Raw genomic sequence first — 288,358 nt, 5'->3', positions numbered from 1 at the left:
TTAAAAATTTTTCATTTTATATTGGACTATCGTTGATGTACAATGTTGTGTTAGTTTCAGGTATACAGCAAAGTGATTCACTTATGCATGTATCTATTCTTTTTCAAATTCTTTTCCCATTTAGATTATTACAGAATATTAAGCAGAGTTCCCTGTGCTATACAGTAGGCCCTTGTTGGTTAACTATATTATATAGTAGTGTGTATATGTTAATTCCAAACTCCTAATTTATCCCTCCCCCCCACCTTTCCCCTTTGGTAACCATAGTTTGTTTTCTATGTCTGTGAGTCTGTTTCTGTTTTGTAAATAAGTTCATTTGTATCAATATGTTTTTAGATTCTGCATATGAGCAATATCATATGATATTTGTCTTTCTAATTCACTTCACTCGGAATTCAATTGTGTAATTAAATCTTACTTGGGACCACTAAACAGCCGTCTTATATCCGAAGAACCTACTGTCAAAAACACTTGAAGGTTTGCTGGTTTCCTGGCTTTGAGCACTTCAATGTAAAGAAAAATTCTAAAAACTTTCTATTTCACAGACTATTTCTAGAGTAAACTGACACATTTAGGTTCTCTTCTCTCTGACCTCCTTTTTCTTCTTTTCTCTGTATTAGCAGTCAAAGTAATAATGATTAACATTTATTGAGGACTTACTGTATATTACCAACATTATCTCCTTTAATCCTCCTAATAACTCGGTGAGTTCAATGCTATTATCATCACCCTTGTGTTATAGATGAGGAAATTCAGGTATATTTAATTTCCCTAAATAACTTGCCTAGAGGCACAGAGCTCATAAGTGGAAGAGCCAGGATTTAAACCCAGGCAGCCCAACTCCAGAGCCCATATGATAGCTCACTATCATATGATACCACAGACATGAAAGACAACGACAGACAGAGAAACTTTATGGGAACATATGTATATGTATAACTGATTCACTTTGTTATAAAGCAGAAACTAACACACCATTGTAAAGCAATTATACCCCAATAAATATGTTAAAAAAAAAAGACTCTAACAGCATTTCTCTTCATCTGCTTCTTTATTCCCTTCATGAATATGCAAACATAGAATAACAACATGTGGATGGATATCTTAGCCCTGTTCCTGGTAATAATTTAGCAACAGTTTAGCAAACAGAAAAATACATATCATCGTATTATTAGATTTTCAGTTCCCTTATTTTCCCCTTCACTTTTCTGCAATCCAATAAGATGAATTTTAGTGAAGGGGAAGGCTGAGATTTGCCTGTAGAGAAGAGCATGGAAGATGAGTGCGGAAGGAAGAGAAAGGTATTAGCCATCGTAGTCTGAGTTTCAGGGAAAGTTGGGGGTTTTTTTGTTTGTTTGTTTAGGTAGAGAAGAGAGACAGAAGAGGATTTGTAAAATATTAAGATACAGAGGCAGAGATTTCTAGGATGTTTTGGTGTGTGATATAAAAGAAATCCTGCAGCATAACTCAACTTTCTATTTTGTTATATTTTGATAGACTTCATTAGACATGTAAATTGCCTTTCTTTCTTATTCCTCTTTCTTGCTCTCTCTCTCTAATTCTTTCTTTCTTCCTAACATTGGGCAAGTGCTGGTAATTCTTCTGAATGCCTCACCAAAGAGAATGTGGGCATCTTTGTGCTACTCTTTCAAACACCCTTAGTTAAGTATAGAGTTCTACAGCTATGTTCTGTGATAAAACCTATATCTCTCTCTTTTTAAAAAATATTTATTTATTTACTTATTTATATTCAGCTGCACCAGGTCTTAGTTGTGGTATGTGGGATCTTTAGTTGCAGCATGCGGGATTCAGTTGCTGACCAGGAAACAAACCCGGGCCCCCCTCACTGTGAGCACAGAGTCCCAACAACCGGACAACCAGGGAAGTCCCCCTATATCTCTCAAAGAAGAAAAAATTATAAGACTTTATTCAAGTGTTTCAGTGACACTTCTAACCTAATTTCCCAACAAACACCCTGACTTATATTTTTGCCTCTTCGCTAACTCCCTATTATCTTTGGTAAGCCTCTTAACAGCACACACTACCTTGTCTCCATATTCGTGAAGTAATACTTTTAAAAATTTTTTTTAGTAGAACAGAAATTGAGAAGTAACTGATAAGAACACCCTAGAGCCATAGAGATTAAGATCGATGCTAGACAGTACTGTGGTCTTGGCCAAACCACATCTTAGTCCCAGTCTGTTCAATAATTTGCCTTTAGGGCTTCCCTGGTGGCGCAGTGGTTGAGAGTCCGCCTGCCAATGCAGGGGACACTGGTTCGTGCCCCGGTCCGGGAAGATCCCACATGCCGCGGAGCGGCTGGGCCCGTGAGCCATGGCCGCTGAGCCTGCGCGTCTAGAGCCTGTACTCCGCAACGGGAGAGGCCACAACACTGAGACGCCCGCGTACTGCAAAACAAAACAAAACAAAAAAAAACAAATAATTTCCCTTTAGTTCTAATCCCTGGCCACAACCTCCTGATTTTTTAGGCTCTTCTCTTCTGTCCTTAACAATTTAGATTCCCATATTTTTTTATTTCCCTCTATTTTCTCTCTACACTTAGGCCTCGCTACAGTCTCTGACTTCTTTACTCTCCAGCTCTCTATCTGATTACCTGAATGACTCTTAGATCACGCTCAATTTCCTTACATTCTTCTGCTGCTTTCTTCACTCAAAAAACCCAAACTTACTTAATGCTAAAATATGCCTTCTGTGCTCCTATCCCCTAGGCACTGAGAACCTGTGCAGAAAACTACCAAACCAAGCAGACTGTGATCATCTCTGGTACACAGTTTTAAGTCTCAAACGGCTCCTCTGCATCAATAGTTAATGTGTTTATTGTCCTTGGTCAACTCCTCCTTCCATTTCTGTCAATGAGTCTTCCAGATTCCAATCTCTCTTCTTAAGTTCCTTGATCAACTCCCACCACCCTCTTTCTGGGCAGAAGACCTTATCTCCAATTGCACTGATACCATTGAAGCCTTCAGATACAACCTAGCTCTATGTCCAGGCTCCAAATCTACAAATCTGTCTATAGACAAACCCAAGCTCACTTTTTTTTTCCCTCTCATATGTAAGAATTCACTGACTTCCCACCTACCACCTATTGTCAACCAATAAGCCTGTGCCATCCTGATTCCTCTGGAGTCTTGCTCTGTTAGTTAAGGACCATCTTACCTCTTACCCCTGTATTTTCAACCTCTCCCTCTCAAATGGCTCTTATCTCTGAGCATTTAAATATGCTCAGGTCTTCCACATTATAAAGAAACAAACTTCCCTTTAATGGCAATATTTCCTTCTAAGAACAATCTAATCTTTCTCAGTACTTCCTCATCCAAACTTCTCCAAGATTGGTTTATATTTCTGTCACGGCTTTGTCACTCATGTGGTCATCCTTAATGCATAGTAATAAAGATTCTTTCCTATCACAGCCCTGGACAGTCTCTCACTAAGATACTAATGACTTCCTCATCACAGTGTCTATAGGTAAATATTATTCCTTATTGTCCTGGACTTTCTGTAGCAAGCAAAATTGATAATTGTTCCGTCCATCTTTCTAGAAACATATAGGAACACATAAAACTTTCTACCTACCAGACTTTGTTGGCACTTATCCTCTAGCTTGAATTTCCTAATACCTTGTAGCCGATTCTATTGTCCCCTTATTGGACTTTTTCTTCTCTGATCACATAAAACTTTCTAAATACGGTGTTGATCCACTAATCTTATTCCAAATCTTTCACTAGGAGATCTCAGCCCACACTTATCATTTTAACTACCAGCTATATAAAAATGATGTCTGAATTGATATTCCCAGTTAAAAATATCTATTGAGTTTTGACCTTATACATTTCAGTGTCTGCCAGATACTGCCATTTGAATGGCCAAAAGCCCTCTTTAAAATTAAAATATCATTAGCCCCTCCTCTTCCTCTCTAAACCTACTTTTCTAGGATCTTTTATACAAGTTAGGGGCTTCACTGTCTACCTAGTCACCCACACTGTAAATATGTATTCTTAATTATTTCTTCACCCTCCTTTTTTACCATTCAATAAATATCCTCTGATTTTACCCCCAAATATTTCTCAAATGTATCTATAGTACTCTTCTTTCCACTATTACTTTATTATCTTTAAAGTGGATTGTTTTAGCAGCATCTCAGTTAGCTCCAGGCTAAGCATTTCGAATTCATTCTCCATATGTCTACACCTGCTTATAATCCTTCTGCATCTCTCCCTTGCTCATAAGAAAAAGGACCAAGATACCAAACATGACATAGAAGGTCCTCCACAATCTGTCTTCCATCCCTCCCTCTACCCATCCATTGCCATTTTTTATCTTTCACTTTGTGCTTTAGCAACATTAGTGGAGTTCCCTAGAAAACCATCTGTTTTAAGCCTCCCTGCATTTGTTGTTGACTCTATTCCTGGTCTTACATGCCTACCCATTTTTATCCTACCAATTCCTCCTCATCAACTAAGAATCCCCCTCTAGGAAGTTTCCCCTCCTCTATTCTCTATCATCCTGAATCCAGGTTAGAGTCTCCTCACAAGTATTCAATCACTGCATTTATTTTGCTGTGTTTACCTCCTCAGTGGATCATGCCCTCTTTGAGAGCAAGAGCCATAGCTTTCCATTACCTACCGTGATGCATAATAAATCCTTAATAAATATTTTTTAAAATAAATGAATGAGTAAATATATTCTGCCAAGAATAATGCTGATGTATCAATCTAACCTAAAAACTCCTCTATATTCATACTCTAAACACAGCTACCACTGTGTTTTTTTGAGAGAGCTATTATTATTTGACTTTTTCCTACCAGTAATCCTAAAGGTTAATTTTAATAAATTAATATTGAGCCTTTATGCTTTTCTTCCAGGAAAGCTCCTTGTCTTAATGTCTGGAAATATAAAATGATGCTATGAAATTGTAAAAAATTATAGAATTTTTATGATAATGAGCAAAATTTTTATTGATAAAATCGTTTCAAATGAAAGAGTACATGAAAAAAATAATCTAAAATTTTATTATTAGCCTATTATAGAGTCTGCACCTAGCTTCTTATCCAAGATAAAATTTCTGATTTTTATTTTTAATTTAGCTTCCTTACATTTTCCTGCCTTAAAGGCTTGATGGCATATATAGGCATACCTCATGTTATTGCACTTTGATTTATTGTGCTTTACGGATGATGTGTTTTTTACACATTGAAGATTTGTGGCAACCCTGCATTGAGTAAGTCTATTGGCGCTATTTTTCCAAGAGCATTTGCTCACTTCATCTCTCTGTGTCACATTTTGGTAATTCTCACAATATCTCAAACTTTTTCATCATTATATTTTGTATGGTGATTTGTGATCAGTGATCTTTGAAGTTACTATTGTAATTGTTTGGGGAGACCACAAACTGTGCCCATATAAGGTGGGCGAATTTAATCGATAAATATTGTATGTGTTCTGACTACTCCAGTGACCAGCTGTTCCCCCATCTCTCACCTTCTCCTCAGTCTTCCTATTCGCTGAGACACAACACTGACATTAGGCCAATGAATAACCCTGCACTGGCTTCTAAGTGTTCAAGTGAAAGGAAGAGTTGCACATCTCTCACTTTCAATCAAAAGCTAGAAATGATAAGGTTAGTGAGGAAGGCATGTTTAAAGCTGAGATAGGCCCAAAGCTAGGCTCTTGCACCAAACACTGAGCCAAGTTGTGAATGCACAAGAAAATTAAAGTGAAGGAAATTAAAAGTGTTATTCCAGTGAACACATGAATGATAAGAAAGTGAAACAGCCTTACTGCTGATATGGAGAAAGTTGTAGTGGTCTGGACAGAAGATCAAACCAGCCATAACATTCCCTTAAGCCAAAGCCTGATCCCAAGCAAGGCCTCAGCTCTCTCCGATTCTAAAGGCTGAGAGAGGTGAGGAAGCTGCAGAAGAGAAGAATGAAGCCAACAGAAATTGGTTCATGACGTTTAAGGAAAGAAGCCATCTCCATAACATCAAAGTGCAAGATGAAGCAGCAAGTGCTGATGTAGAAGCTGCAGCAAGTTATCAGAAGATTTAGCTAAGATAATTCATGAAGGTAACTACACTAAACAGGCTTTCAATATTAGATGAAACAGCCTTATTGGAAGAAGATGCCATCTAGGACTTTCATAGCTAGAGAGGAGAAGTCAAAGCCTGGCTTCAAAACTTCAAAGGACAGGCTGACTCTCCTGTTAGGGACTAGTGCAGCCAATGAATTTAAGTTGAAGCCAATGCTCATTTACCATTCTGAAAATCCTAGGGCCATTAAGAGGCAGAACACTCTGCCTGTGCTCTATAAATGGAACAACAAAGCCTGGATGACAGCACGTCTGTTTACAACATGGTTTACTGAATATTTTAAGCCCACTAGTGCATCCTACTGATCAGAAAAAAATATTTCTTTCAAAATATGCTCATTGACAACACATCTGGTCATGCAAGAGCTCTGATGGAGGTGTACAATGAGATTAATGTTGTTTTCATGCCTGCTAATACAACATCCATTCTGTACCCCCATAGATCAAGGAGTCATTTTGGCTTTAAAGTTTTATTATTTAAGACACTAATTTCATAGGGCTATAGCTGCCATACATAGTGATTCCTCTGATGGATCTGGGCAAAGTAAATTGAAAACCTTTTTGGAAGGATTCACCGTTCTAAATGTCATTAAGAACATTTGTGATTCATGGGAAGAGGTTAAAATATCAATATTATCAGGAGTTTGAAAGAAGTTGATTCCAATCCTCATGAATGTTTTTGATGGGATTAAGACTTCAGTAGAAGTAGTGACTACAGATGTGGCAAAAATAGCAAAAGAACTAGAATTAGAAGCGGAGCCTGAAAATGTGACTGAATTGCTGAAATCTCATGATAAAACTTGAATCGATAAGTTGCTTCTTCTGGATGAGCAAAGAAAATGGTTTCTTGAGATGGAATCTACTCTTGGTGAAGAAACTGTGAAGAGTGTTGAAATGACAACAAAGGACTTAGAATATTACATAAACTTAGTTGATAAAGCAGCTGCAGGGTTTGAGAGGATTGACTCCAATTCTGAAAGAAGATCTGCTGTGGGTAAAATGCTATGAAACAGCATTGCATGCTGTAGAGCAATCATCTGTGAAAGGAAGAGTCAAGTGATGCAGTAGACTTCATTATCTTCTTTTAAGAAATGGCCACAGCCACCCTAAACTTCAGCAACCATCACCCTGATCAGTCGGCAGCCATCAACATCGAGGCAAGACCCTCCACCAGCAAAAGGCCTCAGATGATAATTAGCATTTTTTAGCAATAAAGTATTTTTTTAACTAAGATAGGTACATTGTTTTTTTAAGCATAATTCTGTTGCACACTTGACAGACTACAGAATAGTATAAATGTAACTTTTATATGCACTAGGAAAGCAAAAAATTTGTGACTCCCTTTATTGTGATATTCGCTTTATTGCTGCAAACCCGCAACATCTTCGAGGTATGCCTGTAGACTGTTACAGAAAGAATAAGGAGCAGCACAGAATCAAAAACATTGAGAACAATTTATGAATATTTGCACCAAGATTATATATATACAATATATAGTAGATGTACAGTAAGGGAATATCCTGCTACTGACATAATATGGGTAAAAATTGGGCAGTTCATTTCAATGACAAAATATTGGGTATCTCTTATCCCATGGAACAAAGGCCTTATTAGCCAAGAAAGGACCTTTATGAATCAAATAATGATTGGTGGGAGCAGGACCTGAATTTAAAGATGAATTATATATTTTGAGTGCTGTCAAGAGATGCCAGGGTCTCCCTGGTGGTGCAGTGGTTGAGAGTCCGCCTACCGATGAGGGGGACACGGGTTTGTGCCCCGGTCCGGGAGGATCCTACATGCCATGGAGCAGCTGGGCCCGTGAGCCATGGCCGCTGGGCCTGCGCGTCCGGAGCCTGTGCTCCGCAACGGGAGAGGCCACAGTAGTGAGAGGCCCGCGTACCGCGAAAAAAAAAGAGATGCCAAATCAACAAAATTCTACTACTTGAACTTAGCAGCTGAAATGAGGTCACCCAAACTTTCAGTTCCAGCTCCACACATCATAAGACTGTCTCTAGCAGCACCAGCAATATAGCGCCATTCAATAACCACAGATTCATATTATTTTAAACTATTAAAATATTGTGTTATCTAAAGAAATAGAAATTACCTTTTGCATTAACATATCTCCAAAAAAGACCTCTGAGATTCCTTTTGAGTTTCTTGCTTTAAAGTGGAAAATCACTCATAAATTCATTAATATATGCCAAATATAATACAATAACAAAGAAAAGAAGGGTGAATTAAATTTTATCAAAGCTTCAGTCATTAAGCTTAACTGTCCTTGTTTGTCAGAATGCAATCAGTTTCTATGCTGTTTTATAATAACACTTTCTGTAACTTGACAGAGTGTGAGAAATAAGTTTAAGATCAAGAGCATTCTAAGACTGAAGGATTATTTTTGTCAGTCTAACCAGGTAACATTTAAAACATCCTAGATCCTTATTTCAGGAGTGGAGATCTTTAAGAGATCAAGGCATTTGAGTACCTTGAACTTTCAGTGGCATTTAGAATCTCTCAGAAGGAAGTGGGGTGGTGACTTTTTTTTTTTTTTTTTTAGGACAGACAAGTTTATTGTTAGTTTCCTCGGGCTGCCATAACAAAGTACCACAAACTGGGATCACTTAAAACAACAGAAATGTATTGTCCCTCAGTTCTGGAGGCTAGATATCCGAAGGGTGGAGACTTTTATGTTTTAATGTTTCCAAAGACTTTCATGATGTCACAGGGTAACAGCTCAACAAATCCTTCTAGTGACTGGCCTTCGGGCAGCTCGTCTCTGCTTGGTAACATTTAAATACATGAGACTTTAGTTATTAAAGACCTCTCAATATTTATCCCATTAATTTGCTTTCTATATTTGTCTTTCCAAGTAAATTCCATGCCTTTGGGATGCATATTTTCCTTTTCTGCCCAAAGTGACTTTCTTCTGCTACCAAGAGTTATTAGTGAGGATTTGGCTTTTGTTTTGAAAGAACTAGGCGGGCAGAGTTACTAGGAGGGATCCTAAAGGTACAATCAACTCATATTAATGGACAGGGTTTCCTGGTCTATTTCTTAAAGAATGTAAGAAAAATAGTTTACCGATAAGATGAATTTGACATTTTATTCTATAAGTTTACTCTCAGTATTGACTATGTCTTAAAATTTGGCAATTTTCTTCTCCATTTTTGCCAGTTAAGCTAAAAAACAACCATGCCTTTGATTAACTTTAATATATTTAGGATGAAACAATATAAAAAGGATTTAAAAGATGATTTTTTAAAAACACACACAAATATAAGAACCAATTCTCATGATAATTATTTTAAATTGGAGCAAATTACAATAAACTGATTTTAGTAAACACACACACACAAATAAAAAGCCATACTCTCATGATAATATTTTAAATTGAAGCAAATTACAGTGAACTGATTTTAGTAGTTTTTAATGTGATAAATTTTAGATCCAAAGTCTCTTTACTAGAATTACTTTGTAGAATCGAAACCTCTCTGAAAAAAAAAATTGTGATGCCTTTAAATTGAGAAGAGGAAAATAAATGTTTCTCAGCAAACACTCCTGACCTTATAAGGCTTTAGTAAGTGTGTGGAGGTAAGCTCTTTCCTGAAGTGTCATCGTCTCTGAGGATAGAAAAGGGATCCGGTTGCCAAGTGACGTTCTAATTCTCATGGTTGGGCCTGCTGTCTGGAAAAAATGTCATGCTCCATTTAGTAATTCCAATGTTTCTTCCTCTTCCTGTAAATGAAGGGTGCAGGAGTAGGGAACACATTCATTCACAAAAAAGGAATAGAAATATGTATCCCGGGGAAAGGAGCCATTTTTAGAACTGTCTAAGAATATGTATTTGGGCAGGTCAGATGGTATTTTGCAATGTTATTGTAGTGACCACTAGGTTTGTATACTGGCTTTGGACATGTGTTCATTTCTGAAGCAGGAGTCATTTTGAAGAACTAAGAAAATGGCTTTGCCAAAGAGATAAATCATTATATGGCTAATTTCTTTGTATCTAGTTCAAACCAGCTCCCCTAAGCAGAACTTATAGATATCTATGAAATTTAAAAAGTAATAGTCTACATAGGATTCCTTACCAATGACATTATTCTCATAATGTAGTCTTACAAGTTATTGTCTTTTTAATTTAGAACATAATTTATGACTTATTAAATAGGTCATAAAAACAACTGGGCAAGGGGAAATTGAGACATTGCAGGAGAAAGCCAGGTCATAGAGCTCATCAGGTACAGTCAGCTAGAGAACTGATCGTTCTTGGACTCTGCTGATTTGAGGCATGGATTGGTTTTCATCACAGCTAATAGGGGCCATTTAGGAATAGGCATGGGGTTGTATATAAGGGACACAGATTATAGACAGAAGTCTTGGTTTCTAGGCTACACCACATCCCTACTCCCCATCACACACTATGTGATCTTAGGACAAGATTTTAACATCTTTAAACCTTAGATTCAAAACCAGAAGTGAAAACTAAATAATTTCTAAAGCTTTTTCTGGCTCTAAGTTCTGTGATTCCATGTTGTATTAGATTTAGCTCTTTCTCAACTGTGTTTTCATGTTCATTCAAGTCAGTACTTCACCTGAAAATTAACCATAGTTTTGTTCTCTAAAATTCATCATTAGATTTTCTGACTTGCATATTTTTTTATCCATGAGACAAACAGGATGCATCATGCCCTGTCCTTCAGAGAAAAGCTGCATCCTAGCTTAAGGATTACAATGGAAATGAGTGAGGTCACACTCTTCCTGAGATGATGGCCACTGTCTGCATGGAAGGTTGCTCTCTCTCAAGAGAGTAAAACAGGTTATCCTACCTCTTTACCACCTCATGCCTTTAGCCTCTCCAAGACCATCAAGCTATATATGTATCTGTATATGATTTTCTTTACTGAAGTGTTAGTACAATTTAAGATGATAACCAAAAAAAGAGAAAAACTAAAGCTTTATGGTAAATAGTATATTTTCAGTTTCTAATGTAAAGATACAAGAGTTGAGTTCTTCACAAGGGAGTCCACTCATGGGAACCTCCCCATACATCCTAACTCACCTCCTACCAACCCCCATATTAAAATGAACAGCAATCTAAGTGCTTCCTTTTCCAAAACTTCTCTTGGCTAATTTTCACCCATTTTTTTTTCAGAAAACTTTAGCAAAATCTATTCCTGGATATTTTCTTCCACAGTGTATTTTCCCATATTTATGCTATACAATTTGAATTCTTCTAGGGAAAGGATTTTTACCATAAAATAAAGAGACAGGGACCAACTAACTGCCCAAATCCTTCCTTAGGATGGAGGAGAAAAACAAATGACCCCATCTCTAAGTCCTTATCTTAGTCCTAAATCAGAAAAGTGAAAGAAAGACCATGTTCAGATAAAGAGATATTATCCTGCCTTTTTCCACTATCTTTGTCATTTGGAGGTGTCTGGCCTGCGTGAAGGAAGAAGATGCTACATGAGAATAGATCAGAGCTTAGTAAAATCCAGCTTTAGCAGTAAAATGCAGGGGCCAAGTGAACCATCATAAGAGCAAAGGCCAAGTCTTGATTGCAATGTGAACCACAGAGAGTAACTTTGCTGGAATGTCTAAGGGATTTCCAAGGGTCTGGTGGTGAGGGAGAAGAGTTGAGCTCTAATTTCTGTTTTATGAATAGGTTTTTTGGGAATAGAATCTAATTATCCTGTTTTCATGGAATAACTCCCACCGTTTCATTAAAGTAACCCCTAGTTACACTCTGATTCCAATACTGGTGGAACCACCAACATGGTAACTCTGACATCTGGAAAGCCAAAAGATTGCTTTACTGCATGTAGATATATGCATTTATGAGGTCTAATAAGTGTTGTCTGGTTTTGAGAGTGCTATTCTCACCCCACACAGATAGATTCTATAGTAATTGAGAAATAGAAGGTTCAGATATAGATGAAAATATCTTCTGAATTATATCTGATAGAGGTAGACTGGAAAACCTCTCTTGCCTCTGAAACCAAAATGGGTGACTTCACATGTCTAGGCATTGGGACTTACATTTGGAGAGAGCTGGGTCTGCAAAGCAGCACATGCTCTATTAGCTGCCTCGCATTGAGCTGCACACAGAAAGCTCCAGAGGAAAGGTCACACATGCTTAGCAACCTTAAGCATATTGACATTGAACATTAGAAAAAAGAGATGTAGATCACTGTAAGTCAGACTCCCACCGTCATGCCCATCATATAAATTACTCCTCCTTCCAAGGAAAGGAACAAGTGAGAGGTCAGAGAAAAGCAGATGGTCTCACTGTAATATTTTTGAGAGAGTGGAAGTTCCTTCTTTGTGAACAAAGTAGGACATGGGAAGAAGGACTGGATGATTTGCCTCATGATGGTAATAAGGCTGGTAACTTGTAGTGGATCAACCTGAACTTATACTGTGGACTGAATGTTAATTTTTTCAAGTTAATGATTATAAACCTGGACCCTGCCTAATAATTTTAATGGTGCTGCTATTTGTTTCTTTCTTCAGAACTCGTAGTAGAGACCTTCCTTTATTTACTCAGCAAATGTAGAGTTCTTACTTCACAACAGATACTAGGAATACAGTAGTGCCCTTGAAGAAAACATGAAATATTTGAGGAAATAACCAAGTGAGTAAACAGCTTCAATATACATTGGAGAGTGTTACAGCAGAGGAGAGTAATGGGGAAAGAGTCACAGAGGTGTCGACACTGAAATAGAAACCTCAAAGATGAATAAGAGTTAAACTGTCAGGCAAAGAGAGGGGAAGCTATTCTAGGCAGAAAGAGAGCAGCATGCCTAAAGGTGTGGGAAAGCTGCACTACTTCAGGGATATCAGGTAATGAGTGCGGTTTGCCTGGAATTTCAGGGACACGGGAAAGGTGGATTTCTTCATCTGCCTGAATTACCATATTGCCACTTCCTTCCTAGGACATCATTTCATACTTTCATGTAAATGACTTCTTATACCCTCTTATAGGTCAAGACAATAACAAAAATAAAGCAATATTATTCTTCAATGCCTTTTCCCACTTTCACAAAAAGAAAAGTACAATCTATCATGGTCATGCTTCATTTCTTGTCAGTCTTTTCCTTCATATCTGTCTTTGGGGAAAAAAAGTTTTCTTATATCTATACTTTGTTTTGTTTAGAGAGTAAGCCCAACTTTTCCCATATATATATATATATATTTAATTATTCACTGCTGAGTCTGTTCCTGGGGTTATATGCAGAAGTTCTTTCTTAGGACTCTTCTTTGCCCAACTACACTTTAAACTCCACAAATTCATAAGAAAAATTGTCTTGTTGAGAAAAGCAGAGGCCATGAGTGTGTACTATGCCTGAGAATTCAGAATACATAGAGAAAACAGGACAAAATTTGATCATGGAAAATTAGACAAGTGTCAGCTGACTAAGAGCCTTGACCTTTCCATAAAGAAGTCATTTGAAGGAAGCAACATGATCGCATCTGTGTCTTCAAAAAAGTTTGTGGAGAATGGACTTTAAGTGGAAAGACTGAAGAGGTGAAGGGAGACTAATTATTAAACTGCTGCAAAATTCTTGGGACTCAGCTATTATTAAACTATAACTAGGATGAGGTTAATAGGAGAGAAGAAAGCAGTGGCTCTAAGAGATATTTGGGAGGTCAGTTTGACAGGATGCGGCGGAGGAGATGGAATAATTAAGGGTAGAGCCTTTTGCTTAGATTAGAAACACAACAGGAAAGGGAGCTGATGGGACAGTGAGTGGAGAAAAATACCAAATTTAATTCTGGACCTTTTTAGCTTGAGGCCCCTATGAGACAATCAGATCACAATTCTTTTGGAATATTTCAGAGCTAGTTAAAAGGTGCTATAGGAGCAGATTGTATTTTTCAAAAACTGAAAAAGTAACTTTCGAAGTGGAACTGTTATGTAAAGTATATTTGGTGTGAAATGCTCTTTTGCTTTTATTTTCAAGGAGTACGATTATAAAAATCGTAATTTATAGGTTCAATGTTAAATAATTATTTGGATATGATATAACAATCATATGCTAAAGGAGTAAGTTTTAGATTAAAATCTATACCATTCGCTAAGGCATATGGAGTGATATGTTTATTTAACTAGTTTTTAATAAAAATAGCAATATATTTATATAGTAAAAATAGCAATATATTTATATAGTAAAAATATCCAACAGAAGAAAGGCAGTGAAATAAGAATTAAGTCTTCCTCCCTCCCCAGCCACCAGTACCCATGTTCTGCATCCTCTCCAGCCTTCCTCTCTCCCAACCCACCCTTAAGGAACTACTGTCATCAGCTATTAGTTTTTTTGTATATTCTACTGGAAAAAAGACCTACCTTTCTAACACAAACATAAACACATCGTAACCTATTATGAAGTTTAATTCTGTTTTTAATTAATACATCTTTAATATTGTTTCATATTCGTGAATAAAGAACTAATTTATTTTTATCATAATGCAAGCATGATGATCCGTTGTGTGAGTGAGCCATAATATTAGAAATAGCCTTTTCCTAATCATTATATAGGTTTGGTGAGAAACTATACTGGCCCTTGAAAGCTCAAGAGTAGAAAATCCACTTGCTGTTCAGGTCAGTAGCAATTCTATTTCACTTCTCTGAATAATTTTATAGCTAAAAGAAGAGCTCCCGCCCCCCACCCCTCCCCCACCAAATATAGGAGTCTCAGATACTCTGCTCTGCCTTGGGCAGTTTTAATCTTACAAATACAGACTCTCAAAAAACTTAGGTCCCTGACATGTTAAATTGAAAAAGTCAATGTAGTTACGGTTAGATATTTCCTCCCTCTTTGCATTTAATCTGAACCTTCAAAATGTTTTATATTGAACATATATTAATTGGGCAACTCGTTTTTATAAACAATAATAAAATAAAGAACTTTGAGAGGATTGCAAGGTCAGGGGAAATTCTTGATCAGAGGAAGTTCGTGCATGTGACTGCTCACAAGAGTCGTAGATACCGTTCGTCCGCTTCTGCCTATTGCTTAATAGACTGGGATTCTTGAGTCAGGAAGTGAATTCCTGAGATAAATAATCTGTGGGAATTTCTCATGTCCTTCTCAGATTCTTTTTTGAAGACCATCAGCAAAAATGATTTACCATAATGGAACTTAGGGAGAAAATTGTTCTCAAAAGTTTACTCGGTTCCTAAGCTTGTATGTCATGAATCCACAAAATCAACACCTACTATCAGAGCTCACAGACCAGTGTAAATAGCAGTATAGAGACCTGCTCTTCCCCAGACACTTCTCAGAAGCCCCACAAGCTGCTTTCCAAAGATCCCGGCTCCTCTAATTTAATAAAACTGGGAATCTTGTGGGATAGTGTGCCTCTCTGACAATACTTTTTAACTTAAGTTTTCCTCTTTACTGTCAGAGAATTAATATTTAACAGCATTTTACTGAAAATAATATTGATACTAAAACTTGATAGTGTGGGACTCTATTTTGAAGGACTATAGATGGAGAAAAAGAACTTAGTGTGTCTGCAAGCATACTTTATTTGGGAAGGAAAGAATATTCCTAACCACATCACCAATTCAGTATAGCTCATGCTTGAAATGTGTTCCATTCTGGATAATATAGCCTTCCATGTGCTTCAAGTTGAGCCAGGCTATTAGAATTCAGCCTGGGTTTCCTCCCCTAAGATTCAGTTATATATTAATTCCTCTAGACACCAATGTTTTTCTATCTGGCAGTGAAGACTACTGAATTCAAAGCTGAGGGATATGGACCTTTCCCAGGTCTATGTCCCGTCTCCATACTTCCTGTCTGTTGTTCTCCTATGTATAGAAACTTCTCCTAATGTCCAGCATTTTTCCAGAATTCTGCTGCCTTACTGTAGCCACTACGCTAAACCACCTGACATCAATGAACACATATGTTCGTGAGAGCTTGCTATGTCCACCAGGCACTACGCATCGGGCAGCCTATGCCTGGGGCAGTTTTCTGAGGCAGTATCTGTGGCTAAATGAATTTGCCCAGCTCCTTTCCTGCCTTAATCTTTGACTGAATATTCATTACCCTTTTCTTAACACCATGCATTATCCCAGGTATAGAATGTAAATTCCTGAATTTAACTGAGTTACCAAATTTATGCTTGAGGAAGTTCTTTTATTTATTTTATTTTATTTTTAATTTTTTACATCTTTATTGGAGTATAATTGCTTTACAATGGTGTGTTAGTGTCTGCTTTATAACAAAGTGAATCAGTTATACATATACATATGTTCCCATATCTCTTCCCTCTTGCGTCTCCCTCCCTCCCACACTCCCTATCCCACCCCTCTAGGCGGTCACAAAGCACCGAGCTGATCTCCCTGTGCTATGCGGCTGCTTCCCACTAGCTATCTACCTTACGTTTGGTAGTGTATATATGTCCATGCCTCCCTCGCGCTTTGTCACAGCTTACCCTTCCCCCTCCTCATATCCTCAAGTCCATTCTCTAGTAGGTCTGTGTCTTTATTCTTGTATTACCTCTAGGTTCTTCATGACATTTTTTTTTTCTTAAATTCCATATATATGTGTTAGCATACGGTATTTGTCTTTCTCTTTCTGACTTACTTCACTCTGTATGACAGACTCTAGGTCTATCCACCTCATTACAAATAGCTCAATTTCGTTTCTTTTTATGGCTGAGTAATATTCCATTCTATATATGTGCTACATCTTCTCTATCCATTCATCTGTCGATGGACAGTTAGGTTGCTTCCATGTCCGGGCTATTGTAAATAGAGCTGCAATGAACATTTTGGTACATGACTCTTTTTGGATTATGGTTTTCTCAGGGTATATGCCCAGTAGTGGGATTGCTGGGTCATATGGTAGTTCTATCTGTAGTTTTTTAAGGAACCTCCATACTGTTCTCCACAGTGGCTGTATCAATTTACATTCCCACCAACAGTGCAAGAGGGTTCCCTTTTCTCCACGCCCTCTCCAGCATTTATTGTTTCTACATTTTTTATGATGGCCATTCTGACTGGTGTGAGACGATATCTCATTGTAGTTTTGATTTACATTTCTCTAATGATTAATGATGTTGAGCATTCTTTCATGTGTTTGCTGGCAGTCTGTATATCTTCTTTGGAGAAATGTCTATTTAGGTCTTCTGCCCATTTTTGGATTGGGTTGTTTGTTTTTTGTAATTGAGCTGCATGAGCTGCTTATAAATTTTGGAGACTAATCCTTCATCAGTTGCTTCATGTGCAAATATTTTCTCCCATTCTGAGGGTTGTCTTTTGGTCTTGTTTATGGTTCCCTTTGCTGTGCAAAAGCTTTGAAGTTTCATTAGGTCCCATTTGTTTATTTTTGTTTTTATTTCCATTTCTCTAGGAGGTGGGTCAAAAAGGATCTTGCTGTGATTTATGTCATAAAGTGTTCTGCCTATGTTTTCCTCTAAGAGTTTGATAGTATCTGGCCTTACATTTAGGTCTTTAATCCATTTTGAGCTCATTTTTGTGTATGGTGTTAGGGAGTGATCTAATCTCATACTTTTACATGTAGCTGTCCAGTTTTCCCAGCACCACTTATTGAAGAGGCTGTCCTTTCTCCACTGTACCTTCCGGCCTCCTTTATCAAAGATAAGGTGACCATATGTGCGTGGGTTTATCTCTGGGCTTTCTATCCTGTTCCATTGATCTATCTTTCTGTTTTTGTGCCAGTACCATACTGTCTTGATTACTGTAGCTTTGTAGTATAGTCTGAAGTCAGGGAGCCTGATTCCTACAGCTCCGTTTTTCATTCTCAAGATTGCTTTGGCTATTCGGGGTCTTTTGTGTTTCTCTACAAATTGTGAAACTTTTTGTTCTAGTTCTGTGAAAAATGCCAGTGGTAGTTTGATAGGGATTGCATTGAATCTGTAGATTGCTTTGGATAGTAGAGTCATTTTCACAATGTTGATTCTTCCAATCCAAGAACATGGTATATCTCTCCATCTATTTGTATCATCTTTAATTTCTTTCATCAGTGTCTTATAATTTTCTATATACAGGTCTTTCGTCTCCTTAGGTAGGTTTATTCCTAGATATTTTATTCTTTTTGGTGCAGTGGGGAATGGGAGTGTTTTCTTGATTTCACTTTCATATTTTTCATCATTAGTGTATAAGAATGCCAGAGATTTCTGTGCATTAATTTTGTATCCTGCAACTTTACCAAATTCATTGATTAGCTCTAGTAGTTTTCTGGTAGCATCTTTAGGATTCCCTATGTATAGTATCATGTCATCTGCAAACAGTGAGAATTTTACTTCTTCTTTTCCAATTTGGATTACTTTTATTTCCTTTTCTTCTCTGATTGCTGTGCCTAAAACTTCCAAAACTATGTTGAGTAAGAGTGGTGAGAGTGGGCAACCTTGTCTTGTTCCTGATCTTAGTGGAAATGCTTTCACTTTTTCACCATTGAGGACGATGTTGGCTGTGGGTTTGTCATATATTGCCTTTATTATGTTGAGGAAAGTTCTCTCTGTGCCTACTTTCTGCAGGGTTTTTATCATAAATGGGTGTTGAATTTTGTCGAAAGCTTTCTCTGCATCTATTGAGATGATCATATGGGTTTTCTCCTTCAATTTGTTAATATGGTTTATCACATTGATTGATTTGCGTATATTGAAGAATCCTTGCATTCCTGGAATAAACCCCACTTGATCGTGGTGTATGATCCGTTTAATGTGCTGTTGGATTCTGTTTGCTAGTATTTTGTTGAGGATTTTTGCATCTATGTTCATCAGTGATATTGGCCTGTAGTTTTTTTCTTTGTGACATCCTTGTCTGGTTTTGGTATCAAGGTGATGGTGGCCTCGTAGAATGAGTTTGGGAGTGTTCCTCCCTCTGCTATATTTTGAAAGAGTTTGAGAAGGGTAGGTATTAGCTCTTCTCTAAATGTTTGATAGAATTCGCCTGTGAAGCCATCTGGTCCTGGGCTTTTGTTTGTTGGAAGATTTTTAATCACAGTTTCAATTTCAGTGCTTGTGTTTGGTCTGTTCATATTTTCTCTTTCTTCCTGATTCAGTCTTGGCAGGTTGTGCATTTCTAAGAATTTGTCCATTTCTTCCAGGTTGTCCATTTTATTGGCATAGAGTTGCTTGTATTAATCTTCATGATCTTTTTTATTTCTGCAGTGTCAGTTGTTACTTCTCCTTTTTCATTTCTAATTCTATTGATTTGAGTCTTCTCCCGTTTTTTTCCTGATGAGCCTGGCTAATGGTTTATCAATTTTGTTTATCTTCTCAAAGAAGCACCTTTTAGTTTTATTGATCTTTGCTATCATTTCCTTCATTTCTTTTTCATTTATTTCTGATGTGATTTTTATGATTTCTTTCCTTCTGCTAACTTTGGGGTTTTTTTGTTCTTCTTTCTCTAATTGCTTTAGGTGCAAGGTTAGGTTGTTTATTCGAGATATTTCCTGTTTCTTAAGGTAGGATTGTATTGCTATAAACTTCCCTCTTAGAACTGCTTTTGCTGCATCCCATAGATTTTGGGTCATCGTGTCTCCATTGTCATTTGTTTCTAGGTATTTTTTTATTTACTCTTAGATTTCTTCAGTGATCACTTCGTTATTAAGTAGTGTATTGCTTAGCCTCCGTGTGTTTGTATTTTTTACAGATCTTTTCCTGTAATTGATATCTAGTCTCATAGCGTTGTGGTCAGAAAAGATACTTGATACAATTTCAATTTTCTTAAATTTACCAAGACTTGATTTGTGACCCAAGATATGATCTATCCTGGAGAATGTTCCATGAGCACTTGAGAAAAATGTGTATTCTGTTGTTTTTGGATGGAATGTCCTATAAATATCAATTAAGTCCATCTTGTTTAATGCATCATTTAAAGCTTGTGTTTCCTTATTTATTTTCATTTTGGATGATCTGTCCATGGGTGAAAGTGGGGTGTTAAAGTCCCCTACTATGAATGTGTTACTGTCGATTTCCCCTTTTATGGCTGTTAGTATTTGCCTTATGTATTGAGGTGCTCCTATGTTGGGTGCATAAATATTTACAATTGTTATATCTTCTTCTTGGATCAATCCCTTGATCATTATGTAGTGTCCTTCTTTGTCTCTTCCTATAGTCTTTATTTTAAAGTCTATTTTGTCGGATATGAGAATTGCTACTCCAGCTTTCTTTTGGTTTCCATTTGCATGGAATATCTTTTTCCATCCCCTCACTTTCCGTCTGTATGTGTCTCTAGGTCTGACGTGGGTCTCTTGTAGACAGCAAATATATGGGTCTTGTTTTTGTATCCATTCAGCCAATCTGTGTCTTTTGGTGGGAGCATTTAGTCCATTTACATTTAAGGTAATTATCGATATGTATGTTCCTATTCCCATTTTCTTAATTGTTTTGTGTTTGTTATTGTAGGTCTTTTCCTTCTCTTGTGTTTCTTGCCTAGAGAAGTTCCTTTATTATTTGTTGTAAAGCTGGTTTGGTGGTGCTGAACTCTCTCAGCTTTTGCTTGTCTGTAAAGGTTTTAATTTCTCCATCAAATCTGAATGAGATCCTTGCTGGGTAGAGTAATCTTGGTTGCAGGTTTTTCTCCATCACTTTCAATATGTCCTGCCACTCCCTTCTGGCTTGCAGAGTTTCTGCCGAAAGATCAACTGTTAACCTTATGGGGATTCCCTGGTGTGTTATTTGTTTGTTTTCCCTTCCTGCTTTTAATATGTTTTCTTTGTATTTAATTTTTGACAGTTTGATTATTATGTGTCTTGGCGTTTCTCCTTGGATTTATCCTGTATGGGACTCTCTGTGCTTCCTGGACTTGATTGACTATTTCCTTTCCCACATTAGGGAAGTTTTCAACTATAATCTCTTCAAGTATTTTCTCAGTTCCTTTCTTTTTCTCTTCTTCTTCTGGAACCCCTATAATTCGAATGTTGGTGCGTTTAATTTTGTCCCAGAGGTCTCTGAGACTGTCCTCAGTTCTTTTCATTCTTTTTTCTTTATTCTGCTCTGCAGTAGTTATTTCCACTATTTTATCTTCCAGGTCACTTATCCGTTCTTCTGCCTCAGTTATTCTGCTATTGATCCCATCCAGAGTGTTTTTCATTTCATTTATTGTGTTCTTTATCGTTGTTTGTTTCATCTTTAGTTCTTCTAGGTCCTTGTTAAATGTTTCTTGCATTTTGTCTATTCTCTTTCCAAGATTTTGGATCATCTTTACTATCATTATTTTGAATTCTTTTTCAGGTAGACTGCCTATTTCCTCTTTATTTGTTAGGTCTGGTGGGTTTTTATCTTGCTCCTTCATCTGCTGTGTGGTTTTCTGTCTTCTCATTTTGCTTATTTTACTGTGTTTGGGGTCTCCTTTTTGCAGGCCACAGGTTCATAGTTCCCATTGTTTTTGGTGTCTGTCCCCAGTGGCTAAGGTTGGTTCAGTGGGTTGTGTAGGCTTCCTGGTGGAGGGGACTAGTTCCTGTGTTCCGGTGGATGAGGCTGGATCTTGTCTCTCTGGTGGGCAGGTCCACGTCTAGTGGTGTGTTTTGGGGTTTCTGTGGACTTATTATGATTTTAGGCAGCCTCTCTGCTAATGGGTGGATTTGTGTTCCTGTCTTGCTAGTTGTTTGGCATAGGATGTCCAGCACTGTAGCTTGCTGGTTGTTGAGTGAAGCTGGGTGCTGGTGTTATGATGGAGATCTCTGGGAGATTTTTGCCGTTTGATATTATGTGGAACTGGGAGGTCTCTTGTGGACCAGTGTCCTGAAGTTGGCTCTCCCACCTCAGAGGCACAGCGCTGACTCCTGGCTGCAGCACCAAGAGCCTTTTATCCACACGGCTCAGAATAAAAGGGAGAAAAAGTAAAAAGAAAGAATTAGTAGAAGTAGAAAGAAAGAAAGAAAGAAAAGAGGGAGGCAGGGAGGGAGGAAGGAGGGAAGGAAGGAAAAAAAGAAAGAAAGAAGATAAAGTAAAATAAAGTAAGATAAAATATAATAAAGTTATTAAAATAAAAAATAATTATTAAGAAAAAATATTTTAAAAAACAAAACGGACGGATAGAACCCTAGGACAAACGGTGGAAGCAAAGCTATACAGACAAAATCTCACACAGAAGCATACACATACACACTCACAAAAAGAGGAAAAGGGGAAAAAAATCATAAATCTTGCTCTCAAAGCCCACCTCCTCAATTTGGAGTGATTCGTTGTCTATTCATGTATTCCACAGATGCAGGGTACATCAAGTTGATTGTGGAGCTTTAATCCGCTGCTTCTGAGGCTGCTGGGAGAGATTTCCCTTTCTCTTCTTTGTTCTCACAGCTCCCAGGGGCTCAGCTTTGGATTTGGCCCCGCCTCTGTGTGTAAGTCGCCGGAGGGCGTCTGTTCTTCGCTCAGATAGGACGGGGTTAAAGGAGCCTCCGATTCGGGGGCTCTGTCTCACTCAGGCTGTGGGGGGAGGGAGGGGCACGGAGGGCGGGGCGGGCCTGCGGCGGCAGAGGCCGGCGTGACGTTGCACCAACCTGAGACGTGCCGTGCGTTCTCCCGGGGGAGTTGTCCCTGGATACCAGGACCCTGGCAGTGGCGGGCTGCACAGGCTCCCCGGAAGGCGGGTGTGGATAGTGACCTGTGCTCGCACACAGGCTTCTTGGTGGCAGCAGCAGCGGCCTTAGCGTCTCAGGCCCGTCTCTGGAGTCCGCGCTTTTAGCCGCGGCTCGCACCCGTCTCTGGAGCTCCTTTAAGCAGAGCTCTTAATCAACCCTCTCCTCGCGCACCAGGAAACAAAGAGGGAAGAAAAAGTCTCTTGCCTCTTCGGCAGGTCCAGACTTTTCCCCGGACTCCCTCCCAGCTAGCCGTGGCGCACTAACACCCTGAAGGCTGTGTTCGAGGAAGTTCTTTATAATAGCTAGATCTTCCTTTTCTGGCCATCAGTCATACCCTAACCTGGCAGTATTCCATTTGATAAAGCCATGTTCTCAAGAAAGCTATTCTTGATCCTCTAAGACAGACCTTTACTACTTCTGTCAAAATACCTTCTACTTCTGCCAGTCAGCACTTATCACATTATATAGTTATTGATTGTCAAAACTGTGCCCTACTCACCATTATAGCCCAGTGTCTAGCACAACGCCTGGCTTGTTAAATGCTCCATAAATATTCACCAAATGAGTAAGTGAATGAAAATTGGAGCCAAAGGAGAAAGAACACTCATAGAGAGGGATATATGAACAGAGAGGAATAGATATGTGGCATAATCACCACAGATAATTTCTCCAAAATTACGTTTGTGTTAGAAGTTAGTCTGACACATAACCATGAGTAAACCTTGTAAAAAGCCTGCCCATATACGGCAATATGTTAAGTGATGATGAAGTAAAATGGATTCTGAGCTACAGAATGGGGTAATTTTTGAGAGCAAATGTGTTATAAAGAACAGTTGGAGAAGGAATATAAATGCACTTTATCACAGATTGTTTTAAAGGCATTAACATGCAAGACGGCAAAATGATATTTAAAGAACATATAATCTTATGTACTTTGTGTGTGTGTGTCTCTTTTTGAAATATAACTTTAGTGAAAAAAGTATGCTATAATGTTAACTGGAAAACAGTGATGCAAAAATGTACAAATGATTCAAATACCACTACCACAACAAAAAATGTGTGCAGTGAAATAAAAGGGAAGCATCTCAAAATATTAACAGAGTATGTTTGGTGAAATAATTATGGGTGGCATTTTAAAAATACTATTTAGTATTTTCCAAATTTTATTTAATAAGTATATATTGCCTTAACCATTTACGAAGTTTCTTTTCTTGCGTAGGTTAATTTAGTGAACAAAAGAATGCAGTTCCCATAGTAACTAGACAAGTTGCAAGTCTTTTTCCTTGAGTAAACATAATTTAACGATTGACTCTTTTCAACACAAAAAGCAGTAAAACTCTACATTAAAATAATTGTTAATGCTAAAAGCAAATATATCATTATACCCTTAAGATAAGCACTAATTATTATTACCAAAAAATGTTTGTTAGTGCTGTAAGATGCTTGCAGGCAGAGACCTGTAGTTTTTCACTTTTCTATAACAAGTGTCTCCAAGAAGGTGGGACACCCAAACATGTTGAGTAAGAGTTCTCATCTATCCTTTTCCATATATAAATGCACAATTTATACAGACATAAACACATAACACAGACATACTGCTAGTGTCATGTATGAATCTGGTGTTCATTTCAAGAAAAGAGACAGTGTATAAGTGGGGTTTTGTTGAGCAAACAGACTGTAGAAGCTCCATACCCATACTCTGAGTAGGGGTCAGATGGAAGACCAAACATTGTATCTGTGGGCATATTTATATATATATGTGAAGAGATAGATAAAATAGATCCCTGCCTCCAAGGATCTAAATATATCATAAGATATATCAGAATAAATATTTCTCTACTTTTATCAAAAAGTAGTAAGGCCACTGAGATTTTTGGTACTAACACAACTTTTACATTGCACCCATTTTATTTTTAAGAATTGAGTTACAGAAGCTTTAAAATAAAATTCTAATTATTTATATAAAAGAAATAGCTATTGGTTCTGGTCATAATATCATAATTGTAATCACAGATAATATAATTTCAGGCAAATGTCAAATGAAATATGGTCTGACATATATTAACAGAATTTTGCTCACCAGCAAAATTACTAGAACATCGATTACTAGAACATACTTCCATTTAATTTGTTTTTAAATTGTAAATTTCCGTTATGACCATTCATTTGCAGAAAAAAATATTCTTGAATTATAATAGCTTCTGTAATGTATTCTCTGGCTTCAATAGTTAAATTTCAAACCGACAAAAATTAATTGGATTTTATAAGGGAATATCATAGAAGTTAAAGTTTTAAAAACATATAGAAGAAATAATGTAATGATGTTAAACTTTATCTTTGAGATTTAATTAGAAAATGCATGAATATCAGAATATCATAACTAATCCACAGAAAAATCAGAATTTTACTTTAACTTATTTGCTAAATATGAATTTTATTAAATCACTTTTATGAAACATTTTGACAATTGACTAACAAATAACAAACTTCCAAATTTTAGTCTCTTAACATCATAGAAGTTTCTTATTCATGTAATATTCTGATTCTAATGTTTATCATTCCCACATCAGTGACTTTCCTCTATCTGGCGATTCAAGGACCTGCATTCTTCCACTTTATGTCTCTTCACCTCTAATATTTTTCACAGGAAACAGTAAATTTCATTTACTTACAGTATCAAAATGGGAGTTTTAAATATAAACCAAAGAATAAAGATTTTATTTAAAAAATCAAAGTAATATTGATGTATCATGAAGCAACACCTCATGCTTCTTTTACAATCTCATTTTTGAAATTATCATACGTGAAATTATTTCTTCATTAGTGTTTGCAAATGCTTTTAATTTACAAATACTAGAAATTCGATTGCCATATCATATGTTTATCTATCATGTAAAGAGATAATTACCAGAGAATGAAAAGTCAATTTTGTCTATAGGCCAGTAGCTCCAATTTGATAATTTTAACCTAAGGACTTTTATAATTTCTGTCAATCTGCTTTGGATTTAAGGAAATTGGGAAAGGGTTTACTGCCTACTTGTAAATTGAGTAGCCTGCATTAGGCCATTAAAACACATTTTGGAATGACTGAAAATTTGCAAAAATGCTAAAGTTATATTTTATAACAGACTGGTTACAGAACACAACACACACAAATTAAAAATATGGAATCATTATTTCTCTTTTCCATTTTTCCACATTGTCATCTTTTATTCTGTAATTGATCTTGGCCAAATAATTAAATGTCACTGTTTATAATGTTTGTCATTTTCTACTGTTTGTAATCCATTGTTTGCATTTGTCTGCTTTCCACAGAGAGCACAACCTATAGGGGCTTAATCGGTTAGGATGTCCATTTTTCTCTCATAACAAGTTGTCTGAGGGTAGCAGTCCAGACTGATGAGGTAGCTTCATTATGTCATCAACTCCTCAGGCTCCTTTTTCCTGTCTCCACCATGTGAAAGATATACGTTTCTATCCTCATGTTTGTAAGTTGATCTTATACCTCTAGCCATCATGTTGCAGGCAGAAAGCAATGGAAAATGCAAGTGGCAAAAGTGCTTTATCCTAGCAAGATTTGCCGTTTTATTTAGGAAGGAATCCTTCCCTTAGGGTCTTCTCCTACATCTAGTCTAGTACTGGGTTGCAAAGCCACTTCCAACTGCCAGGGAGTCTGTCTTTAGCTGGACACATTATTACCTTAAACAAAAATCAGAGTTCTCTGAAAGAGAAGGGTTCAAGTGGTGTATTGTGTTTCTTAAGAGCCATATTTAACATTTTGACAATTTCATATTAAATTTTGTATTTAAAGTTAAGACAAAAGCATGCAGTGAAGGGCTTCCCTGGTGGCGCAGTGGTTGAGAGTTAGCCTGCCGAGGCAGGGGACACGGGTTCGTGCCCCGGTTCGCGAAGATCCCACATGCCGCGGAGCAGCTGGGCCCGTGAGCCATGGCCGCTGAGCCTGCGCGTCCGGAGCCTGTGCTCTGCAACGGGAGAGGCCACAACAGTGAGAGGCCCGCATACCGCAAAAAAAAAAAAAAAAGCATGCAGCGAAATCTTTCCAAATGAGAATAATTTACCTTGACTTCTCCTAGGTATTTGCAAGTGTATTGCAAAGTTGTCTTTTAATATGTTATATGGTTTTCCGAAATAATTTATTGCCATTTTTTAAACTCTTCTGAAAAACCTAATATAATGAAGATGGAACTTAGATTCTATGAAAACTTATTTTTGGTTTCCAGATAGGTTATTAAGTCAGTCCTGAAATGGATTTTATTGCTTTGAATAGTATTTTCAATTTTTATCAAAATCCTTTGTATTTATATATCTTAGGCTGTATATTTTGAAGAACCTGCCATATTCTGATTGCTTACAATTCAATATGTGCCGAAATGTTCACAGTGTAGTAAATTAGTATGTAAATAGAAAAGATAATAGCTGATTCACTTTGTTATAAAGCAGAAACTAACACACCATTGTAAAGCAATTATACTCCAATAAAGATGTTTTAAAAAAAAAGATACACATTATTATTTTATAATTCCATTTTCGTTGCCTTTTTTAGCCTGCTTTTTTCCTGTTTTATTCTAGAAAATAAGAGTGAACAAGTTAGGCTTATATTTCATAGTATCATCATGACTGTATTTTCACAAAGATAAAAGTAAAGATTGTCCTGTGAAATTCTGGAAAACAGAATTGGATGAAGATGTTGCAGGACTGTATGCTGAAATTTATAAAGAAGATGTAGCTTTGAGATAATCTCTGAGTTTAGGGTGTATGTCAAAATAGGCCTTATCATTATTGTTGATTGTGACCTAACTACACACACAAGTCCGGTCTAATTACCGCTTACATCTGGTCAAGAGGTTTGTGTTTCACCTCATCTTGACTCTGGAGTCTTGGTTTAGACTTTAAGAAGGCTTCTTTGAATACATATAAAAAATAAAACCAGAGAGGAGAATTTTCTGATCAATAAGAAGTAGTGCTTCATTTCTGCTTTATTCACTGAGGATTATTTCTTTCTTGAAAATATACAAATTGGCATTAACTAGCTCCAGGTAAAGGCTCAAAAAAATTGTAATTATTTTTGATTCATGTTTGATTATTCTTTAGTAGGAAAAGTATATTTTCAGTGATTAGCTGCCTGTTTTTAGGTTCAGTTCTTTATAGATGCTCACAAAGATTTTTTTGTCATAACTAATACTTGAATATTCTTTGTTAGCTTGGGTAAGAAGTTAATCTTAGAACTATGAGAAAGTAAAAGTAAAGTTAAAGTAACAAGTAAAATTTCAAACTTGGTCATTTTACTCAACTTAAATTCTCCCTTGTTTCCACTGAATATTATTACCGTGTATTGCTCTACATTTCAGTAGACTAAAATGTGTTCTTATTAGTGATCCTTAGTTTTCCTACATGTTTTTACATGCGTAACAATAGAAAGATAATAATACCATTTATTAAGTATTTTCAGTATGTCAAGTCTTATATTAAGTACTTCACATAAACTATCTCATTTAATTCTCACAGCAGCTCCATGTAGTAAGTACCATTATTAAACCCATTTTCCAGAAAAAGAAAACCAAGGCTAAGAGGACTAAAACAACTTGACCAAGGCCACAGTTTACAAGAATTAGAGTCAGGATTTTAACACAAGTGAAAAACCTATAAAGTTTACCTCTAATCAATGTAATTTAATAATAAAATCTACATGAGGTCAGGAGAGGTGAGTGATGAGAAATGTGGCTAATAATTTTGAAATTATCTCCATCTGTTGATATGTGAACTATATTATGAAAGTTTTGCTTAATCCTAATCTTAAAAAGAAAAAAAGAACCTAAAGGAAATGATTATGACAGGGATAAGGGTGTTTGGTTTTTGAATCATGTAGATAGATAATGCTGTCTCCAATGATATCAGATTTTAATCAAAGTTTCCACTAAGGTACTTGAATTCTAAGAAAAATCAGGGAAATGTGCGTAATAGAAGCTCTTCATCATGTATGAATGTGTATTCCTATAGACTAATACATTTTAATGATCAGGTGACTTTTGGAGTATTCTGAATTCTGGAAGCAGAGTAAGACAGAAGGAAAGGAAGTAGCATAGAGATGATCTGTAGGAATTCTACAGGCTTAAAGAGAAGTTGTTTTATTTGCTGATTCTCAGAAGTCCGGACATCGTCCCATCAGATTCTAAGACTGGTTCTAAGACATAACATCTTGGTGTAACCTTGTGTTCTGTGATGTTTGCAAGGGCAGCTGCTTCAGCATCCTTCGTTTTAGGTAGGTAGCTTAAGCTGGTACTGAGGCAGCTCTAATACCAATAACCTTTTTTTTGTGTGTGGTACGCGGGCCTCTCCCGTTGCGGAGCACAGGCTCCGGACGCGCAGGCTCAGCGGCCATGGCTCACGGGCCCAGCCACTCCACGGCATGTGGGATCTTCCCGGACCGGGGCACGAACCCGTGTCCCCTGCATCGGCAGGCAGACTCTCAACCACTGCGCCACCAGGGAAGCCCACCAATAACTTTTGTTGTAGACCTTACCCTGGGGAAACACTTAATTTTGTAGATGTTTGGATTCTTTTCTCATGTTACTGAAAGAGTGGAAAACTGGAAACTTCATTCCTTGGGTTGTTTGCCCAGACTAGGAACCAGGACATTAAATTCAGTCCCCTTTTGACTGAAATGCCTTACCTCTGACTTCTGTTCTTCTAAATTGGGATTTGCTGATCTGTGAATGTCACAGCATGAAATATGAAACAGATTTACTGCAGAAAGATTGGAGACTGATTTCACATTTTCTAGGTGTTGAAAAATAAAGGGGGAGACTAGCAAGGATGTATGGTAAAAAAAAGTATTTTTCAACGTGATTTAAAGTTTGCATATATATAATTTTTTTACTTTTAAGTAATTTGAAAGGAAGTTAAAGTAAATAGAACTTGAAGTAAAGGAAGTTAAAGTAAAGCAACTAGGGGAAAAAAGGCACCTTAGAGCAAGAACTGAGAAGAAAAGATTTTTGAGTTCTACATTGGATATGGCTGGGTTACTTTACTTGGAAATACCAGTTTATGTTGAGTTAAAGAATTAACTAGTGAGAAATAACTGAATTTATTTAAATTTGAATTTATTTAAAAATTAAGTTCATTTAACTCTTTTCCATAAGTGTCTATATATTGCTTAGGAGGTCAGTAGACTTGAGTGTAGTCATGATTGTGCTGTGCAATAAAGTAGCCATTAGCCACATAGGGCATTTGTTTGAATTTTAATGTAATTAATTTGAAAATGTAATGAAAATATGCTCAACATCATTAATCATCAGGGGAAATGCAAATCAATACCACAGTGAGCTATCACCTCACACCTGTCAGAATAGATATTATTAAAAAGACAAGAAATAACAAGTGTTGGTAAGGATGTGGAGAAAATGGAACCCTCGTGCACTGTTGGTGGGAATGTAAATTGGTGCCGATAGAAATATCATATGATCCAGCAATTCCACTTTTGAGTATTTATCCAAAATAAATGAAAACACTAACTTGAAAAGATATCTGCACTCCCATGTTCATTGCAGCATTGTTTACAGCAGCCAAGGCATGGAAGCAATCTAAGTGTCCACTGATGGGTGAATGAATAAAAAAGATGTGATATATATATACAATGGACTATTATACAGCCTGTAAAGAATGGCACCTTGCCATTTGCAACAACGTGGATGGACCCTGGGAGCATTATGCTAAATGAAATAAGTCGTGGGAATTCCCTGGTGGCCTAGTGGTTAGGATTCTGGGCTTTCACTGCCGTGACCCCAGGTTCAATCCCTGGTCAGGGAACTGAGATCCTGCAAGCAGCTCATTGTGGCCAAATAAATAAATAAATAAATCTTGGCATGCCCAACCTTTAAAAAAAAGTAAGTTAGACAAAGATAGGCAAATACTGTATGATCCCTTTTTTTGTTGTTGTTTTTTGATTGAGGTATAGTTGATTTACAATGTTGTGTTAGTTTTAGGTGTACAGGAAAGTGATTCAGTTTTATATTCTTTTTCAGCTTCTTTTCCAGTATAGATTATTACAAGATACTGAATATAGTTCCCTGTGCTATATTATTATCCTTATTGTTATCTAGTTTATATATAAAGTGATCTCTTTTATATGTGGAATCTTAAAAAACGAAAACAAGCTCAAATCAAAGATACAGAACAGATTGTTGGTTGCCAGAGGCAAGGGGCTGGGGGGTGGGAGAAATGGGCGATGGGAGTCAAAAAGATAAATAAAATAAAGTAAAATTTAAAATGTAGTTTTTCACTAGCATTAGCCAACTTTTAAGTGTTCACCAGCCACATGTGCTAGTGACTACTTTATTGGACAACCAAGGGAGATCATTTCCATGCTAGCTGAAAGTCCAGTTGGACTAGTATGGTGAAAACAGCATGGTTCTAAATTTAGACAAAACTTGATTTGTATCTTCAACACTTAGTTGGAAGCTGATGTGTTTGAGGCACAACTTCAATTTTTAAGATAGAAATAATATTTTCTGCTTCTTGTCATTGTTGTTAGGATTAAATGTTGTGTCTTAGGTCAGGAAAGCCTAGTTTAGGGAGGCAATATTGTAAGAGAGTTTGAAGCACGGGCTCTGGACTCCAAAAAGCCTGAGTTTGAATCGAAGTTTTGCTACTTTCTAGCTGTGCGATTTGGGCAAACTACTTAATTTCTATACATCAGTTTCTTTAAAGCGGGTTCATAGCACCTGCTTCACAGGGGTGTTGTAAGAATTAGGGGATTATCTGAGAAAATACAAGCACAATACTTTGCATAGTACATGGTAAATATTCAAGAATGCAAGCTAATAAGTGTCAAGATGTTAGTTACTTATACCCAAGGCAAATCTGTATGCTACAAAAAACTTCCATAAATTCCATAAACTAAAATATAAAAACTATAAAATGCTGCCAAGTGCATAAGTAATAATAATAGTTGTCACTGCTGTTATCAAGTGAGATATTCTATTAATTCAATTCAGCTGTTCCAAAAACAAGGTCTTCTCCTCAACATTTTCCTAATCATCAATGTTTTAAATAATGTTTTTTATTTCATAAATTACCTTTACCTAAGTGAGAAGAAATTAATAAATAACCATTAAATTGATGTTAAAATAAACTCAATAATGTAGGATTTCTTCGCTGTAGTTTCACTTTTAAGTAAATAAACTTTCCTCTTGCCATATACTAAGGCATCTTAACGGATAATGGTCAGTTTCCATACTACATCTCAATTTTGAAAGATGACTTGCACTGTAGGTTTCGTGACCACAAGAGTTAAATTTGAAATGGTGCAAAAATGGGATTATTTTATTTTTAGACACTTCCACACATACACATTAAGTTTACTCCACAGAAAGGTCTTCAGTGGCTTTAAATTCTGTTTGGAAAAGGCTTGAAACTTAAAAAGAAAGATTTCCATGGATTGGTTAGTTTGTGGTTTTACCACCATGATTTTTATATGTGATGGTGCTTTAAAAATGGTATTTAAACTTCATACTATGTACATTTATATTCTTCTTTTAATCTGTAAATCTTTTATACTATACGTACTGTGTGTGTGTGCCTATGGCTTGGAGCAATAAACTATATAAGAAATTTAAGATAAAGAAAGAAGTGAATATCTGCTTAGTAAAAATTGTAATATATACTTATATGGTTTATTTAGAAAGAATATTTAAATGGAAGACAAAATCTGCTTTAAAATGTAAAACTAGAAAATATGGGCAAAACATTTGGTAGAGTATAATTATTAAAAACACTATTTTTAAAACTTCAGTTGTTTTTCAGAAAAGAAAAAAAAATCTATGGTGTTAGCAATTCAGAATCATAGTTTCTAGGCTGACTACCACAGAAATAAATACAGTCAATACTGTGGTAAACTGTCTTAGCTTAAAGTGTCTAGAACACTCGTGTTTAACGTCCTCAAAAAGAGTTAAGGTATTTCCTGAAATGAAAGATTAATATTGCAGTAAAAGCCAATGTAAAGTTTTCTAGGGCTACTATTTTACTACTGACAGTATATATTGTTAAGTTAGATAAACTTCATCCCTATCCAGTCTTTGACCAGTTTATGAATTGCATGTCATCTTTGAGTAGAGATAAGCACAAATCTTTAACAAGTGTTTGTGCTCATTGTTCCTAGATCATAATTTCAAAATCCTGCTCTTATTACTTTCTCAGTTTTTTCTTAAATGAAGCATTCTTAAAAGACAAGGGAGAAAGACTTCATAAAATCTTATTTTGGGGCTGCCTTTTCAAAAAAAAAAAAAAGGCATGGAAAATCTCTGAAAGAACAAAATAAAATACATAAGAAAATATTTCCCCTTTATAGACTAAAGCTGCATAGAAAAAAGAGAAAGGAATGAAATAATTCATTAAATATATCTGTTGAGCATTATTTATGTCCAACGCCCTGATGTTAATCACTGTAGTCTATGCAATGATAAATAAGAAAGAGTCCCTGGATGTAAAAATGTAGTCTAGAAAAGAAAGTAGAATTTGTACTTGAAGGACAAGAAGTAATAGGAAAGTATAAGAGATAAAGTCCTGGAAGTGGTAAACGTGAGGGATGTGCTGGGTACACAAAATATTTCAGTTTGATTGGAATATAAGATGTTAGAAAGAGAATGTTTCAAGTTAATGTTTCAAGTTCATTGAGTCAAGATCATAGAGAACCTGCATGCTGGTTGCTATATTGAACAGAAAGTTAAGAATCCTAAAGTCATTTTGATCACAGGAGCAACATGAACAGTGTTTTTGGAAGGCTGGAAGAAAAATTGAGGTAAGAAGAGATTAGATCTGAAACCCAACAGGGTGATTTTGCAATAGCCCAGAGATAGGATGGGGTGGACCTGCACCAGGAAGTAGTGGTAATGGCATTGAGAAGGTTTGTGGGAAATGTGCTCTGGAGGTAGAATCAATGATACCTGGCAAACAATTAGATGTGGGTAGCAAGAGAGAAAAGCCAAAGAAGTCTGAAAATTTGGGCCTCGGGTTTAGGAGATGATGGGAACACCAACAGAATGAGAGAATTTAGAAATGTGTTTTGGGGTGAACTGATGTGTTGCAAAGGTGAGCTTAATTTTTATTCATACTTTTAACAAATATTTGATATCCTGTTATGTGCCAGAAACCAAGCTAAGTGCTGGGGATAAAATACTGAACAGGAACAGATAGATTATACTCTATTGAGGAAGGCTGCTGGGCTATTTGATAATACAAACAAATATAAATTTAAAAGTGTAACAAATGTGACAAGCACTGTGAAGGGGAGATACCTAGTTCCATTTGAGGCTACAGTAAAAGGAGTGATTTCAGTGTTTCTAGGGAAGTGCTGCTCCCACTAGAATGACTCTCAGTCTGAAATCTGTAGACTAGGTGATAGGAGGCAAATAGAAAAAGAGAGCAGCAAAGGGCCTTCTAAAGCTTAGTGTGTGTGTGGTGTGTGTGTGTGTGTGTGGAGTGGTAGGGAAAGGGTGGCCAGAAGACAAGCCAAGGCAATGTTTGTACATTTTGTACACACACACACACACACACACACACTCCCCTGCTGTTAGGTAACTGTGAGTCAATGGTTATGAAATAGGGTTATATTCCTCAATAATAGGTCTGTATTCAGACCAACAGATTCTTACTATGTTCTGTTGAGATCTAAAAAAATTAGAAGATAGTTAAAAATTACCTCTAGCGTTAAGTATCAAGAGACTATAGCTATTGTTTGTCTGAGCTTAATTTGAGATATTGTGGCATAGGGCCAGTTTAACTCAACAATGGACGGTATCAGCGCATAACAACAAAGTCACCGGCTCACATGGAAACTATAAAAGGATACTTGCTGTATTGTTCGTGCCCTTGGAATGCTCCTTCCTTCCTTTCCTGTTTTGTTGCTGCCATAGGATGTCAACTAAAATTTACTGTCATTGTTGTCATTTAGTCAATGAATATCATGAAATGTAGTAGGCACTTAAACTTGTGTGAGTCCATGAGCAGGCAGTCTGAAATCTGAACCCTCTAAGGAGGTTATCAGGTTGGCTGAATGTTCTTGGAATACAAATGTGACAGTGAGGTTTGTCTTTTTTTTTTTTTTTTTTCCCCAAGTGAAATGTACCCTTCAGAACTGCTTTCCATCTCATACAAAAGTTATGGCTTTAAAGAAATACAACCTGCCTTCTCACAAATTTTCAAAACTCATCTACAGATTTAGATAGCATTCTCAAATTCCATAAAAATTTCCCTAAAAACAAAGACCTATTTCCATGGGAAATAAACCTAAGGCAGGGTTTCTTAATCTCAGCACTGTTGCATTTTGGACCAGATCATTTTTTGCTGTGGGTGTTTGTCCTGTGCATTGTAGCATAATTAGCAACATCCCTAGTTACTGTCATCTAGATGTTAGTGGTACCCCCAAGTTGTGATAATCAAAAACATCTCCAGACATTGTCATAGGTCCCTGGAGGGGCGTGGGGGAGGTACAGAATCACCTTAGGTTGAGAACCATTGACCTAAGAGAAGTACCTTACTGTAAAGTTAAAAAAAAAAAAAAAATAGAATTTGTAAGATACGTATTGTGGAAACATAATTTAAACTTCCCTTTGTCTTTCTGTCATTACAAGGTATAATTGTACCTAAAGGATAAATACAAACTTTTAAATAGTAAAATCATCTATTGATAGTAATAATTTCCTAATCTTTCCTGCCCTAACGAACAATTAGGTAAACACTCTGAGGTGGTGTTTGGTTTTTCTGTAGTGTTTTAAATTTAACATACCAGTTTCATTCATTCATTCGGTAAGTATTTTCAAGCTCCCTCTCTGCTCCAGTTGTTAGGTGTTAGTAAAGTAACAAGGAGTGAGATAAATGATGGTGCTGCTGTTCTCAGAGTTTAAATTTGAATGAGGGAAAACACAGTGCACAAATAAAAAGTAGAGAATCAAAACAGTTTGATGTAATTGAGCAGGCATTGGTAAACTATGTTGACCTCTTTTTGCAGATAAAGTTTTATGGGAACAGAGCCACACTCATTTATTTACATATTATCTATGGCTGCTTTCCTGCTGCAACACCAGTCAATTAGTTGTAACTGAGAACATATGGCCAGCAAAGCCTAAAATATTTGCTACCTGGTCCTTTACAGAAAAAAAAAAATTGCAGACTCCTGTAGTAGTGTGAGATTGGGTGGCCTTTTTTGATTAAATAATTGGAGAACAGCTGTGATATTGAGATTTATAATAAATACATATTTGGTCTTTGCCCTGTCTTGGCAACCAGCTCCCCAAAGTCTTGGAATTTCTTAAGTAATTAGAGCTGTAAAGGTGTCTTTTGTTATTCAGAACAAGCCCCTTTCAACCACACCATATTTATGCTAATGAGGAGAGTTTTGGAAAGTGCGGAAGGATGGGGGCTGATTGCCAGGGGAACAAACCAAGTGATTGGAGGTGATTAGAAGTGATTAGATCAGCTTCACCCCACACCCCTTCTCACCTCCAAGATGGGGAGAGGGGATAGAGTAGCTTAATCACCAGTGGCCAATGATTTAATCAACCATGCCTACTTAATGAAGCCTCCATTAAAAACACAAAAGGGATGAAGTTTCAAAGGGCTCTGGGTTTGTGGACAAGTTTGGTGCACCTAAAACTCCACAGGGACAGGAGCTCCTGTGCTCCGGACCCTTCTGGACCTCACCCTGTGTATTTCTTCATCTGAATGTTCATTCCTATCCTTTAATATCCTTTGTAATAATAAATGGGAAATCTAATCAGTAAACAGTTTTCTTGAGTTTTGTGAGCTGCTCAAGCAAATTAATCAAACCTGAGGAGGGGAGGTCATGGGAACATCTGATACCTAGGCAGTCAGGAGTACAGGTATCAACCTAGATTTATGATCAGCGTCTGAGGTGGGGGAGAGGTGGGGCAGTCTAATAAGACTGAGCCTCTAACCTGTGGGATCTGATGCTATCTCCAGGTATATGGTGTCAGAACTGAATTGTAGGACAGCCAATTGGTGTCCATCACAGTTGGAGAATTGCCTGATGTGGAAAAACTCCCACACAGAGTACAGAAGTATTGAGTGAATAGTAGAGAAATAACAGGTAAGTTTTTCCTAGACAGCAACATTTTGCACAGATGACATTTAAACTGATAGCTGACTAGAAGGGATCAGTTCTGAGAAGATGAAGGGAAAGAGGAGGCAAAAGGAGAAACTGGAATGAAACCCCTAAGGCAAGAATGAGCTAGTGTGGGTGAGGGATAGGAATGGTCTAAGATGAAATCTGAAATAACGGGGGCCCAATTAAGTAGGCCTTGTAGGTAATACTAGAGGTGAGGGCTTTTACTCCAAGTGAGAAGGGAAGTTGAATGAGATATGAGAGTTTCGTGTGATGTAAACTAAGTTACATTTTTACAAGATACTCCAGCTGTTCTGAGAACAAGATATAGGAAAGCAAAGAAGATCAATTAGGATGCTCATAGTGGAGCCAAAAGACAATAGTTTCTTGGGCTGAGCTATTAATAGCAGAGATGGAGAGAGAGGATGAATTTGGAATAAGTTTTGAAAGTAGATTTTACATGACTTTCCAATAATGTGGATTTGAAGGATGAAGAAAGAAACAGTGTCAAGAATAATTTCTAGATTTTTGTCTTAAGTATTTGCATGAGTTGCAATGCTGTTGATTAATGGCGGGGGTGGGGGACTCAAGGGAGGAAATGTAACCAAGCAGGACCCTATGGGGCCTTCCGGGGACAGACCCCTCCCCCATATCCTCTGCTTTAGCTCCTCCCTGAAGTACCTAGATAATAGCATCTGACGCATATTTCCTGAGTTTTTCAGATGCTAAAACCACCACCGAATGAAAGAAATTAACTACTTGATAGTCATGAGCACATAGCCCCCAGACCTTCTGGCACCTAAGGATTGATCACCACCAACCAATCAGAGAATTGTGCAGGAGCTGATCACACACTCTGGGACACCCCTCCCTCACCTTGCCTTTAAAAATGCTTCACTGAAACCCTTGGGGAGTTCGGGGTTTTTTGAGCACGAGCCACTGGTTCTCCTTGCTTGACCCTGCAATAAACCTTTCTCTGCTTCAAACTCCAACGTTTCAGTTTGTTTGGCCTCACTGTGTATGGGGCACACGAACTTGCGTTTGTTAACAGAAGTGGGTTTGAGAGTCAATGATTATCAAAAGTTCTGTTTTAGGTTTATTAAACATTCATGTGGAAATATTAAACACACATATTTGGATATATGAGTCTGATGTTGCAGGGAAAGGTCAGAGTTGGAGATAGGTATTTAGAAAGGATATATGGATGGTATTTGTCCATGAGAACAGGTGAGATCATTTAAAGAGATGTTGTGAGTGGGAAAGGGCAGGAGGTGAATAAAGGGTAGAACACTAGTTAGTTCCACATTAGAAATCACCTCAAGAGGAGGAGGCAGCAGAAGACAAGGAGTAGCTGGGCAAGTAGAAGAAAGCAGTGGTCAGTAGAATGGGGGCTAAAATGAGATCTTATTCATCTTACATATAGACTTCTTGTAACCACGAGATATCTGAGGGAACACTTAGTTTTTGTCTAGTTAGCATCTAGACCTCCCCACTACATTCCCACTCCATGCTGCTGGAGTGAGGCCCCCTGTTTAGCCCTTCTACTTGCTGGTTGAGATGGATTATTGATAGAAGCCAACCTAATCAGAGCCTTCTCTGGGAGCTTCCTCAAACTAACTGGGCAAGGGAGACTCTTTTCACAGGGATAATAAGCTGTGAGAATGAGGAAAGGTTAGGACTGCCAGTGGCTAACTTGCTACCACCTGGGGACAGCTTGCTTACAAACAGGACCAACACAATGGATGTTTGAGCTCCTGGAAACCAGTTAGGCCTGAGTCAAAAGCACCATTCCCTGTACTCCCTTCCCTCCTAATTTTACTTAAACTGATTTGAGTTTGATTTTTACTACTTGACACCAAAAAATTTTGAATACAATACTTTTTCTTGTTTACTTTGTATACCAGCATACCTCCATTTGTACATAAAAGATGTTCAGTAAATATTCATTAAATAAAATTGAAATGTCAATGTTTAATGATAACATTTTGATTTAAAATTAAGCAATCATTTGATAGTGGAATGGACTTGGAATCTTTGATCACCTAAGACAGTTCCTTGAACTTTGTAGGCGTCTAAAATAATATTCAATAATTCTTTGCCAACTGTTGATCTTAATGAACTAAATAAGGCTTTTGTCTTAGCTTTCTTAATAACTTATAACACAGAGGAAAGTGCATAAGTCATTAAGTATAATTATAAACTTAATGACTTATGTGAGTTATCTGAACTCCCACTAGTATAACCAGTACTCAGATCAAGAAACAGAAATTTCCCAGCACCTCGGAAGCCTTCCTTGTACCATTTCCTGGTCATGACCCCTGCTTTCTGCCCCCAAAGTAACCATTATCTTCACCATAAATTTTTTTTGCCCAGTTTTGAATTTTTTAAAAAGAAACCATACAATGTATATCATTTTATGTCTGCCATTTCTGTTGTTGCAATGCTCACTTATTTTTATTGTCTTCTATATTTTATTATATAAATGCAAAATGTATTCTAATGTTAAAATAAATAAATAAATAAAATTAAGCAATCAATTAAGCTATTTAACATAGACAAATTAAAGAATTTTAAAAGCTTTTTTTTTCCCCATTACTTCTCAAAGACATTCTGTTATGGGAGAAAAATAGCTTCAGCCAAAATTGTTGGTCTATTAAAAATATCAAAAAAAATATATCAACACTTTGAGAAAGGAATACTTTAGTTTTTTTTTTTTTTTTTAACTTAAGACCACTCTCTTTTTTTCTCCTCCACTTTGATTTTATAGTTTGATGGACAGACAAATAAATATTTTGGGGCAACGTTCTCCTGATGGTTTCATTTGCCTTTCTATCTGGTCTTTAACAGTTTACTGTCAAATTAACCCTCTTTCTTACCCTTGCTGCCCCTTGAGGTCCAACTTGATAAATTGGTCCTCACAATAAGTGTTTGGTATAATGCTTTTTGTCTCCCTAAATTGCAAATAAACTTCAAAACTTATAAAAAAATAAGTTAATGTTATTATGACTATTGACATAGTCAGCGCTTGCATTATTATTATACCCAGTTGTCAGCTGAAAATTCTGCTTCTGTAAGCCTATAACGATATATTTCGTGAGTGAAGATAATTAGAAGTACAGGTCCTCCACTGTTTGGGGAATGGAACAGGATTTTTAATTATTCATCATTTCATTGGGATCAGAAAGAAAAATCTGACTTCTATATCCTAGGGTAAATATGGTAGCCATTGTTTTGGTGCCATTTTTTTTCCCTTCTGAAATTATAGACACTGTTTCTTTTTTACTAACAGGGGGAAAGTAATCCACTATTTTCTGGGACTACTTTTAGGACAAAGGTAATGAAATTTTAGCACCCTATGGAATCTTTACTTGTAAGTGCCCATCTCCAGGGCCTGTTATCAATATTCTTATTCTGCCCACCACAGCGTCTATACTTCTAATGTCTTTACATCAGAAACTATAAATGAATCTGGTTTCTGGCTATGAACAGGGTGGATTACACTGAAGTCCAAGAACCACCAACCTCTACAATTAACTTTATTTATTTATTTTTATTTATTTACTTTTGGCTGCATTGGGTCTTCGTTGCTGCACACGGGCTTTCTCTAGTTGCAGCAAGTGGGGGCTACTCTTTGTTGCAGTGCACTGGTTTCTCATTGCGGTGGCTTCTTTTGTTGCGGAGCACAGGCTCTAGGTGTGTAGGCTTCAGTAGTTGTGGCACACGGGCTCAGTAGTTGTGGCTCACGGGCTCTAGAGTGCAGGTTCAGTAGTTGTGGCACACGGGCTTAGTTGGTATGTGGGATCTTCCCGTACCAGGGCTCGTACCCATTGTCCCCTGCAGATTCTTAACCACTGTGCCACCAGGGAAGTCCCTACAATTAACTTTAGTCACTACATAGCTCAATCCTCCACAGCTATGTCTTTTTTTTGTTCCATCAAAAGTGATTAATTCAAGCTCATTCACACTTTTTCTGGCCTAACCTGATTCAGTTTTATCTTTTAACATGTTAGGTTATTAATTTAAATTACACTGATATAAAGAAGTTTCCTTCAACCTCAGCACCCCTCCCCAATTTTTTCACTATTTGGAAAAGCTAGCATGTATTAAATACTTATTTTCACACATTGTGCTTTAATGGCTGTGCTTAACTCCTTTTCTATTTTTAGCATGGATTTTATGATACGAACATCATTAAGGCCTCTTTGGAATGAATCCATCCATTCCATTTCAGATTTCAAGTAAACGTTTTTGTTTCCACAGTGATAGGCTTCCCTAACTAGTTAAGTATTACATATTAGAAGCCGCTATGTATGAAAAAACAAAAACCTAAAAAACACATACAGTATAAGAATATTCTTCTCAAATCCCGATTCAGCACACCTCTTTATGTGTTATATATGAAGTTATATATGACAGACCACAGTAATGGCATAGAGGCTGCCTTAATAATCTCATAGTCTGTAAAATGGCTAAGTCCAACTGTGCTCTGTAATGGGACTGTATTTGCAACAGTATTCATGTCTGAATATCATTTTTTCAGATTTTATTTTCTTAGAGCAGTTTTAAGTTCATAACAAGATTGAGAAGAAGGTACAGGTATTTTCCATATGGCCACCTTGCCCCACACATGGATAGCTTCCCCCATTATCAACATGCCCTACCAGAGTGGTAAATTTTTTGCAATTGATGTACCCACATTGACACACCATAATCACCCAAAGTCCATAGTTTACCACGATATTTTACCAATTTACATATATTTATTATTTTAAGAGATAAAAAATAAAGTGGAGGATGGCCTGAGAAGAAACACCAAAAGGGAAATGATAAAAATCAGATAACTTGAGGACCAGTTTGAGGTCATTTATCCTAAAGAATAGAAGGTTCAGGGGACTCTATGTTGTCAAATTAATATACTGTGATGAGCTTTCAACCAAAAGGAAACATGCATTTTTCTCTACGGTCCCAAATTGCAGGACTGAGGTCACTGAGGTATCTCAGGGTACACAGATTTGGGCCCTGTGTAAGGAAAAGCTTTCTTCTTCACATTCCGAAGTGTCTGCATGGGAATGGAATTCTGCCTTAGTATGTTTAACTAAAGGCTATTTATTATATCACTAAGTGGGGTTGTGTATATGGAGTTGAAGCATTGTATCTTCTTAATCCAGAGATTTCTTCTGTCATAAGATGTTTCCCCATCTATCAAACTGGTGACTATTTAGGCAGATATTGGTAGATATTATGATTTATCAATAGAAGAAGACGGTGAACCTCTACGAAAAAGACGCTTTTTAAAATTTTTTAAATTTAAAAAAAATTTTTAAATTGAAATATAGTTGACTTACAATGTGTCAATCTCTGTTGTACAGCAAAGTGACTCAGCTATACACATATAGACATTCTTTTTTTAATATTCTTTTCCATTATGGTTTATCACAGGATATTGAATATAGTTTCCTGTGCTATAGAGTAGGACCTTATTGTTTCTTCATCCTATATATAATAGTTTACATCTGCTAATTCCACATTCCCAGCCCTTCCCTCCCCCACCCCCCTCCCCCTTGGCAACCACAAGTCTGTTCTCTATGTCTGTGAGTCTGTTTATGTTTTGTGGATAGGTTCATTTGTGCCATATTTTAGATTCCACATATAAGTGATATCATATTGTATTTGTATTCCTCTTTCTGACTTATTTTACTTAGTATGATAATCTCTAGTTGCATTCATGTTGCTTCAAATGGCATTATTTCATTCTTTTTTATGGCTGAGTAGTATTCCATTGTATATATGTACCACATCTTCTTTATGCATTCATCTGTCGGTAGACATTTAGGTTGTTTCCATGACTTGGCTATCGTGAATAGTGATGCTATGAACATAGGGGTGCGTGTATGAAAAAGACCTCTTTTATCACCTACCATAGCCTCAAGCCTAGATGTATAAAAATGGACTCATTCTAATCCCAAGTCCGTTCCCTTTCCTGACTTCTCTATTTTTATCAAATACATGTATGTGCAGATATGTTATTTTAACTTCCCTTTAAAATCGTATTCAATTAGAGTCAAAGGTCATGATCCTTCTTCTTCTTTAAATTATGTCTAACCTTCTTCCTCCTAATTTATTCCTTTTGCTAGAGCTACCACACCATACCAGATTCTAAACTGGACACATCCAAACCAGGTCAACAGCCTCCTAACAAGAGCCTTGCTACTAGTCTCCTCATTTCACAATAATGTCAGATACTGATTTTATTTTCTCTTTACCCTCTTCAGTAACCTTTCAAATTACCTTCGACTGCAGAATTAGTACAAACTCCCAATTATATCATTTAAAACTGCCATAATTTAGTTTTTGATATCTGTTGAATTTTGTCATTTTTGATGTGAACTTTCTGGCATAGGGGCTGATACTTTTCTTTCCCTTGGACACAGGAATCTGATTATTGCTATGCTTCCTGTGTATGCTCCATTTCCCACCCTTTAATCTTTACCTCCCAACTTGTATGTTCTTCCATCCATAACATGACCTTCAAAGGAAGATCTAGCTTACTTTCTCTGCAAGGCATTCCCTTCCCTTTCCTACCCAAGTTAAACACCCATTTTTTCTTACTTTTGTAGTAGGCACTGTAGTCATATATTTATATAAAGTACTTGTTGATCAAACTAGTAGCAGCCAATTTATAGTGTGTATGAGGGAAACTCCAGATACATAATATAGTCCTGTTCATTTTCTACCAATAAAATGGCTTAATTGTGCATATTGTAATCTGAATTCCACAATAACATTGATTTCCTACAACATTAGACTAAAAATATATGTGATAATTCTCTGTTAATATCCATAGGTAGGAGAAAATGTTTCCATCAGGTGCATTATGGTTAAGAGGCACAGGATAAGCTATCTACATCAGAATTTAGATAAGAAGCTTGCTTGAAAGCTGAATGAGCCATCTCAACTTGTTATTTTTAAATCTGCCAAGGAATAGCTCATTTCATGCAAGAATAACCTTGCACCTGACCCAGAGCAAAGACTCTCTAGCTATTTTTTACATAGACTGATGCAACAGTAGAATTGTTTAATGCTTTAAAAACCAAGTAAGGAAGAACATGAGAAAAAGGAAAGAGACTTACAGCTTTGCTTTTCTTCATTCCTCTCTCTCTCTCTTTTTTTGTAACTGCAAAAACGACAGTCAATATTTAGCCACTGAGAAGAAATGAAGTGGTTATTTTCCCTAAGAATTTTTATAAACATTTTTTTCTAATGCTTCTTTAGGAAATATACTAATTTTGGCAGGTGGTAGTTATGTCTTCTCTCTCTCTCTCTCTCTCTCTCTCTCTCTGCTGTTGACATTCAATTCAAACAATCCTATCATTTATCCTTTTATGGACATTAAAAAAAATCAATGTTCACAATTTTGATTGCCTTCTTAGCAATCTTCTGGTGACCTGTGAGAGTAAGATGGAAAATTGGAAAGAGGTCGTTGGGAGAGCAGGCACAGGGGGAAGAAAAGTAAGAAATCAATTGTATTCATTGCCTTAGTCACTTCCCAGAGGATGCCTTCCAAAATTCTGCCTTTTATTTTTGAATTCATTTTTCCTCATTATTTAGATGCACCTGCAACTGGTAAGAGAGCTTTTGATCTATATTTCATAGGTAAGTATTATTCATGTGAATATTCCTTTTCATTAGTATAGAAAATATAAGCTGCACATATCTCCTGGCTGAAGTCTCTGCCTCTCGTCCTTGCTTCCTGGTCACAAAACCATATTTTAAAAATACGTCTGGTTTTTCATTAACAACAAAGATTAAATAGCAATGTAAAGCCTTCATGATCTTCCCTTTTAATATCAGAAATAGACGCTTTCTTCTAGTCACAGGCAAAACCAAAACAAGATTTGACAGGGAAAAAAAAGAGTGTGTGTAAGTGGTCTAAGTGACTTCCTGCTAGCGAGGTGTCTGATGTGGTGGTGGTGAGGGGCATATAACCAAAATCATCAACCCTACCCAATCCCGACACTTAATAAAACAATACCTAATGAAGACATCCTATTATCCTGAAATAAATGTAATTATTTGGAAAAAGATAACACATTGCGCTACTATGTGAGAAAATTTCTCATAGCTTTTCACCAGGCAATTAGGGCATAGAAGCGGGAAGAGAGAGAGAAGGAAAAAGAGAGAGAGAGAGAGAAATGGAGCTTCCCTGAAAAAAAAAACTGAACACAATCTGAATACAATGTTTACAATGGAGGTAAACTGACATTAAAGAGCACAGATAGCTGAGTCCTAGAAACTTGAGATTGGTTAAGTAAAGCAGGCTTGTTCAGCTGGGCCACCTGAAGATGTGTGCGTGTGCGTGTGTGTGTGTGTGTGTGTGTGTTTATGTGTGATGCAGGCAAATGTGAAGGGGGTAACACTATGAAGTTAGGATGAAGTGCTCAATGGGAGACCATTGAAAGTGATCAGATGATTTCCGTCATACCGAGTTCCAGTTCTGATTGAAAACACTGGAAATCTAGTTCATAAGTGGTGTAGTCTGATATATCTGATAACATGCCTGTTGAGAAAGGCAGACAGCTGATGGAAAGAAGAGTTTTGATGATGGACTTAATACTGTTGATGTTTTTAGATGATGGTTTGAGAAAGCTGGGGCTTTATTAGTACCCCTTCTGATTCTTCAACATGCAGCACCCAGTTAATGGAAATGAATCCTGCTAATGAACATACGCCCTTTACTCATTGGTCAAGAAATTAAAATGTCATGTAGTAGGGCATGCAGTAGTCGAGAAAGTTGTCCTTGGTGTGTCCTCTGTTTCTGTATGTCATCTTCTGAAGCCACTTTCTTTTTTAGATGATTACTGTTTCACATAGCGTGAAAGGGCACATACAAAGTTAGGTAGCAGTTAGAATATACAAATGGATAAAAAGTGAATAACCCTCCTGGGTTTTTAAAATTTCTTTTGTACTCTGGGGCAACCCATACATTTACAAATAGTAAAGTGAATTTAATAGTTTTGTGTTTTAATGTTTCATTATTTTGTGAAAAATATATTACCTCAGACATTTAAAAATCAATATTTTATTAATGTGAGAAAGTATCTTATTTCCTGTTTTACTTTGATTACTGGAAAATAAAATTTTCTATAAAAGAAATGTAGTATTAGATACATCTAACTATACATAAAAGTATATCAAATAATATAAAATGCCATACATAGCTATGTAAAAATTTTACACAAGCACATGAACACATGCATGACAAGTGGAATAATTTCTTTGGGACTGGATTATTATGACATGGCTTTCCTGGTAGGCTGAGGCACGTTAATGCACCATATTAAAAAGATAACTTTCTTTTCTTTTCTTTTCTTTTCTATGTGCTGTTGCTTCCTTCCTGACCCATCTTGAGTCCCATAGTTGATCATCTGAACTATTCTTTCACCAAAAGCCTTGCCTTCTTTCATTGTATTTCTGCAGCACCTGCTCAATCAAAACACAAACGTGTTTCGAAGCGGCAACCTTACTACCCCAGTGCCCTGCTAGAGAAACTTCCAGATCCTGCCAGGTTGACACCACTACCCAATGCATCATCTCCAAACTCCACTGTGTATTCAGAACAGATTCTCAGTCTTTCTTTTTCTTGTCCATTTCCTTTTCTTCAACTCAAAATCATCATTCTCCTCAAGTTCCCTTCAATTTGAGATGACAATTTTGTCTACTATTTCATCCAGAAGAGTTGGAAGCCATCATGCATGATCGACCTCAACCTCTAATCATCTCTAGAAATGTATTCATAATAAAACTATGTGTATATAGTTTTATAGATATTATTATTTATATATTTCCCTATCTCCACCTTTTTTGTTCTCAGAGGTCTTTTTTTTGTTCATTCTCATAGGATAATGTGCCCTTTAATGTCTTTCTTTCTAATTTATCTCTCAACATATTCACTCATGCTGAAATTTCTGTCATTTCTCTTCTCCATCCTTATACAGATTTCTTAATAGACTAATCTCTACTTTTCAGTTCCTCAACTCCCATTCCTGTCAGTCCATTCTTTAATTGACGTCGTTCCCACCAAGGTCCCAAATGATCTCTCAGCTGCTAACTCCAAAGGATGTTTTGTAATTTTTTTTTTTTTTTTAATTGGACCTCTCTCCTGCATTGTTGTTTGCTCCAGGGAAATACTGTACTCCCCTGGTTTCCAGCATACCACACTCAACTAGTTTCCTTTGTGATCCTCTGTTTTTTTGTGATTTTTTTGTCTCTGCTTTTCTCTGAATGTTGATCCTCAGGTTTCAACTCTCAACTCTTCTTATTCCATATAATCTCTCTTTATGACTTTGTAACTCTCAGATATTTCTCACTTGTCAGTGTTGCCAAACCTATGATCACATATGTCCCATTATCTAATTAAAATATCCTTCTGCTTACTCAGTGGATGCCTTACATTTTCGAATTTGAAAACGCAAATTAATTCTTCCTTTTCCCTAAATAGACTGTCCCTTGATATTCTTTATGCTAGTTGTTGAGCCTTTTACCAAGTCATTAAAGCTAGAATTTTGACCATCATTCCTGACTCCTCCATCTTCTGCACTTTTCATATTTCTGTAATTATCAGTTACTACAAAGGTAACTAATCTGATTAATTAACTAATCTGCCTTAGTTGCTAATTAGGATCACCTGGGAAGTTTCAATGCTATACTAGCTCAATCAGAGCAGAATCTCTGATAGTGGGGCCGTGAAATTTGGGAAGATGGGAACTACTTTTCTCAAGATTTCTCAAATATATCACTTGTTTTTTATCTTCAGTACCACTGCCTCATTTTAGGTCCTCATCATTACTTATTGCATACGTCCTAACTGGCCACCCTGCCTCAGTCTCATCCCTCTGCAATCTATTATCAATCTGACCATCAGGGTGATCATTCGGAAATATGTTACAATGTCATCTCCCTTACTTTTCTAATCCAGAACACTCTCCCCTGGTTTCAAACACTTTAGTGGCTTCCCATCAAAAAAAGGATCACATCCAAGTTCTTCATTTGGGCACCTGAGGCCTTATTTTAATTTACTCATCACTTGCCACTTTTTGCCTTTTATTTACCTTTCTCTGCTTCCCACAAAATGGACCCACTTATTCCCTGTACATACATATTTGTTTTCTTTCTTTTGTGCCCCTGCTCATGAGGTCATCTCTGACTAGAATGACCCTTTCGTGTTTAACTGTTAATCCTATTCATTTCATAAGTCTCGGCTTTGTAGTCACTTTTTCCAAGCTGGGTTAAATGCCTTTCCTCAGTTTCTCATAATGATTTCTGCCTAAAGAAATTACTGTTTTTACCACTTAAGTTTATAATGATCTTTTATATGCCTGCTCTCTTTTTGGAAACAATGACTGGTGCTTGGTCATCTTTGTACTCTCTGGTGTCTAGCATAATGCTTGGCATATATTAGATGCTCAGAAAAGGTTTGTTGAATAAATGAGTGAATGAGCAGTTAGACGTCATAGCTGATAAAATAAAAATGGATACTAATAAATGTCGTGTCCTGAAACAATCAAGAGATTTAAAATAAAAAAGGATAATTACTGTACCTTGAGAATGGGAAACTGTGAAACCAGTAGAGAAGACCTTCTGTAGGTCTAGAATATATTAGATCTTTATTGACATTATTAGACTTACTTCTGCAGGTAATTTGCTTCTGATTTATACATTCATTTTGGAACTTTCTGGTCTTAATTTGGCTTCTTGAGAAGAAAAATGAATATATAACTGGTCTATATTAATACTGGTCTGATTAGCAGTTATATTTCTCACATAATTACATGGTTTTTATACTACACATTAATCTCCTGTGAATTTGAGTTTATTGTCTATATTTTTTTAGGGTCCAATCACCTTGAATAAATTTTCAGTTTCCAGATCTGCCAAACTGAGTGATGTGATCAATAATGAGATGCCCTTCAGCCTTGAAATTCTGAATTTACATTTTGTTTAATTGAAAAATAAAAATTCAATGTTGTATTAATGTGGCATAAATCAAAATGTGTAGGGACTATAGATGAATTATTGTGACAAATTCTATCACATTTTACATTCTTCACACAAACTCTCGAGGGAAAAGAAAATTATCAATATATTTCTGAATCAAGGCATGTTAGGGAACATGGAAAATGTACTGTGAAATAAAAAGAATGCAACGGGGGTACAAAAGAATACAGAACTGAGACAAAGTAGTAGGTTTATTCCAAGTTTTAAAGTAGCTATATTTAACACTTTGGTATAAACCCATTTTATTACAAAGAATAACTGCTAAATAAATCACAGTCTGGAAAATAATTAATCTGAGAATCAATAGCCTGGGAAAGAAAATCACAAGGAAGTGATTTTGCAGATGTTATTTTTTCCAAATATGCAGCTATTTAATCTGATATAAACTTTAGGATAGAAATGTATTAAGGAAGCTGCTTACTTAATTTTGCTCATTCTGCACCCTGCGATATTGAAATCGTTCAGGATTACTGGACTCACATGTTGTAATGAGAATTTACTATGTTTATTTACATATAATAAACTTTAATGATATTTGTGTCCAGTAATAGCAAATAGCAGATGCTGGTTTCTTCTAAGGAATATATATATATAGGGGTGTGTGTGTGTGTGTGTGTGTGTATACACACACACACACATACATATATGTAACTCATATATATAAATATCTCATATATAAATAAATAAATTAAAGCATATCTATATTATCTGGTATCTGGTATTTCAAATTTTTGTTATCTCGTACCACCTGCAATCTCTAGTTTTTGTTTCAAGGACTGATTTATTAATCATAAGTTTAATTCTTGAACAAGACCTTTGTGATAGTATTGGCTGGTTTCTTGCCAAACATCTATTCACCTCTTTCTCTTTAGAAACAAAACTCAAATTTTTAGCTGGTTATATTGCTTCCTATAATAAAAAGCACATTGCTTTCCAGATATTTTAGCAGCTAAGCTTGACCATGAGACTGAGTCCTGGCCTTGAGCTATTAAGAGAAATATTTGTGGGAGTTCTTTGAAAATTACTTAAAGGAAATTGATTCAGGGAGAAGTTTGTAATACCTTTCTACCCTTCCTCTTAGCTTTTAACCTGAAAATAAGTGATGATAGCTGCAGCACCAATAGCTATCTTGGAACATAAGGTGATCTGAGGGTGAGAAAAAAGGTGCCGGGATGATACAGAGGAAAGATAGGAACTCTTTGAAAAAAGTCGTTGAAAAAGGACTTGAAAAAATTGTGAAGCCACCATTCTTACCTGTAATTTCTACTTTCAGACTTTTTCTACGTGTGAGAGAAATAAGAGTCTATCTTGTTTAAGGCATTGTTATTTATTGTTGCTTTTGTTGTTAAGCAAGAATTCCAGTTGATCCCAAACTAGTACTTAGATTCTGGTTCTATCTGGTGAATCCATAGATCAGCATACCTCACTGCTAGCTATTGGTATGTGTTGTTAAGGAAAGATGGAAATCTATTACCCTTAATAAGGGATGACTTGTTATATCCCAATATGACTAGGTAATAATCCACTTATTTATCTCTAACCTGTGAATTTGTGTCCACAGTCTCCCTGGGAGATTAGTGTTTTGTGTTGTGTCATTCTGATTTTGAGTTAGAGGGGCATTGTAAATCTACCTGGTAGGAAAAGTAACATCTTGCTTGAAATTGTGAATAAAGTGGACACTGCATTGCACAGAAGCAGGGACAACCTTATACTTCCTATACAATATCCTCAAACAGTCAATTCATTCATTCAACAAATATTTTTTGAGTGGCTATTTATAGATCAAATAAGTTACAGGAAGGTTTTGTTATTTAGTCAACTAGTCTAATATCACATGGGTTACCTGTGAATTTGGAGAAAGTAGAAAAAAGAAAAGAAGAAAAATTGAACTGAATGAAAAAAGTATAAATATTTTCCCAAATAGGTGTCTTCTTTTCAAAAAAATTTTCCTGTGTTTAAAGACAGGACTCTAATCTGCATTTTCTCAAATGGCACCAGCCTGTGACTACATATATTAAGGTCTAATATTAATGCTCAGATGGCAAGCGTCCATATATGCCATTACAGAATTTCTCAGTACCCCTGCCACAATGTCTCCCAGTTTTTTCTGGGAGTCCTAAGGGAGGGGTCTCACATAAACTTATAATCAGTTTGTTTATATTATTCACTTACTGGCTGTTATGGTGGTTGGAAAGCTCTTTGTTAGGAGTCTCACCATTCTCCCTCATGCCAGGATCTTCCAGGAGAACACTCCTCTCCTATAAAGGTGTCGTACCCAAGTTCCCTCTAGGTTACAAATCACCATGCTGCTGAAGGATACTGCATTCACCTTAAACTGCACCATGTTGGAGATTGACTTGTTCTATGCAGAAATGAGGAGAGTATTTCTCTAGCCAACTCTGTCACCTGGAAGTACTACTACTTATGCTCTGAGTATCACAAAGTCCCCTATGAAAACACTTCTTTGCGCTTTTATTTATAGCCCTCAGCATGCAGTCCTTTATTATGTTTTATATCTTGTGTCTTCATTGGAAGCATCTGGGATATGAAGGTTCATCCCAACAGGTATTTTTTCTCCCACACACATCAACTCATGCTAATAGTTTGCAGGGAGGGCTACTACTCCCTCAGTTCATCAGACATAAGCAAATCCTGAATCCTAGTAGGGTTCAAATGGGAACTCTACTACACCACAACTTGACTTGGATTCAAGATGGCTTTGATAAAATAGCTAGTGGAGAATTAAGCTGTAAATTCTTGGTATTATATATATACGTATGTGTGTTGTGTGTGTATAATATATATATATACACACATATATATAAAACTATATCCCACAAAACTTGTAATTTGTTTCAATATGATACGCTTGATACCATAGGCAGTGCTATTTTTTCATTAAGTCATCTCTTTCAGTTGCAAAACTAATATCAAAGGAATGCCACACGCTATAACATGTATTTTACTTATTCTGCATTTATCTAGATATGAATATGAGTAATGTACTTAGTTGTAATGTTTCCTTAAGCTACTCTTTTCCTACATGCTGAAAAACCTTCTATACATATATTCTTTTTGGATTTATTTAAAAGGTGACCCAATACGTTTTTTCCTTTTGCAGTCTTCCTTTAGTAAATTTAGCTACTGTTACTATGAGTAAAAGAGATAGGCATGGGTGGAGGAGATATGGAGAGGCCAGTACTTATGTAGATAAATGCAATGTGAAAACAAGGACCTACTCTTTAATTATTGGCATAGAAAAAATGGCAAAGAAACAAAATTACTTCCTGAACCACATTTTATCACCTGACTAGTTGCAAAGAGCACGTTTTGCCTGTTTTAATCAAATGAAAATCTTAACCACCTGAATTTAGGGCTGTAAATAATGTTTATAACAGCTCATGATCCTTGACAGTAATTACCACAGTACTAAAATGGTTATTTAGGTAGAAAGTGGTTAGAATCATTAAGAAACATTTTATCGGGTTAACTGGTTAGAGAAAGAATTTAAAAAAATATTTTTTGAATACAAAATATTATGACGCCTGAGAAGCCCAAGGTGTAAAGTGTATTCAACACTACCAACTGAGGTGGAAAGAAAATTCCAAAGCATGACAATCTAGAGCAATTGTTAGTAGCACCTGTGGTGGGGCTGAAGTTAAATAGAAAGAAATAGAAGGCATTTGTTTAATATATGATCTTGCTGAAAGAAGGATCCCAGCACAGTAGCTTTCTCCTTTTAAGATTAGCCAGATGTGGACGTTTCTAAAGACATAAGGATGGAGCCACAGAGAGATTACAAATGCTGGGAGAGAATGGCAGACACAAGAGTAAAGGTGACTGACAAAATACAAAAGCTGTTTCCTTTTCAGTCATTTATACACAACTTGCACTAAATAAAAAGGTACATTGTATACATTAGCAACCCACATAGTCTGGTTCTTTCACTGCCCTGGCACGATTAGTAGAGACAATTTGGCCAGCAGTGTCAACTATTTACTTTTTCATCAACCTGATGTTTGATCAGCAATTCTTTAAAACTAACAGTAAAAGGGAAACACACTCAGAAATTTAGGAAGTTTTGATTGGCAATCAGGTGTCAACCCTAGTCTAGTCTATTCTATGAAAGCCTTATACTTCATCTTAGAAGCTGAGTGACTGTTTGCTCTGTTTTCGACAGTCAACAAGAAGCCATGCCTTAGACCTGTTTGGCTGCTGTCCTGGGTAGAAGAGTTTGGCAGCCCTAGGGAGATGAATTCTTCAGCCTCGGATCCGCCCAGAGTAAAGAAGCAACACCCTCTCAACCACTACTCTGTTGCTATGAAACAAAAGACTAGGAAAGTGAGCGAAGCAGGAAGTCCCGCCTTTTAGCCGGAGTCCGCTTTGGCTCCGGTTCCCAACGCTCACGCCCACCCGCCCACTCCTTATTGGTCAATTCCCTAGTGCCTTGCATCCTTTCTTTCATTTCCTTTCCCTTTTCCACTTTCGTTCTCGGGTGAGTCCAGTCCCGCCATTTCCCTCCGAATCCCTTTCCATTTGGGACGTGCGGCGAACCGGCCTTCCTCTGGGGCCATTGTGTACTGTGGGAGACGTGGACCGGGTGGTAGTGCGAGGAGGACGGGCGCCTCTCGCCCATTGGCACCGCCCGCTGTCGGGTAGGGCACGGGTGCTCGGGATTGGTCCCGTAGCGCGAGGCCCCGCCCCCGGCCCCGCCCCGCCCCTGGCTCTCTGTGTGTGTATCCTACAGGGGTGGGGTGGCCAGCGAGTGGTCTCTTCCCTCCGGCTAGTGCTGCTGCAGCGTCCCGCGGCCTCCCCGAGAGTCGGGCGGGAGGGGAAAGCGGGCGTGGACTGGTCTTGACGGTAATTGTTGCGTTTCCCTGTCTCGATGGTGCTCTGGGTCACTCCTTCCTCTGGAGCGGGGTTTTCACGGCAATTACACACTCCCTGCCCGGGCTGCCCACGCACCCTGGGCTCGTGCGCGTAGAGTCAGACCCGCGCACACGCGTGTCTCTGGGCAGCTACTGCGCCGAGAGGCCTGGAGGGAAGGGGGCGCGGGGGAGGCTCGACGCTGCTTTCCGCCTTGGGGGCCCAGGGGCAGCCAGGCGCGGGCCACAGAGGAAGAGGGGACAGCCCCGGCTTCCAGCTGCTGTCGCCGCCGCCGTCACAGTTTGAAGAGGGGTATTTAAAGCCCGGACCTGGGCAGGGCCACGGAGGGAGGAAGAGGGAGTAAAGGGAGACGGGCGGCTGGGATTGCAGGCAACCCGGGGAGCCGAGCGCAGAGCGCCCGAGACGGACTGGGCTGTGGGCGCTGTAGGCGCGAGGCGATACTTTGTCCTTTCTCTGTCCACCTTCCTCCCCCAGCTGTGATCCGAGAGTGGCAGGGGAGGGGCCTGAGCCGGGAGGAGGCACAGATGTCCCGAAACAAAGCTTTGGACCCCTTACCCCCACCCCACTTGGATGAGACCAGAGGCGAGGAGCGAAAGAAGTGAACTCTCTCCTCCTTTCTGTGCCCGCTCTTGTCAGTTTCTCACTCTCTTTTAAAATGGGTTATTTGTGTGTTGGTTTATATGGCTCTTAACTTGGGCGCAACTCCTCAACCGCGTTGGCTGAAGAACTGTGTGTTCGTGTGTCCATGTTCATGAGTCCGTAGTTGGTGGTTTTAGCGGGTAAAATCCAAGTCCTAAGCCTTTGTTGACAGCAGACGTGTCCCTTAAGCTCCTGTAGAAGTATCTTTACGTTTATATAACTTGACGAAATCTAACAGAGTGAAAGTGCGGTTTTTGAGGGAGGCTCCCAAAATATTTTCTGGGGGCTTCAGTTCTAGTCTTTTGAATTGGGATTAAGGCAGGGAGGGGAAAAACAGAACAGTGTATTCTTATCTAGTTGGAGGAAATCTATATAAGTTTTTATTGTTATGAGTTTGGTATTAATCAAGCCTTCATTACTTGCATCTTTAACTCTTAGTGTTCCAAAAACAAATCTAAGGTCATTGCTACTAAACCTGTTTGTTGTGTGTAAAGATTGAGAGTGTAAATTCACACGCTATTGAAAAGTTGAATCTGGGGCCCTGGATTTTGTTCTCACTGATGGAGGAGTATGTAGTGTGTACAAGTTAACCTGTTTTCTGTTGGGTAAATATTTTCATGACCAACTAACTTTTTTTTTTTTTTTTTAAATTTCCCTTTCAGAGAACTAAGATTCCAGATGGCAAATTCTATGAATGGCAGAAACCCTGGTGGTCGAGGAGGAAACCCCCGAAAAGGACGAATTTTGGGTATTATTGATGCTATTCAAGATGCAGTTGGACCCCCTAAGCAAGCAGCAGCAGATCGCAGGACTGTGGAGAAAACTTGGAAACTCATGGACAAAGTGGTAAGTTTTGTCTGACCGTGTCTGTACACAGCAGGGTTGACCCTGGATGTGGCTGGTTTTTCCAGTTTTATTTGTACTGTTACTTAATACTAATTATTGTTGTAGCAACAATCTTTTGCTTTGGATTGACCATCTTTCTTATATCTGCTCTGGGTGTTTAGAAAAGTTGGGTTCAGAGCTAAGACTTGTTTTTTACTTTTGTCCTACTCTTCAAGGTTCAAAGTTCCTCTACATGACTCAGACATGCAAAGTTTTTACTGTTGGCTGCTCTTTGTTGGTGCATGGCATAGAATAGTTTGGATGTGTTTGTTACATTTTATGTAAGGTTGTCTTGCTGTTAGATAACAAAAGACTGTATACAAGTAATTTAAGAAAAGTCTCTGATGGACCACTCATGACAACCACAATGTATGATGCTGAGAATGATAACTGGGGAAAGAACCAGATTAGCCCTTAAGTGAGGAAGCAGTGTTTGAGAGTTTCCATTTTCATCTTTGAGAATTCATCTTCATTAAGGAACTTTTTTGCTGTTGTTAATGATAGAGTTACAGTTTCTTTCATCTATTCCATTTTGAAACAGGAAACCTTTTTGATTGCACATTGTTTATTGTGAAAGGAAAATTTATGATGGAGGTGGTGGGACTGAGAGTATCAGAAACTTCTGTGGTTTCTGCATGTTGCTTTCAGATGAACTACAATGTTACAAGAAGAAATAATGCTGGCTGTCAGTGCCCAGAGAAGTCTAGGCAACCTGAATACTTCACAGGGGTCTATGGAGAAAACTGTAGCTGTGTCCTATTTTACTAAGTAGGATTATGAAATAAATATAATTAAGATGTAGCATGCTGCTGTGCAAAATTAATAGTTTTGCTCTTGAAGCAGTAGTACTGTACCCTATATATTGGTAAATGTTTGTAGCGCCTTATGGTTTTATTTCATACATATTTGGGGCTAATTATAAAGTTAGTTGATGCAGGGCTCTTGATGTCTTTATAACTGCAGAAATGGAGGTTTAAAAAAATATTTCTTTGTAGGTGTGTGCTAAAGCCTTCACAAAGTCATATGGTAGCAGTCTACTTTGGTTTGTAACAGTGTTCAAATATTTGCCGCAAAAAGCCACTGTCAGTGGTATTAGCAATACAGGAAGGGGATAAGATTTACTTTATTTTCATTTCTCCTTATGAGAAGCACAGATGGGTAGATGAACAATAGACCTGGCATTATATGGCTGGTGATGCTAAAGGCAGAGCCAGAATATTTTTGTTAGATAAATATCCTTAGTTTTAGGATTCAGTGTGACCTATTTAAGCTTCTGCCAATTTATTCAAATTGTGATATTAAAGTGCTCCAGACAGAATGATGTCATAGTGTCAGAACATTGCAACTTGCTGCTTGAGGTCAGGTTTTGATTTTAACATTGGATACTTAAGAATGAGGGGCATGCAGTTGGAAAAATTGTATATATTTGACAGGCACAATACTAGCTGTCTTTGCTTTTCTAAGGAGTAAGCAATTTAAGGTCACTCTCATGCCTGAACCATTAGTTGGGCATAAGAGAAGGAGATTCAAGGTTTTTCTTTAACTTATCTGTTATATGAGTGGGCAAAAATGGGTCAGATTCTACCAGGGAGCTGCTCCTCTCTCCCCACCCCTTTGAGTTGTCAGAATTTGTACAATTGTGAGTAAATGTTAGAACATCAAATGAAAAAGATTTATATAAGAAGTGGTAAACTGTAGGTAATATAGAGTCATTATTTTTGAAACATTAAAAAATGTGTGTGTAATTTTGGTCTGTAACCGATTGTTAACCTAAGTTTTCTCCTCTTTTAATTATTTCACCATGGGTTATGGTAAAATAGATGGTTATTTGATAGTTAAGCTTCTGCCATTGTTTGTTTTGTTAACCCTTTCATGGGTTTGTGTTTAGCCTCTCCAATTGAGAAACTTGACTCACAAGGAAATCTACTACCTAAAGTCTCTGCTTAGTGGAATGCGGGTATCGGTGTTGGCCAGAGGTGCATTGTGTGGCTTTCCCTATTTGTCTTCATTATTTGTCAAGGCTGAAAATTGTTGTGTTCATTTATGAATGCATTCGTGGGCTTTGTGGAGGGAAACCATATAAATCATTTTAGAAGAGTTCAGTATGTTTATCGCTACTCTATCTCACAGTAATAAAAAAGCATTGATAATTACTATTTGGAAAGTCTATTTTATTTAATTGTGTAATGCAGAAGGATCACCCACATGTGTTTGTCTTTCCTTCCTTGTCAGCGGTGAAGGAAGTGGTTCATGATATCAACACTGTCCTGGTGATTACATCAGGAACTTTATTATTAGTCCAAAAGTGAATCACTTGACACATTACCTGTTTTGTAAAATAACTGCAATAGTAGGAGTTTAGCTTCTGAATAACAGAAAATAGTAACTTTCAAATCTAACTGGTAGTTATGTAAAAGGCAAGGTTAAGCATTTGGCATTTTTTCTTTATGAAGCCTCTGCAACAAGGTCAAATCTTAGAAGTGTAAAATTGTAAACAAACTCCAAGTACAGTATGTCGTCTCAGCCACTTATAAAGTAAAACAACATCTCACAGGGCTGTGAAACAGTCTTAGACTGTAGGGGAAATGTGTAGTTACACCATTCCCTGGCCTCTAGAATTTAAAACAGTCAACTGAAATTCCAGTTCCAACTAATTGTTATGTTTTCAGAGGGCAGGCTTTCTATACAAGGTCACTGAGAGTGGGAGGGAGTAATTGCTCAGCTGTGTTCCTTGTAAGATGTAAAGTGTTTTGTAAGAAAACATCAGTGGCACAGACTTAGCAGAGTGCATTTATTGAGAAAAAGAATAGTAGCATATCCCAAAGCATCTCATTTAGACATATTTTCTGGTTTTAGTTCTACATGTCAGTGTAAGTCAATAGCTGATCCCAAACTCTTCAGGTCAGTAGTTGCCTGTTTGATATAGTGACAGAACTATTACTCATGAATACACAGCAAGGTTCAAATACACCTGAAATGTGGAGTCTGTTCCAAAGCTCTTACAGAGATGGAGGTTCTTAAACACTTAAACATTTCTTGAGGACCTACTGTGTTTCTATGAAGTGCTTATTACCTGGGGATGCAAAGCTATACAAGATATAACTTTGCCCTTGACCTGTCATGGAGCTCAGAGACCAGCATCAGAGCCAGGCATGTAAGTGGATAATTGCCATGTAGTATGGAAGGGGCTGTAATACAGACCTATACAAAGTACAGTGGGAGCAGTCGAGAACATGTCTTGTTTTTCTGGCCACTGCTCAGACTGTTGTCTGTCTGGATTCTGCTGGCCACTGCCTTTAGGAATAGCATTATTGTACTCTTGTTGGAAATGCTGTGGTGAGGGTAAGGAAATGATTGCTAATCAGTATGGTAGGAATGATGATTTATTAATGTGAGGTTCCTGCACATGGTTTTCACAAGCGTCTTAGCCAGGTGATGGAAAGTGGAAGAAACAGTTTTCCATCTAATAGGTACTAAATGTACTGAGCGTACATGGATGTTCAGGAAACTAAAGAGTAATTAATTGATGCTAAAGAGCAAAGCAAGTTGAGTACCTGCCTACGTTTTTGTCTTGCTGTCCTTGTCATTCATTTGAAATTACATTACCGAAAGAGTTTTAAAAACATTTAAAAAGTGATGATACCAAACAGCCTTTTCCTGCTTTTAACCGTCAGTACATTTAGTACATTTGCCAAGCTTGGAATATAATTTATTCTCTATCTTTATAATGTCACGTCAACCATAATATATTTTAAAGTTTGTCAATCAAAAATGCTTAAATTATATGCAGCTATTAAAAAATAAGAGTAAGTATTCTCTTCTGAGTTGAATTACTCACACCTCTGAAAAATATTGCATGTGGAATAACATTTAGGTTTAGGATGCCTATTGTTTATGTTTGTTCGGTTTGAGAATATCACTGTCCTTGGGCCCTTGGAACAGGGAATATCATTTATTTGAATTATTCTTCACATATTTCTTTTTCCTTAGTTAGGTTGTTCTATATTAGCAGAATCATGGGCCCTAGTAGACTTTGATATGGTAACACATTACGTGTCTGGCTTATTTTGTTTACTGCTGAGTTAGATTCTGATTTGTGCTTAGATAAATGGAGTGATCCCAAAGTTTGCCTCTTATCACTTCTAGGTAAAGCTTTTGGATAAAGCAAAAGATTGAAAGGAATCCTCCCAAGAGTTCCCTGGGTTTTTATCTGTGTGATATGGAGCACACATTTAGCAGAAGCCTTAATCAGCTATTATCTTTTAAATCCTATAGAATTTTAACCATTCAGATTTTGAATCAACTTCTTACTTTCTTTCAGAGTTGCTTTCTATGCTATCTATTTATTTCATCATTCATTTATCATGTCCTAAGTATGGAAAGATAGAGAATCATAGATAACCATGTTATCCTGTAGGGTGTAGTTAAGTGCTGTAATACGGTGTAAATAAAGTGCTGTAACACAGCGTCTGGTAGATGTGAGTGTTGCTTGCTGGGGTGAAAAGTTGGTGTAGAATGCAGCATAGTGGAGGTATTATCCAGCTATTTTTTAGAGGATGCTTTGGATTCCAGTGAAGTGAGGACACATCAGACAGAAGGAATGATGAGTAAAGGGAGATTGCTGAGTGAAAGAAGGTTAGTTAGAGAAAGATGAAGAGGCTTTGACTGTTTTGTCAAGGAATTTGGACTTTATTTGGTAGGCCGAAAAACACTGAGATGTTTGAGCAGAGTGAGAGAAAGTCAAGGCTATGCTGTGATAAATTACTGTCTTGACTCTAGAAAGGATGAATTAAGAGACAAAAAGAAACCCTTAAAAGTAGGAATAATGATCAAGAGGAATTAAAACAGACTGGGCAAGAAATAATGAAGGGCTGAGCTAGAGAATTGACAGTAGATTAAGCAAGTGTTGGTTCAAACGTGGGAGGTATTTTGGAGTAAAATCTAAGGTCCTGGTGACCCTTCAGAGATAGAGGATGAACAAGAAGTTGAAGTGAAAGTGATTCTTGAGGTTTTCAGCTTAGTTGACTCTAAAGGCAGTGATGCCCTTAATGAGATAAGGTACATAGGAAGAAAAAGAGGAAGCTTGGGGGCTGGTGCATGATAAGTTTGTTTTTTGGCCATGTCGAGTTTGACTTGCCAGAGTGAAATCCATTTTGAAGTCAGAAAATTGAATGTGCAGTTAAAGAGAGAAGTTGAAACTAGAGACATATGTTTGGTAGATATGCCCATAGAAGAAGCATTTCAAGCTATAGAACAACAAGAGAGTTGGAGGGCAGAATAGAAGGTGAGAGGTGGAGAAAAAGTTAGAGATTGGAATTCTCGGCTGTATCGGGTGTGTATCTATAATTAGATGGCAGTGAAGGAAAGGGAATCCTGCAAAGAACAGTGATGAGACAGATAGGAAAAGAATGAGAGCATACTGATTTCCTGAGTAGAGATAGCTTTAATGAGGATCTAGTTTCAAATTCTGAGAAAACCAAGTTCAAATGGAGAAAACCAAGCCGAATGAAAGTTCAAGAAGTCATTGAATGTCCTGAGTCGAGTCCATTGTTGATCTTTCAGTGTAGTTTTGCTTATGTGACAGCTAGATGAAAACGAGTATGTGGATTATTTAAAAATTGTTCTAGAACTGGGACAACTAGTATAAAGAAAGAAAGGTCTGATAGATAGCTTGAGGGTTTGATCAGAGCATAACTTTGTGTGTAGGTGCTATTGGAGAAGTTCACGGATTTAGGGGAAGGAATGTAGGTAGGGAGTGATTTAAGATGTAAGGGAAGAAGAAATAATTGATGAAGTGGCATCCTGGATTACAATGTGAGAAGGAGAGGCTAAGAACAAGTAGAAGGGTAATCCTTGGTAGATAACTGAAACTTCCACTTAGATAAGAGGGAAGTAAGGAAATATACAGAGAAGTTTTGGGGAATTTTTAAATTTTATGTTGGGTTGTCAAGAAGTGATTTAACTTGTAACATTCGTAATGTCTAAATCATGTTTTAAAATTGTGTATTATAGAATAAACAATATATATTTAAACTAGTTTTATAGCAATTAAGTGCATAAATAAGTAAACAATTGAAATGGAAATCAGTCCTGAGCCTTTATATTAAGATCACCTTAAAAACATGCTGTGACTTAGATGATGCCACAATGCTGTTTTTATCTACTCTGCTTGGGCATATATTTAAGATATTTTTAAATGTATTTGTAAGTGCTGATTTTCTCCTAGTACTTAAAGAAGCATTTTGAAAATATCCGACAAAATTTTTAGCTTTTTAACATATTAACATTTAAATAATTGTTAAGCTCACACTGTTTTCTAATAGGAATTACAAAAAATAGTTCTTAAGTATTCTACCTTTCAAATGATTCCAGATCAGCTGAGTACCTAGGTACTGATTCCAAATCAGGAGTAGTGACCTGGGCTTATTAGCCTTATCTGCTCCTATTCTGTACAAAACAGGAGACTTTTTAAGGATTTCAGGTAGTATAACAAACTTTAGGAGCTGAATAAAAGAACTCTTAATGATCTCCAACAAGGCGGCCAGTGCCCTTGGTCTAATTCTCACATCTTTGCAAAACCTGCAGGGATTTTGCCATGTTGTGGTATAATATGGAAGGCGAAGATATCCTAAAAAGTTGCCAGTGCCCAGTATGTGTCAGGTATTGTGCAGAGCACTTTACATTTCCTCTTCTGAGAATTTGTAACATCTTTAGAAGTTTTCATGGTTTCCAGAAGAAGAAACTGGCCCACGGTTGTAAAGCTAGTAACTGGCAGGGCTAGATCCCAGGTTTGTTTGGTTCTGATGCCTATGTTTATAGTATGAAGATTCAAGCACGCTGCTTGAATCTTCCTCTTTCCAAGAGAAGTAAATCAAAAGGATCTTTACCCCCTATATTTGAAATGATCAAGTTCTTTCCCAAGCGTTGTATTCATTTGTAGACAGGTTTATTTAATATAGGTGTGGACATCCTGTTTGTAATATTACTTTGCTTCTGAGAGGTTCCTCCTTAACTTGTTCCTTTTCTCCTTTCCTCCATCAAATATTTATTGCGCATCTACTATATGCAAGATCCTACATTAGGTGATGGAGGTAGACCAGTAAGATAGATATGTGAATAAATGAATACACAATTGACATCTTAATTACAACTAGTCAGTTATTTAATGGTGCTTCTTATAACAATAAAACTGTTATAAAGAGGTTATAAAGGTTATAAAGGTTATAAAAGGTTATAAAGGTTAAAGGTGTCTTTCTAAAGAAACCTTCTTTGAAAACCATAAAAGAATTGGTAGTTTCCCCCAAATCTTGCTATGATTAATTTCTAGACTCATAACCAGTTATATGCTAATGTTCTTGTTTTGCCCAATTAATATTCTATGTAGAAAGAGTTCTGCTTTATTTTTATATTTTTTAAATTTTATGCTGTATAAGTTTTTATGCTTTTATATACTTAGTGGTGTGATTTGCTGAACTAAACTGTAAAGAACCCAAAGAACTCACAGATACTTTTTGTCCTAATGACATATTTTTAAGTAACTGCAATAAGGAATCTCTTACAGCAGTTACCTGAGGAGCACAAACAAGGGATTCTTTCAGGCTTCCCATACTGTCTTTAAAAAAATGGGATATTTCATTTCACAGATACAATACATGATTTAATATAACTGAATGCTCCATGAGGTGAGGTGTGTTTTATAATGAAAGTCTTTTATGGTATGCGCACAATTCCTTACTGTTGAAGTTTCCATTTGCTTCAGTAGAATTTCTTTCATAGGTTTCAGGGCCTGGTTTGAACCTTGTTTGCAGAAAATATGTTAGCTGACCTAATACTTCTTTGTTACCTTTTGGCTGGAAATTTTAATTAAAGCACATTCAGGAAACTGTTTAAATGCAAGAGTGTTCCAGAATAATTAATGGCTTTGAAGATTCTTGTAGCCCTAGTAAATCCTGTGTTTATATTTGTGCCTTTGCTTTGATATGGTTGAATATATATTTTATGTATGTGAATACATATTCATGTATTTACTGAAATACACATGTAGTGCCATATTAAATATAAAATATATATTTTTTATGTATGTGAGACGATGCATATATAGACATATACAGAGAGGTCTACTTAAAAATCTTTTTTTTTTTTTTTTTTTTTTTTTTTTTTTTTGCGGTACGCGGGCCTCCCACCGTTGTGGCCTCTCCCGTTGCGGAGCACAGGCTCCGGACTTGCAGGCTCAGCGGCCATGGCTCACGGGCCCAGCCGCTCCGCGACATGTGGGATCCTCCCAGACCGGGGCACGAACCCACGTCCCCTGCATCGGCAGGCGTACTCACAACCACTGCGCCACCAGGGAAGCCCTAAAAATCTTTAAATACATTTTCAAGAAATACATCAGGCAGTTGTCTACTGTTATGGAGAGAGTGCCTGACTTGTAAGTCCAGACAGCAGGGTTCTGAGCAGTAAACTTAACTAGGTTCCATTTCTGTGTTTAAGTATTGTCATGTAACAAGTAAGGAGTTGGTCTTGGTGACCTCCAAGGTCCTCTTTAACTCTAAAATCCTTTGAGCCAATGACTATAATGGAATTTTTAGCCCAATTCCAATATTAGATGTTTTACCTTTTAGTTCAAAAGCAAAGAGTAATGAACCAATCCTTTAATGTACCAGTTGGTGCCCTAAAAATTCCATCAGTGTATAATGTGACTGTAGATGTGTTCTTTGTGAAAGCTCTCCTGTGTTGGGACCCGCTTTCATTCTAGGGAGTGACTTCGATATTTCTAGAAGTCTGACTCATTCGAATCTGAACTTGAACCTTAAATGGTGAGCTTGATTTTTCTCCTTAAAATACTGGTTTTAGAAAAGCAATTTTTCTCGCCCTGGCTTTTGCAGTTCCTTGCACATAGCAGGCACTCAATAAATATTTATTGAATTGAATTGAATTTGACCTGCTAGGAAGTCATAGTCCTGGCATAGGGTTATTCATTTTCGGCAATTTTCGGCAAGAGTTGACATAAATCACAGTTTAATACTAATCCAACTGATGAACTGCACAGTCAGCGGCGTGCAGTAGTAGTTCAGCATTTTATATTGCACTTGCCCAAGTGCAGATTTAGAAAAACTGTGTGGCCTACAAAGGCCTTGATGAACTGACTCTAGCCTATTGAAGATCTCCTCATTCCACTCACCCAGGGGCTCCTATGCCCCCACCTTTTAGAATGACTGCACTGACTACTCTTCACACACCCTACTCTCTGGGGCCTCTCAAGCCTCTGCACATCCCTTTGCCTGGAATATTCCTTTTGCAAATTTAGGTATGCCTTTCATGGCCCTGCCACGTAGATGTGTCTGCTTCATTCCTCCTCTAGCACTTCGTAGTCTCCTCCATTATAGCACTCTGATTCTCCTGTCATTCTTTTCTAAGCCACCAGTCTTTTTCACTAGAACACTCCTTGAGGACAGGTGTGTGATTTATTCATTGCTGTACTCCATAGGGCCCGAAACAATGCCTGACATATAAACGTTTGTAGAATTAACAAATGGGTCCTCAAGTTCCTGTAAATTTGCAAATGGAGTAAAATAAAAATGTAAATGAGTTTAGCCAGGGATCATTAGTTATATGCCTAATTCTAATTAAATTGTGATATAGTTAGAAGGAAGATCAGGCTGAGATTCATAAGATGCAGACTCTTGTGTTGGATTAATAATTTTTCAATAGTCGCCGTAATCTTTGTAGTTCTTAGTTTCTTTATCTGAAAAATGAATGGATTGGACAGGATCTTCACTAAGATCCCTTAGAGCAAGAATTACATTGCTCCTAAGTTAATTATAGAGAACTAGGTCTCTTCTGCCAGAGTCCTTGAGGCATGAAGTATGCTCTAGTCATCTATAATTTCCTGGCACTAAGCTCAGTACCTGGTATATAGTAGTTATTCAAACAATTTTACTGAATAAATCAATACTCAGATAGAATTATAATTTAAATAAAACAAGTAAGAAAAAGGCCAGGTAGCATATAGTAAATTAAAAATCTGTACCGTTTAAAAGAATCTATTAAAGAACAGTGATTTGGAATGTCTGAAAAGTTTTTTTATTTATCAGTTAAAAAATTCACCAGTTGGAGGAAATGAATTTAAAGTTGCCTAGCCCCCTAACTACAAGTTAATAATTTATCAGTCTGCGACATGTTGTACCAAGTTTTATGTTGCTGAAATTAAACTGCCTGCTGTAGGATGTTGGTGGTGATACTTTTGAAATTTGTGTGTACTCGCTATATTATCTTTTAGTTTTAAGAATTGAAAAACCATCTTGTTTCAAGCAAGATTTGTTAAATCATTGATATATTTGGGACTTCATCTGTCTTTAGGGGAGAAAATACTATTATATAGTTCAATCATGAAAATAAGGAAGTAATATAATAACATCTGTGTGTAAAAATACATATAAAGACTTTCAGAATCAATCAACCGACCATCTATACATCCATTTATTAGTTCTGTACTGTATGCTAGACAGTTCTGCTTTAGGCACTGTGTACGAAGTGGAGTACACTTTGTTAATGTGAGAAATGCACCCTTAGTTAATGTGAGAAATGGTTGTCTTAAATTAGGGGCTGATGCTTGATAGTTTGAGCCAGACTTTTTTCCCCCACAAAAGATATGGTCATTTCTCAAAGGAAGCAAGTGAGAAAGTAAGTTTAAGAGTACTTTTTCATTTGTCATTTCCTTGATTTATTGTGTTTGTGGTTCTTGAAATTATTAACGTTCAACTCTTTTTCATTTGGCCGGGGCACTTTTATGAGTACCCAAAAGTGGATCCATGTTTTTGTGGAACCTGAAATTTGGAGTGGTCCTTTTAAAGAAAAAAGTACAAATACAAAATTGGGTATGAAAAGAAAGACCATTAAAAGAAGTGGTTAAGTCCACAAACATCAGAGAAATAATCTAGACTCTGTACACTTATTCTTTTTTAAAATTTATTTTATTTATTTATTTATTTTTGGCTTCATTGGGTGTTCGTTGCTGCGCGTGGGCTTTCTCTAGTTGCCGTGAGTGGGGGCTACTCTTTGTTGCAGAGCACAGGCTCTAGGTGCGCGGGCTTCAGTTGTGGTGGTTCTCGGGCTCTAGAGCGCAGGCTCAGTAGTTGTGACGCACGGGCTTAGTTGCTTCGCGGCATGTGGGATCTTCCTGCACCAGGGCTCGAAACTGTGTCCCCTGCATTGGCAGGCAGATTCTTTTTTTTTTTTTTTTTTTTTTTGCGGTACGCGGGCCTCTCACTGTTGTGGCCTCTCCCGCCGCGGAGCACAGGCTCCGGACGCGCAGGCCCAGCGGCCATGGCTCACGGGCCCAGCCGCTCCGCGGCATGTGGGATCTTCCCAGACCGGGGCACGAACCCGTGTCCCCTGCATTGGCAGGCAGACTCTCAACCACTGCGCCACCAGGGAAGCCCTCTGTACACTTTGCACTTTGATTCTCTTCCGTTGCCCACATATGCCTCCAATTCTGGGTACCATTGGACACATTCAAATTACGAAATTTAAACGTGACCTTCCTGCTCCTGTGCTGGGCTGGTCAGCACCATGAACACTTGAAATATTCCCGAAGCCATTCTTTTATCACAATTGCTGACAGTGATTTAACTAGTTCCAGAAGTGACTGCGTTCCTTACATGTACCTTCCACTAAAGCCAAACTAAGTGTATTTCAACTCAAATTCCCATTAGCCAGACTCCAGAAATGCCCCCAGCTCCTTCAGTGCCACCCAGCAGAAGGTTAAGTTTGACAGAAGGGATGTTGCACTGGGAAAAAGACAGAAATCTTAACTAATTGTGTGTAAAATATCTTGCTCTTGAAAACTTTACAAAAAAAATGTATGACGAGACCTTTAGAAGAGGGCCAAGTGTCTGAGGGACCCTCAAGCTTATGCTTCATGAGCTTCTCAGTAACTCTGCTTTGATGTGTACATATTGCCTTTTGTAAGAGTGTGTGCCTTTACACTATGTACACACTTGTGCAATTCCCAATGAGTTTATTTAAACAGTCGTTTAATTGGATGGTTCTTTATGCTGTGATTGGAGGGGTAAGAATGAGAGATGGGTAAAATTACTTATGACTAAATCACATGAACATGTAGAAAGAAGTGAATGTAGTAGTAGAATTACTACCTTTTCGTGCTAGCAGAAGGTATGGTTATGCAGGCAGCCCTGAACGCCCCAGCCGTTGGGTGGCACCTGATGAAATGACTGAACCGTTATGTAACATGTGTTTCTAGGCCTGGGATGTAATGTGAAGAGGTGGAAAAGACTTGTTCTGACCTGACACCCATTTACTACTTAATAATTCAGTTATTAAAAGAGCACCTGTGTTTAGTCTTCTCAGGGTTTGGGAACAATACACCAAAACGTAAATTAAAATCTATCAAAGAGCTTTAGCTGGGAAAATAATCTCTGAATGTGAGATGTTAAAATGGGCCAGCAGATGAGGCCCATAACCTCATTTTTGTTTAAAAAAGAGACTGTTAGTGCTATATAATAATTAGCACATAGATGTTCTGTTAAGCCGTGAACAGTGGGATGTTGAAGAGAGAATGAAAACTTTTGGGGTTGAAAGTTAAGGTCTGACATAGAAAAACTGAATGAGAAGAGAAGAGAATAGTATTTAATTGTATGAAAACAGACGGGAATGTAGATTCTTTGTAGATTGCTGATGATAATTTTAAAATCAAAATGTATATTATGCAAGGCAAAGAAATAGTACATAGTTTGATAATTTTCTCAGCTCTTCTGTGAAAGAAAGTGTTGCAGTTCACATGAAAGTGTTTTTTTTCTGTCTTTGTTTCTTTTAGGTCAGACTGTGCCAAAATCCCAAACTCCAGTTGAAGAATAGCCCACCGTATATACTTGATATTTTACCTGATACATATCAGCATTTGAGACTTATATTGAGTAAATATGACGACAACCAGAAACTTGCCCAACTCAGTGAGAATGAATATTTTAAAATCTACATTGATAGTCTAATGAAAAAGTCAAAAAGAGCAATAAGACTCTTTAAAGAAGGCAAGGAGAGGATGTACGAAGAGCAGTCGCAGGACAGGTAAGAATATTTCAGATTTTATTTTTCGCAGGGTTAAGGTCATTTATGTTGCTTTTTGTTTCACAGTTAGGATGAATGTTACCATGTGTTTGTTTTGGGGGAAATATCATTGCATTTGTGTATTTGCTTTTCATATTATTTAAACCTTGTAGTTTTACACAAGGTTTACACAAATTTCTCTGTGTCAATAGCTAGTTCATGAGACAGCGTTCTTATTTTGTTTTAATAGCTTTATTTTTTAGAGCAGTTTTAGGGTTGCAGAAAAATGACTCAGAAAGCAGAGCTCCCGTATACTCCCTCCCGCCATTTGCCGTTTCGTCGATTATTAAAAGCTTGCAAAAGGTGGTACTTTTGTTACAGTGATGAACCAGTATTGATACAGTTTTATTAACTAAAGTTCATAGTCTGTATTAGGGTTCACTCTTTGTATTGCACGGTTCTCAGAGTTTCCACAAATGTATAATAATGTCATATATCTACCATTATGGTATCATGTAGAATAGTTTCACTGCACTAAAAATGCCCTGTGTCCCACCTATTCATTGCTTCCCTCCCCCACTGCCTCCACCATACACCTCTTGAAGCCCTGGCAACCACTCATCTTTTTAAAGTCTCTATAGTTTTTGCTTTCTTCAGAATGTCATATAGTTGAAATCATATAATATGTAACATTTTCAGACTGGCTTCTTTTACTTAACAGTATGCCTTTAAAGTTATCCCATGTCTTTTCATAGCTTGATAGTTGATTTTTTTTTTATTACCGAATGATACTCCATTACATGGATGTAGCACAGTTTGTTTATCCACTCACCTATTGAAGGACATCTTGGTTGCTTCCAGTTTTTGGCACTTATGAATAAAGCTGCTATAAATATTGGTGTGTAGGATTTTGTGTGGACATAAGATTTCAGCTCATTTGAGTAAATATTTAGGAGCATGATTTCTTGATATTATGATAAGCCTATGTTTGGTTTTGTAAGAAACTCCCAAACTGTTTTCCAAAGTGGCTGTACTGTTTGCATTCCCACCAGCAGTGAGAGTTCCTGTTGCTCCATTCCACCAGCATTTGGTGTTGGACAGTGTCTTCAGGACGTAGTCTTGATTGGAGGTGGAGGTGTGCAAGATGTGGGTGGGAGATGTAACTTCAGTTCCTATACTTTGACTATTAAGTGAGAAGCAGGGGCAGTGATGAATGAAGTGACATCAACTGAATCCTCATTTTATAGCCAGGATTTTTGACTTAGAGATTCTTCATTGAAGTTTGTTGTTTGGCTATTTCAGTGTTAAATTTCATGATCTATCTTAAACTAAATAGAGCAAATAATAGAGTTTTCCACTTCTGGGACATTTAAGTTCTATCTAGAATATTCACCGATAGTGATAGTCTATTTAGATTTCCAGACTGGAAAATAAATATTAATTAAATTATATAATGTCTTAACGTAGTTGAGGTGAATTTTAGTTTAAGACTCTTAAGGTCTCTGGATTTTAGTTTTCTTAGATATAGGAAAAACCTCTAAGAAATCTCTAATGTTTCAGGTCAGAAACAGTAGTCTCATATAGTCTAATGAAACATAGGATTGTGTAACAGAAAATTCAGTTATCTAGGTATATAGACTCTGAAGTTGTTTGTAAATAGCAGCCAAAGAAATACCCAGAGTGAGTAAAACCGTCAAATTCAAGCATTGTAAAACCCTCTGCCAAAGGTAAAATGGCATAAATGTTTCCTTATTTATCATTTGCTCTCTAAATTAGTGATGAATCCTAACATAATCATAGGAATCTAACCAATTATGTAACTATGGGCTCATCACTTAATATTCTTGGACCACAGTTTATACATCTTGAGGGTGGTGACCCTTCTAGTTAGCTGCCTTTTAGCTCCAAGCTCTAAGACTCTCTCCAGGACTGTTAATGGGCATTTTGAATTGCCACAAGGTTCCAGAAGTAAGGAATAGAAATATCATAGTGATTGCTTCTTCTTATAGACTTCCCAAGAAGGGCCAAGGTTATGGGAAGCCAGATGTTTCTGTTTAAAACTGTATTTTCGCCTTGTAGTTTTAACGTAGATCTAATAAAACTAACTTGTTTTAGAAACATCTTTACACTTCTTTCTCACATTTGGTAGCCCTGAGATTCTTCTTGATATAGCAATGTAATCCATGAAATTTTACTTTTTAGGTTATTAGATCAGTGAGAAGGTGTGTAACTTCTAGGACTAGGAATTTGAGTCATGTGTTTCAATTGGATGTAGTAATATATGATGGGGTAAACTTGTATCTCACTTTTACATCTTTTTTAGAAATTTGAAACATTTCTAACTCAGGAAATGTCTTATAACTACCATTTCATAAATAAATTCAGATTTTTTTGGCTTTTTATGTGGGAGCATATCATGGTGGAATCTTTATAAATTTTGGTTGTGTGTAGATTTCCATAGATGATGACAGACTGCATAATGCTAACTGATTACAATGAGGCAACTCTGTGTTTTAAGTGTCCAAGTAAATTTTGTCACTGTCCTAAATTCAATTCTAAAATAAAGTTTATTAGCTTCTGTGATGGTATAGCATATTTCGAATTGGATTTTCCTTTCATCCATGTTCAATTTTCTGATAATGTTCAGTGGCCACTGTGTTTATGCAAAACTTACATTCGATAAATGATCATAATTCATAATAATGTACTATTCTTGGTACACTGTAACAAGACATAAATTTTTGATTTATGTTTCTTTTAGTAGGAATATATATATATATATATATTTTTTTTTTTTTTTTTGCAGTACGCAGGCCTCTCACTGTTGTGGCCTCTCCCGTTGCGGAGCACAAGCTCCGGACGCGCAGGCTCAGCGGCCATGGCTCACAGGCCTAGCCGCTCCGCGGTATGTGGGATCTTCCCAGACCGGGGCACGAACCCATGTCCCCTGCATCAGCAGGCAGACTCTTAACCACTGCGCCACCAGGGAAGCCCTAGGAATATATTTTTAAACGTTCACTTCTGTGTTCCCTTAGATTTCCAAATGTAACTGAGGCTAAAACGTGTCACTGTACACGGAACTCTGGATGTTTTGCTCTATAGAATATAAAAGAAACTCCTTAGAATGTTCTCAGGGTTGGTAGGCAATTGAATATTCTTTTTAGTAGTATGACTCTTATCTAACATGTATTACACACTGCTAATTGGGAATATTATAAATTCTCTGAACAATCTTTTTTTTATTATTCTGTAAAGTCACTAGGGACATTAGTATTTTTTGTTTGTTTGTTTTTTTGCGCGGTACGCGGGCCTCTCACTGTTGTGGCCTCTCCTGTTGTGGAGCACAGGCTCCGACGCGCAGGCTCAGCGGCCATGGCTCACGGGCCCAGCCACTCCAAGGCATGTGGGATCCTCCCGGACCGGGGCACGAACCCGTTTCCCCTGCATAGGCAGGCGGACTCTCAACCACTGCACCACCAGGGAAGCCCGGGACGTTAGTATTTTTAAGCTGAAAATGAAGGACAGTAATACTAGAAATAGTAATTTGGAGTTCATTGACTAAACCAGCATTTCCCTGAGAGATTCTGTACTTTATGAGTACATGAATCAAAATGTTTACTTTAATGTTCTTGTTGTATCAAAAATAAACTTCTTTGTGGATTTGTTTTAAATGTAAGGGCAAATGGGAAAAAAATCAGGCATCAGTTTTGAACTAGCTGTGCTTTGATTGATTGCTAAAATATGAGTAGCCCGAATTTTTAAGGCAATTTCACACAAATGTGATAATATAATAAATAGAAAAATAAATAGATATAGCAAATGGCATGCAGTGTATTCCCTGTGTAGCGGGTGAAAGGTAGAAATTATAGTTAGGTAAGTTTATTTGCTGTGGAAATAGATATTAAGAGTGCGTAATGCAAGCCTTTTGCTTTGAGAACGGGTGGAATAATGATTTCTGGTAGAGGCAGCCTGCATGCCTCGCTTGACGTTTATAGTAAACCTCTTCCTTCTCCAGTATCACCTTTTCCCCAGTTCCCCCTCCCCCCCAAACAGCTGAACCTCACACTGAGTTGGTGCTTCTCCAGCAGTGTCTAAACCATTCTGAGCTGGTATTTCTGGGAATAGTAATTCAGTGATTTCTGACACACATAACGTTTTCAAGTGAATGTGTGGAGTGGGCTTCAGGAATCATGTAGAGAAGGGACAATTTATAGTTTCAAGCACAGAGGAGAGGAGAAGCTTTGTAACATATTGCTTAAATTTTTAGTGGCAAAAGTCAAAGTGGGTGTGAAGGTAGTTACAGGTGACAAATATGAAATTGACAGGAGATGCCTTTCCTCAGTGATGTGGCTGGCAGTTTCGTCAGTTGACCATTTTAATAGAACAATATTTACTCTTTCATATAAAAAGTTATATATTAATCTCCTGTTCTTCAAGCCCTGGTGTTGGACACTGTTTTTTTTAGAGCACCCAGAGGTGATGGCATAACGATAATCAGATTTTCCATATTTTAGAACTGCTTCAGTGAACCAGAGTGCTACAACCCATTTTTCCCTCCCACACTCCGGTTTGCAATCACTGGAACAAAACCAGAAGTCAACTGAGGTGGAAAAATAGCTCTGAGTTTGATAACCTATCTGTGAAAAAAATAAAGGCTTTTAAAAAATTCATGCCAAAGAGTAATACACAGATGTTGTCTTATTATTAATATCATTTGAAAGCCCCTGGACCATTCTTTATGCACATGTGTTGTAGAAAACAAATCATAGTGTGCATAGCTTGTATAATAATACTCATTCTAAATGATATTATTTTAAAAAAAGTATTTTGACATTAAAAAATTAGTTCTAGAAGATGCTAGCCTTTATTTAAAATCCTTCAGGAGCATCAGGCAAAATCTTTTTCTCTATGGACTATTTGGCTGAACAAAGATAAACGTATAGCCTGCTACATTAATAAAGTGCCTTTCCCTCTAAAGAACTACAAATCACTCTACTTGCTGTTTATGCCTGTGTTGTAATTCATGAGATAGTGTACCAAGAACATTTTGAAACTGATATACTAAAGAGAAATGGTTAAGTTAAAAGTTGAAACAAAACAACATCAGCTACAACAATAATAACAGTAAGGGCAGCAACAAAACACAAAGCTGCAAACCAACCTGCTTGCATTCCTCATACCACTGTATGACAACATTGCTTTGGCCAAAGAATAATGCATTAATTGAAATGTTTAAATTGGTATAAACATGAGTACTTGTTGATTACATGGTCATGGAAGCAGTTTTGAAATTCCTTGTCGGTTTTCAGTTTAACCATAGGAAGAGATTGACCTGTGTACACAGTTTGGGTTCTGTGGAATAGTTTTAATTATTATGGGATCTCACAGGTTAATGGCCTTGTTTATAATCCCACATCATGTTCCACATTTTCTCCTGGGCAGCCCTGTACATTGTGAGAAGGACATGAGGAAAGAGTGCAGGAATCTGGTGGTGTGATGCCATTTCTCCTCCAAGGTTTCTTTGTAACCTTGGTTGGTTTCCTGACTCCAGTAGTGTTTTTTCAGTCTTTAACTTATTTTCTGGATATTCACAATATTTGTTGGCTAAGACATTTCAGCATCAACAAATGAAGATATCGTTTGTTTCAGACTAAATTTTACTGTTGCTCCATCAGTCTGTTAAATAGTTTTGCAAATCTAATAGTAGTTTCTAGTAAAAATACTTTTTTTTTTTTTTAATTACAGTAACCATTTGCAGGAGAATTAATCTTAGGGAAGTTATGTTATCTATAAATAATTTGTACAGTATTGAATGCATTCCATTTATTCTATGAAGTATCTATTGTTTAATGATGCAAGAGAAGGAATGGTTTATACTCCTTTAAAAAAACAATTTTATATTTTAAATATTGACCTAATCTTTCTATTTCTCTTTATTTACTAATGGTGAAAATTGCAGTTCTTTTGCATTTCATGAGGACAAGGGACAAGTTGCAAGTAGAAAAATATGATTTCTAAGTAAGTCAAAATAGGTTACTGATAGGTTTGAACACAAGTATTTTAATATGAACATACTCAGTTGCTATTTAATTTTTTCTATATGTATCTGCATTCTAGGCATTTTTTTTTTCTTTTCAGTGGAAGAACAGAGGAAGTGGAAGATTAATTTGTGACATTTTAAAATGATAATATATAATTTGGATTCAGAGGAAAATAGTAATCAATCCTTTTAAGTAGAAATATGTCTGCCAAGTAGGAAATGGAATTTTCTCTAGGAAAAGTGAATATCTTCCTGAGATTAATTTATCACGAATGAATAGAAAGTTCATTCAGTCTTGATAAGAATGCTTTCATTCATATTTAAAGCATCTGAGAGATGTGAATATACTTTTCTAAAGTTTGGAAATGAAGGGGCTTATTTCTTTAACACACTATGAGAGTAGAGGCCACAAGAAAGTTTTCTAGACAAATGTTTTCAAAGTTAAACAAAGGGAGTCTGTCAGAGTGGGCAGGTGAGAGCTTGCAGAATCTTTGACTCTTAAGGACTTTGGCCAACTACATCCATGCTGCTTTGCTAACTGGATACAAAGTAATTTATGTGTTGATTTTCATGTAAGTCAAAAGTGAAGGGTGTCTCTAGCAGTTTCCTCTTTGGGATATATTTTCAAAATATGAAAGAACACAAATTATTCTGCTATTCAGATATTCAAATTTAAGACTAAATCCACTGTCCCCTGTTTTTAAGTTTTAAATAAAGTGTTTACAATTAATCCATTTATTTGCTGTTTATTTACTTTTTTCCCCAGCCCTGTGTTAATACCATTCAGTCTGTAACACCTGGTTTATTAAGTATTAAAAATTTTATTGTAATTCATTTAAATTCCTTCCAGGTCAAAATATATATTATATACACGTGACATTTTGATTTTAAAATTGGAGAATTTTTTTCCTTGCAGTTGAGAGTTGATTAAATGTTCATAAATTGCTGAGTGGTAACCATTGTATCGTAAGACAGTAAGCCAACTCACAAGACTCAAGTGCACTTTATGGTTGAATACCTTTTATGTTTTTCAGTCTTAAGGCAGTTTATTAAAATTGATGTTTTCCTTTCAGTAAATATCTGGTGACATTCAAATTTGATAATTAAAATCCTGAAGCACTCAAGAAAGAATGCCTGTTTTCAGTTTCATAATAACAATACTCCCACAAAGAAGGTTGATGAATGATGTCTTTCAAGTGGCAGATTTGTTATTTAGTTAAAGAGAGCTCCTTTGGCAGATTTTTACGAATCTAAATTGAAGTTTGTTTATAAAACAGACAAGCTGCAGTGATAATTCTATAGCCTGAGGAATGCTTGGAAATCTAGTCCAAGAAGCATCTTTTTTTCCTGGTGATTTAACATAGAAGTGGAGTTTCCTGGAGTCCAAACAGATTAGCATCCAGCACTAATTGGGTAGGTCATAAAATAGTACTCATATCTCACAGTTTTGAAATAAAGTACTTCAGGAATATTCAGTTTTCTAAACCCATTTTAATATTAATCTTTGTCTCTTTAAGCTCATTATTGTCAGAGCATGAGTTCTTATTGGAGTTTGCATTTATACATGAGTTGTTTATAGATGTGTTAATTATAGCAGGATACGCATAGGTCATTACAGAAAGTACCCATTTATAGATTTAAATCATAAAGAGAGATCGAGGCTGCCAGTCTTATTTGGTAGAATCACTGAGGAACAGATTAAACTCAGAGACAATTTAGATTTATTTTTGAAATGTGTTACTTTAAACATCTGATCATGTGATGTAATCATGTGTAATCATAGATGTGTGACTATGAGTTTCCTAGGACTGCTGTAACGAATTACCACAAACCTGAAGTTTATGTTGTCTTAAGTTGATTCTTTCACACTTCTGGAGCCTAGAAGTCTGAAATCAAGATGTCAGCAGGGCCATGCTGCCTCCAGCTCTCTAGGGCAGGATGCTTTCAGGACTCTTGTAGCTTCTGATAGATAGCTCCAGGCACTCCTTGGCTTGTGGCAGCATAACTTCAATCTCTGCCTCTGTCATCACCTGATGTTCTCCTCTGTGTGTGTGTCCAGATTTACCTCTTAGGAGAGCACCAGTCATAATGACTCAGGGCCTAACCTAATGACCCTATCTTACCTTTATGACATCTACAGAGACCCTATTTCTAAATAAGGTTACATTCCTAGGTAGGGTTGAGGTTAGGATTTCAACATATCTTTTTAGGGGGCACAGTTCACCCATAACAGTGACTGAATACAGCACAATTTATACTATGGAAGGGAAAGAAAATTGAAACTCAATAGAGTATATGTCATGAAAGTGTGAAGAACTTTGCTCGGTAGAAGATAATGCTAAACAAATTACTTAAAATTATTTTTTGAAGGGTCTGTAGCTCAAATAATTTTGTAGTTTTTTTTCTCAGGTTTATAATAAAAAGCTCGATGAATTAATTTATTGATTAATTTTTACACATATATTGAAAAGCATGGTGAAATTGACTTTCATCAATAATAAAATTTTTATATAAATTGAAATAAATGAATTTATAAGTATCTTGTTATAACATTCTTACTGATTTCAATGTATGAAATTATAAAATGCCATCTCTTTAGAAATTATTAGTACTATGAATATGTATATTTAATTAATTTACAATATTACTAGTAGCCCTGATTACCCTTTGATTAAGAATCCCTGTTTTATTCTTTTATTTTTGTGATAAGCTCTGGATGATTAATTAAAATAGTTAATTACGACTTACATCATCATCATTAAATCTGTGTTTACAAAGTTTTCTGTATTGCAAATTAAAAAAGAAATGTGGGAGGTATTTTCCATGTTGGTGGCATAGAGGAGACTACACTTCACATTCACTTTGTGTCTTTACTATTAAGATATAAAGTATTATAAGTATGATTTCAAATTAAGATTTTAGAGAATCAACTCAAGGGTTTTAGAAAACAAGAGTAAATTATTTCTGAACATGGCATGTTGAGTGGCTTAAACCAGGGGTCAGCAAACTGTACAGAGCTAGACAGTAAATATTTTAGACTTTGCCAGGTCCCTGGTAACTAGTCAGCTCTGCCTTCATAGTAGGAAAACAGACATAGACAGTATGTAAATAAATTGGAATGGCTGTGTTCTAATAAAACTTTATTTAGAAAAACATTGTGGTAGACTAAATTTGGCCTGGGGGCTGTGGTTTGCCAACTGTTGCCTTAAAGTATTAATCTAAATTTTGGACAGTACAATTTTAAAAGTGTTTTATCAACATGGGCTGAGTATATAAATTGCATAAACTAGGAATGTGTCTGGATAAAAGTAATAATACCTGAGCAACAGTAGTTTACATATATAGGGATATAGAATTCTCAGCAGTGCTGTCAGAGACTAAGCTCTTTCTGACTTTGTAATGTCCTTCCTTAGTGTGTTGGGTTTGTCCTCACTCTAGTCACCTAATGTCTGTAGAATTCCTGCTGCAGCTCCATATTTTTTTAAGGCTACAAGACTGAGGAGAGAAGGGCAACAGTTATGTATGCCTGTCCTCTTTATATTATTGATCAAAAAGCTGTCCAGGAACCTTTCTACCAACTTGTTCCCTCCAGCAGCTTCTCTTAGGTCTTTTTAGGCCTGAAAAGTGTGATATCCAGAACAATAGTGAAAACATTTAGATATAAATTTTTTCTATTCTTGTTGGCTTTCTAGGGAAAAATATTTAAAATTAAAAGAAGGAACAAATTTACTGAGACAGTTTCATCTTGAACTCATTATATTTTAAAAGAGAAAACAATTCTGTTTCCTTTTTTCATTGAATAATACCTCATTCTCTTTTAAACTTTGATGACTGGAAACTTATGTTTAGACCCAAGTAATTGAAAGCAAATAATTAGTTTCAATAGGTAAGGAAGATTGAAATTATGTTTTATAAGCCTTGTATTATTATCTTTGTTATCAAACATACCTCAGAAATGTGTGGTAGGTATTCCAATTCCATTTTCTATCTGGAGAAGCTAAATTGGAGGTTACATGACTTGACAGGAATTTTATATATTCACGTGTGATGTATTTCTAAATGATGTCTTATTACCAGTCGGCATGTGTGAGCCTGCGGCTGTTGGCACCTGAAGGGTATTGTCTGAGGAAGACTCATTCGAGCAATTAGCATATTTTATACTTGTGAAAATGAGGTGTTTTCTCATCTTCATTAAACCAGTATTGATATCGTATGTCAGATGGTCAGTAAAAGGAACTTTTGTTTTTTTTGCAAGACAGCTTATATTAAGTTCAGGACTGTTTATCTGAAACATGCTTTTTTGTTGTATTTACATGTGTGTTTGAGAGAGAGAGTTTTAAAACTTTTAATTTCTCCAGGTGAGCAAAGTCTTTTCCTTTGAGGAAATGGGAGAGGTTACCTAAGTATTTCCTTGCTGAGATATATTAACGAAAATAAAATTTAACTCATCTTGCAGATACTGCGAACATTTCAGTTTTTGTTCTAAAGGTTTTTTATGGGGTATATTGATTTTCTATGGTTGTAACAGCATGTGGAGCTGTCAAGTTTATTCTTTTCGAGAAAAATTTAATTTGACTAAAGATCTCTATTCTTGTCGGCCGGGTCTCATTTATCTGATTAAAGTAGGTTTGCACGGATTCAAGTCCTAAGAAACAGAGAATTCTCCTTACCAAATTTTTTGTGATTTTTTTTTTCCCCTGTATAATTCTAATTTTAGTTTATTCTCCACAGAGTTGGATATGTAAAAATTTTGTTTTTATAAAGCAACTGAAGTCGTAAAGTTGGTAATTTATCACAATCTTTCACCCACTTTACCAGAATTTGGTAAACTGCAGCCTGTAAGCCAGACCCAGCCTGTGCTTCTTTCTGTAAATAAAATTTCAGTGGTACTTGGACATGTCTTTCTGTGGCCACAGTGACAGACGTCAGTAGTCGCCACAGAGACTATATGGCCCACAAAGCTGAAAATATTTACTATGTGAGCCTTTATTGAAAAAGGTTACTGACCCCTGCATTATTGATATAATCTTCTATGGCAGTCTTAGAAACTTGGCATTTTTAACGTAAACATTTTCTTCCTGTTGATTTTCTATTCTGTTCTGCTAGTGATGCTTTATGAATTACTGATCATTGTGATCTTCTGAGGACAATAAAATGTTAATGGCAGGGAGTCAATGATTGAGAGCTAAATCTTTATTAGACCCCTATTTTCTATCTTGTGTCAGTATGATGTATTTAATTTGTATATAATTTTAAAGTGTGATAAATTTAAACTTTTGTAGGTTTTTTTTTGTATTTTTTTTTTAAACACAAGGTACACAAAATATGTCATTAATGTCTTTGACAATCATCTAATCTAAGGGCTTCTGCACATAGCCCATGGACCAAATGATGCGTTCTAACCCTCTAGAATGGTTAAGTATAGGTCCCTGACTTCCTACAATACCTCTGCCTTTACCAGTTGGGATGTGAGTTTCCACGTTTTTAAAAGTACCCTAGCTGTTTCTGCTGTCCTGCCTGCTCTTAAAATCCCCAAGTCAAATCATCTCATTTTATGTATACAGTCACCTCGGATCATTGAAATGGCACAGGTGAGGCTAGAAAGCCCAGATCTGTTCGGAACTCTTTTCATTTTTCTAAGCTTCCTTTATCACCACTGTAGGTAGGTGACCACTCCCAGTTGTAAGTCATTTTAAAGGATCCCAAGACAGATAAGTTTCTGAAAGGCTTTTGGAAGAATTTTGTTGGAAAAGAAGGAATGAAATTCTTTTTTATATTCTTTTCAGATTGACCTAATCACTATCCTTAGAATTTACCTTTGCATGCCAACCTTTTAGCCTGCCATTTCCCCTTCATCTTCCCATGTCCCCTCCTCCCCATTTAGCAGACCCTCTTTCCTATTATTGGTATAGCTGAAGCTCCCACTCTGCTCCATTCATATGTTATTTCAGCATTTTCTGATCACTCCAGCCAAAATATCTCTTTTCCCTCTGACATTTATCAAGACCTTTCTTGTGACCCTTAACCAACTGTATATTGTCAGATATTGCCATCTTCTTAAAATGGTGATAAGACAGGTCATTTTTAAATGTCTCATTATACGTTGTTTAAAGGCAAAAATCACTTCTTTGTATCTCCCACAGTGTCAAGAGCAGTGCTTCAGAGGTGGCCAACACTCACGAGAATATAGGATTGTTCCTCTAGAATTACTGTAGGATTATTTGAAAATTCTGATTTATTCCTCGTTTAGGAGCTACTAGGGCCTAGAAACACGAGAAAATGAAAGTGTTACATGGGAAAGTGTCTGGTGAAGTGTCCAAAGGCTTATTAGCTTTTAGAATTTGTAGATAAACTCTGAATATCAACTTTTTCAGATTTGAGAATAAGTGCCATTGATTTTAGAAGGAAAAAAATGTCCATAAGCACAGTAATACCACTATGATTTATCATAGAATGGTTATATTTTACAGGAATTCTTAATTTTTTTTTTTTTGGCTGGCCTGTGGGATCTTAGTTCCCCGACCAGGGATTGAATGCGTGCACCTTGCAGTGGAAGCGTGGAGTCCTAACCACTGGCCCGCCAGGGAATTCCCAATTTTTAATTCTTTGTGTATGCAGAATATCCTTAATGTAGTGACATTTCTGGATAAAGTTGGTGAAATTACTCCGATTTGGAATCACTTTAATGGAGTGTCCTTATGGCTACCCTTCGTACCTATGAAATAACCCCCTGAAAAACTCATAGTGCCACCATGCTGCCTGTTCCTACAAACCACACATGGCAGTGAACATATTTTGCAGCTTTCCTATTGACATACTAGTTTTCCATCTGAGCTCTTCTGAATGTTTTCACTTCCTCTTGTTTTAACATTTCTTCAAAGACTGCTTTTGTTTTTATGCTGTGTTGTATTTATGACCCTGAATGCACAGAACTTTTCAGCAACTGGGGAATCCTCCAAAACTATGCTTTCGACATGAATAGTCCAGTTTCGTTTGGTATATATTATTGACAGAAGTGCTTCATCGTCTTCATTACTTTCTGTGCAGCAGATCGTCATTATATCGTTTCATGACTCTTCAGGGAGTGTATAAATACGTGTGCACAAATGAAAAAACATCTTATTATGGTGATCATCTTGTGTTGTTACTGATGGAGTTCCCTGTTACAGATAAGGATTTTCAAACTTGAAAATTCGTTTTCAATTTTGAGCTAAGATTTTTTTTTTTTTTTTTGGTATTTGTGTATTTCCTTAACTGCCATCTTTTTTTCTTCCCTTTTAAAAGACAGGGTTGGACAGTTAGATCTGGTATTCTTGCTGTAAAGCTGAAAGCTTTTTTAACTTTTTTTGGAGGGGCGGGGCACGAGCATACCAGCTCTGAGGGACATCTGAGACATTTTGAATATGTAGACAGGACTTTTAAAGAAAGGAATTGCTGTTCTCTTACATCAACCATGCAGACTTAGAAACAGACTTTAAAGGAAAACAGAGACATGTGTGTTCTCACTGTGTATCATTGTTACGCCCCCTCACATAGCTGTGAGGATTTGTCAGCAGTTTGTTTTGACTCACTAAACCAAGGTGGGGGTGGTTTTGTGTGTTTTTGTAAGTTAACTAGTGTGGGATGTCAGTAATCTCAACTTTACCATTTTGATTGGCCATGATCCAGCCATTTTTCAGGCCATATTTTAATGCTGAAACCTGCCCGGAAATCTTTGCCAAATAATTTTCCTCTTCCTATAACTGTGGAGGTCAAAACCCGGTCCTTAAGATTATATCCTCTTTTTTGTTTCGTGTTGCCTCTGTGATGTCTTCATGATATCTCCCCAAACTAATTTGGGAACCTCCCTCCTTGAGTTGTTCTTTTCAATTTATCTTAATAGTTCTTCTTACATAATAAAATTTAATGTTATTTATTTTGGCAAGATTGGGGACACTTCCAAATCTACGTTTCATTTCTAGGGAGGTGGTTTTAGACACAGATAACCACAGTAGATCTTTTTGATCGGGGATGAGGAAGTCTTTGGTAGCATCTGAATGGGTCTTCTGATTTCAGAAACCATTGACAGAGGGAAGGTGGCCTAGGCAGATGTGCCTTGACCCTTTTACTGTCTCCTTAGAGAAATGGCACTCCAGGAAGTTGTGCAACATGGTGGTCCTAGTACATCTTTGGCAGGACTTTATGGTTGGAAGGAAAAGTTTTGTAGATGAGACACAAAAGGCAAACAATATTTTCCTCTAGTCACCCAAAGTACCCATTACATTTAAAGATCAGTGTGGATGTCTTTTGTCCCTGACAACTTTCCATTATGTAACTGCTCTTTATTTACTTCCTCTGCTATACGTGTGGCATCGTTCCCACAGCAAGTTAATGTCTTCTTAGTATGCATTTATTGTAAATTGTCATTTATGTGGGAGTAAAATAAGTAGAATTCTTTCGTATTTTCAGTACTTGACATTTAAGAAAGAGACAGATGGCAAGTAAACAAGGTGAGAACGGGACTTTATTTGCTGTATTACAATCTCAGACTACTGTAAAGAATTTTAATTATATGTTATTTTAGGAAGTTTCCAATTCACTACAGGTCATTGAAGCTTTGACAGAAGCAGAATCTACTGCATGTAGTTGAGAGTTCATGGGGAATTAGTAGGTTATATTTTTAAGAGTGTGAAAAGTTTTCTGGGTCCCAGTGTGCCTTAGAATAAAACTATTTTTCTATGTAATTTTAAATAATATTATTTAAAATTCCTAGTTGGGGTTCAGAATTAAGTTGGTTTAAACATTTTAAAACTCCTACTGATATCTTATCTCTCCTTTTTTAGTAAGCTCATGTTCATTTTTCTTCACGGTGATTATCATTATTTTTTAAAACAGGTTGTTTTATTTATTTATTTATGTGGACCATTTTTAAAGTCTTTATTGAATTTGTTACAATATTGCTTCTGTTTTATGTTTTGGTGTTTTGGCCCTGAGGCACGTGGGATCTTAGCTCCCTGACCAGGGATCGAACCCACACCTTCTGCATTGGAAGGCGAAGTCTTAACCACTGGACCACCAGGGAGGTCCCCATGGTGATTATTTTTAATTTCCCATAGCTCTACTGGAGATTTTCTTCACTATGAGAAAGTAGTTGTTACAGATAATTCAAAATTCAGTTCTTCAGTTTTCACAAAGAATTTCTGTGAAATGTGACTAAAGAGGTTTTTTTTTTTAGATTGAAGCTAGTTTTTAGAGCTATTCATGGTATAGGAAAATAAATTCATATATGATGCCTTTTTAGGTTATTCTTTGTAGAATTACCTATTTCTTTTCATCTGTACAAATAATATGAAGATCTTGGATAAACATTTGCTTCTCACCATTAAAATAAAAATAAAGAGCTGGTGCTGATAGTTCAAAGAGGTTAACAAGTGATATGCAGAAGGCAGACTGTCCTTCAGTTGTAAAATGTTACAAAGTGTACAACTCACCAGCTCTGGGGAGAGCAAGTATTCACAGTTGGTGAGTAAGAAAAGCTTCCAATGAAAGGTCCAGTAGATGACTTCCTCTCAAGAGGACAGCATTTCTGAAGAATGTAGAGCCTCTCTTGATATGGTAGTAGTAAAGTTAAAACTGAAAAGTGGCTTTCTTTAATTGGTATACGCTTAGAGAAAACATAAGAATTTTGAAAAAGACTGCATACATTATATGTTTCGTTTTGTTTTTTAACATGATCGAGTCCTTTATGTTTCCTTCTCATTTTGGGTTTGTAATTAATTTATATAGAGAATCTTGTGCTAAAGTTTGTTGTAAATACAGCATGATATCAATATTATGTAGCACCCCCCTCCCATTTAGTTATATTAACCTCCTGGTTTCTCTTCAATTGCTAGGAATATATTTATGCTTCCTTCAGCTGTTTTGTCGATTTAAGTAGCACTTAACATTGCTTATCTGAATAGTACCACCTACTGTGTACGACTATGTAGGAAATAGTGTCTTGGATTCTGAGTGAAAGCCTTGGAAAATTACCATCAGAAGGTCTGCTGTACCATTGCATACTAAGGAATTTTAAGAACTATTTCTGCAGATGAAGTCAATACAGTAAAAGAAGTGCGGAGTCCTGACATTCTAGGCTTGATGTTTCCTATGTAGTCTGTTCTTTTATTATTAGAGGTTAACCCAGTCCTTAACGTTTTGTTTTCAAATTTTTGAGCTCATTTTAATGTACAATGAGGGTGTTTTGGTTGATATAGTTTATGAAGAAGTAGAGTTAAAGATCTCTTTTGTGGTAAAAAAGAGAAAAAATCAGTAGTAAACCAGAAAGACTATTTTAATGGATAATTTGAGGAAGCCAGTTTATTCTGGACCTGGTAATCTTAAGATCTAGAAAAATAGTAACTTTTCAGTTTTTTTTTTTTTAATGAAAGGTTTCACTTAATTATCAAGTTCTAATTCTTTTGGGATACTGGTCTTTAGTGATTGTTTAACTATTTCAGAGGAAACTTATATAAAGCGTGGAATTTTCATTTTAAAATTTATGCTGCTCCAAGATTTAAAAAGAAAAGTTATCTCTGAGTTGTTCATTACTGATGTCAGTAGATTTAAGAGAGAAACATATCAGATTTTTGAAATTTTGATGAATAATAAAATTATTTGAATTGTAAGGAAAATGCCTAAGAATGTGTCTTACTTTTTTTAAAAATCAGAATTAAACTCAAACATATATACTTACAATACCAAAAACAGATCTTAGCAGCATTTCTTATTTAGAAAACGATATCGGTTATAAGCAGAAAGAAAATATCCTACTGAGTGTTTGAAAGCCAAATTAGTTGTAAAAGGAGTAAAAATCACTAATTTTTATCTTGCATTAAAGTTTCCAATTTTGTCTTTAGTTTTAACTGGTCATGGAAGTTAATAAGCCTATTTGTCCCAGAGAAAGGTGTTTGGTCTGCTTTCACTATTCTTCTTGAAGCAAGAGTCTGGAACGTTCTCCAGAACCATCATGCTGAATGAGTTGTCATTTTTATTAGCTGGTCTCAAAATCTATTCTCATTATACAAGAGTATCTGGTGGAAATGAATGGAAACTGATGGCTATAACCTTGAGTAATAACACTACGCAAAGCACTGTTTATTCATATGAGTGGTTTATCTTTTATATTTCTTCATCCTTTGCTTTTCTAGCCCCATCTCAAATCAGTCTCCCTCAGGTCTTTTTGCTCTGGCCACTTACCATTTTTCAGTGTTTTCAGACCTGTAGAAGCTCCACATCCACAGCTTCATCTGCCTGAAATGTTTTCCACTATCTGTCTAACTCTTGCTCATCCTTTAGATTGTAACTTAAATGTCATTTCTTCAGAGAGGCCTTCCTTGACTGATCACTCTAAATTATTCTGTACATTATTTTCTGTCATGGTCCTCTATTCTGTTCTTTCCAGATCCTATCATAAACTATGTATAAGGTTCTTTCTTTTCTTCACCACTCTCTCCCTGGTGCCTACTCCAGTTCCTACACATAGTAGGTACTCAATACCTGTGTATTAAAGGAATGAGGGGTGAATGTACACTAATCTCAACCTATATGCTATTTAAGCAGCATTATGAAACTTGCAGGCATCATTAAACCTATACTCGGACAGGAGCTGTCATTGTTTGTTTTTTTTTTAATACATTTATTTATTTTTGGCTATGTTGGGTCTTCCTTGCTGCGCGTGGGCTTTCTCTAGTTGCGGTGAGCATGGGCTACTCTTTGTTGCTGTGTGCGGGCTTCTCATTGTCATGGCTTCTCGTTGTAGAGCATGGGCTCTAGGTGCGCAGGCTTCAGTAGTTGTGGCACGTGGGCTCAGTAGTTGTGGCTTGCAGGCTCTAGAGCACAGGCTCAGTAGTTGTGGCACACGGGCTTAGTTGCTCCGCGGCATGTGACATCTTCCCAGGCCAGGGCTCGAACCTGTGTCCCTTGCATTGGCAGGCAGATTGTTAGCCACTGCGCCACCAGGGAAGCCCTTGGCATTGGTTTTTATTGTTGTTATTCTATCTAGTTTTATTTTCTTTCTGGTAATGGAAGGAGAAATTTAATAGTTATTAAGCTGGAGAAATTGAATTAAATTGGGCTTGTTAATCTTGTATGGTCCAGAAATATTTCTTTTAATCAGTTGAGGATTATATTTTCATGTGACATTCTAGAAATGATGAAAAGGGCCTTGGAGCCACATGCACCACTCTTTTTGCCTGTTGATCCATAATTAGAACCAGGGTCCAGAATCTGTTTTAGCATAGATCCAAATAGCACAAAAACATCAGATTTACAAGTGAAACCACTTTCCACATATTTAATTATTTGTTGTACTTTACTGCTTAAAATTAGCATATTTAAAAGTTTTACTGAGAAGCATGAAACTGGAACCTGATGCATCCATGTTATGTTTCTTCTTAATGCAAATTAAATAAAATTTCAAAATCCCTGTGACAAAAGCACTATGGGGTAATTTCTTGGTTATAACTCTGAAGTTAATGAACATAATATTATGAATATATACAGGGGTCTTTGGCACACACCCTCTCTTCATGAAACACATGAATAGTATTCAAGTGTTACTTTATACCTTTTTGAAAGAATTGCCATCTTTTAAGAAAATAATTATATCATGCCAGATTATTTTTTTAATATATATTTGTTTTTACTGGTTCCTTGTTTCCAGGTATATCAACCTGAAACACTTTGACTAGCTTTTTGGCTTCCTCCTACTTTTCTGAACCATATTCTTGTACCTCCAACCATTACTCAGTATCTCATACAGTATTCCCTCTTTATAACTTTGTTTATTTGGTTCTCTTAATTTGAAACAGTTTAAAAAGAAAATCATGTTACTCTCTTGCTTACTCTTGAATAACATTTAAACTTCAGGTTTACTGTCTGATTTCAATTCCTGGATTGTGCCAAGATCTTTCCTACTTTGTTGCCTCTTCAAGTTGCTTCCACTTCCTGAAGAGCTCTTCCTCTGAGTCTTCACATTTTTAGAGGAGGGGCAAAGATCCAAGTGTAAGTATCACCTCCTTAGATGGGTCTTATTTGCCTACCCAATCTAAAATAGGTTTTCCCACCCAATTAGTATTTTGAATGTTTGCTGATGGTTTCTTTCTTTTCCCAAGTGTGTTACCTATCTTTCAAGGTATAATTGAAGTTCTTAATCCTGAAGCATTTTCTGAATAATTGAGTGCTAGAATTTGAGTTTTTTGAAGAAGCTTTTACTATTTGTCAGAACATGGTAGTTGGTAATGGAGAAGCAGAGTTCTGTCTTGGTTCTTCAATGTACTGTATCTAGTTGAGGGACATTTAGGGTCCTCCGGACTCAGGAGGGCACCTGAGCTGACTTGGGGGTCAGGGAAGACTAGGGTGGAGAGTTATGTAGGAGTAGCAGTTAGATACAGGCAGGGCGAGAGTGTCATGGAAGACATTTTAAAGGAGTGGGAGGTCACACCTAGCTGAGAGTGTGAGAAAGCATATTGTGTTGGGGTTCCGAGGTATTAGGTATCTCAGCAGGGTGGGAACCTGGTGATTTTGGTTACGTTTTTGTACTTTTCTTTTTCTCTTCTGATTTTTCAACCATGATCGTGGTTATGTTTCTGATGAGGGGGAGGGGGAGAGCATACATCAATAAGAAAAGAAAGAATGGAAATTAATAGTGTACCATACAATTTCATATTTAAATGACTACGTTTTGCATTTTGGATATTCACTGTTAGCTGTTCATTTTGAAGTTTGGTGTTACTGATTAGTGCGTTTGGTGCTTCACTTGTTTTAGCTTTGTACTAGACCACATGCCATATGCACACTGGGCACTCAGTGAACACCTAAAGGAATCGACCCACATTTTGAGAACAGAGTTTGACTTTTAAGTTTGGTGAGTTTTCTTCATTGTGCCCTAATTGAATGTCCAGTAGACGTTGCACTTCCCATTAGGCTCCTCCTGAGATAAGTGTTTGATTATATGCAGGTGTGTGTCTTACTTTGCTACCCTAACATGATTTTGTCTCTGAAATGATATAATCAGATATTTTACTGTCTTATAACTTCAACTTTAAAATTTAATCTTAGACTGCAGGGTTGTTTGCTTGTTTGTTTTGAAACAAACTTTTAGAGACAGAGATGGTTCCTTAAAAGAAAAAAAATGTAACTCTTATCTGTGTCCTCTCTGTCTCTCATCAAGATCTGATTGATCTTTCTTATTATTATGTGATGCTTCATATGATTAATGCTGTATCAAGGTTACCATCACATTCCCTCTCAGAAGAAAAACATTCAGATCCTTGCATTGCTGATTCAGGGGAGGTATTACATACGGAGGAAAAGCCTTTGATAGGAAATGTTGCTTCCTCTAGGAAATGAAGTACAAGGATCTATATGTCTGTCATATAGACAAGGGCCAACCTTATTAGGCAATTTTGGACACGTATTCAATGGCTTTATTTATTTTTAATAAATTTATTTATTTATTTATTTATTTTTGGCTGTGCTGGGTGTTTTTGCTGCGCGTGGGCTTTCTCTAGTTGTGGCGAGCGGGGGCTACTCTTCATTGTGCTGCACAGGCTTCTCACTGTGGTGGCTTCTCTTGTTGCGGAGCACGGGCTCTAGGTGCGTGGGCTCCAGTAGTTGTGGCACGCGGGCTCAGTAGTTGTGGCTCATGGGCTCTAGAGCGCAGGCTCAGTAGCTGTGGCGCACGGGCTTAGTTGCTCCGCAGCATGTGGGATCTTCCTGCACCAGGGCTCGAACCCATGTCCCCTGCATTGGCAGGCGGATTCTTAACCACTGCACCACCAGGGAAGCCCTCAATGGTTTTATTAGAAGGCTTTCCCCATCATGATTTTTGACAAATTATACAGTGATCATACCACAGACAGTCTTAAAAGTTGTTTTGATGTTGACAACAATGCATTATGGCGGAGGTGTAGAAAGTACAGATTGTAACTGTAAACTGTTGCTCTCTTATTTGTTTCTTAACATCTAAAGCAGTAGAATTCCTGAGTAAGTGTTCCAGTGAAAATGGAGGCAAGTCAACTACATTTGATTGTTAGGGTTCTTGGGTTTACAGGTGTGCTAACTACATAATTACATATGAAACGAGATATCCCTTTAAGTCAAAACTGTCAGTATTTGAAGATAGCATTTCAAATACTGTTATTAGGGCTGCATTGATTTAAATTTTCAGCAGTACTAAATAATTTGCCCTTCTCGTAATGGCTTCCAATAGCAGGAATTTCTCCTACAGGGGGACGATCAATAAATGTGAAGAAATATTGCCAAAATCATAATAATGTATCTTAAAAATTTTTATGTACTATGCTAGACTAAGTGACAGGAAGTTTTAAACGAAAGTAAATGCTAACTAACTTTGAAAGGATTTTTCTTTTTAGAATTTAGTTTCACCCTAAAGATAGTTGGGAGAATTGTGAAGTGACACAGGGTTAGGAATTACTACTGATATTGGGTCTTATTCCCATAGAAATGGAGAAGAAAGAGATAGAGAATTTTGATTTTAGAAGGATATCTTCCATATCATGAAGACAGCTGCAGTTTTGCGTGTAGGAGTTGATCTTCTGCCTTCACTATGAGAAAACAACCGTGTAGACAAACAGTATTCATTATATCTATTTCACCTGAGTATTTGATGCTAAAGTTTGTCATAAGCTCCAGAACCAGATTGAAAAAGTTACCTCTGTTTCCTGAAGTAGGCATATTTCATGAGCTTTCTAAAAATGATGTTTTAAAACATTATTTTATCATTACATTAGAGGATATTACAATGTCTCTTTAGCAGTTACTATATTGGGGGGATAGGAGAAAAAAATTGATTGTTACTTAAATTGTTCTTTGTTTGCAGGAAGACTATAACTTAAAAAGAATTGCAGCACGTTGTTCCTGTTAAATTTTCTGGTCTAGAAATTTGGCATAGAAGTTCCCTAGAAGCTTCTGTTCCATTGTGGTTGAAATGTTTTCTCACCTTTTTGAACTACCTCATTACTGCTGATGTAGGTGAGATCTTGAAATGTGCCCGGAGAAAGTGGTGTAAAACTTCCTTTGACCTTTTCTGGACTCAGGGCTAAGATGCCTTAGACCTGCTGCTTATTTTTAAAGATCCACGTAGGTTGTGTTCAGATGAGAAAGTTTATTTAAGAAACTTCAATTTATGTTTTATGTATAATCATCTTTTGCTTCTAAATTTATCACGGAAAGAAAGGTAGAGGGTATTTCGCCCCCGGGGTCAAGAGTAATGTTATTTAAGCTTATTGATGCATATTTGTGTATTTTCTATCCTATGCTAAAAAGAGCTTGAAACTAAAATGGGAAAATATCCATTTTGGTGGTAGTTTTAAAAGATGTTTAGTATTTCATACAATCCTACCTTTAACGTAGTTTGGCATCTCTCTTAATATTTTTTTTCCTTTAAGGAAAGGTGTTCTAATTTGGCTTAATTCACTCAGTGAAACTTCAATTAATATCTAATGAAAATCATTTTGTAGTTTCCATTGTCATCTCTTTTTAAGACTGTTAAGTGTTCTGAAAATTCATTTTGCTCCTTTCTCTCGTTGTATGTTCCCCCATTTTAATCCACCCATAGTAAAGAGTATTTCCTGGGCTCGAGTGGACCTGATGCGGCCTTGTGAGTAAGTTCTGACTTATTGGATGTGAATAGAAGTGAGGCTTCTAGATCATGTCCTTAAAGGGAGGCCACGTGCCCTCCTTTCCCCCCTTTTCCTGCTCCCTGCTGACTACAGTGGTGATGAGTCATCTTGGGCCACGGGGAGGAGAGCAATGGCATAGGAATGGCCGAACTCCAAGAAAAAAGGAGCCTCAGTCATTCACCACCTCGTAGACTAGAGTTGCTATACTTTTAGGTGAGAGGGAGAGGAACATCAGTGGAAGCTGCTACTATTCTGTATCTCTGTCACACCCAGCCAAAACTGTATGCTACAAGTCACCTCCTTGCTGAAAGTGTTCACTGTTTCTGCCGCATTACTTTGGGATTTAAGTTCCAAATTTGTTTAATAGTAATAAGTGAAGTCATGGCCATTTGAAATAAAGCTTTATTAACTGTGCTTTGCTTAGTTAAAAGCAAGCGCTGGATTCATGCTAATAAGACTCTTTAATGTTATATTATTGTGATTTATATTATATATTTACTCTATTGTATGTTAAACGAATTTATGACCATCCTTGTGTTGGGTTTTATGACGCATTGAGGTTTAAACAGGATATTGTCTATCGATGGTCCAGATTTCCTGTGTTTCTGTCTTTGCGTCTGCTTTACTATACCTTCTTTCCTTTATCTGTGTCCCCAAGTCTTTCTCTTCCCCTTCTCCATTTGGCTGGTGTCCGAGGAGGCTCTGGTGCAGCTCTGCCTGGCCAAGTTCACTAGAGCTCTAGGATCTTAATAGAGACCAGGTGCCTGGCCCTATTTCTGAACACACACACACTGGTGAAATTCAGTTACTTGCTTGGGGGGTTTGCAGGCTTATACTATAATGGATGGAAAAGTGCCCCATGCTTTACAACCTTTTAGACTAAATAATACCACTTACAAGAAATTGTCAATGTTATAGGAACCACCTTCTGTGTGGGAGATGAGTACTAGGAAAAAAAGTGTCAAAATGATGAGTGAGAAATTTTCAGAAAGCATTGTTTGGTTTGTCATTTTCAGTCCAAAAGGCAACTTACATCCTCTTACTGGGGATGTGATATAGCTTCACTGAATGATCTGGTTCAGTCTCAATCAATTTAGTTATGTTTCATTATGTTAAAATACTCTGTCCTTGCAGAATCATCATAAATTACGTGTGAAGCTCTAGGTGGGGAAAGCTGAAAGGAGGGCAGTGTTATATTATAAGAACGACCCAAGTCCTTCTGCCGATGTCCTTTCCAGTCTCTATATTTATGGCCGTGCCAGATTCCATCGCATTCTGTATGCGTATCTATAACTGCATGCAAATACCAGGCATCTTGCATTTTAAAGAAAACCAGGGAATGGCCACATGTAATCTTACTTGCCGCTGATGCATTCACATTTTGGAGTTCATTTTATATATGAATGGAAAAGAAGGAACATTTCCTTCCATATCAGTCTATACAAACCTTCACTCTCCATAGTCTATATCCTGATCCTTGGAGCAATATTGAAAACCTCTTGTTTCTCTGGAGCCACTTACAGACCATTGCTCTTTTTACTTTCAAACAGTTTTCCTGTCAAGGCTTCCACAGTCTTCCAACTCCCATTGAAGGCACAGCCTTGGAGATGTCAATATCCGTCTTCATAGCCTGCTCCACACTGTTTAAAGGGAACTTTGCCCCACAATCTTGTTTGCACTTCCGATGTTACCTTCATTCTAGGCAGCTGTAATTCTCACCTGGTTGACTTCATTCTCAGGAGCTCTTATCATTGTTCCACTCAGCCATGTGTACCCCTGGCCAAGTCATGCTCCCCTCAGGAATCCTTAATTCCAAAATCTCATTCTGCAAGCACACCCCTAGTCCTTCTACCTTTCTTATTTCCTTGTACCCATGAAATCTGCTCTGAAATTTCATTGGTATTCTCCGTAATTCCTACTGCATTCTCTGGTCTCTTGATTGTCTTCAGGCTTCATTCATTTCCACACCCATTTTGGATTCTACTAATCATTAGCCAGACAGATATGAGTTCAAACTCTAGCTCTCCAAGTTACTAACTGTGTAACTTACATAATTTACCTAACTTATCTGTCTCTCAATATTCTTACTTGTAAGAAGGATATTATAATATCCATCTTGTGGAGTGGTTGAAAGTATAGTGTATAGAAAAATGTTGGTTAATTGCCTAATATAGTTCAAGGCCATTAGTTGTTTTTAATGTGGGCTGCTTTTATCTTTAATATTATTTGAGGGAATGATAAAAGCTGATGAAAAGGTGAATGAAGTTGGGGACAAAATAATGGAGAGTGAAGGAATATAGACTTGATTTTACAAACGCTGTGGAGAACTATTGTAGGTTCTTCAGCAGTGAAGTGGCACCATTTAAAATTCATGTGAAAGGTCATTCCAGAACAGTTTGTGTGATTGTGATGAAGACTAGAGAACAGAGTAGGAAATTTGTTGGATCGTATGCTGGAGCTGTGATATTTCCAGGTTAGTGTATCTTGTTTCATACTTTATCTTTTTAAAATTTAGATCATGTTTTATACTGTATTGTTACCTTTTGTACCACATGGCTTTATTACTTCTTTATGAATGACTTAGTAGAGAACATTTTACACGTGTAGTAAATGTGAGTTTATTTCTGTAGTCAAGGAGATAATGGATTTCTTTCGAAGTATCTACTCTCTTGTTGCCCTAATTGAGTTGTACAATGAACTTGAGTCTCCATAAATAAAACTGGGGACAGGTCATGCTGGAGCCATTTAAAAGCCCAAAGTGCTTGGCTTTAAATTTCCAAAGCATTTGGATTTGTTGTTTAGGTGCTAAATCGAAGCAGTCTCCTCAGGAATTTCAGTCTTATTAAATTGATATTGTCTAATTTCTATGAATTTATATGTTACCAAAATACTCTCAATGGTGCCATTCCGATTTGAAATGAAATATGAGTGGAAAGATTGGGGTTCACTTGATGATGTGGTACATTGTTTATTATACTGGAGAGTGAATGCTTAGCATCAGCCTGGGATTAGTGACATCATACCTTCTTTACTGTTGTCTTCACACATTTTCATCAGGAACAGTCAGTGAGAAACAGATAAGAATTTTAACTAATGGCAAGTACTTTGTACCTTTAAAACACTTAACTAAGGAGTTGTTTTTAATTTGAAAACTGAGTTGATACATGGCAGTAAAATCTGCTGTTGTTAATTTACCTTACTCTCAAACTTTTATGAATTCATTTATTCACTCATTGGTTCCTTCAATGTCATTTGTTGAGCACCTTCTCTGTCCTGGCCCTGTTTTAGTTACACAGGATAATTATGAATTGTTGAGCCTGATTCCTCTTCCATATGGATTAGACAGTAGACAGAAAAATACCTGGAAAACTAAACAGTATCTGCATTTTGCTTTGAATGTTTTTTTCTTCTCCTCTTCCTTCTTCCCTTTGCCCTCTTCTTCTCTTTCTCCTTTCCATCTCAATTCCTCCCTTCTTCCCCATCTCAGGGTTCAAGGAGATGAGGAGATGGGAACTTGGAGTGGAAGATTGATTTAAGTAAACTATTTTCCTGTCATGAGTTTGAATCTTGGCATAGTGTCTGATAAGCCATTATCTGCAAAACTGAAATGAAGAGATGACCGTGACTAGATTGGTCCCTTCATCCAGCTCTTGCCTGGTGAGGGCTCTCAGGGCACCAGTTATTCCAGGCGCTAGGATTCACTGGTGAACAAACCGATTGTGGCTCCCATCCTCGTGGAGTAGACATTCTAGTGGGGGAGGCAGACCGCGAAATCAACACACATAACATGCTAGAATCTCAGTTAGGGGTACGTTCTGTGAAGAAGAGTAATCTCTAGGTAAGGGGCTAGATGGTTATACTCTAGGATTGTGGGCATGGCTCTGTCATTTCCTAACATTTTCCCAAGTGTAGGGATAGGTCCTCTTCTTGTGAGTCTGAGAGGGAGAAGGTAGAAGAGTGAAATCTCCCTCTCAGGGGTGGCGTGAAGTGCAAGGACATTGGAGGCTGCCCCTGCTCTCAGTGCCCTTGCTACCCCATCAGGGTTACTGTATCAGGCTGAGCTGTCAGCTTCTCCATTTCCACCACCTGGACGTCCACAGTTGGTATAAAAATCCTCTTTTAAATTGTTATTACCTTAAGCCAGTTGTGAGTAAGAATGGGCTAGGTGATGGGCAGCAGGGAAAGGTACAAAGAAGAAAGGGGCCCAGAGAGTGGAGGGTGGAATTCACTTAAGGCAGCCTGAGTCTACTTCACAGTTGCGCTGAGCCAAGGCTGTGTTTGTGCTATTAAACCCTCTTAAGGTGACAGAAATATGTGGCAGTTGGTTTAGTTTCTATTTATTTACTTATTGAAGAATAGTTGATTTACAGTATTGTGCCAGTCCCTGCTGTACAGCATGGTTTAGGTTCTAGATACATGTTTGTTAACTACAGTAGCCTTGCTTGGATAGCAGAACACCAGCCTGTTGTCCATTGTACGTGCATAGGCAGGGAGGTGTTTGACATTTGAATTCAAGGCTGTGGTTACAGCCTCCACAAATTGTACCCTTTGCAAGTCCCCTTACACATAAACTTGCCTTTTAAAGAGAGAAGATCGGAGCTACTTCACATTCATCTCTGAAGAGTGAGCAGGACTGTAGAGGGAGTTCCAGTGGATTTGACAACCTGCAAATCTGGAGTTTGGGGAACACAGGAAGAAAACACCTGTAGGCTTAAGTTTTCAGATTCCCAATTAACTGCATACTCCTCTGAAGACTGATGATGGGGAGGAGAGTTACGAAAGAGGGGAAGTTTCAGGGAACCTCTGAGTTCAAAAGGTAAAGTAGGAGCAGAGACCATACGGGGAGAAATGGGGAGAAAGAAGCTTACTTGTTTCTTTTCAAAGAAGAAAGTGAAGCCTGGTGGGGAGATGGAGAGCCAGCTATTTAGAATTAGTAGTAGGGCCAGATTTGGGGTGGGGGAGGCACTGAAGAAGGTGAATAATAGAGAAATGATGTGTGTGGAAGTTCAAGGGCACCCTGCAGGGTGCTTTTCACCCTGAGCTGGGGAGAATTTCTGGACTCAGAGTTTAGGAGACCTTGGCAAGTTATCGAGCTCAGCACAGGAGATTAGTTGCAACTTGAAACAAAGAGGGTAATTGTGACCAAGACAGAAAAGCATCCTCCTTTCAAAGGTCAAGATCACTGAGGTTCATGGCTCACTCCATGTTGGGCAGTGAAAGAATAACCCAGTAGGAAAGGCAGTAATAACCTGTTTATCAAAGTGTGCAGGCAGCTGAATGGGGGGGATTTGGAACAGACTGACTGATTTGGAAGTAGGATACGAGCTAATCACGTGAAACCTTCCATGTGTTTCTTAAACTGATTACTTTGAACTCAAGATTTTTCTTGTAACGTAAAAGTAGTTTGTGGATCTGAAAATGTCTGCATTGAACTCCTGTGGCCCGGAAGGGGGCCTGGGGTAGCAAGAGAAATGCAAATCCTAGTGGTTCTGTCTGGAGGGGAAACCGTCCTTTTCGCCCTTTTCCCTTTGTGGTGTGAATGGAAGGTCTCCAAGAGAAGCAGAGATGAGAACAGGCCAGGGAGCCTTCTGTTCTGTGTGGCTTTGTCAGTAACACTGATCATAGCCAGAAACAGCTGTTTCAGTGAAGTTCAAACTTGCCATCTATTTTTGGTAAGAAGCAGGAAGAATGTCAGAGGTGATGTTTGAATTTTAGGGCCTTTTATAAGGGCCTAAGATAAAGCTGTTTAGACCTTCTGTCCTCTATCATTTCACTTATCAAATTCAAGCACAGCCTTTTAATTTCAACACACTTAGCTTCTGGAGATGAATAGGGCATTGAACGGGTTCTATAAACAAGTACATTTCTGAGCCATAAACAGGAACACAAGCAGCACAAACAGAGCATGTCAGCAAGACAGGGGATGTGAGGAGAGCTACAAGGCAGGAGAGCTTTCCTTGCTCCAGTCTGGGGAAGCAGCTCTGTTGTCTTTGATTTAAGGAGCAGTGAAGTTATAAATCAGAAAATGCCGAGGTACCTAACCACCATTAGTTAGGTCTCCAGACAGTGCTTCGGGGTGATGATATATGAAAAATATTAGAGGTCGATTAAACACATGTTGCTTTTTAAAGAAACCACAAGATGGAGAGGCAAAACAAAATGGATAGAATTGTTTGGGTACTAAGAATAGCAGAGGAGACTCTGAAGAGAATTTTAAATCCTATTGCATGGGAGGTTTATTTTTCCATCCTCTTCTGAAAGCGTCCTACTCTTACCCTCTCCCTCTATTTTAGATTTAATTTGTTTGTTTACTTTGGCTCTGAGCGTGCCTTGAAGAGATACCACCCCCCCCAGCAAATGTAACTGAGTGAGAACATTATTTTAGTTCGCTCTCAAGGGGAGGAGATATTCAGGGTACCCAAAATTGAGAGTCCCAGTTCATTCCAAAATTAACCATGGAAAGACTTAGCATCTTTGCCTGGTCACATGCTCATCCTGAGCATAGGACCTGAGCTATTGGAGTTGTTAAAGAATTAGTAGGCCTGAGAACTCTTAAGGCATTTTATTTCTTTCGTATTTACCAGCTCTTCTTGTGCAGTTTTCCTGTGCCTCTTGCGTTTAGAAATATTTTACGTTATCCCATTCAAAAGTGTAATTTGTTGTTAAATAGGTCAAACACCTGTGACTACGTGCGTGCACACACTATTCATATGTAAATGCATGCAAATAAAAATAATTATAAATAAAAGTTGTGATTGTAATTTATAGTAGCACATGACAAAGAAGCAGTTAAAGAAATTATCCATCAATACGATGGAAATTTATGTTTATAAAAAATAGAGTTGTATCTATATTTGCTGGTATAGAACAATTTTTAAAGGTTTTACAGAAATAAAAAGAAAATGAAACAAGATGCAGACAAATGTGTTTAGTATGGTGACGTGATGTGATCAGGAATATGTATACAGACAGACAGGTTCACATCTATGCTTCTTTATATTTGGCCCATGAAAAGAGGTGAGAAGGGATGGAGTCATGACCTTGGAAATGAGAAGCTCTGTTTCTTCCTCTGAGTTAGGAGGGAAGAAGAAGTCGAGTAAAGATAGAGAAATACTGAAATACTGAAAAATTAGTTGAGGAATAAAAGAAGGGAAGTTAGTACAAATCCTGTGTCTGTGTGTGTGTGTGTGTGTATATATATATATATTTTTTTTAATGCACATTTTAATTCCTGGGAATCTAGAGAAAGCAGTGTCATCGGTTAGATGATTGCAGCACCTTCTCATATGTTCACGGAGGAGAGTACAAACACATACTAGCATGCTGAAGTGCTACTGACCTTTGTAAATCAGTTTCTTTTTCTACCTGCCTTGCAGAAATTTTCTTTTCTTTCTTTGCAGTAACATTTATATGAATCTGTACTCTGTGAAATTTCAGCATCCTGTCTATAGATTGTTCTTTGGGATAGGATACTGCCTATTGGTAAAACTAGAAAGGGCTTATTGGCTAGTCATTTTCTCTGGCATTTGGCTTTTAGGAAGGTGAATGTGTAAACCTTTGAACTGTTTGGCTCTGAAATATTGATGGATCTCTTAGGCAGATATCTCGTATTTGAATAGTAGGTTATGTGTCACTGATCTTTAAGGGACTAGGATTTTGAGTAATGTTAACGAGGCACTTAAATTATTTTGTGTTTGTATGTAAGGGACAGAATGACTACCCAGATCAATTTTCTGAATCCCATAAAATTAAGAAAATAGAAACAATGGAATATTTAGTTCTTATTTGGCATTTGTATAAAAATTTAAATGCTGGTGATCACATCATGTCCTACATTTAAGGAATAGGTAAACTTTAACCTGGATCTTATGAACCTTTATTAAAATAGTTGGGTTATTGGTTTTCTGAAGTTAAAATTTCTCTTCCCCTATTAAAGAACAAAATGGAATGGGGAGTAGCAAAGATGGAAAACAAACTTTCTGAGACTTTTTAAGCCATATGAATATTCATCTTATCAGTTCTGTTGAGTTTCTTAGTGGGGCGAAGTCTGGTTTTTCTGTATGTATTTTCTTGATTTTTATGGTACAAAATTCTTTAAAATTATCCTAAAGAATTTCTTTCTGTACTTGTTGAGGTTTCACATTTTAAAATTTTGTGTATGTGTGAGAGTCATATAGCTTAGTTATGATGACAGATTTAGAACAAATGTGTTGATGTTCTCTCTATAAGCTGGAGTAGGTTGTTTTCCTGCATTACTGCAAGACCAAAGAAGGGGGTGAGTCGGGGCACCGGGGAGAGAACTAACTGCTGATTGATGACGATGAACTTTGATATCTTAAGCATGCATTTATATATGACAGTTTTTTTTTCTTAGAGTCAAATTAAATGTCACTTCTCCCACCCCCCCTCACCTAATATAGTTAGCATCAGTGGATTTCATGTATAAAGATAACATTTTCATATTAGGAATATTTTTTCTATGTAATAATAGGAAAATAGTGTATCAACAGAATTTTGGAATTGTTTGCTATTCTGTAGGTAGGGTGAGTAAAACTGAAAGGTAACGTGGTATCCATTTAAAGAATTTTGCAGTATAGCCATTTAGTGAAAATGACCTTGTATTTCTAGAAATGAAAGTTGAAACTTTTCAGGAGCAAGGAAACAAAGAAAAAAACACAAGAAACACAACAACAAAAAACTATACTGTTGATTAGTTCTGAAGTTGAGTTGTAAAACCCCTCAGGAGTGTAGAAACCAAGTAGTATTACCTACTTTCACCCCATTATGTATTTTTGAGTCTATTAATTTGACTTTCTGAGAAACTTCATGCCTCTACTTTAAATATTTAAATTTATACTTTTCAAGTGGTTTTCATAATGGTTGACTGTATTTAGCTGATATATAAGTCTAGACTTAGTCAAGTTATATCTAACATTTTGCCCAGTATGTTGAAAGCATAATGGAGTTACTGGTTACATGTAAGTAGAAGGATTCCTGTTTTGCAGATTGACAGGTGCAGTTATGAAGTTAAGTCAGAGCTAAGTTGAAACAAACTTTTTCATTTTCCTTTTGCTCACGAATATAACAGGTTTCTCTGAGAATTTTTTTTACAAGTCAGTAGCACAGGGCTGATCCTCACTTTTCTACATCTAAATCTCTAGTCTTTAATTTTTCTATACCTTACCCTATACTTCATGAACTACTAAAGCTCTTAAAGTGATAAGAGTAGCTTAAAATAGCTGTATACTTTATTGTTTATAATTGTTTAAATAAAACTAACCTTCACAATTATCCATTTTTCTAAACTTCTATAGGCTTTTCATATTTTAATTTGTTAGTTAAAGAATTCTTAGTTTCTATTGTGTTTAGAATTATTTAAACAGTATTTGCATTAAATTCAGTGGTAATACACAGTTGAATTTATGGTATATTTATTATCAACAGTAATCAAAATCATACATAATTTTTTTTGCTTTTAATTTAAATCTGACTTTTAATTTATTGCCTTAATTTCAAAAATGTCAATGCTGTTTCTCAGCATTTTTATGATGTACAAAAACTGTGTAATCATTGTGCTTTAGTTTTAAATTGCTTTCTTTCAATAAGGAATACTATTATCATGAATGTATTCCATTACCTTTTTAATGTCTTTCCAATTTCCCTAACTACATTGTAAATACCTGGAGATTTTATGTCTCAGCCATACTTTTGTCAGTATGGGAATATAATCTTAATAAATGTTGATTGTTGATGATGGTGAACTGTTAAAATTAATGGCTTATTTTCTATATTGAATTATTATGGAATTAAGTGTGTGTTTAAGTCTAGGGTCTGATTTTACAAGATTATACCTGTAAATACATTTTTATTATTACCCATTTATTAGTTTCCATTCTTTGGAATAATTATTGTCTGAAGTTTTTTCAGAACAAGTTTTCACTAATTCTGACGAAGTTTGTAGTATTTTTTAAAAAGCCACTTTAGTAGTATTGTGACATATTTAAATGAAAGCACATGGATTTCTGGAAACCAGAATATTTAAACAAGAGATAATTTAATTAAACCTTTTGAAATAATAATTGTTTGTTTTCACAAGTGTATTTTTATTCCTGGAAACAAGTTTCAGCATAATAACTTAAAATGATAAACTGATAGACATAAAACTTTAATAAGGCAAATTAGATTTTTATTGGCTGTGACTGTGTTCCTTGCTTTATGTATATTTATGTAGTACCTCAGACATCCACAATGCTTATTAAATACCAGTTTCTTTCTCACATCAACCTGAAAACTCGCATTAGTCACTTTTCTGCCTGCCTTTATTGCCAAACTAGTGGTGCACACAACTCTTTAATTTTTCCTAAACAACGCCTTCTGTTACTTCTTGGATTTGGGCTTCGGTATATTCCCGTTTTCAGAACTTGTTCTAAGATTTCCTTTGACCTTATGGTTCAACTCAGTGGCTTGGCCTCTGCAGCACCTCCTACTGCTTTTTGAAATATTCACGTCTCTGGTTTTCAGTAATGTTCATCTGTCTCAGTTCCTTTCTTAACTCTAAACTATTCCATCTGCATTCCTTTTGTGGGGTTCCTAAATGCTGGTACTCCCCAAGGCTCAGTCTTTGACTCAAATCTACCCTTTTCTTGGTCATTTCATTTAACTCTCAACCACCTTTGTCATGCTTATGGGTCTTTTGTCTCTCACTCTTTCTGTTCAACTTAGCTCTAGTTCCATATTGCCTATGAACATGTATGCTTGGAAATCATAACATTATCTCAAATTAATGGGCCTGAACTCCTCCTCTTACACCCTGACATCCTTGCTTCTGTTAGTGTTATCAAGCTTCACGTCATCTATGACTACTAATCCTTTTCATCTATTTCCTCTCTTCATGCAGTCCTGAGTTCTATTGAATCCTCTCTTTTAAAAATACTCTTTGCTGCTGCTTCTTGTTCCCCATTCTTGTAGCTATTTCAGCCTTCCTTCACTCATGGCTAGATCACTGTTGATGGCTGGCCTTCCAATGTCTTGTTCCTCCATTGCGCTAAAGCTAAAGAAGTCTTTTTTAACACTTCATTCCCCATTGGAGTCATTTGCCTTTGTTGCAGAAGACTAAACATCTTCTTTGTAAGCTGGTTTACTTTACATATCCTATCTCATTTCTCACTACTTCAGACTTGTCTCCATCTCTTTTTCATTTGCTCGTGATCCTAGAAACATGTCATGCTAATTTTTGTCTCCATCCCTTTGGTCATGATTTCCCTTCCCACCCATCTGGAATCTCTTCATCATACCCACCCAGTTCCTGTTTCAACTCTTCCTTGAGTCTTTAGACCCTTCTGATTTCTCCCTTTTCTGAAACAGTTTTAGCTCTTAAAAGCTGGATACTGATGTTTGCCAAAGTATACCTTGTTTTACATTGCTTGCAGTTGTGGTAGACTTGTCACTTCAACTGAAATTTGGATCCCTTTGGAGAAGATCATTTATTTTTGGTATCCCCTTCAGTAGTACTGGGTCCATATTTTGGTACTCAGTAAACTTGATGGTTGATTGAATTGATTAAGGAGGTGATTATTCAACATTCAAATACAGACTTTGCTTCTTAAAAGCACTTAACTTGACATTGGGTAACAGCCCATGTGCAAACACATACAAGTAGAATTCAATTTATGCACAATTTACTTCTATACTTCTAAAAGATACTTTCATCTTTCTTCTTCTTCTTTTTTTTTTTTGAAGACCACTTTCTGGAGTGCTTTTATATTTTTTAAATGTATTTTTTAGCATAGGGAATAATGAATAGTATTTGTAAGAGTTCCATTAATGCACTTGGAACCTTAGGTGTACTAAGGAGCTTAACATAGCAAAATTAAAGTTTGAAGGAAGAAAAGCTTAAGTGCTAAATATGAAGATCTGGCAAACCTACTTAGTAGATGACTAAACGGTTTAGATGAAATTAATTGACAGGTTTGCTTCAAGTAGCTTTGAGACAGTCAGCTTGCTCTTTTTAATTTTATAGTTTAGCGAAGTGGAAACCAAGACTAAGTCAGATGACACCATGCAACCTTTTTATGTTTCAGTGGAACTGATAAAAGTTAGCATTGATATTCTATTTTAATATAAATCCATTAATAGCCTTTCTTCCTGTGGTATTTCTTGTCATCCTTTGAATGAGATGGATGCTTTTATTTATCTCTCTTTTCACTACTACACTCAAAGCGAAAAAAGATATTTTTATCAATCATTCAATAAAGGCATAGGTGCCTATGGGTGTCTGAGGCATTCTCCCTAAATTTAAAGCTCAGACTGCCCTGAAGGAGTTATCAAATCAGGGAAATAATGTAGGTATACAAGAGATATTATGATGTTGTGGAGAAGGGTGCTGGAGATTGATTTGAAAGAAATATAAATAAAGAACTCCTGAAGAAGGACAAATTTCTTGTGCTAGGCTGGCCTGATCATGGAGAGTTTTGTGGAGAGCATTTGATTTCATCTTCAGAAACAGATGGGATATTAGTGGGTAGAGAATGGGAGATGGAGGGACGGGACTGTGCAGGGCACAAGTGCAGCAGAAACAAGGTTTGTGGTGGTCCTGTGGGGAGGGGTTAGGAAATTTGGCTCTGCAGGTGGCTGATACCAAATCTTGGAGGTACCTGAATCTTAGACTAAGAAATATGTCTCATATTCATGAGGACGTGAGGAATAATTGAAGAGCAGTGACATTACCAGAGGTGTGTTTATGAAGATTTGACACCGTTGTGCAGAATACATTGAGTTGATGAAATTGGTAATCAGCACATTTATAGACAGTGTTGGTGGTAGTACAAATAAGACATAATTGAAGCCTAAATTTACGATAGTGGCAATGAGAATATTCGGTAAAGAAGGAATGGGCACAAGAGTGATTTCAGACAAATCAGTGAAATTTGGTGCCACATCCCTTTACGCTTCCATGAAAGTATTTAGGCTTTTCAGCACATATTATACATTTATACTGTTCTCCTCAAATGTGGTCAGTGGTGGAAGATAATTCATTGATTAAAAGATTATACTAATAGCATCAAAGTCTGTTTAGTCTCATGATAAGTAACTTAGATCAGATTTGTTAAAAATTTTAAATCAAGTTAAATATGCTACTTTGCATAAAACAAAACTAAATGAAACCAACAGTTTACTTAACCTCCATGATGCTTGTTAATTGATTTAGATATATTGACAAGTCCTCATATCTGTGTTCTATGTAATGTTTTGTTTTTTATCAAATTACATTTTTCTTATTATTTTTATGAACATATAAACATAAAGCACATAAAAGCTTTGGTTGAGAGAATTTAATCCTGTCCAAAATCCTATTCTGATTTTAAGTCTCACTCCTTTATTTTTCAAGTTCTGGGGTATGACTATTTGAGTTGAAATCCAGATGATCTTTCTTTTCATTTTCATTAGAGAGAATTAAAAAAAAAAAAAGTGCTTCTTTGAACTGCATTTTAAGCCAAACTGCATTTAAGTTTCAATATGCCATCAATCAGCTTTTTCTATTCTAGGATCTTTCTTCATGGGGGAGTCTAATAGGCTTTGCAGTCAGCATATAAGGCAGATTTTCTTTACTGAAATGCTGCCATTGATGAGAAGGAAGAAAAAAGCATATTTCCCAGGAGTGGGGAAGACAAGCAAACAGTTACAGTTTTCTAAAAGTAGTTGAGTAATACCCAACTTGGAGTTCTTGTTATTGAAGTTTTTTGATATAGGCTTACCAATTATCCTCCAATAATTGGTTCTGTACGTATAGCTGCTTACTTGTGCCTCAGATGTGAGTCTTTCTTCACAAAATTATGTATTCTCTAATATTTCTATGATAAACTATAAATGCAATATTGCTTTTGGCCCTTGGGGACATAACCTTACAGACCTTGAAAGACAAGTTTGTAATTGTTATTTGGACTAATATTTTCATAGTCAAGATGCTAATGTTTGGGAGGAGGAGAAATGATGGCTTTTTATAATTTTACTCAGAAAATCTCTGCATAAAAATTATGTTGTAAATGTAATAAAGTGGTTAAGGAGAACTTACCTTGTATTTAGTAAAAACTCAAAAAAATCAATAGGTATCGTCTGCAAGTTTTCCTTTGTTCCCATAACTGTCATTACCAATATTTTAAAGCATTTTCCCCCATGAAACAAGCCAACAGAGATAAGCCCCAAGATATCCATGTTGGGGATTTTGTTTGATCTAATTAATTTGACTTTTTCCTGTTTTATGTTTATATCTGTTACTCAGAAAGAATGTGTTATTATATAGTGAAATATTCTCTGGAGTTTTTTCTTAATCATTTTATCATCCTTCTTCCTTCCATAGAAAATGACCTACCATTGTTTCCTTCTTGAATATGCTGAGTTAGCTGAGTTTTACCCATTTAAAAATATTGTTTTGGTAGGTTAGTTTTTTTTGTTTTTTTCGGGTTTTTTTGCGGTGTGCGGGCCTCTCACTGTTGTGGCCTCTCCCGTTGCGGAGCACAGCCTCCGGACGCGCAGGGTTAGCGGCCATGGCTCATGGGCCCAGCCGCTCCGCACGTGGGATCTTCCCGGACCGGGGCACGAACCCGTGTCCCCTGCATCGGCAGGCGGACTCTCAACCACTGTGCCACCAGGGAAGCCCGGTAGGTTAGTTTTAATAGTATTTGAAATATTTTTGAATTCGTACACTACTTTATTCTTTGCTTCATCCTTTAAGGTGCAATTTTCCATTTAATCTCTCAATATCTCTGAGACATAAATGGGCTTGGTGACTTTATTTACATTTTATAGATAGGAAAATTGATAGACTGTTTAAGTGACCTGCGTAAGATGACTAAGTTGAGATTAGGACTCTGAAATTAAGATATTGATTTTATTTAAACCAGTTGTCAAGGGGAAGCTTAGCAGTCTTCTACATAAAATTTTTATAGGAATAGGAAGAACAAAGAGGAAGAATCTCAAGGGCTTTGATAGGTCTCAAATCTTAAACATAACCTGCAAGGGCCTCCCAAGTCTGTCCCTTGCTACCCCTCTAGCTTCATCTCGCACCAGCTTTTCCCTTGTTTCTTTGCTGCATCCACACCGACCCTTTTGTCTAGTCCCTTGGAATTGCTCTGTTCCCTTTTACCACAGAGCTTTCATGTCTCCCTGGAGCAGTCATTTTTTCCTTTCAGTATCAGTAACTCCAGTTTTTTCCTCAGATCCGATCTTTCTCAGGAAAGATGTTTCAGACTTCACTAGGTCGAATTCCTTTGAATAGTCCTTGGTATGGTTGCAGAGTTAGTTTCATTTGCCTGATAGTTTGACTCCTGCCTTTCTTATACTGATCTGTTAGTTCTTTGAAGACTGTGATATGTCTAGGTCTGTTCCTACACTGCATTGACTAGCACAGACATTGAGACATAAAGGGTGCTCAGTAAGTATTTGTTGGATGAGTGGATGGGTTTATGAAATTATTTCCACCACAGTCTTTTAACATTTATCATCAACCAGTCATCTTTGTCAGTTTCTGCTTTTACCTACTGTCCTATTTTACTCTGGGTGCCACTAGCAGCAAAGTAGTAGTATAGATATTACTGGTAGGCTTAAGTTAAAACAGCAAACAAACAAACAAACAAGTTTAAGAAAGGGGAATGGAAGAAAGGGAGGGAAACCAAGTAGAAAAAAAAGGAAGTGGTTTTTGCAAGGTTACAGAATTTCAGAGCTAAGTAGAATATTGGAATTTATCTAGGCAAATTTTTTTTTTCCAAATTTTTATTTTGAAGCTTCATCCAGTCTTCCCCATTGTTAACATTTTGCATAACTGCAGCACAATATCAAAAGCAGGAAATTGGCATCATCCATGGAGCTCATTCAAATTTCTTCACTTATGCACACACTCATTTGAGTGTGTGTGTGCGTGTCTGTGCATGCATATGCACGCACATGCATAGGCAAGTCATTTTTAACATGAGAAAATAGGAGTTTATAGACTTGTTTCAGTGACTTGCTCAAGGTCACCAAGCCAGGAGACAAAATAATTCTTAAACTCCATGTTACTATCCATCCACCAGGCTATGAGTTCTGTCATAGAACTCTGCAAAGTATCAGGATTGTTCATTAGCATTAGTGCCAGAATTGGACTAATCTTCCTATATTGAAAGATATTAACTATGCCTCTTAGCCAACTATATTCACACAGACTGAAAACATTTAGTTTTATCAACTTGGGTCTATGTCAAAAATTGGAATTAAAGTCCTACTCTTATTTTTGCCCAGCAGGAGTCCTCTAATATTCAGGGAAAGGCCTAATGAAGGTTTCCTCAAACTACTTTTTAATCATTTGGATTAGAATAAAAAAATGTTTTTAATCACATACATATCTGCTAAAGCTTTTCTTCTGGTAACTAATTGCTTTGATAATATAAAGTAGTAATCAAAGTGGAGGCTTAATGGATTTTAAACATGTGGTTTCTGAACTATATATTTTATAGAAAATACATATTTAGTGCATTAAGCAGTGTTTTAAACTTATACCTGTGAAGTGCTTAATTTTTAAAATTGATCAGTGGGCAACCTCAGCATTTCCTGGAAGTAGCAGGCCTTTAATCCTAACAGGAAGTATAAAGAAATGAATATGAGTTTGATTTGGTGTTGGAATCTGATATAAAATCAAATTTCTTCCTGTGTTGCAAGCAATTCTATTTAATCCTTTCTACATTTTATGATTATAGAAAAAAAACAACAGCTTATAACTATGAATTATTTTGTCAAACTGGAATATCTTTGATTAGGGTAGTTAAGTTTTCAACCATTTGGTATGATAGACACAATGTTTAAGCTTCCCCTGATTTTCAATTTTGAGGTTTGGAAATAAAGTTTTACCAGGTTTGGTTATTTCTCCCGTAAGTTCAAGTTACACCTGTACAATAGCTTCTAATTTGTTTTTGTAATTTCACTAGGATAGGTTTCTTCGTGGACTATAGAATACAGCTTGTCTTTTTAAATGTGTGATTCTTATGAATTTAAAATAAAAATATTAAACTGCTTTAAATTGATTCATAAAAAAATAATTCTGGGTGTTTTAACTGAATGTTTTACTTTTTTATAAGAAAAACATTTTAAAGATTTTGGGCTAAGAAACTTTTATTTTAGTAATAAAATAGAGAATGCTATAGTGAATATAATTAGAAATATATACTATATCATTAATTTCATTGAATAAAAATGAGGGAAAAACATTTCCGAAAAAAAATGTCTTTGGATTGACACTATTTCCAGGCAATCATTGATTTTAAATGGGCGTAAATCTATAGCAAAACCAGTGTTGGCTTAATTTGTAGAGCTCCCAGCAAGACTTAAAGTATATTTCTGGGTGTATGCTTTCTGTACTTGGTGTAGCATTAGCTCATATGTCTTCTTCTTGAAGCTAGTGCGAGTTTTAAAAGTTTCTTTTTTCTTCAAATATCTACAAACATGTTTCTTTAGGAATTTTAGACTTGCTATTTTTGATATGCTAGCTTATGCTTTGTTGTTAGGGACAGTTGGTTCCGTCTCTAAATGTCCCGTCTTCATTTTTTACTGAATCTCTTCATTTCAGGTGCATAACAATGAGGCATTAAAATCACATGTGTAGTTTACTATTGCTTTATTGTTTTGCTACAAACCATTAAGCAGTGTATGTGGCCTTTGCCCCACCTGACCCCTCATCTGTTTGAGAAAGCAGTTAACCAACCAGGATTTGCAAAGAAAACAGTAAGAACAGTGTTTGGCAGTTTGCTGGGTCTGCCTGGGATTTGTACACATTCCTATCTCCCAGTCCTTGATTTTATGACTCTAGTAACTGTAAACAACAGTGAGCATAAAACAGACCTTTTAATTAAATGTGTTGGAATTAAAAAATATACAAGACAGTGGTGAGGTTATTATTTTTTTGATTGACTGTACTTTTGTAGGTTCACAGCAGAAATGAGGGGAAGTTACAGAGATTTCCCCTGTATCCCCTGCCTATCAGATGCACAGCCTCCCCCATTATCAACATCTCCCACCAGAGTGGCACAATTTTTTAACTGATGAACCTACATTGACATGTCATAATCAGCCAAAGATCATAGTTTATATTCTATAGTTCACTCTTGGTGTGTACATTCTCTGGGTTTGGACAAATGTATAATGACATGTATCCATTATTATGATACCATACAGGGTATTTTCACTGCCCTAAAAATCTGTGCTCTGCCTACTCATCCCCTCTTCCACCGCCACTCCTGGGCCGCCAACCCCTAGATCCTTAGCAACCACGGATCTTTTTATTCTTTTTATTTATATATATATATATATTTTGCGGTACACGAGCCTCTCACTGTTGTGGCCTCTCCCGTTGCGGAGCACAGGCTCCGGACGCGCAGGCTCAGCAGCCATGGCTCACGGGCCCAGCTGCTCCGTGGCATGTGGGATCTTCCCGGACCAGGGCACCAACGCGCGTCCCCTGCATCGGCAGGCGGACTCTCAACCGCTGCGCCACCAGGGAAGCCCGCAACCGCTGATCTTTTTACTGTTTCCATAGTTTTGCCATAGGTGATTTTTTGGCTTGTTATTCTTGACAGACTACGTGTATGCTTAAAAATAAGAAAAAGTCAGAAGGCACTGTACATAGGCTTACGAATGGCTATGCAACAGAAAGATGGTACTGAGCTGGTTGTATGGTCTCCTGCTAACTCTGTCAGCCTTTACGCTTTCACAGAGAAGTCAAATGACTATTGACACAAGTAATAGTTTTCAAGTAACAGAACTCTATTCATGTCATCCAGCTATATTAATAATCTCCTATAATTGAATTCATGTTTTGTATATATTTGTGTCCTGAGCTCTTTGTAGATGGATATGTGTTGCTTATATATTTCTTTTTTTTAACTACCTCTGATTTTGTTGTAGCAGTATAATAAAACCAAAGTTATTTTTTATTTGTCTCTGTTTTCATCTGACTCTCCATTCATTCATTTGTCCAATTATCTTATGTACTTTCACTGCTATATCACTATTGCCCAGAAGTGTGCTTGGTAGATGGCCAAACTCAGTAAATATTTGATGAGTGAATGAGTCAAAGAATCTGCTTAAATGGTGGGTTATTTTGTGTTTTCATTTATCTGCTGGCAGATAGGATTGATTCTGGTCTTATAATCTAAAAGCTACAGTTACATTAGCTAATACGTTACTTAGTTTTAGGAATTTTTCTTAGTCTGTTTTCAGTGAGCCTAGTATTGGAGTATAGTTTAGTCTTGGATTTGTCCTAAAATGATTTTTTAAATTGTTACATGAAAGCATTTGCATCAATAGTTACTAACTTCTTTAAAGAAAATGAAACCAACGAAATAAATAACCACAAATAATAATAATTTAATATTTGGAAATATTGGCAATGAATAATGTCTACCAATGCTGTTCTTACCTTTAAAGTACTTTAAACTAATGGGTTATTGTTGGTGGCCCAAAGAGTACAATCTAAGTCATAGACTGTTACTTTTAACTAACAGCAGTTAGTGCGCGTTTACCCTGTACAAAGCATGTGGGGCAAAACAAAAGAAATGGAGATTATGACTCCTTCATGAAACTTCGGAGTATAGTCGGATAGGGTACAACGTGAAACTGATGTAAAGTTTATATTATGAAAACACAAAGTTTGCCCTAATGGGATCTCTGGTGAATGAATGATTACTTGAATTTACCACCAAAATAAACTGCAAGACAAATGCACATACTGATCCTTAGAGAAACAAGTGTTTCTAAAGCGTATGAGACACGGATTGGGCAGGACATAAAGCTGAGGTGGGGAGAATAAAATTAGTAATTTAGGGCTTCCCTGGTGGTGCAGTGGTTGAGAATCTGCCTGCCAATGCAGGGGACACGGGTTCGAGCCCTGGTCTGGGAAGATCCCACATGCCACGGAGCAACTAGGCCCGTGAGCCACAACTACTGAGCCTGCGCGTCTGGAGCCTGTGCTCCGCAACAAGAGAGGCCGTGACAGTGAGAGGCCCGCGCACCGCGATGAAGAGTGGCCCCTGCTTGCCACAACTAGAGAAAGCCCTCGCACAGAAACGAAGACCCAACACAGCCACAAATAAATAAATTAAAAAAAAAAATTAGTAATTTAGCTTAGTCTTTTATAGTTTTCATGTTAAGGTAAGTTCGTTTAAAATAAATTTTCTTTTTTAGGGTCCTTAAGAATTTAACAAAAACACCATTTTAGATGGACATTTTAATAATTTTTGTAGAAGGGACGGAAAATTAAATTTTTTCTTTTTAAATTTGTATGAAAAATGCTTTTCCTATTGGTTTTAGAAGACTCAGTAGAAGAAAGATGTTAGTACAGAAACCTAAATAGCCAAACTGGTCAAACAGACCGGAGGATCAATAATCTCTTTTGGGAAAAGTTTTATAAACAGAGATTCCTTCCTGGGGACTTGTTTTCTGATTTTACTTTACTTTTAAAAAGCAGTGGCATATTTATTATATCCACAGTGAAAGTATAATGAACAAGTACTGATTGAGATGTTTTGAGATTCGAATTCCAGTTCAACTAGTTGTGTGATGTCAAGCAAGTGTCCTTGGCCCTTTTACTTATCTATAAATTCATGGAGTTGTACCACATGATCTCCAAAATCCTTTCCAGATCGATATTGATTTATTAGAGTCTAACTCAGAAGCAGTTATTCTGAATAATCTTTGAATTAACAGCATAATCCTGAGAAAAAAAATCCTGCAAATTTTTTTTAAACAAATAAGATTTTTTGTCTTTGTTGTAAATTTTATTATGCTTTGTGCAATCTATTTATCTATCTATACTTTGTTTTCCCTTAATTTTATGTGTTTCTCTGAACACTGTTATTTCATAAATAAAACTATATATTGAACTATTAAAAATGCTTACTGAACACTTATGCCAGATCCTCAGGATTCTTTATAAGATTATGTTGCAAGTTAGCACAATAATTGAATTACTGATAATGGAAAATATTTTACCCTTCATAATTTTTTAATGAAAAGTAGAATCTTTAGGACAAAAAGTGACTAATCTTTCTGTAAAATTTGATCTGGTGAAATTTATTTCAGTGAAATTTATATGTATCAATAGAAATTTACTTAGAAAAGGTAAAGCTTCTCTTTGTATAATGGTATTCTATTAGATACATGTATGATGGACTGTTCTAAGTATTAATTAACTTAAATGTTTAGTTCGGTATTTGTTTTAACCAAAGTAATTCATCGTTGTAGTTAGTGAGTAAGCTTAAAAGAATCTAGATTTGTGTCTCTGAGTCGCTCAAAAAGTAGCTTAGTAATTCATATGGTTCCACTTGTAGGTTTGTAATGAACATGAGTTGCTTCAAAATAGGGTTTTAAAAAATTTTTTGGGAAGATGACTGAATGTTTTACACAAATCCATATTTAGTTTCTTTACTTCTGGTAAATTAAGATGTAGTTTCTAAACAATTCTGTATTATTGATTTAAACAGTTTTGAGTTTTTTTTTCTGCATCTCTTTTTTGGAAATTTCTACCCATTAATTTTTAACTTAAAAACACCCTGGTATAACATGTGCTATTTCCTGTGGCATATCTTTTTTTTTTTTTTTTTTTTGAGTTGCTTTTTAGCCAGCTATTTGGCAAAACTTAGTGAGGGGTTTAAGGCTTATCACATCTTTATGACCTTTAAAAAGAATATCCGCTTGCTGATAACAGATAGGGATCTCAGACTTTCTATCTCTGCCTTCTGTGAGATGTTTTAATGAGTCAGTTCATTAGACCATATGAATAAAGTATCAAGTTCTACTTTTGCTTTCAAGTGGAGTTGGTGGATATTTGAGAATATAGGTAGCTTCCCTTGGAGGACTGTGTTCATTGTCCTAAAATTTCATTTGTGCAGTAAACATGGTTATGTTTGTTGAAACCTTTCCAGGTACAAGGTGTCTGTCTACCTGAGCGTATAGAGAAGCTAATTTATTTATTCATTGACTCAACACATGCTGTAGAGAATGCCACGTTAAAGTGAGAATTCAAAATCTCTTCGAATTTCTAAGTTTTTAAAATCAGAAATTTCATTCATATTGTTCTTCATTTAGCAAACGTTTATCCTATTGTGTCCCTGCTATGTGCAGATCATGGGAATAGGTACTATAGGAACATAGTGGTTGACATGACCTGCTTCCTATCCTTCATAATCTTTTTTTTCTGTTTCTTTTTTTCCCCTCTCCCTCCCTCCTTTCCTCCCTCTGTTTTATTCTTTTCTTCTTCTTCTTTTTTTTTTTAAAGACTCACAGCAGAGGAGACAGATACATGAATATAATTCAAGGGAAGAAAAATTATAAATGCTGTACTGTTTATACTAGCAAAGGGGTATGGGGCTTTAGAGTGTAGAGTGATTAAGTGCAGCTTTGGGCACTGGAGATAGCTTCACTAAGGGATGAGTGGGATTTTTCAGCACCCATGTGAGGGAAGGGTCTTGCAGACTGAAGTTTGTGTAAAGATAAGGGGTTTTGAATGTACCTGGTACTCCAGGGAATTCTAAGTAATAATATAAAAAATTCAGTCAAATATTTTAAGAAGAAATGTAATGAATAATGTGGCTAGGATTGTCCATTCAGGCTAGAGAGAATGAATGCCATGCTCAGAAATGTGGACTTTATAAAAATCATAAGGTTGGGGCTTCCCTGGTGGCGCAGTGGTTGAGAGTCCGCCTGCCGATGCAGGGGACACGGGTTCGTGCCCCGGTCCGGGAAGATGCCACATGCCGCGGAGCGGCTGGGCCCGTGAGCCATGGCTGCTGAGCCTGCGCGTCTGGAGCCTGTGCTCCGCAACGGGAGAGGCCACAACGGTGAGAGGCCCGCGTACTGCAAAAAAAAAAAAAAGTAAAAGGAAGATAAAGTTAATTTAAAAAATACAGTTGGTTTAACCTAAAATATTGTCATGTCAACATGTAATCAATATAACAGATTCTTAATATTTTACATTCTTTTTTTCATACTAATTCTTGGAAATCCAGTGTGTACATATTTGCACTTAGAGCAGATCCCAGTTTAGACTAACCACACCTGAAGTGCTGAATAGCGCGTGTGCCTAGTTGACTGTCCCCATAGGATAGAGAAAGTTTAGGAAGCCCTTTTTTTTTTTTTAAGTCATCTTCAATTTATACATATTAACAGTATTGGAGGCAGGGACTTAAAGTGTGCGACCAGAGTGCTATGTGAGAACTGCTCGTTTCTAATTAATAATTAATATAATGGAGTAAAGTTTAACTTAAGAGAAAAAACAGAGGTTCTTGGATGAAGGGAAGAAACTTCCAGCATTAACCTAAAAAGTACTCCTGTAATTGAATATCTTGCTAGTTCCAGTAACTATTCCTGGGTTCAAATATTTTAAAGCCAGCAATGCATTTTTTTGGGGGGGGGTTGTTTCCAGTTTTTGCTCTTTTTTTTTCCTAACATCTTTAGTGGAGTATAATTGCTTTACAGTTGTGTGTTAGTTTCTGCTTTATAACAAAGTGAATCAGCTATACATATACATATGTCCCCATATCTCCTCCCTCGAGTCTCCCTCCCACCCTCCCTATCCCACCCCTCTAGGTGGTCACAAAGCACCGAGCTGATTTCCCTGTGCTATGTGGCTGCTTCCCACTAGCTAGCTATTTTACATGTGGTAGTGTATATATGTCCATGCCACTCTCTCACTTCATCCCAGCTTACCCTTCCCCCTCCCTGTGTCCTCAAGTCCATTCTCTATGTCTGCGTCTTTATTCCTCTCCTGCCCCTAGGTTCTTCAGAACCTTTTTTTTTTCTTTTTTTAGATTCCATATATATGTGTTAGCATACAGTATTTGTTTTTCTCTTTCTGACTTACTTCACTCCGTATGACAGACTCTAGGTCCATCCACCTCACGACAAATAACTCAATTTCGTTTCTTTATATGGCTGGATAATATTCCACTGTATATATGTGCCACATCTTCTTTATCCATTCATCTGTCGATGGACACTTACGTTGCTTCCATGTCCTGGCTATTGTAAATAGAGCTGCAGTGAACATTGGGGTGCATGACCCTTTTTGAATTATGGTTTTCTCAGGGTATATGCCCAGTAGTGGGATCAGCAATATGTTTTTGAGGGGAAAATGTAACTTTAATAAAAAGTATAATGAGAAAATAAGTGGCCACTTCTAGGGGTATAACATCATAAATTTATTCCATTACCTTTAAGAATATATACCCAACTTAATATTAACTTTGTCGTATAAATCAACTTCCGGATTATTTTAATTTTATTTTCCACCGAGAATCCACTGCTCCCCACCCCCAACCCGTTGGAATAAGAGAACAAATAATAAAAAGTAGCACTTGAAAGAATTCTAGGACTCAGCTGAGGAGGGCACAGCTGAGCCACAAGTCCACTGTGGGTCACTTGACCTTCCACTCCAGAAAGATAGAAGGTGTGAACAGAGTGCTTTGAGGTGGGCTCCTTTATTCCGAGCTTTGAGAAGCTTGAGGAGGTGGTTCACTGCATGAAAATAAACTCTGAATGTCTTTATGGTACCTTGGAACTTTGAAAATAGCTGTATTTAACAACAAATAGCAGTTAGCGGGGAGAGTCAAGAGACATACATACTGCCATACAGAGGTATCGCAGTGGGGGCTTGAAAAATAAATCTCAGGCCTCAAATTTTCTCTCCTCAAATGCTGAGCCTAAAGGAATAAATAGAGGTTCCATAATTATTCTACAAATTGTGTATTCTAAATCTCTTGGGTAATTATCACAACTAAAAATTACACATTACAATAATCACAACTAGCAAATTACCTGGAGTTGCTTGCTCAGTGAGTATCTTCAGTAACCAAAATTTGTACATCAAATGACTATGCGTGAGTGCTATTTATAATGGAGGGCTTGCTAGCATTGGCTGATGTGAAGACTTTGCTGATTTCTCTAATTTAATTTTCATCAACACTACAGGTTTAAATGTAACCTGCCTGAGTATCTAAGCAAATGAATTGTCCTGTTTTTAGAATAAAGCATTTAAATTGGTGACATCAAATACTATATTAAAATATATGCATATACATTTATAAATTCCAAGAAAATATTAACTTCTTCATTCATCTGTTAATACTCGCTACCTTCATTAATTTTTTTCCATTATTAAGTGCAAATTTTAGTGTCTTCTAAATGTTTTAGGAAGCAAGTAATTTAATAGTAAAATCCACTGATACTATAAAATGTCTGAGCTACTTCAGCTGGGCCAACTGCATCCTGGAGTGTGATTGAAGGTATGTCTACATGGAGACAGCTAACCATCTCCCTCTTGCCTCTCTCTGACCTTCCCTCCCAAAACAGAAGGACAGGGGAATGATTTTTATTGGTAGACTGTTGGGATTTGAACATTTTTTTCATCTTTTAGTCCTGGCTGTGAGCCTCTTGGAAATTCTGTGGGACCTGCACTGGTGACAGACATTAAAATCTGGGACTTTAATTTGGTATTTTGGCACCTGAACATAATAAAACTTTCAGTTAACTTTTTAGTTGACAGCTCTGAAGAGCACTGGTTCCTAACCTCTTTTGGCTCACAGACACCTTTAAAACTCTAGTAGAGACCTGTGGATTCTTTTTTTTTCCCCCAAAAGCTGGATATAAGCTCATGAACAATTTTGCATAAGGCCAAGGAGGAATTAGTGAGACTAAGAAGCAAACTGGGAACTGTTTCAGCTGGAGAGGGCTGGATGTGAGAAGGAAACAGAACCATTTAGATGACTGCAAATCGTGTGCGTGCGTGTGTGTGTGTGTGTGTGTGTGTGTGTGTGTGTCTGTGTGTGTGTGGGTTGTGGTGAAGAATGAGGCTAGAGTCAGGGGCCAAACAATGACAAGCAGGAATCTGACATCCAGTCTGATGTGGGCGTCTGTGGGTGTGGGAGTTTCTCCTTGAGGTGTTGTATCACATTAGTGGCTTGCTTACAGGATTATCTTGAAAATTCTTAATATGATTCAGCTAGTTATTTTTGGCAAATTGCTTTTTTTATCATCTCTGATTCAGATATGTATGTTTCCCTTTACATATTTGAAGAAAACTGTTTCTATTCCCTCTCACAACCCAGGCAACCTCCTCATCTTATTCCAGACACCCCTGGCATCTTTCAGGATTCTGTCCTCGGTTACAGCTTTAAGGTGTCTTGCTGACAGAGGTGGAGTCCTGAGCTTGTTGTCATTCTGAAACATGTTTTTGAGTAAATGCTATTTTTAATTCTTACCTTTAGGAGTTTTAACAAGTTGTTGTTGTCATTAGCACTAGGTTAGCTTAGAGTCGTGTCTAGCTATTCCCAAACAACAACACACTGCAAAGGCACCTTCAAGATGAGCAGTGGGCCAGGCCCAGCCTGTCTTAGGAAGTCCCCTGGCTGTTCGCCGTACTACATGGGGTAGAGGAAGAAGACCATTTCATGTAAATGAATTAAGTGATGTGGTTAAGCACAACACAGTTCTTTATAAAATGAAAATTAGAATTGTTCAGACCTGTCTTAATGTTTAATAAGTACTTAAAAGGCTAACTGACTAATTTGACTAGCCATTTGTTAAGGATTACTCATTTTTAACCTTTGAGTTCATTATCCTTTAAGTAGCTAAACATATTTTAAATAGTCTGTAATACACTGAAGTATTAAAAATATGATATGCTTTCTCATTAAAAATAACTCTTTTCCCCCTTTTATAAATATGGTATTTAATACAGTGATTAAATATCATTTAGTCTCCTGTACCTGGGCTTTGCAAGCTATTAAAGTTACAGACTTTTTATGCGTTAATACTGGCTGCTGCTTCTTCTTATGTTATTTGCCTGGGTGTTTTAAAGATTACTTTTATTAATAACCCAATATTTCAGTGCCAAAGAGAGGGTAATCCTCTCTAAAATTTAGCTTTTAACCTGCTCAAGTCATGACTGATTAAAACAGTTTTTTTTTCATGAAAACTCATTAGTCACACATTCAGGAAGTCTAAATGTTTTAATCTCTTCCCAGGATTTTTTTTAACATGTTGAGGTAGCATTCTCTCTCTCTCTCTCTCTCTCTCTCTCTCTCTCTCTCTCTCGGTACTTGAATAAACGAAATGGGTCAACGTTATTTTCTCATAAAGTATGCATTTGACTGTCTTTCACAAGTTGTTTTTGTATATATTTACTAAATTTGATTTGTGCAGTAGTTTTCTAAAGCCCAAATTATTTCTAAAGCCAAATTACTTGCTCTTTTTGTTTCTAGGCCAATATGCTATAATTGTAATTTCCCAGTAAGTCAGATCGTATCAGGGATTTCTTTCAGAATGACCAGTAGAAGTCCAAAGGATATTACTTGGCTCATAGTTTCGGATTGGGGTTGGTGGTTTTATGTATATTTTCTTTTCCTAGAAGTTTTATGTAATTCGAGGTTTTTATCCACATACCTGTTATCATCAGATAAGAGCTTGCCATTTAAAGAATTCTAGAGTTAATTTTTCTGTAAATTAAAAGTGTGAGTCTTGACAGTGAATCCCAACCACTGTGATCCATCAGAATCATTTGCAGGGCTTTAAAAGCGGCACCAGTGCTTGATATGCTCTGAGGCTCTGATTGGCTTGGCCTGGAGTGGGCCCTGGCAGAGGCAGGCTTTACGAGCTTCTCAGGTGATTCTGATGTGCAACTCACCTTGGGAACCACTGAGTGTTAGAGGGCATCTCGAGAGCCTCCTACTCAGTGGTTTTCAACCTTGGCTGCACATAGATGTCACTTGGGGAGCCCTAAGCAACTCTGATATACGGGTCCCACCTCCCCAGAAGTTTTTATTTAATTGTCCTAGGATATTGCCTGGGGCATGGGCTTTTATAAAACAGCCAGGTGATTGTAACAGAAAGGCACATTGAGAACCGTTGGTCAGCAGCTCCTTTTTTTGTTTTTTTCACATGAGGAATCTGAGGCTCATACCAAAGCGATTAAGTAACTTGTCCAAGATCCACAGGACAGAACCAGAATTCTGATCTTTGGACTTGGAGTCAAATGTTTTTACCAGGACATCCCATATTTTTATGGAAGTGTAGTTTTTGGTATGTCAGAAGTACCCACAAAATCATGTTCCTTGGCTACTTAGTCCAGAAAATGACAAATATTTTCTCTACTTTAACACTGGAAATGTGGAAGTTCATAGCCAAGCTTCAGTCATTACCTCAGTTATGCCACAAGAGAAATTAAGAGCTAAGAATTAGACACATTCATGTATCCTAGAACTTGTGCATATTATCTGGAAGGAAATTAGGCAAAGAGATAATCCAACCGAAAATACTTTAGGCCAGGTTAACCCCATGTCATTATTGCTGTAGCAGGAGGTATAGATAATTGTGTTTATAACATGAGTCATTCTTTAAGAGAAGGTTGTGCAGGCCTATATGGTTGGAGTTACAACTACAATATACATTACGAAGTGTACTTTATTAATAATGTTAATAGCAAAGGTAAAGATTAGAGCAGTGGTTTGGAAATATAATTTTCAGAACGTCACAGAAGGGAAAAAGAAATATTGGCAAAATATAGGCTAACTATATAGTCTCATATATTTGAGAAACACATGTTTATTTGGTACTCTTAGGGCAGAGGGAGGGTGTTAAGGTGGCTGTTACTCTTTGGCCCACATCTAGTTACCTGCCAAACACACAAACAAGCCTTTCACTGGGTGCACCTGTAGCCCCCATAACACCTGTACCTTCCTTTACTTATTACACTTGTTTTTCTGTAGTCTGTAGCCTAGCACCTCCATGATCATAGGGTGTGTTTAAGAAGTATTTGTTAAATGAATGTCGGAGACTGTAAATTCTTAGGGTGGTGTTTTGCAAAATGTGATCTGCAGACATGCAGAATTAGCAGCAGCTCTTGGGAAACCTGCTGGAAAGGCAGATTTTCAGTCTCTACCACAGAGTTACTGAATCAGAGACTCTGGAAGTGGAGTTCAGTCATCAGTGATTTAAGAAGCCTCCAGATTTTCTGAAGTTCCCTGTTATATGGTGAGGATTACCAAACCTTTTTGTATTCTTGGAAGGACCTAGAATAAAGAATAAGATCGTAGCATCTGTAAAGCAATCATAGATGCCAGGTACTATGTTAGATGCATTAGAGATATTATTAGGGTGTTCAGTACTTAGTATCTCTATCAGTTTGCTTTTTGCTGCATAGAGAATCTAGTGGCTTAAGAGAATGATTATTATTTCTCATGACTCTTAGGCTTGCCTGGATGATTCCTGTGGTCTGGGCTACTCAGCTGAGGCTAGATGGCCTAGGATGGCCTCCCTTTGTGTGTCTGGGGCCTTAGCTGGATGGCTGGAGCTTCTTTTCATGTGTCTTTCATCCTCAAGGAGGATAGCCTGGGCATGATCACATGATTGCATAATGGTTCCCAGCATCAACAGAAGGGACCCACCAATTCACAGGAGCTAACAGCCCTGTTGCATTTACTAATGGCTCATTGGCCTAAGCAAGTCACATGACCAAGCCTTGATTAAAGGGGTGGAGGAGGGCTTCCCTGGTGGCGCAGTGGTTGAGAGTCCGCCTGCCGATGCAGGGGACACGGGTTTGTGCCCCGGTCCGGGAAGATCCCACATGCCGCGGAGCGGCTGGGCCCGTGAGCCATGGCCGCTGAGCCTGCGCGTCCGGAGCCTGTGCTTTGCAACGGGAGAGGCCACGGCAGTGAGAGGCCCGCGTACCGCAAAAAAAACAAAAAAGGGGTAGAGGAAAAGATTTCCCCTCTTGTGGAAGGAGTGGTCACATCACAAAGGTACATGCATATCGGAATGAGGAATTTGTAGCTGCTTTGTAATTCAGTAAATATTTGTTGATTTTTATTCTTATTAATATTAATGGTCTTATTAATCTTAATGGATTATTAATGGTCTAAAGGTACAAGATAGATATACTTTGAAAACAAAGGACATTTTAAAAGAATTACCTTTGTGATTATTTGTTAGCATCTTGCTCTTTTTATAATGGAGAACTGTTTTATTCCCGCCTTCTATAGAAATAAGGTCTTTGTGGACATCATTTTAAAAAATTGTGGATCTATAAGAACAATGGGTACAATAAATGTCAGGTTCATATTTTGAAATATTTCAATATAGCATACTTCTTTTCTTTTAAAAATATGATTATATGGATGTGCATTTTGGATTCTTGGTGAGGATCTTCCTTGGAGTAGGTTTATCAGTTATAACAATAGCCTTAAGACTATATGCACCTGATTCCAGGTTGGTTGAGGGGAGGGGTGATTGGTGTAGACACGAATTCAAGGTATGTAGTAAAATCTTAGTTGCTAAGAGAACGTTTTTTCATGTGCCACCTCAGACCTCAGAACTGAACGTTTGAAAGTATATTTGATTCTTGTTTGGATTATAGGGTGAATACATACTCATTATAGAAAATTTGGTAATGTGAGTATAAACAAAACAAAATAAAATCACGTGTATATAATCTTACCACCCAGAGATAACAGAACACAAATGTTATTTGTGATCAAATGCTGAAATGCCTTTTATTTTTTTGATTATTCAAGTGTTTTAATTGTGGATGGGACTATTCTGTATAAGATACTAAAGCTTCATGATGCAACTATTGCCTCATCTATTTAACAAATGTGTACCAATATGCCTATTTTACGTAGCTAATAAAAATGGAAAGACCGTCAAGAGTTAGCTTTTTCATGCTTAAATGTTCTCTTTTATAACTTCTACATTAAATCCTTGTTTGTTTTTCCCTACCCTTTATTGTGTTTATTTTGTCAATTCCTTTTTGGTGTTTTTCCTATTTTTTCAATGTCTCGGTTGCAGGGACTGTTTTCTTCCTTTGTTCTTGCTCATTGTCATGTGTTCTCTCTCCCACTGCTATTCTTCTTTCCTACTTTTCTATCTTTATTACTCTGGTCATTTTTATACATTTCATTTTTCCATCTAGTCATGCTGTTTATTAGACCTTGACAGATTAGCAACAAATAATCACCCTGGAGTTCTCATTTTATCTTTTAATATATATATATATATATATATAAAATCTTTCAAATATATATATATATATAAAATCTTACATATATATATATATATATATGTATATATTTGTTTTTTAAAGGAAGTGGGTGCTTCCTTGCTGCTTAGCCCTATCACTATGTGGTACTCTTTTGAGGAGTCCAGTTTAATCAATTTTTGGCTTTCTTGTGATGCCCTACCATCCCCCAAACAAAACGAAATCAAACCATAAATGCCTCCTTAAATTCCTGACCTCCGTACATACACACATTCACTAACAGTTAGGAGGTTTTGACATCTAGGCTGCAACTTTTCATTTGAAACCTTGTATGTTTGCATAAACTCATGTCACTCAAAATAAGCAGTACAGGGTGGGGGGGGGATGGGAGGAAGGGTAGTTCTTGGGTTAAAAGGGGAAGTTTCCTTCCTTAGCCCTAATCTCAATCTCTAACATTTGGTTCTGACTACAGATGGGGGAAAAAAAAAAAGAGACTTAAATCCCCATTCAGCCTGCTCTTAACCCCCAAGCAGTTTGATTTGTGATAACATTTCTATTTTTATTGTGATCTGTAGGGTCAGATGTTTTGGTTAGTGACTTGTAACGGGAGATCTGAAGGTTTTGCCTAACACCTTATTTCTCTGAGTGTTTATAATGTAACATGCCAACATTTCAGATCTCTGGATAGGGTTAAATTTAATCATCCTTTAGTGAAACTTTGAAGGAAAGAAATTATTGTTGAACTCCATGTGCTTCTGTCTTGTTTTAGAGACAACAAAAACCAGACATGTTTAATTCATCTGAAGGCATTTTATTTTTATTTTTTAATGTATCTTAACTTTTGAATAGGTAACACATTCACATGAATAGATTTCAAACAGTGCTATGGAATATCTGTATATTTTGAAAACTCCACTTTTTAAAAAATTTTAACTGGCACTTTACATCTCTTTGTTTGATATAACTAGTTTAAATTCGCATTTTTGAGAAGGAAATGTTTTATAATTTCCTGAGATTACTCTGGAGGTTAGCTTGTATCTTACAAAAACTGAATGTGTGCCTGCTTCTGATAATGGTGTCACCTTAAAATTTGGAACGACCAAAATGAGGTGGTCTGGATCTGCTTTTGAGCTGGCACCTGAGCACAGCTCCACAATTAGCCCTTGCTGCACTTTTCCCATTGCAGTGGGTACAACCGGGGAACTGCCTTGCTCGAGCTTCAATAGCTTGATGAAAAGGCTTCCAATCTGCATTATTTTTTCAGCTTCAATATACAGCATTAGGGGATACCTGAGGAAGGATTCATACCAAGAAAATCCAGTTGTCCTGATATCTGAATTTATAAATTAGAAACTTAAATTAGGCCTAAGTTTACCTATAGCGTTTTGCCTATTTATATTAGAAATCCAAAAGCATTTTATGGGAAAACTGAATTTTTATTGAAATCTTGAGTTTATTATGTGAAATTGGTGGTTGGGTTTTCCAGTGGAAGGAAGATTTGTCATAAACGAATAGACAAAAGTATTATGATACCCCCAATAGCAGGTTGAAAAACTGGTGAGACAGCTGATATTAGCCTCAGTTTATGGACTCTGGCAGTTTCACATTTAGCTTTAGGGGTGTTGAAAGATAACCTGAGGCATACTAAAAGTTTTGAGAGTTGATTTGAGCAAAATCAATCCGAATCTGGCAGCATCCAATCTAGCAGAAAGAACGGAGCTCCAAGGAGCTGGTCAGCTCTTCAGCTGTTCAGCTCTGCCTCCTGTCAGCATTATGGTGAGTTGTAGAATTATTTTTATAATTTACATTTATCCAGTTTAAATTATAAAAATAACTATACAACTCACCGTAATGCTGCCAGGAGGCAGAGCTCAGGTGGTAATGCGAACGATGGGGAGAGGCTGTAAATACAGGTGAAGCTTTGCTCGCTTGCCCACCACTCACCACTTCTACAGGCAGATGGGAGCAGGAACAAGGAAGTTATACTAGGCAAAAAAAGTGGGTTGGTTATTGCAAGGTTACTTTCCTTTAAGGGATGGCAGGGGTCTGCCAGGCAGATGACCTAACTAATGCTGATCAGGTGATTCCTGGTTGACTGGTTTAAGATTCCATTCCTGGGAGAGCCAAAAACTGTAATTGTCTCAGTTTGATGACCTGGAATTTAGCATAAGTGACTCCACTTTGGGCCTGTTGTCTTGTTTTTAACAGGGGGTAAGCCTGGACTGGAAAGTAGCCAGTGGGGAGGTTATAAACTTACATTTCAGGGAGTGAATGTAAAGAAAAGAGCAGAAGTCTCTCCTTTACCCAGAGAACGGGGGTGGGGGGGGAATATATAGATATATATTTTTTACATACACAGCACATATCTATTCACATATGTATGGATAGCTATATCCCTTAGTTGGTAATATATCCCTATATAATCTAAATAAGTAAATATTAAGAAGTGAAATCTTATGGTAGATACTTTTGGGTCTGGTTGCTTTGGCTCAACATTATGAGTGAGAGTCGTCCTTATTACTACATGTCACTGCAGTTTGTTCATTTTCATTACTGTTTAGTGTTCCATTTTACAACTGTTTCACACTTTATCCATTCTGCTATTAATGGTCATTTGAGCAGTTTTGGCTTTAGTGTAATGCTGTGAAGGTTCTAGAACATGTCTTTTGGTGTACCATATGCATGTATTTCTGATGGATACACATACCAAAGAGTGAAATTGCAGAGTCATAGGGTATGCATGAATTCTGTCTTAGTAGAATATATGTGGTTTTTTTGTTTTTGTTTTTTGTTTTTTTTTGCGGTACGTGGGCCTCTCACTGTTGTGGCCTTTCCCATTGCGGAGCACAGGCTCTGGACGCGCAGGCTCAGCGGCCATGGCTCACGGGCCCAGCTGCTCCGTGGCACGTGGGATCTTCCCGGACTGGGGCACAAACCCATGTCCCCTGCATCGACAGGCAGACTCTCAAACCACTGCGCCACCAGGGAAGCCCTATGTGTATATTTTTAACATTTTAATATATTTATGTGGTATCTTTTATTAACTTTTTTGGTCATTTAAAAATGAGTTATGGCTGATTAATTGGTTAGTTTACAAGAAAGTATTGCCTATTTATATTGGGGGAAAATGTATGTGTGGTTTCATTTAGCTAGGAGTTTGAAGATTCAGTTCTAGCCCCTAATTGGTCTGTGACATTGGGCCTGTCACAGACTTTTCAAGTTGCAATTCTATTTCTATAAATGAGAAGGTAGAAATAATTATATGATTTCTAAGGTACCTTCATCTCTACATATCTGTGATTATTTTGAAATGTCCTAAAAGACTGTTATATAGGTATGCTTTTGTGATGGCTGCTAACTCAGGCAGAAAAAAACAAACTACCCAGTAAGGTTAATGTCTGATTATATCATTTTCACAACACTTAAATAGTATTGGGATATGCAGAAATCTATTTGGGTTTTTTAGTAAGCAGGGATGACTTTTAGTAATAGTCTTAATTCAGCAGTCCCCAACCTTTTTGGATCAGGGACCGGTTTTGTGGAAGACAGTTTTTCCATGGATCAGGGTGGGGGAGATGGCTTCGGGATGATTCAAGTGCATTACATTTATTGTGCACTTTATTTCTATTATCATTACATTGTAATATGTAATAAAATAATTATACAACTCACCATAATGCTGACAGGAGGCAGAGCTCAGGTGGTAATGCGAACGATGGGGAGCGGCTGTAAATACAAATGAAGCTTTGCTCGCTTGCCCACCACTCACCACCTGCTGTGCGGCCTGGCTCCTAAGAGGCCACAGACTGGTACCAGTCCATGGCCTGGGGATTGGGGACGCCTGTCTGATTCACATAAGACCCATGTAAAGGAAGAAAAATCATTAGTTTAACATGGTAACAGTTATCACGAAGCTTAACAGAATAATTGAAATTAACTTACAGCACTAAATTTTACTCCAAATAATTTGATAACCTGGAATTTCATGTCCATAGAATCTTTGTATTTTATGTTAAACTTTCATTCAAATCAAATGAATTAAATGTGAATGGTTGTCTTCAGTCTTACTTTTAGGGTTGGCTTTGTATATTTTAATAGTCCATTCATTTTCCTCATGGCCTTTTCCCATGTGTAATCTGTATTTGCAAGTCATTTCCAGAGTTGGAAAAAAAATCAGCTAATATTTTATAGGTGAATAATAACTACTTATTAGCAGTCCATATTCATTTTTATGAGAAGCTTCTTTTTCACTTTTTGTTTCATTTTTTTTTCAAAGCTTGTAGTGTGTCCCCAGCTCAGTTCTTCAGCTGTGATTAGAGCCATGTGGAGGTACAATGGGGTGAAACCTTTACACTCTTCATGATTGGACCGCTCCTGACAGGGTCCCTCAGACTTACCTGTGGAACTGGAAGGTATAGCAGGCATTTCAGTGAGTCTTTCAGGAAGTTAAATTTATCCAGTTTAAAGGAATACTCTTTTTGTTCTGAAATTATGCCCCTCTTGTTCTTGTGGTGTGAAAATATTTTTTAATGTCAAAAGGATGATAGGTTTGGTGTTAATACCCTTTTGGTGAAATAAATAGGAATCCGAGGTTAGTTTCCCCTATTTTTGTTGTTGAGCGTTGTTAAACATTTCAGTTTAAACATTTCAGGAAAATTTATTCTTTTAAATAAAAGCACCTAGGAACCAGCCATTTATAGAACACCTTCCTCCATCAACCCTTTTATATTGAGAAGGCCAGCTTCTCTGTATCAGTTTTTCAGAGCCCCTTCGTTAACTTTATCCTTGATTTATTACTCCTCACTGGCCTCTCGAGGGTGCTGGGCACGCTAACGTGCTCTACTGAGAGTCTCTGTCTGCCTTTCACTTTCCTTTTCTCAGGTGCCAGAATGGAGCAGCATCACCCTTAGGCTTCCGCAGCTGCTCCTTTCAAATTCCAACACTCCTGGCCTTGTTCCAGCCTCTGGTGTTGCGTTCATCACTCCACCACAGGCTGTGCCAAGATATTTCTCTCCCTGATTAGAGGTTCTCATGATAAAATTAGTTAGCCGGGCTTGATTGACATTTTCCAGGGATATTTATGCTGGTGGGTAGGCAGGCAGGCCCTGATTGCTCTTTAATTATTAAGTTACAAGGAGATATATAGCAGTGGGAAAACTCAGTTCTAGGAGGAAATAGCACCTTAGTGGCATTTGGAGAAGATATTTTTTATTTCTCAGCTGGTGGGTCTTACTCCCCGCCCCCCTCCCTTTGCTGTTCTTAAGGAGGTCGAACCAAACATAGCAGGTGAATTCCTTGCATTTAGGGATCTCCAAGTTTACTGGTGATAGAGGGAGATTATTGAAGGGAGAACTGCTCTTTCTCAGAGTAGGCATAGGTGAGCCACACTTAGGCTGAACCACTGATGTGTGTGGTCGTCTTCTATTTCCTGTAGTAGGAGGAAGCAAGCCCACTCCCTGACCTCTGACAGTGTGTTAACCAATCAGAAGAATTTAGTTCTTCTCCCAGGGTAGAGATGAGGGGGGTGAGCTGGGGTATGGTGATGAGGTTATTATCAGTCTGATGTTGATATTTACAAATGTGAAAAGTACAGGCTGTCCCAGGTTGGGGCCATCAAGGACTTAGGGGTGAGTTCTTTAGGGTTATTGAGCAAGAGGGATGAGAAATGAAAAGTCCCATCAGCAATTAACCTTGACGTCTGTCCTGGAAGAGAAGCTAAATCACTCTTAAACAATGATTTTCCAGCCCAGTAATGATGACTGTGACTCCTAGCATGTTGGCAGCATCAGGGGAGGGACTGATGGATAGTATGTGGCGTGGGACAACAGAGTGGAATCTCTTTTGCAGATCCCACTTTAAAAACGTATTTAGATCTTGAGGCTGCCTTAGATGCAGTTTTACCTAGAGGCAGAACAATGAAAAATAAAGTACCTCTTGAGTTTCCTGCTAATAACCCTGTGCTTTTCAGATATTAAACATGCACATGAATCACCTGGGGAGCTTATCAAAGTGCAGATTCTGAGTCAGCAGTTCTGGGGTGGGGCCTGAGGGTCCGCATTTTTGACAAGCTGTGGGGTGACGTTTTTAAGCTGCTGGTCCAAGGACTGGATTTTGAGTATAACTGTTAGATAGCAATATTTATTTTTGCTCTTGCCCTGGGTCTTGACTGCGGAACTGAAATCTAAGGCTCAGTATTATCATTCATTCTTCTTCATGTTTAGTCTTCCTTTACAGTTGACTATGAAAATGCTATTCACAGTGAAGAAGATAATACTTTATTATTCCTGGTGGTATGTATAATATATGTATCATGGGAAGAACAGTGATTAATAATAGATATTAATAGGATCCAAATTAAATCCACCAACCAACCTACTGGAAATTCTTTCTGATCAGAAACCAAATGCTAGGCTACGCATTGCTATTTGCAGACATCTCCATGCAGTACCATATTCACATGTGTGTTGTACCAAACAGATGTCTGAGAAACAGATTTTTGTGACAGATTTTGACACAGGAAACGCATCAGGCTCCATAAAACTTAATGGAAAAATGTATTGCTTAACTACAGTCCTTTTTTATTTTTTTTTTACAGTCCATTTTTAAAGAACGGATTGCAGTGCTTTCAGTGGAATCAAATGGGTCTTATACTTGAGAGCCTTGGCAGTCTCCCTACCCAGAGAATTCACTCTGAGAATGTCACCTGGTCATGGTACTTGATGGGCTATTGATAATGTTGTGTTTGGGGTTGGAGTTGGTCAGCTCAGTTTTCTACTTTAGATCATGGAAAAAGGATATATTTCTTTACTACACTAAATACTTATCTGCTGAATCATTTCTGGAAGTGAGGGAATTACCGTGGTATTTTGAAATGGAAGCACATCTTTTCAGATGTACATTCGCAACGTGATCTCTGAGTGGGTTTCAAATGGTAATACACCAGGGGCAGAGAGCTTGCCAAAGGAGAACATCTGCTTCTAAGACATAGGCTTCTAGAGCATTCCTCTCTGAGAGCTTTTCTATTGCTTGTTTTCTCAATTTGTTAAATCTAGATTATATTCTATTAAGGACACAGGGAAGAAACCCTCAGAATTCAATTACTGTCTTACAACAGAGAAGTCTTCAATGAAAGCTTTTAAATTTGGATGAAGATCTAAGAACTCCTAGTTATTCAGCTATAGCTTGTGATGCATTTTACTGAAAGTGGTTTTCTTTTTCAAACTCCCCCTGGAGATCGTGCTCCCTTGTGGAGTCATGGTTGGGTATGTTAAGCTTCTGCATCCTTGAGCAGCCTGAGTAGGTGGTGGGACTGTGCTGGTATAATGGGCAGGCCTGCAGAGCGAGGCGATTTAGTGTCTGCAGTGTGGTCTTGCTGCCCTTGCAGTCTCTTCCGTGAATACAGATCACTTCTGACCCTGCAGTCTGTCATATGGCCAGGCTGATCTACACCCACATACCTGTGTCTACCAGCCTTGCTGCTTTTATCTGGCATGCTCTTTTCCCTTTACCCTGCTTGTCTGAACTCCTTTTAAGAGGCCCAGAGTTGAATACACTCTCCCCCTGGGCTCCTGTGTTGCTGAAGCACCTTGAATGTACTTCATTTGTACAGTTACACTGCATTGTAGCTGTGTGTTTTTATATCTGATTACCCACTTAGATTATAAACGCCTGGAGGGCAGGGACGTAGCTGGTTTTCATCTCATTATCCCCATTGCCTAGTGTAGTGGCAGATCATAACAGAGCCTCAAAAAATATTTACTGAGTGAATAAACTTTATTTTAAAGTCACTGGAACTTCATATATGCAGATCACAATTTCTATGCATATAAAATTATTCCGAAAAACAGGGAGAACTGACTTTTGTGCAAGTAAGCTAGACTTTTAGAAAAGCAGCGAGCTCCATCATAAGTAAGGTATGCCAGAAAATGAAAAGATTAATTGGTGCTGCTTTTACAGTCTGATCTTTGTGGATTATTTGTAGCTTTTCTTTCTCTCTTAGTATTTGATTCCTTAAGAAATACTTCATTAAGCAGGAAATAATTAAGCAGGAAATAAAATTTTCATAAGTTAATACATGATCCTTCGCTCACCATTCTAAAATTTAACTGAAATATTAAAAATGGTTTCTTTTTAAATATTTGGGTTTTCTTATTTCTATTAAGCTTTAAATGATAGGTATCACCAGAAGAGGAATAATGATTGATTCTCATGCTAAGTGTATAAATTGAATCTTACAAGTCTTGGGTATAGCAATATATCTGTTGAATAACCATTTCAGTAAATTTATTTCCATGGATAGACAGGTACAATAATCTGTTCAACAGTACCTTTAAATGTCTTCTCAAGATCATTATAGTGATGGTATAGCTACAGCTGGAAGCCAAAAGAATTATGCTTAAAAAAATATCAGTGTGTACACTTCAGTGTTGATAAGTAAGGGATTATTAATAGTTCTTGACTTTTTTTTCCTTTAATAGATCTTTAATGGAGTAAATTGCTTCACAATGCTGTGTTAGTTTCTGTTGTACACCAAAGTGAATCAGCCATATGTATACATATGTCCCCATATCCCCTCCCTCTTGAGCCTCCCTCCCATCCTCCCTATCCCACTCCTCTAGGTCATCGCAAAGCACCGAGCTGATCTCCCTGTGCTATACAGCTGCTTCCCACTGGCTATCTGTTTTACATTCGGTACTATATATATGTCAATGCTACTCTCACTTCTCCCCAGCTTCCCCCACCCACCCCGTGTCCTCAAGTCTATTCTCTATGTTTACATCTTTATTCCTGCCCTGCAACTAGGTTCATCAGTACCATTTTTTTTGTTTTAAGATTCCATATATATGCGTTATCATATGGTATTTGTTTTTCTCTTTCTGACTTAGTTCACTCTGTATGACAGACTCTAGGTCCATCTGCCTCACTACAAATAACTCAATTTCATTTCTTTTTATGGCTGAGTAATATTACATTGTAATATGTGCCACATCTTCTTTATCCAGTCATCTGTTGTTGGACACTGAGGTTGCTTTCCATGTCCTGGCTATTGTAAATAGTGCTGCAGTGAACATTGTGGTACATGTCTCTTTTTGAATTATGGTTTTCTGAGGGTCTATGCCCAGTAGTGGGATTGCTGGGTCATATGGTAGTTCTATTTTTAGCTTTTTAAGAAACCTTCATACTGTTTTCCATAGTTGCTGTATCAATTTACATTACCACCAACAGTATAGGAGAGTTCCCTTTTCACCACACCCTTTCCAGCATTTATTGTTTCTAGATTTTTTGATAATGGCCGTTCTGACCTGCGTGAGGTGATGCCTCATTGTAGTTTTGATTTGCATTTCTCTAATAATTAGTGATGTTGAGCATCTTTTCATGTGCCTCTTGGTCATCTGTATGTCTTCCTTGGTGAAATGTCTATTTAGGTCTTCCGCCCATTTTTTAATTGGATTGTTTGGTTTTTTGATATTGAGCTCCATGAGCTATTTGTATATTTTGGAGGTTAATCCTTTGTCTGTTGTCTCATTTGCAAATATTTTTTCCCATTCTGAGGGTTGTCTTTTTGTCTTGTTTATGGTTTCCTTTGCTGTGCAAAAGCTTTTAAGTTTAATTAAGCCCCATTTGTTTATTTTTATTTCTGTTACTCTAGGAGGTGGGTCACAAAAGATCTTGCTGTGGTTTATGTCAAGGAGTGTTTTTCCTATGTTTTCCTCTAAGAGTTTTATAGTGTCTGGTCTTACATTTAGGTCTTTAATCCATTTGGAGTTTATTTTTGTGTAAGGTGTTAGGTAGTGTCCTAATTTCATTCTTTTACATGTAGCTGTCCAGTTTTCCCAGCACCACTTACTGAAGAGGCTATCTTTTCTCCATTGTGTGTTCTTGCCTCTTTTGTCGTAAGTTAGGTGACCATATGTGCGTGGGTTTATCTCTGGGCTTTCTATCCTGTACCATTGATCTATATATCTGTTTTTGTGCCAGTACCATACTGTCTTGATTACTGTAGCTTTGTGGCATAGTTTGAAGTTGGGGAGCCTGATTCCTCCAACTCTGTTTTTCTTTTTCAAGATTGCTTTGGCTATTAGGGGTCTTTTGTGTTTCCATACGAATTGTAGGGTTAGGTACAATTTTCCTAGACTGAACCAGGAAGAATTAGAAAATATAAACAGACCTATCACAAGTAATGAAATTGAAACCGTAATTAAAAATCTTCCAACAGACAAAAGTCCAGGACCAGAAGCCTTCACAGGCGAATTCTATCAGACATTTAGAGAAGAGCTAACACCAATACTTCTAAAACTCTTCCAGAAAATTGCAGACGGAGAAACACTCCCAAATTCATTCTACGAAGCCACCGTCACCCTGGTACCAAAACCAGAAAAAGACATCACAAAAAAAGAAAATTGTAGACCAGTATCACTGATGAACATAGATGCAAAAATCCTGAACAAAATACTAGCAAACAGAATCCAACAACACGTTAAAAGGATCATACGCCATGATCAAGTGGGATTTATCCCAGGGATGCAAGGATTCTTCAATATACGCAAATCAATCAATGTGATACACCACATTAACAAATTGAAGGAATAAAAACCATATGATCATCTCAATAGATGCAGAAAAAGCTTTTGACAAAATTCAACACCCATTTATGATAAAACCTCTCCAGAAAATGGGCATAGAGGGAACCTACCTCAACATAATAAAGGCCTTATATGACAAACCTACAGCAAGCATCATACTCAGTGGTGAAAAACTGAAAGCATTTCCACTAAAATCAGGAACAAGACAAGGATGTCCACTCTCGCCATTCTTATTCTGCATAGTTTTGGAAGTCTTAGCCACGGCAGTCAGAGAAGAAAAAGAAATAAAAGGAATACAAATAGGAAAAGAAGTAAAACTGTCACTGTTTGCAGATGACATGATACTATATGTAGAAAATCCTAAAGATGCAACCAGAAAACTACTAGAACTAATCAGTGAATTTGGTAAGGTTGCAGGATACAGAATTAGTGCATCTAAATCTGGCATTCCTAGACACCAACAATGAAAAATCAGAAAAAAAAAATAAGGAAACACTTCCATTTACCATTACAACAAAAAGAATAAAATGCCTAGGAATAAACCTGCCTAAGGAGGCAAAAGACTTGTACTCAGAAAACTACAAAACACTGATGAAAGAAATCAAAGATGACATAAACAGGTGAAGAAATATACCATGTTCTTGGATTGAAAGAATTAATATTTTGAAAATGACTATACTACCCAAAGCAATTGACTTTTAAACAGAGTCCTCAGTGAGTAGAAATAGACAAGCCAAAATCCAGGATGATTTCTTATCTAGACATATTTCAAATCTAGTTATGTTAAGTCGTATTTAGAAAATGTGATATAAATGGCAGCTCAATTAAAAGACTGCTATACAGTCTATAAACATTTCAGGTCTTTGCTTACATTTTATGTACATATAATATGAAGGGTATTCTCTACCTTTGAGCATTTAAGACTTGTAGAAATTAAGTCTGTTGTCGGTAGAAATCAGTGGATTTTTTTTGATATCTTTTTTAAACATCTTTATTTGCTTTACAATTGTGTGTTAGTTTCTGCTGTATAACGAAGTGAATCAGCTGTATGTATATATATATCCCCATATCCCCTCCCTCTTGTGTGTCCCTCCCACCCTTCCTATCCCACTCCTCTAGGGGGACACAAAGCACCAGGCTGATCTCCCTGTGCTATGCAGCTGCTTCGCACTAGCTATTTTACATTTTATAGTGTATATATGTCAATGCTACTCTCTCACTTCGTCCCAGCTTACACTTCCCCATCCCTGTGTCCTCAAGTCCATCCTCTATATCTGCGTCTTTATTCCTGTCCTGCCCCTAGGTTCTTCAGAACCTGTTTTTTTTTTTTTTTTTAGATTCCATATATATGTGTTAGCATACGGTATTTTTCTCTTTCTGACATACTTCACTCTGTATGACAGTCTCTAGGTCCATCCACCTCACTGCAAATAGTCAATTTCGTTTCTTTTTATGGCTGAGTAATATTCCATTGTAATATGTGCCACATCTTCTTTATCCAGTCATCTGTTGATGGACACTTAGATTGCTTCCATGTCTTGGTTATTGTAAATAGTGCTGCGATGAACATTGTGGTATATGACTTTTTTGAATTATGGTTTTCTCAGGATATATGCCCAGTAGTGGGATTGCTGGGTCATATGGTAGTTCTATTTGTAGTTTTTTAAGGAACCTCCATACTATTCTACATAGTGACTGTATCAATTTACATTCCCACCAACAGTGCTAGAGGGTTCCCTTTCCTCCACACCCTCTCCAGCATTTATTGTTTGTAGATTTTTTGATGATGGCCATTCTGACTGGTGTGCGGTGATATCTCATTGTAGTTTTGATTTGCATTTCTCAGTGGATTAACCTAATGGTATTTTCACAGCTCAGTTCATTGTATGCTTATCTAAATAAGTATGTTTTGGAAATTAAATTCCTTCTGATGCAAATCTGAGTTAGACTACTTTCCAGCTAGTATAGTCCAGATTTCTTCTAAAAACGTCTTTTGGTTAGTTTGTTTTAGTATCAGAGAAAATACAGAAGATGTAAATTTTATAATTTCCAGTGTAAAAATGCTTTAAGTAGGAAGAGTAGTTTTAAATAGCGTTTGATCCTTTATCCGTAAGTTATTTACTTATTCATATTGACAGAGAGAAGAGGGCCCTAGCCTTTCAGCTGCTACTATTGATGACAATAATGATAATAATAGTAAGCTAGTAGCACTAATAATGCTAGTAATAATGATACAAATTTATCAAATGCTTGCTGTGTGTCAATTTCCTAAGCCCATTATTTACTGCTGTGTATCAAACCACATAAAACTTAGAGGCTTAATTTACCAACAACTATTATTTGCTATGATTTTGTGGGTTGGCTTCTATTTTATGTTTTATTGGTTGGGGTGTTGGGCCTCCCTCGCATGCCTAGTGCTTGTTGCTTCCTTGCAGCTGGGGACTCTTGCAACTAGGGCCTTTCTGCATGACTGCTTGGGCTTCCTCACAGCATGACCACTAAATTCCAAGATCATTTTCCAAGATACAAAGGCAGAAAGCACAGATCTCTTAGGGCCTAGCCTCAGAATTTACGCGGTATAATTTCTACCACATTCTACTGGTCAAAGCAACGCACAGCCTAGCCCAGGTACAAGCGGAGGGGGAATAGACTCCACTGCGTGATGGGAAGAGTGGCAAAGAATTTTTGGCCATCTCTAATCCTCCACGAATTCTTTAAGTACTGTTGTAATTCATGTTTTGGAGATGAGGGAACTATGGCTTAGAGGGTAATTTCGTACCTAAAGTAATTCAGTTACTAAGTGGTTCAAGCTCAAGTTTAGATTAATTTAACTCTAGAGCTGGAGTTTTAACTTGAAATATTTGGCCTTGAGCGTGTGGGCAGATTAGATATGTTTGTCTTTCTACTCCAAAGCCAGTGTCTAAGGGTGGTTTTATTGATGTGCAGCTTATATCATTTGCAATCAGACTAAAATAGTAAAGGGATTTGATTCATGTTATTGATCAGCTATCATGTAGTAAACATTACAGTCTCCCTAAAGTAAGATATTTCTAAACTCTCAGTTGAGATGAAAGTTAACATTCTTAGATGTGATAATGTCCTATGCTTACTATTAGCACATTTCCTTACCAAGGACAAATAAATAAAATCAACTTTTTAAACCATAGATTTCCCACTGAGCATACTTTGCTTTAGTAGTCTACGTTTTTCATATGTTCTAGTGTTTACTTTTCATTAACACGAAAAAGAGTTTTTAAGTTGCCTTTTATTATTTTTTTGTTATTTCTGCTGCTTTGTGGTTTTGATTTGAAAGAGTGTTATTCAGGGATTTTCCTTTGTTGAAAAGGAAAGAAAAAGTCAGAGATGCCTATATGGTAATAAACAAAATAAAAATTAAGGCTTCCAAATATACTAATGAATTTTTATACTTACTATAATTGCAGTTTTCAATGTTAGATTTTTCTATCCTGACTTAAGGATTTCTGCAGTCTCAGATTGAGGTATATTGAGGAAAGTCTGTACACTGAAAATATTTTATAGCACCTTGTACTTCGTATTGATTTTTAGGTTGTGAAATGGATTCATAATTTTTCCCTAAAGCATATGGGCTTTTTAGTGCCTGAGCTGTCTAGTCACCTCCTACCAGCCAGAAATAAAAGTGATGACAGCCTCATGGAAAGTTATGGGACCTCAAATTATGTACCCACAGTCTCCTCATTTTATAGAGGACAAAACTTTGGATAAGAGAAGCTTTCAGCTCTTTTCTTATCATGGAGTAATGAGACAGGCAGAGCTGTGTCTAGACCCCTGTGCTCCCAGTGCCGTGCTTTCCTCCACCATATCCCAGCACTTCCTTCATGAGGCTTGATATGGGAAATGTAGAAACCAATTGTCTACAAGGTCCTGCCGCCACCACTCGGCTACAGAATAAGCTACATCCAGTTTAACTTTAGCCAGTTTAAGAAAATCTTAGACCTTTTTTCAAATTTAAAAAATATACCTGTTGTTGCTACATTCAGAAAGTTTAAGAAGTTTCTAGTGGTCCAGGGAAATTGTACTACTAACAACTATTACAGCCATGTTTTCTTATGATTATTTTACCCTTTTTTTCATTTTGAAAGAAAAATAAAATCCCAATTTTGAAAGAAAAGTAAGTCAGTCTTTACTGCTTAAAAAAACCTAGCATTTCTTTCTGAGGCTGCAGACATCTAAATTAGCCCACTTGTCTTGAACCCATTATCATATGTCATATCTGTATCTGGTATGCTGAAGGGAAAATGTGGGTTACTCTGGTCATGTGTCACTATACATTTCTTTTATGCTGTTGTATGACAAAGAATATATGTGATGTGCTAATTTATCTATAATAACTATCAGGGACTCTCTTGTTCCTAAAAATAATTCAATTTAATTGTGGGTTTTTTTTTTTTTTAGGAGATTATTGTAAAGGTAGGAGATAATGTCACCAACTAGCTTTAAGGATAATGAGGTGTAAGCAGAATGAGATGATTCCTCATTCAGTTTATCAGTTATTGGACTCTTTGACCTTTGTATTCCCTGCTTTATATCCTAAAAAAGTGAAATTATACTGTGTGCCATCAGGGAATGTTCTATGGTGGAAGGGCTAATACTTTATAGAAAATTGGGACTCAGTGGCCAAGTAAAAGGTTTGGGGTGACTGCACCAGAAATGCCTTCTGGACTTGAAAGCCAAGTTTGGGAACCTGGGTGCCACTGGGGCCTGTCAGAGGATGGGCTGTTGCAGTGGGTGTGGAAATCTAGTCACTCTCTCTCCTTCAGGCACATTGCAGGTTTGCCTGAGAAGGTCAGTATGATGGCTTGTCAATAATATTTTTGAAAATAGGAATATTTAAAGAAAAAAATAGAAAAACCATTTATAAACTATCCAGAGATTACTACTGTTTATGTCTTTTTGTGTATATCCTATATTTGTTTTCTATTTGTCTGTAGTGTGATATTTAGCTTTTTAATAGAACTAAGACAGTACCGGGCATACTATTTATTGTCTTGCCTTTTTCACTTCACACTTTTATTGAGCACGTTTGTGTGTGTGTGCATGCACACACACACACACACACACACACACTCTATGTTATAATGTGGCATCCATGTCAATTATACCAAAAATAAATGAGAATTGCTTGGCCAAATTATGTTTATTTTTATATTTGCCTCAACCGTTTGAATAAAGTAATTTTAACCCCAGGGAAGAGGTGGAATACATGTCATGATTTTAGTTTTCTTGTCAGTAATGCAGAACATGAGCAGCAGAGAGCTGAGCTATCTCTTTGCTCTGTGGTTCATTTGTTTTTCACTTGTTCCATTCCTGGGGAGCAGGGTTGAAGTGGGACAAAGGTATCAATGAGGAAAATTTCCAGAGTCAAAAGGAGGAAGTAACTGTCAGAGAACAGGTAATGTGATGGAAACTATGTTTATGCTTCCTCAGAAAGTATGACAAATGTGTTCAGTTTACTGAGATTCTGGAAACTTCACATGAGGCATACAGCCTTAATTTTCTTTCATTGCTGTTGTTATATTTTGCAATTAACAAAGAAAAAATAAATAGGGAGAGAAAAGATACTACAACTCACAGAGCAAAGATTTTTGTTTTTTCTTATTTAGAGCCAAACACTAGATTTTTACTTCTCTCTTAAAGCAGCTTTTGGTAAAATTCCTTTTCATCAAAGTTTGGAAAGTTGATGCCTTACTATGTAGTGTTTCTGTAAACTGGTTTTATGTACTGCTCCTATCGATCTGTTCATTAGCACTGTTCGGGTCAGGAAATTCTTACGTGTTTATTCTTTAAATATTTTCATGGTCATTGACATTAACATTTATTGGGTATCTATTATGTGTAAGAAGCTGTTACAGGTATAATAAGACTTTTTCTTCCCCAACAAAGACTTTTGCTCTGATAGAGGTGAAGTGCGATATGTTTATACAATAGCTGTGGTACTCTTCAGAGAGAACTTCCTGCCACTGCAGGTAATGTGAAGTGGTGGCATTTAATAGCCTGATAGATGACATCCAGGAAGGGGGATGGAAAAGATACCATGGCCGTACTTTGACATAAAACTGGTGCAGGTGAAAGTTCAACAGGCTGAGACATTGGAACTTTGAATCAGTAAGGAGGAAGATGTAGCTTAACCCGAGGTTAAGAGCAGGAGAGGTCAGGAAGAGGCCATTCAAATGCTCGAGGAGAGAACAGAGAAGTGGTGTGAGAAATGGTGCAAGGTAGCTTGGTCCCATGGACAGGAGAAATCCTCGAAGAAAATATTGTAGGAAAAATTTGAACTATATTCTAATGAGTAGAAGTAAAATCTATCTCTGAAGTGTAAATGTGACCAAAAATAAAAATAGTGGACTAGGGAATGTAGCAAGTAAAAATAATTAAGAATTTTCATTAGAAGCAATAAGTACTGACTTAATTGACATAATTCAGATTGCTACTTCACTGTAATTTTTCTTATGGCGATCTACTGGGAATTGCAAAGAACAAAAATGAATCTAGATTAAAAAAAATTGTTTCAGGGTCAAGTTTGTCTATTTGATGAAGAGACTCTTCTTTTATCAAAGTACCCCGGGTCATAAAAGTATAGTTTAAACTTCCAGTGTTTCTTTTTCTTTTGAAAAAGAACCTATCAAAGAAACTCAAAGAAAACAAAGTTCTACTATGATTACTTCTGGCTGCTTCTATTTGAATCATTGCAATGGCAACTTTCCACATGGTTCACAGAATTTTTATTGTATTGATATTTTATCTTAAATAGGAATGCAGGAATAGTTTTTTCTTTTCTCTCTCAAGTAATAGACTGGTCTACATTTTCAAGGTTTATTTTATAAGAGGATACTTGTTACAGATTAGGTTTAAAAATCAAAAGAAGTCCAACACTAAAGACAAAAGTGTTTTCTTTATTGAAGTAGATATTGTTAAACTTTTAAACCAGATGAAAGTACGAGTGATCATATCATACTGTCGTAGTTTCTCATAATAAATTTTCCATATAAAATTATTTGTTGTAGGGAGGGTGGGAGGGAGGGAGATGCAAGAGGGAAGAGATACGGGAACATATGTATATGTATAGCTGATTCACTTTGTCATAAAGCAGAAACTAACACACCATTGTAAAGCAATTATACTCCAATAACGATGTAAAAAAATTAAAATTATTTGTTGAAATCATCAAAGGGATAATCCTACTCTGCGTTGCTGCAAAGTTTAAATAGCTAACATTTAAAAAGATTATTTGGGAAGTTTTATTGAATGTACTGAGTTAAGGCTTATTGTAGTCCTTTTCTTCATCCAAACTGCTGTCATAATCTTAGGAAATTTCAAAATCCACTTGAAGGACCCCATTCACCCTTGGAGTTTTTTAATTCCTCACCTAATTCATCTTCACTGTACTGTTCCTACCCATTGCAGGGCCATATTCGGGTCAGAACTGCATCCATCACCCCCAAAATTGTAGACCCCTCTGTCTCTCTCACTGATTACCACCTTTGTTCTGCTTCTATCTCAGTTTTATTCCCACTATGTTGTTCTATACCTTTGGCAATCCCTAAGCCCCTTAAATTCATTAAGAGTAGGATTGTGTCATCTTCACCTTCGTATCATCAGTGCCTACCTAGACATAGTCTAGTAGACACTCAGTCAAGTTATGCAGAATAAATGAATGGATTAATCAAATATTCGCCCATTGTTTGCTGTGGAATTATAAGAGGCCACCATGACAATTGACGATAATAAGGTGAGAATGATGGCCTTAAGATGGCCATCAGTTTAAGTAACAATAGTATTATATGGGGAAACGAAGAAAGACTACTAGGATATTTATACTTTTAAACAGAGGTGGCAGGTAGAGTTAATAATAACTCTTATTTATTGAGAGTTTTAAAAGTTAGTTGTGTTAGGCTCTTACCTTCATATCTTATTTACTCCTCACATCAACTTAGTGAGACAGGCATTTCTATTTAAAACTTTTAGAGATGAGGAAACTGATTCAGAGAGAGAGGTTTAGTAACTTGTTCAAGACTACCAGCAGAGTAAGGATATGAACCCAATATGTACTATCAAATTTCAGGGCCAATCTCTTTAATACACAACAGTTGAAGAGTTAGGCAGAATATCTTTTGAATATCTTCTGGGAACTTGTCAAAGGATATTACATTTGAATGTGATAGGAATATTTCATGTTTTAGTTGTGTTTAGGTAAGTCATTTGTAAATAGTCCATTCAAAACTGTTTATTTTAGAAAGCAAATTTATTTACCCTGAGTGCATCATTCTTATTTTGTAAGATGGCCTGCTGCTCTTAATAGACCGTTGTGGGCAACACGTTTGAGAGTATACTGCAGAGATCAAAGGATGCCCGGGGTTCATCTTTCCCAGACACAATTTTGCACTTGGTCTCCCTAGCCTTGTTAGTGGTGGATGATTTGTCCTTTAAGAAAGGAAAAAGACCTTCCTTGGTTACCTATTTTAGTGCAGCTTTTGGACTGACATTGTTTGCTAAATTCTTTTAAAGTGAGCAGTTCAATGGAGTAACATGGAGCAGCTTAAAAAATTGTCCTGCTGCCTGTGTCTCAGGTTAGAATGTTTCTGTTCACACTTTACTTCTCTTATGACTTGGGGTAGGCTCTGAGTCTTCATTGGGATTTGGACTTTTAAGATCTGCTTCGTATTCCTTGTAAATTGGTGCAGACACTATGGAAAATAGTATGGACGTTCCTTAAAAAACTAAAAGTAGAGTTGCCATATGATCCGGCAATCCCACTCCTGGGCATATATCTGGAGAAAACCATAATCCGAAAAGATACATGTACCCCAGTGTTCATTGCAACACTATTTACAATAGCCAAGACATGGAAGCAACCTAAATGTCCATCAACAGATGAAGGGATAAAGAAGATGTGGTATATATACACAATGGAATATTACTCAGCCATAGAAAAGAATGAAACAATGCTATTTGCAGCAGCGTGGATGGACCTAGAAATTATCGTACTAAGTGAAGTAAGTCAGAGAAAGACAAATACCGTATGATATCACGTATATGTGGAATCTAAAATATGGCACACGGCTCCCCTGGTGGCACAGTGGTTGAGAGTCCGTCTGCCGATGCAGGGGACACGGGTTCGTGCCCCGGTCCGGGAGGATCCCACATGCCGCGGAGCGGCTGGGCCCGTGAGCCATGGCTGCTGGGCCTGCGCGTCCGGAGCCTGTGCTCCGCAACGGGAGAGGCCACAGCAGCGAGAGGCCAGCATTCTGCAAAAAAAAAAAAAAAAAAAAAAAGTAAATATGGCACAAATGAACTTATTTACAAAACAGAAACAGACTGACAGACATAGAAAACAAACTTACGGTTACCAAAGGGGAAAGGGGGTTGGGGAGGGATAAACTAGAGTTTGGGATTAGCATATACAAGCTACTATATATAAAATAGATGAGCAACAAGGTCCTACTGTATATATAGCACAGGGAACTAGATTCAATATCCTGTCATAAACCATAATGGAAAAGAGTATGAAAAAGAATGTGTATATATATGTATAACTGAATCACTTTGCTGTACACCAGAAACTAGCACAATATTGTAAATCAGCTATACTTCAGTTGAAAAAAAAATCTGCCTCGTATTCCCCTTAGATGTATGGAAAACTTTAAAGCACTTAGACAAGAGAATGGAGAAGATCCAGTTTTATTTGAGACTCCCAGGAGTCATCTTAATAATAGTCTCTATTCCCAAGAGGGGGAAATGAAAGGCAAGGCTTGCATCAGCCTAGTATCCTCACTTTCTTAGGAATCAAAATGTTCCCAAGGTCAAAAACAGTGTGAAGTAACGCCCTAAACCCATCTTCGAAGGCACTACATCGGAAATAGAGTGAATGGTAATTGCTCTTTAACTGGACGTGAGTCTCATTTTCAGTGCCACTGTTTATATTCTTCGTGTCCTGCCTTTCTCTTTATGTTGAATTTGTTCCACCTTGTAAAGATTAAGAAGCACATGTTCTAGCTTTTAAATGTAAAAATTGAATTATTAATAGTTTTTGGATAAAAAATGGGCTCCCATTTCTTCTACCAGAAGCAGTACATTCTCAGAAACTTTGGAACTCACTGATATGAAGTGTCATTTAAAGTTTTTCACTACTTCAGCACTTAAAGCTTTTTATTTCCTCCTTGATATATGACACAGCTGTTTCTCGAAGTGAGCAAAGTCAAGGACTCCATACGATCTAATTAGATTATTCTCTTTGTGTGTCTCCTACATTTAGTGAAGGTTACTAATCAAGTCTTGATGTATTTTTTATTCATTTTTCAAATTCCTCATCTCAAGATGGCTATCGTTGGTGCATTGCCCCCACTATATTGTATGATAATAATGTAGTCATGTCTTTTTCTCCCCTACTATGTGATAAATTTATTAGGGGTAGGATTGTGTCATCCTACGTCAAATCTTGTGTACCTTCAGCCTCCTGATGATGCTGGCTATAGCCACTTAAGCTACTAAGACTTATTCGTAAAGAGTGATGCTCCATCTTTCCGACCTCACATTCTGTGGAGTAATGTAACTTGAATTTTGGAGAAATTGATTCATACTGTTTTAAAGAAGGACAGTTTTAGGTGATCAAATTCAGGATAAAAGAGGCACCTTGCTTCTTAGGTGATATTCTTGACATTGCTGATGCATTCATTACACTTTTTTTTTTTTTTAAAGGCAGATAGTTTTCCTTCTCATCTTCTCCCTCTCCTTTGTCTTTGCTCCTCTCTGCCTCCCCCTTCTCAAGGCTCCTCTATATATTAACATCTTTACTGGTTTACCCAGTATTGACATCTAGAAGTTACTTTTTGCTTACCTGGTGTATGTATCAGAATACTTTTACTCCAAAATTATTGCTTATAAACAAAACCTCACACAAAACAAATTTTTAAAATGGCTTAGCTTTTGATGGTTAATGGGAGATAATGTGGTAGTAATTAGTCAAAATAAAGTATCCCTTTATTGAAAGTATTGGAAAATTTCTTGTAAATTAAAGTTATGTTTAAGGTTATTGAGTCTTTGTAGATAAATTTTCTTTCCTTAGTTGTTCTGGGGTAGGGCATTTAGTAATAGATACATATCTTAATATAGATGCTTCAAATCCTTTATTAAGCTGTCATCATTTTTGGTCTTATGATGAGCGGCAGTCAGGTGAGCTTAGGGAAAATTGGCAAAGTATGGACAAATACCAAGATAGGAAAAAAATTCATCTACAAAGAAGATGTGGAGTTGTTGCCTTTCTTCCCTCTATGTCTAGATGATTAGAGATGACTGTATCCTTGGATTTTATTTTCAAAATTGGAGGTTATTTTTAAAATGGGTATCTAAGAGTGCAGAGTGGGGTGGGGAACTAAAGCTTGATGTAAAGCAAAATATAGTAAACAAAAAACTCCCACACAGTCATATAAAAAACAAACCTATTTGCTATGACAGTAAATTTAAATGACATCAGATGATAGAATTAGCTATAAGTTCTTTTCATTTCTTGTTGTGGATTGCAACCTCTGTAAATCGATATTTCAGGTAAAGGGTTTCCAAAATAATCATTTACATATGTATGGTGTGTGTTTTTAAAAATTAGATATAAAATACATATAAATATGCATTCTGGTATATGTGAAAACTAAAGTAACACAAAACTGTTGCATTCACATGTTTTTAACAACTTGAATTTGTGTTTCTTTAAAGACTAAAGGCAAAATAGATCTTTTCATTGCCTTAGTTTATGCAAAAAGTTGAATAAAAATATGGTGATCTGTTTGTAGGAACAAGAAAATTGGACTATACACACAGTTTATAATTTAACAGTGATTAGTTATATAGTGATTATTAGAGCTTCTAGACTGTAAATTATAAAGATAAAATGTTACTATTTCTGTTTTAAAGTTTATTGCCTACATAGCCAGTGGATCAGAAATCCAAGATGGGTAATCACTGGTATTGTGCTTCAGGCTTTAGATCTAACAAATAAAAATGAAAAACATTTGGATATGATTAAAGAACAGAGAAACAAGGGGATGGAGAGCAACCAATTCAGAAAATAAGGAACAGTTGGTTTTCCCTAATTACAGCCATCTTGTTTTCTTTTTTCTTCTGTATGTATCAATTGGAAGTTTGGTAGAAAATTAACTTGTTTGCCTAATTATAGAAATAAATTCGTTGCAGATTTTCAAAAGTGACTTTATGTTTTTCCTTAAACTCAGATTTCAAAAGTCAGTTGCAGTTTGTATTGGCTGCAATTCTTTCCTTGGATATAGTTCATCAGTTTACTTTTCATTTCCTAAGACTGGATTTCTTAAATCTACCATCGCCTAAATGAGGATGTGTTGACATAAATGAGAAGATCAAAGATTCAACTAATTAAAGAAGTTTTACCTTGGAATTAGGCTGAGTTGTGCAGAAGTGTGGCTGAATCTAAGAAGATGATGAAACATTTTGCATAACCTAACCATAATGATTTTGCAGATTGTTTGTTGTTGCCAGTCAAGCACTAAAATAAGGCCTAAGCTGACCCTTCTTTCCCATAAATCTTCTCATGGATAATAAAGGTTATGGAAATTGGGACTTTTTGGTTTTCCAGTAGAGATGAATTTTTTGAGATGTCAATTACTTTATACTTTATTGCTTTCTGTTCATTCCTATTTTTCCCACTTTTTATCACAAGTGCCTTATTTATTACGTATTCATATAATACAGGAAGTTACATGTTTCCTTTCAGTGACTTTATGGAGAGGTGCATGTTTTATGATCTTTTTGGTACCTAACATGTTTTTTTTGCTTGTTATTTGAGAGTCATTAAACCCAGATACATGAGTAAAAAAAAAAAGGCAAATAAACACAACTTTCAGTATCAAAGTCCTGCTGAAACATTGTATGGTGTTATATGCATTGCCGATTTGATGGCTTTCTTTAGTTTTCCTCTGTATTTACTTTGAGTGCTAATTCAAGCGCCTCCTCCCCAGCCCCAGCCCTGACCCCTCAACACACACACAAAGCAGTTAAGGCTTCAAAATGGAACGATAGTAGATATGTGCCTGCTGTGTTCTGGTGATTCTGAATAAGCAGGAATATAAAGAGGCAAGGTCACCTCAAAACTGAAAAGTTCTGTAGTATTTTATCTTTCAGTTGCTTCCTTACTATCTAGCACTAACAGTTTTGGGCTGATTAACATAATTAATGTTGTAAACTTATGAAAAGCTAAGAAGGAATGTAGATGATACTGTTAAAGTATTAGTCATGGTTTGAAGCCTGTTCTAAATCATGTCAGAATTCCCAGAACTTAACATGGAAATTAGAATAGAGACAACACCTACATTTCCTTCCCTTCCAAACCATTGTTTTCATACTGCCATAGCTTTTTCTTTCTAAAACCGAGATTTGATCATTTCCTTAATCTTTTTAGTCCATTTTGGCTTCCCATTCCTTATTGCAGTAGCTTTTTATGGACTACATTAGAATTACCCAGGGAGCTTCTAAAATATGCACATATCTGAGACTTATCAGAAACTCTGATTTTTATATAGAAGTGACAAGTGTATTTGACAAAAACTTTGTTCATTGGTTCAGATGCCTCTTTTTGTCATGTCCCAACCAAACTTTCTCATCTTGTCTCAAGCCGTTTCCTCCACTCTCTTTCTGCTCTTCTCTAGCCATGCTAAATCTAGATATTTTCCAAATAGTTCTATTCCTAACCTCTCCTCCTTCCCCTCCTCTCCACTCTAAGTCTTTCATCTGTTGAACAACTGCTTATCTTGCTAGATTCGCCTTAAATGACACATCTTTCCTTATTCCCTGTGTAGAAATAAGCACTCTGTTTTTTTTGTTTAACATTTATATTTGATTATGAGTTTTTTAGGTGTCCGTCTCCCCCATTAAACCTCATGTAATTCATCTTGTTCACGTTTATATTAAATGAGTACATGGACGACTAATAGAATCCCTGTTAGGAATTTAAATGTACAGTTTTTATGAACATTGTTTTTAAGGGCTTTATTGAGTTGACCTAGGTTGATAATTTCATTTTTCATAATATATTCCCATTAAATCTTACATGCCTATATATTTACTTTTTCCTTCATTTTTCCCTGTTTGTATCTACAGACGAAATCTTACAAAACTCTCCCTTATCTTCAGTCACATGTTGGCAGAAATCAAAGCTATCTTTCCCAATGGGCAATTCCAGGGAGATAACTTCCGTATCACGAAAGCAGATGCTGCTGAATTCTGGAGAAAGTTTTTTGGAGACAAGTAAGTACAAATTTGGATCCATGTTTGAAGAATGACTTAGACCTGCCTCCAGTTCCACATGGTGTAGATTTTACCTGAGTATTTTGAGAATATACTGCAGTGTTTTTGATAAGTGTTTTGATTGCTGTTTTTTCTATTTAGCCACCAAAAGTATACCTCAGTAACTGAATAATTTTGTTGTTACCAAGTAAATATTATATGACATTTATTTATTCGGTGAGCATTCATTGAGTTAAATAGTTAGCTCTAAGAAGCAGATGTATGTAAGACAGAGTATACATGAGAAGCTCATAACTTTTTATAACTTAGTGTACACATAAAACACATATAGAAAATAAAAGGCAGAAAGGGAAAGACACTTTAAAAATTGGCCTAAATAAATTGTTCTGACAATCCAGAGGGGGGACACTTACTTGAGGACTGCAGGCATCGGAGACTGCTTTCTATACTAGGAGGTAGAGTATCAGCTTGACGAAGATCTGAAATTGAAGTGGGAAAAGGCCTCAGCACTGGCATTCAGGTTTTCTCTGTGTCATTGCACAGAAAGTATGCACGTGTAAACAAGATACAGAAATGAGGATAATGTTATCACAGAGTTGCATTATCTCACAAAAATAGCTAAAGATGTTTTCCTTAGGTATTTCCTATCCAGACACAAACCCAGGTGAGCTTGGCAAATAATAGGAATTGAATATCTGAAGTCTGCATAACTTAAATAAAACGTGCAAAACTTTTATCAGGAATCTCTTAGTAAGATGCTTAAGAACCGAGCATCGGGTGGCAGATGGTTTCTTCAGTTTCTTTTAAGGGTCCCCTTTGATGAGAGAGCACCCTCAGAATGTCCTTGAATGTAGGCAGAACTGTAGCTAAGAATTAAGGAGGAGTGATTGCTTACACACAGATTATTGTTTTCATCCTGTAGTTAAATTCTTTATTTATACGTTAGCTGACGAAATACAATGTAAAATGTTGGCACACACTTTCAGTGATCTGGAGTCCTGTGACACTGGTGAATTAACTGTAACGTTGGGTTTCCTGTTTTTTTTTTTTCTCTATGACGTGCTGTGTTTATCTATAGCTACCACATGACTAGGACATACACAGAGCAATGCACATTTGATTAGATGCATATATATATATATATATATTTTTTTTTGCGGTACGCAGCCTCTCACTGTTGTGACCTCTCCCGTTGCGGAGCACAGGCTCCGGACGCGCAGGCTCAGCAGCCATGGCTCACGGGCCCAGCCGCTCCGCGGCATGTGGGATCTTCCCCGGACCGGGGCACGAACCCGTGTCCCCTGCATCGGCAGGCAGACTCTCAACCACTGCACCACCAGGGAAGCCCAGATGCATAATTTTTTTACTTCAAAAATATTAAAGCCTTTTTCCCACTTCTTAAATAAAATGCATTCTTAATTATTTTTAGGCACTACGGGAGGAAATACTGTTATTGCTTTTAACACAAGACATTCTGTGTTCCAGAAATCTAGCTCTTTGTAATGCTCCTATATCTATTCACAAATGAGGACTTAAAAAAAGAAAAGTCTCATCTGAATTAGACTAACAGCCAAGAGTGTACGGATTAAATATTTGTGAATAGTAGAAAGCAGAAAGGGACCGCAGAGTTCTGGGAGTAACAGCTGAGGATGTCTTGAAGCTACAGCTCATATATTAACACTCTGAGCCTAATGCAAAGAGTTGGTAACCTTCAAAATAAACTATCTTAAAATTTTAAGAAAATCTATCAGACAAGTTGTTTGCGGTATTTCTTTCTGAAAACTGAAAATTCTGGTGAGTTAAAAATTGCTTGCTTGTCAAAAGGTCAGTAAAAAATGGACCTTTTGACAAAAGATTGCTCACATGTTTTTCAAGAGAGGAGTTTGTTTTGCCAGCACCTCAAACCACAGAAAATTATGCATTTGAGACATCGTTACTTCCCTTTATTTATAGCCATAGACATTAAGGGGCTGAAATTTCTGTCCAACTGCTACGTGAGTGAAATCACTACTAAATCAAATGGGGGATTCTTGAAATTCTGATTAAACGCTCTCCCTACCTCCTAAACCCTTGTACCCTTGTCTTCTGTCTTTGCTTACTTGAGAAGGCTTCTTAATTGGTCTTTAAGATTTTTATTTTGGGGATGAGAGCCAAAGGTAAAGCTCCCTCTGGAACTTAGACATATTTCTGTAGTCATCAAAATGAATGCTTCTTTTATTAGATCACTGGAGAAACCATCTTTATATTCTCTGTGGGTTTTCACCTTATAGTTCCACAGTATTTTATTGAATGAATGGACGAATGAATGATGTAGCCTTTTAAAAGGTTGAATTCTTTTCTCTTCCTTGTACTCATACTAGTTTGCATTTTTGCATAACTGAGTTCTCATACAGAAGTATTCCTGTTATTTATCTACATACTGAGGGCATATGAGAATGCTTTCATGTGACCTAACCGGTGACTTTAAACTTGAATGCATTATTGTTTCCAAAAACAGAACCATTGAGCGGTTAGTTCTCAAAACAGCCAAACAGATTATGATTTTTATAAAGCAGGTTTTAACATAAGGAGTAGTATTGTGATATTTTTCCCAAAAGGAACTGTCAGTAAGAAAAAAATATTAGTATTGAGTTAAAATTGGGAAATAGTTATCGTTCAAAGGACTTTATAAAACTCCTAAAGGCAATCTTAGGATTCAGACCTAAAGAACAGGCAGCAGACAAAAATCTTTAGGTGTCATGTGACTAATGCTTCCTTTCTGTGCTTCTCAACCTTTTTGAAGTCATGGCAGGGCCAGCCTCTGCTCAAGGTCCAAGCCCAGCTGCCAAGGAGGTTCTGCCTGTCTGGAGCCTTAGGGGATCAATAACATATCATGTGCCAGGGTAAACTGGTTGGGAAGTTCTGTAGTTGTTAGATTTGGGGAAGTCCTGTAGTTGGTAGATTTTTATGAGAAGTTATTGAATGTTTTAATAGTTGAGTTCTGCTTTTGCTTTCTTAGTCTGTTGACCAGGAGATAGTAGAAATATGTGGAAAAGAGGAGTGGCATTTTTGAGTGAATGTGTCTAAGTAAATTCTGCCAAATGGGACCAATACCAAACTCTGGGTTAGAAGGTGAAGTTTATAATCCAGAAACTTTAAGCATAAGGCTCAAAGAATGTATTATTAACTGTTCAAAAAAGACCCATTAATGTGATTAGACTCGGTGACAGTCATTTTTCTAATAAGCAAGTCAGGTAGCAGTTTCTAGGCTCCTTGTACCAAGCATTTCTTGATGTTGAGGAGATTTAGACATGTGTTTCCAACCAAATTATAATTCAACAAGAACCATTCTAACTCCTGAATCTTTGTATGTACCTTCTCCCCATCCTTACTTTACTTCAAGTTCTATTCATCAGTTTCATGTTCAAGTTCAAATTCTTCCCTGGACTACTGCAACAGCTTTCTGTCTGGTCTCCCTACCTTTAATAACAGCCTATCCCATCGATTTTCTTGATGAGGCCAGTGAGCTCCAAAAAGCAGAACCCTTCATTCTATTTATTTTTTTTTTTTTGCCTGAAACGCTATGCATTCTATGCATCATTACTGAATCTGGGTTAAAGTCTATAACCCCATTAATATGACAAGCTTTAGGAACTTTTTTTCTAGCTTCATCTCTCTATTCAATTCATCCTCAAAGAAACAACCTCCTCATACTCTGTACTTATTTCCTAGTATGCTTTTTATTTCCACACCTCATTGTCTTTGTTTCCCTAAACTGCACCCTCCTCTTGGGAAACCAGTTACCCACACCCTACCCAGTGTCACACCCTACCCAGTGTTGCCACTTTGGAGGCGTTCCTGAGTAACCCTAACCTAAGGTGGGCATGCCTGCTTTATTCTTCAAGTACCTGAGCTCACATCTCGCACACTAGACTGCAGTGAACTGCTGACATGCTTGCATTTCCCAGTAGACTAGAAAGCTTCCTTGATTTTTATTTCTCAGAGCCTGGTGTGGTTCTTGGAATATGTGAGCTCTAATAAGTGTTAACAGACTGGATGAATAATTGGATGGATGGGTGAGTGGATGGATGATGTCTATTGTCTGCTCAAAATTTTCAATAACTTATGATCTACAAATTGATTTTTTTTTGTCATCAGTTCCTACAGTTCTCCCTGGCATGCCCCTCTTCCCTCCTCTTTCTTTTCTACAGTCCCAGAATCTTGGCACCCATCCTTTAAGTCTAGTTCAGAAGTCTTCTTTTCTGGGTTCTAATATATACCCTCCCACATGTTCAACTTTACGCCATGTTTTGTGTTTATGTTGTATTTTAAATATATTTATATTATCAAATGTATTTATTACGTGGGTCTTTCCTGCTCAAAAATAAAGCTCCTGTTGACTTTTTATCCAAAAATTAGTAAAAACAGGTACATTTATTAGAGTTATTATATGTCAAACTCTGTCAAATGCTTTCACATAGATTAGCTCCATTTTCAGTACGAAGTTTAAACATTATTCTTTAAATGGCTATCAGATGAGTCCTTTGGGTACTGTATACATAACAGACACTCAGTAATTATTGGTTGAGTTCATGATGTATTTTTCTACCATTTTAGTCCTCTTTTCTTTTACTTATGTCCTGTTCTTCAGGCAAGTGGGATTATTTGGCTCTTTCCTGACACCTCAGCGGCTACAGGTTTCTGTGTCTTTGCCCACATTGTTCCTTCCACTTGAAGATTTTTATCTCTGGTATAAAAGTTCTCACTAATCCCTCAAAGTTCATCTTGCTCTTGATTCTGGCCCTTATTATCATACTGGATCTTTTAGTTCTTAAACTCCCATAAGCTCTTGCTCATCCTCCATATTTATTAGTTTTCATTGATTTTTAAAGTTATTTGTCTAGCTATCTTTCCATCAGACTATAAGCCCCATGAAATCAGGCTTATTTAATCAATCTTCGTGTTTCCCAAGGTGGATCAGCACAGTGTCTCATTTGGAGACTTTCAGGAACTGTCGCTCATTTAATTCAAATGAGTTGAGCAGCAGAGGCACGTGTGTGAGTGTGCGCATGTGGGACGTGTACAGCGTTTGCCTGCTTGCTTGTTCTGGGGGCAGCATGCTTAGTGCAGGCTCGCAGGCGGGTCATCTGTGTTCAGGTTCTGACTGCAACATTTACTAGCTTTGTGACTTTGGGCAAGCTCCGTGCTTTCTTCATGCATCAGTTTCTTCATCTGTAAAATGTGGATGGTAATAACAAGAATACCTACTGTGTAGGGTTGTTGCAAAGGTTAAAAGAGCTAAAATCTACATTTCAGGCAGGTAAGACAGTGTCTGGCACTTTGTATGCACTCTGTGTTGTGGAATAATTAACCAGTTTAAACCTTTAATCTTGCTCAAAGCCCCATGAATATATTTATTATTAATTCTACAAATAATATCATTAATATTCAACTTTGCATGATAGAGGTTCTATGGTCCCTAGAAATCTAAAAGCAAAATCCAGAAAAAGTTAATAAAAGTTTTCTAAAATTGTGTATATCCCTATGTAAAAGTGAGGTAGAATATAAGAAACTGTCCTGCTGACCATGGGGGAAAAAAAAATGATCTGTTTAAAATTCAGTTCATTACATCTACCTTTGATTTCCTGGGGAAGTGGTAGGGACCTTTTTTGGTTTCCTGTGTTTTCACTTTTAATAAGAAACAAAGGACAATGGTTTCTTTACCTTTGCAGTGAATAAGATACATTTTTTTTTAGCATATTAGCTAGATCAGTTTTCCCTCTAATCAAAGAAAAGGGAACTTAGTCATATTTAATTAAAGGATGCACAATAGAAATGAAGAACATTTATAAGAAAAATGTGCAGCAGGAGATCTAGAGAGAAAAAAAAGAACTGAAATAGAACTAAAAAAATTGCCATTTAATATTTCTGTTATTTAGTCAACTCTTACTACTGCCTGTTTCGAAAAAGCAAAGTATCTTTATTTCATAAGGACAATAAAATGACAGGGCTATTTTGTTCAACTCACTGCAACAAGATCCAAGACAGAAAAAGCAAATAAGATGTGAAATTATAATTTTCTACCTCTAAGCAGTATGTATTCAATTTGGGGAGGGCAGTATATACAAAGATGATAAATATTTAAAATCAGTTCTGTCCCATTACAGAAGCGCTTAAGGAATGTCACAAATAGTAAGTGAATTATTTACTAGGGCCATCAGAGGAACACTCAGGCTGCATGGAGGAATTGGTATTTTGTATGGGTTGCACATGTGTTAATAAGGAGTACACAGGGGAGAATACTGTGAGAGGGATGGAATTCTCATGGCGTCTGCTGTCTTTCCAAAGAAAGATGCAGAGTAACTTCAAGGTTCCATAAACGGCATTTTTTGTTGTTGTTGTTGTTCTTGTTCTCTTTTTCCTTCTTTTCTTCACGTTGAACTCCTCAGTAAGTGACATTTACTTCAGTGAAATCACCGTGAATTAGGTTCTGGTTCTCAGCCTTGAAACCTGATTTCATTAGAGCCATATGTTTAGAGACTGAGCATACTTTACTGAGCTCACAAACTGATCTATAATCCAGAATAGTGGTTTTATTAATTTACAATGATTAATGCTACTGTCAAGCAGATGGGAATGCTCTCATCACTGTTAGGTAAATTATATGTGGAGCTATATCATATCCAGAACATTCCTTAGTGAACATGGAATCTAAATATGGGGTGGTGGTTTATGACCCACTATAGGAATTCCCCTGCCTTCAAGGACCAAAGTACTTACAATTGTTATTCTCTCTCTTGGACTATGCTTTGAAAGCTCTGTCCATTTTTGGCCATTTGGACTTTCTTTTTCCATATGCAAAGTTGTACTTTTAAAACTCTGTTCTTTGGAGCCCTGAGAACAATGGGAGCCCATGATGGGTTTTAAGTAGGGAAGTGGTCACACTTGGATCATAGGTGGGCTACTCTTGCTGAAGTATGGATAATGAACTTGAGCAGTGGTTTCTAGACCCATTCAATCATATTCCTTATTACTACTTTTTGAGCGTACATCATCTATCTATGTATATCATCTACATACTCACATATGTATAAAATACATATTACTATACAAATAATGTGTATTCTCATACATAATATAAAGGACACATTATAATATAAATTTTTAAAATTGAATTAAAAATGCAAGTAGAATTTCAGTCCTTTCTTCTCATCCTAAATAGGGTCATCTTGTATACCCCCGGGGTCTATGACTGCCCTGCCCCCCACCCCCCCCATTCCACTTCCCACTTTAGAAACTGATAAATTAGGAGAGAAATAGGAGAGAGATAGGAGGCTGTTGTAGAAAACTAGGTGAAGATAATAATAAATTAAATAAACAAATAAATAAATAGAAGTACATGAATTTGAGAATTATATGAAGATAAAATTAACTGTACTTGAGTATTAAGGTATATGAGGTACAAAAAATGAGCCAAATGTGATGCCTCAATCTGCGATTTGAACAACTGGGTACCATTTGCTGAGACAGGAAAAGTAGGAAGAAGAGATTTGGCAGTCAGATGAATTCAGTTTGGCATATGTTCAGTTTCGTGGGTCCAGACAAATCCATGTGGTGATGTTTATTAGTAGATTAGATATACAACCTTGAGGAAAAGAATATAGAATTAAAGACAGAGATTGACAGTACATTTATGAGTTTGCAGATTGACAGCCTGTAGAATGTTTTCCTTGGCCTCAGACAGTATTTACATTAAAAAATTAGTTGGTAACTTTTAAAATTATTGAATTTTACACAAAAATATTGTATTGAATTTCATTGAGCAATTGGAAGTGATGGCAACACTAGATATGAACTCTGACGTGGCGACAGTTGGCTAGACCTGGGTGCCAGCTACCCAGTTTAGATGTGTCCCCTCCAATTGATTGCGGTCCTTACCTGGACCTCTTTACTCATATACATTATCTGCCTGGTCTCCAGGTATCTGAGTTTGTAATCTCTAAAAGCTGTGTGAAGCCATTGGACTGATTGATGTAGACCATGGAGAATGTGCAGGGAGAAAGAACAAAGAGGACAGATCCTTAAAGAATTCTGATGAATGATGTATGCACAGAGGAAATTTAAGGAATGGAGGCATCACCAGGGAAGTAGGCATAAAACCTGGGGAGTGTGGTATTATAGTTGCTAAAGGAAGATAAGATTTAAAGAAAGAGGGAGATGAATCAGAATATAGTGTTGAAAGATCAATTAGATAAAGACTTAAAAGATTTCATCAGATGTGGTACAACAGGCTTTCATAACTTAGTTTATTTTCTTTTTAACATTCTGAAAGTCTCCTTTATAACCAGTCTTAATAGGCTCCACATGTTGCACTGAATAGATGTGTTGAGTTTTTGGTGTACCCTGAATAGGTGCGTTGGATTTTGCTGTACACTGAGTAGGTACATTAAAGTGTCTGGCCTTCCACCAAGACTTGTGGTGCATTATAACCAGCCATCTAGGTGGTAGTCTGAGAATATCTTTTCTTATTTTGAAGTTTCTAAGCTCCCTAATGATAAGGTAAAATGCTAACCTTGTCCTCTAAAGTTTAACCTGTTTGTATCCAGATTTTGGCTACTTATTTTACTTCCCCATCTTGAGAAGTAATTGGTTTTTGTTTTGTTTTATTTTAGCTGCTCTACCAAATGAGGAAAATACTTTCATGCCACTTCTTGAGACCATTAATGTTTTTTAAATAACTTGGAATGTTAAGCCAATCACTAAAACTTCCAGAAATTGTGTTTCTAAAATATCATTTAAAAAGTTCTCCTGTGCAGAGCCCTGTTTTTTTTAAAAGCAGACTTCACATTTCTCCATCTCTTAGTTCTAGTCAGCTGATCAGTTTGATTTAATTAATTAAAACAGTTTTTAAGCCACTTATAATCCCATTCTCAGAAGTTCTTATATTGTATTCAGAGAAATAATTATTTTCTTATTAAATATTTAATAATGTGCCCCTGGAATCAAAGCACGTTTGTTCCTTTCTCTGTGGGATGTTTCTACCTTGGTAGGTGAAGAGAGGCACTTCCTCCTTCTGAAGCAAAGACTATGCTTGTTTACCACCCTGTAATGTAAAGATAGTATTTCTCTGCATATCCAGGGACAAGCATACTTACTAACCATTATAAAATATTTGGGTTCCCTAAGCCCTACATTCCTCTCCAGTTACAAAAGTCACTGTGTGTGTATGTGTCACCTGACTCTCTTTGCATCATCCTGTGGGAATTAGAACAAGTAAGTTCCAAGAAAATGGTGATACTCTGACCACTGCTTCCTGTGAGTTACGAAGTCCTTTGGCTTTGATGCCCTGACCCACAAATACTCTATCTTCTGCCAGCATCCATGCAACTGTGATAGGCTAACTTGTTAGCTTGCAAATAGGGTGGAATCTCAGATTTTCACAGTTCTTTAGAAACATGTTCTGCTGGTGGAGAAATTGTGACTTAAAAGCAAAGTAAATAAAGCTTCATAAAATTAATATTTAGGATTTATTTTTCATTAATAGACTGCTAATGCTTCATCTTCCTGTTTTCCTTATTCTGAATGTTGATTATCAGTAGGAAATGACAATAATTGTTTTCCTTTGTAGCTTTGTTTTTGCCTTGTTTATCTGCAGTCATCAGTAGTTTCTCTTAATAAAAAGGAATTTTGGGGGATCTACTTATGCAAAATAGTATGTACATAGTTTCTCCTGTGAGGCTTTAGTTATTGGAAATTGTATATTTTTTTGCCTTAATTTAACTTACATATCTAGCAGACTTCACCCATTGCTTGTTAATGTAATTGACCTATGTAGAGAGATTTCTGGGGAATTTTCTTTTATTACAGACATTTTAATTTGTAGGACAGGCTGGGCTCTTAATACTAAAAGGACGATGTGTGGCAGAACTTTCTAATTTTAGGGTGTATAGCTTACTAATTTTGTTTAATCTGAGTATCCTAACTTCTAGTATCATAAAATCATACATAATTAAAATCATACAATTATACTCTGAAAAAAATCTGGCTTTTTTCACTATTATGTTTATGAAATTCATCCATGTTCTTGCATATAACAATAGTTTGTTCATTCTCCGTGCCCCATTGTATGGCTACACCACAATTTACATATTCATTCCATTGGTGATGGACATTGGATTCTTCCTCCTTTGGATTTTTATCAGTGGTGCTGCTATGAACACTTTTTGTACATTAAAAGAAAACATGTATACATTTCTGTTGTATGTATATCTAGGAGTGGTATTGCTGGCTCCTAGTTTATGCATAGTTTTAGCTTTAGTAGCTTTTAGTAAACCACCAAAGAGTTTTCCAAAGTGGTTTGCCAATTTAATCACCTATGAGGAGTGCCTGAAGTTTCCTGTTTTCCATATCCTTCCCAACATTTTATGTATCATTTGTCATTTTAAAACTTTTTAATAAGCCACTCTGGTGGGGATGAGTGGAATCTCATTTTGTTCTTAAGTTACATTTCCATGATGACAAATGAAGTTGAGTGTATATTTGTGTGTTTATTGAATATTTTGTTTTTGTGTGAGTGTGAAAATTATTTGCCCAAATTTTGAGTAGCAATTATTAATATTTAGAAGTTTTTATATATTATAGATGTGAATTTTTTGTTGATTATATTTATGTGAACGGTTTCTCCCAATATGTGGCTTTCTTTTTCACTTTGTTAATAACATTGCTTCATGAACACAGGTTTTTAATTTATTTTTTCCTTTATCCTTTGAACATTTGGGGTCCTGTTTTAATTATTTGCCTGTAATGCAGGTATTCTCTTCTGTTTCTTCCAAAAAACTTTATTGCTTTATCTTTCATATTTAGGTCTAAGGTTCATCTAAAATTGATTTTCATATGGTATTAGTTCAGGGTCAAGATTCATTTTCTTCCATATGTATATTCATTTGACCCAGCAGCATTTATTGAAAACATCATCCATTCCCTACTGCTGTTTATATATAGTTGTTACATAACCAGTGTCCAGATATGATTGCATTTGTTTCCAAAATTTGTTTTATTCTATTGTCTATTTGTCTCTCCTTGTGCCAATACCACACTGTCTTAACTGATGTGAAGAGTACAACTTTGTCAGTGTTTTTCTTATTGAAGTTCGGCTTGATTATTCTTGGCTCTTGGCATTTCCCTATGAAGTTCAGAATCAGCCTATCTATTCCTACTATGAAAATGTCTCCTGGAATATTTGATTGGGGTTGTAATAAATCTAAGAATCAATTTGGAGAGAATTGACACCTTTACCATATTGAGTCTGCCAGTCCATTAAAGCGTTGTATCCCTTTATGTCTTCTACATCTCTGATCAAGTATGTCTGTGCGTTTATGTTGTGTTTTTGCTTGTGTTTTGTTGGCTTTATTCCCATTTATTTGATATTTTCAGATGCTATTGTAAATTTTTTAAGTTTTATTTTCTAATTATGTATTGCTTATATATAGAAATACAACTGATTTTTGCATATTTTATCTTTAGCAGCCATGTTGAATTCTCTTTTCTTCTCATAGTTTAATCTGTAAATCTTTTTGTATTTCCTAGGTAGAAAACCATTTCATAGGCAAATACTATTCTAATTTTTGTTTTTAATTGGTTATTTCTGTGATTGCAAAATATACTTGAAACAGTTTTAGTATGTCTTTTACTCCTTTAAGCCACTAGAGCATATTAGAAATATTCTGAAAGCAATTGCTTGTAATCCTACCAAGATCTAGATATCATCAATTAAAATTTGTGTTGATCTCTCCAGACATTCCAGATAGTTTTCAGCATTGGATCATAAAGGACATACAATTTTTCTTTTTTTTTTAGCCACACTACGCGGCTTGTGAGATATAGTTCCCCAACCAGGGATTGAACCAGGGTCCCCGGGGCCCTTGGCAGTGAAGGCACGGAGTCCTAACCACTGGACAGCCAGGGAGTTCCCAAGGACATACAATTTTAAAAATGCTGTTTCCATTTAATGCCATGGACACTTTTCCATGACAATAAATATTTTTTCCGTATACAATTGTTAATTGCTGTAAAATATTCTAATCTATAGATATGTCATATTACTATCCAACATATTTGTTTTAATTTTTTGCTATTATGAACAACACTGTTGAAGAGACATGGATGAGTCTTTGCATTGCTGTGTTTTGGGGTTTTTTTTTTTTTTTTTTTTTTTGCGGTACGCGGGCCTCTCACTGTTGTGGCCTCTCCCGTTGCGGAGCACAGGCTCCGGACGCGCAGGCTCAGCAGCCATGGCTCACGGGCCCAGCCGCTCCGCGGCATGTGGGATCTTCCCGGATCGGGGCACGAACCCATGTCCCCTGCATCGGCAGGCGGACTCTCAACCACTGCGCCACCAGGGAAGCCCTGGGGTTTTTTTTTTTGACATAATTTCCTTGTTGAAATCCCTAGAAGTAGGCTCTTTCTGGGTTAAAATGTATAGGTTTTTGAAACTTGCTGCCAAATTGCCTTCTCGAAATGTGTAAATTTTCATTCACACCAGAAGTACACAGAAGTTCCTGTTTCCAAACATCCTAGCCTTTGTTGAGATTCACACCTTTATTATATGGATTCTTTTTGCATATGAGTTAAAAATAAAACCTATATAGCCTTTTATGAGAACTTGTGGTTTCATGGAAATGTTTTGCCCTTTTTTTGAGTATCAATTGCCTTACATTTTTGTCTTCAATTCCTTATTCTTTTGTGTTAAAACTGCAGGGTTTTAAAATTTAGCAAGTTGTTATCTCTCCTGACATTGTGTGAATACACTATCGCTTTTTTTTTTAAGCCATCAAACCATTTCTGTTTAGTAGGAGAGTGGTAGTACACTCAGATTTCTAGGTTCCTCCTCTGTGAAACACTCCCTTGCCTTCCCTAGACAGAGTTTAATTACACAAATTTTAGTTGCAAAGATGAATAAGATAGTCCCTGTTTGCAAGGATCTCCATCCCCTTGGGTTCCCATAGCACATGAATCTTTTTCTGTGATAACCTGAGCACATGACACAACATAAGTTATATACAAATCTTTCCACTTATTAGACTGTGGCTTTATTTAGATTTTTGTTCTGAAACTAGTACAATGCCTGGCACATATACGGTCTTTCTTGGGTGAATCACTTAACCTCGTTAAGCCTCAGTTTCCCCATCTCTATCTTGAGGATAAATATATTATCTGCCTCACACTGTTATTATGACAAACTCAGTACTTAATTTGGTGATTGGCAGATGTAAGTCATCAATAAATGGCAGCTCTCATTTTTTTATCCTATTGGAAGTCTAAAGATCCTGAACTCACATTATTATTATAGGTGCCAGGCTACCCATTGGTCTTTTATTCAATTCTTTGTGGATTGATGGCTACTTGAGCTTTTCACTGGATTTTAAAGTTAATTCAATGTGTAATTAAAGTGATTTATAATTGTAAGTGGCAAAAGGACAAATCAAAATACTTCTGGATTGGTGGGAGCTTGAAGCTTAGTTGGACCTTTTATGTTCTATTCCTTTTCTTTCTCTGCCTCTTTCCTTTTCCTAGGTCTCTGCCAGCACACTGAAGTCCCTACATATTTGTAAAACAATTTGCCATTAACGTTTTCTCTCACTAGGTTCATATCTAGGGGAAGAGCTTATAGAAACCACCACTCTGTGGTATGGCTACAGTTAGTTCAAGGTGTGAACAGTCATCCTCTGCCTTTCCTCCTCCACCCACAAACCTCAGGAAAGTATGTGGTAGCAACTTGAAATCCTCTTTAAAAAGTTAGATCCTTAGTGCAACAGTTGTAGAACTTTTTTTTTTTTCCAGAAATAACTGTACTCTATTTCTCTTCTTCACTCATGAACCTGCCCGCCCCACCGTTGCTCCCACCTTCTTCCCGTGGTGGGTATTTGGCTCAGCTGATCAAGGGAAGGGTATCTGTTGTACAAAGTTTTATATATAGTAAGTTAACCAAATGCCCTTTCTTTTTAATCCCTGTTACTACCCTTAATTAAGGTTCTGTTTGGACGTTAGGTTTATCACAAGGGAACTGGGGGAAAGTCTCATTTGCACAAGGACTGTGCAAATGTAGCTCGCACCTTTGTAAACTGTCGTTCCAAAGTGGTAAATTAGACTACAACTTTAGAAGTTTGTTCATTTTTTAATAATTTGCTCAGGGAAATCACTGGTTATTCAGAAGACTTATGATCTGCATGCACTTTAAATATTAGGATGAGGATAATTTTTATGGTAATGGATATCGAAAGGTGTCTGTTTAGCCAGCCTGTTTACTTTTTCTAATATATACACAAGACAAAATTCTCTAAACATTTCTATACAAAAGAGAAAACACCCTTCTTAAATCAGTAGTTCTTTGTTTACTGGTTTTTTTTTTTTTTTACTTTGAGTTTTATGGTTCATGTCTCTTTTGTGTATTGAATATTTGAAATTTTAATTTGGAAAAGCAAACTGCTTCTTAGGCACTACTTCCAAGGTAACTATAATGAAGCTGGACATAATTGCATATCTACACTTTGCCATAAATCAATAGCCTTCTAATGTTATCAAGAGTTTTCATTGTTACTTTAAAACAGCAGCATCTTGTTAACCTTAATCAGAGCCTGATGTGTGTTTCTTCTAAATGGCTTCTGATGTGGTGTCTCTCTTCGGTTCTCTGTGGTTTCCTGTTTTTTTCATACATAGAGAAAAGCCTTTTGATGTATTCAGCCTCATAATCTTTTTCTTTTAATAGCATATCAAACACAAACTTTCTTATATATACAGCATAGCATTGTAAGCCTGTTTCACCATTCATTTATTCATCTTGCCACAGATCACTCTTTCTCTGGAATTCCTCCAGCACTTCCTTAGATACCCTTTCTGTATTCTTTAGCATTACAGTTCTCATTTCTACCCTGAAAGAGTGTGTTCTTCAAGGGCAGAGATAGTATCTCGTATATCCATAATTGTATTTCTCCACAGTGTCCTGCCTTAGCAATGAATAGATCACATAGACTGGTGACGCTCAGTGAGTTGCCCCCAGCCCAGCCACATCAGCATCACCTGGGAACTTGTTAGGACTGTAAGTTCCAAGGCCCCACCCCAGTCATGCTGAATCAGGATATCTTGGGTTGAGGATCAGAAATTTCTGTGCTAACAAGCCCTTCAGTGATTCTGATGCATGCTCAAGTTTGACAGCCACTGCAGCAGATAATTATCGAATGAATCTGAAAGTTCTACATTTATGGTGCTGCTTCACTGGGAGGATTAGTATCAGATGGGGCCAATTTTGTCCATTCAGCCTGAGTTTTATTTCTCAAGAGATACAAGTAAAGAAAAACCTAAGATTTAAATACTTGCAACCTTAGAAGAGGGTGTATATAGCTTTTATGCTGTCCTACTATGAAAACTGCAGCTTAAAATATGAAATGATTGCTTTCTTCCACCTGTTCAGGAGTAGGCATTTAACATTCCAAAAGGAGGAAAAGTAAGGAATGAATAATGGATGTTACTCGTTTTCATGGTGGGGAAGAGGTGGGTGAATGTTGGAAACTGGTCAGGTAGAGGATGGGTTGGAAGACTTTCCCCTGGGTACCATTCTATGCTCTTTTAAATTTTTGAACCCTGTAAGTGCATTATGTAGTAAAATGCTGATATGGGGTATTTAATAAGATTAAATTAATGAATAAGTTGAATAAAGAAGTTTCCATATGATAGCCAGTGGGGTTGGTTAAAAGTTATTAAAATTTCCCTTTGCATTAATATGAAAGGTTAGATAAAATGGCTTTCCATCTCTGTAGAACATTATCGGGGTGGTGGCAGAAATGTCTTAATGACTTTCCACCTGAACTTACTTATGCAGTGAACAAAGAATTCTTACTGTTATATGAATCCATCATCTTGTTATTATTTTAAGAAAATAAATGGAGGGGAAGAATTTAACTTGATTCAAAGTTACATAACCTTGCATACACAAATGAAGAGGTCAGACCTACAGGACATTGATCTAATACCTTCTTCTGAAGTACTTTTAGAAGTATCTTGATAGGCAAGGAGAGAAAAATTGATTTACATTTTTGTCACATTCTTAGCAAATGGAAAATAATCTGGTTAGCAAAACCCATTACATATGTTCTGAATTATGAACAGTATTCTCAACTGTTTCTCTTTTAGTACAAATGCAATTATATTAATGGTATGATTGAATTGTGCTGTTTCAATGGAAGGTATGTCTTAAATGATAGTTGATTCAATTTTTTTTTTTTTTCTTCTCTTGCACAGAACTATTGTACCATGGAAAGTATTCAGACAGTGCCTTCATGAGGTCCATCAGATTAGCTCTGGTCTGGAAGCAATGGCTCTAAAATCAACAATTGATTTAACTTGTAATGATTACATTTCAGTTTTTGAATTTGATATTTTTACCAGGCTATTTCAGGTAAGCTTTGTATTTGCTTAATCCTGCCCTCTCTTCCACTTCCCTCCCTTCTGTGTGTGTGTATGTGTCTCTTTTTCACACACACATGCATACATACAAATATATGGGAAATGGTCTCATTTTTGGTAGTCTGCAATTTTAAAGCAAGATTTTTTGGTCATTGCTGTAAGTTTAGAGTTTGAGTTTGGAGGATCTGGTGTTCCAAGCCTGGAGGTTGCTTATTAGCTTTGAGAAGAATGATGTAAAGGAGCTTTAAAGTCCCTATTTGGTTTCTCACTTTACTTTGTTGTTCATTTTAGCCCAGTAACTGATAGAATGCAGGTTTTTTTTTTTTTTTTTTTTTTTTTGCAGTACACGGGCCCCTCACTGTTGTGGCCTCTCCAGTTGCGGAGCACAGGCTCTGGACGCGCAGGCTAAGCAGCCATGGCTCACGGGCCCAGCCGCTCTGCGGCATGTGGGATCTTCCCGGACTGGGGCACGAACCCGTGTCCCCTGCATCGGCAGGCGGACTCTCAACCACTGTGCCACCAGGGAAGCCCAGAATGCAGGTTTTATAGGTGGGCATTTGCTGAGGTTGTATCCCAACTTCTTCTCCCCTTTGCCTCCCATATTCATTAGGTGAGAAGGGAAAATAGTGAACCTGGAAATAAATAGCAAACTCGTCTTTTTCTGTATAGGAGATTACTGTGATGTGTACTGTTTTTACAGCTTGCTTTGCTCTTTCATCTGTATATCACAAACATTTTTCCGTGTCAGTGAGTATTTTCATCAATATAATTTTCAATTTTCAGTTGCTACAGAATATTCCATCAAAATAATCTGTCATTAATTTAGCAAATCTCTCATTTGGGAAATTTAGATTTGTTTTCCTGGTTTTTTTTCCCCTAATATAAATGACTTTGAGATTAACCTTCTTGTCCTGTTTATTGTTTTTGGTTTTTAATCATTCTTTTATAATTGTCTTCACATAGCTATTCAGAAGCAGGTGTCACATAATAAAAGCTGGGTGCCATCATTTTGTATTTTTGTATGTGTTGATAGAATTACCCTAAACATGAAGACTTGAAATATGCTTTGAATTTGCCTCTGCCACTAAATTGCATATCATCTATGAGATTCATTTCAAGTAGTCACAAAGTGAGAACCCCACCTAAAATCTTTATGATTCTAATAATATCAATTATATAGCAAGTGATGTTAATTGATCAAAAACCAGGCTTGCTTATATTCTGACTTTTTTTTATTATTTTAGTCTTCAGTAAAATTTATTCTGTTTGAAACATGCTTTCAACAAATGTTAGAGTATAATATTGGTTTTCATGTTTCTCATGTTGTAAGAATTTTGCTTCTCTGATTTATGACCCTGCTTGGTACTCACCCGCAAAGATCGGGTAACTGAATTATGTAAGAAAACAAGATTGCATGGGATTAACTTTTAATTTATGAAAGAATCCATTAACAGAGGGCAAATTAACTCTTGCCAACAATACTTATAGAATACATTTTACTTTATTATAACTTTATAATCATAATTCTACCTAGACGTATAGAATAGGAAATTAGACAGATGACTGCAGGAGGTATGCTTTTGGATATTTTCAGTTTACAGTATTTTCATTATTATTCGCTTGGTATATGTACGTTGTCAGTTAATGTTTTTCCAATGACTTTAGGATACATTTTAGGAAAAGGTGGTGTTATCTGATACTGATTATTTTATAATGGAACCTCTCCTTTCTTTAAAAGTTTCTGATAATTTTACAAATACTTCATTTATTTAACATGATACCAAGACATTCTAATAGTAGATGCTTTGCTTCTTCCCCTTGAGAAGGAAGAGAACAAAAGTTATTTTCATACATTAAGCCTAGCTGTTTATTCTAGGAAGAGTGTATTTTCTGTGGGGAGCCTAGATGACTTTTTAGTGAGGCTGTTAAATACTAGAACGCCTCAGAGTTATATATCAAAGGTATGAGGGCAGCTTAATGTTGGTTAAGCACTTACCCAAACAGCTGCTTAATATGTGTACATATTTTCTTATAAGCTGTTTCACATTAAAACAGCCCAAGTAATCTCAGCACGCTAAGGCACATATGTCTTATTTATGCTCATGGGGATGGGAGAGGAAAAGAATCTTTTAAGTAGAGCTACTATGAAAAGTATTAGATAACAAAACCAAAACCTTACTAGCGGACCAAAGAATGCCTAGTGTCTTTTAAAACTCATAATTACAGCAGTAGCTAAAGAACTTTTGTTAGCCCCTGTGTGTTTCTCAGATTCTTCACCTCTCCTGATTTCATTATGCTTAGACTGTAATCATATATGTGCTTTAAAATACAATAAAATTGGTTGTGTGCACAGAAAGTACATGTATTAACTTTTACTGATCTTTTATTTTTACATAACTTTAACAATTGAATAATATTTTCTTGTTATAGTTGTGTATTCTATATGAAAGATGTAAGTTTTGTGGCTACTGTAACTGCATGAACATATATTCTGCTACAGCTGTGATATTGGTGGTTAATTGGTAGTGACTCCTTCTAGCATTAAATCATTGGGAATAGGGTATTTAACAGAGCGGCATCTGAAAGAGGGCAGGTACACCGTCAGGATTGAGGTTTGACATAGAAAACTAGCATAAGGGTTTGCGGAAGGTGTCGGTGGAGGTGAGGAGATGAAGTTGAGACTTGCCTAGGAAATGAAAGAAGCAAGAAGCTGGTGGATTCTGGTTTCCCCTTTTTCCTGTCTTCCCTCATCCTCATATTTTGCCAGAACTTGAACAAGTGCTGCGAGTCACTGGAAAGGTCTTGCATGGTCACTTTCCTCTGTCTACATTAAACCTTATCTCTCTCCCCTCCACGTAGTTCAGAGATGCTGGGATCGGCAAGTGCTCAAGTCCTGGAATGGAAAGACAGGGCTTTTGCTTTCCTCTTCCCTCTCCCTGGGGCTGCTGCTCCCTTCTCCTTCCATTTCCCCACTGTAAGAGAAGACTGGGTTGTTGAGAAATGGGGCAGTAAATGGGATGAGTAGGTGCAGGATAAGGAATGAGTGGTTTGGGGCAATGTACTATTGACTGTGGAATATATAGCATTGTGGAACAGGGAGAAAAAGAAGAATAAGAAACTCATCTATTGTAGTGAGGATTAAGAGAGTATCTGGGCAGACCAGCTGAGGCCCTACTTCCAATGTAGGTTGTAAGTCGGTAAATGGTGAACACAGTGGCCTTTGGGAGAATGGAGGGACTGGTCTTCTTAATTCACTTTATTAATTTCTGTAGTCATTTAAGAATCTCCAAATAACTTGGTGTTGGTGTGTGAGAAAAGATTTCCTATAACCTAAAAACAAACTGTGAAAACAATCATTCTCCCATCACTTTGTTTTGCCTCCTTTAAGCCATTAGTTGGCAAAATACTTTAAACACACACACACACACACACACACACACACACACAATACAAAACTACCAGGTGTTTCTGACTGTGGGTTGCATTCTCAAGAAAAATAGTACACAGACTCTTTCTATTACATAAATCTTGTTGCAGTTAGAATCTGGCCCTCTGGATTATTACTAAGAAATGGTTGCTAAATACTGCAGCATTTGGCTCCAAACTCCAGTTTCATTTTTTTTTTTTTGCTTGTATTTGATCTGTGCATTGGCTCTCTATAAAGTTCAGCATTTTGTAAAACAACTCTTTAATTAATTTGTGTGGATTTTAATGGAAGTGACCCAAATATTTTGTATCTTTTTCATCCTTGTCCTTTGTAGATGAGGAAGTAGAACAGAACAAAACAAAACAAAACTCAGTGACTATAATAGTAATTTTTCGGTTTTTCTAAACATATGCTAATACTCTTCCAAGTATTGTTTATGTAATTTTTAGTCATCCCTTAAGAAGAAAATTAAAAACATGTTTTTTGTTTTTGTTTTTTTCAAGTACATAGACAGAACCTCTCATAATAAGTGTCTCCAGAGCTCATTTTTCCCCAGTTAGGTATTTTAGTGTGATGGGGAAATACCCTAAAGATTTTTCTTGTTATTTTGGAAAAGGTTAAACTCTTCATTACTAAATCATTCTTTCCCTTGTTATCCTCATCTCAAGGGATACAATCCTTAAAGAATTGCGCCTTGTAAATTTGAAACTTGCTTAACAATCACAAGGAACAAGTCTCAAAACAGACAAAAGCAGGAGCCCTCCACCAATAATCATGTCTAGGATGACTATTTCAACAACTATCACTTGGCAACACAAAATACCTTTTTTTTTTCTTTTATGTAGAAGATTTGAGTTAATAATCTGGCACATCAGATAGAGTATGCTGCCAATTCCTTTGGATAAATGTAGCTTCAGCCTTAAAGATATGGCAGAGATGATTCATTCACACCCTCAAGCAAAGTTGTCTATTACTGGCTGCCTTTTTTCTCTTGCCATGGTAACTGGAGAGACAACTAATCCTATTAAAGAGAGAACGATACAAACCCTTCATGTGCGCGTGCGTGTGTGTTTGTGTTTATTTCTGCAAAAGATTTTTACAGAGCTCACCTCTAAACCATAAACTTTTCTGAGTTTGTGATTGTACACGGATAAACCAAATGTGAGTACAATAGTCTGTTACCGTGGGAGTTGAGGCCTTGCAGACAAGTCACTCAGTAGAGGACCTCTTCAGCTATTCCCCCAGCCTGATCACTATGCTCTGACACTGTGCATTAGTGCCTGGTCTCCCTTTGGGAAGCAAGACAGGTGTGTTCCTTGTTCTCATGTAGCTTATGGCCAATGTGTAGACTTTGCCAAATCACTTACATTCCATGATGGAGTGTTTTGTTCTACAAAGTGAGATGTCTAAATGCAGAGTAGTGAACAAAACAGACACACAGGGACATGAGGCATGAGATGAGAGTTAGTGGTTTTAAATAGGGTGGTCTGAGAAGGCCACATTGAGGAAATGACATTTGGAGAGGAAGCAGTCACATGGATATTTGGAGAAAGAATTCAGGTATAGGGATCAGCAAGTTCGAAGGCTCTGAGGTGAGAGAATATAATTATGTTCAGGCCAGCAGCAACAAGGCCCGCGTGTCTAGAGGAAAGGCAGAAAGTGGGAGAGTCACAGCAGATGGGGACAAAAAGGGAACTGGGGCTCAACCCTGCAAAGGTCTTTCTAGGCCATTTATAAGGACTTTGGCTTTTACTCAAAGTTAGAGAGTTTTGAACAGAAGAGTTGATGTGGTTTATGTTTCAAACTAATCACAACTGCTGTATTGGGAATAGAATTTGTAGAGAAGAGATTATGTGGTTTTCCTTTTTGCTTTCTGTATTTTATTCCTAAGAAATCTGTTTTCTGCATAATCATATTTCTCCAAAAAGAAAATATATAATTGCATGTTTGCTGTTAGGTACTAGAATTTGGCCTAAACCCCGTAAGCTCATATTCACTTTAAAAATATCCAGGAGAATTTTAGTATGTGTATTAAATGATGGGTTGCTGTGTAATTGATAGTTGATATTCTCTAGGTAATCTTTTAATTTATTTATATTTTTAGCCTTGGGGCTCTATTTTACGGAATTGGAATTTCTTAGCTGTAACACATCCGGGTTACATGGCATTTCTCACGTACGATGAAGTAAAAGCACGGCTACAGAAATACAGCACTAAACCCGGAAGGTAAGACTTTTTGGCAGTAATATTATGTGATATATGTAAAGATGAAAAGTCCTCTGTGGTTCATTCCTAAGTAAATCAGTAACACCCATAGGGATGAGGGGAGGGAAATGCTAATAGACCAAAACAGTGCTTCTTAATTCAGTTCTTTAAATTGGTACGTTATGCTTGTTCTGAAATTTAGTGTTCATAAAGTGAAAGAGGATATGGTAGTATGTAATTTGATGAATTTAGAGAGTAAGTCTCAGAGTTTCAAATTGGAGTAGGATATTAGCATATTAACTGTTTCATGACACATGTTTATGTATAAAATTAGATGTGTATATTTAAATACTTGAATATTGTGCTAATGACAAAATAAATCAGTTTCATGTTCATTATTTTAAGGTATTTTTTCAAGACATTCAATTTGGTTCTATGGTAATCACATAATTACATATAAATACATATTAATGCGTGTAAGTACATATAAGTGTACATATACATGCATGATGAACACATGTAAGTACATAGACATATAAGCCCATTGTTAACAATCCAAACCAGTTTCATGTCCTTGAGAACGTCTTCCATAAGACCTCATGCTTAATGTTGAAATTGAGTGAAACTCAGAGCTTGGCTGTGTGATCAGCCCCTCTGGCTTTGATCGAGAAAGCACACCTTATTAATGGCAAATCTGGGCGGGAGAAAGTCTGTCTCTCCCCTGGTGCAGGCATTTTCCCCACATGCGGTCTAGAAATGCACCAGGCACATAGTAGACATTCGTGCTGTGGCAAGCAGTGTGCTGGGTGCGACACTAATGACAGTGGAGATCTGCCTTCCTTCACTCATGTTTTAGTAGGAGATACCATCCCAGTGTTTGTGAGTGCACTGACTTTCACATAGGGGTCATTTCATTTTAGGAATGAATTTGGTGGTTTTTTAAATCTACCTTTTTCCTCTAATATCGTTTTATTTGATTTGTAGTGCAAATGTCATTTGTCCTTTAGCAAAGTCTTTTTGAGTACAGTCAGTTATTGATGATTCCTTTCTTCTCTGCCATAATGAAAAATTTCCACCTTTTTTATTTTTAAGAATTTATATGGTATATTAGAAGGAGGTAATGGGTACAGAAAACAGTGTGGCTCCTGTGGAGTCGTTGGTTTAGACTGAGAGCTGGTTCTCATTGTGACCACAAGAGCAGGCCAGATATTGTGCACATTGACAGTGGCTTAGGTGAGTCATTTTGTTTCATTCAGGGATCTCTCATAACCAGATTTTTCCATAACTTTTCACTGGCATCAAAGTATCTTCTTGCTTCTGGAGTATGATTTGAAAATGTAATATGGTTGGAATCACGGAATCATGCAAATTTAACACAGACATCATTTGGGAAATTATCTTGTCCAATTCTAAATAAATAAAGTAACTGAGTCCCTTTTGTGTTCTCTTGTTCAAGATCATGGAGATAATTAATGGCAGTGTTGGAAGCAAAAGCCAGGTCTCATTGCTATCGGAATAGTTCTCTTAAGATAGTACCCTCTGAAGGGATGTTTTCCTTTCCTTCCCTTCTTGCCCTGTAACAATGATTTCTTCGAAGTTTTAGGTAGTTAAAGATGAAATGATTAGACTGTGGTAAACTGTTACAGGTAAGGTGTGATGGGGTGTTTAGGAAAACTCAGTGAACAAATCAAATGATTTTGAAAAATATTTGCTGGATATGTGTTTAAGTGGTTCTTTCTCTTGGAAAGTGGTTCATCTCTTTGGCTTCATGGTAAAGAAAATAGTTGGGTTTATTACAAGGACATTTGAGTTCTTCAGGATGTACTTTATTTGGGATCCAACTGACAGTCATAATAAGTCTGTGTGGAATTACTTTGTGTGATTACGATTAAGGATCCTAATAAGGGACAGGTTGATATTTATTTTCCGGCTTTCTAGGAGAATATGTTTTTAGAGTTTCTTGAAAAGTCCTTTCCAAAATTTCCAAAACCAATATGAAGTTCTTAATATTTAAAAATCATAACTTCTGGGACTTCCCTGGTGGCACAGTGGTTAAGAATCCGCCCACCAATGCAGGGGACACGGGTTCGATCCCTGGTCTGGGAAGATCCCACATGCCGCGGAGCAACTAAGCCCGTGCACCACAACTACTGAGCCTGCGCTCTAGAGCCCATGAGCCACAACTACTGAGCCCGCGTGCCACAACTACTGAAGCCCATGCGCCTAGAGCCCGTGCTCTGCAACAAGAGAAGCCACCACAATGAGAAGCCCGTGCACCACAACAAAGAGTAGCCCCCGCTCGTCGCAGCTAGAGAAAGCCCACGTGCAGCAACAGACCCAAAGCAGCCAAAAATAAATAAAATAACTAAATTAATTTTTTAAAAAATCACAACTTCTTCCTTTCTTTAAAAACCCAGTTTTCTTCAAAGATGAAACCACTTAAATGGAATTATTATCATTGCTTCTTTTACAGATGAATAAATGGAGAAGGAAAATGGTGTAAAAATAAGTTTGAAGATAGAAATTCTAAATGATTCTGTTTGTTCTTTCACTTAAGAAAAATCTAACAGATTGTTTAGTAGTAGTTAGCTTACATTTTGAATGTGATTAAACGTAATTTTCTTATGTTTCACAGCTACATTTTCCGGTTAAGCTGCACTAGGTTGGGACAGTGGGCCATCGGCTATGTGACAGGGGATGGAAATATCTTACAGACCATACCGCACAACAAGCCCTTATTTCAAGCCCTGATCGACGGCAGCAGGGAAGGATTGTAAGTATGAGACCTGGGAGTTGGGGGTGCTTATTCTTCACAGATGTGGAAGATAGAGACCACTTTGTGATGGAGGGAATGGATAGTGAGGCTGATGTTCAGGCTGGTTTTTATTTCAAGACTAATTAATGGATGTTCCTTAGTTTTTATTGTTCATCTCTTAAAATAGTCATTTTAAGGTAACCTAATTATTTGATATATTTTTTTCTAGCATGGTCTAAACAATCTTCGGGTCTCAATATTGTCTTACAAATATTAGAAGTATACAGTTGTATAGGTACAGTTGGAGAATGGACTCAGTGGAATGATTATTTGATTGTTCCCTACCTAGCTCTGCGCCTGTGCTCCCAAATTGCACTCCCAGTCAGTGTAGGACCTCTGAATCCTGTTGGGATCATGAGCAGATTCTGACAGGCTCTGTTTTTGGGCCATTGGTGAAGTTGCAAAGGGTTCCTCTGTTCATGGGGTTGCTGCAGACAGCTCACAAAAGCAACCCCCCAAAGAGCCATCCATCAGCTCTTCTCTCTCAGAAAAATACAACTGGTTATTAAATGGGCCTGGGACTTCATTTCCGTGGGGAGCACCGTGCTGGTGTGTCTCTGAAACGTGTCTTCCTTCTCTCCGCCTTCCTCCCTCTGTTGCTCCCTCTCTTTTGTCCTTTCTGTTCTTTGTTTTTTTTGTGTTATTGTTGTTTTTTTAAATTGAAGTCTAGTTGATGTACAATATTATATAAGTTACAGGTGTACAGTATAGTGATTCACAATTTTTAAAGGTTATACTCCATTTATAGTTACTATAAAATATTGGCTATATTACCTGTGCTGTACAATGTATCCTTGTAGCTTATTTTATACCTCTTATACCTCTTACTCCCCTTCCCCTATAGTGCACCTCCCCCCTTCCCTCTCCCCATTGGTAACCACTAGATTGTTCTCTGTATTGGGAGTCTGTTTCTTTTTTGTTATATTCACTAGTTTATTGTATTTCTTAGATTCCACCTATGGTTGCTATCATTGAATTTAAGTGTATAACATAGCAAATCAATTCCAACATCAAATTACAATGAATTTTTGTATCTTTCACAGGAAAAGAACTTATTAACTAAAGGTAGTTTAAAATTAGATGTAAAACGGTATATATTGGGATAATTCTTTAAAATGATTGACTCCTATTGCCTCATGTAACCCTTAAATTGCTAGTTCTACTTTTTATGTTCACTGGTAATACCACATTTTCTTTTTCTTCTTCTTATCCTTTTCTCATCCCTTCCCTTCCCTTCTCTTCATGTCTCCCTTCTTTTACTCACATCAATAATAAATCCATATTCCAGAATTGTATGTTAATAGCTAAGTTCAGTTTATCTTAAGCTGTTTTTTTTTAATTTAGAAATAGATAAATTCTCCTTTGCTTTTTAGGTTAAGATTGCCTTTCTTCTCCGTACATAAAGTTTAGACAATCTGATGTGTCCCTTCATAGTAAATATGTCTTTCATTCATTTTAGTCATATGCCATTCCCTTCACCCTTTTGTGGTATTTTCAGTGTCACCTCCATCTCACTGACTTTTCTTGTCCTTTGCCTTGCTGAGTAACTTAGAGACATATGTGCTCCTACTTGCTGCGGCATGGACTGTGATAGAAGCCTAGCAAGAGAAAGTTCACCAGAAAGAGCAAACAGTTTAAATTTTCCAATAGCAAAAAGTTTTACTTTTCCAAAGTAATTGCAAAAACAAAGAAGAAAACGTGATGAGATCTATGTGAAGAGATAAAAGTTGTGAATTTTCGAGAAATAGTTACATAAGAATTGTATGGCAAACTGGTACCAAATGTCTATTTCTCTTTTTTAAAATTATCATAAATTTGCTATTCTGTCATTTATACCTTACCTCTGGTGCATCAAAGATTCATATGTGTAGCTTTCTATTCACTATGATAAGAGGACTTTTGTTTTGAAGAAAATGTGCTTCAGAGTTTTAATTTATAAAAAAGAGGTTATGAGTGAGTATATCTGTAAATGGAGTAATTTTGATATAGCTTTTTTTTAAAAATATCTTTATTGGAGTATAATTGCTTTACAATGTTGTGTTAGTTTCTTCTGTATAACAAAGTGAATCAGCTATATGTATACATGTATCCCCATATCTCCTCCCTCTTGTGTCTCCCTCCCACCCTCCCTATCCCACCCCTCTAGGTGGTCACAAAGCATCCACCGAGGTGATCTCTCTGTGCTATGTGGCTGCTTCCCACTAGCTAGCTATTTTACATTTGGTAGTGTGTATATGTCAGTGCCACTCTCTTATGTCATCCCAGCTTACGTTCCCCCTCCGCATGTCCTCAAGTCCATCTCTACGTCTGCGTCTTTATTCCTGTCCTGCCCCTAGGTTCTTTAGAACCATTTTTTTTTCTTCAGATTCCATATATATATATATGTTAGCATATGGTGTTTGTTTTTCTCTTTCTGACTTACTTCACTCTGTATGATAGACTCTAGGTCCATCCACCTCACTACAAATAACTGAATTTCATTTCTTTTTATGGCTGAGTAATAATATTCCATTGTATATATGTGTCACATCTTCTTTATCCATTCATCTGTCGATGGACACCTAGGTTGCTTCCATGTCCTGGCTATTGTAAATAGTGCTGCAATGGACATTGTGGTACATGACTCTTTTTGAATTATGGTTTTCTCAGGGTATATGCCCAGTAGTGGGATTGCTGGGTCGTATGGTAGTTCTATTTTTAGTTTTTTAAGGAACCTCCATACTGTTCTCCATAGTGGCTGTATCAATTTACATTCCCACCAACAGTGCAAGAGGGTTCCCTTTTCTCCATGCCCTCTCCAGCATTTATTGTTTGCAGATTTTTTGATCATGGCCATTCTGACTGGTGTGAGGTGATACCTCATTGTAGTTTTGATTTGCATTTCTCTAACGATTAGTGATATAGCTTGTTTATATTGTTATAATGCTTTACATCTATTTTTCAAAAGTCAATCAAAATTAACAGATTATAATATCATAATCAGTAGTCTAGCCTCCAAACTCCTGTGCAAGTTAGCTGTTAATATTTACACACACACACACACAACACACACACATCTTCAGAGGGGTTTAGCTAGTTGAATTTGAAATTTAATGATAGATTACATTAAAATCTGATCAGATTAGGTTTTAGATTAGATTAAAATATTAGCATTTTAATTAGATAGGTTTTTTGTTAGCTTTTTTTCCTTAAGTAAAAACACAGGATATCATCTGGTCCAACTATCAGGGTCAGCTCTCCTTTCCGTATAGTTATTCTGATATTGTAGGACATAGGTGATAAAGAAGTTTACTTTGATAACTAGCCAAGATTCCTTATTCCTTCACTGCCATTGGAAAGGGCTCATCAGTAGCACCCCAGTGTACTGGGAACAGTAATCACTGAAATGCTCCTTATACATTAAATAGAACCATTTAACCTTTCCTCTAGCAACCTTATTGTCATTTTGTAATCTTTCATTTCTAAATTCTTCCTAGAATTCTATGTTTTTGAAGTGTGATGAACAAAATATATAATAATATTTAAAACTGGCCATTTTAGGGTATAAAAAAAGAGAGTTACCAACTTTTGCTTATCACTCAATATTTGTAGAATTGTATCCCAACCCTATAATGACATTCTAAATTTGTATCATAGTCAGATGTAGTCAACTCCTTTTCCTAAATCTTAAAAAAAAAAAACAAAAACGACAGTCACTGATATGCTCCTTACCATGTGAGAATTATCTATCCTCTAGGTTCATTTTTTCCTGGTTTACTTGGGTAATTTAAAATACTTACTAACATTCTTATAGACTCTTTATTTAAGGATAAATAGTTTTTGTTACTTCACAGAATAGTTTTAGTATAGTTTTGCCCTTTAAAATATTCACCACTGTAGTATTATGTTCTTAATTTTTCATTCAAAAATCTAGAACAGAAAGATAGTAAACAAAACCAACTGTAACTTAATAAATTGATGAAATCCAGCAGTAATATTACTGCTTTCTTAATCTAAAATATGTGTTTACCAACACAGTAAACTTCATTTTTTAATGAATTTCTGAATGAGTAAAAGCTGGTTTAGTACAGCAAGACAGCACTATAACTTTTAGTTCTTATTTTAATTCTCTCTAATAATGGAACCTTATGTTTATAAACCATTCTGTTTGTACCTTGATTTGAAGTAAGTGAAACATGGAATTGTAACATTTTTAAATTTCTGCAGTAAACGTGTATGTGTGTGTGCACATGTGTATATGTGTCAGGATAAGTGGAAGGTGAAACAGAAAGAAAGAGGATGGGAAACTGGAGAAAGAAAACACCACGGAAGTGTTTGAATAACTTTTGTTGGAAAATTGTGGGCTTTAATTCTATTTTTCTTTCCTGGTGGTACTAAGCATTGTGTAAAATGATACAGTTAATATTAACTGTGCTTCAGATGAAAGACGTAATAATTGCAAATAGGTGTATATTCAAAGTATTTTGGAATAGAATATGAGTAACCAGGAAAATAAATTTTTAACTTACCTATACATATAGTAAAGGTATTTAGTTGAAAATGATTGCTTAATGGCTGAGTCCATATTCATTGTATATTTCCTTTATGAAAAAGATTCCTAGATTTTAAATGTCCTAAAAATAACTTGTAGTATTATGGAAACAGTGATAGAATAAGTTCTTGATGTAAGTTACATAAAAAGGAAACATCCAAAGGTCTGTTTGAATATAGAAGAATCTAATTAAATAACTTTAAATGCAATTAAGACTTGTATATTTATGTTAATGAAATTTCTGTTTATAACCTAGCTATCTTTATCCTGATGGGAGGAGTTATAATCCTGATTTAACTGGATTATGTGAACCTACACCCCATGATCATATAAAAGTTACACAGGTAAGGACAATTTCTGGAGACATATTTATAATTAATAAGTATCTCCAAAAAAAAAAAATAAGTATGATGACTTTGAAATAAATAAGATTCTTATACTATAGGTAAAATCATGTGCAGGTATTTAATGCAAAAGATATTTAAGGAATTTTAAGAGTGTTTGAAAAGAAGTTACATTATTTTCTGCATTTTTTTGATAAAAGGTTCTGCTTTTAATATTCTTGCTTCCAATATAATATTGGCATTAATGTGGGGAGATAGATAAATAAATCCACAGGTAGGTAGATGGATATGAGGGGAGAGCTATAGTTTTAGAAAACTCCAAAGAAGATTAGGTTAATTATATGCATTAGTTTTTAGAGTCAAATGAGTAATTGAAGCCTATTGTAGACAATAATTATATTCTTATAAATCCATTGTTGGCAGCCTCATAGGTTATGAGTGGGAGTATAACTTGGTAAAGCCTTTCTTGAGGGTGATATTCAATAATTATCAAAATCTAAAGATCTTTGACTCTAGATTTCATATGCATATCACTTGCATATACACAAGAAGATCTATACACCAGGATGTTTACTTTAGCATTTTTCATAAAAATGAAATATTACAATATACCAAAATATTCAGTCATAGGTTAAATACCACTGTATACTCATACTGCATATACCATAAAGTCCTTAACAGGAGGAAGGTAGCTCTACTTATTCACATGGGAACTTCTGCATCTTATGTGAAAAAGTTATGTAAAGCTTAATTATGTAACATTTTATTTTGTAAAATTATATTACTTAAGTTCAATTTTGTAAATAAATAAAAAATTACCATATATGAACATATGAATGTGCTTTTAAAGAATAAAAATAGAAAAACACCAATCTGGCAACAGTCTTTAACTGAGAGAGAACTTGAATATTTTATTTTACATGTAGTTAAGTTTAAAAATTTTTATAATTTAGATATTTTGTGCTTTGTATAATAATAAGACTGTAATAAAAAGAAATTATACGTTTTGGGGAAGACAACAGATAATTTTTAATTTTATTTCTGGTTCTCCAGATTTCAGTCTCAGTGGTCTTGATATTATTATGTGAAACACACTTCCTGACATGGGTACTGTGTGTGGGCAGTTTTTAAAATTTAATATATGAAAGCCATTTAAAAAATTATTTAGTGATTCTCTATTTTCTAATATATGTAAAAAGACACGAGATAATTCCTCATTATAAATCCATTGTTTTTTTTAAATTGTTTAAAAATTCATATTCAGGAGTAGTATCGTTCTCTTAAATTACTCATAAATATTTGATCAGCTTACATCTTAGGTTGTATTGAATTCTGCAGCTGTGATTTTAGCCTATTTTAATTTTTTTATAATTATAAATTGGCACTTTGGATTTCATAACCAATATAGATACTTGTCTATTATTTTAGGGATTTCAGTGATATATAATTTATTTTGGATTACTTTAGACTTCTTTTCCATCTTGATCCATTTTCTTGTCTTTTTCCTTAATTTATTTTAAGATTATTTATATAGTCACATATACATATATCATGGTAGACACAATTTATATGTGAATGTGTGGGTATATGTGTGTATGTGTATCTGTGTATGTGTTTATATATATATTTTTTTCTCGAGATTGTAAGATCTTTCATTAGGTTAAGGATTAAATATTGTCATTTATTCATCCTATCCAGGGCCGTGTATGTAGTAGGTACTTACTAGACTAAAACATTGCCTTATTTAAACAAATTTTTATTTCTATATTTCCTTTTCTTTGTATCCCTATTAAATAACACTATTTTTTCATACTTTTTAAATTCTTACCAATATGTTTGTATCTTCTTTGTGACGTAGATCTTTTCATTATTTGACCACTGAAAGTTTTACTGTGCCAAAAGCTTCTAAACTAGTAAATCAAGAGAATAGATGTTGAATAAAACAATTTTTGGTTGCCAAAATGATGAGATTTCTTGATGGTGTTAGACTGGGAAAAGAGTATGCGAATTAGAGATTTTTTATAGAATTTGAAGGAAATAATTTAAACTTACTGACCCTCATTTTTACTTGTTTTTTTTAAAATTCAGTGTATCTTATTATACTTTGGAGATTATATGACATAATAAATGTGGACGACAGTACCTAGCATGCAGAAAGGCCTTGGCAAATGCACTTCCGTTCTGGAATTTCTACAGATAGCTATCTAAGAAATAAAATCAATGATCAGCCATATTGCAATTTGACATTAAAATTAGATGAGTATGTGGCATTTACAAAGAAAGTAAAGTTATTTATTATTGCCTTTTAAAACCATAAGTTGTGTCTCTTAAATCACTCTTGATGCAGGTACCTTCCTAAAGGAACAGTACAAAGTGTTAAATAATCCAGAGTATTCAAAAAGCTTATGCAATTGCTGATAAAATCTGTTTAATTTTGTAGACCAAATTGTGATGACCAATTTAAAACATGTCTTAAATGGCAACATGATCTGACAGGATCAAGTGTGAGGAATTTACTGTAAGTCATTGTATTTAAGAAAATTCAGTATTATCACTTCATACTAAAAATACATTAACATTGCCTTTTCTCTCCCCCAAATTCCAGGAACAATATGAATTATATTGTGAAATGGGTTCCACTTTTCAGCTCTGTAAAATTTGTGCTGAGAACGACAAAGATGTCAAGATTGAGCCTTGTGGGCATTTGATGTGTACCTCTTGCCTTACAGCCTGGCAGGTATAATCAAGATTTAATTAGCAACGTTGATGTCTTCCTGTTTATATTCCCTGTGAATATTTCTCTTTTCAGTTTTCTTCATCTTAATGATTCAGGAAGTAATACTGATAAGTGCTTTGTTTGAATGGTTGTTAGAAAAAAATCTCATGTTTGAATCTTTCATTTATATGATTTGATTTCTTTTTGTTTTTATGTTTGCTTTGCATGAATAACTTAATTTTATGATATTAATCGTAAGTAGTTCTACTTCTGTAACACTGTTGATTTCAGAATGTAACTTATCAGTGTTACCAACTAACCGTATTTATATTATTTATCGTAGGTCAGATTCTATTTATAGTAGGTCAGATTTTCAAGCAATAAACCCTAGTAGATAAATCTTACGTTGATGTTTCAACACCTCTCTTCTGAGAAGGTGTGCCTCCTGTCTCACATATGTCTACAGTTGCTCTGTAAGGCTAAAATAGAATCAGACAGAAAAAGTTTCCCAAATACCTTTAGTTCCCACAGAAACAGGCACTAAATTTTCCAGTTTACAGAAGCAGAATTTAAGGTGAGCTGCCTTCCACTCTGTAGGCATTCAATAAATATAAATTGATTTGAGGTTTTAAATTAAGACCTAGGGAATAATTGGTTTCCCCAAGGGCTTATTTTTTAAAAAATATTTCTTTATCTGTAATAAAGTTTGGAGATTTAAAAATAGATCTTTGGACAGATTTCTAGTTTTGAATATTTAGAGGATTCACAGAATATTTTGCTCAAGTCATTTTAAAATTGCTCTGTTTAACACAGTCAGTATTGAAGTCAGTATTGCTGATTGGGTTTAGAAAACAAATAATTAAAATTTCAAGCCTTTTAAAAAATTTTCAGTTGAGTGTATCATCGGCATCCCTACCGTATTCCTGAGCCTTCTCTCCAACCCAGAACCTGTGCATTGCCTGAGGAAGGATGGCTTCAGAGGATCACAAAGGGGCAATGCAGACTCATAGGAGCATTGATGTTTGTTGAGCTCATTACTTGATAATAAAATGTTAATGATTTTCACATTTTTACAGTTTTATAAAGAGGGCCTCTTTTTTCCTTTGGGGACATTTTAAAAATGGATGAAAAAAAAGGGGAAGAACTAGGAAATGAATTACAATTGATTTACATTTTCAAAGTCATTTCTGTACTCCCAGACATCTCTGCTACCTCGGTAAAAATTGCTCAACATCCCTACACTTCTCTCTTTCAATAAGCATTTGGTTTATATTTTACCTGAGGTTTTCCTTGTTATCCTTGCCCTAATTTCCCTTTATCCCTTCATGATGCTTGTGAATTTTGTGTAGTACAGGGAGTTGTACTACACAAGTTGGAGGAAAAAGGATGCTAAGTATGGCATTAGCAAACTCTCAGCATAATCACGTGATTGCTATTTAAGTTACCTTAGCAATAATAGTACCGCATATGTAGCATATGTCTTTTTATAAATGAGTTTCAATAAATTTAGTTACGCTGATAGAAGACAAAACTGTCGGTTTGCAAGTGGGTTTCAAATGTATCAGTAGAAAGTATTTTAGAGATGTTATTGACTCAGTGCCTGGCTGACTGGGAGGGGACTACTTTAGGATGATTTGTTGTACCTGAAACCCATTAACTATTTCAGGGTAAGTATTAAACTGATAGGGGCCAAATGTGTATGTCACCCATTTAGATTGACTTATGTCCTCAGTGTGGTAGTATGGTTCTCGCAGATAGGAAGAAACTAAAAGTTTGCTTTTCTCCCTAAAGAAAACCAGAATTTTAGGCTGGTACAAACTCCCAGTACTCTACCTCCATACATGGCCTGTGTATTTCAGCCCCTTCTCTGGGGGCCCCCGGCTTGGAGCATACAAATACATACATATTGCAGGACTTAGCATCTTCAACTTGAAACTTACCTAGCATTTGGAAGTTAAGAGGGTTAAAAGTCGGAAGCTCCCATTTGGTTGGCAGAACCTTTGATTAGTAAAGATTATTGTTTATAGTGTCATACAAAGTAGTTGTTTACCTTGTGGCTCAGGGTGAGTAAAAGAGTAAGGCTGAATGTAAAGCAAGGAGGTTTTACTTATTTTACTTTCTGTATACTTCTTAAATGAAATTTATCTTTTAAAACTTTAGGGCCAGTGCTATATATTTAATTTAGTAGTAAGTCTGTGAACTATTAGCAACAGGTATGTTATGTGCAAAACACACAGGAGTATTTCCCAGTTGTCGTGGCTATGTTATTAACCCTTTGCCCTTTACATCACCACAGGTTTTCTATATATTACTCTGTAGTCTCCAAATGGTGCAGTTTCTCTTGCCTGTAGCTAAACAATTCCTTGATTCTTTTCATGACTTTTCATGTTGATCTAATGGCCTTATATTAAGATATGTCCAGTCATATTTGTAAATTAACATTTGCGATTTCTTTCTTTCTCTTTTTTAGTCTGAAGTACAGTACTTCTTAGTTTTACTTTTAGAGATTGAGGAAGTGCATAAATTGCCAACTGCTAAGAACTGTCTGTGAGTAAAATTTTAGGAGAAGCTGTCTGAGAAAGTAGTACTAAAGTAGTAGCTGACCAAGTTAAGTAGTAAACTGACAAATTCAAAAGTGCTTAGAAGGTTGAAATAATCAAAATAAATCACACTCATGTCACTAGTGAATAATGTTATTATCCTAATGTAATCATAGAATCTGGCATATAAGTTAATGAAAAATATGCAAAGGCATTATTTCAGCATCTTTAAAATTCTTCTCACACAAGACAGTTCATGATCAGTAAATATTTTTCTGATACATCTTGTACATGTCCCTGTAAGCTCTTACCTCCTTGTATTTGTATTATAAGCATTTACAATACATATTTACCTCTTTTGCCTCTAAGATGTGTATTGCTTTACCTGTTTTAGAATTCCTCTTCCCTAGCATGCTACCTCCACGTTGGTAGTTATTCGGTAAATATCTATAGACTGTGTGCTAGATAATGTAAAGGAAAGAGAAGAATAGGGCTAAGAGTATGACAAAAAGACACTGATATTATGGATCAATTGTGAAAAGCCCTTGTAATGTCTCAGTTCTGTCCATTTCTCCTCTGCAAAGTATCAGTGGACTTTTCAAAGACCTTTTATCATGTTTAAGATCCGAGAATGATTCCTAAGAATTTTAAACCTCATTTGTTCCATTTAGTAGCTGCTGGGTGATTCCCTTCAACTTTTCACATTTTGTTTTTCTTTTTTGCCTTTTTTTTAAATTCCTTGCAATATTACTGGCACTAACCTACAGGCAGGAAGACCAAGTTTCTATTTATTGCTTTTTTACACCGAGAAACATGCACAGTGATCCCTGATTCAAGTTTTCTCTACCCTGAAAAAAATTGTTAGGTCAGTGTTTGAGAATTTCTAAGTGATGTTCCATAGTCTCTACATCTCAATGGGATTTTAGTGGTTAGAGAAGCTTCAACTTTTGAACATTTCTGCTTTTGGATAAACTGAATATTTCTACATTTTCATATAGATTTCACACTGTGCTGCCTCCTGCCAACCAACAGATCTGTTTTGGCAGTTTTCATATCTTTGTATGAACAGCAGTATTTGACAGTCATTTAAATACGTCATTGCAAAATGCTCCTGTTATTTAATAAAAATAAGTCTTATGAAGTTATTTTTTTTTCTTATGAAGTTATTAATCCATTTAAAATACAGTTAACAAACATTAGCTATACTAAAAACCTCACATCGTAGCCCCAATGAGCTGCTCACTGGACTTAACCTAATTGATGGTCAATATGAGGACAAAAAGAAACAAAATTATGGAACATTTCCCTAGTTCTGCACTGTATTGTCAAACATTGTATCTAAGCTTGTAGATGTAATTGGAAATGTTATGTGAGTAGTAAGTCTCTGGATATGAGTACATGTAGTGATATGTGTCTTTTTTTTTTTTTTTTTACAACTTTTTCCTTATTCAAAATGGTAAAAGGCTAGATTCTGTTTTCTAACTTTAAAGCCAGTGATTGTTTTTATATGCTTGCTTGTTTTTTCTATCATAGAAAAAATTGAGTTTTCAAACGTAATTGTGCGCAGGATAATTTGGTTTCCCTTAACTGACTTGGTAGAAGCTGACATAGAATATTTCATCCGTCAGGCTCCAAGATCTCAAATCCATTCGTTTTCATTTATTTAGCAAACATTCTTTAAGCAGCTTCTGTTTCCCAGGTTCTGTACTAAAGACACAGTCCCTACCCTCAAGAAGTTAAAATTAAATCTAAAAGTTTTATCGAGGGGCGTGGTACTAATAATCACCTGAAATGAATATCCTGTTATCTTTCAAATTTAATTATGGATGTGAGACATTTTTGTTACTTTCGACTACTTTGGTTGGGCATGCTGATATGAAAAGGATTTTAAAAGCTGCATGTCTGCCAAGAAGCTCTGATAAATCAGGTCCAATAGGAAATATTAAACCCTGACCATAAAATATTATATGTTCAGCCATTGTGCATTTTTAGCGAGTAGTTCTTCATCAACTTTTCCTTCCATTTGATGCCCTACTTTGGTTTAATTGAAATTCATTGGAGACTTAAACTTTGTAATTAACAGAAACCCTAAGAAATGCACAGTAGAGGTGTCAGTTAGTTGTTATGGGCTGCAAGTGGTAACTCTTTAATTGCTGTCATAATGGCCCATTTAGTCATGCCTCTGAAGAGGTGTCAGATACTTTTTTCTCCTTCTGAAACTGTTATTTAATAAATTGAACTGGCAAGTCTGAGTTTGCACAGAATACTAAGTAAAATGAGTAATCACCTCTCTAGAGGCATTCTTTGAAGTAGTATCACTCTGGGTTCGGCATTTCTTTCTTTTTTTAAAAAAATAAATTTATTTAGTTTTGGCTGCATTGGGTCTTCGTTGCTGCGCGTGGGCTTTCTTTAGTTGCGGCAAGCGGGCGCTACTCTTTGTTGCGGTGCACGGGCTTCTCATTGTGGTGGCTTCTCATTGTGGTAGCTTCTCTTGTTGTGGAGCACGTGCTCTAGGTGCACGGGCTTCAGTGGTTGTGGCACGCGGGCTCAGTAGTTGTGGCGCACGGGCTTAGTTCCTCCATGGCATGTGGGATCTTACCGGAGCAGGGCTAGAACCCATGTCCCCTGCATTGGCAGGCGGATTCTTAACCAGTGCGCCACCAGGGAAGTCTGGGTTCGGCATTTCTGTTCCATCCTTGGCAATGCAATCCTTGGAGAGTTTTCTTTCACTTCCACACTATTCCATGAATATTAACAAAACATGTTCTTCTTTACTTCCTCCATGTCTTCTTTTCTGTAATAACATATTATGCATCAGTGATATTGCAGGGTGATCACATAAGGTGTAAAGCAAGGAACTGTTTTTGTTCTATCTTTCTTTCCAGGAATCTAGAAAATATCTGCTGAATACAGACTCTAAACTGTGTTCTTCAAATCTTCCTTCCAAAATAAAAATGGATACACATATGCCAATTGGATATGCAGCCTTTGTTTGAATTATTGCCAAGGACTTTCAAATTCAATTAAAAGCAAAGTTAATTTTCCTCTGATTATTCCTCCTGCATATTTTTTCAAAATAATTTAAAGGAAAGATATTGGAGTATTCAAAATACTTAGCAAAAAGTCAGCAGATGAAAATTAATAAGCTCTGATTTTAATATGACATGTGATTAAAGAGATTTATAGGTGTACCATATTTAGAGAGCATGACTGGGGAAGAAATGTGTAACTGTCTAAGAGAGGTGAGAAGCCAGCTCAAAGAATCGCATTCAAGGCACTAAGAAGTAATCTTAATATATCTGTTTTCAAAAGCAACCAGCCTTTAAATTTCTAGCCTCAGTGAAGCTTCATAACCTTAGTACTACAAATAAAAAAATATTTGCCTTTAAGAATGTTACAAATTAGTATTTGTCCTTGATTATATGTTATGTCTTTTTGTATAAATGTGATAAAGTGTTGGAGCTCCTCTTTCACTTTGAGAGTCCTGTAAGGGCTATGGTATGTTTCCTCAGCTATTTTACTTATTTTCTTTGTTCTTGAGACTATTTTTGTAGTAATTATACCAACTGGAATTTAAGTAGCACTTTGGAAGGCTTTGAATTAATTTATCTCACTTTATCTTTAAGATATCCCTTAAAATGTGCATTGTCTCATTATACCCTACAAAGAAGATGAAATGGCTTACTCAGTGTCACACAGCTGCAATTGGTGGGTATAGGATTCCAATCCAAGCTTCCCGATTCAGAATGTTTGTGCTTCTTTCCTGATTCACTGTTTTCATGGTCCTTAAAACTAGAAGAGTCTAGATTTGTCAATGTCGTCTTCCCTTGCCCACCATAAAAGAACACCAAAACCAAAGATCTCTCTCTCTGTTACTTATTCTAAGATCACTATTAACTATCATCATTCATTCTTTATAGCAAGAAGTTACTAAGTTTTTGTGGGATATATTGTGCTCTGAAAATGCTTAGTATGGACCCAAGCTACTCTCAGTATATGTATGTGTATATGTATCTATCTAGTTATTTATCTATAATTGTTTCATGTTTAGAAAAAGAGATTTATGGTAACTTCAAATCTGTGTGAAGTATAGCAAGGTAATGTACATTAGAAGTTACTGAGATGGGAAACGCACATATAGTAAAAATATACTCATGAAATGAGTATATGAGACTCATGAAGTCTTATGTATTCTCTAGGGCCCTCCATTTATATTGTATTTGTGGGAAGGCATGAAATGATTGAACTTAAAGTGTGCCTTCAAATAATCATCTTGGGAGCAAAAGAAATTGTACTATATATGATGTTTATCTTTTAAAAAATGAAAAGAAAGTATTTAAGAGATAATATTGATCTGGACAACATTTAAACAGAAATACTACGGAAGGTGACTGATACATGATGATGATGAGATGATAGTGACAATATTTATTTGGATTTTTACATAGGGTGTTAATTGGGGAATGGGAATTTTGGGGGGAACTTAATTTTTTTTTTCTATTTCTCTGTCAATGTTAATTTGTTCTCAGGTTACCTAAAGTTATATTTAATATCATTAACTTGCAGTATTTATGGTTGCCAAATGAGTCTGAGTAGTTTTATCATGAGCATATTACATAGTTAAGTTTCAGATGGTGTAGAACGCACTGAAAACTTCTGTCTCATTTGGTTTGGGAGGATTTATTTGAGGAAGTGAAGTCTACTGAGTGAATTAGAACAGATGGAGTCCAAGTACTTCCTCTTAATTTTCTCAGAATGTGAATATGTTGGGGACTAGAGAAGGAGTTATGTATTGGTCCTTCTTCATTAACATATGTTCTGTGATCTTGCGTTAAGTGTATATTGACAGAAACATTATTTTAATTATTGAGGCACAATCCTGAAGAGTTAGGTATCTATCGAAGACATTCTTCATATGTGTTTAATCAACCATCTGACAGAAATGAGGTGGAGTACCAAAACAGCACCAAAATTTGAGATTATGAGTACCAAATTTGACAATATGGTCAAACTTAATTTGCATATGACGATAGTCAGTTTACAGAGAAAGTGGTGGGTGAAGTCATATTAGAGGAGGCATGTTGTGTGATCTGTGTTTGCAAATCAAAATGGAAGTACATTGCAGCTGGATTTTGATCCTAGTAAGTAATGTAAATGCTCAACAAAGATAAAGCTTAACAGAAAATATATTTTGTGACATATACTCATAAAGCAGCTACTCTCACATCAGTAATTTGTATAGCATTAAACTTTAAGGTAGGAGAGATGGCGAAAAACCTAAATTCAGTTTTAGATGAACTGTTCCCATTCTTTTTCTTGTACCATCAAGATGCTATTATTGCCTTTCACCTCCTTCCCTTTCCAAACACAATCTTTTCAGTTACCCTTTATCAGGAAATAGATCACATAAACCAGAAGTCATCCTTAACCAAACAACATGCAAACTGACCCTGGAGGTTCTAAGGAAGTCTTTGAAGGGGAATACAGTTGATTATGCATTCTAGCCACTGTACTCAAAAATAATATGACTTTAATTATTTAGATTGAATAGATTAATTGTAGTTATGATAACTGTATTATACTTAGGTCTTAAAAGATTTTCTGGTTTTTAGGTACACATACTAAAACGTTTACAGATGAATTTATGTAATGTGTAGGATGTACTTCAAAATTATCCAGGGGCGGAGGGAACAAGTAAACATATAGCTGAAACAAGATTGGGTGTGAATTGGCGGGGGGAGTGTGATGAATTGGGAGATTGGGATTGACGTATATACACTAATATGTATAAAATGGATAACTAATAACCTGCTGTATAAAAAAATAAATAAAATTACAAAAAAAATTGGGTGTGAATTGATAATTGTTGAAGTTGGGAGATAGGTACATGCAGATTCATTACACTTTTTTCTCTGCTTTTGTTTATGTTTGAAAATTTATGTAATAATTTTTAAAAAATGTATAAATGCATGAAGAGTCTACTTAGGGCCCAGAGTACAGCTTTCCATCCTTCATGCATTAAAGACACAGGGAACATCAGCTCTTTTATATTTTAATTTTTTACTTAGTGGCATTCAACTTACTAAAACTAAAGAAAAAAACTGTACACCCATTTCTCCCACCACCCACTCCCCCACCTCTGGCAACCACCAATCTGTTCTCTGTATCTGAACTTATTTTTGTTTTGAGTTAATTAATTTTTAGATTGCACATGTAAGAGAGATCATATGGTATCTATCTGTCTTTCTCTGCCTTATTTCACTTACATAATGCCCTTGAGGTCCATCCATGTTGTGGCAAATGGCAAGATTTCATTCTTTTTTATGGCTGAATAATATTCCATTGTATATATGTACCACAATTTTTTATCCATTTATCCACTGATGGACACTTAGGTTGTTTCCATATCTTGGCTACTGGAAATAATGCTGCAGTGAACATGGGGTGTGCATATATCTTTTCTAATTAGTGTTTTCATTTTCTTCAGGTAAATATCCAGAAGTGGAATTGCTGGACTGTATGGTAGTTCTTTTTAATTTTTTGAGGAACCTCCATACTGTTTTCCATACTGCCTGCACCAATTTACATACCCACCAACAGTACACAAGGGTCTTCTTTGTCCACATCCTCACCAACACTTGTTATTTCTAGTATTTTTGATAATAGGCATTCTAATAGGTATGAGGTGATATTTCACTTTGGTTTTGATTTGCATTTCCCTGATAATTAGTGATGTTGAACATCTTTTTATGTAACTGTTTGCCATATATATATCTTTGGAAAAATGTCTATTTAGATCTGTCCATTTTTTAATCAGATTGTTATTTTGGTTTTGTTTTTGTTGTTGAGTTGTCTGAGTTCTTTATGTATTTTGGGTATTGGCCTGTTATCAGGTCTATGATTTGGAAGTATTTTCTCCCATTCAGCAGGTTGTCTTTTCATTTTGTTGATGGTTTCCTTTGCTATGCAGAAACTTTTTAGTTTGATATAATCCCACTTGTTTATTTTTGCTTTTGTTGCTTTTGATTTTGGTGTCAGGTTCAAAAAATCTTGCCAAGACCTATGTCAGGGAGCTTACCGCCTATATTTTCTTCCAGAAGTTTTATGGTTTCAGTTCTTGCTTTCAAATCTTTAATCCATTTTAAGCTAATGCTTGTGTATGGTGTAAGATAATGGTCCAGTTTGTTTATTTATTTATTTATTTATTGCCATGTGGTTGTCTAATTTTCCCAACACCATTTATTGAAGAGACTGTCCTTTCCCCATTGTATATTCTTGGCTTCTTTGTTGTAAATTAATTGACCATATATCCTTGGGTTCATTTCTAGGCTCTCTATTCTGTTCCATTAATCTGTGTCTCTTTTTGTGCCAGTTCCATACTGTTTTAATTACTATAGCTTTGTATTGCTCTGCTTAGGGCCACAAATACCACTTTCCATTCTTCATGCATTAAAGATGCAGGGTACATTGGTTCTTTCTCATCTTGGTCTTATATATTAGAACTATCTGTTTGAAATTATCTTATGTAGATCAGTAGGAAAATTCACTGCAGACACACAGTATGGGTCCATTTTGACTTTTATAATGAGGAGATTTTACGTGGATGACAACCTATATTGAAAATGTACTTACATTTAATGTTCTTGTTATCAAAGATAGGAGAAAGGTTTAGCTTTCCTTAAATATTTGCTACTGTGTTAGAAAATATCAATGTAAGATGGGAGAATTAAGTATCAGTTTTATCATCTGTAAAATGATGGAACAAATACCTGAGTTGCCTTGAAGCTCACCAGACTTGAGCACACGCGGCAGTAAACATCAAAGGATTTTGTACTAGCCTGTCTGTATCTCTTCATACCACCTTAGTTCAACTATTTTACCATTCCAAGTTTCTTTCCCAAATTATGTAGCAGTCGATGAATAAGGAATTGTTGCAGTTTCTTTTCATTAACCAATCCAGAAAGCATTTGTTTTTCTTTTTTTGACAATTTGTTTGGCAAAGGAGATGTTCAGTTTGTTAATCAGAGTGATGCTTGGGAAAGAATAAACTACGTACCACAGAATCTGCCACAGAGTGTATGCTAAGTAATTGTCCAGTGAAAGGAGAGTGTTACTCCACCACTGATCAGAGTGTCACTGGAGGGCAGGTAGATCACCACGTTCCCGTCGTACCAAGTGCATGGGACAATCTTAAGTACTGAATGGTTTCTTTAAAGATGTTAGCTCTTTTCATTCATAGTCTCATCTCTAAAAATGATGCTCTCATGCGATTTCTGCCTTAAAATGATCTTATAAGTTTTATAATTTTTAAAAATAACATACTAGTAAAGTCAGGGTATAATGGAGAAACAAAAATATGGTGGTGAATGTCATATACCATCTATCTCTAAAAGTCAGCATTATCTGCAGGGCAAGAAAACAGTCTTGTCCTGTTTCCCTCCCAACCGTGAATTCTTAATGTAGTTAGTTTTTGAGAAATAGAATTGGGAGATTTTCAGAAAACTTCAGTAATTACCAGTAAATGAATTTCTGGCCCAAAAGTGTTTGCACAAATCCCTTTGCAGTATCTAGTTTGAAAACAAGATGAGGTGCAAAGCTTGATATCTCACATATTATTACAGTCCATATGAGCTGTGTCAGGATGACAGGCTCTCAGGACAGATGATGGTTTCTGAAAATAAACTTATTTTTTCCCACTGATTGCTTATAAGCCAAAGCTTTAAAAGACCTCGGCAATTAAAATGGAAATATGTAGCCATAGTTATGTGCACAGGAACTTTTCCAGAATTGATTTTGAAATGGATTGTTCTAATTGATACTATTACTTTATTTATAATGAATTTTTATCAAAATGTCCTTTTTATAGAATGTTTAATTAGCACTGGTGCCTTTTGGTAAAGAGGGACATGATTTGATTTCCAGTTTTCTGCAGGACTTTAAAGTTTTGATACATTAAAATTGTAAATGAACATTCAGTAAAATAAAGTTAAGCTCCTAACTTTTTGATTTATCCTAAATCAAAGGTTTTTGTAAAGAAATTTTTCTTAAAAAATTTGAAATTTTAAATACTGAACATATATTTTGTTGGTTCCCCGTTCTACTCTACCACCTTCAAGGCAGATCTTCCTCCACCCCCACTGCCTACCTGAAAACCTATTTTTTGCAACTTCTTTTTATAATAGAACTTTGGCCCCTCTCAGTAGTGTTTTATTTGAACAAAGACCAATCAGCACAATTTTTGTGTTTGTTCAGGAGTCAGATGGCCAGGGCTGCCCCTTCTGTCGCTGCGAAATAAAAGGAACGGAGCCCATAATCGTGGACCCCTTTGATCCAAGAGATGAAGGTTCCAGGTGCTGTAGCATCATTGACCCCTTCGGAATGCCGATGCTGGACTTGGATGACGATGATGACCGAGAGGAGTCCTTGATGATGAATCGGTTGGCAAATGTTCGAAAGGTAAAACTAGAAAACATAGGATTTTTTCAGTTGTTGTGTGGACATGAAAAAGAAGTGATGCTGTCGCAAGTTGGGTATGATGGAGTGTGGGTTTGGGAAAGAAAGATTCTGGAATCAAAAGAAAGGTGAAGATATAAGTAATGTTGAAAGGCTGATGGAATCATAGGCTGAGAAAGAACTAGACTAATCAGAGTGCTTTCGCTGGTTTTAAACTCCAAAATGAGAGATGGCGAGAGCTTTCGTATAGAGAAAAACATCATCTGAGACTGGCAATAGCACATCTGTAAAGAAAAATTTAAGAAAGAAAATTATTAAAATTAGAAGTGATGAAACTGATGAAAAATAGTCTTTGTTGAAGTCTGAAAGAAGTCTCTGATAGTTATTCTTCTTATCAGGAAAGCCAGCCTTCTGTTTGGCTATTAAGAGGTCACATAAGATTTACCTTTATGAATTTACCATAGTCTGGGGTTTGCTTATCAGTATTGCAGACTCAAAAAATTAACTTTGTCAGTTCAGTGGGAATGGATGCTGCTGCCCAGTTGGAGTTTATGCAACCAAGCCCACAAGAGACTAGTCAATGAACCAGAATGCCAATTGAGTAATTAACAAACCAGAAACATAATGATCAAGAGAGCTGGACTCTCAGCTATCAGGCTATTCTCTGTACAAAAAGATACATGAAATTCAGATTACACTCAGAAGTTTTTTGCTCCTAAAATCAGAGAAGTGGCAGCGAGTGTTATGAAAGCATCTGCACACACAGTATGAAGGCGCCCCCCCCTTCCTTCTGATGGCAGGCATGGCTGATCAATCATGGTTCTCATTCCTGCTGAGTTCAGACGTGGCCTGCACAGCCTTATAGAACCTCCACTGCAATTCATTAGGATTTGGCAGGTAATATGCAGCCTATTTGCCATCTAGGTGGAACGATGATAAAGTGTAATGGCAGAAGATTGTATTTGCCATATGCATCCATCTCTGTGGTAGGGAAACACTTGGTGCAGGAAACAGATGAGGTGATTTGGGGGTTACCCATTCTTTACGGCTGTGTCAAAATTTACTTCTTGGCCTCCTGCATCTTCTGTGTTCCAGTGTTCCATGCTCACCAGGTACTTATCCTTAGGATTTTTAAATGGCAAATTTCTACATATGGAGATATATTAATACCACCAACATGGCTACTCTCAAATTCTACTTTGATCTGGGGTGATTTTTATTATTCACCTCATTGGTTTTTCATAAATGTCATAATTTAACTCTCATAGTCATAGTTTCTCTCAAGAGAAACTACTCTTGATTCTGTCCTCTAATGCTGACAGCTACATTCAGTTTTTACTTTTGAAGTTTGTGATCCCTTTGGCCCAAGAGATGGAAGAAAGGAAGTAGTTATCCCTCAGTAACCCTAAAGGATGAACAAGAAAAAAAAATCTCAAATTGAAACAGGGAATTGAGACTTGATTTTAAGATGAACTCAATCAGTAACCAACATTAATATGTATATGAGCAAAACTTTTTCACATTTTATTCTCTCAACTTGAAGAGGTAAATATTCTTCTCATTTTCAGATAAGGAAATGAGGCTCAGACTAGTCATGTGACATGGCTACATTAGGAGGTTGTAAAGCCAGAATTCAAAGTTGTGTCTGCTGGATAAAAATAACAGTGATATATATCCAACACTCCATATGTAGCTTCCTTACATGCTGAGTGATGAAATGGTTTCTACCAAGTCAGATTGTGGACTGTATCCCAAAATACTTGTCATATAACATTATTTTAATAAAGTAGTAACATTTATGATTTCAGTGAGCTGGCAGTGTTCTGTGTTCTTAAGTCCTTGATCTCATTTAATCATGCCACCAATCCAGTAGAGAAGCTCCTGTTACTGTCCTGTTTTACAATGGAGGAAATTGAAGAAGAAAGAGGTAAAATAACTTGCCTAAGATCCCAGTACTACTCTAAAGCAGAACTGGTGCTTTTTTCCTAACTTCAAAACTGTAGTTATGAGCCATCATGCAATACACCTCTTTTGCCCTCTTTGGAACATGCTGCACACGTTGTACTTCATAGAGTACAAGTCTGTGTTCTCTGAAGGTCTTTTCAGTTCTATAATATAATGTACATCACGAATAGTTACCAACTCCCAATGAAATGTTAACCAGAAGTTAAGAACAATTTGAACTGTGATCTGTTGGTATTAACCTGTAAAGATATGTATGCCCTAATTGGTCACCAAAAACCCAAGCAAATTCAATTAGGCCCTGCTAATTGATATATAAAAAAACTATTACATCTGTTTTTCCATATACTAGCTGTATGTGGCTATTTAAATGTAAATTTTAAATAACTAAGATTTAATAAAATTTTAAAATTCTATTCTTTAGTCCATTCAACATATTTGAAATGCTCAACAGCCCCTTGTGTCTAGTGGCTACCCTGTTGAACTGTACAGATGTGGAACATTTTCTGTAGGTATTGAAATATCTAGTATAGATAGATATAATAGAAATAACTAATATCCAGTAGATAATTATATTGGACAGAGCGTTATTAGATCATTCCTGCAGGTTCTTACTAGAAGCAGCTAGGTTTTGTTGCAAAAGACCTTTTCTTTTAATTTAGTAACCTAATGGTCTTAGCTTGGTCTGAATATTTGACTGTGATCTAGCACTAAAATCAGCAATCTGTGCCCTGTTTTTGTTTTTCTGTGAGCTAATGATAACTTTACATTTTAAATGGTTGTATATTTAACTGATTTTTTAAGTACCTACATAATTTCCTTGATTTTGCATCTTGGCTTGCAAAGCCTTAAATATTTACTGTCTGGCCCTTGAAGAAAAACATTTCAGTCCTCAGGTCTAGGGCACCTTAAAGCATTTAAAGAATGTTTATTGAATGCATGGATAATAGGGAATGGCAGAAAAGTATTTGAGAAACATACAACAGCTCAGGTAGTTCCAGTGAACGAGGTGGTAATGTTTTATAGCTAGGAAAAAGGCATTTCAATTTTCTTTACTAAATGGGCTTTCTTCCTTCAGTGATTGCTGTCAGGGGACGGGGAGCCGGGCCTTAAGAGTAATTCTTTCAAGAACTTGGTACACCTTACTGCTTTGCGGAAAATGGAGTTTACTCTATATGAGTTTGGGAAAGGTTGCAGTTTCAGCCTGATTTCCACTGACTTAAGTTGAAGCTTGAGCTTTGCTTCAGTAGTAGCGCTGACAATTGAAGGGAATCCCTGGTAACATAAAATGAACACAGGACATTGAAAGGTGACTGGTGGTTTTCCCTGATCTTTCACGCACTCTCAAACCATGCATGTTGTGTTCCCTCTGGCACACTGGTGAGCTTTTTTTTTTGAGGGAGCTGAGAGGTTTTGACGATGACCTTCTCTTTAGTTTAAGAGAAGGCTGGTGCTGCTCACAGACATTATTGTCCCAGCAGTCAGCAGTGTCATTTAACAAAGCTTTCACTCGAGTCAGTGTCATTTCCATACTTTCTTATGACAGTTAGAGATTGGAGAAATTTAAAGAACCTGTAATCATTTAAGTTGAGGAATCATATTTCAGTTAAATGTATTTATGTGCACTGATCTGCCTCTAGTCAATTTTAAACAGATTGTGAATTTTATAATATTTTGTAAATCACTGCCACTTAACTTTCAATAAAACCTAAATTTTACTGTAGATACAAGCATCAATTCTTTCTGAATAATTGGGAAAAACATTGCTATGGTGTTATGCTCCCATAATACTTTATAAGTACTTCTACCTCAGGAGTTACACTAAATTGTTACGTTTTATTTAGAGGACTGTCTTCTCCATTAGATTATTAATTCTTTTTTTTTTTTAACATCTTTATTGGGGTATAATTGCTTTACAATGGTGTGTTAGTTTCTGCTTTATAACAGAGTGAATCAGTTATACATATACATATGTTCCCATATGTCTTCCCTCTTGCGTAGATTATTAATTCTTAAGGCCAGTGCCAATATCTTATTTATCTTTGTGTTTCTTGGTACCTAGCATTTATTAAGTGAAATAACAAATGCACATGCATGTTCACATGGTCTGTGAGGGCAGTGGCCTGATTTTGTGCATGTTTTTCATTCCAATCTGAAGACTGAGTGTATCTGTTACAAAATACCAAATTATAGATTCTATTCAGTTCTGTCTTATAGATGAGGCTATGAACAAATATCACAGATCACTTTGACACAATAGCTCTTCTACCTGATTTTCTTCCATTCTGTTTTTTTCAGTCATTCTGTTGCCTCATTCATTCATTCATTTTAAAAACATTTCATTCTCCCAACTCCACGAGTGACTGTCAGTCATGGTCCAGCAAAAGGAATCAGTTTTCTTTTATCTGCCATTTCAAATACTCATCTCTGTCTTTCTCCTCTTTTATGAGCAGGTTGATGACTATATTGTGAAATTGTTTCTGTCTGTCTTAAGCATATTGCATTCTTTAAATTAGTAATGCTTCCATCATAGCATAGAGAACTGAGCTGTTTGTATATTCCTGTTGCCATGGTGATGTCCTGCAGCTGGAGTTTATAAATAGTAGCATACTGAGCATATAGAATGTAGTTTTATTGTTTGTTTTATAAGTTTATTTAGTAATGCTAATCGTACAGAAGCAAATAGAACCTATACATCTATAATACAGTGTATTGGTTGCCTTTCTAGATACAGGCTATTTTATGAGTTTCACTAGAAGATGTTGCAGGTTTTGCTTGAAATTGTACCATTGCCGGAGTTCTCAAGCTGTCAGAATTTCTAGGATAATTGGATCTGAGTGAGCCCTTAGAGGAAGTCCAGGGTGTGATCAATAAGATCACATCCTTCTCTTTGACTTCAGTCAGATCAAAGCTAAGAAAACATGTCTATTGCTATTCAGAATTTTGTTCCATTTTGCCAGAGGTGTACAGAATCTCAGCAGTTCCTTAGCAATTACTTTGATAGAAAATGTTATTCATGAAACACATAAATTACAAACAAATGAAGATTTGATACAAGTTATGTTGACAGGCTGACCTAGTGTATGAACTGAGATTAATTCCTTTGCTCTTAAACATTATATTTTCTTAAAACAATATTTAAAATTTTAATGAATGACCATATAAGAGGAAAAACAGGTGTGACCAGAGGTCAAAGGAATTATTCTTCCTTTATCTTTTTTTTTTTTTTTTCGGTACGCGGGCCTCTCACTGTTGTGGCCTCTCCCATTGCGGAGCACAGGCTCCGGACACACAGGCTCAGCGGCCATGGCTCACGGGCCCAGCCGCTCCGCGGCATGTGGGATCTTCCGGGACCGGGGCACGAACCCGCATCCCCTGCATCGTGCATCGGCAGGCGGACTCTCAACCACTGCACCACCAGGGAAGCCCCTTCCTTTATCTTTTTTTATACATTCTCCTAATGCTGCCATCACCAATTAAAATACATATTGCTGATTGAAAACAATATATCATCTAATTCTTGCTTTTCCTAGTAATGTGTGAAGAAAGGATCCATAGTACTCCTGATCCTGAGGAAAGAATTCATGTGTATAGATCACAGTGTTTTTGCAGTGTTCTTAGGCGACTATTACTTTTTAATGTGACTTAGATGCCAACCACAGGGCTCAAGTACATGCTGGAGCAGTAAGGACAAAATCTACAACAAAAGTGAAGTTCAAAAATAACAAGGCATTTGAAATGTAGAACATGGTTCTCAAGTATGGGCAGTTCTACCTCCTGAGGGTATTCAGAAATATGTGGGGATATATTTTGTTGTCACAATGACTGAAAGGTCTAGGGAACCACTGATATTTAGTGGATGGGGTCAGAGATGCAAAACACCCTGCAACCGTGGGACAGTTCCACCTAAGAAGAATTATTCGGACCACATACCAACGGTCCTCACCTCTCCCGCTGTGCAACACGGGCAGAGTCGTGGATGACAGTGAGCAATCCAAAGTCACAGGTTCATTGTTTGCCATTTAATTGCATTTTGTTTACTGATTTTCTTAAAGTTCTCCACGCAGAATAGTAGCATTTTCTATATTAGTATGTGACTATCAAAGAAAAAAACTACCGTGTCCAAGTGCAATGTGATGATATAGGGCACCGGTCCGTAACCTTTTTGGCACCAGGGACCGGTTTCGTGGAAGACAGTTTTTCCATGGACCGGGGCCAGGGACGGTCATGGTTCAGGTGGTAATGCGAGCGATGGGGAGCGACAGATGAAGCTTCACTCGCTCGCCCACTGCTCACGTCCTGCTGTGGGGTCCGGTTCCTAACAGGCCACGGACTGGTACTAGTCCGCGGCCCAGGGGTTGGGGACCTTGAAGACACTGTCACATATTCCTCAAAAATAGTTTGAATATGTAGTAGTTTAGGAGAAGCTAGCACTTGAACTCTTGTACTTAGTTTTGGGTTGGCCTCCTGTGGTGTAGACTGTGAGCTCATGGTGGGCCTTGCTCTTCCTCAGAGACTTGCATAGTGCCTGACCTATGTTATATGCCATTGAGAAAGTTTTGTTTTTCTTTTTTTTCATTGAATGATCAGTGGTGACACTGTTCTTAACTGTACTATTCTTCAGAGAGCTATGGTCCCCGGAGTCCAGCAGCCTGAGTTCATGTTCTAGTTTTGCTACTTAGTATCTAGGTGCCTGCATTGGTTATTTAACTCCCTGTGCCTCAGTGACCTTGTCTGTGAAACCCTACCTCTGAGGGTTGAGGTTAAATGAGTTAATGAATGTAAAGCCATTGGAACAGTGCTGGTACATAGTAAATGTTAAGTATCAGTTGTTATTAGCATTATTTTTTATATAGTGTTATTTAAGACTCCTACAATATTGCTGTGCTTCTGAGAATTAAATATCAGTATTTTTGAGATGTCTATGGAAGTATTTTTTCTTTTAGATACTATTACCTGTCATTGTTTAGGAAGAAATAGACACCACAACTGGATTGGTTTGGCAAGAATTGGTTGTATTTCTTTACTGTATTAATGTATACATAATTATGATTACATTACATGACCACATTAAATTTACTGTACAACTATCTTATAGATTTAAAACGCAGAGAAAATGCAACATTGCCAACATGTCTGCTGGCATATTATTTTAAGGACTATGTAATTTAGATAAGCTTACAATAGTCTTATTTTCTACATAAGTAAATTAAAATGATTAAGTACAGGGAACTCTAATCAATACTCTGTAAATGACCTATATGGGAGAAGAATCTAAAACAGAGTGGATATATGTACATCAACCATACTCCAATAAAAATTAATTTAAAAAATGATTAAGTATATATTCTCTAAAGTAGGGTGAAGAACTTAAGTAACTAAATAGCAATTGCTTATTGTTCAAAGCAACTGTAACTGGTATTTTGCCAGCAACAGGGCTTTCACATGAGGGCATTTTTCAGTGGCTAAAGATAATTCCCTTAATTCCCAGGATGTTCTTGTTTCTCAGCCATTTTTATAAAATATTTCTAAATTATATGTCACTCTTCCCTGACTTCTCAAAATTGGTTATGCGGCTGAATGAACCAAAGGGCATCAGAAGCCACTATAATCAATGTGACATACTTCTTCAGGTTTACGTTTTGCTACAAGATTTAAGGGCAGGGCTTCCCTGGTGGCTCAGTGGTTGAGAGTCCGCCTGCCGATGCAGGGGACACGGGTTCGTGCCCCGGTCCGGGAAGATCCCACATGCCGCGGAGCAGCTGGGCCCTTGAGCCATGGCCGCTGAGCCTGCGCGTCCGGAGCCTGTGCTCTGCAACGGGAGAGGCCACAACAGTGAGAGCCCTGTGTACAGCAAAAAAAAAAAAAAAAAAAAAAGATTTAAGGGGAGGTTGCATGCAGACAGGGGAAACATAACTTTGAATTAAAATCACATATATATTTGGATTAGAATGCAAAACCCATATAAGTGTTTAAAGTAAAATATGAAACTTCAAAAGAAATTTCAGGGTTATAGAGGCTCGTCACAGGCTAGGAGATTATGTCCCTCTTATAAAAGGTACTTCAGGGAAAATCAGTATAGCTCTATGTAGCTAATAATGTTTAACATTTTAATGGAGAGGGCCCTTGGGGTTATTCCCCTTGCGAGGCTGTTTGCAGTTCTTTAAAGTAGACCCTATTGCAGTTTTATTGACCACCTCCCTGTCAAACCTCAAAGAGAGCTCTTACTCCAGTCAGCTCTTACTCCGTATGTAAGTTTCTAACCATTTTCCTTCTCTTCATTGCTTCGAATTTGTAGTATCTAAAAATTTTACCAAAGTTACTAGTGGAATGTCAGCAATAATAATAATTTAAAATAATGAACCTCAGTTTACACACAAAGTTAATATCCATATTCTTAGTAAGCTAGCAAGGTGCTTATTCCTTGTTACTGTTCCTAGGGGGAGAAATACAGCAGAATTTTTCCATTGAGATGACTTCTCTTTTTTTTATTTTTGGTTGGTTGGTTTTTTGGTTTTGTTTTCTAGGACTGTTAGAGCAGTTTTAGGTTCACAGAAAAAACTGAGGGGAATGTACAGAGATCTCTCATGCACCCCCTGCCTCCACACTCGTGTAGCCTCCCCATCATCAACATTCCCCCACCAGACTGATAAATTTGTCGTAATTGATGAACCTACATTGACACATCATTATTGTCTAAAGTCCATAGTTTACAGTAGGGTTCACTTTTGGTGTGGTACATTCGTGGGTTTGCACAAATGTATAGTGACATATATAGTATCATGCAGAGTATTTTCACCGCCCTAAACATCCTCTGTGTTCTGCTTATCTCCCCCACCAAAACCCCCAGCAGCCATTGATCTTTTTACTCTCTCCATAGTTTTGCCTTTTCCAGAATGTCCTATAGTTGGAATCATACAGTATGCAGCCTTCTAAGATTGGCTTCTTTCACTTAGGAATATGCATTCAGGTTCCTCCATGTCTTTTCTTGACTTGATAGCTCATTTCTTTTTAGCACTAATAATATTCCATTGTCTGGATGTGCCACAGTTTATTTATTATCCATTCACCTACTGAAGGACATCTTGGTTGCTTACGAGTTTTGGCAGTTGTGAATAAAACAGTTATAAACATCTGTATGCAGTTTTTTGTGTGAACATAAGTTTTCAGCTCCTTTAGGTAAACACCAAAGAGCATGATTGCTGTATTGTATATTAAGAGTATGTTTGGTTTTGTAAGAAACCACCAAACTCTTCCAGAGTGGCAGTAGCATTTTGCATTCCCACCAGCAATGAATAAGAGTTTCTGTTGTTCCACATCCTCATTAGCATTTGATGTTGTCAGTGATCTGGATTTTGGCCATTCAAAAAGGTGTATAATGGTATCTCATTTTAATTTACATTTTCTTGATGACATATGATATGCAGCATCTTTTCATATATTGATTTTCCATCTGTATATCTTTAGTGAGGTATCTGATAAGGTCTTCGGCTCATTTTAAAATCTGATTGTTAGTTTTCTTATTGTTGAATTTTAATTTTATATTTTAGAGAACAGTTCTTTCTCATATGTGTATTTTCCAAAGATTTTCTTCTAGTCTGTGGCTTGTATTTTTGTTATTCTCTTGATAGTTTCTTTCACAGAACAGAAATTTCTCATTTTAATGATGTCCAGCTTGCCCAGTATTTCTTTCATGGATGGCACCTTTGGTGTTGTATCTAGAAGACCTTGTGTTTGGTGGTCACTTTTTAGATTTCTCCTATATTATCTTCTAGGCGTTTTATAATTTTGCATTTTACATTTAGGTTTGTGGTCCATTTTGAGTTAATTTTGTGAAGGGTATAACGTCTGTGTCTAGATTTTTTTTTTTTTTTTTTTGCATGTGGATGTCCAGTTCTTCAGCACCATTTGTTGAGAAGACTGTCTTTACTACATTGTGTACCTTTGCTCCTTTGTCAAAAGATCAGTTGACTATATTTTGGGGGATCTATTTCTGTTCCATTGATGTATTATATGTCTATTCTTCTGCCAAAACCACAGAATCTTGATTAGTGTAGCTTTATAGTAGGTCTTGAAGTCAAGTAGTGTCCGTCTTCCAACTTTGTTCTTCTCCTTAACTATCCTTTTGGCTATTCTGGGTCTTTTGTCTGCATCTAAACTTTAGAATCAGTTTGACCATATCTAAAAAATAACTTGCTGGGATTTTAATTGGGATTGCATTCAATCTGTAGATTAAGTTGGGAGAACTTTTCTTTTTCACTCCAAGTTTCTCCCTAAATTCCTGCATATTGAGACTTCTTGAAGTGTGACTGTGGATAAGTATGAAATGATTGTACTACTCTTACACCATGTTCCTCATATAAGCATTTGTTATCTAAAAGGGAACAATGGTACAGTACTCCAAAATAGACAACATAAATCATTTATACTTATATTACAAATTACACATGAATATGTGTACATGTAAATGGCTCTGTAACGGATACCTTCTGAATAATATTCTGCATAGGCTATTATTTTAAAGTCTTTTGATTTTATTATGTTCACAAATGGATATGAGCAGAAGAAGAACCAAGAGGATAGTTAGTAGCAGGAAAATATTAGAATATTTTATTTTAATTCTATTTTATTAGAATGTTTTACTTAGAATATATTTTATGTGATAAAAGTTTTATCAATGTCCTTCATTAATTTTCACGCATTTAGAGAAATGTCGTCCTTTTCATCATCCTTATAATACATGTATCTACCTTGTTCAGATATGAAAATTCATTAAGTAAAAATCTTCTTAGAAATATTATAAAATTGACTTTGATTATCTCTGGGATTGTCAGAACTCTCATCTTATTAGTAATTGGAGAGGTTTTCTCTTGTCCTGTTTTTAATAATAGCCTGGCAGGGTTTGAAGTTTCTTACCAAATGTTTTTCCATTTCCATAATAATGGATCCTATTAAGGCTGTTATAAAATCGCTATTTAAAAGGTATGGATAAAATGAAGAGTGACTAAAATAGAATGAGTCCCTGATTATTATTGGTAATTGCGGAGCATGCTGAGATGAGCTTTTGACTACTTACTTCTTGGGCCTTTTCTCTCAGGATTTTCTGTTAAAATTGCAAATTCAGATTTCTCTATTCCTTATGGTAGTCATTCGCCTCCTATTCTAAGTGCTAAAGAATTCTGTAAATTTTGTCAGAAAAAATAAAGAATAGCATTTATTCATTTCATGAAGCAAAGGGTTTGGAAAAATTGGTGAATATGTAGACATAAAAGAATCAAATGTGGTCTTTAAATTTCTAGAGCACCAGGATTTCAGCCTGTTGAACTTACTTATCAACAACCAGCATTAAAGAAGTTAAGAGAAATTGTTAGTTAGACAGATAAGCTGGTGTGATGATAATACAGGCAGGAATCAAGGCGCCCAGCTTTTGTATTTTGAAAGGTGCGGAAACGAAAAAAGATCATATATTCTGAAGTTCTGAGAGCAAGTGTAATACTAGAAAAAAGTGAGAATTACCTAAAATCAAGATAAAGGAATTATTCAAATCAGCTATCCTATAACTTGAAACTATGATTCCATCCTTCCCAGTTCTTGCAGTTACCTCTATATAAATGATTTTCTTTATATTGTGCAATTAATTCTGTGTCCACATCCTAGTTTCTGCTTCCTATGCTTTCCTAGGTAATCTTTTCTTAGCTTTCCATATCCTTGTCCTAATCTAATAGAGTGGACAGACAGAGATGAAGGAGTGACAAAGAAAGGATTTCATGTAATGCAGTGGCAAAAAGCGTATGATCCTTTTAAGAATCCCTTGATTAATATGCCTTTTTATTATACTAATTAATTGTATTTATTCTCTAGAAGATTAAAACCAGAAGAGCAGTAGTGAAGACAAACTGAGAAAAAATTATTCCCCACAAATGAAAAAGATAGGGGTTCACTATCATAATATATAAAGAGCTCTTTCAAATCAATGAGGGGTAAATAAAAGAATATGATAGATAATGGGACAAAGAACATAACATGAGTGGGCATGTGAAGCATTGTGTGAGACTTCTCTTCTCCTTAGACTTTCAAATAGGAAGGGAAAAAAATATAATTGGTGATTACTCAAATAAATTAAAAGTGACCTTTAATGTGACCATCTACTAAAAATGTTTACAAATGTTCACAGTTAGCATTTGAATTTTACCAGCAATGAAAGTTAATGCAAAGTTTCAATATTCTAGTTGCAGAATTGTTCACAGAGACAACAAAAAGGCTTCAGCAAAGAAAAATGCATTATTATCTAAAGGGCACTGTTAAATTATCTACTCTTACATGGGGATTTTACTATAATTTAGGAGAACTCTGGAAAATGAATAAGCTATGGTGAATTTAGACCACATAAGAAAGATAAAATATTTTTTGTTTCTTCACATACTCTTCACCTATTCTCCATAAAATCCTTCTGACTAAGCCAACTTACAGTTACTGTAATGCTTCAAAATGAATTAGTCTTTCGGGAGGGTAGTATAAAATCACCTTGAGAATACAATATGAATTGTTCTTTTTAAAATATTTTTTATTTATTTTATTTTTGGCTGCATTGGGTCTTCGTTGCTGCGCGTGGGCTTTCTCTAGTTGCGGGGAGCAGGGCTACTCTGTTGCAGTGCGCAGGCTTCTCATTGCGGTGGCTTCTCTTGTTTCGGAGCACGGGCTCTAGGCGCACGGGCTTCAGTAGTTGTGGCTTGCGGGCTCTACAGCGCAGGCTCAGTAGTTGTGGCGCATGGGCTTATAGCTGTGTGGCATGTGGGATCTTCCCGGACCAGGGCTCGAACCCGTGTCCCCTGCATTGGCAGGCGGATTATGAATTTTCTTAAGCAAGTTCTGCTTCAGATTACATTCACAGAGCTGTAGAGAGTATGCTTGTCTGGAGGTAACTAGAAGTTCAGGGTTACTTCTGCAGCACACACAGTGGTTTGGATGTCTGTCCAGAGATTTTCAATATACCCTTTCAATATCTTAACAGTTCACCCACTTCAAATCAAGTCCATCCCATTATTTAAACACAGTAGGAATATGGTAACTGCTTAAATATTAAATTAGTAGTTAAACCAGAAGTCAAGTTCTAATGATGATGGTGGGCTGCTGGCTCTGTCAGGATTCTCCTTCCTGTTCCAGGTAATTAGGGAAGCAGGCAGGTAGTTGTGGAAGAAAAGTGCTTGGAGGAGCATAGGTCTTTGCAGTAAATGCAACAAGCAGTGAAAAATTTCTCTGCAAGCAACTGAAACAATGAAGTGCTATGTATTCTCTGTATATCTATGTAAAAATTATTTCTTTACAGGATAGGAACCATGTGGATAGCTTTGCTTCTTGAGTCTTTTTCTGTAGAGAATAATAACCAGATCAATAAAGAATTTTTATCAGGTAACATTTTTTCTAGTTCTCAGAGAATGTAACTTACCCTTAATGGGAATTTGGAGAATTAGATGTCCTGTGACATCTCCTGATCTGATTGCTACGAACTGTGATGCACTTAGTTTGACATGAGGAGTTTTTTCTATTCTGTCCGTGATCATTTTTGGATTGGTGTTACTCCGTAAGGTTCAAATTCATGACCACGTGAGGCTCCATGACTTTTGGGGTAAAAGTCATGTTATTTTATTAAGAATACTGGCTGCATGAAAATCAGCTTATGACTCTACAGTTTCTGCTTTTTCTCCTTCAATTAAGTAGGTAAGAGATATAAAAAAGAATCATGAAATTAATAAGAAAGGGGTCTTAAAATTTACATGTGAAAGTGCATCTGAATTTATTGACGTATTTTAAGTTATTTGGCATCTATTGAGAGAGACAAAGAATTGACAGTCTAGCAATGTCATGGCAATATTCCAGTATACCTGAAGTATGGTCTAGAAGCTTCTGCTTAGACACTCAAATTTATTTTTAAAAAGCCTTTACCAGGGGAAGCATAAGTCCCCACTCCTTCAGGGTGGGCTGCACATGGTAACTTCCTGGCAAAGAGTACAGTAAGGAAAATGGGAGAAAAAGTAAGTAGCTTTGTAGTGTAGAAGCCTTGACAGTCAGTACCTCAGCCAGGTAATCAAGGTCAACATCAACAGTGATGAATCCCACTGATGGTGTAGACCCTTGATGTGATGTGGTTAAAGTGTTACTTTACCAACATGGCCTTCCTTCCAGAAACACACAATGCTAGTCTAATCATGAGAAAAACATCAGACAAATGACAATTTTAGTAAATTAGAAAAAAAAGACCTTCCATGATGTAACTAAGTGTGAACATGAACACAAATTTATTATCACATCTCAGTTAAGGACAGAATGGCTAAATCTTTCTCACTATTGCTAGAATTGAAATTAAATTGTCAGTTGACATTGACTACTCTTACAAAGGTAAGTAATGTTAGGGGGAAATGGCTTAAAAACAAGCTTAAAACTCCTTATAAATACTAGCACTAGGAAACAGATGAATATCAAAGCATGCTAGATTAATGTAGTAGGTATAAAAATTAAGCCTAGGTCTCCAAAGAGGTAGGTAGTAACAGCCTTGAAAAGGAAACTGCTTGATATTTCAGAATAGAATATTGTTATCCTAGTGAGGTTATCTGGTTAATTAGGATGGCTTTTATATCAAATAGGAATCAGGTTATGTCAAACACACACACACACACACACACTTCTGAAACAGGGTTACACACATACGTACAAATCAAAGTACTTGTTGATGGCTTTTTGGTGCTCTTTTATCTACCAGATAACATGGAAACCCTGTAATAGCATAGAAATCTATCAGAGTTTTAGAAGTACAGACTTTCCTAGATTTAATTGTTTTTAAAGAAGAACATTTAACTTGAGGATTTATTTTCCATGTGAAGGCTTGGGGGAAAATATCTGGTCTTAACCCTGTTTATTTTAAATACACAAATTTTTAAAAATCCTTGTCTGATTTAATTGGTTTATAGGAAAGTAGATTATGCACTGGATATGTATTTTATATGGAACAAAATGATTTCTAAGTTCTAGAATGTACTATAAACCCAAAGACCTAAGAAAATTCTATAATACAGATAACCAAGAGCAATGTGCGTTACTGCATTGCATGTTTCTCATAAAATGTAGACAGGTTTCTAGAAGAATGCCTGCATTTGATTGGGTTTTTGTTGTTGTTGTTGTTGTTTCTGCGGTACGCGGGCCTCTCACTGTTGTGGCCTCTCCTGTGCGGACCACAGGCTCCGGACACGCAGGCTCAGCGGCCATGGCTCAGGGGCCCAGCCACTCCGCGGCATGTGGGATCCTCCCGGACCGGGGCACGAACCCGTGTCCCCTGCATTGGCAGGCGGACTCTCAATCACTGCGCCACCAGGGAAGCCCTTGATTGTTTTTAAACTACCCTTTTGCTGGTTTTTTCCTAGACCCTTTCTACAATATGTAGGAGAAACTAATCCACTTATTCTTTACATAATACTGCTCTTGAGGGACAATGTGAGCTCCTTCCATCTATTAATCAGAGTAAACTAAGTGAGTTTATTTTAACAGATGTGCAATGGCAGATACATTCTCAAAACCAAATGTCTTAAGACCTGAAAGGTATGTACTTTACACCTCAAATAAACATCATTCTCTTTTTATATTCTAGTGCACTGACAGGCAGAATTCCCCAGTCACATCACCGGGATCCTCTCCCCTTGCACAGCGAAGAAAGCCACATCCAGACCCTCTCCAGATCCCACATTTAAGCCTGCCACCAGTGCCTCCTCGCCTGGATCTAATTCAGAAAGGCGTAGTTCGGTCTCCCTGTGGCAGCCCAACTGGTTCACCAAAGGTAAATCAATTTTATTAGAAACATAGATAATAATTTTATGTGATGATTATTGATTGCTCAGGTTTTTAAAATTCCGTCACTCATATTTCTTATGCTCTTGTTTATGAACAGCTTTGATGGGTCTCTCATTTCGTTTATAGTGAGTCCACTGTCATATTCCTTGCTTTATTGCTATAACAGTTACATAATTATTCAGAGAGGGCACATGTCTGTAACAGCCCCCTGATTTGCTAAAATAAACAGCAGAGTAAGTATAGTGATTCTGTAAAATGGATTTACAGGGTCATTACATGTATTAAAATAAATTGCATGCTCTTATTAAATGATATTTTACACTCATTTTCATAGTGTCTTGACAAGAAAAATGTTATGAGAGTATATTTGCATAGGGCTTAAGATGTGATAGATTACCACCCAAGTTTCAGGGTGACTCAGAAGAGGGAATTATATGTACCTTTTATACCTGAAGGAATTAATTACAAAGAATTACAGTATTTGCAAACTAATTGCATTACTGTTTAATATTAAAGACATAATTCTATCTGTACATCTAAGCCCACAGTTGTAGTTCTGTGCAGATTTTTTTCCAAATTTGAAAAGGGAATATTTTGCTTTATTAAATATAAGATTTTAAATATTAATCCCATTCGGTAATATGTGTTACGGTCTAAAACTATTTGGAAGCACAGTATTTTAATAGTATTAGACTTTTCTACATTATAATTAACATGGTTTTAAGATCATATTAAGACTTTTTAGGATGTTATTTAGTCAGAATTATGTAAACACACATTTTTTTGCTAATATTTTCAAACAATAAAAGGGCAGATCATTCATCAGATGAACTATGTAAATGAAAATAAAAACTGTGAAAGTCACATAGATTCAGTTCAGGAGCTTATACCTTCATATTTCCACATAAGAATCAGACTGATTTTTTTTTTTTTAAGATCCATAAAACTCAAGTAAGGTCTGTAAATAACGCTGCTCTATTATTTGTGAATTTTCACTATTCTGGTAATAACTGTTAAAGAACCGGAGCACTTTTCCCCCTTGTCACTTGCTCTGTATTATAGAGGTGAACACAAAAATAACAAAACCAACATTTTCAGTCTTCCAAAGAAGTTACAAATCAAGGTGCTCTTTTAAAAAGTAAAACAACAACAACTTTGATGGTTTCTGCTGTTTCTCCTAAATCACAGAAACGTGCAAATAAAATAATTAATGACATTATTATTTTAATGTCAGCCAGTCAAAATCACCATATAATTTTGATATTCTGCTACGCTTCCCTGTAGTCCTTATAATCCTAACATTTGAGTTTACGTATTCATTTTCTACAAAGAAATCTTAATATATTTGAGTTTTTCATTAATATTTTAAACTTTCATTAGTTGGTGATAAAATAAACTCATTAAAAGATGGCACAGGAATCTAATAAAGCCCTACTATGGCTTAGAAAACAAAAGCAATAGTATACTAGTCTGGAAGTCATTTCAGTGCATGGAACCTCTTTTAATGTTTTTCCTCTTGTGTTTCTTTAGTCTTCTCCTTGCATGGTGAGAAAACAAGACAAACCACTCCCAGCACCACCACCTCCCTTAAGAGACCCTCCTCCTCCTCCACCTGAGAGACCTCCCCCAATCCCCCCTGACAATAGACTGAGTCGTCACTTCCTTCACATGGAAAGTGTGCCTTCCAGAGACCAGCCGATGCCTCTGGAAGCCTGGTGTCCTCGGGATGTGCTTGGGACTAATCAGTCAGTGGGATGTCGCCTCCTAGGGGATGCCTCTCCAAAGCCTGGAATCACAGCGAGTTCAAATGTGAATGGAAGGCACAGTAGAATGGGCTCTGACCCAGTGCTTATGCGGAAACACAGACGCCATGATTTGCCTTTAGAAGGAGCCAAGGTAAGAAATACTCAAAGCTGAAGCTAAATAATCTGCTTATAGTCTTCTGATAGGAGGTAGTATAAAAGTTTGAGTGGTGTTTTTTTCGCCTAGTGTGACACTTCCCTGCAGGTCTTTAATTATCTGCAAATTGTAAATAATCAGAAGCTCATTAAAACTTGAACCTAACAGAAGTCAGGAAGAAGGTTCTAAGTAATGATTTAATTTTCATATGAAGACACCAGACAATGTGCCAGAGATTTAGTTCACCTTCCCTTATTTCATCTGCAAATTTTTTTCCTATTAATGTTGTCAATGGGAGAATCAGCAGTCTTTTTTTTTATTTAACTCTCTTACTTCTATCTAATTTGAAAAGAAAGTTGTATGGTTATAGCATATCATCAATCAGTCATTGGAGTTATTGTTGCCTGGGACAGCACACCTTAGGCAGCCAGGTAGAATGAACTTCTCACATACATAAAAATACCAGGTCCAGTTCATTGTTGGAAAGCAAGGTCTTTCTCTATAAAACTGAAAGACTGTCACACATGTTGAGTGCTAACATGAAGGATATTACCACTGTCATTTATATGTACAGAAAAGAATTTAAGCATACAGGGAACCGGAGAGGCAGCAGCAGAAATCATTGAGCTTCAAACCCTCAGTGGGCCCCTGGCAGAGCTGTCCTGTAATGTTTTCTGGTATTTGTGTCAATGATATTTTTGACTCAGATCAGGTCGTCACCATCTTCCTTCAGCTGAAGGAGGCTTTGCCTCTTTTGAAGACTGTAATATTTAAGTGTTCCCATCTCTCTTGATCTTAAGTTGTTATTTTAGGGGAGTAGACTATTCCTTCAAAATAATAGTTTGTAGTTGGTGAGTTAATCAAGAAACAAAGAAGTGTGAAGAATGACATGTACTAAATTCCTGTATGTGTGTACACACATGCGTGCACATGTGTGAAGGAAAACTCTGTATAAGATTTAATTATTAGTGATATTCTAGGGTAGCCAAGATAGCAAGAGTCAAAATTGTCTACTCAGGCATTCAAAACACAGGGGAAGAGTGGTGGTGGTTTGCCGTTAACTCTTTGTTAGTGCCTTGTTGGTACCTGCAGGCTTTCATCTATTATAAATATGAAGATCTGTAAAGGTTTTCTTCAAGGTCATGCAAAGGTGATGTAAATGGAAGAGAAAGCACTTATAAAAGCATTTTTATAATGTTCTCTGAAAATGGGGAGCTTATCTTCAAAAGTATGTTTCTACAACTTAGAATCTTGATCAGAAGGACCTGCCTTTTTTTTCCCAGTGATTTTTTCTTCCCTTTAGTCTCTATTACTTTTCATTCATACATGATCACACTTGCCTTAAGGAGAGTGTTCAGAAGAGCTCCGACATGAATGGTTATATCTTAGCAACATATTACAATTTATTTCCTGAATGGACTTAGAAATACTTAAAATATAATAACTATCTTGGGCAATTCACTGAAGACCTCTTGTTTCAGGGTTCTTCTTAGATAATATGTTATACAGTCTTAGCACTAAATAAACCTGCCCTTCTAAGCCCTAGAATACAGGCTATTAAGTTTTGTATGGATGGTGGTTGTTTTAAATTGGGGTTATAATTTCTTAGGTTATAGGTATGAAATTTTATTTTTATTATATTAACTATAAGTTATTAGTATTAGTAGTGATTTAAGTTATAAAGATTCCTTTACATGTTTTCTATGTGAACTTTCATGTCTTGATCATTGATACATGTTAATATCCCAGAGAACATTGAGTAAAGTACAAAATTTATGTCTTATTGAAAGCTGAATTTGTTTAGCTCTATCTAAATTAGGCTCATTAAAATTCATGAAGGTCTAATCTCATATGTTGTGTGTATTAGCATTGCAATGCTTATATTCTCAAAGTTAATTTCAAGTTACAACTAGATTAACATTTTTACCAAAATTAGACAGCTAATATTTCTCATTTCAGTATAGTTGTTTGACTTTTAAGGCAGATTATAAAGAAGGATTTATACATAATGTATTAAATGCTATAAAACAGACCATGTCTCCCCTTATTCTCCTCTTTTATTATCTTTTGAAGGAAAAATGGGTCCACTTCAGTAGACCACAAGGTATATCACAACTGACATAAAATAGAAAAAGCCCAATTCCTCTTCTTATTTCACTGTTGGGAGACTTAGAGGCTAGCTTCAACCGATGGAATACTGCGTCCATCTAGGATCCTGTAATTCTCAGTCTCTGCATGATCCTGGGTTGGAGTTTGTTTCTTTCTTTGTTTTTTGTGGTACATGGGCCTCTCACTGTTGTGGCCTTTCCCATTGTGGAGCACAGGCTCCGGACGCGCAGGCTCAGCGGCCATGGCTCACGGGCCTAGCCGCTCCGCGGCATGTGGGATCTTCCCGGACCGGGGCACAAACCCGTGTCCCCTGCATCGGCAGGTGGACTCTCAACCACTGCGCCACTAGGGAAGCCCTGGAGTTTGTTTCTTAACTTACGTCTCTGTAGTTCCTCAATCCAGATTGATTTAATTACATATTTGTAAGCACTTTCTACATACAAGACTCTCCTAGTGTTCAGGATAACCAGAATCCCAATGTTCTCTCCCCTTTCAAATTTAACAAAATGTTTTTATAGAAGAGGAACTGTTTAACTCCTTTAGGCAGAAGTAAAAATGATAAGGCAAACCTGATAGCTGCATTTTAACAAAACTAAAAATCTGATCAACATAGATCCACCAGGCTCTGGAATCAGACCTGAGTTTTACTTCTTGCTCTAGAGTTCCTGGCTTTGTGGATGCAAGCAACTTACTACATCTATGCCCCCAATTCCACTTATTTCCCTTACTTTATGAAATGAAATAATAATAGGACCTAGTTTCTAGGAGAATAGTTACCCTCCAAATATCTAAGCCCCCATACCCCTTGGTTATGGAGTAAAACCAAACTAGATGTGGAGTCTTAGTATAAGTTGTAACAGTTCATTTTCATTTAAAATAGTTGTCCTTATTTTTTTTTTAATTTAAAACCAAAATCATTATCTCTTTCTCCCCTTCCTTTCTGCTTTTATTTAGCATAGTGGCTAATGAATACTCAGCAAACACTCAATAACTGGGTTGCTGAGTTATTACAGTTAGGTTGATGACAGAGGGGAAAGAGTATATGCATGCTGGGGTTGGAGGTGGGCAGGGGTAGGGCAGGAAAGGCCTTGGAGGAAGAAGATGTCTATGGTACACTAGGAGCGTAGACAGCTTTTTTAAGGTATTTTTCCAGCACTCGCCTTCAGCCAAAGGTAAAATGTAACTTTCTTGTTTAAAGTAGGATTTTTTACTCTTTTAGAGAAGTAGTCATTTTCTATAGATAGATCACATATTCACAATAAGAGGGAAACAAGGGAGAAGGGTTGAAGAAGAAGGGGAAATGATTTTGATTTAAAAAGACTTGTATATTAATGAAAATGGTAAGTGTTACAATATATTCTCACCCTCCATACCTAGTGTGCAGTCTTTAAAAATTTTTTTTTAAAAATGTTATCATGCGAATAAAGGGTATAGGGATTTAGTTACTTGGAGGCTGATGTGTTATCTTCACATAACCCGTCAGTCTCTCCAAATGTAAGCAAATACATTTCTGTGTCAAAGAGTAACAACTATCGTTCAGACTTGTTTTCATTAAAGGAAATATCTCAAATTAAATATCATCAGCCCATTTTAAAGATAAGAAAACTTAGATGAGTACTAGAAGTTTAACATGAAGTGTACATATGTAACACCATAAGGGGAATTCATGAAACTAAACATTCTATAGAGTGAGGACTTGCTGCCCTTTGTTGTGTGTCCTATGTCAGTGTGCCAGTTCCCATCATCCATTAGAACCATTTGCCCTTTTTATTTGCATCTTTCCTAGATAAATGGTAAGGGAAGCAAGGATAAATTACATTCTGATTACTCTATTTGCTAACTGTAAAGAGCTCTAAGGAAAAAAAGCCCTCTAATTCATAATTAAAATGAAGTGTAAGAATTCTCTGTGACTTTAATTTACTCCCATTACTCTTCTCCCTCCCACCTAGCATAATCAAGTTAACTAAATTAATACTTTACTTTTTAACATGAACCTGAAAGCTAAGAGTTGTTAGGTTTATTTACCTTGTTTTATTTTATTGGTAAGAGATTTCTTTCCTATAGGACTGTTTCCATTCCCTCAAATTCTAGCCACATTATAAACCTGTTCCTTACTTAATACTTTGTTGGCTAGATATTTAGTTATTGTTGTTGGTTTGTTTGTTTTAATTATTTTATTGCACGAAAATGTTTTAAAATATCATTGGAGACTTGAAATGTATCTCCTTATATCTAGATACTAACACTGTGTCCAACTATCTTTATTTGTTCCTCTTAAAAGATTAAGAATGCTACTGTTTCCTATGTGACAAAAACGATCTCTGACTTATGTTACTTCAAGTGACATTATTCTAAAATGACCTTGTGTACAGTAACCTCTTGAAGATGTTGCTAGATAAATACATAGAATGATTCCTCTTTTTGAGATTGTGGCTTTTGCTATTTTGGTGGAGAGGCACATGTTTATAAGAATGAACTTAAACTTATCTGTGAATCTCAGGTGCTGTCTTTCAGAAAATAAGTCCTCTGTGTACACAGGTTTCATTTTTAATGTAATGTTTCTGAAGGATAAATTACAGTGATATTTTTGGTGTAGTGTATGTGTGCTCTTACATGTGTGGGATGGGGGAAGGGGGTTGTGTTTGGGGTTTTATAATTAAAAAGGTTTTTCTTAATTGTGCTAAGATTATCACAATTGTGTTTGTTTTCCCTACATCTCAAGGGTCCCAAATGCTTTAACATTAAATTTTAGACAATATCTGAATCATAGGAAGATATTTCAAACTTAAAAATTAGGATGAAATGTTATCTTGAGGCATGTGAAAAATATTAATACAGGGTAACCTAGAGTAACCTAGAGTTTATAATAAATTTTGTGATAACTCAGATTATACTTTTTCCACAGGTAGTATAAATTCCCCTTAATGTATTCTTATTCCTTCAGCCTCTTTCAGTTAAACGAGTAGGATGTTCAAGACACTGTGGCGAATACAAAATGAATCAAGCACAGTCTAGTGAGGATGAGACAGGTATATAATTAAGGGATGAGGCATAGGCGAAGCATCCAGAATATATAATGTGGGATGCCCTGGGGGGAGAAACATTCCAATTGAGATGCAGGGTAAAAGAAGGAATAAAGAAAGCTTCGTGCAAGACGGATCTGTAGACATTAGAAGATCAGTAGGTAGGGCTTCCTTAGTGGCGCAGAGGTTGAGAGTCTGCCTGCCGATGCAGGGGACACGGGTTCATGCCCCGGTCCGGGAAGATCCCACATGCCACGGAGCGGCTGGGCCCGTGAGCCATGGCCGCTGAGCCTGAGCGTCCGGAGCCTGTGCTCTGCAACGGGAGAGGCCACAACAGTGAGAGGCCCGCGTACCGGAAAAAAAAAAAAAGATCAGTAGGTGGTGGTGTTGTAGACATGACAGGAAGGAATAGCATGGAGGTGGGAAGGTAAGCACAGTGCAGGAAGTCAATTTTGGACAGACTCTAGGGCATACAGAGAGAGTAAGTACGGTAGGTAAAACTATGGCAATATAAACTGAAAGCAGTTACGGAGTGGAGTGTCTCATATTCTATACCAAGTTATCTTTAACTTGGTAGACAGAAAAGAGCTTTGAAAACTTTTTTGGTAGAGGAACGATAGGATCAGAATATTTAAGTTGGTAGCATGTCCAATGGAATTGTGGTAAATTTGCAACAGTGAACTAGGAAGGCAGAAGAAAAAGATGTTTCCTTAGTTGAGAGTTTAAGAAGGCCTGAATCCGTGAGATTTCAGTGTGAACTGCTTCAGTTGATACTATCAATCTACACATTTGAGGAACTACTGTTTTCTCCTATTTGCAAAAGGCTTTGCAGATTTCCAGAGGACGTAAAATATTTATTTTTGGCTCAAAAAGTTGTGACTTACTGCAGTCTCTAAAGTAGTTTTAGATAAAATGATTTTGTCTAATGAAACGGATGCAGGTGGGAACATGGAATTCAGAATGAAATAATCATAAATCTTGTCATCCAGTCGCTTTAGATGAACAGAAACATGAACGTCATTTTAGTACCTGCATTTTTAGGTCCTTTACAAACATGTATGTATGCACATATGTAGTATAATGTAAGTCAGTCAGCAGTCAATGTTCATTTGAGCCCTACTGTGTGTAAAGCATTGAAGGAATGTCCTATAAAATGAGGAAATCAGAGTCTTTGTCCTGAAAAAGATTCACGTAGAACTAATACAACAGAAATTGTTATTCCCATAGCTCCCTTTTATTTTATAATTGCTGAAATTTTACTAAGTATCAACAGTGCATTAGATACTTGCTCCTATTAAAACAAATAATTGCATATAAATCCATATTACATTTCCCAGAATGAATTTTAAATGTGTTTATGACAGAAACATCAAGGAGATTTGATTGCAGAAATCATACATTGTATCCATTCTGGCAACAATTGCACAGGACTCAAATTAAGGATGACTTTATATGCCCATTATACAATGAGCACTTGTGATTTGACACATGTATTTGTTGGTTAAAAGGGATTTTTTTATGTTAGAGGTTTTCATTGAACTGTACAATAATTAATATCTACTGAGACATTTCTTTTCTCTAGCAAAATTGAAAAAACTCTGCCTTGTTCTGTTATTTGGTCCATAGTCAGAAACCCTAAGAGATATTTTTGTCATAGTGTATCTCTAGTGTATTGAATCTCATGAGGAATCAAAGCTATAGCACAGGACTTGTTTTTAGAGTGATACTTTAATGCTATAAAATTTATATTTTGTTGCTTTAAATTGCAAACATTGATATATTTCAAATGGATTCTTTAAACATGTTCCTTTTCTTAAGTTGCTAGGGAAGGGTATGGCCTTTTCCATTTTGCACTCTAAAGCTTCAACACCATTTTAGAACTGAGGGGTGAAAAAAGAATGGGTAGGTCATTGATTGGGTTACCTAGAACTATTCAAGTTACATCACGTCCTTTTTGCCACAAATCAGCCTACACCTCTTAAATATGAACTAGTAAAGAGTTTGGGAAAAAGCTTCATGTTAAAACCCTAATGATTAAAGGTCTTAAAATATGTTTAATCTGTCTTTGCAAAGTTACTCTTTTTTTCTTTTAAGTTGCTTTCATTTCAAGTTGTTGGATTAGTTAAGAGCAGTTGTTAGACAGTTCCCATATGTAACTGAGCAATCTGGAAACCAGAATTTCTGAATTCTGAGTAAACACTGGCTCTCTATGGTACCTTATGAGCAAGGTAACAATTTTGGTTTGTGTTGTTCACACACCAAAAATTATATTTAAAATTGCTTGCACTCTGAAAGCCAGACCAGGTCTCTAGTTGCCAGTAGTGCTAAAGCTTCGGCCTTGAAAGAACAAAGGCGTTTCTGATTATACTCATGCATTGTTTTATCAAGAAGTTTAGAAATGTTCTGTTAACCCCAGAGAGATATAATTTAGAACACTTTTATTTGGGAGGAATTGAAATAAGAATTGCACGAGTGCTGCTTTTTTCTTTATTGAATCCTTACAGAGAATGCTAGCTTTTCAATAAAAACTGATCATGTTTGGGGACTTTTACTATTTACCTAGCTATCTATATGATTTATAGAAATTATAGCATCTCCTCTCAATATAAGAGAGTTGAATCAGGTTGTATTTTATTTTTTCACATAAAAAATGGTGCTACTTTCGGGTGGTGGTAAATAATCACGATGGTGCTCCTAAGTAAATTATATGATATTTCACTTGTTCAAATAAACTGAAATTATATATTCTCTTCAAAATTATAGATTGTCTAAGAACTGTTGCTGTTTTAAGGTCCTCCAGAAGTTAAATTCTAAACTAACCCTTTGATTTCCTTTCAGGTCTTTTCCAATGGTCACCTGGGAAGTGAAGAATATGATGTTCCTCCCCGGCTTTCTCCTCCCCCTCCAGCTGCCACCCTTCTCCCCAGCATCAAGTGAGTTTTACTGAATTTGGAGATCAACTGTCCATGCGTAAAGTTGTTATAAAGAGTGGTTTTGAGGTTCTTAGTACAGAAAGTACAGGGGTGAATATGCATCAATAAAAATGAACCAGCTGGATTTTTAAAGTACCAGAAATCGAGATCCTTTCTGATTCTTTGCTGATAACTACAGCATTTTTGAGACTTACCTACGCTCTGAGATTACACATAAAGCAACAGAGAAAAAGCTAAGTCTTCCCTGCATCCAATAAGAGGCTCAAGTAGCACAATGAGCTCTCCTTTCCAATTCATGTCTCTTCCTTAGAGGTATCACATTTATCCCACTACCCAGTTTGACATGATAAAATAATCTTTGGTTCCTCCAGTGTTCTCATTTCTCAAATCCATTCTGCCACTAAGTCCTGTTGATTGTTCTTTTAAAGTTTTTCATATTCAGCTAATCTTCCCCATTGCCCTAGTTCTGGCTTATAACGGGACAACTGAAAGAGCCTTCTACCTGATCATATGATATGATCTCAGAATGGAATATCAATGGATTTTAAAGCTAGAAAAATGAGTTAAACTAGGTGTCTCATTTGAAAAAATGGGGACACAAGAAGCGTATCAGACAGATAAGGGATAGTGTCTATCCAAATCAAACCTGGATAAAACCGTCTCCTGATGGCCATTTCCCTACTGTATATTAAATCAGGCTGCCTGTCTTTCCTCCAGTATATTTTATTCAGGTAGCTGATTTAATTTAAATTCTGCTTTCCCCAGATCACTTTCCTCCTCAAAGCCCAACATTGTTCTTTCTTTCCTTCTAAATTAATTCTGTGCTCTCCTGCTATATCAGTAAGATCCACAGAATTTTACCCAATTAAAATATCATTCAGGAATTCTAATGCTTGTCCTCTAATCTTGTCTTGATTTTTTTCCTGGTTTTATGAGTCTTTCATGCTGTTCTCTCCTGTGCACCAAGTTTTCAGAATCTTTATTCTGAAGACCCATGTCTTAGCCTCTATTTCTGTATGAAAACTTCTGTGACTTCAGTCATAATGATGGTAGTAAGACTGATTCTCATTCCTCCTCCTAGAGTTTATTTTCTACACATTTAATTATGTACTTTGCGCTACTGTTTTCTAATACTAAAGTGCCTCTCCACATTAAAAAGATTATAAGGTTTTAAGGGCAAAAACCTTTTCTCGTAATCTCTGCTTCTCCCTTAACACCTTACTGTTTGCTGTTTAATGAGTATACTGATAGTACTTGGTCTGTCTCTTGGTGGATTGACTTTATCATCTGCTAAGATCCTCATTTCTAACTGAAAGTCTTAGAGCATCTTCACTCCTTCCTCTGCTGGTCACTGGATGCAAAAGAACGATAAGCTAGATACCAGCTCCCAAGAAATTTACCATCTACTTTAAAATAAAGTTAACGTACATGAAATCACAAGAGAACATTATGCACTAAACTGTATGCATCTAACTTGTTAGTTTTTATATAAGCTTGGAGAATAGACTATTATAGACTTTGTAAGGCAAGGATGTCTTATAGAGAAGATGGAAATTTCCTGAGTCATGGAGGATGGGCACAATTGGGAAGGGGCGCATGAGAAAAAGCATGAGTATGAAATTTGACATCATTTAGGGTGCAGTGGGAAACTAAGCATTGGACCATTCTTTAGTGGCCACTTTTCTTGGAGCTGGCAGATATGTAGCAGACATAGAAGTTAGAAGCAAATATATATATTCTGTGTAGTAGGTTGTACATCAGTAATAACATATTGATATTGTAGCACCAAATGAACTCTGGATATTTGTATATGTGATGAAAACGTCTAAGCTCAATTACCTCTAATTCAGAAAACATCAGAAAACGAAGTACATGAAATCTTGCTAATTAGAGATTAAAATTTTACATTGTTTATTAAATTCATATTGGCAAGTGGGATAAAAGGCAGAGGTCACCATTTGCTTCATCTATATTTAGTATTAAGTGCTTGTTTTTCTATAAAGAACAACAAATTCATAGTAAAATGCCTTTTATTGATATTTTTCTAACACTTTAGTTTGTATGTGTACCTGGATATACTTTCACCCCATTTACTCTTGATTATTTTCCCTCAAACAATGCACTTGCTTTACTTAACCAGAGAAATACTTTAACAATGCATCCTTAACAGCAAATTAGTTTTCTATTTTGCATGCTGCAAATTAACCATAGTTAAAGTTACAAGTGCTGGCTTTTAATGGCATGTTTATCTCTCCATTTTGTTTTTTATTCTGACATATAGGTAGCAGTTGGTCATTGTAGAAAATATGGAAAATATATAAAAGAAAAAAATTAAATAAATATAAGCATTTACATACCCCAAATATCAATGACCAGAGTTTTTGTTTTGTTTTGTTTTTCTTGAATTTTTGAATTTTATTTTATTTTTTTATACAGCAGGTTCTTCTTAGTCATCCATTTTACACACATCAGTGTATACATGTCAATCCCAATCGCCCAATTCAGCACACCACCATCCCCACCCCTGCTGCGGCTTTCCCCTATTGGTGTCCATATGTTTGTTCTCTACATCTGTGTCTCTATTTCCACCCTTTCAAACCGGTTCATCTATACCATTTTTCTAGGTTCCACATATATGCGTTAATATACGATATTTGTTTTTCTCTTTCTGACTTACTTCACTCTGTATGACAGTCTCTAGATCCATCCACATCTCTACAAATGACCCAATTTCGTTCCTTTTTATGGCTGAGTAATATTCCATTGTATATATGTACAACATCATCTTTATCCATTCATCTGTCGATGGGCATTTAGGTTGCTTCCATGACCTGGCTATTGTAAATAGTGCTGCAGTGAACATTGGGGTGCATGTATCTTTTTGAATTATGGTTTTCTCTGGATATATGCCCAGTAGTGGGATTGCTGGGTCATATCATAATTCTATTTTTAGTTTTTTAAGGAACCTCCATAACAGTTCTCCATAGTGGCTGTATCAATTTACATTCCCACCAACAGTGCAAGAGGGTTCCCTTTTCTCCACACCCTCTCCAGCATTTGTTGTTTGTAGATTTTCTGATGATGCCCATTCTAACTGGGGTGAGGTGATACCTCATTGTAGTTTTGATTTGCAATTCTCTAATAATTAGTGACATTGAGCAGCTTTTCATGTGCTTCTAGGCCATCTGTATGTCTTCTTTGGAAAAATATCTATTTAGGTCTTCTGCCCATTTTTGGATTGGGTTGTCTGTTTTTTTAATATTGAGCTGCATGAGCTGTTTATATATTTTGCAGATTAATCCTTTGTCCGTTGATTTGTTTGCAAATATTTTCTCCCATTCTGAGGGTTGTCTTTTCATCTTGTTTATGGTTTCCTTTGCTGTGCAAAAGCTTTGAAGTTTCATTAGGTCCCACCTGTTTATTTTTGTGTTTATGTCCATTACATTAGGAGGTGGATCAAAAAAGATCTTGCTGTGCTTTATGTCAAAGAGTGTTCTTCCTATGTTTTCCTCCAAGAGTTTTATAGTGTCTGGTCTTACATTTAGGTCTCTAATCCATTTTGAGTTTATTTTTATGTATGGTGTTAGGGAGTGTTCTGATTCCATTCTTTTACATGTAGCTGTCCAGTTTTCCCCCAGAGCTTTAACATTCTGACTTGTTTTTCTTTTTAGCCTTTTTTTTTTTAACATGATTTAGATTACATTGTAGAGATAATTTCATGCTCTCCTTTGTCACTTAATATTTTAATAAGCATTTTTCTTAATCATTTATGCTGTACTACATTTATCATGGAACCAGCATGGAATTCTGAAGTGACCATTAAAATAAAATCAGACTTGGTCCCAGACGTGACTCTGGTATTAATATTTGTCTGTCTTTGAACAAGGTAACTTCTGTGGGCCTCACTCCATCTGATAAATGAAGGGATCTGTTTATCTTAAATGATCTCTAAAATCCTCTTGAGCTTCAACCTTTTAGGTTCCATGCAACGTTTTTTTAAGGGGTATTCATCTGTAGTATTAATTACATATGAATACTTGGCAACTTGAATGCTCATTTATAGTTGGTTGGTTGCATCCCATTTTTGAAGCCAGTATAACTTGGATTACTGCTCTGGGTTTTTTGTTTGTTTGTTTTCTTGTTTTGTCTACTTCAGCTTCATTAGAGTGTATAACCAGAGTACAATGAGAATAGATCTTCAGCTCTGGAGAGGCATAGAATACAGGTCTTAGCAAAATGTCACTCAGGGAAACAGGGATGTTGGATGTTCAAGTATATTGTTTCCGTGTCAGCATCTTAGTACATGTTTCAAAATTAGGCCAAAACAAAATAACAGATTGCTACCCAACATAGACTTTGATAGTTCTCACAAATGTTGAGAGCCCCAGTGTTGAATTCAGTAATGTCAAAGCTAATATTTACCTTTAAAGCTATACTGTGTTGTTATTAATATTTACTGAAGTATAATTGTTAAATTATTTGATGTTACTCTGATTCCCATTAAATTGATGGAAGAGGCTACTCTGTGATAGTGTTTTCTTTCTTGTAAAACAGTATGACTGCAATTATATGACTTTTATTGTGTAATTTATCTGGAGGCCTAGAAGAATATAGAATTTATTTTAAAAGCATATTCTGTCATAAAAGTAAGCTGAAACTGTACTAGTGCATATAGGTTTACTTATTTTTTTTCCCAAATGGTTTCTACTTAAGGTGATTGACACTTAGCTATAAATATAAATTCTTAAAAGCTTGAAGTATGGGTAATCATAATTTTTTTAGGGGAAGAATGAAAAAATCTATATGGATTATTTTTATTGTAGTGTCAATTTTTACTAAATTATATTTATCTTGAAATAATTTGATTTTTCAAAATTAAATGAAACCTGAAACAGTTAAAAATACTTATTTTACTTAACACAAGATGTTGGCCAATAAGCAAAGGAATTACTGTAATAATGGAATAATTACTTCAGGTAAGATAATGTTCTGGAATGCTGAGGAATGTCATTTTTTAGAAGAATATTTTTCTTGTTCCTTGTCTTTTAGAAATGGACCTTTTGTACTTTTGACATATTAATCTTAAACTTTCAAATACATGTGAATCAATATTATTTAATATTTTTGTAAAAAGGGTGTTTTGTTGTTGGAGGTGGTGGTGTTGATCGTTGTCATAGATTTTTTCTAAACGGATAAGGTGCTAATAGTTTAAGCTCAGTGAATAGAGTATCCAGGTTTTGCCTAACTATCCTGTTTTCATTCAGTTGCGTACTGACTGGAGAGTCAGAGTGAACAAGATAAAATCCCATCCTCATTGGAATTTGTGCTCTAGTTAAGGAGAACAGCAAGTAAACAAATAAGCATAGTATATTGTCAGGTAGTGGTAAGTGCTAGAAGGAAAAATAAAGCAGGGAAAGGAATAAACAGTGATAGGGAGGTTTATACTTCAGATGAGGTCATTAGGAAAGGTAATATTGAACAGAAACCTGAAAGAAGGGAGCAAGCCATGAGACTGCCTTGGTGAAGAGCATGAAAGCTAGACAGTGAGGCAAGTGAATCCCGTTGGCTTATCTGAAGAACAGCAAGAGGGACAGTAGGGCTGGGGTTGAATAAGGTATATAGGAGCTAAATCATATATTGCCTTTAAGGCCATGATAAGAACTTTGGTTTGGTTAGTTTTAGGAGCCATCGAAGGTTTTGATCAACATGATGACATGATGCTGGTTTGTGTTTTTAAAGAGGGTCACTGGCTGCTACATGAATTGTCTTTAGGACAGCTGAAGTGAGACCGATGGAGAGTGTAGTCGTCTAATGTGGTGAACCAATAAGAGATGGTCAGGGCTTTGGGGTGATGGTGATGGAGTTACACAGTCCACTTTGGGTTGTATTTTGATCCAACAGTACCTGTTAATAAATCAGATGTCTGTGAGGTACAATAAATAGGGATGGTTTATTTTTATATAGGTTTTTCTTAACGAAACTGGGTGAATGGGTTGGTGCCATTTACCAGAGGGAGGGAAATTGGAGAAGGGCAGGTGTGGGAAGGGGGCAGGGGTGGTAAAATTAAGACTTAAGGATCTGTTGAGTTTCGGTGCCGATTATACACACATCCGAATAGTGATGTTGAGGGGACAATTGGACATACCATCTAAGCTTTCACCTTTATATCACATTCAAGTAAATACTTTAGTAGGTACTATCTAAAGCTGATAAAATGATTTCTACATGACCAGTGCCCAAATTTAATTAGACTTGTTATACTCTTAGACATATAAATGTAATCCTAGAAGTTTTTTTCTAATATAGGAACTTATATATGAAAATATCACCTTAAAAAACTATATCGTTTACCCCTGAAATGTTGATATTGTAGAAAACATATTTAGAACATTTCTGTGTGGTAAAAGTTATAATAAATGCTATCTATTATTATGATAATCTAAAACAAACTAGAAATGTGGATTTGGGAATGCAGCCTCAACTACTGCCACCTTCCAGTGAGTGATCTAAGAGGTCCACACCGCCAAACAGCATCAGCATCTGTGCCCGCGTGTATGTGAGAGTGGTTGTTTTTAAATAAATAGTGGCCAAAATGGTCTGTAGATAGAAAAGTGCAAAAGACAAAACTAGACCAGTTTGACTGAAATGGTGGTCAAATTCATGGGAGAAGGGAAGTTTTGTTTTGTTTTGCCTTGTTGTTGACTGGGGAGTGAAAAACAGAAAGAAGAGATAAAAGCAGTATGCCACAGGAGCTATTAAAGCAAACATCATATTGTAATTTTTAAAAACTTAAGAGAAAGAAGCTTGATGGAAATTTTTCATCTTATATACTGTGCATACCGGGCTTCATTGTTTATGCTTAATGGCAAAAGAGCAGGGCAACATGTTCTGTTATTGTTCACCTGAGGGTTTGTATAGACAATACACACTTCAGTTTTACATTAATCCTGTTTATGTTCAGTGATAAGAAATTAATTTCATTGATTTAAAGAAAATATGGTAGAGAACTTTAAATGGAAGATCAAGCTGTAATTAAGAACTACTCTTTTCTTAACCCTAGTGAATGAACAGTGATGCTCTTTTGTTAATTTTTGAACCAGCTTTCATTCAAATACCTTAAACTATTTTCAAGATTTGTCAAGATGTTGCACTAGTTTTACTTGCTTTACCTTGGGTAGATAGAAAGGTGAACTAATATTGAAGATGGCAGTCCTTTGTAAGTTACAATTGACAAGATGTGTATGGGATAGTGTGGGATGGGTCCATCTTTTCAATTTATTCATTATGTCACTATGGCATTCTTCTCTCATTGTGTATCATGTAGAAATGTTTGTGCATTTGGTTTTGACCTATTGATGTGACTCAGTATTTGAAACTCAGACTTTATTTTTTCTGCATATTCTTATTGATTTATAAATTTTGTTCAAATCTCCCGTGAAGCAGCTTGACCATCCTAACGTAGGTTTTCTAATGTCTTGTGGTAAATCCCTAGAACCTGCTTGTTGACACACTGATGACAAGAATTGAGGGCTGCAAGCATATCATTTTAAACTAGTCTCAACAGAAAGAGAAATAGTGTGTGGAAAGGGTACAAAATAAATACTATGGGTATTATTTTTCTCCTTTTTATTTTAGTATTATAATTTCTAAATTCAGATAGAATCCCTCTCTCATCATTTGTGGGAAAATGGCATTTGGCGGGTGGCTATAATCTGGGTGCAGGAATGCAACTAATTCCACTAACCTTTCATTTTCTCTGACTAAAATCTAAGATGAATACTGATATTAACACTAATCCCAGTAGTCTGACAAATCTGTTACTTGTAATTTACCGTACAACTGATTTATGATCACAAATAATTAGGTAGCCTTACACAGAACTGTGAGCCATTGGATTCTATTTAAATATGCAATCTAAATTATATTCCTTATACTGTCTCTTTTTTGTCCCATAGAGGCATAATTTGCTATATATTCTCCACTTCTCCATGAACATACTGATCTGTTCATAGAAAATGCATAGGGTTAGAATGAGATTCTATTTTCACATTGAGAGCATCTTGACGTATTCCACCATATTCAAGCATTCCTTGTTTCTGTCCACATTTCTCTGTAGGCTCAAATAGAATTAGATAAGTTATTTGAAGGCCACTAGGGATATTAAGCATATTTGTTTGTGAAAGATGCTAATCTGCAGTATCTTAAATGAGTTAAAATGAATTTTCAACCTTAAAATGAAAATTTTCCAGCTGTTAAATTAAAGCATAATTTTCATACAGTAAAATTCACCCTGCTTTATTAATGTACAGTTTTGTGAGTTTTGGTAAACGCACAGTCATGTATTCACTACCACTGTCAAGATAGAAAACAGTTCCTTTACTCCAAAAACACCCCCCAGGCCTGTGTCAACTTCTCCCGTTACCCTAAACCCTTGGAAATTATCAGTCTGATTTGTGTTATATAATTTTGCTTTTTCCCAAAGGTCATATAAATAGAATCATATAGTATAGAGCCTTTTGAGTTTGGGTTCTTTCTATTAGCACAATGAATTTGAGATTCATCCAAGTTGTCGAGAGTATCAATAGTTTGTTCCTTTTTTATTGCTCAGAGTATGTATTCCATTGTAAAACACACTATGGTTTGTTTATCCATCCCTCTACTAAGGGACATTTGGGTTGTGTCCAGTTATTGGCGATTATAAGTACTGCCACATTTAATATCACCGTGAAGTCTTTAATGTTCAACATGTATTGGAAAATTAGATTCTCAAAAAAAAAAAGTTTCCTCAACATCTATCTTTTTGATTTCTAAAGCAGTCCCCTAAAAGTGTTAGAAATGAATATTGCCCTTGAATAAGTTAACTTAAAAATTAACTTCAAATTTATTTCTCCAGCTTAAAAACAAGTCAGTGAAAACTATACTTAAAGTATAAACTATACTTAAACTATAAGTGAAAACTTAAAATTAAAGCTTATATTCAGCCTAATAATATACCACACTGATTCTTCTGGATGTCATGAAAGAATCCTCAAAATTAGTATGTATATTTATAAAACCCACTCTTGAGATGCTGGGGAAATGGCTTACAGGTGGCACACGGGCAATCCTCATTTCAAATACAGCTAGATTTTGTGTTACCACTTCTCTGGGCTACGATTTCTCGAAGTTGGGTGTTTTGCCTGTTAGGATAGTTAGTACAAGAAATATGGACTAATGTATATGGCAGGCTCTGAAGATTCGGTTTTAATAAAAGATATTTTTCAAAGCCTTGCTTTCAGAGATTATTAAATAAGATTTTACACGTAGAAGGCAAGCAACATAATATATTTTAAATATTTTTCTACATTATGAAAGTATCCTAAAAATGATTTTCTTTCCTGTATCAGTTTGGTCATGTATTTCTCTAATAGCCTCTTGTTCTTTTTGTCTAAAAGCTGTGAGTGCTTCGTGGGACACACACCATGCCAGGCCTTGGTTGACTCAGGGTCTGCCCTTAAGCATTTTGCAATTAGACAGAAATAGAAGAAAGACATAGATGAATATATAGAAAACACAATGTCAATGTATGAACACTTACCAAATACATATAAAAGATTAAAGTTCAAAGAAAATTACTGTTTTGTGGGATGTCACAGGAGGTTCATCTATAGACAGTAAAGATGGATATTTCTACTTTGCTTTATTTCTGGAAAAGTTGAACTAATCAAGGTATCAGGAATTGCTCAAATGAAGGAAAGAAAAGTACTTGGTAAGGGTAATGTTTGAGGTATGTTATGTAGGAAAAGCCAGTGGGATATGCAGAAGGTCACCCCTCTGATCATATGCCTCTCACACCAGGAATGTAGAAGGCTGTAGAGGATTGTATCTGTGAGCCTTCATCTTCAAAATGCAAAAATCACTAATTAAGAAGAGCATTAGAAAATATATTCTTGGTTTGTTTCAAGTGTGCACATGCAGATAGTGGATGTATTCTTCATTAAAGTTTAAATAACACACATTGAATTTAACAAGGGGCGAAGGCTGTGGGGAGGATGGCTGTGTATCTTTTAAGACTATGTGTGCTTGTGCATTACCAGTGTATTAATTCAGGAATGACAGCCGCAGTGCAGAACACTCTGTGAATGTCTGATGATAATATAAAGGGAATGTAGTACTGGTGCTGGTGTAAATGGTGGGATGGTTTACTTGGCAGTTTTAACGTGGAACCAGCCAAATAAAATTGATCTATTTTATTCCTCTGGTATCCTAAAAATTTCCTATGAGCTAAATCAATGACTGAACATTTTCCTATGTCCCGTGAGATATTTTCTCCACTACCAAAAGTAAACATACATGATTGCTAATGAAAATTCTTTATTTTTACCACTTATCTAGTTGCAAGTAAAACTGAACCTACTTTTTGAATGAGTTTGTGAAGGGAAAAAAAAAATCCCGCATGTAATTACAAATAATGTAATTATTTACATAAATTGAGTTTTCCCTTTTGGTATTTTATATACAAATTCTTCATCTATTTGTACCTTCCTCATTTATTATTTTTTTATTAAGACTTTTTTTTTTAGAGCCATTTTAGATTCATAGCAATATTGAGGAGAAGGTACAGATATTTCCCATATACCCTTGGCTCCCACACATGCCTAGCTTTCCTCATTTTCACCATCCTCCACTATAGTGGTACATTTGTTAAAATGAGGAACCTACATTTATACATAACCACCCAAAGTTCATAGTTTACATTCCCTTTTTTACATGATAGAAATTGCTTTTATTTTTCCCTTCAGAATTGAATAAGATCAATTTTGTATAAAAATTTATATAATACTGAATAAAGTGCACTGGAATGATATTCTTATAAATTGGCTTATTTTTAACTAGAATATTATACTAATATAAAAAGTTTGCTTTAAAATATAAGATAAAATATGACTCTTTAGAACTTTATTAAAATGGTGATAAGATATCTAGGCATTTTTTTTTCAGATTTAGATACGCAACAAATGCCACTCGAAGCCTTTCTTCACTTCTAGTATAATTCACTAAAATCCATTTAAGCTAATTACCTGCGACTAGTAAGTTTTAGCAGTAAGCCCCTATAATTCCATTAAATATTAGATAAGCTTTGCTTTTCATTTTCTTCAGGATACTCCATCTGTTGATTTGCAGCAAAGCTAAAGAGTAGGGGGAAGCTACCCTGATTAAATTCTTTTATCATTGAAGATAAAATATAGAATCAGCCAGAACAAATGTGGTTTCACAAATCACCCATTCTTGTGTCATAGTGCAGTGCTTCTTTGAAAACTCTTAAATCTTTGGAACTAAGCTGCAACAGGCAGATAGAACATTCCTGACATTGATGTGGTTGTTGAATATTTGGTCAGTAAGTCTTTTTCTTTTATACAGTATATGCTTAAATTGCAAAGGAAAAAAAATTCCTTGTACATGACAATATAGTAGGACATAGAAAGGATGTGTATTTTTCTCATTTCTTTTGCTAACAGAACCCACTTTGGCCCTTGAGTCAGCTAAATTTATATCCATGTTTATAAGAATTTATGAAAAGGTGATGTTTGAAATCCCTGCTGTAATTCCCATCAAATCACCATTTTGCAGTCCGTGTACTCACTGGCCTTCATTTGGGATGTACATCTTCCAAGGTTACACCATGGTAGGTGTAACCCTTAAGTTATTAATAAGGTTGTTAGCTTGTGCTCTGGGTGGTGACAGTGGACTTCCTGTCACTGTATCATTGTGCTTTCATTTCACCATAAACTGTCATTTGAATTCCAAGGTCGCTCAAACAAACAAGAATTCAAAAATCGGTATTGAAAAAGTCTTCAAAGACAGATAAAAACACACTTGAAAAATCTTAGGAGAGATTTTTTCTTTCATCTCTGAACTTCCTAGAGACTCAGATATATAGTTGAAATTTGAAAACTTTTAGGTTTTTCAAAATGTCTTCTTGCAGTGGGCACAGAGAAAAACCCTTAAAGTTCTTTTCATTCGAACTAGTTAGGAGAAATAAAAATGAAAAAGTTTTTTCAGCCTTGATGGTTCATATACCAAAGGCCTCTTGCTCCCTCTACAGAAGGTGCTTCAAAATTGCAGTCACAAATATTAAAAAAAAAAAAAAAATTTAACGAAACAGATTTGTCTTGAGGTTCATGATTTAAAAATAGGTTTGGATCCATATGTACCTCCAGTGTCCTGCAAACAGGTTGGTTGTCCTAAAGTTGGTCAGGGTAGGTTTGTGTGTTTCTACTTTGGTGTTTCTCACTGGCATCAGCTTAGGATAAACTCCATTAGCAACAACTGTTTAAAAAAAAGTACGTTTTTGTCGTTTTGTTATTAATTGGCTTTGTTTACTCAATGGATGAGTAAAATGCTTGGGAATTTCTTTTGATATTAGGTAATTGTTTTACATATTTGCATTCTTTTTTACTTAGCCAGGGAATTTAAGCCATAAAAATAATGGCCTCTACCTTAAAGACTTATAAAGTTCTCTTATTATCTACTTCTGATTGTTCCAGTCATTTTTAGATCTTTGTTAATTTTTGTCCCAACACCAACTATCTGAATTGTAACTTCACGGGAGAAAGAATTGTTTCACTTAACTGGATTTTTTCAACTATAAGTTATATTCATAAGAGACAGTTGAACTTTCTATAAATACTTCATTAATATATAAAATAATCTTGCATATGTATCATCTTAATTTACCAATTTAAGTTAAATAGGAACAAAATGTTAATATTTTAATAGCTTTGGTGTAAATAATTTTATGCATTCACTTACAACTCCAGGACCTTTTTATTTTATTTGACAGGTTACTAGCTTCTCTTATTGTGCCATTTTAAAATTATAAGTATGAAAACTCCTATTTCATCAAGAGTTTTAAAAGTCCTTTTAATTTGTATTTAGTATAAGAACAGCCCTTCTGATGTTACCCTGTAATTGAAAAATGAACACAAGTGACAAAGTAGTTTCTTTGATTTGAATATGTCACATCAGACTTGCCTGTCCTGAATTATTATGCTAAAACTAGACTGGATTTTTTTTTTCCCTCTGGTAGGTGTACTGGTCCATTAGCAAATTCCCTTTCAGAGAAAACAAGAGACCCAGTAGAGGAAGATGACGATGAATACAAGATTCCTTCATCCCATCCTGTTTCCCTGAATTCACAACCATCTCATTGTCATAATGTAAAACCTCCTCCTAGGTAAGAATATGGGCCATTTATCATCACCTCACGTCTGCAGAAAGCATTATCATTTATGGCATTTGTTTTTAAACAACTGAATCACATCTGTTTAATAAAAACCCTTGACTTCTTGCTCAAAGCCTCCTCTACCTATAATACTATTTTTCTCCATGGCCTTTCAGAGAAAATGAAAAGATGTAGATTTCTATTAACTAGGAAGTCCTTTGACTAAATTAGTTGACTGGTAAGTCTAATGGAATAATTTGTTGCCCCTCTCCCCAAAAAACAAATTGTACTGTAGTAAAACTTTGCTGTAGGTTACATATAGTGGTGATTAATTCATGAATTTTCAATAAGCTATTTTCAATGCATTTTATCAGTTCTAAGCACATATCTCATGAAGAAAAATTAGTGCTTAGAAAATAAGGTATTATACCAACCTTCCTTAGAATTGTTCTTCATGAAGTAAGGACTAGTATAATCTATATTGATTTTCAGATCTCGAAGAATTGAAAAAAATTATTTCCCTTAGCTATTTTTATCAGGTACTATTTTACTTTTCCTTGGATCAAACAAGAATGTGAGGAATTGTGTTCTGTTTTCTTCTTGTCAGTTGTTTATTCTCACTGTTATGGAGACATCCTTGGTCTTTGAAGTAGCAGCCCCATGGAGGTATAGGAGTTATTGAAAATGGGTGGTGTGTATTGAAACATTAGTTTGTCTTTAAGTAGAAGGACAATTGTGTGTTTATATAATTGAATTAGTAAATCATAATCTAATATTATTTTTGTTTTTTTAAATCTAATTGACATATATGAAGTACTCAGTAAGTCAAATCTCAGTTTCAGACTTATTTTCTGAGCTCCAGTTTTCTTTGTCTAATTACATCCCTGGAGCTCTGCTTGGCACATACAGAAGAGGGCTCAGCTACTGCTGGTGGCCCAGCCTTCTTGCCTTTCAGTATCTCTTTACTGACTGAGGAATAGGAGAGCTGTTTAACACTTCAGTCATCTATGTCATCTTTACTTAGTGTGCCATTTCCTTTTGAGGTCAAGTCAATCAACAGAAAGCATTTTATGAGTGGAGTGTTCCTTTCTTTTCAGATGAAAAGTCTAAAAAATGTTTTAATGCCTTTCTTCAAGTATTGTATTGCAGTACTTGGAAAAGAGAAGCAAAACTCCATTTAAACCAGAGATCTGCCTTAGTGAGTTACAAGGTTAGAATTATCAACACTATGCAGAATTATTAACCATGGTTATTAACACTTTGCTGTCCAGGGCTTCATATTTCAAAGCAAGAACCAAACCTTTCTTTGCTGATTTCTGGTCTTTAGGACATTTGTTGGTAACATTGAGAAGACAGAGAAATAACTGAGAGATAATAATTTGTTATGTTAGAAGAACCAAATGTCTACTATTGTTATTAGAGAAAAAAGTTATTCCTTTACATCAAGTATAAATTTTTACAATTTTCAGTTCCCTTGGCTCTTACAAATGTGTAGTAATTTTAAAAAACTGAAATAAGATGAGCTTTTTTGGTCTCCTTGGGACCTCATTTTTTTTCACCACTGGATAAGTGAGTGGTATAATTTTAATACTTTAAATTTTAATTGTTGCATCATACTGGATGAGATTTTTGGTGGCAGGCCTCCCAAATCCTGAAAATAAATTTGATTTATGACCACCATTACCATCTTTCTACAGTTACAGAGAAGTAGGGTAAATGTTGATAATCCCTAATCTTAATTGGAGTGAATTTTCTGTCTAATTTGTTCTTGAAAGTCAATGGGTGAAGTATCTTCTTATATCCTCTACAAAGCACTCTTTAAACTTAGACACATCCTTTCCTCCTATGTTTTTCCTCTCTTTGGAACATCAGGAGAACTAAATTGTCAGTATATGGAAAAAGTTAAACCATATTATTCATAGATTCATAAACCATATTATTCATAGATGAATAATTCCATTTCAGTAAAAATCCATCATTACTATGAAAATTCAATACATGATAACTATTTTTAAATGAACCATCTCTGGCCCCTTAAAGAGATGTGGCCACCAGAGAGAATGGAAATGAATTTCAGATGAAGCACTTTGCAATAACTATTCAAATGTCCAATATCTCCTCCATTATGTATGTACTTTTACTTTGCCCCAAGAATTCAGAGTAAATCAGGGGAAAGTAAAATAGAAACTCTGCCTTCTGTAGCTCTTTGTGAGCACAGTAACTTGGTGAGCAGATAGTCAGCTGCTACACAGCTATATTCTGAAGACAAAATACGCTCCGTGCCTTCTCTTCCTGCTGCTACCTTCCTGTGCCCCGGATTTGTGCATTGCATTCATAGTATGATTCGAAAGCATTAATACCAACAATAAAAACACTTTTTTTAGGGCTTCCCTGGTGGCACAGTGGTTGAGAGTCCGCCTGCCGATGCAGGGGACGCGGGTTCGTACCCCGGTCTGGGAAAATCCCACATGCCGCGGAGCGGCTGGGTCCGTGAGCCATGGCCGCTGAGCCTGCGTGTCCGGAGCCTGTGCTCCGCAACAGGAGAGGCCACAACAGTGAGAGGCCCGCGTACCGCAAAAAAATAAAACCAAAAAACCCCCACTTTTTTCTAGTATTATCCTTTTACAGACACCCAGATTAAAATATTTGTTGTGTACCCAAGGCCTTTGCTAAAGTCATTTCTCTACAGTTGTCAGAAGTGCCAGTTTTGTTCATGGCAGTGGTGATATTATACTCCAGACTCTAGGTCTTTGAATATGCCTATCTGAATTTTAATGGACTTTCTGAATATTTAATAATTCTCCTTCCTTGACAGGCTCTAGTTTATAATAAGGAAAGCTTAACTTACAGAAATAAGAATATACTGTTAAGTACCATTAACCAGTAATGATGTCATTGGGACTTTTACATATTTTTTGCCTGCATATTACATTTTCTTCTTCAAAACCTTGATAAGGTAATATTGAAATCTTCCAAAATGATGTTAATTCCACAGGTGTGTTTAGGGTATCAGCTATTTTGTGGCCCTTGTGATTCTTAGTTTCACTTAAAAAAAGAAAGAAAACCTTTGTCTTCCATGGAATATTTACTTCTGCTTTGTAAAAGTATTCAAGTATCTAGATAATATTACTTTACTTTCTCTAGAAAAGGAAATTAATTATATTTATATCCTAACTTTATTACATGAGCAGTGTTGCTAGTTCCCATCATCTCCCCACCCCCAAATGACTTTTAAATGGAAAGTAATTATCCTTATGATTTTTGTCCTTTGATTTCTGCTTTAGGTCTTGTGATAACGGTCACTGCATATTGAATGGAACACACGGTACGTCTTCAGAGATGAAGAAATCAAACATCCCTGAGTTAGGCATATATTTAAAGGGTATGTATAAGACATATTCTCTTTGTAGTCTATGTCTTAATGGTCAGAATTTAAAGGCAAAATTCCATGCCATTGTTGTACTGAAAATACATTAAGATTTTGTGTTATCCTCTAGGAGATGTTTTTGATTCAGCCTCTGATCCAGTGCCATTACCACCTGCCAGGCCTCCAACTCGGGACAATCCAAAGCATGGTTCTTCACTCAACAGGACGCCCTCTGATTATGATCTTCTCATCCCTCCATTAGGTCGAAACCTTTAAAACAATTTCAAGCAAGCCTCCCTGCCACCTCTTCCAATTAATATCTGAATTACCAGAATTCTTAGTTCAGTGCAATGTAGACTCACTAGGTTATAAATCTGTCTGAATTAGAATGGAATCTCCAGGTGATAGTGGCTCTCGGTTCATGTGACCATTATTCCATTTAGATGACGGAAGCAGTGGTGTAAATAGCTGGCATCAGTTAGGGATTTATCAAGCTGTCTCTTCATGTACTAAATGCAGTCTACAAAATCTTATGAGGGCATTGTTCATTCCCCCAGGTGCTTGTGTTCTAAAAGATTTGAAGCATTCGTCTGAGATTTTCTTTAAGTATAATTCTTAATGAATGCGTACTTCCTTTTTCTTTCAATATAAAATGACCCACTTCCACTTAGCTAATTACATTTGGGAAATTATATATTTTATTGTAGAGAGCTGCAAATAAATTCTGTCTTATAATCACTGCAACTAGAACACATCCAAAGAATCTCAGTTTCTTTGTTTCAAATTTTACCATGAAGTACACTTAATGTGTGTGTATGTGTACATGTGTGAAGGTACACACAGATGTGTATTTATGTTAAAATTGGCCAGTGCAGGTGTCTGTTTATTTCATTAATTCCAGGTAGGAAGCTTCTCACCCTATTTTTAGAAGAGGACAATTAAGAAACCTTCACAAGTTAAGGCTTCACAATAATGAGTCACCATAGCATAAAATAATGTATAATGAAGGTTCATTTATAAGCTTATCTGAATCATTAGGCTACTAGAAATGAACCTCTCCATTTTTTTTTCCCATAAACTGGTGTTTCCGGTTATACAGTTGAATGTCTTGCAGGAGCAAGACATTCAGTTCAGTGCTTTACTCTCACCTACGTGGATTACAAGCACCTCCCAACTTCCTTCTTTACCTATAGTCTTTTTCTCTTCCACTTCTTCCTGTATGCTGTTTTTGACCTATTACCCAAGTCTTTATGACTAGATCAGCACTGTCCAATAGAACTTTATGTGGTGACATAAAAGACCTATATGTGTGACTGTAGAACTGAATTTTAGTTAATTTAAATTTAAACTAAATAGCTATATGTGGATAGTTACTACCATATTGGACAATGCAGATAAATGTTCCAACCTTTTTAACTCATCCTTCCTTTGGCTCTTCATGTACATCTCATATTTTATTTATGCTATTCACTCTGCCTAGTAGACACCATCCCTGTATTTGATGAACAAATGTTTTTGAGGCCCTGATATCCCAGGCCTTCCTGTTCTTGGTAATACCTTGCTGAATGCCACTGTCTGCATTCCTCTTCCCTCTTACAATGCATCTCTCTCTCCCTCTGGGACCTATTCACCTGTGAGTCTTCTGTGAACTTTTCTTAGGTCTCATTGTGGAATCCAAGCTCCTTGGGGTCGAGGACTTATGATTTTGATCTTCACATTACCCATGTGCCTAGCATGGTGCCTGACATTTAGGGGCTGATAAAGGATTTGAATAAATGAGATAATGTAGGAAATAGCTGAAGGTTGGAATGATAACAAAGCTCTTTCTTTCTCTCTCCTATACCTTCATATATTTTACATTAGAAAAATATTTATGACCATTAGAGAAAAAATTTCGAATACTTTTTGCAAGGCAAGCTGGATGAGTGGTGAAACCGTTTATATTTAAATATACCTTTATATTTAAGTCAATGTATTTAAACCCATGAGAATTTTTATTACTAGAAGATGTAGGTATTTATACCCTGTTTCATTCACAAAGTATTTGTGAGTGCTTACAAAAATACATACACTGCAATTTTATTTTTTAAAGAATCAAGATGAGGGAAAATATGAATAGGATAGTAAGGCGTGGCAGGGGAAACACAAGTAGACATAAAAGCATACTGCAGTATTCTACAGCTACTAAAGTTGGGAACTATGCAAATATAAATAACTAGCTTTGCGACCACCACAAGAGGTAGTTCTATTGATATATTTAACTGTTTCTCCCTAGAGATATCTGGTAAGTAGAAAAAGATCATATTCCTCTACTGCAGGTGCATTTTCTGTATATTTTGACAATGAAATATATGGAGCATTAGTTTAAATGAATTAAAATGCCGTGGAGCAAACTTTGAAAAGATAATCTAAACTATTCTGTGACATTAAATTTTTGTGCATAGTGTGATTTTCTAATTAGAGGCTGTGAACTCTTATTGTTACACAAAAATTCTGTTTTGATGATGTGATCTGTAATATATTTAGTTCAGACCTCCAATGTCTTAATATTATAAAGGTTACAAGTGAATAATAAGCTGTTTCATAACCTGAAATACTGCTTTTTAATAGAAAGGGCTGAGAGATCGAAAAAGTCTGTATGCACACATGTGTGTTTGTGTGTCTGTGTTTCTCTCCAAACACCTCCTAGAAAATAATCAGCTCCCATTAACAAAGTCAGTGAACTGCTGGGTAAACACTGCAGGTGAAGTTGTTTATAAGCAGCAAGAGAAAATCATTATTTTTGCCTGATACTGTGTCTTGATTAATGAAGTTCTGCTGTTGATACTGACCTTTCTTTCAATGCAGGTGAAGATGCTTTTGATGCCCTCCCCCCATCCCTCCCACCTCCCCCACCTCCCGCAAGGCATAGTCTCATCGAACATTCAAAACCTCCTGGCTCCAGTAGCCGACCATCCTCAGGACAGGACCTTTTCCTCCTTCCTTCAGGTAGGAGGGAAAAACCAAGCAAACCTTTTCACTGAAAGCAAAAATATTTCTAAGATGATACTGTCAAATAAGCATTAGTGATTCATTGGTTTCTAGCTCCCAAGCTGAAAAATCCCTGGGTGGGGAAAACAGCAGTTGGATAGGTTTGTCTGTCAATTGTTTGGTTTAATGGCAAAAGGATTACAAAAATGGCAAAAGCAACAAGGAATCATAGAATTCAGAAATGGCGCTGAAGAGATTATCAAATAACACCTGTATGTTACAAAAGGTGAGAACCAGAAGTGCTCTGTTTTTGGGCTAAAAGTGATGGGGACAAATTTAGACTTTCTCCTAATTCTGAGTGCAATATTTTTTTCAAACAATGTGTTTAAAAATTTTTACTAAATATGCTTTAGGGTCATAATTTTATTCAAAAACGTAATATCTTGGTAAATTATATTGTTGTAACATTAATAGATATGTTTTTCTGAAATATCTGCATTTTATTGTTTTGTTACTGTTTTGATTTTTAATGCCTCAATGTATCTACTAAAATTATTGGTCTTCAAGGAAATATTAATAGTTTTTAAAAAAGAACTCAAGTGAGGAGTAGAAATAAAAAGACTTAATAAACCATCCACTCCACTAGTCAGAATTATCAGGAAAAAAAAAATTCAGTTATGTTGAATCTGCTGATATTAATTGTTCCCATCAGTCCTACTGGTGATACTGTGATCTGTACTCTGAAATGTCTGCCTCCTCGACTTGGTTTGGTTAAACATAGGGTAAAGATTTTCTTTTTTTAACAACTGCTTTACATTTGTGTATGAGATAAATCATGAAAGCCTTCTAAGAGTGCTCACTTTGTCCTTTGGCCACCTACATTCTTCTTTGAAAACTTGGGAATCTTAACCATTATAATTCACCTTTAACATTTTTCTCATTTTTTTTCCATTTGGTTTGATAATTCAGAAGTTTGAGGCAGTTTGTAGATATGACCCACAAAATTATAGACATATAACTTGGAATATATAGCTTCAGTTTCTAAAAGTAGTTTATCTTCAAGGAATAATTTTTCGTCAGTAAATATTGAATTGTCCTCTGTGTCACCCACTCTGTGAGATGCCTCCCTGCCTTCATGGATCAGATTAATTCACTGAATGCTGCCACTCAAAGAGCAAGGTTCATAACCCTTCTAATCCAAGCAGAAAGCATGGATAATTATTAGGCTCTTATTCATATAGCTACATATACCCGCTAACATTTTGCTATCTTTTTCACTTATACTTATTCAAATCTTTGTTTTATACATGGACTTTAATTAACATTTAAAAATGAATATATACAGCAGAAACTAACACAACATTGTAAAGCAACTATACTCCAATAAATTTTTTTTAAAAAATGAATATCTCTAAATCTTAGTAAACTTAACCTTGCCCAAGGCAAACTTCTGGATAATTTCTAGCCAGATTCCTATAAGGTACCTATCACCTTTCATATATGTAATTTAAGCCCCATTAAATGAAAGTTAAATGTAGTGCCTTCTTTTAAAATTAAGTCAAGCTTTCCAGGCTTGACTTAATTCTTACACTTTTTTACACAAACACACACTTTAACCTGTTTTTATCAAATGAATTAATTGTAAAATATTTCAGTTCTTTATCATCATTTCATTGTTCATATTGCTTTTGTAAACATCTTCAAAAAGTTTTTTCTCAAGATTACTAAAAAAGTCACTTCAAAATAAAAAGGCCCCCTTTTATTAGAATGAAAGTTGTATAAACTGTTTTATTTCATATATAGCTTTGCTTGGCTGCCAGGTAGGCTCAGTAGCGGTTATCCTTAACCTGTGGTGTGAGGCTAACATGGGACCAGAGTAGGGTCATTTGAACCTGTTGGCTCTCTCTTGAACTCCTTTTATGCATGGAAGTATTCTAATTCCATTCAAGTAATGTTGATATCCCTCGATAATAAATACTTCTGAGAAACAAATGGCAACTTTTCCCCCCTTTCCAGTCTCATATAATTAACTGGACAAATTTCTAGTCTGTTGTCAGATCCTTTATGAGATCCAATGAGTCAACTGTTTTTATTCAATTTTAAGCCACATGTATAGACCACATCTTTTTCAAAAGAAGTATTTTAATTTGTCTTAACATAATGATATCGTAGAACATGAAAGTTTCTTTCAGCTTTAAATAAGCACTTGACTGTATCATTTTGCAAAGTATTCAACACATTACGCTGTCTAAAGAAGTGTAACAGAAAATTTACAAAAGCAGTTCTTCATGCTGAACTGAACTTCATGAAAGAATACACTATAAATGCTAAACAGAAGTTTAACTTAATAGCTGTAGAACCATACAAGGTAAACAACGGTGATTGCTAAATTTAAATGGACTGTATGAGCACTTTACTGCTATTATTTTCACTATAGTTTAATCTGTAAAATTTTAGTCCAGTGTAATGATAAGCCTTTTCTGGCATTATGAAGATTTGGTTTCCTTGAGGAAATCATTATCCCTAATTAAAGACAAAGGTTGGATATCCCCATGATGTTGTACTAAATACCTACTCAAACCTACCTCTTTATTCCAGCATTCAGTGCCCTGCACACCTGAGTCGGGTCCACCTTTCCAGCCTTATAGCCCAGTGGCTGCTCTATAGTAGTGGTTTTCAAACTACAGGGTCCTGTGTTTCTGCAAAGGAGCCTTAGGACTCCTGTATGATCAAGCGGGGGAAGCGAAGCAGGGGCACAGCTCTGATGCTGCTTTTAACTGTTTTCTATTTTAGGCCTTCATGCAAGATTTCTTTTGGCAAAATAGTAATGGCCACTGCTGTACATGAGCCATCTACTCTGGACAGGCCAGTCATATCTTAACAAAACCTGAAGAGTCCTCAAAAAAAGCTTTACACTTTACTGTCTCCAAACCCAGGGCTACTGCTAGCATATATGTGCTTTTGTCCGAATTACAAAAAGGCATTTCTTTTGTGTCGGTGGGTTGAAATAGGCACCCCTCCCTCTGCTTTGTGCCAGTGCCAGTGCTCCAGGAACAAAGCCAAGGCTGTATTTAAGTCTGCTCAGTCCCATTACTGCATGTCTTTGTGCAGTGCACAAAATACACAACGTATTTGGCAGCCCTTACTGAACCTTTTTCTCACTGTATTTCTAACCTGGAATCTCTTTTGAAGTCCTTATCCAATCTTAAAGTCACAATTCAACTCTAAAAGCTAGCCAGATTGACTTTATTAGAGATGAAGGAAGGTTTTCCACGGGATCCAGAAATGCAATTGCATAAGTAAAATACAAAGAAAACTTGGATCATTAGTAGCAGTTATTGGAAAGGATTTCTAGGGGTTTGGTTGACTGTGACCTTTATGAAGCACACTCATGACGTAGTTACCAGGGACTCTCATGCCCTCTGAGGGTTGCACTCACAGAGTTCAAATCAGAGATCGAGTGAGGCAAGGTCCTCCCCCAGGCTCAGCCAGTGTGGAGACTACTGTGTTCAGGTGTTGAAGGATTGATGGGTAGAGCCGTGGTTCTCAAATTGTGGTCTTGAGACCAGCAGCATTAACACTACCTAGAAATTTGTTAAAAATGCCAATTCTTTAGACCTACCCAAGACTTACTAAATCAGAAACTCTGGGAGTAGGACCCAGCAATCTGTGTTTTCATAAGCCTTTGGGGGTGATTCTGATGCATGCTTAAGTTGGAGAAACCCAGGGCTAGGCTATATCTGGAGGACTGCAGCCAGGATGGGAAAGGGAAGTAAAATCACACTGTGTAAACTACGGTAGATTAAAGGAACTGAGGATGTTTAACCGACAGAAGAGAAGATCTTGAGTATGTATTAGAGTTGCTTTCAACCACAGTATTTGTAAAAGAATGATTAGATTTCTTCCATGTCTCCTGAGACAAAGACTGACCAGTGAGAAGAATTAGGAGGGGAAATTTCATTCCTGTTAAGAAGCTTCCTGGATTATTAATACTTCTTATATCTCAGAGGGGTAGTGAGTTCTCTAACACTTGAGGACTTGATCAGTGACCAGATCACTACATATGGGGGTGTTATGAATGTGAGTTAAAGAGTGAGGAGCTTTGTCTCACCTAAATAGGTCTTCAAATCCTCTTCTATCAATTAGATCTAGCATTGATATTCTTTTAAAATTTTCAGAATATTGATAAATCTTTCAGATGGCTTTTGGACAGCCCCAGAGGAAAGATGCCATTGTTTTAACTGTTCAATTTTATTTGCCTCTTTTCCTGTGCATGAGTAAAAAATTGGAAGTGTTTTAGATAGATAGTGGGGGAAAAAAAAGAATTAAGAAAATTCCATAATGCCTCTTCCCAGAGATAACCACTTGATAGGTTTCCTTCTTACACAGCATAATTTTGATTGATGTGTATTTCCCCACTTCTTTCATAGTTAGTAAACCTTTCCCTCCCAGTGTTTCCTTAGTTTTTAATACTCTCTTAAAATAAGTCTTAAAAATTTTCAATTTAGCATTACCATACTGTAAATCACAGGCACTTGTACTTTGCTTTTTAGAGTAGACTAATCCCATCGTGTTTATTCATTCATTCATTTCTCAAACGTGTATTACTATATAAATGGTACATTGGCTATGGCATTTTCAATTTGTATGTTTTAATCCTAAGTCTGGATTTAAAATTTTACTTTAAGGAATTTTTGAAGAATTTACTTTTAAAAACTTTATTGATTTTCAAATTTGGTAATTATTGTACTCTCTGTAATAATTATTATATATAGTATCTTTTCCCATCGAAGCAGGAATGCTTCCAACTTTATAACTTGCTACAGAAGCCCAGTTTACCCTATACCTGACCAGTAGCCAAACTTAACATGAAGCGTTGTAGTGGTTCAGAACTGAACTAAGTATTCGTGCTATTTTTGGTAATATTTTTAGTGTACCTAGTGACCTTTTAGGTGCAACAGATTAATGGAGCAATATCATACTACTGTATATTTTGTACTCTATTTATGACTCAATAATGTATCCAGAATCTAATGTTTACTCTTAAATAAATAGACGATTAGAAATAGCATATCTAACAAACCTATAAATTTACCCCTAAGGAAATAAAAAAGTGTAATTATAAAAGACAGTCTTTTCTCTGACCTAATATTATATCAGTGATGTTTTAGAATGAACAAGAATTGAAAGTAAATTTTATTGAAAATTTAGCTGTAAATCTTTGGGAAGTTTCTAAATTTATGCAGAAATCACCACATTTGGTTCCTTTGGTTAGCCTTCCGAATCAAAAGACTAACATTTGTTGCATGGAATTTGATTTATCTTCTTATTCCTTCCTAAAATGTTTCAACAAAATTAATGAGGCTGAACCATTGACTTTTCAATTATTGAAAACTCAGAATCTAAGACTTACTTTAATCTCAAAATTAATGAAAGCAAATTAAGTAGCCTTGCTTAGGTTAAAAAATAAAAAGTCTCCAGTAAAGCTGGAGATAATTAATTGTATGCAAATGGGGGAAGGAAATAATGACTTCAGCTAGTCAAAATTAATATAAATAGGCATGTATTTCCTTCTCACATAATCAAAGTGTTGCATATTTTTAATATCAAACTCAAATGGAAGTTAAAACAATGAAATATTTATCAGGTCTTCTTTAATAGTTATAATTTTAGCCTTACGTTAGCAGTACAAATTTCACAGAATTTGAATTTATGAAAAATCTGAATATGAGTTAATTTGGGTAGTTAAAGGTAAATATTTGTGAAGTGCAGGCTATTTACCAAGCCGTATGCTTGGTACTGTGTTTCTATTAGGAGATACAATTCAAACACAATTGAGTAAGATAAGGTTCCTGCCCTGAAAAGAACTTACAGTACCTTTGGAGATACGGGCAGACATAAAAGAAAGTGTTATGAGAGAGGAAAACAGAGGAACCCGAGATGGCAGTGGTGGCAGATGATAAATTATTAGTGAACCAAGGTTGCAGAGGTAATGTTCATCTACTCAGAAGATGAATCCGTTCTATGGATTTAAACTCATATACTACTAATTTTAAACCAGGTAGGTTTATGGTCCTAATGATTTAATATAGTAGCACTGATACAGTCTTTTTCTGCCATTAGCTCTGCCATTAGCTTCTGCCATTATTCTATTTTTAATAAATATAATTAAGAAGTACAATAATTTTTAATTTGTCTGCAATTCATATTTTTCACTATTTCAGATTCCCCCTCTCTGTCAAGGTGGTAAAAAAAAAAAACACATTTTACTACTTATACAAACCTTAATGTTAATAATAGCATAATTTTTAATAATTGAATTTATTGTCCAGTGAGCCAACTAACAATTTTTTGCATAGGATGCCCAATGTAGTATTTTTTGTGTGTGTGTGTGGTACTTGGGCCTCTCACTGCTGTGGCCTCTCCCGTTGCGGAGCACAGGCTCCGGACGCGCAGGCTCAGCGGCCATGGCTCACGGGCCCAGCCGCTCCGCGGCACGTGGGATCTTCCCGGACCGGGGCACGAACCCGTGTCCCCTGCATCGGCAGGCGGACTCTCAACCACTGCGCCACCAGGGAAGCCCTCAATGTAGTATTTTAAAAGGCACATTATATGTACAGGAGATTTCATAGACATGAATTCATTTAATCCTCACAAATCCCAAATGTCAGGTCCATTTTACAGATTATGTCTGCCTAATGCTTAGACAGATTAACTGATATAATATTCTTACAGGCAAAATTCAAAACCCATTTTTTTCTTTGACAACAGTTTCTATTCATTGTACAGGACAGACTGGGACAGAAAATTAAAATTAGAAGCAGATTTTACCATCAACAATTTTACCATCAAGTAAGAGATCTGAAAACTACAAAGTTAGTAGTGTGTATTAATTAGGAATAAATGGGAAAAGCGTATTTGAGCAAGTGATGAATAAATTAGAAAATATACAAATTAGAAAGTGGTACTATCAGTCATGAAATGTTTTATTTTCAAAAGTTGATCTTTATAGAGAATTTCTAATTTTTTTCTTTAGCCAGTTAGCAGAGATAATAGTTTTAATCTGAAAATTATCTTTATTTTTAAGATCCCTTCTTTGATCCAGCAAGTGGCCAGGTTCCTTTGCCTCCTGCTAGGAGATTACCAGGTGAAAATGTCAAATCCAACAGAACATCACAGGACTATGATCAGCTTCCTTCATCTTCAGGTGAGTTGGCTAATAATAGTAATAATAATACCTTATGTTTGTACAGTGCTTTTCGGAGCACCTTTTTATTCAGTGTATAATTGAGCACCGCCAGCCTAAGAAAGTATTTTTATCACCATTGCATTTGCTTATAAAGCATGTATTATGAGAAGAATGCCTACAAAATTGTCTCACGGAAAAGAAAACATTAAGCCTTAATATTAACTTTGATATGTCAGTAAAGCATGTTCTGTGATTCAGAATCTATTCATTCTCTAACTTTTGTTTTGCCTTATCAGATATGAGAAATGGGATTGAGGTCTTTATATACCGAACTGCTGCATTCTCTTATTTCTCCATTAAAGGAAGAAATCTCTTTAGAATTAGTATTAGCACCAAACTATTCATTTTCATAGCTTATTTAGGGCTATCATGCAGTGCTCTACTGCCAGTCATCAAGTAGAAGCTTGTTCCATTTTAGTAAATACAAGTCGTACTCATAACCATTATTAATGGAATGTTGCTGCTTTGCTTCTTTGGGAGGTCTTCCTCGACCACCATATCTAAAATAGCTCCCCCTACTTTACACAGTCACTTTCTATCCCCTTCTTTTGCTTTATGTTTCTTCATAGCACCTTTCATTCATTTATTTGCTTGTCTATCTCATCTGCTAGAGTACTGCTTTGAATATACACACGTGGTTTGGTTCACTGATTTATCCCCAGGTGTCTAGAAGAGGGCCTAGCACATGTTCCTTGGATGAGTGGATGGATAGAAGGGAAGAGGGAAGAGTCGCCGATATCTGTGTTATGGTGAACATACACATATTTTGAGCAACTGAAAAAATATATTTGTCTCATAATTATGAACATCAGAAGTTTTTCCTATGTAGATTTTTATCCTATATCAGTATTTTTTTCATTAACTGTATTTTGACTTTTTTTTGAAGTGTAGTTGATTTACAATGATGTTTTAGTTTCAGCGGTACAGCCAAGTGATTGTTATATAACTGAATATATATATATATATATATATATAAAAACTGAATATATATATGTATATTTGCCTTCAGATTCTTTTCCATTATAGTTATTATAAGATATTGAATATACTTTCCTGTGCTATTCAGTAGGTCCTTGTTGTATATCTATTTTATATATAGTAGTGTATATCAGCTAATACCAAACGCCTAATTTATCCCTCCCTGCCCCTTTCCCCTTTGCTAACTGTAAGTTTGTTTTCTATGTCTGAGAGTCTGTTTCTGTTTTGTAAATAACTTTGTATCATTTTTTTGGAGTCCACATATAAGTGATAGCATATGATACTTGTCTTTGATTTACTTCACTTAGTATGATAATCTCTAGGTCCATCCATGTTGCTGCAAATGGCATTATTTCATATGTTTTTATGGCTGAATAATATTCCATTCTGCATATAAATCACATCTTTTTTTTTTAACATCTTTATTGGGATATAATTGCTTTACAGTGGTGTTTTAGTTTATGCTTTGTAACAAAGTGAATCAGTTATACATATACATATGTTCCCATATCTCTTCCCTCTTGTGTCTCCCTCCCTCCCACCCCTCCAGGCGAGCTGACAAAGCACCGAGCTGATCTCCCTGTGATATGTGGCTGCTTCCCACTAGCTATCTACCTTACGTTTGGTAGTGTATATATGTCCCTGCCATTCTCTTGCTTTGTCACAGATCACCCTGCCCCCTCCCCATATCCTCAAGTCCATTCTCTAGTAGGTCTCTGTCTTTATTCCTGTCTTACTCCTAGGTTCTTCATGTCATTTTTTTTCTTACATTCGATATATATGTGTTACCATATGGTATTTGTCTTTCTCTTTCTGACTTACCTCACTCTGTGTGACAGACTCTAGGTCTATCCACCTCCTTACAGATAGCTCAATTTCGTTTCTTTTTATGGCTGAGTAATATTCCATTGTATATATGTGCCACATCTTCTTTATCCATTCATCCGATGATGGACATGTAGGTTGTTTCCATCTCCAGGCTATTGTAAATAGAGCTGAGGTGAACATTTTGGTACATGACTCTTTTTGAATTATGGTTTTCTCAGGGTATATGCCCAGTATTGGGATTGCTGGGTCATATGGTAGTTCTATTTGTAGTTTTTTAAGGAACCTCCATACTGTTCTCCATAGTGGCTGTACCAATTCACATTCCCACCAGCAGTGTGAGAGTGTTCCCTTTTCTCCACGCCCTCTCCAGCATTTATTGTTTCTAAATCTTTTGATGATGGCCATTCAGACTGGTGTGAGATGATATCTCATTGTAGTTTTGATTTGCATTTCTCTAATGATTAATGATGTTGAGCATTCTTTCATGTGTTAGTTGGCAGTCTGTATATCTTCTATGGAGAAATGTCTATTTAGGTCCTCTGCCCATTTTTGGATTGGGTTGTTTGTTTTTTTGTTATTGAGCTGCATGAGCTGCCTGTAAATTTTGGAAATTAATCCTTCATCGGTTGCTTCGTTTGCAAATATTTTCTCCCATTCTGAGGGTTGTCTTTTGGTCTTGTTTATGGTTCCCTTTGCTGTGCAAAAGCTTTGAAGTTTCATTAGGTCCCATTTGTTTATTTTTGTTTTTATTTCCATTTCTCTAGGAGGTGGGTCAAAAAGGATTTTGCTGTGATTTATGTCATAGAGTGTTCTGCCTGTTTTCCTCTAAGAGTTTGATAGTTTCTGACCTTACATTTAGGTCTTTAATCCATTTTGAGCTTATTTTTGTGTATGGTGTTAGGGAGTGATCTAATCTCATACTTTTACATGTAGCTGTCCAGTTTTCCCAGCACCACTTATTGAAGAGGCTGTCCTTTCTCCACTGTACATTCCTGCCTCCTTTATCAAAGATAAGGTGACCATATGTGCATGGGTTTATCTCTGGGCTTTCTATCCTGTTCCATTGATCTGTCTTTCTGTTTTTGTGCCAGTGGCATATTGTCTTGATTACTGTAGCTTTGTAGTATAGTCTGAAGTCAGGGAGCCTGGTTCCTCCAGCTCCGTTTTTCGTTCTCAAGATTGCTTTGGCTATTCGGGGTCTTTTGTGTTTCCATACAAATTGTGAAATTTTTTGTTCTAGTTCTGTGAAAAATGCCAGTGGTAGTTTGATACCGATTGCATTGAATCTGTAAATTGCTTTGGGTAGTAGAGTCATTTTCACAATGTTGATTCTTCCAATCCAAGAACATGGTATATCTCTCCATCTATTTGTATCATCTTTAATTTCTTTCATCAGTGTCTTATAATTTTCTGCATACAGGTCTTTTGTCTCCTTAGGTAGGTTTACTCCTAGATATTTTATTCTTTTTGTTGCAATGGTAAATGGGAGTGTTTTCTTGGTTTCACTTTCAGATTTTTCACCATTAGTGTATAGGAATGCAAGAGATTTCTCTGCATTAATTTTGTATCCTGCTACTTTACCAAATTCATTGATTAGCTCTACTAGTTTTCTGGTAGCATCTTTAGGATTCTGTGTATAGTATCATGTCATCTGCAAACAGTGACAGCTTTACTTCTTCTTTTCCGATTTGGTTTCCTTTTATTTCCTTTTCTTCTCTGATTGCTGTGGCTAAAACTTTCAAAACTATGTTGAATAAGAGTGGTGAGAGTGGGCAACCTTGTCTTGTTCCTGATCTTTGTGGAAATGCTTTCAGTTTTTCACCATTGAGGATGATGTTGGCTGTGGGTTTGTCATATATGGCCTTTATTATGTTGAGGAAAGTTCCCTCTATGCCTACTTTCTGCAGGGTTTTTATCATAAATGGGTGTTGAATTTTGTCGAAAGCTTTCTCTGCATCTATTGAGATGATCATATGGTTTTTCTCCTTCAATTTGTTAATATGATGTATCACATTGATTGACTTGCATATATTGAAGAATCCTTGCATTCCTGGAATAAACCCCACTTGATCATGTTGTATGATCCTTTTAATGTGCTGTTGGATTCTGTTTGCTAGTATTTTGTTGAGGATTTTTGCATCTATGTTCATCAGTGATATTGGCCTGTAGTTTTCTTTCTTTGTTACATCCTTGTCTGGTTTTGGTATCAAGGTGATGGTGGCCTCGTAGAATGAATTTGGGAGTGTTCCTCCCTCTGCTGTATTTTGGAAGAGTTTGAGAAGGATAGGTGTTAGCTCTTCTCTAACTGTTTGATAGAATTCGCCTGTGAAGCCATCTGGTCCTGGGCTTTTGTTTGTTGGAAGATTTTTAATCACAGTTTCAATTTCAGTGCTTGGGATTGGTCTGTTCATGTTTTCTCTTTCTTCCTGATTCAGTCTTGGCAGGTTGTGCATTTCTAAGAATTTGTCCATTTCTTCCAGGTTGTCCATTTTATTGGCATAGAGTTGCTTGTAGTAATCTCTCATGATCTTTTGTATTTCTGCAGTGTCAGTTGTTACTTCTCCTTTTTCATTTCTAATCCTATTGATTTGAGTCTTCTCCCTTTTTTTCTTGATGAGTCTGGCTAATGGTTTATCCATTTTATCTTCTCAAAGAACCAGCTTTTAGTTTTATTGATCTTTGCTATCGTTTCCTTCATTTCTTTTTCATTTATTTCTGATCTGCTGTTTATGATTTCTTTCCTTCTGCTAATTTGGGGTTTTTTTGTTCTTCTTTCTCTAATTGCTTTAGGTGCAAGGTTAGGTTGTTTATTCGAGATGGTTCCCGTTTCTTAAGGTGGGCTTGTATTGCTATAAACTTCCCTCTTAGAACTGCTTTTGCTGCATCCCATAGGTTTTGGGTCACCTTGTCTCCACTGTCATTTGTTTCTAGGTATTTTTTTATTTCCTCTTTGATTTCTTCAGTGATCACTTCGTTATTAAGTAGTGTATTGTTTAGCCTCCATGTGTTTGTATTTTTTACAGATCTTTTCCTGTATTTGATATCTAGTCTCATGGCGTTGTGGTCAGAAAAGATACTTGATACAATTTCAATTTTCTTAAATTTACCAAGGCTTGATTTGTGACCCAAGATATGATCTATCCTGGAGAATGTTCCATGAGCACTTGAGAAAAATGTGTATTCTGTTGTTTTTGGATGGAGTGTCCTATAAATATCAATTAAGTCCATCTTGTTTAATGTATCATTTAAAGCTTGTGTTTCCTTATTTATTTTCATTTTGGATGATCTGTCCATGGGTGAAAGTGGGGTGTTAAAGTCCCCTACTATGAATGTGTTACTGTTGATCTCCCCTTTTATGTCTGTTAGTATTTGCCTTATGTATTGAGGTGCTCCTATGTTGGGTGCATATATATTTACAATTGTTATATCTTCTTCTTGGATCGATCCCTTGATCATTATGTAGTGTCCTTCTTTGTCTCTTTTAATAGTCCTTATTTTAAAGTCTATTTTGTCTGATATGAGAATTGCTACTCCAGCTTTCTTTTGGTTTCCATTTGCATGGAATATCTTTTTCCATCCCCTTATTTTCAGTCTGTATGTGTCTCTAGGTCTGAAGTGGGTCTCTTGTAGACAGCATATATAAGGGTCTTGTTTTTGTATCCATTCAGCCAATCTGTATCTTTTGGTGGGAGCATTTAGTCCATTTACATTTAAGGTAATTATCGATATGTATGTTCCTATTCCCATTTTCTAAATTGTTTTGGGTTCGTTATTATAGGTCTTTTCCTTCTCTTGTGTTTCTTGCCTAGAGAAGTTCCTTTAGCATTTGTTGTAAAGGTGGTTTGGTGGTGCTGAACTCTCTCAGCTTTTGCTTGTCTGTAAAGGTTTTAATTTCTCCATCAAATCTGAATGAGATCCTTGCTGGGTAGAGTAGTCTTGGTTGCAGGTTTTTCTCCTTCATCACTTTCAGTATGTCCTGCCACTCCCTTCTGGCTTGTAGGGTTTCTGCTGAGAGATCAGCTGTTAACCTTATGGGGATTCCCTTGTGTGTTGTTGTTTTTCCCTTGCTGCTTTTTATATGCTTTCTTTGTATTTAATTTTTGACAGTTTGATTAATATGTGTCTTGGCATATTTCTCCTTGGATTTATCCTGTATGGGACTCTCTGTGCTTCCTGGACTTGATTAACTATTTCCTTTCCCATATTAGGGAAGTTTTCAGCTATAATCTCTTCAAATATTTTCTCAGTCCCTTTCTTTTTCTCTTCTTCTTCTGGAACCCCTATAATTCGAATGTTGGTGCGTTTAATGTTGTCCCAGAGGTCTCTGAGACTGTCCTCAGTTCTTTTCATTCTTTTTTCTTTATTCTGCTCTGCAGTAGTTATTTCCACTATTTTATCTTCCAGGTCACTTATCCGTTCTTCTGCCTCAGTTATTCTGCTATTGATCCCATCTAGAGTACTTTTAATTTCATTTATTGCGTTGTTCATCGTTGCTTGTTTCATCTTTATTTCTTCTAGGTCCTTGTTAACTGTTTCTTGCATTTTGTCCATTCTATTTCCAAGATTTCGGATCATCCTTACTATCATTATTCTGAATTCTTTTTCAGGTAGACTGCCTATTTCCTCTTCATTTGTTAGGTCTGGTGCATTTTTATCTTGCTCCTTCATCTGCTGTGTGTTTTTCTGTCTTCTCATTTTGCTTATCTTACTGTGTTTGGGGTCTCCTTTTTGCAGGCCGCAGGTTCGTAGTTCCCATTGTTTTTGGTGTCTGTCCCCAGTGGCTAAGGTTGGTTCAGTGGGTTGTGTAGGCTTCCTGATGGAGGGGCCTAGTGCCTGTGTTCTGGTGGATGAGGCTGGATCTTGTCTCTCTGGTGGGCAGGTCCACGTCTGGTGGTGTGTTTTGGGGTGTCTGTGGACTTATTATGATTTTAGGCAGCCTCTCTTCTAATGGGTGGGGTTGTGTTGCTGTCTTGCTAGTTGTTTGGCTTAGGGTGTCCAGCACTGTAGCTTGCTGGTCGTTGAGTGAAGCTGGGTGCTGGTGTTAAGATGGAGGTCTCTGGGAGATTTTCGCTATTTGATATTTTGTGGAGCTGGGAAGTCTCTTGTTGACCAGTGTCCTGAAGTTGGCTCTCCCACCTCAGAGGCAGAGCACTGACTCCTGGCTGCAGCACCAAGAGCCTTTCATCCACACCGTCCTCAATTTGGGATGATTCATTGCCTATTCATGTATTCCACAGATGCAGGGTACATCCAGTTGATTGTGAACCTTTAATCCACTGCTTCTGAGGCTGCTGGGAGAGATTTCCCTTTCTCTTGTTTGTTCGCACGGCTCACAGGGGCTCAGCTTTGGATTTGGCCCCGCCTCTGCGTGTAGGTTGCTGGAGGGCGTCTGTTTTTCGCTCAGACAGGATGGGGTTAAAGGAGACGCTGATTCGGGGGCTCTGGCTCACTCAGGCCGAGGGGAGGGAGGGGCACAGAGTACGGGGCGAGCCTGCGGTGGCAGAGGCGAGTGTGATGTTGCACCAGCCTGAGGCGCACCGTGTGTTCTCCAGGGGAAGTTGTCCCTGGATCCCGGGAACCTGGCAGTGGCGGGCTGCACAGGCTCCCCAGAAGGGACGTGTGGATAGTGACCTGTGCTCTCACACAGGCTTCTTGGTGGCTGCAGCAGCAGCCTTAGCATCTCATGCCCGTCTCTGGGGTCCACGCTTTCAGCCGCGGCTCACGCCCACCTCTGGAGCTCCTTTAAGCAGCTCTCTGTATCCCCTCCTCTCGCGCACCAGGAGACAAAGAGGGAAGAAAAAGTCTCTTGCCTCTTCGGCAGCTCCAGACCTTTCCCCGGACTCCCTCCCAGCTAGCCGTGGTGCACTAACCCCTTCAGGTTGTGTTCATGCTGCCAACCCCAGTCCTCTCCCTGCGCTCTGCCCAAGCCTGAGCCTCAGCTCGCAGCCCTGCCCGCCCCGGCGGGTGAGCAGACAAGCCTCTCGCGCTGGTGAGTGCCGGTCCGCACCAATCCTCTGTGCGGGAATCTCCCCACTTTACCCTCCCCACCCCTGTTGCTGTGCTCTCCTCTGCGGCTCCGAAGCTCCCCCCTTCGCCACCCACAGTCTCCGCCCGTGAAGGGGCTTCCTAGTGTGTGGAAACCTTTCCTCCTTCACAGCTCCCTCCCACTGGTGCAGGTCCTGTCCCTATTCTTTTGTCTCTCTTTATTCTTTTTTCTTTTGCCCTACCCAGGTACATGGGGAGTTTCTTGCCTTTTGGGAGGTCTGAGGTCTTCTGCCAGCGTTCAGTAGGTGTTCTGTAGGAGTTGTTACACGTGTAGATGTATTTGTGGTGTATCTGTGGGAAGAAAGGTGATCTCCGCGTCTTACTCTTCCACCTTCTTCCCCTCGTCCTCCACATCTTCTTTATCCATTCTTCTGTTGATGAACATCTAGGTTGCTTCCACGTCTTGGCTGTTGTAAACAGTGCTGCTATGAACACTGAGGTGCATCTGTCTTTTCGAATTAGTTTGTCTTTTCCAGATATATGCCCAGGAATGGGATTGCTGGATCATATGGTAACTCAATTTTTAGTTTTTTAAGGAACCTTCTTACTGTTCTCCATAATGACTGCACCAATTTACATTCCCACCAACAGTGTAGGAGGGTCGCCTTTTCTCCACACTCTCTCCAGCATTTATTATTTGTAGACATTTTGGTGATGGCCATTCTGACTGGTGTGAGGTGATACCACATTGTAGTTTTCATTTGCATTTCTCTAATAATTAGCGGTGTTGAGCATCTTTCCATGTGCCTCTTGGCCATCTGTATGTCATCTTTGGAGAAATGTCTATTTAGGTCTTCTGCCCATTTTTTGATTGGGTTTTTTTTTTGATATTGAGCTGTATGAGTTGTTTGTATATTTTGGAAGTTAATCCCTTTTTGGTCACATCATTTGCAAAGATTTTCTCCCCTTCTGTAGGTTGTCTTTTTGTTTTGTTTATAATTTCCTGTGCTGTGCAGAATATTTTAAGTTTAATTAGGTCCCATTTGGACTTCCCTGGTGGTCCAGTGATTAAGACTGTGCTTCCATTGCAGGGGGCATGGTTCGATCCCTGGTTGGGGAAGTTCCACATGCCATGTGTGCAGCCAAAAAAAAAAAAAAAAAACAGAATTGGGTCCCATTTGGTTTTTTGCTCTTATATCCATTACTCTAGGAGATGGATCAAAAAATATTGCTGTGGTTTATGTCAAAAAGCATTCTGCCTAGGTTTTCCTCTAGGAGTTTTATAGTATCTGATCTTACATTTACATTTTAAAACATTTTTTATGTTTTAAAACATTATATGTTTTAAAATGTTTTAAAAACATTTACGTTTTTAAATCCATTGAGTTTATTTTTGTATATGGTGTTAGAGAATGTTCTAATTTCATTCTTTTACATATAGCTGTCCAGTTTTCCCAGTGCCACTTATTGAAGAGACTGTCTTTTTTCCATCGTATATTCTTGCCTCCTTTGTTATATTGGGTTGGCCAAAAAGTTTGTTCAGGTTTTTTCCATAACATTTACAGAAAAATCTGAACGAACTTTTTGGCCAACCCAATATATTAATTGACCGTAAGTGTGTGGGTTTATTTCTGGGCTTTCTATCCTGTTCATTGATGTATGTGTCTGTTTTTGTGCCAGTACCATACTATTTTGATTACTGTAGCTTTGTAGTACAGTCTGAAGTCAGGGAGCATGCTTCCTCCAGCTCCGTTCTTCTTTCTCTGTTTCGACTGTTCAAGGTCTTTTGTGTTTCAATACAAATTTTAAAATTATTTGTTCTCTGAAAAATGCCATTGGTAATTGGATAGGGCTTGCATTGAATCTGTAGATTGCCTTGGGTAGTATGGTCATTTTAACAATATTGATTCTTCCAATCCAAGAACATGGTTTCCATTTGTTAGTGTCATCTTTAGTTTCCTTCATCAGTGTCTTGTAATTTTCAGAGTACAGGTCTTTTGCCTCCTTAGGTAGGTTTATTCCTAGGTATTGTATTCTTTTTGATGTGATGGTAAATGGGATTGTTTCCTTAATTTCTCTGATATTTCATTGTTAATGTATAGAAATGAGACAGATTTCTGTATATTAATTTTGTATCCTGCAACTTTACAGAAATCATTGATGAGCTCTAGCAGTTTGCTGGTGGCATCTTTAGGATTGTCTGTGTATAGTAGCAAGTGGTCTGCAAACTGACAGTTTTACTTCTTCCTTTCCAATCTGGATTCTTTTTATTTTTTTCTTCTCTGATTGCCATGGCTAGGACTTCCAAAACTATGTTGAATAAAAGTGGTGAGAGTGGCATCCTTGTCTTGTTCCTGGTCTTAGAGAGAATGCTTTCAACTTTTCATCATTGAGTATGATGTTAGTTGTGGGTTTGCCCTCTATGGTCTTTATTGTGTTTAGGTTATGTTCTCTATATACCCACTTTCTGGATAGTTTTTATCATAAATGATGTTGAATTTTATCAAAAGCTTTTTTTCATCTATTAAGATGATCATATGGTTTTTAGTCTTCAGTTTAATATGGTGTATCACATTGATTGATTGATTTATGGACATTGAACAATCCTTGCAACCCTGGGATAAATCCCACTTGATCATGGTGTATGATCCTTTTTATGTATTTCTGGATTGGGTTTGCTTTTAAGCTCAAACCTCAGTTCACAGATTTGTTAATAGTGAGAGCTGTCCATTCTGTAACTTCCGAATCAAGATAATTATTTAGCTGCTTTGAGGATTATCAGCACAATAGTTCTGTACTTGATGACATGCATGGGAGATGCAAAAATCCCTCAGCAGTTTTGTAAGGTTTTACACTTGACTATAACTCAGAAAAATGGAAAATTTTATTAACCATTTCAAATTTTGGTCTGTGCTGTTTTTACCAATTTACTTCTAGTCATTCCAATATTTCAGATATATCCATGGGTACCCACTGAAACACTGTATTTCCATTTGAAAGGGTAGATTTCCAGAATGATGAAAAAATGTGAAAGTCAAGAAGAAGGAGAGAGACAGTATCTTACAATATATATAGGAGAAGGAAGCAAATCCCTTAAGGAAATAATGTTAAAATACAACTTTGAGAAGAGTGCCATGACTGATTTAAAATAGCATTCAGTACCACCAGCTCTGGATTAACAGAAACATATACTCAAGTTATGAGAAGAGTTGTGGCCTAAATGCTCTGTTTTCACAGCTTCTTTACAGTTTGCACCGTAACATGCAGGTATTGTTGAGCCCAGAGGGACATCATTCACATATATGATTTCAACTGGTAGGAATTCCAGTTAGCATTACACTAGAAATTTCAAGGAAGAACTTTAAGTCACAAACCCTGTTGAAACATCCCCAAATATGCATTTACCAGAAACCTAAACTGGCTTTACCTGAGTGATAAAATAGTCCTGATTATTACCTCTGAGGGCCTCAGCTAGGTGTAACATCAACTATTTCAGCCTACTCCCTGAACTCTCTTTACAAACACAGTCAAACCACAGAAAATAAGATACTTTTTTCCAACAAGATATTTGCTCACATGCTGCTTCACAGGGCTACCAAGCTGTCCACTAGTTTATTTCACACCAGGAGAGGGACTCAGCTTGCCTTCTGGATTAGATCTTTCCATCAGAAACTTAAGACTATGCAGTGTGCCTTTGGGATACTAATAGTGCTTATTTTGCAGTAACGTTTTTATTGATATTAAGGCCTTTTTAAGACAATCGTTGAGGATTCTGGTATAACTGCCACATCTTATAAATTCCATTTCTCCTATTTTTTATGGTGATGTAAATAATTGATGGTGACTTACTTATGTATATAAGCTTTCTATGAAAATATTTCTAACTCAAAAAATTTAATTGATTTAAAAATATTTTCCTTTTTCTAAAAAGGATGTGTGCATGTAAATGTATGTCTACATATACAAAGAGCCTTCCAAATGTTTTATTCCTCCCCCCATAAAAGTTTATAATTTTCTGAAGTTTGTAGATGTAACAATATTTAATGATATGAATATGTCATAATGATAATCAGAATAAGTGGATTTTACCGGCTTGTGTTACACTTACATATACCTTATATGGGCCAAATGTTTTTGCCAATAGTCTGCTTATTTCTTCACATAGGGTTCATGTCTGTACTAGCTATGCATGAGTTTTTAGACATTTTTAAGTTTGCTTTTCTCTTGTGGTACGATATAATGTGCTACAGTTTGAATACCATTCTTTAAAAACCCAGGGAATCCAACTTACTTATATTAGAATACAAAGTCGTAATGATGATGTGTTTGTGCTCATGCTGATGAAGTACAGCTGAGCTCTTGAGATTTTTTTTAATATTCTTAGTATTTGAAAGGACGTTCAAGGTAATACTTAAAAATGACACTAGAATTTCAGAATATGATTTGTATTAAATGTGTTTGTAACTGGTAACAGATATTATTGCCAAGTATACCTACAAAATAAAGGAGGTCTCATAAAAGGAATTAATTCCAATACTACTTTTCCTTTACTAGCTTAAAGGAAAAGTGCCCAGATGTTGAATGAATTTTATATTAAGACCTCAACTGGAAATCACGGGTTCATTTCACATAACAGTGGGAATTGTGTATTGTTATAAGTGATGTTTTAAGATAAACTGTGTTTTTAAGATTTTGTTTTGTGTTTCAACAAAGGAAATTGCCGCATTACAGAGTTTTACCATAGTTCAACTACCTAAAATGTTTTTCCTTACATACAGCTTCAGTTTTAAAACCACTGAACATGGGGTCAGTTTTCCTACAAATCTAATACTAATGTAGTTCTTTTTAATGTAGTTCTTTTATAACCATTTTCTGGATGTATTAAAAAAGTTTTGTCATAACCTTGGCCCTTACAATCATAATTACCTACCTTAGTGTATGTGAAGATATTTTATTTGTAATTTAGTGAAAACTGTGTATTAAAACATGTCCTTCTAAAATTAAATAGTATATCTGTAGTGGAAGCAATTCAAGTTTACATAAGTGAGTTCCAGAAATAATTGTTCCAACTTACAGGAGAGTAACAAAGTCATAATGATGATGTGTATGAGATTTCTTTTATGCCTTGATAAGTTAATTTATATTTTTTTTTAATTTTCAGATATTGTTATACTTGAAAAAATCTGTAGTCTAAGCGTCTTGATGTCCATCCCAAGTATAGTCAATGAATTACTAAATAATTTTAGAGATTATGTCTCAGATTGTATGTAGTAATCATTTTTAAAATTTGTTAAGCACTTACTATGGGACAAATGTTATGCTAAGTATTTTAAATACAGATAACAGAGATAACTTAATACATAACATATATTATATTTATAGTTGCACATGTAAAATATATTTTATATAATAGTTTCTATATTGTATATTAATGTTTTGAGTAGTTTAAATGTAAATTTACTATAAGATACAGGTCTAATAAAAATATTTTTTTACTTTTTATTTTATATTGGAGTATAGTTGATTAACAATGTTGTGTTAGTTTCAGGTGTACTGTGAAGTGATTCAGTTATACATACACATGTATCTATTCTTTTTCAAATTCTTTTCCCATTTAGGTTATTACAGAGTATTGAGCAGAGTTCCCTGTGCTATTCAGTAGGTCCTTGTTGATTATCTATTTTAAATATAGCAGAGTGTACATGTCAATCCCAAACTCCCAATCTATCCCTCTCCCCCAACCCTTCCCCTCTGGTAACCATAACTTTTTTCTCTCTGAGTCTGTTTCTGTTTTGTAAACAAGTTCATTGGTATCATTTTTTTAGATTCCACATATAAGTGATATCATATGATATTTGTCTTTCTCTGTCTGACTTCAGTTAGTATGATAATCTCCAGGTCCATCCATGTTGCTGCAAATGGCATTGTTCCATTCTTTTTTATGACTAATATTCCATTGTATATATGTACCACATCTTATTCTTCTGTTGATGGACATGTAGTTTGCTTCTACGTCTGGCTATTGTTAACAGTGCTGCAAGGAACACTGGGGTGCATATATGTTTTCAGATCATGTTTTTCTCTGGATATATGCCCAGGAGTGGGATTGCAGGGTCATATGGTAGCTCTATTTTTTAACTTTTTAAGGAACCTCCATACTGTTCTCCATAGTGGCTGTAACCATTCACGTTCCCACCAACAGTGTAGGAGGGTTCCCTTTTCTCCACACTCTCTCCAGCATTTATTGTTTGTAGACTTTTTCATGATGGCCATTCTGACTGGTGTGAGGTGATATCTCATTGTAGTTTTGATTAGCATTTCTCTAATAATTAGTGATGTTAAGCATCTTTTCATGTGCCTCTTGGCATCTGTATGTTTTCTTTGGAGAAATGTCTGTTTAGGTCTTCTGCCCATTTTTTGATTGGGTTGTTTGTTTTTTGGATATTGAGCTGCATGAGCTCTTTGTAAATTTTGTAGATTAATCCCTTGTCAGTTACATTGTTTGCAAGTATTTTCTCCCATTCTGTGGGTTGTCTTTTCATCTTGTTTATGGTTTCCTTTGCTGTGCAAAAGCTTTGAAGTTTCATTAGGTCCCATTTGTTTATTTTTGTTTTTATTTCCATTTCTCTAGGAGGGATCTTGTTGTGATTTATGTCATAGAGGAAAACATAGGCAGAACACTGTAAGAGTTTTATAGTGTCTAGCCTTACATTTAGGTCTCTAATCCATTTTGAGTTTATTTTTGTGTATGGTGTTAGGGAGTGTTCTAATTTCATTCTTTTATATGTAACTGTCCAGTTTTCCTGGCACCACTTATTGAAGAGGCTGTCTTTTCTCCATTGTATATTCTTGCCTCCTTTGTCAAAAATAAGGTGACCATATGTGTGTGGGTTTATCTCTGGGCTTTCTATCCTGTTCCATTGATCTGCATTTGTTTTTGTGCCCGTACCATACTGTCTTGATTACTGTAGCTTTGTAGTATAGTCTGAAGTCAGGGAGCCTGATTCCTCCAGCTCTGTTCTTCTTTCCCAAGATTGCTTTGGCTATTCGGGGTCTTTTGTGTCTCCATACAAATTTTAAGATTTTTTTTCTTCTAGTTCTGTGAAAAATGCCATTGGTAATTTGATAGGGATTGCATTGATTGCCTTGGGTAGTATGGTCATTTTGACAATATTGATTCTTCCAATATTTTTTTCTTTTAATTCTCAGATATTGTTATACTTGAACATATCTGTAGTCTAAGAGTCTTGATGTCCATCCCAAGTATCATCATTGAATTACTAGAGATTATGTCTCAGACTTTAAAAAATATTACATACAGTTTTAAATATAGACAACAGAGAATTTAATACCTAACATTGTTATATTTAGAGTTGCACATACAGAACATTTTATATAATTGTTTATATATTGTATATTAATGTTGAGTAGTTTATATAATACAATGTAATGTTATATATAAATAAATGTAAATTTACTATACAATACAGATCTAGTCATAATTTTATTTCCCACAACCCCTCTGAAATAGGTATTATTAATGTCAATTTATAGAAGTAAGTGAGACACAACAAAGTTTAGTAATTTACCCAAGGTCTCACAGCTAGTAAATGATCGATAGGATTTGAATCAGTAGGCTGTGCACCCATTTATGTTGTTGTTAGCCAAGTTTATGTTGTAATCCCACCAGTAGTCAGGCCAAAAATTAGGTTTAAAAACTTAACTCACGGGCTTCCCTGGTGGTGCAGTGGTTGAGAGTCCGCCTGCCGACGCAGGGGACACGGGTTCGTGCCCCAGTCCAGGAAGATCCCACATGCCGTGGAGCAGCTGGGCCCGTGAGCCATGGCCGCTGAGCCTGCGCATCCAGAGCCTGTGCTCCGCAACGGGAGAGGCCACAATAGTGAGAGGCCTGCGTATGGCAAAAAAAAAAAAAAAACTTTAACTCACACATTCATATAACAGTGATTGCTGAGTTTGGAGATAGCCAATCATAAAAACCAAATGAGTAGTGATAGAAGTGGGTACTAAGAATTCTAAAATTGTAGTAGAGATTTCAAAACCTGGATTGTGATCATTTTTCACATGAATTTAGGAAGCCACTACGTACTTTCTGTACTTTTTTATACCAGCAAAATCAATCTCTGTCTTAGATTCTTGAGCAGCTCAGACCTGTAAAACCAACAGATGGGATCTGAGGCTTTTTTTAAAGTTATGAAAGTGGTACATACACATTAGAGAACAAAGTAGAAGTAAAAAAAAAACAAGAAAAGTCACTTAGAACCCTGTCATCAGTAAGGAACATTATTGCCATTTTGGAGTCCTTCTTTCTAATGATCTGTCCATACACATGTTCCCACAGTGGAGATCATACTCCACAGTACAACATAGTATCATAAGTTTCTTACCACATCATTAAATTTTTTTTAACATCATTTTAAATTATTGTATGATAGTCCATTTTTATATGCTGTCAAACTATTGCTTCTCAAATCTTTCTCCCCACCAAAGAGCTAACTCCGAATGACATGGGGACTAGGGATTTAACTAAAAGTGGACAATCACATGCAGGAAATTGCTTCGAAGTCTGTATTATTTCAACAATTTATAGAAAATTTGCATTTTACTTGGTATATCTACATTATTTTCATATTTAAAAATATTAACTCTCTCATATCCTTGAGTAAAATTAGTGCTCCAGGAAGATGTACTGTTTATAGCCTATGGCTCCACACCTTCTTGCACTTATTTGGATGTTGTTGCCCTTGCTCATAGGAGTTCAAAAATACCATGAGCACGGACAGCAGCACCAGAATAAAACATGTCCTTCCAATCACATTTCTAAGGATGACATGTATTCAGGTACAGAAATCCCCATAGTGCTGGCAAAATTCATAGTCATTCCAGTGTACTCCAAAACTACAACATAGCAGCTTTGGGAGAACTCTGAGAGAGGTTCATCTGCTGTTTCATCGCTCCTTTGCATCATCTACACATTACAAAGTGAATAAGGACCTGGTATCTCCTCTTTTAGACATTGTGAGAAAGAAGAAGTGGAAACAGTGAAGGCTGTTCATGAGTTTTAAGAAGAGGTGTCTAGAAAGAGGGATTGGCTTTAAGTGCTTTGCTGTAATGATCAGCATGAAAATTGCCTGGTTTTTTTTAACGGCTTTTACTATTAGTTCAGGTTGTAACAGATCTTTCTTGTTAATATCTTGCTTAAAAGTTTCATATAGAACTAGGCACTCACTACAAATTCCAGGTTTTTGTCCTCTTCCACATTTGAATTCCTGTTAATTCATAGTAACTGCTGTTCTGTAGCACTGTGGTATAGTGGTTATCATTACAAATAATACTTAGTAGGTTTGGAGAGTGAGAGTTATGAAAGTAAACTGCTTAACTCAAAGTCACTCAAAATCTTAGTGGCCAAACTGAGATGCATCTAACCAACCTCGGTGCTCGTCACCGACATCCTCATCTTGAAAAGTTGTAGCTGTCAGTTAGTTACCTGGTGCAGAGCTACACTATCCAATTAAAACAAACTAAAAATTAAAACGTTCCAAATTGAATAAATATTCAGCAATAAATAGAAATGTATATAACAGGTGGCAAAAAGTTGCAACAAAGCTTCCACGTTACTTCCATTTGTGGGCTCTAATACATGATACAGTTCAACTCTGGGCATTTGTAAGATTCCAAAGAGATGTCAGCACTGTTTTGGGGAAACAGATTTTGAGTTAGGGCAATGAGGACTAGGATTAAATGAGTTGGGATATATGAGTTTTGTGTTTAAAAGGAAAAAAAATCTATCTTTTGGAAAAATTAATCTTTGCTTCAAAGTTTTTTCTTTTTTTACTGAAAATATCTTCAAAAATCTATTGTGATTCCTTCCAGAGATGGTTTGAATCATTTCCTCTAGTTGGTATTACAAATAGATCAGAGATACCTTCACTCCTCTAGCTAGATAAGTTTTGATTTAATCATTTTGTGTGTGTGTGTGTGTGTGTGTGTGTGTTTTCCCTAACATTTGGTTTAACCTAACTTAGCCTTCCTGAATTATGTTTAGTACTTATTTTTTTTCAAGAAAAGAACAGCTTTCTCCAATAAAATTTGTCATCTGCAAATTCCATTGCATTTGGCCAGTATTAATTATAGCAGCCTCACAGAGTGGATAGATTTCTTAGGGGGTTTTCCTGGTGACAGGTGCCATCTACCAAGATCAAAGACACATGTTTATTACATCTAGAAGTTCTAAATCTTAAGACTTAACTTCCAATTATACTATTAGATGGGTCTCTCGCTGCCACAGCATCTTTCCCAGTTTAGTAGTATTCATAGCTGTACTTTTCAGAGATGCTTGATATTCATGTCCCCTTCTCAGTATTTAGACAGAAACAAAATAACAATATTAGAAAAATTCGTCGAAAATTACCAGTAGAATACAAGGAATTTAAGCTTGTGTTTAATTCTAGATACTTTTCTCACCTAAAAGTAAGTCAGAACAGACAATATTTCAATGTATAAATTCTGTGGTAACTGATTAAAGGAAAGCTTACTAGAATCTCTAATAGTTTTTGGAAGTAATTAGAAGCAAAGCATAATTTATTATCCCTCTCTGCATGACATAATGGAAATACTTAATAGAAAAATAAATGAAATCTCAAAACAGTAAGAAATGCAATTTACTAGACCATAATAATTTGCGATATTTAGTTACAGATATACAAAACAGTATAGACTTTAGCAAGAACCAGAAACTAATGTGTGTTCTTATGTATGACCAGAGTAAGCTTTATCTACAGCTATAATATTTTTTTCAAACTGGATATCATTCTGTAAGAAAGGAACAATTAGAAATAAGACTATCATCCAATTTTGTGTAGAACTAAATATTTTCATCCTGGAGGCTTTTGTTTTGTGTATGTTATATTGATATTACTAGAATTGCAAACAGGATGATATATATTTTTTTACAAGTTACCTTCTCAGAGAAAAATATCATACTTATGAGAGAAATATGAAATAATGTATCAGATAATTCTTTATAATTTACATTTGATTATTATTGAAAGTATCAGCTTATAATATTTCCATAGGCCATCAGGAAAGTTGGCAAGGGAGCAGAGACCCAGAGGGACAGGATGAGGACAGGAGTCAAGAGGGTTCTAGCCTCACTTCTTCATTTATTTGTGTCCTTGAATTTGGCACCTGTCAGTGGTCTAAGAGGAAAAACATTAAACAACTGTTGGCATCTACTGTATCTTAAACCCATAAATGTTTCATGGAATAAATTTGACAACTTTTAAACTTTTTTAAAAATCTAGGCTTTTGATATTAAGTACCAGATACAGATAAATGGAAATCCATGATAAAAGTGCCACCTCAAGTTACTAGCCCATGTCCTGGTGATGTGTATGGGATGGTGGTCTATTAACTAACTTTCTTTTCTCCTAATAAGATTACTTTCCATTCATGGATACCAGCGTCATTGGGTTTAACTTTGAGAAACTATTATCAGGGGACTGATCTGGAACCGAGTTCTCCACTAATGTTTTTGCTGGCTTTGCTTTTTCTCAGGCTAAGCGTTCTACATTGGAATCTGGATAAAGTATTTCAGCAAAGCACTGAGTTTACTTCTGTCCAACCTATTGACTAATAGCAGACTCAAAGCATCTACTATTTCATTATTTCCCCCTTAGCATCAGCAAGGTATCACTTTACAGCATTATTAACTTGAAAAATATGCCACAAAGCATATTTCTCAGGAGTTTTGCTCTGACATGGGTGGGGTGTAGGACCTGGTGGGGATGTTCTGCCAGGAGTATCCACGAGCTTGTAACAGTTTCCTCTAGTAGAAACTTCCCAAGCAAGTGCCTCCACCATAGTAGAGAAGGGTAAGCTGTATTGCCAAAATGAAAGCTTTTCTTTTTCAGTTATTTTTGGTTTTTTCCTTCTGTATCTTTTATTTCATATGGTTTAAAGAACAATATGTAGAATTGGGAAAAAATTTGTGTTAATTTCTCAGTTAAATTTCCAACACACCCTACCTTAGTTTTCTTGAAGTTCAAAATGGGGACAATATAACCTATCCAACCGTAGTATATAAAAAAATGGAAAATGGTTTTTGTAGAAACAATGAAAAACTTTTCATATAAAATAATGAGATCATACTAATGTATAATATCTTTATCTCATTATTTAAATATCTCTTTAAAAATCTATGCAGATGGTTCACAAGCACCAGCCAGACCTCCTAAACCACGACCCCGCAGGACTGCACCAGAAATTCACCACAGAAAACCCCACGGGCCTGAGGCAGCATTGGAAAACGTCGATGCAAAAATTGCAAAACTCATGGGAGAGGGTTATGCCTTTGAAGAAGTTAAGAGAGCCTTAGAGATAGCCCAGAATAATGTCGAAGTGGCCCGTAGCATCCTCCGAGAATTTGCCTTCCCCCCTCCCGTCTCCCCACGTCTAAATCTATAGCAGCCAGGACTGTAAACACCAGAACACAAAGCAATTGCTGAATATTCCAGATGTGTGGAAAGGAGAAAAGTGAGATGGAATTCAAGAGAGAACGTCTCCTCCTCACGTGGCATCTTGAGAAGAGAAAGGCTCGGAAGTGCTGCTTCTCAGAAGACAGCTTCTTGCTCAGGATGCCAATGGCCACGGCTTCCTTATTTTTGCTAGCCATACTTTTAAATCAGGGTTGAACTGACAAAAATAATTTAAAGACGTTTACTTCCCTTGAACTTTGAATCTGTGAAATGCTTTTCCTTGTTTACAAGTTGGCAAAGTTGCAGTCTGTTTTTTAGTTTTGTTTGGGGACTTTTTTGATACCTGTACTGTGTTCTTGATAGACCCTCTGTACAGTGGTCAGGTCTGCTGTAACATTTTCTACCAACTCCCTTGCTGTCTGCGTCAACAGCTAAGTCACATATTCATTTTGATCGCTCCCATCCCACCCACCCACCCCCAAACCCAGGTCCAGTTCCATTTCTCCCATTTACAAGATGCTTTAAAGGTTCTGATTTTCAACGTATCAAATTAATGCAAAAAAAAGTGTGTGGCCTTCACTACTGAGTCTTTTCTTTGGAAACCATCACTGTTGAGAGATGGGTAAAATCTGAATGTATAAAGCATTTTTTGGTCAATGAATGCCTTTTATAAGGGGTTTTCATATAATATAGAAGAGCTTCCCTTTTTGTGTAAGTTTTGTGATCGTCCACACTCTCATCTTTGTCATCCCAGGGGTGTCACGACGCTAAAAACAAAAACCTACAATATTAGAAAGCAACTACCGCAGAGGTGGGAGAATACGCTTGCACGTGACAATGCCGTATTGAAGTTGTATAATGAGGTCCCCTGATATTCATGCCGCATTACTTTGAGGCATGCTGAATAAGAGGGCCGTCTCCCAGAAATACATTAATAATTTTCAGATAAAACTATCACCATACCTTTCCCGAACTGGAATAGAATTCATTTCCTGTTTGAGTGATTACACTCTGGTACCTACAAAGTTTAGGAACCAGTTCATATTGCAGTGGAAACGTTACATCTTTGACGCACTGTTAAGTGCTAATGCTACTGTGGCATTGTTTATTTTTCTTTTGCAAAATTCTTAGTAATTTTCTCTCTCCCATCAAATTAGAGTTCGTATTTAATTTTTCGATTCTCTCATTCATTGCTCCACATTGCTCCATCCAGTCAGGTATAAGACATTTATATAGTTTTGCCTTTTTTGCAAAATGGAGGTTGGTTCTTCAGAAACCGTGTTATTACTTTTAATAAACCTACAAATATTTATTGGGCATCTATGATGTGCTCCACGCTGTCAGGCACTGTGTTCTTAAAGCACAAACCGTCACAAACTGATTCCATTGTAATATTCTGTTATCCTTTATCTGCCCTTTTGATGGTGAAAGTGTCTCTGCTGCACAAAGCCTGGAAGGGTTCCACCAGCGCTTTAGAATTTTCAGGCAATCTGCTTTTTTTTTTTTCTTATTAAGTTAGTGAAGAAATTAGACAAAACCAGGTCGGTGTTAAATGCTTGAACCCACAGAAGGCTTCCTAAACATGGACTGATTGCAGGTTTGTGCACGTTTTTGCCACTCCTTTAACTTCACAGTGTGATGTAAAAAGATGCATCTCATTGTGAGCCTTTCTTCAGGATTTGAAAGCATGTAACCAAACATGTGGCAGAGCCAAAGGAAATTAACAGTCAAGACTTGTGTCGTCATTGCATTGACCTGGGGAGGGAACTAACACATTCCTTTGTGAGCTGACATGTGCCCTTACTTGACAGTTTGATCTCCTGACATGAGGTACCTGAGGAGTCACAGGCCTTGGATAGTTTTTGCTTATATTTTAATTTCTTCAGCTGATTCTGAGCTGGTTCATGTCCCTGGAAGAATTTTTTATTTGCTTTAGATGTTCTTCCTGTAAGTAGGTATATGAGGGCAGTTTTTTACACTTTTAAAAGCTGCATTGGCTAATTCTCCATTGCTTTATGAACCCCATGTTATGTCATCATGATTTTTCATTTATTAGTTTCTGATGTCATGTTGGAATAGCACTGTGGTTCTTTTTTTTTATGACTTGCTGATCTTAGGTACAGTCTAAAAGCCAAAAGTTGCCACTTCATTGTGATAATGTTGTTATAACATTCTTAATAGATTAGGGAAGGATGTAAAATATGAATGTTAGGAAGTATAGTATATTCTCATTCAAACAATTCTCAAAAATGTGAAAATTCCCAGTGAGGATTAGAAAAAGACTGGTGACAATATAGAAAATTTAGGCCTGAATTTTTAAAAATCTATTTTGCAAAGAAAACTTACTAGCCTCCACCAAAATCTCTCTGTATCTAGTACTCAATAGCAACAATTAGTTTTATCATTAAAAAGAATGAATCAAAATTTTGTATGGAATTGAAAGAGCGAAACTTTCTATCAAACATTATCGTGAAAAACCTATTGCTACCTATTACCTATGACTTATCAAACTCAAAAGTTTTTTTTTAGGAAATAATTAAACCAAAATACATTTTTAAATTATAAAAGTGACTAGCCATTAATGGTTGGAAATGAACCAGGTTTGGTTTCACTGTGATCCAAAAAGTTTGACATTCCTCCCATGTCTCAAGACTTGGTAATATGATTATTTTTAAAGCCAGTATGATATATAATTCATATAATTAAAACAGATTGTGGCCAACATTAGCCTGCTCTCCCCTGTCCCCCAACATATTCTGGGGGTAGAAATACTTATCCTCAAAGATAGTCCAGTAAATTAATCTCCACAATCTCTTTTTCCCCTTGATGTCTGTAATATCCTGGCCAGATTTTCTAGAATTGAATCAGCAGTGCTTACGGTGATCTTGAACTTCCTTCCACAAAGATGACCTTTAGCCCCTCCCCATCCATATTCCCTTGCCTATATTGCAAAGAGTAGTAGAGCCCTAACTGCAACTTCAAAGGGCCCATTGGTTAACTCAATATTTCACACACAAGAACACTTGCAAAGATTTTTTCGTAATGTGAATTTTTTCTCTTTCAGTTCCAGAAGCATTTCCTACAGTTTGGACATTATTTTTCCTCTCAGATCTTCAACTTGAAGCTTTAATTTGCACTGAATTATCTAACCTGGTTAAAAAATTAATCTTTTCTCTTATGCTGACAGATTTGGAAGCAAATTACAGTATGTTTTCAACAATACAGGTAACTGCCTGTTGACCTGGAATTTTAATGCTTCTAGGAAAAGTTTCCAGAAAATGACAGCAGTTGAGTGAAGGGTTTTCTTCCCAATGTACTATTTTATTTTTTTAATGCCTTTTTTAAACTTGTCTAATATGGCAAAATAGTTATGTGTTCAATTAATTTATATTTTATTCATCCTTTTTCAATTCTGGTTATTATGTAAACGCCAGTACTTTATCTGTTCTTTTAAGGTATTTTATAAAATGAATGTTAACAAAAGCAGAGTTGGTATTTTATTTTCAAATGAATGCAAACATTTCTTTCACAGCACTTCTATGTTGTATTTTTTTTCTTCATGTTAAGCAAAAGACATTTGACTTAAGAGCTAACTGGCCAAAGTGGTACAAAGTACCCATCCCAGATTATTTATTTATTAAATACCAAAAACATGTCATTTAAAGATATTTCACATAGATAAGCTACTCCCATGTCTTAGAACTGAAAGTCAAAGTTATATTAAGGTTCTGAGTAAGAAACATCATATCTGGGAAAGGCTGACGGTCTTCTGATGACGTACCATATAATTGTTCATTCTTAACCAACAGTAACATTTATTCTTTACATTGATTTTTCTAATCATTTGTTACTGGCCAGTACATATTAGGGAGAGAACAATGGCGATAAACCATGTTAATAAGTGCTTTTATATCAGGAACCATAGCAGAATGTTGTGAAAATCATTGGTACATGCAAAATCTCATGCATAGTAGTGCTTCAAAGCACACACAATTAAATGGAAGATACAAGCACGTAATTCCAATACAATAAGTACTGTACATAAGTTATCACATTGTACTGGCATTATGTGCTTATGGTAAGTGCTGAAGAACTATACTGGGCCCTTAACATATGCAAGGAACTTAGTATCAAAGCATTTAATGCTTTGTGACCACCTAGAGGGGTGGGATAGGGAGGGTGGGAGGGAGGGAGGGAGGGAGGGAGACCAAAAAAAAGAAAGTAAATAAATAAAGCATTTAATCCTTTCAACTACCACATGCCTCTTCTAGGACTGTGAAAGTAAAGCAGGGTATGATGCATTCCTTCTGGTAAGCTAGACAAATGATAAGGCTGACTAGCATTTTGTCAGCCTGAAAGAGAAGCAAGGTTTTTGCTGTTAAGAAAGAACTCTGGAGGTAAAGCTTTTCAAAGTAGTAGGGCCTACGGAACACAGAAGAGACTAGGGAGGGTATACTGATGTCTGAAGGTGAAGGACCATTCCAGTCACTCTCAGATCCTAGGAACCACAGGATTAGAAATCACTTGCTGGAGGTCAGAGATGCTAATATCCATGAAAATGCCCAGAGAAATTAGGGTGTGTCTAACAGGAATTGCCACATCAAATAATAATCAGGCAGTAAACTAAGGGAAATTTAATTTTCATGGCTTTCTTTCATGTCCCTCTTTTGTTTGATTTTTTTCAAGGGAATCTGGGCAGTATTCTTAACTACCTATTTTTGCTTCTTTTTCATCCTTACTGCCACCACCCTCTTTTGGGTCTGAATTTTGACTGCCCTAGAATTTTAAATAGCCTGTAATTGACCTCTATGGCTCTAGTGCAACACAGAATGAAGTTTCTGAAATTCAAATCCAGTGTTACACCAATGTAAAACTCCTGATGACTTTCTATGGTAGGGATTCCTTCTCTGCATTCCTCTTTCTACTCATCTCTCCCACTCCAGACCCTCTTCACTTCTGCTGAGCTGGCAACTGCCCAAATGAGCTCCATGTTTTGTACTTGCTAGTCCTTCTGAATATTCCTTTCCCTTTTTCCAGCCTCGACTATTCATTCTTCAAAACCCAGCTCAATCATTTCCTCTGTGAAGCATTTCCTATCTTATCCCACATGTAAAGTTGAGCATGTCATCTACATCTCACACGGCACCAATATTCTAATGCTTACCATGAAGTTTTTGCAATTACTTCATTCTACAGATGGCCCCAACTAGACTGAACTTCTTTAGTCTAATATATGTCTGTGTCCCAAGCTCCTAATATAGAGCCTAGCACATAGTAAACAATAAAACGTTTCGAATAAGTGAAAATGGCACTCTTAAGCAGCCAACAGTGGAAACAGTCCTGAAAGCTTAGTAAAGCTCTGCAACTAGCTGTGTGGAATGCCATCTCTTTGATTCGTCTTTCTTCACCCATGGACTAGGAAATATAAAAGCCTACTCACTAATGTGATTACAGTAGATGCCTTAGTTTTTCTTCACTGTTTGGATGGGGAGCAAAAGTTATTTCATAACAAATCATTCACAAAGTAAAAGCTAGGAGGTTTTAAAATTTGAAGATTTAAATTTTTTTAAATGTATTCTACTTTTTAGTAACTTGAGAGGCTAAGAGAATACTTAATTCTTCATAAAGAGGTTATGACAAACATGTCTGTTCAAGAGACTACTGCTCACATATTCCCATGGCAATGTAACAGTGGTTAAGAGTGCAGGCTCTGGAGCCAGACTGCCTAAGATCAATTCCTATATCTGCTCCTTCCAAGTTATATGACCTTAGACAGGTGTCCTAACCTCTTAGTGCATCAGTTACCTCGTCTGTAAAATAAGAATAGCAACCAAACCCACAGTAAAGGATTTATAGGAGGCTCAGTGAGTGAATACTGATAAAGAACTTAGAACATGTCTAGTACCATTGTATGCTCAATAAATGGCAGCTCTAATTACCATATACCCTAAAGAACTTAAGCCACATTTCATCTCCCAGGACCCCCAGAGTAGATGGCAAAGAAAAGCATGTCAGATTTATCCTTTCATTTCACATAGCAAAAGGTAGACAACAGTGTAACAAGTTTGTTCTGGCTAAACTGAGAAAATTTAAAACTTTGAAAGGTAATGAGCTACACATTCTACTGACAAATTGCAGAGTTGAGTTTTTCATGTAAAACATTTACTATCATCATGCACTCTTCCTGTATTTGCTACACAAAGCCCAATACAATGAAGGTAGAGATTAGAGGTGGTGAGATGGATAGATCACCAACGTTAGTCTGGGCTCCTCCAGAGCTGCTTTCTTCCGCATTGACCACCACCTAGACCAAATACTCAGAAGCTCTCTATTTTATTAATAGATGAAAGGTTTTTGTTTTGTTTTTTTTTTAAGTTTAAAATCTAGTTCAAGCACAACAAATAATTTTGTCTTTGGGATGTAGAGAAAAGTGGCATAGCTAGTAGGTTCCTTTAGTCACTTCATACTAAACCAGAGGTCAAAGAAGATTTTCCCTAGAATGAGGCTATAGCCCCAATGCTGAAAACAACAGGTACTAACTAAATGCCTCTATATTCTACAAACCCACCCAGCGAACTTCTGCAGGACTCATTGAGAAGCTGGTAGCAGAACTCTCATCCACAGCCTTCAAAATATTTGCATAGAAGATGACTGACCTGGGAGAAGTGAGTAATGGGTGAGAATGTTATGGACTGAATCCACCTCTCCTAATCCAAGTAATGTTATTTGCAGAAAAAAGTCAATTACAGAGATTAAGAAACTGTCATTTTATTCTACTGAATGCCTACTTACACCGTGGACTGATGTGCCATCTGGGAGTATTTGAGCAGAGTGAAAACAAAACGGTCAAGAGGGACTTGCAATGAATGACCTGAGAAACAGCCTCACCACTGGGAGGGCAAGGATACACATTCTTACAAGACAAGCAGACCCCTGTTGAGGCAGCTGACCTTAAGCCATCTTGACACAAGAAGGCTGCCTCTCAGGCACAATAAGCCAAGCATCAAAAGACTTTGAGATGTATGCCACTGGACCAGGCGTGAGGGAACCCTGCCAGTGAATATCTTTTGTGTCAGATAGTAATCCAGTGAAAAGAGAAAATTTTAAAAGCAGCAAGAGAAAACCATACAAGGGAACCCCCATAAGGCTGATTTTTCAGCAGAAATTGTGCAGATCAGTAGGAGTGCCATGATATACTTCAAGTGCTAAAAAGAAGAAAATAAAACCTACAACCAAGAATTCCCTATTTGGCAAGGTTATCACTTAAGAACTGAAGGAAAGACAGAATTTCCCACACAAGCAAAAACTAAGAGTCATCACCACTAAACCAGCCTCACAAGAAATGTTAAAGGGTCTTCTTTAAGGGAAAGAGAAAAGGATATAGCTAGAAATAAGAAAATATATTTTAAAAATCTCTATATCACTGATATAGGCAAATACATAGTAAAGGCAGTGGATCAAACACTTAAACAGCTAGTATGAAGGTTAAAAGACAAATTCAAAAAATCAGCTATCACTACAATAAATAGTTAATTTAAGGGATATATAAAATAAAAAAGATACAAAATATGTCAAAAACATAAAATATTGGAGGGGTGGTAATAAAAAATCCTAGTGCTTTTAGAATATGTTAGACTTAAGTGACTACCAGCTTAAAACAGACAGACAGACGTGAACCTCATGGTAACCACAAAGCAAAAACCTACCATAGATACATTAAAAAATAAAGATAAAAGAACCTAAATATAACATTAAAGAGAGTCATCAAACCGCAAAAGTAGAGATTAAAGAAGAAAAAAGAACAGAATTACAAAAGCAACCAGAAAACATTGAACACAGCAGCAATAAGGACATACCTATTGACAATCACTTTAGATATCAATGGACTAAATGCTCCAGTCAAAAGACACAGGTTGGCTGAATGGATAAAGAAACAAGACCCGTCTATATGCTGCCTACAAGAGACTCATTTCACTCACTTTACAACTCACTTAAAAACACACAAAGTGAAAAGGTGGAAACAGATATTCAATGTAAATGAAAACAAAAAGAATGCTGAGGTAGCAATATTATATTAGACAACAGACTTCAAAACAAAGACTATAAGAAAATACAAGGAAGAGCATTACATAATGATAAAGGGGTCAATCCAAGAAGAGGATATAACATTCAGAAATATTTATGCACCCAACACAGGAGCACCTAAGTATATAAACAAATGTTAACAGACATAAAGGGAGAAATTGACAGTAATACAGTAATAGTAGGGAATTTTAACACTCCACATATAACAATGGAAAGATCATCCACACAGTATATAAGGAAATACTGACCTTAAATGATACACTAGAGCAAATAAAATATATATATATGTATGTGTGTATACATATATGTATGTATATATGTATGTATATATATGTATACATATATGTATGTGTGTGTATATATATATGTATGTATATATGTATGTATATGTATATATATGGAACATTCCACCCCAAAACTGTAGAATACACATTCTTTTCAAGTACACATGGAACAGTCTTCATAACAGATCACATGCTAGGCCACAAAATAATTATCAATAAATTTAAGAAGACTGAAATCATACCAAGCATCTTTTCAGACCACAATGGTATGAAACTAGAAATCAGTTATAAGAATAATACTGGAAAAGACAAAAACACATAGAGACTAAACAACAAGCTACTGAAAAAACAATGAGTCCCTGGAGAAATGGAAAAGGAAATTTAAAAAAACCTTGAAAAACACAACCATACAAAATCAATCGGACACAGCACAAGCAGTCCTTAGAGGGAAGTTCATAGCAATACAGGCCTTCCTCATAAAACATGAAAAATCTCAAATAAACAATGTAACCTACCACCTAAGAGAATTAGAAAAGAAGAAACAAAAGCAAAAAACCTAAGTCAGTGAAAGGAAGGAAATAATAAAGATCAGAGAAGAAATAAATAGAGATTAATAAAACAATAGAAAAAAATCATTAAAGCCGAGAGATGATTCTTTGAAAGGGTAAACAAAATCGATAAAGATCTGGCCAGACTCACCAAAAAGAAAAGAGAGAAGTCCCAAAAAACAAAATAAGAAGTAACAGAGGAGAAATAACAAGAGATACCACAGAAGTACAAAAAACTAGATGAGAATACTATGAACAGTTATACACCAAAGAATTGGACAACCTAGAAGAAATGGACAAATTTCTAGAAATATAGAGCCTACCAAAACTGAATCAGGAAGAAAGAGATAATTTGAACAGACTGATCACTAGAGGTGAAATAGAATCTGTAATTTAAATATATATATATATATACACTTGCTGCAAACAAAAGTCCAGGACCAGATGCCTTCATTGGAGAATTCTACCAAACATGCAACGAAGAACTTATACTGATCCTTCTCATTCTTCTAAAAGACTGAAGAGGAGGGAACATCCCAAAGTCATTCTATGAAGACTCCATTACATTGATACCAAAACCAGACAAACATACCACCAAAAGAACAAAAGAAAATTACAGGTCAATAACTTTGATGAATAAAGATGCAAAAATTCTCAACAGAATATTAGCAAACTGAATCCAACAACACATAAAAAAGATCATACACTGTGATCAAGTTGGATTCATTCCAGGGTCACAAGGATGGCTCTACGTATGCAAATCAATCAATGTGATACACCACATCAACAAAAGACAAACACCATATGATCATCTCAACAGATGCAGAAAAAGCATTTGATAAAATTCAACATCCATTCGTGATAAAAACTCTCACCAAAGTGGATATAGAGGGAACATATCCCAACATAATAAAAGCAATTTATGACAAGCCCACAGCCAACATAATACTCAACAATGAAAACCTGAAAGCCTTCCCACTAAAATCTGGAAAAAGACAAGGATGCCCATTTTCACCACTTTTATTCAACATAGTATTGGAAGTTCTAGCCACAACAATCAGACAAGAAAAAGAAATAAAAGGTATTCAAATTGGAAGCAAAGAGGTAAAACTCATTACGTGCAGATGAAATGATACTATATATAGAAAACCCTAAAACCTTCACACAAAAACTACTAGAACTGATAAATGAATTCAGCAAAGTAACAAGATACAAGATTAACATACAGAAATCTGCTGCATTTCTTTACACTAACAATGAAATACCAGAAAGGGAAAGTAAAAAACAATCCCTTTTAAAATTGCATCCAAAAAACTAAAATACTCAGGAATAAACCTGACCAAGGAGGTGAAAGACTTATATGCTAAGAACTATAAAACACTGATAAAGGAAACTTAATATGATCCAAAGAAATGGAAATATATCCCATGCTCTTGAATTGAAAGAATTAATACTGTTAAAATGCCCGTGCTACCCAAAGCAATCTACAGATTTAATGTGATCCCTATCAAATTACCCATGACATTTCTCACAGAACTAGAACAAATAATCCTAAAATTTATATGGAGCCATAAAAGACCCAAAATTGCAAAACCAATCCTGAGGGGAAAAAAAACAAAGCTGGAGGCATAGCCCTCCCAGACTTCAGACAATACTACAAAGACACAATGATCAAAACAGTGTGGTACTGGCACAAAAACAAACCTATGGATCAATGGAACAGAATAGAGAGCCTAGAAATAAACTCTCACACCTGTGGTCAATTACTCTTTGACAAAGGAGGCAAGAATATACAGTGGAGAAAAGAATCTCTTCAGCAAGTGATTGGGAAAGCTAGACAGCCACATGTAAATCAATGAAGTTTGAACACTTCCTCACACCCTACACAAAAAATAAATTCAAAATGGCTTAAAGACTTAAATATAAGACATGACACCATAAAACTCCTAGAAGAGAACATAGGCAAAACATTCTCTGACTTAAATCGTAGCAGTGTTTCCTTAGGTTAGACTCCCAAGGCAATAGAAATACAAGCAAAAATAAACAAATGGGACCTAATGAAACTTATAAGTTTTTGCACAGCAAAGGAAACCATAAACAAAACAAAAAGACAACCCACAGAATGCAAGAAAATACTTGCAAATGATGTGACTGACAAGGGCTTAATTTCCAAAACACACAAACAGCCCATACAACTCAATAACAAAAAAACAAACAACCCAATCAAAAAATGGGCAGAAGACCTAAATAAGATATTTCTCCAAAGAAGGCATACAGATGGCCAAGAGGCAAATGAAAAGATAATCAACATTGCTAATTATTAGAGAAATGCAAATCAAAACTACAATGAGGTATCACCTCACACCAGTCAGAATGGCCATCATTAAAAAGTCTACAAATAATAAATGTTGGAGAGGGTGTGGTGAACAGGGAACCCTCCTACACTGTTGATGGGAATGTAAATTGGTGCAGCCACTATGGAAAACAGTATGGAGGTTCCTTAAGAAACTAAAAATAGAGTTACCCTATGATCCTGCAACCCCATTCCTGGGCATACATCTGGAGAAAACTGTAATTTGAAAAGATACATGCACCTCAATGTTCACAGCAGCACTATTTTCAATAGCCAAGACATTCAGTGCAATCCCTATCAAAATACCCAAGGCATTTTTAACAGAACTAGAACAAATAATCCTAAAATTTTAATGTAACCACAAAAGACCCCAAATAGCCAAAGAAATCTAAAGAATGAAGCACCTTCTTACCAAAAAAAATTAGACAATATCAAAGAGGTGGCTCTTTTAAAAGATAAACAAAACTGACAAACCTTTAGACAGACTCTTCAAGAAAAAAAAGAGAGGGCCCAAATCAAATTACAAACAAAAGAGCAGAAGGTCCAATTGATATTGCAGAAATATATTTAAGCCTTGAACAATGCAAGAGTTAGGGTGCTGACCCTCCACACCATCAAAAATCTGTGTACAACTTATAGTTGGCCCTCCTTATACATGATTCCTCCATATCTGTGGTTCCACATCCACAAATTCAACCAACTGTGGGTCATGTAGTACTGTAGTATTTACTACTGAAAAAAATTCACATATAAGTAAACCCATGCATTTCAAACCAGTGTTTTTCAAAAGTCAATTGCACAAACATGAAACTACTACACAGATATGCTAACAAACTGCACAACCTAGAAAAATGGATACATTCCTAGAGACATACAATCTGCCACGACTAAATCAAGAAAAAATAGAAAATCTGGCCAGACCAACTACTAGTAATGAAATTGAATCAGTAATCAAAAAACTCCCAGAAAAGAAAAGAAGTCCAGGATTAGATGGCTTCACAGGGGAATTCTACCAAACATTTAAACAGGAGTTAATACCTATCCTTCTCAAACTGTTCCAAAAAATTGTAGAGGAGGGACCACTTCCAAACTCATTCTATGAGATCAGCATTACCCTGATACCAAAACCAGACAAAGATACCACAAAAAAAATTATAGGCCAATATCCCTGATGAATATAGATGCAAAAATTCTCAACAAAATATTAGCAAACTGAATTCAAGAATACATTAGAAAGATCATACACCATGATCAAGTAGGATTTATTCCAGAGATCCAAGGATGATTCAATATTCACAAATCAATCAATGTGATACACCACATTAACACAACAAAATGACAAACTCACAGCTAACATCATACTCAATGGTGAAAAGCTGAAAGCTTTTTCCCTAATATCAGGAATAAAACAAAGATGCTCACTCTCACTACTTTTATTCAACACAGTATTGGAAGTTCTAGCCACAACAATCAGGCAAGAAAAAGAAATAAAATCCATTCAAATTGGAAGGGAAGAAGTAAAACTGCCACTATTGGTACACGGCATGATACTATATATAGCACACCCTAAAGACTCCACTAAAAAAACTATTAGAATAAATAACATTTATTTGACATAGTGATTTGATATTTGTATACATTACAAAATAATTACCACATTGCAACACTGTAGTACACAAAATTAATACACTGAAATCTCTTCATTTTTATACACTAATAACAAACTATCAGAAAGAAAAATTTAGGGAAAAAAATCCATTTACAATCACATCAAAAAGAATAAAATACCTAGGAATAAATTTAACCAAGGATGTGAATGACCTATACTCTGAAAGCTATAAGACATTAATGAAAGAAATTTAAGGCAAACAAATAAATGGAAAGATACAGTATGCTCATGGATCAGAAGAATTAATATTTAAAAAATACCCATACTACCCAAAGAAATCTACACATTCAGTGCAATCCCTATCAAAATACCCAAGGCATTTTTTACAGAACTAGAACAAATAATCCTAAAATTTTAATGTAACCACAAAAGACCCCAAATAGCCAAAGAAATCTAAAGAATGAAGAAAAAAGGTATCACAATCCCAGATTTCAAACTATACTACAAAGCTATAGTAATCAAAGCAGTATGGTATCAAAACAAACAGATCAATGGAACAGACTAGAGACCCAAAAGTAAACCCACACTTATGTGGTCAATTAATTTATGACAAAGGAGGCAAGAATATGCAATGAGGAAAAGACAGTCTCTTCAATAAATGGTGTAGGAAAAACTACAGGTACACGTAAAAGAGTGAATGTAGACCATATTTGTACACCATATACAGAAATAAATTCAAAATCAATTAAACACTTAAATGTAAGACCTGAAATCATAATACTCCTAGAGGAAAACATAGGCAGTATGATCTTTGACACTGGTCTTAGCAATATTTTTTTTGGATCTGTCTCCTCAGGCAAGGGCAGCAAAAGCAAAAATAAACAAATGGGACCACATCAAACTAAAAAGCCTTTGCATAGCAAAGGAAAACATCAACAAAATAAAAAGGCAACCTACTGAATAGGAGAAGATAGTTGCAAATGATATATCCCATAAGAGGTAATAACCAAAATACACAAAGCACTCATATGACTCAATAATCAAAAAAACCAATCTGATTAAAAATGGGCAGAGGATATGAATAGACATTTTTCCAAAGAAGACATACAAATGGCCAACAGGTACATGAAAAGATGCTCAACATCACTACTCATCAAGGAAATGCAAATCTAAACCACAATGAGATATCACCTCATACATCATACAAGAAACAAGTGTTGCTGAGGATGTGGAAAAAAGGGAACCCTCATGCACTACTGATGAGATTGTAAATTGGTATAGCCACTGTGGAAAACAGTGTGATGGCTCCTCAAAAAATTAAAAATAGAACTACCACACAATCCAGCAATTCCACTTCTGGGTATTTTTCCAAAGAATACAAAAACACTAGTTCAAAAATATATATGCATCCCCCCATGTGCATTGCAGCATTATTCACAATAGCCAAGGTATGGAAGCAACCTAAGTGCCCACTGATAAATGAATGGATAAAGAAGATGTGGTGTGTGTGTGTGTGTGTGTACATATGTACACACGTACGTACGTGTACACACACACACACACACTGGAATACTACTCAGCCATAAAAAAGAATGAAATCTTGCCATTTGCAACAGCACGGATGGACCTAGAGGGTATTATGCTAAGTGAAGTAAGTCAGACAGAGAAAGACAAATACCATATGATTTCACTTATACGTAGGATCTAATACACTAAACAAACAACAAAACAGAAACAGACTCACAGATACAGAGAATAAACTAGTGGTCACCAGAGGGGATGGGGGTGGAAGAACGGGCAAAATAGGTGAAGGAGATGAAGAGGTGCAAACTTCCATTTATAAAATAAATGTCACAGAGATGTAATGTACAGCATAGGGAATAATAACTTGGTATACTGACAGTAATTAGACTCATAGTGGTAATCATTTTGTAATGTATAAAAATATCAAATCACTATGTCAAACACCTAAAGCTAATACTGTCAACTCTACCTCCATTAAAAAAAAGACAATAACCCAGTGACAGTGTTTACACACATTAACTCAATGACAGTGTTTACATTTAGGGACTTAACACACAGATGAAATAAATAAAAAATGCACTACAATAGCACTTGTGAAGCAAAAATAATTTTGCTTCCTTCAACTCTTCCTCCCCTGTCCCAATCCTGAAGAATCAGAAACATAAGTGTGAATAGGAGTAGTAGAAAAGAGTAGGTCTTACACCTTCTCTTCTCCTAGCCCTGAGGTTGAAGCCTGGCCGGGGCTGGAAGACAGTGGACAGGTTAGACTGAATTAGAATGCTGGTGACAAGAAAAGAGAGAACCAATAATCAAAACTAGTGATTAGAGAAAAAACATCATACATTATTATCTTGGCAGACTATTAGTTTCAAAGTGCTCAGTTAATGGGTTACTAAAGATAAAACAAAGATCATTTCATTTCAAATGGACTTCGGTGGTTTCCTTAACTTAAAAAAAAAAGTATTCAAAGGCAGGTGGCCATCATTAGAGGATCCTTCTCTAGGAAGATGCTGTGGGAGCTGGGTAGATCCATTTTCTTTCTCTAGAAAAACTTCCTGCCTCGCAATTGGAATCTGTCCAGCCCTCACGCTGCAAACTCTAACCACCACCATCCCCAACAGTCTCTCCATCAGAGATCCTCTCCTCTTTGTCACCCAACAGTTTAGGGTCCAATCTCATCCCCAAATCTCCCTTCACAGTAGACACTCCTTCTCCCCCAGTAAACTACTCAAACCTCATTTGTTAGCTTGTTTATGGAGTAAATATGTGGGGCATGAAATACAACATCTGGCAGCAACTTACCCAGAATATCAGTGACTGTGGTGAAATTACTCTCAAAAGGAACCGTACGCTTCCCTGAAGAAATGTTCCAATGTAAAATACAAGGTATCTCAGCTGAAAATTAATCACAGATACCTAGGCCCTAAGGCTACTCAGACATGAATCAAAAACAGCGGTACCAAGGTACTTACTTGTATAAATGTCTAATCAAGAGCGATCGGCAATGTTATTTATATGGAATTTCTTGCAAAATAAGTCAGACTAGATGGTCAAAAGCAAGACTAATGTATCTCTATTGGGCTTTTTAATCAGTGTTAACATCATTAAACATTTACATAGCACTTTGGGTTTGGGAAAATTTTATATTTCGTTTTCAAGGTTATGTTGAAATGGGTACAATATACTTGGTGTCTTCTCTTCGCACACAGAATTCATAAGCTAGAGAACAAAAATAACTTTCCCTGAGTCACTTGACAATTCACAAGAAGAGCTAGAGTTATAATCCATCAATTAGTCCCACTCTACACATTAGATATTAAAAACAGATCTAAAAAAAATCTACACATTAGATATTAAAAACAGACCTAAAATCAATCAGGCAAAGATCTAAGCAATCCTTCTGTGGACAAGAAAAGGAACTGAAAATGAGCAAGTTACTTTCACCTCTTACCTGCAGCAGGTGTGGGCCAGAACGATAAACACGTTTGCTTCCTGACCAGTTGTTTTTTATGAAGAACAGTTTGGTAATTGGTAAACACCATCAACAAAGTAAACAGAATCACATAGCTGAAGCTGCACTGTGCACTGGAAATTCTGCAAAGTGATTAGCAGCTTGAAAATGTGCAGAACTTAATCTGCATTCCAAAGTGGCTTAGCACTATGGGTCATTCCAGCTAGCCATTTTCAATGTGTATAAAATACTTATTTTGTTTGTAATTTACTGTGCATATTAAAAAGAGGCAGAGAAAAAGATATGTTACAGCCTACCATTTCTCAGCAGAAGTGGTTAATTGCTTGATTCTGTGAAAAGCCAATAAACAGGGAAAGGGAACAAATTAACATTCTCACAGGTTAAATCAAAAAAGCATCTGTTTCATTTGTGGAGCTCCAGTGTGTAACACAGAAGCACTTTTGGCCGCCAGGCTGTTAATCTCTGAGAGGCTATAAACTTGTCATGTTAAGGACACTGCAAATTCAGCTTGAATATACTTTGCTTTTCACATTAATAGCATGTAAGGACACTTATGCCTCTCATCATCACTTCAGCACCTGGAGAAGACCCATGTTCTTGTTATCTGCTCAGAGGACCACTACTACTTCAGCGCGTGACTTCTCAATCCTTTGTGATATTAACCCCTTAAATTAAACTGACTTGGAGTTGAAGATTGCTACAAGAGCACTTGCTTCCCTTTAGAGATCACACACTACCATTCCACCTGGAAAATTCAGAAGTATTCAAACACTCCACTGTTGATTAAAATCTGTTCTGATATCAGTCAGGAGATTCAAGCTTTCATTTACTCAGAAGAATGGCAGGGATTTGATAAAACATCACAGATAAAATGCTAAATCACAGCACAGTTTAGCAGTGTTCATGCTCTCATTTTGTGTTCTTTAGCTAAGTGAAACTGTAGCATCCTCAGATTTTACTTCATGTCCACATTTCTTCACCTAGAGAGAAGAGTTAATATGTGCCACAAGACACTGTAAAAATCTATGGGCAAGTTTAAAAGACTTTAAATGGATTTGGTGATTCTCTCTACATTTTTTAAAGAATATATTCTTGGGACTTCCCTGGGGGGTCCAGTGGTTAAGACTCTGCACTCCCAATGCGGGGGGCTTGGGTTCAATCCCTGGTCAGGAAACTAAATCCTGCATGCTGCAGCTAAGACCCAGTGCAGCCAAATAAGTAAATAAAATAGAGAAAGAAAGAATATATTCTTACATCATTTACTCTTTTTACAAAGATCAGGAACCAGAACTCTGTTTCACTGGTTGTTTATAGACTATTTTTTCCCAACCGCGCTAATATACTGCCTCCATGTATTGTTCCATCTCATCCAAGTTCTTAGGGGGAAATTCTAGAAACTTGGTCGTCTCAATGGGAAAACCCCCCAGAAAGAGTTGTGGCCTCTAACATTGTTCATCCATAACTTCAGAAGTCATCAGTCCATGATCTCATTCTACTATTAACTTTCTTGTCACATAAAGACACAGGAGAAATGTTCTACTCTCACTGAAGTCAGATCAGTGACCACCATTTTGTTTTTGAACCACTAAGCAACTCATGTCATCTCTCCAGGCTCATTTCCTTGTCTGCAACACATCAAGTTTGAACTAAATTTTTTCTACAGATTCTTTCAAATCTAAATCTACTTGGGGAGGAGGACATCACTAAAATGGCAACACAAGAGGCTCCTGATTGTCCCACCTCCCACAGATGTACTGAGTATACAGCAACACACAGATCATCTCTCTCTGAGAGAAATCCAGAAACTAGTTAAATGACTCCTACACATTGGACAACTGACAAAATCTAAACACATCTAAACAGGTAAGAAAAGCTAATACACACTCTTACCATAAATCCCACACCGGCACAGCACCATTCAATCCCAGAGGGACCCCCCACCCCAACTCCTAGCTTCTCCCTGAGGAGTGAAGGTATTGATAAAAGGGTACAAACTTCTGGTTAGAAGCTAAATAGGGCTGTAAGTATAGTTGATAATATTGTATTGTATAACTGAAATTTGCTATCAGAGTAGATGTGTTTTCTCCAAAAAAAGAGGTAATTATATGAAGTATGGATGTGTTAATTAACTTGATGTGGGAATGCTTTCACAATGTCTATGTACATCAAATCATCATGATATATGCTTTAAATATATTACAATTCTATTTGTCAATTATACTTCAATAAAGCTAAAAAAAATAGACACACAAAAAAATAAATCTATATGGCAAAAATATTTTATATAAACTACTTAACCTCTTGATCAGGACTGTGAGACAATCAAATCTTACATTACTCTGAATTTGAAAACTTGTATTTCCTTGACATTGGAGAACTGGTAGGGCTAGCTTAATGACACATGATTCATATACACCTAATCTGATTGTTGGGACCTCCGTGAATAATAATCCACAAGCAATATGCATGACGCTTTTTAGACAAGGGTATATTTCCTTGAACTTCAGCAATTCAGGAATTTGGAAGCCAATGCAATTTAAGGCAGAACTGCTGGGAGACTTCTGCACCAGCTTTCAGTTCACCACACGGCTGTCTCTGGTATATTATTAGGGAGATTAACTTTAAGCACTTCCTGGTTTAGTTCTGAGCAAGATGAGTGACCTTTTGTTCCATCAGGGCAGTGGGTTTGCTATAAATCCCTAAGTGTTAAATTCTGGGAGCCTAGAGATAAGCAGTGGCCGAGGGCTTTACATTTTCTCATGTTATCTTAAGACACCCACAGCACATACTGCAAAACCTACCCACTTGAAGAAATCTTTAAAGCCCATGTGCTAAATGGGAACTTATTTGAGGCATTACTGATGAGCTATATTCATAGATGGATGGACCTGGAAGGGCCCTCAAGAGCTCATCCTGTTCGACTTCCCGACATCATTGCTTTGTCCTCGTTATCTTAAGAGATATGCACACCGCGTACCATCCAGACCCAAGCTTGCCTGGATTTCTGACTAAGAGCTGTTTGCTATTCTTGATCATTTCATAACATTCCTTCCAACTCTAAGAGGGAATTCATAGCCTTCACAATATTTTTCAGTTATGTAAATTGAAAGCAAAGACATATTCTTGACATATTGCAAGACTACCCAAACTTCTGGTCATATGCAAATTTTTAAAGTATATTTAGAGACAATTAAGTTTCCCTTAGGTTAAAATATATATTCTGGCTCCCTATAAGTCAAATATTATCAGTGCTTTACTCAAAAATATCCACCTTAGGGACTCACTGCCTAATGGAACGGAAAATTCCACACTAAAGATCTTTATTGACAAACTTTAATATTAGAGCCAAATCATTGTAAGCTCTCTATATTAATTTTTTGTGTTGTTGTTTTGTGCGGTACGCGGGCCTTTCACTGTTGTGGTCTCTCCCGTTGCGGAGCACAGGCTCCGGACGCGCAGGCTCAGCGGCCATGGCTCACGGGCCCAGCCGCTCCGCAGCATGTGGGATCCTCGCGGACTGGGGCACGAACCCGTGTCCCCTGCATCAGCAGGCGGACTCTCAACCACTGTGCCACCAGAGAAGCCCCTCTCTATATTAATTTTACATCAATTAACTGTTTATGTGTGTATGTGTGTGTGTGTGTGTGTGTGTGTGTTGAGAAAGGATATACAGTCTGAAATTGATTTAATGGAAAAATACCCTGAAATACTAGCTGTGCCATGATTCTTTACACGATGATGAGAAAGATCACTGAAAATATTTGTGACCTAGTTTCCTTATCCATAAGGAAAAATAGTATTATAGCCTCTTATTCATTTAAAATAACTTGTTAAAAATTAAATAAGCATTATCTTGAAAAGTTCTGAAAAGATTATTCAAAATCAATTAGTAATATCATGGAGGATACATTGCTTTGACCATTGTGAATAAGTGTGCTCGTGTATGGTTAGTGAGTCCATCTTTAAAGTGAGGGAAGGAGGCATTTCTTGAGAGACAGTCATACCCTTACTTGAGGCATCCCTCCTCCCACCCACCCCCCCATATTAATCGGCACACAGCAAATCTCTTTAGTCGGCGTTAAAATTGACAGCCTGCTACGCCTGCCGACTTGACATAGCAATTACAGTGCAGGAACAAAACATTACTATCAATCTCTAGCTGCTGAACCAGTGACAGTCCCCCCAAAAGGGAGTAAGTCAGAAGAATTGGAAGAAAAAGACAAGGAGACAACTGCACAGAGAGAAAGGGAGCAAGGGAACGCAGGACACAGAGATAAAACAAAGCTCTAGAGGAGAATAAAGATATTAGAAGGACAGAGAAAATATGGCACCAAAAATTCACTGCTGAATCCCACTTTTATTTTCAACAGGCACCTTTGGCAGATTTAGCATATTTAATGAGTGTTAATAAATAAAACTTATCAGAATTTTTGAAGTAAGATGTGAGCCTGTGATTTATTTTCCACCATGAGAGATTTGAGAGAGTAGGACTAGTTTCAAGGAAAAAGTGTAAAGGAGGGCAAGGTCATTTTGGACGATTTGTCAGCCCTTTTCATTTAATTCAACATTCATTTATTTGTTGAGCGTCTACCCAGTGTCCCATATAAGATAATGGAAATGAGACACAGTCCTTACTTCAAGTTCAAGGTCTGCGGATATGGTGGGAAACATTCATAACGAGTTAGAATGGAATGAATCAAGGATCTACTCGCAAGTGTGAACAGTCTCTCCGTTATTGCTGACACTTAACCCAGAGGATGGGTACCCTCAGGGCAGCTATCCTCACCCACACGCTCAGTGCTAGAGGTCTTTTTGATTTGACTTCTTTTTGGCAATCCCCTGTGCTCTGGAATTTTCTCTTCCACGGTAACCATGTCCAAGAACATTCCTGGAAATTTCTGCAGAACCATTGCTGTCTACTACTTACCTACATAAGAGAAACTTCATATTGTAATCTGGGAATGTGATCTAGAAATTTACCCATAATCTAGGAATTAAACATATAGACTTGGAGTCAGGAAACATACAGTCCAGTCGCTGGACTGCATCTTACTACCCTCATGATTTTTGACAAGTTACTCATCCTTTCTAAGTATTTTCTGTAAAATAAAGATAATATGTAATTGTATTTATCTCATAGAAAAGTTGAGAGGATTAAATGAGCATTTAGTAAACACTTAAAATGTTAGCTATTATTTTCTATTTGGGGATTGTATTAGTTTGTCAGGCTGCCACAACAAAACACCACAGACTGAATGGCTTAAACAACAAAAATTTATCTTCTCACAGTTCTGGAGGGTGGAACTCCAAGATCAAGATGCCATCATGGTTGGTTTCTCCTAAGACCTGTCTCCTTGGTTTGCAAATGATCACCCTCTTGCCACCTCTTCACAGGGTCTTCCCTCTGTGCACACATGACCCCGGTGCCTCTTTGCATGTCCAAATTTCCTCTTCTAATAAGGATACTGGTTAGAATGGATTAGGGCCCGCTCATATGACCTCATATAACTATAATTACCTTCTTCAAGACCTTATCCCCAAATACAGTCACATTCTGAGAGTGTTAAGACTTCAACATGTGAAGTTTTGCTGGAATTCAGTCTATAACAGAGGGTATAACATGCTTACAGTAAATTTACACACACACACACACACACATCTGTGACTAACTCTTAGAAGATGATGTAGAAATCTTTCCTTCACTCCAAATGCTCTATCATGTGCTGTCCCAATCATTACTATGTCCTCTTCCAGAAGTGACCACTATTTTTGACTTCTATAAAGACAGATAAATTTTGCCTGTCCTTGAAATTCATATAAAGGAAATTATACAGTGTGTACTCATTTGTGTCTGGCCTCTTTTAGTCAACAATACATCTACAAAATCCATCTGTCTGGTAGGTTCCATGTTGCAGTAGTTTGTTCTTTTTAACTGGTATGTATGAATATACCATATTTTGTTCATTCACCCAGTGAAAGGCATTTGGGTTATTTTCTGTTTGGGGGTATTATGAATAAAGCTGCTATGTACATTCTTACACATTCTCTTCATGAACATATGCATTCATTTCTCTTGAGTGGAACTGGTTATTTAGGAGTATATTACTTCATTTACAAAAAATGAAATTTTCTAGTTATCTTTTATTTCTAGTTTAATTCTAAAGTAGTTAGAAAATATACTGTGAATTATTTTACTCCTTTGAAATTTGTTGATATTTGCTTTGATGCCAGTGTATAGCCAATTTTTATAAATATGCCATGTACAGTTGAAAACCGTCTATCCTGCAATTGCATACTACAATGTTCTGTAAACGTAACTGGTGCCAATTAAGTCAAGTTGGTTACTCATGGTTTTTTTCATCTTATATGTATTTACACTTTTGATTATTAAAATATCTAGTTATTTTTTTTCTGTTTCCTTTTTTGTTTTACTAGCCTTATTTATATGTTTTGAAACTATAGTATTAGATGCATGTAAATTTTACCTGTTACACATTCCTATTGAATTGACTTTTGTCATTATGAAATATCGCTCACTAGCTCTGGTAATATTTTCCCCTTAAAACCTATTTTTCTTATACAATAAAGCCACACCTATTTTGTTTTGGTTAATGTGTTCATGATACATTTTTTTTCAACACTTTCAACATTTCCTTCTCTACATATTTAAAGTGTATTTCCCATAAACATATAAAATTATCTTATTAGCCAGCAAGCTCACCTTTGTTTTTTAATTGGAGTATTTGGACCAAAAGAATTTCAATTAATTACTCATACACTTGGGTGTAAGTCTATGGTTTTGCTATTTGTTTTCATATATTTTTATGTTTCTTCATTTTTTGCCTTCCTTTGCATAAATCAAACTTTTAAAAATTATTCCAATTTTTTATTCCGTTGTAATGATACAGTCATTCTCTTGGTAATTACAAAAGTTATGTTTTTCTGTTTTAAAACTGAATTTCTCTTTGACTTACATTTATAAAATCCAAGAATATTCTGAAACTACAAACACATTTCTGTTTTCTTGAACATATTAACTGCATTTATTTTAAAATTCTTTTCTGAAAAATATAAATATCTGAATCATATCTGTATCTCCTATTAGGGTTTTTTTTTTCTTTTGGCTTATAATTCTGATTGGAAGCTAGACATTGTGGATGGGAAACTGTAGAGGCTCTTCATATTTTCTTTCTCCAAAAAAGAATTTTTCTTTTTTTTTTTTTGCGGTACACGGGCCTCTCACTGTTGTGGCCTTTCCCGTTGCAGAGCACAGGCTCTGGACGCGCAGGCTCAGCGGCCATGGCTCACGGGCCCAGCCGCTCCGCGGCATGTGGGACCTTCCCGGACCGGGGCACGAACCTGCATCCCCTGCATCGGCAGGTGGACTCTCAACCACTGCACCACTAGGGAAGCCCCACATTAAAATATTTTTTAAACGTATTTGGAGTTCAGGTTGATCACTTAATATTTCTTTCTTTTTTTTGGATCACTTAATATTTTAAGGTTAGTTTTAGTCTTTGATAGGCCTGGACTATTTCAGTTTTGCTCTTAACCCTAGGATATGACCTTTTGGAGCCTCAAGGGAATGGCTGTTTACTGGGACCCTCTGATTTGACAGGATTTGAATATACATCTGTATATCCCCTGAATAGCACTGAGATCTCCACTAAACTCTTCAAGTACCAGCTGCTGCTATTTTCTT

At 36.4% G+C, this 288,358-nt stretch overlaps 1 protein-coding gene across 2 annotated transcripts; it reads left to right on the top strand.

The window, feature by feature from the left end:
* Positions 1-53,575: 53,575 nt before the first annotated feature.
* Positions 53,576-267,834, top strand: CBLB (Cbl proto-oncogene B). 2 transcript variants are annotated; one of them, XM_022594278.2, is made up of 19 exons: positions 53,576-53,718; positions 55,047-55,230; positions 68,105-68,355; positions 146,827-146,973; positions 163,246-163,402; positions 168,942-169,063; positions 171,678-171,815; positions 176,645-176,732; positions 179,338-179,469; positions 191,241-191,444; positions 207,043-207,228; positions 208,773-209,138; positions 217,112-217,206; positions 230,276-230,422; positions 233,695-233,792; positions 233,908-234,039; positions 236,625-236,765; positions 243,835-243,954; positions 264,011-267,834. In XM_022594278.2, the coding sequence occupies exons 2-19, from the start codon at positions 55,063-55,065 to the stop codon at positions 264,268-264,270; spliced, it is 2,952 nt and encodes a 983-aa protein (XP_022449986.1). In that variant the 5' UTR covers positions 53,576-53,718; positions 55,047-55,062; the 3' UTR covers positions 264,271-267,834. The 2 variants fall into 2 exon arrangements, with proteins under 2 accessions (XP_022449986.1, XP_089766641.1); XM_089910515.1 differs by lacking the exon at positions 53,576-53,718 and adding an exon at positions 54,205-54,327 and having other exon boundaries at positions 55,049-55,230.
* Positions 267,835-288,358: the final 20,524 nt, after the last annotated feature.

The sequence above is a fragment of the Delphinapterus leucas genome, chromosome 4, assembly GCF_059928025.1.
Source record: "Delphinapterus leucas isolate spDelLeu-1000000601 "Yukka" chromosome 4, BTC_Dleu_Yukka2, whole genome shotgun sequence".
Lineage (NCBI taxonomy): Eukaryota > Metazoa > Chordata > Mammalia > Artiodactyla > Monodontidae > Delphinapterus > Delphinapterus leucas.
The sequence above is the reverse complement of the archived record's forward strand: the minus strand, read 5'-3'. Positions and strand labels throughout refer to the sequence as shown.

Excerpts from the sequence above, each read along its gene's own strand:
- CBLB (XM_089910515.1), top strand. The coding sequence starts at position 54,270 with ATGTCCCGAAACAAAGCTTTGGACCCCTTACCCCCACCCCACTTGGAT. Across the intron at positions 54,328-55,048 it reads CCACTTGGATGAGACCAGAG|AACTAAGATTCCAGATGGCA; the intron begins GCGAGGAGCGAA and ends TCCCTTTCAGAG. Across the intron at positions 171,816-176,644 it reads GACGGCAGCAGGGAAGGATT|CTATCTTTATCCTGATGGGA; the intron begins GTAAGTATGAGA and ends TTTATAACCTAG.